The sequence below is a fragment of the Peromyscus californicus genome, unplaced genomic scaffold (assembly GCF_007827085.1).
Source record: "Peromyscus californicus insignis strain IS unplaced genomic scaffold, ASM782708v3 Scaffold_19__1_contigs__length_69161282, whole genome shotgun sequence".
Taxonomy (NCBI): domain Eukaryota; kingdom Metazoa; phylum Chordata; class Mammalia; order Rodentia; family Cricetidae; genus Peromyscus; species Peromyscus californicus.
The window spans coordinates 9025811-9307150 of NW_026294491.1; the positions used below are offsets into that span (position 1 = coordinate 9025811).

Below are 281340 nucleotides of genomic sequence, written 5' to 3' on the forward strand. Positions count from 1 at the left end.
AAACTCAAGCTATCGTACTGCTATTATTAACTAAAAACTTACTTTTTACTTTTTTTTTTTTTTTTTTTACTATTCCTTTATTTAAAAGAACTTGTTTTTGAATGATTACTCTCAGAAATCAACCACCTAGGTCTCATGTAAATGATTGGAATTTTTTTTTTTTTGGTTTTTCGAGACAGGGTTTCTCTGTGTAGCTTTGGTGCCTGTCCAGGATCTCGCTCTGTAGACCAGGCTGGCCTCACACTCACAGAGATCCTCCTGGCTCTGCCTCCCGAGTGCTGGGATTAAAGGCGTGCGCCACCACCGCCTGGCAAATGATTGGATTTTAAAAAAAGAAAGAAAGAAAAAGAATGGCTTTGAGGACATTGGGGATGTGTGAAAGCCGAGAACCCGGAGGGTACCAGCCCTGTTCATTTCGGTCTGTAGCCTCAGGGCCTGTGACTTGGTTTGTTTGTTCACATGTACACATGGCTGCAGCAACCCCCCAAGCAGAACATGGAAAAGAAATGTGGTCCCAAGGTTGCACTGTCCAGAAATGTCCATGAGGAACCTATCTGCAATTTGTTACGTCCAGGCAGACAGTGCAGAATGACCGGAACCTTCTGGGACTACCTAGAGGTGATATGCTGTAGTTTCAGGCCAGGGAGGGCTCTGAGCTGGAACTGTGGTGGAAAGTGAAGCTCAGAGCACTAAGGGGATGGTCACAGGACCCACCACTTTACTGTGGAAGGAGGGATGAGAGGGCTAGGCAGGTGGCCTCTTAGGAGAAGGGTGGGATAGTCAAAGTCTACACATAGAGGTGGTTTGTAGATGACAGATGGGAATGGAATTTCAGGGAATGCTCCAAAGACAGTGGGAACTTGATTGCTCATCCCAGAAGCCTGTGAGATACTAAGTCAATGGCTACAGCCCCCTTTTGATCAAACCAGAAACGGAGATGTAGGCTGGTCTAGACTGATAGCTGGTGGTGTGAGCCCTGTCACCAGCAGAACCCCGAGTGACCAATAGCCAGGGTTTCCTCATATCATAGCCTCCCTCCCACCAGTTCTGACTTCAGCAGTATGTGAGCCAGAAAAAAAAGGCGGTGGGGGGGGGAACATAACCAGATGAATTTTGCAACTTTCCAGTGCCTCCGCTACACTTGGAGTTGAGAATTAGAGTGATGGCAAGAGGAAGCAACAAGATATGGACAGAAGGAAAGAAAGAAAGGCCAGTATTCCTCCTTAGCTGGGAGTGTGTGTCTGAGCAGGCATGCAGGCTTTCACACACGGCAGGCAAATTCTCTACTGCCGCGCTACATCCCCAGCCCTAGAAGCAGCTGCTTGTTTATTTTTTAAGACAGGGTCTCACTATATATCCCTGGCTGGCCTGAAACTTGCTATGTAATCCAGGTTGAACTCTCAGAGATTCAGTTGCCTCTTGCCTCCAGATGTTTGTTGTTGTTGTGACCAGAGTTTGTCATGTTCCCCAGGCTTGCTTGGAACTCTGGCCCTACACAGGTCCCACCTCAGGTGACCGAGATGCTGGTCTCCTGGTGGCACCACATGCCCAGCTTTACATAAACTTTTCAACTCCAGAAATGTGCAAAATACTGCTATGAAACTTCTTGTTTGAGGGCATGCTCCTGTCCAGGTGGGGATGAGGCTGGGAGGGAGGAATCTTCTATTGAGGCTGGTGCTTCCTAGAGGGACAGATCCCTTCCCAGGAAGTCCTGGGAGGAACTCCTGCCACTTTCACTGACTTTAGGAGCCTGTAGAACTTGCATTTGTACAGACTGCCTTCCCCCACAACTACATTTGTTTTCCGCAGTCCTGGGGATTGAATTTCGGGCCTGAGCATGCTAGGCAGATGTTCTCCTCCCGCACTAATGGTTGCTTTCTTCTTCTTCTTCTTCTTCTTCTTCTTCTTCTTCTTCTTCTTCTTCTTCTTCTTCTTCTTCTCCTCCTCCTCCTCCTCCTCCTCCTCCTCCTCCTCCTCCTCCTCCTCCCCTTCCTCCTCTTCCTGCTATTCCTCTTCCTCCTCCTCCTTTTCCTTCTCCTTCTGAGAAAGGGTCTCACTGTGTAGCTCTGGCTGTCCTGGAACTTGCTATGAAGAACAGGCTGGCTTTGAACTCACAGAAATCCACTTGCCTTTGCCTCCCCAGTACTAGGGTCAGGGGTATACACTGTCTGATTCCTCTGCTACATTTCCAAGCTAAAGGAGTTGTGATGGTTAGCTTTCACTTGTGTCAACTTGGCACAACCTGGAATCACCTGGGAAGAGAGTCTCCATGAGGGATTGTCTACCTTGAGTTGGCCTGTGGGCATGTCTGTGGAGGATTACCTTATGTTAATTGATGTAGGAAGACCCAGCTCACTGTGGGCAGCACCATTCCCTAGGCAAGAGGTCCCAATAAGCATGCATACATTCACTCTCTATGCTCTTGATTGTGGGTGTGATGTGTCTCAAGCTCTTGCTCCTGTGACTTCCCTAAAGTAGTATACTGTAGCATGGAATTGTGATCTAAAATAAGCCCTTTTGTATGCAGAGTTTTCCTGACCCAGCAGCCACTTCCAAATTACAACAATGAGGCTTATATTACTTATAAATTCTCAACCGATAGCTCAGGCTTATTACTAACTAGCTCTTACAACTTAACCCATTTCTATTAATCTACATACTGCCATGTGACTCGGGGCTTTACCTGTTCTCCAGCATGTCCTGCTCCCTCTGTGGCTGGCTGTCGTCTCTCTCACTCCACCCTCCTTCTTCCCATCATTCTCAGTTTGGCTGTCCCACCTAACTTCCTGCCCGGCTACTGGCCTGTCAGTTTTTTTTTTTTTATTAACCAATGAGAGTAATACACATTCACAGTGTACAGAAGGATTATTCCACAGCATCCTTTCTCCCCTAAGTTGCTTTTCGTTAGGGTATTTTTTTTAAAAGTTATTCATTGGCGTTTTGCCATGGGTGTTGTGTTTCCTAGAACTGGAGTGACAGGAAGGTGTGAGCTGCCATGTAGGTGCTGGGAATTGAACCTGGGTCCTCTGGAAGAGCAGCCAGTGCTCTTAACCACTGAGCCATCTCTCCAGCCCCTTGTTAGGGTATTTTATTACAGCAATATTAAGTAAACTAGAACAGAGACCCTGCATTGGGTGGGATCTCCAGGCTCTAGACTCAGAGTGGGCTTAGGGTACTCAGGGCTTGCCCGGGAGCAGAAGGCCCTGCTAGGCCTGTAGAAGATCCTGGAGCTTCAGATCCAGGGTTAGAGAGAAGAATTCTCCAAGAGCATCCTGCCATGCTGCTAAGCCAGGTACCCAGCCTGCCTGGGCTTCTGCAAGGTGTGTGTGTGTGTGTGTGTGTGTGTGTGTGTGTGTGTGTGTGTGTGTGTCTTGCTCTGGGCCCCAGAAGGCTCACTCTGGCCTCCATGTCTCTCCTCCTCTGGCTAGTTACCCTCCCTCTCTCTTTCTCCAGCATGCTGTGGAAGTCACCGAGGGCACACTGATGACAGCTCTGGGTATCACCGCTCAGGCTCTGTGTAGAGGGTGCCCAGGCCACCATTTCCACAGGACACTGAGATTCAGCCACTCCCACACTGAGAGGAGGAGCCTAGACTCAAACCTAGGGCCGTTGTGGCTGCACAAACCGCTTCCCCACGGCTTGGGTACTAGCCCAGTGTCTGATGCTGTCAAGATCTGGCTCCAAGCCAGACCCTGACTCTGACCTCCATGGTGGTTGGGCAAGGCTTCTCCACATTTTAAGAAGAGAGTCACCTTCATACTCAGCTAGTTCTGGGAAGGCATAACGGGCAACATCAGTCTTGCCTGATGTGGTGTTGGTTGCCAAGGATACCCCCCATCCTGTCATTTCTACAAGCCATGTCTCAGCACATCCTGGGGTTCCAATCTCTACTGAGAAGAACTTCTGTTACAGTTTTTGCCTCCGCAGAAGGTTGTGTTTACAGTAATTAGTTTCCTGAAAAAGTTGTCTTCGTCATCCTGCTTCCCTATTGAGTATTATGAGTTAGCAGAAACTACCGTACACCTCCACCTTTTCGGTTGGTGCCCATGCATTTCCAGCAGTTACCTTCAGTCTGGGTAAATGTTGACATCTGTGTACAGCACCCAGCTTTTAAAATACCTCATCCGGGGGCCGAGAAGATGGCGCAGTGGTTAAGAGTGCACATTGCTCTCGCAGAGGATTCACATTTGGTTCCCAGCACTCACGTGGAATGACTCACAACTGCCTGCGACTCCAGCTGCAGGCAATGCAATGCCTCTGGCCTCTGAGGGCCAATGCACTTGCATGCATGTACTACTCTCTCTCTCTCACACACATACACATAATTAAAACATGATAAAAATAAACCTTTAAAGAAGCCTGTCTGCCCAGGGCCCAGGACTGTCTTGACGCTCTTGGAGCATGAACTGTCTCATTTTACAGCAAAGGAGACTAGGACCCAAGCTGTCCTTGTCCAGGGGCCAGGCTGGCGCTGAGCCCTGGCCTGTAGTCTCCTGGCAGCCAGATGAGCTGATGTCCCTGCCAAGCAGTTCCAGGAGTACGGCCTATGGTTGGCCAATGCCTGTCCAGGCCCTGACTTATGGAGACTGAGACATGTTTTTGTGATGAAGCCACCTGGGAACTGAGAGGCCCCTCTGGGTTAGAGGTGGGCAGCCCTCTGCCATTTGGTCTTAGTACCCACTCTCACCCTCAGTTTCTGAATCTGTGGAATAGGTTACCAGAAAATCCCTCTTGAGAATTAGAGCCGCTTGAGAGGAGGGAGCTTCCCTGGTCAGCTCTGTAGGAGCCTCAGTGCAAATTTCCTACTTCCTGAAGACTTCACACGGCCACTGAGCTTTACTCTGGACAGAATTCTTCTTTCCCATTTGGCAGTGGAGATGGGAACCTTGGTTTCTCTAACAGGAAGGCAACAGAAATACAGTGCTGATTTATGCCAAGAGAAGCCACTGTGCTCTGGCCAAGGTGGGTTCCCAGCCGGGCTGACTGTAAGTCGTCACATAGTGGAGCTGGTGAGGGAGTGAGCCACAGAGACTGAGGAAGCCCAGAGTGTCAGGGAAATTTGCTCAAGAGAGAGATAGAATAAAGCAAAGAAGAGTTGTGGGTTTTTTTTTCTGAGTAACCCAGAAAAGTGGGCAGGCTTAACCCTGCTACCTGGCTGCCCTGTAATCGACTGTTGAGTTTTTATCTTAAATTAATCGACCTTATGTTGTGAGATATACAGAACTTCCGGACACAGCCAGGGGAAGAAGAGGAGATAATTGAGGCACAGAGAGATGTCAAGGAGACACAGAGAGAGTCGGACATACATAATGAAAGAAAGGTAAAAAGCCATGAGGCAAAATGTAGACTAATATAAATGGGTTAATTTAAGTTATAAGAGCTAGTGGGACAAGCCTAAGCTAAGGCCGAGCATTCATAGTTAATAAGTCTCTGTGTCATTAGTTGTGAACTGACAGCCCAAAGAAAATCCTTCTACAACCTTATGCTGTACTGGTGCATGCAGAACCAGCTCATTAACACTTTGAAAAATATCTTAAATTAGGAATATTTTAAACAAATGTCTTGCAGTTTAACCAGGTGACCTTGGACCTTCCGAAGGTGTTGGGTTTCTGGATTTACAGGTGGGGCTCTAAGCCAACACACCTGCAGGTACCTGTGGGAATTTGTCTTTTGAGTTTGGATTACTAAGAATGACCACATAGGCAAAAGCTTTAGAAATACTGAATTTCCAGTAAGAGTGCAAATCCTCTTATTTGTCAGAAGTGAGGGGTGCCAAGCCTACAGGGTGTGAGTTTGTACTTTCATGTAACTTGAGGCTACTCTGTAACCCTACGGGTCTGGGCTACCCCCTGGATCAGCAACAGCCCTTGAGACCCCAGCACCTCCGTTGTGGAAAGCAACAATGTTGTTACTGGTTCGAAGAGTCGTCAAAATTGTCACAAGGTTTTCTTATATTTTAAAAGAAACTAGGAAACAAAACTTGGTCATGGATGGGTCCAGTCTAGGGCAGTAGTGATACATGCTTTTAATCCCAGCTCTGGGAGGCAGAGGCAGGTGGATCTCTGAGTTCAAGGCCTGGTCTACAAAGAGAGTGCCAGGACAGGTAGGGCTACACAGAGAAAGCCTGTCTCACCACCACCCCCCACTCCCCCCTAAAAATTGATAATGGAAAATGGATTTAGTTTGGCCAAATTGAAGAAGCAGAGGAGGGGCCAGTCTAATCTCTCCCCCACGAAAGGTAGGTGTGGTGGTTTGAATAGGTATGGCTCCTATAGACTCATGTGTTTGAATGCTTGATCTATAGAGAGTGGTATTATTAGGAGGTGTGGCCTTGTTGGAATACATGTGTTACTGTGGGGCGGGCTTTGAGGCCTCAGATGCTCAGTCTGTGCCCAGTGTGGGACACAGTGTTTCCTTCTGCTGCCTGCAAATCAAGATGTTGAACTCTCAGCTACCTCTCCAGCACCATGTCTGCCTGCACGCTACCTTGCTACCTGCCACGAAGACAATGAATTCTATCTCTAACACTGTAAGCCATCCCCAATTCTTTATAAGAGATGCCGTGGTCATGGTGTCTCTTTGCAGCAACAGAAGCCTAACTAACTAAGACAATAGGCAAACAGTCCTTTCCTGGAAGGGGGGTGTGGAGGGAGGGAACTTGGGCCTCAGGGCAGCTCCATATAGTTTTCATTTAAGTCTGTAGAAGAAAATGGGGTCTGAATGAGCTCCTATTTAAAAAAAAAAAAAAGAATTGGATTTGTGGAAAGTAGGATTCCCACCCAGACTAGTCCTGGTGGAATCATTTGTAACTTAGTTCTTTTGGTAGGTGGAGTGTGCAGGCGTGCTTGTCATCGGGGTCAGCTTCAGGATCTGGACTTAAGGGCCCAGTCGGGATCCCTGACTCTCAACTATCCGACCTGTTGAGGTGACACCGGCCTGCAATCCCAGCGTTGTGGAGGTGGAAGCAGGAGGATCAGACATTCAAGGTTATCCTGGGCTACATCGTGAGTTCAAGCATCGTGAGTTCAAGGCCAGCCTGCATGGCAGGGGACCCTGTCCCAACAGAACAAACCAAAAACCCCACAAGTTTGAAGGGGGATTAAAGGAAGAGGGGCAGTGATCTGGCCAGTGAGGAGGGGCTCAAGTGTGGAGTCCATGCTTCTCAGCAAAAGTAGCTTCTTGGCGCCCATTTCAATCCACACTGCAGCAGTCCCAGCACTCAGGAGGCAGAGGAGGCGGAAGGACCGGGAAGTATGGATTTCAGGCCATCTTGGGCTACATGAGACCTGTCTTTAAAAACAAAACACAAAAATCAACAAAAATAACTTAGGTTCTTTTTTCTTTAGATTATGTGTGTGTGTGTGTACCCACAAAGAGGTCATTGAGATTGTGAGTCACCTGACTCTGAGTACTGAGAACCAAACTCAGATCCTCTGAAAGAACCATCTCTTCTGATCCTCTGCTGAACCATATCTCCAGTCTCCAGTATTCCTTTTTATTTTATTTTTTGGTTGGTTTTGTTTGTTTGTTTTCTCAAGAGAGGGTTTTTCTGTGTAGCCCTGGCTGTCCTAGCACTCACCATGTAGACCAGGCTGGCCTTGAACTCAGAGATCTGCTTGTCTCTGTCTCCCAAGTGCTGGGGTTAAAGGTGTGTGCCGCCACTGCCTGACTTTAATTTTTTTTTTTTAAAGAGAGATATTTAAGCCAGTGGTGATGGTGCATGCTTTTAATCCCAGCACTTGGTAGGCAGAGACAGGTGGTTCTCTGTGAGTTCAAAGCCAGCCTGGTCTACAGAGTGAGTTCCAGGACAGCCAAGGCTACACAGAGAAATTCTGTCTTGAAAAACCAATTTGAGAGAGAGAGAGAGAGAGAGAGAGAGAGAGAGAGAGAGAGAGAGAGAGAGAGACAGAGAGACAGAGAGACAGAGAGAGACAGAGAGACAGAGAGAGACAGAGAAAGAGAGAGAGATTTTAAATGAAAATTCTAAAACTAGGCACTGGTGACCTTTGAGCCTAACCTTGCTGGGTTCCCAGCTGTAAACCTGTAACTTCTAAGATCCTTACAAACACTTTATAAACTTGGTTACAGTTAAAACATGAGTTGACAGCACGGTGACCTAGCATAGGACTTCAACCCGGGTGTCCCTTCTCTAAGTAACCGAAGCGGAGAACATGTGGTTCTCAGACGTGGTTGTGTGACACTCCTGCCCTTTCGCTGGCTTCCTTCTTGGCAGTCCTCACTCACAGAGCTGCTTCGCAGGAGGACCCTGGGGGTTTTATTTAACTGTGTCCCCTGACTTCTGCTTCTCGGGTTCTGTTTTATAGTCTTCTGCTTCCCACCTAAAAATTCAGCTGTCATCACATATATGCTCTGGACATTACAAATTGTACTCTTCTGGTATACTAGTTTACCCCCAGGGACCTACAAAGCTACACCCCAACTCCTTCAAGATGGAGGGACGTTCAGACCCAAGGTTGCCCTGTCTAATTCTGCAGGTCTGGGGATTGAAGTCAGGGCTCCAGGCATTTTATGTAAATACTCCATCAATTTAGCTACATCTCCAGCTCCAAGATTAAGGTCCTTAAGAAATCTGAATCTGGGTGATATTTTTGAGTGATCTCTGTAGGGTCCAAGGAAATGCTGAAGGAAGACCCCAGACTCAAATAGTATGCAAGATCAAAGAGCATTTATTATACCAGCATGCAGGTGGGTTTGTTCATCTGTACAAAATGGTGACGTCCCGGAGAGGGACGGGCAGGCTCCTTTTTAAGCACAACTCAGGGGAGTTTCAGGGTCACATACATAACTGGTTAAACAGCAGCAGTTACATTAGTATATCTCTAATTAGCTGAGGCTTAGTCTTAACGTTTTTGGACACATCTGCACAAGCTGGACGTGACTCAGAAGGGGCTGCTGGTTTGTCCTTGAGATACTGTGAGGCTGACTTAGACCCTCTGTGCTCGTTTGGACTTTTCCTCGACCCTGAATGTAAGGGCCTTGTGGACAACTGGCCCTTTGTTGGAAAGGACACCTGTTTGCCCTTCTCAGAGAACTGAAACCTAAATTGAGTTGTGAAAGTCGGAGAGTTGAACCCCTTCAATCTGCACTGTGGTTTGTAGGGCCTCGGGGAAATTCCGGCTGGGTCGTGCGGATAATTCATCCTAGGGCAGCTCATGCTGCTAAGTGACTCACGATGAATCTGAACGGTTTTCACTCCAAGCGTGTGGAGATGAAGTTTACACCCAGACCTAAAGAGGAAGCCATGCCAGGACACCAGGAAAGCCCTCTGCCACCACAGCAAGAAAATCAGAGTTCAAGTTCCTTAATTGTCTTAGTTAGGGTTTCTATTGCTGTGACGAAACACTGTGACCAAAAAACAAGTTGGGGAGGAAAGGGGTTTTTTGGCTTACACTTCACTGTTCATCACCGAAGGAAGTCAGGACAGGAGTACAAACAGGGCAGGTACTTGGAGGCAGGAGCTGATGCAGAGGCCATGGAGGGGAGCTGTTTACTGGCTTGCTTCTCATGGCTTGCTCAGTCTGCTTTCTTGTAGAACCCAGGACCACCAGCCTAGGGATGGCACCACCCACAGTGGGCTGGGCCCTCCCCCACCAATCACTAGTTAAGAAAATTCCCTACAACTGGATCTTTTGGAGGCATTTTCTCAATCGAGGTTCCCTCCTTTCAGATGACTCTAGCTTGTGTCAAGTTGACATAAAACTAGCCAGCACACTAATGAAACAACCATGCAGGAAGTAGCTGGACTGAGCTTTCAAAGTGACATGTGTTTCAAACATGTCCTCTTTACAAATTGCCACCAAGACCACAAATCAAAACAAGGTCCACATGGCAAGGTTACAAGGAACTCTGTAGATCATAAAACTAAATAATTAGTGAGCCAGGCGGTGGCAGGGAGATCTCTGAGTTTGAGAACCAGTCTGGTCTACAGAGTGAGTTGCAGGATAGCCGGGACTACATAGAGAAACCCTGTCTTGGAAAAAAACCCAACCAACCAACCAACCAACCAACCAACCAACCAAAACCAAGCCAAAACAAAATCCTAAACAATTAGAGCTCCATGCAAGTAAAACTGACACGCCCCCCTCCATTACCAGTTCATCAACATGTGTATGGAGCAATTGGCACCTAAGGATGGGGTCCAAGGAATATCCCATCAGCTCTGAGGACTCATCCGTCACAGGCTTGCCTCCCAGTTGGCTCACAAAAGTTACTGGGTGCTTGGATTCCTTAAATCTACTTACCACATTGTTTCCCTGTATTTTTTTTTAAAAAAAAGATTTGATTATATTTATGTATATGTGTGTCAGCGTCCATGCAAGGTGCCTGAAGAGGCTATGGGGTGTCCTCCCCTGGAACTGGGGTTACAGGTGGTTGTGAGCCCCTTGAGGTGGGTGCTGGGAACTGAACTCCCATTCTCTGAAAGATCTTTAAATGTTCTTAACTGTAGGACCATCGCTCTAGGCCTGTTCCCTGTATTTTAAAGGAAATTGGGGGCTGTGTGAGATGGCTCAGTGATAAAGGCACCCATGGCCAAGCCTGAGGATGTGAGTTTGATCCCCAGGCCCCACATGGTGGAAGGAGGGAACTAACGCCTCCAAATTGTTCCCTGACATGTATGTGAGCACACACAAAGTAAATAATACAAAATGTAAAGAAGAAATGGACTAGGGACATGGCTCAGTGGGTTAAATCCTTGCTGCAAGAGTGTGAGGACCCAAGGTCAGATCCCATGTAGAATGCCAGATAGCCATGACAGCTCACCTGTCATTCCAACCTTGGAGCCCCAGAACAAGCTGGCTAGTAAGACTAGCCGTATTTGTGAGCTCTGGGTTTGACTGTGAGATCTTGCCTCAGTTAACAAGGTGGCGGAGGAATAGATGATCCCTGACACCAACCTTGGGACTCCCATACGCATGTGTACACAAATGTACCCATCCACATGCAAGCCCACACGCATGCAAACAAGAACACATACATGCACACCACACATACCCCCCCCCCCCGACAAAAATGAAAAACAAAGAAAAAAAAGCGATAAAAAGAAAATGGACTTAGTTTGTTGAAACACCGGAGTGGGAAGACACACAGCCGAGTCCCTCCTGTCTTGTCTGTGGCCACCTTACATTTGAACATTTTTACACATTTGTGTTATTTGGGGCTCATGTCATGGTGAGTGTGTAGAGTTGGGTTCCAGGATTTGAACTCAGGTCCTCGGGCTTGTATAGCAAGAGCTTTTACCTGCTGAGCCTTTCCTAGTTTCCATCTTACAATTTATAAGACACTCACTAGACCAAGGCCAGACCACATATAAACTTGACTGTGAAGAGGGATGACCCTCCTTTTTCAGGGGAAGGGTGCCTGGGCCCAAGACTGTTTCCAGTTTTTATTTAAGTCCAAGCATAGGAAAGTGGGGGGGGGTGTGTGTGTGTCAAACATATCCCCTATTTTGAAAGAGAAAGTAATTGGGTTTGTGGGATTCCTGCCCAGTCTAGGCCTGCCAGATTTCCCTGTGACTCATCCCTGGGGCGGACAGGTGGAGAGTGTATGCTTTCTATATCTCTAGTGTCGGGACCCACACTCCTGATAAAACTTCCCCGTAAAACAGGAGTTTTGAAAGTGATAGTTGATAGCTGAAGGGAAGGGGCCACGGTTCTCAGCTGAAGACACTTTGCGGTTCCTGACTTAGAGGTGACTGAGTTCCTCCATCTCATAAAGCGACACTGCTGATCGGAGTCCCTCCATTTTGAGTCCAATTGCCAAGAGGGAATGTCTCTACATCTCGTTCATGTAGGTAACTACCACTTGCCAGCACACCAGGAGGCACAAACTGAAAAGTAATTGATTTGTGCCAATAAATAATGTCTCTGACTTTACCCGCTTACCAGCAATGCCAGACACATGAGCTTATCCAGATGTGACCCCTCGCCTGGGCTGTAAAGAAGGGACACCTAAGACAGACCAAAGAGGGACACTGGTTATCATGTCAGGTCATGAGCCTAGGCCACAGGAGTCACCTCAACAAGGAATTCCATCTGTCCCTCGGCTGCGACCCCTTCTCTCCTGCCTGGGACACGGCCCACTTCACACTGATGCTAGAACTGCCTGCCACCTTACAACAGAGAGCTGTGTGCCAAACTTCACGTGGTCCTTAGGGAGCCCTTCCGCCGTGCTGTCGGTGGCCCCACCAGTGGGAGCTGGAGACACGGTTCTGAAGCGGTGTCCTTGACTTTAGTGCAGAAAAGAATTTCAGGATGAGCCAATCTGAAGCAAAGTAAAAGGTTTTTTTTAGGAGAGATTTTAACACAAATTTAAGCATAGATGTTAGGAGGGAGAGACGCTTAGGAAAGTACATCCCCAAGTGTGGACAGAGGCTTCACAAGAGAGACTTGTGTCTTTTTTTTTTTTGTCTTTTTTTGCCTTTATTTTTTGTTTCCAATAGAGAGTCTCATTATGTAGCTCTGGCTGTCTTGGAACTCACTCTGTACACCAGGCTGGCCTTGAACTCACAGAGATCTGCCTGCCTCTGCCTCGCCAACACCGCTGGGTTTTTTCCCTCCTCTTAATGAGACCAGGGGGCAGTTCCTGAGGAGGGCCAGGCGGGATGGCAGGCCAGTAAGATCAAAACACAGGCCAAAAGGGTAAAAGAATTCCTTACTGAGCTAGAGCAGAGGGGAGTGAGACATGAGTGTTGACTGTAAACAAAATCTCAGTTGTGAAATTCACCAAATTATAGGTTACCAAGGAGCCTGATTAAACTCAAAGGTCAAACATGCCCCAGCCTTAAGTGTTATTTTAACACCCTTATTTGAAATATTAAAAAGGAGCCTTGGCAGTCTTCACTGCAAAGTCTGTTGGAATTCGGCCTTCAGCTGGGAGACTTCAACCTCACTCTGGGTGAGGGGCTCTCCTCCCTCCGCGTTTTTCTTTTTTCTTTCCCTTTTTCTCTCCTATCTCCGGCAGCTCAGCCTCTGCTTTCCAGACACTGCGGCTGAGTCACTCTTCAAGCCTTCTGAAGCCATTCTGTTAAAGGTATCCGTGGTATGGTGTGATGAGTTATTACGGTGAGTTATGAAGATTGGGTTGGGGTGAAAGAATCGGCTCGGTCACAGCAGATACTGCAATTGAAGAGACTTGCGGATTTGTTACTCAATCTGTTCTGGCGTTATGGGAAGACACAATCTTGCCTATCTCTGTGACTGGCCATCTTGCCCCAGAACAGAGGCTTTTAAATGCAGGCAGTGGTGCCTGTAAAATGTCCTAGGACCTAAGTTGTTTTCAAGTGAACTCAAAAAGTAGGGCTTGGATCCAAGAGCCTGAACAGGCACCAGGCCACAGTGATTTCAAGTGGTGTGCAGATGGCCCTGTCCTGATGCAGCACCTGAGCCTGCGCAGTCCTTCCTGGCCTGTTTTAGGATCAGCCACCTGCTCGGTGGGGGCAGGGAGGTTCAGGTGGCTGTTGGTTCTCAGCTCAGATGACTCACTATGGCCAGGAGGGGATCTGTGGTCATCGACGGGCTTTTTGGGAAAGGGGGTACGCAAGGCCGCCCCTAGGAAGACCCTGGGCTAGGTTGATAGAGGCTTCCTCCTGAGTCGGATGTAGATACAATGTTGCCAGCCAGTTGCCAACTATAAATAAGTCAACCGGCACAGCACGTGGGAGTGAAAAGCGATCCGCAACAGACACTGAGGACAGTCCCCCAGGATTCCTGGACGGGATCCTGACCCAGGGGCGGGGTGGGGGGGAGGTTGCCGGGAGTTGAGTCCAAGGAATTGGCGGATACCCAGAAATATCCGGGCGCCCCAGGAGAACCCCGAGGGGAGGTGGTCTAGCCTGAGTCATCAAAACATCTCGAGGCTCAAGGGGACCTGGGGAGCTGGGAAGGGGGTCTAGGCTGGGGCTCAGGAGGATTCTAGGGGACTGAATTCCAGGCTGGGCCCAGGAACACCCCGGTTACTCGGGGATGGGGCACCCCAGGAAGACTCCAGAGAACCAACGGGGGTCCAGGTTTGGCCCAGGAACACCCCGAAGAACTTCTGGGGGTTAAGGGGGTCCACATTGGGCCCAGTCCCACCGCGTACCCCAGAAGGACTCCAGGGGGCTGAAACGGGGTCCAAGCTGGGCCCAGGAACACCCCGGTGCCCTGGGAGGGTCAAGGCTGGTCCCGCGGGGCGCCCCTCACGTCCCCTCCCCCGCCCGCTGTCCGTTGGCCACGGCGCCCGCCGCTGCGCCGCGGGCCCGACTCCTCCCCCGCGCGTCCGTCCGCGCGTGTCCCCGCGTCCCCGCGCCCGCCGTCCCGCGCCGGCGGAACTGTGGGATCGCCGCGCACAGGAAGTGGCGGCGGCGCCGAGGCGGAGGGCGGCGATGGGGGCCCGGGGCGGCGGGCGCCGCACTCGCTGAGGCCCGACGCAGGGCCGGGCCGGGCCCAGGCCGAGCGCAGCGGCCGCACGCGCCGACGCGAGGATCGCGACCAGCAGGTGGAGTGCAGGTGAGCCGCGCCGCGCCCCGCCGAGCCGCCCGAGGTCGCCCCCGCCCGCGGTCGCCGGGCCCCGCCGCAGTGGCCGGCTGCGCTCCGCGGGGCGCGCGGCCTGGGAGCGCGGCGCTGGAGGCTCCGGGTCCGCCCGGCCCCTGTGCGGCCTGCCGGGCTCGCCGGTGCTGTGCGGGGTGCGCGGCGGCCTGGGGAGGACCGATCGGGAGAGATGGGGGTGCGGGGCCCGGGGAGAGAGGGCCAGGGCGGCCTCCAGCCCCTCTCTTGGGGTCCTTGCTGTGCTCCTGGCTCCTCGGACTAGGGAACCCCAAGCTTGATTTCGGGGGCCCTGTGGGCTAGTTTCACTTTTTGCTTGCTCAACACAGAGGGAGGGCTGCAGGTGGGACGCCCTGCAGGAAGGTGCGAGGGCTTGCTTTGACTTTGGCGTTGAGACCAAAGGCCGACTGTGAATTTCCACGTTTCACTGAGGCGCTGGGGTCATTCAGTAACCAGAGCCTCTGGAGGAAAACACCTGTCCACGGTGGGCCACCAGGAGCCCTGGAGCAGTTGACCCCAGGTACCTATGACAGGAGGGTTGTGAGCACTTATGTGCAATATATGCAGGTTTCCTTTTTAACTTTGAGAGAACTTTAGTGGCAAGGGAAATGGTTTTAGAAATGGCCTTCCAGACCTAACTTTTAAAGCAGTGTGGAAAGTCTTGTCTGAGAGAATACTTAAGAGGCTGGGCTCTTTTCCCTGGGAAACTAGGAGGCTACTTGGATTTGAGACAAACTGGAATGACTCGTCCAGAGCTGAGATCTCTTATTCTGGGATTGGACAGAGTGCTGGTTGAGGGTGCTGGGTTTGTGTCTGTTGGAGCTGAGTGGGAGCAGCCCTTTCTGCTGTTATGGCATTTGGGAAACGGACTGTGTGCCCCTTCAAAGAGGTCCGGGTGGGCTGTGCACTTAGTCTCACTTGATCCCTTCCTGCTTTGGGAGTTAGTCTATAAAGCTGATTTCTAGTATCTCGCCCTGTGCTCTGTGATTACATTGTTTCCAAGAGCAGTTACATGTGATGATATTCCCAGCCTCTCTTTGGTCTTGGTGGTGTGTGCTCCTTGGAGTGGCTATGCTCAGCAGGTGGATGTCAGCTGAGTGGCTGACCTAGCTCAGCATGGACCTTTGGGAGGCCTTGTGTGTGGCCCCACCTAGGTTAATCTATGTAGTGCTAAGGCAGAGGGTCTGGGTCTTAGAAGTTGCCTCTGGGATGGGTAGGAAATGGATTAAATAGTGTCTCCTAGGGAAGGAACACAGAGGGGATGCTGGAGCTGAAGGGAGGTCTCTGTCCCACCTTAGCCCAGCACCTGGGAAGAGGGTTGGGGAAACTGAGCAGAAAGTAACAGATCTTTGGAAGTTAGAAAAGAGCAGCCACCACAGCAGTCCTTGTTCGCTTCCCTTCTGGAGCTGGTAGGTCCCACCCTGGGCTGGCAGACTCTGAGCCACACTGGGGTCTGAGGAGCAGGGCTAGCCACTTGCCCTGGATTATGTCAGAAATCGCCACAGCCAGAATTTAAATTAAGAGCAAAGGGACTCCCATCTTCTCAGACCTGGCAGGGTAGTGGAAGCCTGTAAACTCCGTCTCTGGCCCAGTTGGAGGTAGGTAGGGCCTGCCTGATAAGGTCCTTTTATAATTGGGGAAAAGCAGAGATGGAAATTTATCATTGTTTCAGGGGTCAGACGGCATCAGTGTTCCAATCTCACTCCTGACAAGTTGACTCTGGTTAACTGGCCCAGTTCCATTTACCCCTCCCAAGATGGAGCTGGTACTGACTGCCTGTTTGTCCCCGTCTCTGACTTGTGGCTTCGCTTAGGTCCTGCAGTGTGACCCAGTATCATAGCTTTTCAGATCCAGCAGTGGACCCTTGGCATCCCCGACTCCCTCTCTTGCCAAAGCAACGCCCGCTTCCCCTACACTCCTCCCTTATCCCACACTATTCTCCCTTCTCTTCACATGCTTCTCCCTGTTCCGGCCTTGTGGACACCTCTGTGATTTTCCCCGCCACATGCTGTGGCTGGTGAGGTTTGAACAGCTTGTCTCTGGGCGTGCCTGGCCACATTCGGCCAGCAGCTTCTTGCTGGCTTGTCTGACCTGAACTCTCTAGCTGCTTAGTCTTCTCATTGAGAAGTTTCTGCTGCTGGAGGGTGGTGGTGAGTTTCGTAAAACTTTTGCTGTGGGACTTCACGGGGATTTTTCTGGAGCCAACTGAAGAACATTGGGATCTTAAATAAATTTTTCCAAGTTGTAACGTGAGCAACTGAACAGTGCCTCATACCTAGAACAATCTCATAGTAACTGCAGGCTTAATTTGAGCTTCTTAACCTCACAAGGCTTTGTTTCAGGCAATTGCAATAGTGGTTCCTCTTTGAACAGTCTTGCCGCTTTGTTTAGAGTCCGACATGTTCTGATTTTGTTTGTCAGGCAAAGTCCAGGAGTGCACGCTTGTCGCCTGGGCACATCTGTGCTTAGTTGTAAGGGACGGGGAGGCTGGCTGACTGGGCCCATGGTTCTTGCTGTGTCTGTGACTGGAGTAGGTGAGTGCCGTGCCCAGTGCCACTTCGCTCTCACATGTGGATGGAAGGGACATAGGCAGCGTATGTTCTAGATGTCAGTGTGAGTGGAGGGCAGTCTTTCAGGATATGACAGGCAGAAGCCTCCCTCCTGGCTGGAGTGCTTCATGTCACTTAGGACTAACAGCTGAGGCTAGGTCCTTTTAAATGGGAACAAGGTGCCAGCGGCCCTAAGGCCTGTCCCTCTGTGACCCCGGGAGCCATGCATCATTAATGGGAAGTGTCTCCACTCCTTTTGGGAAGGTAGGACGAGAGCCATAATAAATGACAGTGGTAGTGGCTAGAGCAGTGGGGGAAGCTGCTGCAGGGCACAGCCTCTCCCCAGCCTGGAGCTCCGCTTTGGCTCTCCGTCTCCCTCTCACTGCTGCCTGGCTAGGGGTGCTCTTCCTCTGGTAATTTGCTGACAGGAACATTCAATAAGTATATGCTGATATCACATTTGCCCCAACTTCAGAACAACTTTATATATTTATTTATTTAGTGTGTATGTGTACCTGTGTGTGGCCATGCGCGTGGGTGGGTGTAGGTGGAGTTCAGAGGTCAGCATGGGTTATCTTCCTCGATTGCTCTCTACTTTATTGTTTTTTTAGAAAGGTTTATTTATTTTTATTTTATGTGGATGAGTGTTTTGCCTGCATGTACGTAATGGCACTGCATCCTGGTCCTGATGTTGGAGGAGGCCAGAAGAGGGTGCTGGATCCCCTGAGACTGAGTTCTAGGTGGCTGTGAGCCACCATGTGGGTGCTGGGAATCGAACCAGGGACCCCCAGACAAGCAGCCAGTGTTTGTTCTTAACTACTCAACCACCTCTCCACCCCCACCTTATTTTTTAAGATTTATTTTTATTTCCCTCCTCCCCTTCTCTTCCCCTCCCTCTCTTTCCCTTCTTCCCGTGTGTGTGTGTGTGTGTGTGTGTGTGTGTGTGTGTGTGTGTGTGTGTGTGATGTTCAGGTACCCATGGAAGCCAGAAGAGGTTGTCAGACCTCTCCCCTGGAGCTGGAGTTACAGGTGGTTGTGAGTCACCCCTGGCTGCTGCGAACTGAACTTGGGTCCTCTGCAAGAGCAGTTAAGCTCTCTAACTGCTGAGCTCCTCTCTAGCCTCAGCTCCCTTATTTTTCCAGACAAGGTCTCTCACTGCACCTGAGACTCACTGATTTGGCTAGGCTGGCTGGCCGGTCACCAAGCACCAGGTACTCGCCTGTTTCCCTCCCAGAGCCAGGATTACAGGTCTGAGCTGCTGCACCGGGCTCTGGGCTCCTCGTGCTGCATGACATCCACCAACCACTTTATGTTAAACTTTGCTTCTCTCTTTGCAGGAGAGAATGCAGCCACATGCCTGTTTTACATACATCTAGTTTAATTCTCAAAGCAGTACTGAAGAGAGGAGTGTCTCTCTACAACATGGATGAAGAGAATGAAGTGGGCAGGCAGCTTGGCTTGGCAGGTCTAGATTTCAAGCATGGGTACCACTGAATCTACAGGTGTTCTGTCCGCCAGACCACATGATGCTCAGAACAGCCAATATGTGAAAATTCACATTTCTAAAACAAATTAAATGACTAGCTTTACATGCACGTTTGTGTTAAGACTCGGCTCCCTTGTAGAGGCTATTCTTGCTGTATAGGGCTCAAAATCCCCACGTGAGATTCAAACCACAGCTGTATGCCAGGAGTGCCGTTGAGCTGGGGAGAAAGTTGCTCACTGGGTTTTTCTTCTGCCTTGGTGTGAAAGGTGTGTGTGACGCTTAACACACAGCATGTGTGTTAATGACCCAGCTATTGATTGATTCCTGATTTAGATCCTTGTCCCAGTGTAATTGGCGTGATTGATTGAGTGAACCAGTGTGCTTTTTATTAGAGAGACCCAGAAAAAGAAGCAGTCCAGGTACCTCACAAAATGTGATAAGACAGCTGAGATTTTTGCCAGAGTAAGGCGGAAGTCAGGCCATGAGGTGAAGACCACGTCAGCTAGAGTTACACGGGAAACGGGCGCCACGGGTAAGTTCAAAGTACAAGAGGTCTCCTGGGAAAAACGCTGTGGGTGGCAGCGTTGGGGTGAGCCCTCAGGCAGGTCTGTGGATGGAGGCTGGAAGGAGGCAGGCCTGAGAAGGAAGAATCTCAGCCCCATGCAGAGAACCTCAAGCTAGGACGATGCACAGAGGGCCCATCCCCCCACAGGCCCGTGTGTCCCTCGTGGCTGCCTGCCGAGTTCAATGGGCTCCTACAGCACCTGTAAGCTCTGGCCATGTGGGCTCACCTGTCCCCGCAGATGGCAGAGAAGCCTGAGTGGCAGAGCTCTGGCCACTTCAGAGAGGAAGTTTAAAGCTTAACAACTTTTTTTTTTTTTCCAGATTGGCCATTTCTGGGGGGACATGCTGGAGCAGGAGGGCCGCATGTCCCATTGTCTTGTGCGTGCATGCTAGGCAAGCATTCTACCAGCAAGCCATATTCCCAGCACCAAAGTTTAGTAACAATGTGTTTTGAGTGTTTGCTTGCATACATGTCGGTGCACCATATGAGTGTCTGGTGCCCAAAGAGGTCAGAAGAGGGCATAGGATCCACTGGAACTGGAGGAAGGACAGTTGTGGGGAGCTGCCATGTGGTTCCTGGGAACTGAACCCAGGTTCTCTGGAAGAGCAGCCAGTGCTGAGCTCATTCCAGCCTTAAGTTTAGTAACTTTTTTTATTTTTTCATTTTTTGAGACAGGGTGTCTTAACACAGCCCTGGCTGTCTTGGAAGTTACTGTGTAAACCAGGCTGGCTTTGAAATCACAGAGATATCTGCTTGCTTTTGCCTCCTGAATGCTGGTAACTTTAGATACTCAGAAAAGGAAAAAAATGAAAGAAAAAAAAAGAAAACAAATCAGGGCCCAGCAGAAGCCGTCCCCACTGTTAGTGTGTGATGCAGCGATGCAGGCAGTGTTGGGGTTTTGGGAGCAGCCCTGTGGGGTTTTAGGAGCATGCACAAGACAATGAGACATGCAGCCCTGTAGCTCTGTGTGGTCTGTCAGTAACCGGTAGGAAGTTGGTGGTAGCGGAGAAAGTGCCCGTACAGAGAAAGACTGCCGTTCTGTGCTGAGGTGGGGTCAGGCGCGGCACACTGGAGAAGCTGAGGGTCAGAGCAGACAGGCACCCTCCCCGAAGAGGGCGTTGGCCGCTCTCTCCATCAGTGGTTGGGGCCCCACGATCCGGGTTCTAGGCGCTGGTTAGGAAGTAACCCTGTAGCCACCATTTGAAGTCTACTCCTGTTTTCCTGGAGCCCCCCAGCTGCGTCACGGTCTATGATGGTGAACTGTCAGCTCTTGAGCAAGGTTATGGATGGAGATTTTAAGGACAGATTCCAGCAAGCCTCAGGCAGCAAAGGGAAGTGAGGTGTGTGTGTGTGGGGGGGTGTGGGATGTGAGAGGGGTGGGGCTCTGTGGAATGTGGCCTGGCTCACCTGGCTCCCAGCTGCTGACCTCAGTCAAGCGTGGCTGGGCAGTCATGGGACCCAAGCTACTAGTCTTTGTTCTTCCAAGAAAAAGCCTGAAATCTGGACACTGTGCAAGTTTCTATTTTAGCGTGGGCTGTGCCCTATCAGCACTGCTGTTGTCCACACTCGGCACCCGCCAGTGAGCCTCCAACTTCCCTTCTTCATTTCTTGAGACAAAGTAGCTGAGTCAGTGAAATGGGCTTGAGTGATCCTTCTAGAATCCACACAGACACAAGCCAAAGGAGCATCCCCCCTCTGAGAGCAGGACAGGGTTCCCTGTGAGGATAGAGGAAGAGAAGAGAACATGAGTGCCAGGTGAGAATCAGTGACCCGCCGCCTGTGGTCTACGTAAAGATGGGTGTTTCTGGCAGGATTGCTTGTTTGCACACGGTCCCTCAGCTAGGTCCCCTCCCCTAAGCCAGCTCTAGCCACATGTCCTGTGCGTATGTGTGTGGCCCTCAACACCCAGCGTAAATACCTCAGAGGGGTCAGTGAGCTGGAGACTGACTACGTGTTCTTGGGCACGTAGTGCTCCCTGTTGACCTTTGCAGATAGAATGTTGTGGAATGCTGTGCTAGTGCTGTGGAGGTTCTGCCTAGAGGCCCCTGGGTGTAACCCCTGGGCTCCCCCATGTCTTCTCCTGTGTGTCTGTGTGTTTGCCATGTGTCTGTCTTGTGTGTTCCTCGTTTGCCCATGTGTGTTCCCCCTGTTTGCCCATGTGTGTTCCCACTGTGTGCTCCCACTGTGTTCCCACTGTGTGTTCCCCGTTTGCTCATGTGTGTTCCCACTGTGTGCTCCCCCTGTTTGCCCATGTGTGCTCCCACTGTGTGCTCCCACTGTGTGTTCCCACTGTGTTTGCCATGTGTGTTCACTCTGTGTGCTCCCAGTGTGCTCCCCCATGTGTTCCCCACCCTGCCCCCTGTGTGCTGCCCCCTCAGTGGGCTTCCTCTGTTTCTCCGCCTGTGTGTTTACTCCGTGCTCCCCACCCCCCGTGCTCCCCACCCCCGTGCTCCCTGGTGGTTCCTTGGCTGGTCCTACTCTCTCCTCTTTGCTTTTCTGCTCCTGCGTTGCGGTCTGCTGGTGTGACTTTGCTAACAGATTGCTCCTGCCTGGTTTTCTGTGGTGAACTTTCTTGGGTCCTCAGGATGCCTGTCATTGTCCTGGCTCACCGATCCCTTTCCTGCTTGGGTTTATCTTTTTTCTTCATTTCATTCTAAGGAGCAGATTGTTTTATTGATTGATTGATTGATTGATTGATTGTTTTTTTGAGACAGGGTTTCTCTTTGTAGTTTTGGTACCTGTCCTGAATCTCGCTCTGTAGACCAGGCTGGCCTCGAACTCACAGAGATCTGTCTGGCTCTGCCTCCCAAGTGCTTAAAGGATTAAAGGCATGTGCCACCGCTGCCCGGCTATTTTTGTTTTTTTGAGACAGAGTTTCCCTGTGTAGTAGCCCTGGCTGTCCTGGAACTCACTCTGTAGACCAGGTAGGCCCAGAACTCACAGAGATCTGCCTGCCTCAGTTTCCCAAGTGCTAGGATTAAAGGCGTGTGCCACCAGGCCCAGCTCAGGAGAAGATCTTTTCAATTTAGTAGAATATCATTTTCTTTTCTAGGCACTGCCTTTTGAGAGCTGCAGTGCATAAGCCGAAGCACAGTGCACTCTGCATGTTCTTGTAGAGGTTTTAAAAGTCCACTTTCCACTCTTCTGTCCATAGTCTCTGTAGAGTAGCCTTCTGGTGAACGCTGTAATGGTCCATGCCATGTTCCATTATTCCCAGGTGCCCTTATTATCTTTGTTGTTCTGGAAAACAGTGTCTTAAAAACGCACTCTACATTACTAACCCCTTGCTGGTACTAGACTGAGACACAGCTGACTATTGGGCATTGATGTTATGACTGGTCACCTAGCTGTCCCTCATGGTTTGTTTGTTGAGTTGTAATGTTCCGCACACACATACATGACATCAGGGATGACAATGGCTTTGTTCCTTCCTTGTGCAGTTAATAGTCCTCTCCCTGCTTTCTTGCCTGGCTTGGGGCCATGGGATGGTGCCAAGTGGACAGGGATGGCCATCCTTGTCTGGTGCCTGAATTCAGGAAGTAATCCTAATCCCTCTGTGCTGTTGATTCAAACATTGCTGCTTAATTTTCAGTGTTCCTAGTTGCTGCTCCTCAGAACAGAGGATGTGATAGTGAAAAGTGCAGAGATATGGAAATGGCATTAAGAAGTGCAAAACGGAAGGCCCACCTTTGTGAGATGAGGAATGGAGCCAGGGGCGAGGCTGGAGACCCTACCGAACGCAAGGCCCACCTTTGTGAGATGAGGAATGGAGCCAGGGGCGAGGCTGGAGACCCTACCGAACGCAAGGCCCACCTTTGTGAGATGAGGAATGGAGCCAGGGGCGAGGCTGGAGACCCTACTGGGATGGCTAACCCGTAGCAAGGCCACCCGGGGTGGGTGTTGGCTGTGCTGTGGGACAGAGGGAATGCTAGTGTGTAGCCACTGTGCCTGGCACAGCCCCCTTGGGACTTGCAGAAACTGGGGAGGCTATTTCAGCCCAGGTGTGCACCTACTCTGTTCTCTTTAGTAGACACAAGCTAATGTGTTCAAAACCTGTTTATTAAGGCCAGCTGCCTAGTACTCTCTCAATTCCTGTTTCCAGTGAAAATGGAAGAGTATCTTGTGACACACACACACACACACACACACACACACACACACACACACACACACTCACACACACCCCCCATGTGGCATGCTTTTGTGGTTTTAGCTGTCTATAGTGAATTGCTGTGGTCTAAGATATTAAATGGAAACTCTCATAAATAAAAAATTTATCAGTTTGAAGTTGTATACTGTTCTGAAATCACACCATCCTGCTCCGCCTCAGTGTATCCACACTGTATGCTGTACCTCCTCATTAGTTACAGAGAGACCCTCTCAGTGGTCAGATCACTGTCACAGTACCATAGTGGTGACAGTTAATTCTGATGGTCAGCTTGATTGAATTAAGGGCAGATCTAACTGATCAGCCCTTTGATGGATCCATTTGTTGGGAGATGGTAACAGGTAGGGAGTGGCACCTGGTTAGAGGAGGTAGGCCCCTGGAGGCATGTCTTTGGAGTTGTGTCTTCCCTGGGTCCTCTTGTGTCCCTCTGTCTCTGTTTCCTGTCTTTCGGGAAGTGAGGAACTGCTTTCCTTCATGTGTCCATCACCACGACACTCTGCCCAAGGACACAGGGCCAAGCCAGAGCCCTCTGACCCGAGCCAGTGTCTGTCTCCCTGTAGGTGGTTTCGTTGTTGCAGTAACCAGTAGTGTAAGGCTTTGTGTTAAGTAATGATGGCTCTGGGGGCACCAGGGTGTGACGCACAGAGGAGAGGGACAGACTGGTGCTCACTGGTGTTTTGGGGCCTGCAGGGAAGACACTGTCTAAGATACCATACCAGGCAGCCCGAGAATGGATAACAGGGAGAGCCGTGTTCACATAGCGGACAAGTCAAGGCAATAGCTGTGAAGAAGAGGAGCGAGGGGCCAGCGAGATGGCTCAGCAGGTACAGGGGCCTGCTGCCAAGCCTGATGACCTGAGTTTGACCCTCAGGACCCACAAGTGGAAGGACAGAACTGACTCCCACAAGTTGTCCTCTGGCCTCCATGTGCGTGCTGTGGCACATGTGTAACACACACACACACACACACACACACACACACACACACACACACACACACTAAATGTGGAAAAGGGAGCAAGAGACGTATGAGTGTGCTGCTTGATTTCACTCAGAGCCCAGCAGGATTGTGGCCTTGCAGGCAGGGTGCTCAAGGAGCCTCAGGTGGACCAGCAGACTCAGCTCATGACCTCAGCCCAGCTGCACCGTATGTTCAGTTTGCGAGTTGCACTCTTAAGATATGTCGCCAGTTTACGTATTGTACTTAATGAAGTAAGGAGTTACAGGAGAGTTAAAGAAGTCAGCAGTGCGGAGACAGAGGTCATAAAACATATAATTAGGAAGCAGACCTGTCTAACTGTGCTTTCCTGACTGGGTTAGTGTGCTCTGCTAACGTGGGAGCTGGCTACATTGAAGGACCTCTCCGGGCTCCCTGGGGATGGAAGCTAAGGGAGAACCATGGAGAGATGCTTGACCACGAGGGACAGAAAGCAGGCGGCTTGTCGTTATTCCTCAGGAACAGGTGATGCCCAGGCCTGAGCTTGAAGAGAGAATATTTGTGTAGGGCAGGCCATCCTTTGAGGGAAAAGGCTCACACTATTGCTTAGGATGCTGTTTCACACTTTCCTTAGGAGAGTGATGTATGGCTGAGGCTATACATGAAGTCACTGGTGTGTCAGAGTGCTGGAGCTGACCAGTGTGCACACAGCCAGGGTAGGCAGAGGGGAACCAGCTTGTTACTAGGACAGCTATGTGCAGAGGTGGGACACTGCACTTCAGAGGGAAAGAGCCTGTTCACTATCTGTAGCCAGGTGTCATGGTGACAGGTTGGTTAAGGTACAACTCAGTGGTAGAGTGCTTGCTTTACACATTCAAATCCCTGGGGCTGCCTGTGCTTGGAAAATGCTGGTGTGACGCTGGGTTGGGCCAGGTACATCAAGTCATGGAAGCCCTCTCCAGATATGGGGAGCATGGAACCACGACATGTCAAATGCAGTGACTGAAGTCAGGTGGATCAGAAACCACCTTCTTAGAACAGATTTCACATCTCTAGGCTGGACACCTTCAACCAAGGAGGTTCTGGGGTGGGGCATGGGTAGTCACATGGTGATTCTTTGGGCCTGTCCACGGGGGCCACTGTTGGCTGAAGAACAGATGGTTTTGTGCTGAGGAGGAGACTCCAGGTACAGCTCCTGGGACAGTCAGGATGAGGGTGTGGATGGGAGGGGAGGGAAGAACATGTTTTCAAAATTCCTACACGGGAATAAATGGTAAGTTCACCGAAGCGGCCACTTGGTAGCTATTTGGACTCTGACGTCTACTTCCCATAGCGCCGTGAGAAAGAGAAGGCCCACTTCATGCAAAGAAGAGGGTTTTTTTGTCAAGCGGCCCCTGGTGGTACATGCCTGTAATCCCAGCATTGGGAGTTTGAGTCAGGAGTGGGTTGGTGAGCTTTAGGCTAGCCTGGGGTACATAGCACGACCCTATCTCAATTCCCCCCACCCCCTTTCCCTCTGTTTCTGAGACTATCTTACTGATTTGGAAGAAACCTTCTCTACACGTGTTGAACTGGGCACAGGACCTCTTTCTCCTTGTTCTTCAAGTAAACTTTGTGCTGGAATTCTTGCTTTACTGGGCCCATCCAGCTTCTAGAGTTGGCCAGGAGGGGTGATATTTATGAAGTATTGAGCAGTCTCCTGTAGATTTGTTAAAATTTGTTTGGAGCTCCCTGTGTCTGTCTGGAAGCAAGTCTGGCTTCCTCCCGTTCCCTGCGCTTCAGAATCTGGGTTGTACTAATTACAGGCCTGAAGCAGGTGGCGGCCTCTTTCTCTGCATAGAAAGTGGTGGTTTGAAGGAGACATTCTCCGTAAGTCTCCAGCATTTGAAAACTTGGCCCCCAGTTGGTGGCTGTTTGGGAAGGATTAAGAGGTGTGGCCTTGTTGGAGGTTTGTCACTAGGGGTAGCTTTAGGTTTCAAAAGCTTTGTGACATCCCCAGTGCGCTCTCTGCCTCCTGTTTGTGAATCGGGATGTGAGCTCTCAGCTTCTGCTCCAATGCCATGCCTGCCTGCCTGCTGCCTCCTCTGAAACTGGAAGCCCCAAATAAACCTTTCTGTCTAAGTTGTCATGGTGTTTTATCACAGCAATTGAAAAGTAACTAAGAGAGTTTGTGTGATGTTGAAGGAACGTGTTTCTTTCTTTTTTTTTTTTTTTCTTTTTCTTTTTTTTGGTTTTTCGAGACAGGGTTTCTCTGTAGTTTTGCGCCTTTCCTGGAACTCACTTTGTAGACCAGGCTGGCCTCGAACTCACAGAGATCTGCCTGGCTCTGCCTCCTGAGTGCTGGGATTAAAGGCGTGCACCACCACCGCCCGGCGGAACGTGTTTCTTAAGGAGGCTCTTAGTCTGGGCCTGGATTAAATTTTTTTTTTCTTTTTATCTTTTTTTTTTTTTTTAGTTTTTTGAGACAGGGTTTCTCTGTGTAGTTTTGGTGCCTCTTCTGGACCTTGCTCTGTAGGCCAGGCTGACCTCAAACTCACAGAGATCCACCTGGCTCCAACTCCCAAGTGGTGGGATCAAAGGTGTGCGCCACCACCACCCAGCCTGGATTTAAATTGTGTATGTAATTTTCATGTGTGTGCACACAGGTGTGCATGCATGTAGAAGCCAGAGGTTGATGTCAGCTGTCTTTCTCTTTTGCTTTCCACCTTAGGTTTTTTTTTTTTTTTTTGGTTTTTCGAGACAGGATTTCTCTGTGTAGCTTTGCGCCTTTCCTGGAACTCGCTCTGGAGACCAGGCTGGCCTCGAACTCACAGAGATCCGCCTGGCTCTGCCTCCCGAGTGCTGGGATTAAAGGCGTGCGCCACCACCGCCCGGCTACCTTAGGTTTTTAAGACAGTCTTTTACTGAACTTGGAGCTCACTCATTTGCTAGGCTGATTGTCCATCAAGCCCTAGGCTTCCCCCTGTCCTTTGCCTCCCAGTACTGGGATTACAGCTACAGTCCTTAAGGCTGGCTTCTCACGTGGGCCCTGGGGATCAAATTCAGGCCCTTACATTTGCAAGGCAAACACTTTACCAGCTGAGCTATCCTCCTAGCCCTTGGATTTTTTTTTTTTTTTTGGAAGATACATTTTAAAGACCTAGCTCCATATCTGTAGTGAGCACCATTCTGTCCACATCCCCTTACCCTGTTGAATGAGGCATCATTTTCCTGTCCTTCCATTATCTCCTCCTACAGGACCAGGTACCTCCGCACACATTGGACTCCACGACATCTTACCTTTCCTGTGGGCCAGAGGTTGGGGTGTCACTTAGGGTTACTCAGACTCATTTCTCCTCGCTGTGAGCAGTGTGATGCCAGGTGTGCAGCCTTCTGTGAAAGCCTCTTTAGGAAGAAACCGGCTCCAGAGTCCTGTGTGGCTGCCAACGGGAGTCAGGGCCTTTCCTGCCAACGGGGTACCTTGCTCATTTAAGCCAGCCCATGAAGCGGGCAGGGGACTGAAGAAAAGGGGGAAGAAGGCAGAGAGAGATGGGCGCAGGGAAAAGGGAGATTGAGCCAGTACTTGGAAGACAGCAGTCGCCATGATGTTATCTTGGGATTCTTAGATTCCGGGCTTAGCAAGAGCCCAGACTGAGTGACCCTTCATCCTCTACCTGTGAGGCTCTGCATGTGGGGAGAAGAGCACCAGGCCCTGTGCTCTGGAGAGGAGGCGAGGATGCGGGAGTGAAGCGATCTCTGCGGCAGTGGCTGGCAGTGCCACCTCCTCCTTTTTCTCTCAGGTCATCAGATTCTTAGTACAGAGTCATTCTAGCTCCTGACTCTATAATCCTATGCTTCAGCCAGGCGTGGTGACACACCTTTATTCCCAGGCAGAGACAGGCAGATCTCTGAGTTCGAGGCCAGCTCCAGGACTACATAGAGAAACCCTGTCTTGAAAAACAAACAAACAAAAAACGAAACCAAACAGTCCTGTGCTTCATCTGGCAGGTGGTCCCCTCTTCATCCAGTTCTTCTCTCCCAGGGGCACACTTGTCTTACCAAGGAGACTGATAGGTTCTCTGGCCATCGCCATCATGTCTGCTTTTCAGTTACTCAGTCTGCATGCAACTTTTTTTCCCTCCTGCACTTAGGTTTTTCCACGTGTCCTCTTTCTAGGCTGAAGGTGAAGCTTAGCTCTCTCTCTCTCTCTCTCTCTCTGTCTCTGTCTCTGTCTCTCTGTCTCTCTGTCTCTCTCTCTGTCTCTCTGTCTCTCTCTGTTTCTCTCTCTCTCTCTCTCTCTCTCTCTCTCTCTCTCTCTCTCTCTCTCTGTGTGTGTGTGTGTGTGTGTGTGTGTGTGTGTATGAGACAGAGAGGGAATATATCTATCAATCCTGAGTGTTATTCCTCGGGAGCCATCCACCTGTTTTTTGAGGCAAGGTCTCTCCCTGAACCTGGAGCACACCAAGCTCCTAAGACAGGATCCCCCTGACTCCACCTTTATGGTGCTGGGATTTGAAGTGCATACCACCACACTTAATTTTTTATGTGGGTTCTGGGCACCAAACTCAGGTCCCTATGCTTCCATGACAAGCGCTTTACTGACTGAGCCCCCGAGCGTAACTTCCCGTGTTTTCTGAGTGTCCTCTTGATGTGGCCTTCCCCCCACAGAAGCCACTGGGCTCTGCTTTCTTTATCTCTGCTCGGCTTTGTCTTGTGTGTTTTGGGATGGAGGATTTTCCTTACTTCCCAAGCATTGTATGATTTCTTCCTTTCCTTATTTATTTATTTATTTTTCTTCTTTTTAGACAGGGTCTCTTTATGTAGTCCTGGCTGTCCCGAAACTCACTATGTAGTTGGAGGGTAGCCTCAGACTCATGACTCTCAGGTCACAAGTGCTAGCTGGCCCTTGAGGGGTCTGCCTCTCTTCACCTCTTATCCCACCATCTCTAGGATTATAGACATGCACCCTTCACCCACTTTCTTACGTGAGCCCTGGAGGTCTGAACTCAGGCCCTCGCTCTTGAAAGGCAAGTGCTTTTACATTGATCTGTCTCTCCAGGCTGCTGTGCACACATTTTGAGTGAGTGTGCCCGCTGACCCCTGCACAATTTGTGTGTAATAATCTCCCCCATGTTCCTGATTAGAGCCAGGGGTGGAACTGAGCCCCAGCTGTGTGGACTTACAAAGGGGAAGTGGACATAGAATTACCAAGGAGGAACCCAGAGAGTAAAGAAACTACCAGTGGTGGTGGGTGAATCTGTGTAAGCCCAGAGGAATTGAGCAGTGATGAGCCCCTGAAGGAAGGGCACATGTAGGTATGTAGGTATGCCAAATGAGTCAGCTGTCTGGGGGAATCCCACTGTGGTGTCAAACTGCCCGTGGACGACAGAACACACATATTCCAGGGAGTTTGGTTAGGAGGGAAGCCTTCCCTCTTCAGCTTGTCGTTATCAAGGCTCCTAACCTGCAGGGGACAGGGCTACAGAGTGCATCTGATTTGTCTTAAACCTTGACGTCATCAACTCGGTGTCTGCCACAGACTCAGCAAGCAAGCTTACCATTTCAGCTGGTTTTCTCAACTGCGTTTTTGGCAGCTGAAGAACGTCACACAAGCCACAATCAGCACACACCAGTGATAGTTAAGTGCTATTGTTTCTTAGTTTAGTTTAGATAAGGCTTAGCCCAAGCTGACCTTGATGAGATTTTCTCCTGCCTAAGGTATCTAAGGTGGGGTTACAGGTGTGTGCCACTGGGGTTACAGGTGTGTGCCACTTGGCTGTTGGCATTAAGAAAAAGAAGATTTTGAATGTGTGTGTGTGTGTATTGTATGCCACTTGTGTGTATGTCCAAGGAGGCCAGAAGGAGGTGTTGGATTCCCTGAAGCTGGAGTTGCAGGTGATTATGAGCCATCTGATGTGGGTACTCGGGGCTGAACTTAGGTGCTCTTAACCACCGAGTCAACTGTCCAACCTTGCCAACATGACTTTTTTTTTTTGAGACAGGGTTTCCCTGTGCAACTCTGGGTGTCCTGGAACTCACTCTATAGACCAGGCTGGCCTTGAACTTAGAAATCCACCTGCCTCTGCCTCCGAGTGTTGGGATTAAATGCATGTGCCAATGTCTGACTGTGAACATGGCTCTTTAATGTGACAAATAGTGATTCAAATACAGTTCTAAAAAGATGAGTATGTAGGGTGGGGGAGCTGGTAGATGGCTCAGCTGATGATTCTAGAACGCATGTAAAGAAGCCAGGCATAGTGGCACATGCTTGTAATCCCAACACTGAGGAGGCAGAGACAGGTGGATCCCTGAGACCACTGGCCAGCTGGCCTACCTACTTAACAAGCTCTGGGATAGGGGGACCCTTTTCCAAAAAGAGGGTGGGGATAGAGGGTTGCTCAGTTGTTAAGAGCATTGCTACTTCTGCAGAAGACCAGCACCCACATGGCAGCTTAACCATTGGTAACTTCAGTTCCAGGGGGTCTGAGCCCTCTTTTGACCTTTGTGGGTTCTTCTGTGCATGTGGTGGGTGCACAGAGATAACACTCAGGCACGCATGTGTACACACACACACACACACACACACACACACGAATTGCTCTTGAAGAACATCTGAGGGTGTTCTCTGATCTACACACACACACACACACACACACACAAGCTAAAAAAGAAAGACATTTTCCTCTTAGCATATCTGAGGTAGTATTGTGTTCCCCAAAATATTGTGCACCCTAATAAACTTATCTGGGGTCAGAGACAGAACAGTCACAATATTAAACATAGAGGATAGGCATTGGTAGCACACGCCTTTAATCCCAGCACTTGGGAGGCAGAGCTAGGCAGAAATCCATGTCACTCACGCTTTTAATCCCAGAAAGCAAGCCTTTAATCCCAGGGAGTGATGGCAGATAGCAGAAAGGTATATAAGGCGTGAAGACCAGGAACTAGAGGCATTTGGCTGGTTAAGCATTTGGCTGCTTAAGCTTTTAGGTTTTGAGCAGCACAGTTCAGCTGAGAGCCATTCGGATATGAGGACACAGAGGCTTCCAGTCTGAGGAAACAGGATCAGCTGAGAAGTTGGCCAGGTGAGGTTAGCTGTGGCTTGTTCTGTCTCTCTGATCTACCAGTGTTCACCCCAATAACTGGCCTCAGGTTTGATTTTATTAATAAGAACTTCTAAGATTCATGCTACACATATTAGACTTGGGAAGTAGAATTTAAGTGGAAGAAAACTCTTGGGTGCCTAACGTGCTGTGTTTGGCCCCGACCAAGGACCACTCTTTGGAGGCCAAGCCTATCCATTCCTCAGGGCCCATAAGCCTGTGCCTGCCATCCCTTTTGTTTCTACCCGGCTTCTGGACCATTTCCCCTCTTTCTCCTGCTCTGTGAGCCTTGCTGACTTGACACCCCGTGTTTGGAGGGGCTCACTTCCCCTGCAGTCCCAAGCCCGTCTTACTCCAGGGCAGCGCTCACCATGTCCACTCTGTGGTGAGATGGAAGTCACAGTTCAGTGACTGGCTTCTCCATGGCAGCTCCTGAGATGTCACCCCCTTTGCCGCTGTGCCTTGTCCCTTATGTTCCCCTCAGGAGTCACTGGGTCCTGCTGTCTCCCTTTGCCTCACTGTGACATCACCCCGTCTTCCCCCGGCTGTCCCTGCTGTGCCGCCTTCATCTCTACTGTGTTAGGATGCGCTCGTGTGCATGCGTGCACACACCGAGCGTGCCATCACAGCTGTGCACCACCTCTACAGCCCTCTCCCCACTGTTCACTCCCTCACTGAGCTGGGTGTCATGTTGGACCATGAGGGCTGTGTTGATCAGTGGCATGGTCAGTGGGTGGGCACAGAAGCTGTCCCCACTCTCCCTGTTAGTGTGATGGACACTCCTGTTTGGGTCTTCACAAGCACACTGCAAGTGAAGAGCCTCCACACTTTCTGCACAGGCCACACAACCCACCCCGGCTTCCGTTCATCACACTGGTATGTAAAGGAACGCACTGTCATGAGTGCTGCTGTGGTTTTCCATTTTCATTCATTTTCTAGTTCTGAAAGCCAGCACACTAAGGTTTTGGGTAGTTACATCTCACGGTGAAATACCTCAATAGCGTTGTGTGTGCCAAGCCCTGTTTGTTAAACTCTGCAGTGAGGTTGGGTGCCGGGCAACGGCTTGACTGTGTGGGGTGTTCATCCCTGACCTCTCCTCGGGGCCATGTTGACATGAACCCAGACTTGAAGCTGGATCATGGGTAGTGTGCCTCAGCACACTACCTCCCTCCTGACTCTAAACCTCAATGCATGTGTATTCATCATGTGTATGAAAGTGGTGTGCACATACACACTGGAGCACCATGTGCATGTACTGCACACTGTATGCATCCTCACTTGGCCCCCCAGCATGGCACCCTTAGGAAGCAGTGATCTTGGCAATGGCTGCCACACTGAGAAGGGAAAGCAGCAGCAGCTCAGGACTGAGTCTGTAGGAGATGTCTAAACCGGCCATGGTTTCCAGCGGGTCCCAGAACCTTCCTCCTCTGGCCTGCTCTCTCCTGCTCTCTCCACAGGCAGCTGAAGAGAATGGTGGTCCCCCTGTTTCTGTTCTCGTAGCAGCAGGGCAGGGGACATGCATGCAGGGCACTCACCCTGCTGCAGGAACTTGGCATGTGGGTGTTCGCTCTGCCACTGTGGCTCTGCCCTTTGCCTCCTTGGCTGTTGGTCCCGGCACACCAGCGGGCACCTTGTTGCTGTGTCACGCATGGCTCAGCAGGTCTGAGAGTAGCGGCCTGGTGCCTCGGGGCAGCAGCAGTGGCTGCAAGTCTGTGACTCTCTGCTCAAGGGCTCAGGTGGGGCTCTCTGTGTGTCTGTCTGTGGCCCTCTCCGCTCCTCACTTGCTGACCCAGGACGGTGGGTGAGGGCTGTGCTTCTGCACCCCTGGGAGTGCTGTGAGGCAGGACCTTGAGCAGTGCTCAAGCTCAGTATCCAGGCCTTCTTATCAAGGGAGGGTCTAATGGGCTGAGATGAGAATTTCCCAGTTCAGTAGAGGTGTGGAGACTGGTCCCATACACATCTGTCACCTTGTGAAATAAAACTGAGAAGCGTGTAATTATACTCACACAGGACATTTATTAGTAGTGATTCTGTTAGTTGCTCTGTCTCCCTCCACATACGTCTACCAAAAGGCAGCAGGTGTAGCTGGGTGGCTTGCTACCTCTGGCCACTAGCATTTGATGACTACTGTTACAGTAAGTCCTTTTGTACTGTGCCTTCTATGTGTGGAAAGGGATTTGATAGGCTGTGCCTAGGACTTAAAAATGGCACCACTGGGGCTGGAGAGATGGCTCAATGGTTAAGAGCACTGACTGCTCTTCCAGAGGACCTGAGTTCAATTCCCAGCACCCACATGGCAGCTCACATCTGTCTGTAACTCCAGTTCCAGGGGACCCGACACCCACGGCAAAACACCAGTGCACATAAAATAAAAATAAATAATTAAAAAAGATGGCACCTACTTCCATGTAAGAATGCTCGGGCACATTTGTGTTGGGTGCAGAATGGTCCCCTCCAATTCCAGATGCCCAGGAAGGGCAGAGGAGAGGGTGGTTGCCATCCCTGGCTAGGTGGTCAGGGCAGAATTCACATTCCTGCCTTCAGGATATTGGGTGGCAGGCATTCCTGGAGACCCAGTGCCTGGGAAGCCAGGTATTTGATAGCTCCACCCACCTGAGAATGAGGTTCTGAGCTCTAAGAATTGGTGCCTGGTGAAGTCCACCCAAGAGGCAGCAGTGTGTCCCTTCCATGAGCATCCCTAATGTATCGGGAGCTAGCAGTGGAACATGATCCCTGGGTTACATTTGGGGCTATGCACATCTGGATGGATTACAGGAGGTAGCTGCCCATCTCTGCCCTTGGGACTCTAAGGTGGTTGGGTAACAATGTCCTCATGTAATGCCTGGGTTCCTGAGACTCAGATTAGAATGAATGCCAGGCAGCCATCACCCTGCCCAGTTTCTCCAGTCCATGTCTGCCTGCAGCCCAGAAGGTGCAGCATCTCCTTTCTGTGTGAAGTCCTGAGCGGGGACATACCCGTTGTAGCGCAGACACATGAAAGGCAGGAAATAAACCTGGACGGTGTGGCTGTGACATCAATGGTGTGTTCTTTGCTCCCTCCTAGCTGTGATGTCCACCTCGGAGCTATGCTCTAACCTCTCAAGGGCAGTTGTGGTCCAGGCCCTCTGAGGCATGCAGTAAGCAATCTCGGCCCAGAGCCCCAGCTTCTTCTTCCATAGCCCTGGGATCCCCCGCCAGGCATCCTGTGGCTGAGCCCTGGGTAGGGGGTCCTAGTGCCTGTGCTGAAAAGCGCATACCCTGTGTAAAGTTAGCAGCTAGACCCTGTGGCAGGATCTGTGCCAGCAGGCATGGGCTTGTTCCTGTTTTCAACTCAGCTGAGTTTGGCAGTCCCAAATAAACACAGAGCCGGGGCCAAGTCACATGTCCATCCCAGGCTCCTGGTACGTTCCCTTGGTTCCTCTGGCCTGGCTCCCCCAGTACAACTCCTCCCTGCGTCCCATGCCCTAGAGAGATCTGGTAGTGAGGCATTGGGTAATGCTTTTCAGTGAAAAGGCTTCTGGTGACCAACCCTCTGTCAGGACACTAAACTTCACTTTCTGCTCAGTGGAGCATGTCTTTGTAATTGTAGCAAGCTGTGGCCATTAGCTCCTGGCCTGCTGGGGCCTCGCTTACCTGGCTCACTGCTTGGGGACCTTTTCCTGGCACAGCCTATTTTCCCACTGGTGCTGGGAGGTCTTGTGCTGGTCGCAGAGGGATAGAGAGCTGTGGTTTTTCCTTGAGTCGGGGATCTGGGTAATTTGGATTCGGTTTTCCTCAGCCCTCCTTGTCCTCCATCACCACAGATATTTCAGAATTAACAGTCGGGTGTTAGCCTTCCTTCCAAAACAGAGACCTCCTTTTCCTGAAAATGCTCCAGGTGGGTTTTGCTCACGCAGTCTCCTTGCTAGCTTCTTCCTGCCCACGGCTCTGGAGGACTCGCAGCAGACTCTGATTCAGGAGCCTGAGGTTCTTCCTGTCTGCCCTGTCCAGCTGCCAGTCTCATCTCCAGACAGAAGGGGCCTGGCAAAACAGCCAGGTGCCAGGATTGAGCCTCGCTAGAGACACTCAAAAATCAGGCCTGAGAGTGCTTCTGTGACATTTGGAGAAGATCAAATGTGGATCGGCTGCTTGGTGGTGTGAGGGGTGAACCATTTCGTCCTCCACCTCCACCTGCTCACTGAACTGTGGTTGTGAGCAGTGTGCTGGGAAGAGAGCCAAGCCAGGTATATGGGTGTCCAGTAGCACAGGGTCTGAAAGGAGCCCTCAGAGGGCTCAGGAAAGAATGTACATGTGTGTGTGCACAGAAGACATTTGGCAAAATGCTAAATTTAGTCTAGATACTCCTACCTAGCTGTTTATGACTGTAGCTTCAACACTTTTCGGAGTTTTCGTTAAGAACGCTGGAGAGCCAGGTATATTGGTTTACACCTGTAATCCCAGGATTTGGAAGGCTGAACCAGGAAGATGATGAGGCCTTGGCTACATGGCTACATAGCAAGTTTGAGGCCCACCTAGGCTACCTGAGAGAGACTGTCTCAGAAGACTAGGGGCTGCCAGGATGACTCAGCCTTGCAAGCGTGAGGACCTGATTTTATCTCCAGTACCCACTTAGAAAAGCAGGTGTGGAAGTGCGTGCTTGTGACCCCAGCACTGGGGGACATGGGGGAGGCAGAAACAGGAGGACCCCTGGGCCCTCTGGCCAGCCCATCTAACTTAGCAGTGAGCTCCCAGTCAGTGAGAGACCATGTCTCAAAGGAAGTGGATGGTATATTTACACACATGCGAACACACACACACAAAGTTGGAGAAGAAAGTATTCAACACTTTAACCCTCCTGGGGAGGCGTTTCTGTAGGGTGTGTTTCCTTGAACATGTTCTGTCTTTGTCGCTGCTGCTGCTGCTGCTGCTGCTGTGGCGGCGGTATTGAACTGACTCAGCTCTGTGAACTGCAGAGTGTCCATGGCTTGCTATTCATCCAGCACCTTACTGACTTACAGACCTATCTGTAGGTTATTTCAATCCTCCTGTTTCAGTATCATGAGTGCCTGGGGTACAAGTGGGCACCGTCATACCTGGGTTAGTTTGTGTCGTGTATAGGTTTGTTTGTTTGTTTTACCAACTTCAGGAAGTTATCTTCTATCCCTCCTTTGTTGAAAAGGTTTTAACTCAAGATAGTGGTGGTGATGGTGGTGTTGATGATCGTGATGGTGATGATGATTTTCAGGATGGGACACCACAAACTCTCATGTCATCCTTGCACAGTGGCCTTGCTAGTCTCCATGAATTTCTAACCTTAGTGCGTGTAGTGCTGAGGTCAGCATTCATTTTGGTTTTTAAACCATGTTCGTAAGTGGATGTTACCAACTTAACGATTCAGGCTGTCTCTCCCTTTGATTTATTAACTAATATTAGGCACTCGGGCCCTCCCATGGAGACCTCGCTTAGCCATGCTCTTTGATGAGTCACTCACCGATTCTTCCTGGGGCTCTGGGTATGGGTGCCCGTGACATGCGAGAGATTGTCCGGTAATGGCTCTCTCTCTCTCCCCCTTTTCTTTTTTATTCTTTTTTTTTTTTTTTTTTTTTTGGTTTTTCGAGACAGGGTTTCTCTGTGTAGCTTTGCGCCTTTTCCTGGAACTCACTCTGTAGCCCAGGCTGGCCTCGAACTCACAGAGATCCGCCTGGCTCTGCCTCCCGAGTGCTGGGATTAAAGGCGTGCGCCACCACCGCCCGGCTTTATTTTTTATTCTTTAACCTAGCCTCAAATGTGTTGGGCAGGGAACAGGCATCTCCTACTTTTGTTTTTCTTTTTCTCTTCATGTCTTGAGAGAGTTTGAGAGAGTTTGAGAGAGCCGGAATTCTGCTTTGGATGTTTGTAAGATCTCCCCGGGGGCTCTCTGAGCTTGGGTGACTTTTTCTTTTGAATGTTGGATGTTTGACTTCCCATTTGGTTTTCTAGTTTTTTAAAGTAGATTATTATCCACTACTGTGATTTCTTTTTGAGCCTTAAATTCTTTTATTAGATTTATTTTATTTTATGTGTGTGAGTGTTTTGCCTACGTGTGTATGTGCCCCTTGTGTATACCTATGGATGATTGTAAGTCACCAAGTGGGTGCTGGGAACTAAATATGGGTTCTTTGCAAGAACAGAGGTGCTCTTAACCATTGAGCTGTCTCTCCAGCCCCCTTCTTTTTTTGTGTGGGGGAAGGTAGAAGAAGGTAGAGTATCTCTAAGTAGCTTAGGCTGGTCTAGAACTCCCTACATAGCTGGCCTGTGTTCCATCATATCCAAATATACCAGTCCTTAGTCCTCGGTGCACGTATGAGGTATCTGACAACAGCTTGGTGAAGGGCCATTAGGGTAGGTGTCAGTCGTTTTATGGAGTCCAGGTAAGGGACTGACACCCTTTCTTTAGTCTGATATGTCTAGTAAGTTCTTGGGCCTGGTTTCCTGATAGGATTTTTTTTTTTTTTTTGGTTTTTCGAGACAGGGTTTCTCTGTGTAGCTTTGCGCCTTTACCTGGGACTCACTTGGTAGCCCAGGCTGGCCTCGAACTCAAAGAGATCCGCCTGGCTCTGCCTCCCGAGTGCTGGGATTCTGATAGGATTTTAATGTATCCTTGTGCCCCCACAGTCTCAATTCACCTCAGTGACTTAGAGGGTGGCACTCTTTCTGCTCCTAGAAATAAGTGATTTTTCAGTCTGCTGGATTGGTGGCACCTGGGTGGAGTTTCTGTGTTCACCCAGGGGCAGAGTGATCACCTGCCCTCAAAGTGGAGTCAGAGTTCCTTGTGAAGTGATGTCTCCTGGGCCAGGCACAGCCTGGAAGACCACTGTCTTCTATACAGTCTTGAGTCACACAGCACATGAGGAGAGAGGTTTTTCAGTTGAAACTTATTCCCTCCCTCCCTTTTTTTTAAATAGTCAGTAACCCTGACTATCCTGGAACTCTCTACGTGGACCAGGCTGGCCTCACAGAGATCCCCCTGCCTCTGCCTCTGCTGAGATTCAAGGTATTCAACCATCCATGGCTTGACAAAATAGTTTAACCAGAGCTACAAGTAGATGGTGTATGTGTGTGTTAAGTTCTCTCTTTCCTTTCCTTTCTCCCTTCCTCCTGTGGTACTAGGGACTCAATCCCAGGCCTCAGTGTCCCACAGCGCTCTCCCCACTGAGCCACACACCAGCCCTTTTACAAAATTTTTGAGTGACTACCATTTTTTTTTTCTGTTTGTAGTTTATTTGCTCTGTCCCCTACAATGATGGCAGTCTTACTTATCAAAGAGGCGAAAATGACCGTGGCTTATTGTCCGCGACGATCCGAGTGTCTGAGAGCCCCTTTCCGTAATCAGGCCCCTCTTCTAACTCCCCTGTTGCTGTGCAGCTCGTTCTCGATTATTTTTATCATTTCCCCCTTTTCATCATTTGTCTTTCGTCAGGAGGCCAGCCAGCTCTTGCTCTGTTGCCCAGGCCGGCCCCGCACTCCTGTACTCAAGTGACCCCAGGAAGCCTCTGCCTCCCAAGGGCTGAGGCCACAGGGTACCCCTGTGCTCAGTTTCCCCTTTTCTTTTTTATGCACTTCTTTATTTTAGTTTAGTTTTTGGTTTGTTTTACGGAGCTGGGGTTTGAATGGCATATGCCTGGGCTTGTATGTAAGGACTGAACTTCGGTCCCTAGAACCCACAGAAAATTGCTGGGTAGGTGATACAGCTAGAATGAAGGCTTTGGGGAGACAGAAATAAGAGGGTCCTTGGGACTCTCTGGCAGTCAGACTGGCTCTACCAGTCAGTTTCCAAACTCGGGAGAGACCTCGTCTCAAAGGAGGTGGGTGGCATTTCTTGTCTTTTTTTTTTTTTTCTGTTTGTTTTCTGAGACAGGGTGTCACTCTATAGCCTTGGCTGGCCTGGATCTTGCTCTGTAGATCAGACTGGTCTTGAACGAATAGAGATCCATGTGCCTCTGCTTCCCAAGTAGTGATATTAAGGCGTGCACTACCTTCAACTGTTTTAAGTTATATATATATATTATGTGTGTGTGTGTTCTGCCTGCGTGCATGTTTGGATACCATGTGTCTAGTGCCTGCAGGGGCTGGAAGAGGGTGCTGAGTCCTTAGAACTAGAGTTACATATGATTGTGAGCTGCCATGTGGATGCTTGGAACTGAACTGTGCAGAAGAGATAACATATTCAAAGACACGATGCTTTGTGAAAGTAAGCCAGGCAAAGAACAGAGCATCAGTGGGACTGTATCAAGTGGAAAAGAACGTGAAATTGATTGCCACGGAGAGGTCTCGTGTGGTGGAAAAAAGTAAGGCCTTGAATTTTTCCAAATTGATGAAAATTTAAATCTGAGAAACTCAGCCAACCGTGAAGAAGCACGGAGATCCGCAGGGCCGCTTCCCCAGTGAGCTGCTGGAGCTGTGCAGCAACTGGGAGCCGACTGCTGGGCTCTCCTTACTGCAGAGGGGCAGAACTCGTGGTGGAATGGACTTCTCAGGAGTATGCGGACCACAGATAATGTGGGGGCAGCTTAAAATACTAAAAGGTAGCCAGACACGGTGGCACACACCTCTGATCCCAGCACCAGGGAGGCTGAGGCAGGATGATCATGAGTTTGAGGCCTGTTCCCTTCTAATGAGGACACCAAGACTGGCCTCCTGCTATGCAATGGGAATTAGTGGTTTGAATTCCTGAAGTTTCTGCATAGCTCTTGGTTTTCCTGCTTTGAGGGAAATCACATCTCCTAAGTCCTGTATGCCACATTCACAACCTTGTCTTTCTCTTCTTAGCCCCTGCAGGACGGGCACCCTTGAGGACAGCCATCACCTGGCCCTGCTACCCTGTGCCTTGGTAAGTGAAGAGAGTGCAGTGGGTTTCATGGTTTGTGCCTGCATGTCTGTCTGTCTCTTGTGTGTGTCCTGGGCACAGCCTGGGTGTAGGTCCCCCTGGGTGACATGGTCAGCTCCAGTTAGGGGAAGACCATCAGTCTTGGACCCCAGAGTGCCCACCCAGTTTAGATAGGGCTAGAGGGACTGCTGGAGCCCTGGGCATGGCCAGGCCTTAATATGCCTGCTGATTTTCTTAAAGGGCTTTAATGTTCTCTGAGGTCAGAAGGCTGTCTACAGCTGGGTATCACTTGTCTGAGGATGAAGCTGTAAAGGGCTGGTGAACTAGGATGCTGGGCTGAGGTGGTGGCCAGGACATAGCTCTTGCATGACATCCCTTCTGCATAATGGCTCCAGAAGCCCACCGGTCTCCATGAGACCAGCTGGCAGCCACCTAGCCAGGACCTGAAAGCATATGGCCCTGGGGATCAGAGTTGCTTTCTGGCAGAAACAGGGCAGGTGTGTCTCCTTCCGGAGGCCACAGAGGCTGGTGTTGGTGGAAAACTGGACTCATTAGCTGGGTCAGTTGGGCAGTGGGTTCTGTGTTACCAGGCCTGAGAACTGAGCCTAGCACTCTGTGTGACTGCGTGACATCTCTCTCTGTTCCTGTGCCTTCTTCCTTTGGAGTTTCATATCATCCCTTGGCCTGTTAATGAAAGAGCTTGAGCCACAGATTCATCCTCAGAGGTCAAACCTGGATCAGGTAGCCTCCTATTTTCCTCCATAACCCAGAAGATAGCTTCAGAGTGGGTGCTGTCTGTGCAGTGGATCCCTGCAGAGTGGGTGCTGTCTGTGCAGTGGATCCCTGCAGAGTGGGTGCTGTCTGTGCAGCGGATCCCTGCAGAGTGGGTGCTGTCTGTGCAGCGGATCCCTGCAGAGTGGGTGCTGTCTGTGCAGCGGATCCCTGCAGAGTGGGTGCTGTCTGTGCAGCGGATCCCTGCAGAGTGGGTGCTGTCTGTGCAGCGGATCCCTGCAGAGTGGGTGCTGTCTGTGCAGCGGATCCCTGCAGAGTGGGTGCTGTCTGTGCAGCGGATCCCTGCAGAGTGGGTGCTGTCTGTGCAGCGGATCCCTGCAGAGTGGGTGCTGTCTGTGCAGCGGATCCCTGCAGAGTGGGTGCTGTCTGTGCAGCGGATCCCTGCAGAGTGGGTGCTGTCTGTGCAGCGGATCCCTGCAGAGTGGGTGCTGTCTGTGCAGCGGATCCCTGCAGAGTGGGTGCTGTCTGTGCAGCGGATCCCTGCAGAGTGGGTGCTGTCTGTGCAGCGGATCCCTGCAGAGTGGGTGCTGTCTGTGCAGCGGATCCCTGCAGAGTGGGTGCTGTCTGTGCAGCGGATCCCTGCAGAGTGGGTGCTGTCTGTGCAGCGGATCCCTGCAGAGTGGGTGCTGTCTGTGCAGCGGATCCCTGCAGAGTGGGTGCTGTCTGTGCAGCGGATCCCTGCAGAGTGGGTGCTGTCTGTGCAGCGGATCCCTGCAGAGTGGGTGCTGTCTGTGCAGCGGATCCCTGCAGAGTGGGTGCTGTCTGTGCAGCGGATCCCTGCAGAGTGGGTGCTGTCTGTGCAGTGGATCCCTGCAGAGTGGGTGCTGTCGTCTGTGCAGTGGATCCCTGCAGAATGGGTGCTGTCGTCTGTGCAGTGGATCCCTGCAGAGTGAGTGCTGTCATCTGTGCAGTGGATCCCTGCAGAGTGGGTGCTGTCTGTGCAACGGATCCCTTGCAAGTTCATGGTTTAGGTCAGAGTCCCAGTTCTTGGCAGGCAGTGGGCAGGTAGCTTAACTCTCTGGGCCAAATTGTGGCCAAGAATACGCTGAACCCCACTATTTTCTTTACGACGACGACGACAATGAACACATTGGACTAAGTAGAGCTGGGTCTTTGTGAGAATACACACCTCTCATCCCAGTACGTGGGAGACTGTGGCAGGAACATCATGTGTAGCCTGTGTGGGCTACAGGGTGAGACCCTGGTGTAAGCCCTCCCTCCCCCAAAATATAGTTAGGATTTATTGCAACCAAATTCTAGTTTCATACTTTTTCTGTGTATAATTATGATTTTCTGAAAATAAATTCTAACCTCTCCTTTGTCCCCAAATTGAATGGCTGGTCAGATAGGTGCCCATAGTAGCTCTGACTGACTGGCACTCTGGGAAGCCCCCTCTAGGTTCATACACACACATATATTCTTGCTGTTTCTGCAAAGTAAATACTTTGCTTATGCAGAGCCACCTTGTTGTGGACCAGTATGTCTCATCAAAGACATATAGATGTCCTAGTCAGGCACCATGCAGGCCTGTTGTATGTGGGGCTGCAGGCTGCCCAGATGGGCCAGTGCAGGTGGCGTGACCCTTCTGAGTCTGGGCAGGGCAGAGTCTGGCAGAGCTATGTGGAAAGTAAGGTGTGAGAGACACCGGGTGCACCTCACGACATGGGGATAGGGGCTCTGGTTCTGTCACATCTGAGAGCTGGGAAAAGAGTTGGGAGAAGAGCCTCAGGTTGGGAACATTGCTGGCTCTGGGAAAGTTAGGAGTGGTCCCCAGGTTGGCTCTATAGTGCAGTGTTGGGGTTAGCTTGGTGTCCCTAATGCACTGACCCCCAACTCTCAGTAAGAGGCAGGACAGGAACAGCTCACGGGTGGACCTGGGCCTCAGTCTGTCCCCACTATCCATCGCCAATACTGAAATTTATGGCAACACATTTGTTTCCTACAACAACTGGCATCTCTTGAAAGCTGTTCAAGGGCCAGCAACATCTCGTCAGTGAGTCAAGGCACTTCCTGTCAAATCTGACGACCTGAGTTTAATCACAGGAAACTACGTGGTAGAAGGAAAGAATTGACTCCTGCAAGTTGTCCTTTGACCTCCACATGTGTGCTAGGGCACGCAACACCCCAACATAAATAAATGTAAAATAAAGAATTAAATAAAGCTGCTCAAATAGCTAGTAAACACCTGAAAAGGTGCATGCTCCAGGGACACAGCCTGGTATGGGGTGCCGGAGAGCCTTGGGGTGGGGGGAAGTTCTGTGAAGGTCTAGCCTCAGTGAGACTCTCCAGGGAGTACAGGAGCCCTTACCCAACAGAACAAAGTAATTGGCCAAAGGGGATTTGGTGCCAGCCGAATTAGCAGTTGGGAGAAGGTGGGGGATGGAATGTGTGTGGTCACCCAGGTACATGGAGGACTCCAGGAAGTGCAGCCTGTCCTGAGCAGAGCCCGTCTGGGTCTATACCAGGCAGGGCTACTTCCCAGCAAGGCCTAAACATCAAGCTCAGGTTGTTTCGAGCCAGGTTGGGAAGGGGGCAGAGATCTCCAGGGGAGCAGAGCTTTCCAGAAGGGCTTTTCATTGTGTCACATGGTGCAATAGGGGATGGTCCTCACTCAGGTCCTTTAAGTGCTGCAGCCCAGGTGTGTTGCCCTGGTGACAAAGGTTGCAGGAAGCCAGCAGGTGCTAGGTGGGTGCTGGAGACCCAGCATTCCCTCTAGAAGCAGAAAAGGGGAGTTTGGTGAAAACTGGCTCTCCCCCACCCCCTCCCCCACCCACTGTACAGCGCCTGTGTCTTGTGGTGCTGGGCAGGGATCATCTTTGTGTTCCCAAGGGTTGTGTGAAGGGAGAGCAGAGGGTGCCGCTGCCCTGCCAGGCTGTCTAGTAACTACAGACATCCTGCAAGGGAAGCGCTTTTCTTGAAAGAAGAGATGCGTCTTATCAGTGCTGGGTGGGTGGGTAGACTGTCTCCATGCAGACACAAAAGGTAGGAGCCTGATGTGTAAGTGAGCTAACTTTCTTCTCAACACTTAAATTTTAATTATAGAAGTAGCATATGCTTGTAAAAATTGAGCCAGAACCAAATATAATAAATAAAGCTATGTTCCTTACTCCATCTAGAATCTCACTCTTTTGGGAGGATCCATAAACCCAGAGTGGTTTGTAATTAATCTTCCAGAACTCATAAAAAGCTCCTAAGAACATCCAAACAGGCTAGGGCTGTGCTGATGGAGCACTTACCCAGTGTGTCCAAAGCCCTGGGCTCGATCCCCAATACTGCATAAAGCAGCGTGAAGGCCATACCTGTAATCACAACAGTCAGGACACGGAGGTAGGGTCAGGAGTTCAGGGCTTCCTCTGTTACATATCAAGTTTGAGAGCAGCCTGGACTTGGACTAGGTTGTACCTTGTTTCAAACAAGCAAAGAAAATTAAGACAAATAAACAAACAAACCAAGGAGCACAGTTTCCAACTGAAGCTATGTAGGGTTGCCTCCACAGCTGGATCTTAACTTTCAGTTTGCATAGACCCACCTCCTTTAAAAAAGCCTTCTTGTTCACTAATGTCCTAAAGTGTGTGTTGTGTATATGCGCACATTCTCACTTACGCCTGTTCCTATGAGCACACTCATGCACATGCTTGTGTGTTACAGGCCTGCCTCTGGGATGGCTTTGGAGCAGTTAACTGGAATGGGCTCTTGACCCATGCCTGTGTTTAGAAAGCAGTGTAGAGGTGATGCACTGAGCTTCCCATGAAGGCCAGCTAGGGCCAGAAGCCACCTGTCCCGATAACTTGGCAGACCGGGCCCTCACAGCCCTGCAGGCTGCCCCAGTAGGCTGACTCCGTGGGAGTGAGCGTTGCCTCCCCTCTCTGCATCTGTCCTGCCAGCTGGTGCTGTTCGTCAGTTTCTAGGATGACAGGTGGCCCCAGGAGGAGAGTGGTCTGGCTGTGGACTCCTTCCCACTGAGGACTGCTGTTACCTGCACTGCGCTCTCGTGGGCAGAACACAGGTAAAGGACTGCATGTATACACCTTTCTGGTGTTTATGACCTGTGTGGATAGTGTCCATCAGCAACACCTCCTGCAGCCCTCTGCAGGCTACACCAGATGCACCCGGCCTCCATCTGCTGTGTTTGGCCACATGGTTGCTCTGATTGAGTGTCCTGGGTCTTGTCTCATGGTCACCATCTGCTAGGCTCTGCCCAATCACATAGTAAAGTAAGTGAGTCATGTAAGTCAGCAAGATGACGCTGCGTCTGAACCTGGGCTCTACAGTGGTAGCACACCTAGCTAGGTTGGGCCACATTTGTATGGAGTGGGGCCCTGGGTAATCAAACTGTGGAAGGTGACATCTGTGATGTGTCCTGGTCATCCTCATTGGCATGGGTCTTGCCTTCCCCCTGATCACTCCGTGTGGGCTGAAATCAGGAGATGAGTTCACAGGAACACAGGGAAGTGGAGAAGTGTATGGCCTCCGACACAGGCTGGAAGGCTGGCACGTGGCCACAGGAGAGAAGACGCTAGCCTGTGCACAGTCCACACTGCGTTTCTGCACTTCACTGTCTTCCTTGTCCTTCTGGAGGGAAGACAATTGTCCCTTAGGAGGAACGCTAGCTGCTGTGGAGTCCCCGGGAGAGGCTGGGGGCTGTGTGGAACCCAGAGGAGATGGGTTGTATGCCTGGAGAGCATGGCTCTCCACACCGAAGCCTTACGCTGGTCTTGAGAACAGCCCGACCAGCTCTAACCTCTGTTCTTCCTCGCACAATGGCTATGGATGGGCTCCAGAACTTAAGCCGTGGTGATAGATGGCCCTCAACACTCTTGGGGGTTGGACTTCAGATCTGCTTTTCCTTGTATCTCATAAAACTATCCTGTTATTTCTTTCCCTTTATCTTTTATTGTCAATAGTCACATTGATTGAGTTTCTGTGGTTCACCTTGTACTAGACAAAGCAGCGTTGATGGTGTCTGGGTTTGTTGCATAAGTCCGGGCTAATCTGTAGGCTGTCTTAACTACTCCTGGCTGAGCCGGGCCTTTTTAAAGGGCCTCTCTCTTTCCTGGCATTTCCTGCATCTCCTCTTAGGAACTTGCTGACTGAAGCACAGATGCCCCTGGCAGATGCCTGAGCCCAAGTGTCAGCTCAGGTGACTTATCGTAATGCACATATGCAGTATTGTAAATTGACTCCTGAGTTCCTGTCTAGTCAGGAAGTAGGTTTGAATTTGGTTAGGCAGCGGTCCAGTGTGCACCCTGAAGAAATGCTGCGAATCCATTAGATTTCCTCATAGCTAAACATTATGGGCTGTCGCCTTGGAGTGCCGCTGGCTCTGCGGGCCAAACTCCTGGAAGGGGCTCCACTCTCCTATTCCTGAGTGCTCAGGCCTGGGTCTCTTGGTGGAAGAGCTTTAGCTGGGGAGTTAGATCTGTTGTTCTTCTCAACCAGGCTTAGTCCATTTGGTAGTGTTAGGAGGTAGTTTTATTTGGCACTAGAGGAGGCACCAGGACACTGGCACCCTATGGGTGGAGCCAAGGATGCACCTAGCCACCTATATAACACACATGCCACCAGCGTTGCCATGGGGGATGGCCCCTCCAAAAGATCGGAGCGCCATACTGGGACTCTTGTTATTGAAGTTGTTTCATGAGAGCTGGCAGAGGGCTCTTACAGACATGGATTCAACAGTTCATTTCAAAGTAGTGGCAATAGGGCTGGGGCTGAGTGCTTGGCACACGGGTGCAGGGCAGCTCCACCAGAGCAGACAGGAAAAGGAGAAAAGGCACCCACCTGCATTTAGAAGAGAAACTGTTTTCTGGAATGAGCAAGGGCGGTGACTTGTAACGGCCCCCTTCAATGTCTGAGCTAATGACAGACACTGCTGCTGTCAGCTTCTGCCCTCGCCCTGACCATTGCTCTGCTGCTGATGTCAACAAACACATGAGTAAAGAAGGCCCCCACAGCTGTGGACTTGAGATAGGCCCCTCAGCTCCCAGGGCAGCGCTGGGAGGGGGCGGGGCGGGGCCTTCTGCACCCTGCATTGCTGCTGCCCATTAGTCCCGTGTCCTACTGGCCTCCCCTGAGGCTCAAATGGTGTCAGATATACTGGTGGACTCCGGGGACATCGCCTGTCTCATAACCTTTGCTATTGGGACCTCTTGCAGATATTTTTGTTCTAGTAAAAGAAGTCCAGAGAGCTGGGGAGATGGCTCAGTAGTTAAGAACACTAGTTGCTCTTGCAGAGGACCTAGGTTCAGTTCCCAGTACCCACATGGTGGCTCACAACCACCAGTAACTCCAGTCTCAGGGGATTGGACACCCTATTCTGGCCTCCATGGACATTGCATGCCTATGGTGTACATATATAGATACAAGGAAACACACATAAAATAAAAATTAATAAATCCTTTAAAATTTTTATTTATTCTTCTCTCATATAATACATCTCAACTATAGCTTACCCTCCTTCCACTCCTTCTAGTCCCTCCAAACTTCCCCTCCCCCTTACCACCCCTCCCCCAGAAAAAAGCAGGCCTCCCAGGTACATCAACCAAACAGGCATAACAAAATACAATAAGACCAAGGTTGGGCGAGGCAATCCAGTAAGAAGAAAGGGGTCTCAAGAGCAGGCAAAAGAGTCAGATACACCCCCATTCCCTCTGTCAGGAGTCCCTCCCAAAACACCAAGCTAACAACCATAGCATATATACAGAGTACCTTGTGTAGACCCATGCAGGCTCCATGGTTGCCGCTTCAGTCTTTGTGAGCTCCCATGAGGCCTGCTTAGTTGATTCCATGGGCCGTGCTTTCCCAGTGTTCCTGATCCCTCTGACTCCTGAAATTCCTCCTTCCCCTCTTTCTTGGGGTTCCCTGAGTTCTGAGGGGAGGGATGCATTGGAGACCTCCAACCTAGGATCTCTCTCCTAATATTTGGCTGTGGGTCTCTGCATCTGCTCCCATCAGCTGCCAGAGGCAACCTCTCTAATGATGGCTGGTCTAGGCACTGATCTATGAGTATAGCAGAACATCATTAGGAATCATTCCATTGATTTTTTTTATTTTTTATTTTATTATTATTATTATTATTTTACATTTGTATTTGATTCTACCATAGGTCTCTAGGCTGTCCAGTCTCCAGTTCCTGGTTATCCAGGCAGTGTTGGGCATGGGCTCCCTCTTGTGGTGTGGGCCTCAAATTAGATCGGTCATAGGTTGGCCACTCCCACAACTTCTGTGCCACCACTGCCTCGACATATCTTGCAGGCAGGACAGATTGTAGGTTGAAGGTTTTGGGGGTGGATTGGTGTCCCAGTCCCACCACTGGAAGCCTTGCCTGGTTACAAAAGGTGGGTGGTTCAGGCTCGTTATCCTCCATTACTAGGAGTCCTCTCTAGGGTTACCCTTGTAGATTTCAGGGAGTTTCTACTACACTAAGTTTCCACATTGCCCCCTAAATGCTCCCCAATTCCAGTCATCCCTTCTCTCTCTCTACTCCCCATACCTGGTCCTGTTCCCATCCTCACCCACCCCCAGTCCACTCACAAAACCTACTCTATTTCCCCTTCCCAGAGAGATCTCTGGATCACCCCTAGAGCCCTTTTTGTTACCCAGCCTCTCTGGGTCTGTGGATTGTAGTGTGATTATCCTTTACTTAGCAGCTAATATCAATATCCACTTACAAGTGAGTACATACCATGTTTGTCTTTCTGGGTCTGGGTTACCTCACTTGGGATGATTTTTTCTAGTTCCATCCATTTGCCTGGGAATTTCATGATGTCATTTTTTTTTTTTAAAAAACAGCTGAGTAATACTCCGTTGTGTAAATGTATCACATTTTCTTTATCCATTCTTTGGTCGAAGGACATCTAGGTTGTTTCCAGGTTCTGGCTATTAGGAATAAAGCCACTATCAACATAGTTGAGCAAGTGTCCTTGTGGTAGGATGGAGCACCCTTGGGGTATATGCCCAAGAGTGGTATAGCTGGATCTTGAGGTAGATTGATTCCCAGTTTTCTCAGGAACCACCATATTGATTTCCAAAGTAGCTGTACAAGGTTTTACTCCTACCAGCAATGGAGGAGTGTTCCCCTTGCTCCACATCCTCACCAGCATGAGCTGTCACTTGTGTTATTGATCTTAGTCGTTCTGACAGATGTAAGATAGAATCTCAAAGTAGTCTTGATTTATATTTCCCTGATGGCTAAGGGTGTTGAACATTTAAGTGTTTCTCAGCCATTTGAGTTTCCTCTATTGAGAGTTCTCTGTTTAGATCTGTACCTTATTTTTTAATTGGGTTATTTGGTTGTTGATGTCTAGTTTCTAGAGTTCCTTATATGTTTTGGATCAGCCCTGTGTCAGATGTGGGGTTGGTGAAGATCTGTCCCCGTTCTGTAGGCTGCCATGTTGTCCTATTGATGGCGTCCTTGGCCTTACAGAAGCTCTTCCGTTTCATCAGGTCCTGTTCATTAGTTGTTGACCTCATTGTCTGTGCCGTTGGTGTTCTGGCCAGGAAGTCCTCTCCTGTGCCAGTGCATTCAAGGATAGTCCCCACTTCCTCTTCTGCCATGTTCAGTGTCTTATACCAGGCCTCCGATCACATGGTCTCTCTGCTCACCAGCCCAAGGCTATAGTGATGGCTCACCTAAGCCTCCTTAGCATGGCATGGCATGGCATAACTGAAAGAGCTAGTCAGGAACTTCTGAACCACGAACCAAATGTTATAAGGAGCTGTACTGTCAAGCGCCATGAAGAACTGGGAACTGAGACCCCAAAGCACTTGTTTCTCATCTCACAGCCCAGTGCCTGTGTCTTGAGGAGCAGGATCCCCTTCCAAGAGTTCTCCCTGTGGCAGAGAGGAGTGAGAGTGGGCTACTGTTCTCTGTACTGCAGGGACTCGGGCCCTAGGTCTGCTTGCTTCCATTTCTGTCCTTATTTGTGGTCTTCAAGCCCCATGGTGGCGCGTCCCCCTGCTGGTTCACCTGTGCTCCAGGGGCACTCAGCCTTAGCCTTTGCTGTGTTCACTGTAAAGCCCTTTTAGTGCCTGTTCTGTGCTGTTGAGCCAGGGCTTTCCTAGACATGGCTCCCAGACTAAAGGTCAGGAGGCAAGGAAGAATGGGCTTTGGGGAGGGAAAGCTTGGGAGGAGCCTCTGTCCTTCACTTGGTTGTGGAGAAGGAGACATTTTCTTTTCCCAGTACTCCTTTATCTTCCATCTGGGGTGCCATGTTTGGGCTTCTCTGGCTGTTACTGTGCTTCTGACTGAGTGGAGGGCCTGGCCAGACCCAGGCCTCATTCTGGGCAGTTAGATAAGGACCTTTTCTGTGGGGCCCATTTTGGGCACTGGAGCAGGGGCACATGTGGGTAATTGGTGGGTGTGGGCAGAAGGCTGGCTGGGCCCTTATTTCAGGCCACACCCCTGCTCTGCCTCTGGTTCAAAGACTGGCTGGTCTGGTGCGATCAGGTATCAGGGCCCAGGTTCTGCTCCTCCCAGCATGGGAGGGCTGAATGGGGATAAAAGCCAGCCCAGTCTGCCTCCTGATACCTCTGGAGCCACCTGCAACTCTGCTGGGGATCTGCCTGCCTGTATAAGTAAGGGTGACTGTGTTCCAGCCCCACCTTGTCGAGGTTGGTGTACCCACATGGTACTGAAGGGTGTCATGGGTCCATCTCTTAGACCCTGCTGGTCTTAGGTCTGCCCCTTGATGAGCGGCCCTCTCCAAATCCCGTCTTCATCCTGGCTGCTAGAGGAGTGTCTTCCTCCACTCTGGGTTCTGGCTTGTGGTTCCTCCTGGCCCAAGTTCCAAAGCAGGCCCCTTGAAAACTTGGGTGAGTGACACTTGTCTCTGCTGGCCTATTAGCCTCCTTCAGGTGCATCCTTTGGAATGCCTGCTGTTGCTGCCGCCACCGCCACTGAAGCTGCCGATACCACTGCTGCCCCTGTCATGGCAGCAGGACTTCCCTGAGTGCCTCATCTCTCTGTGGACAGATGTCACCGAGTAAAGAAGATAACAGAGCCTGGCTCTCAGCATGGTGGCTTCCAGCCTTGCATAGCTGCTGCGCCCTTGGAAAGCAGTGAGGCTGAACTCAGGCTCTGAATTTGACTGCCCCTGGACTGCACAGGGTGGGTGGGAAGCAGCGTGGCGGCTCCCGGCGTCTTTCCAGTACTCAGAGCTGAACTGGCGTTCTGAGTATATTGGGTGGATGAAACACGCTTTTAGGTTAGCGTCCTCCTCCTCCCGTGTTTTTACCCTGCTTCTGGAGAGCGTTGTTTAAGCTTACTGTGCCGCTGCTGTGGTTAGGACTGGTGCTGTGTGTTGCTGATATCATTGGCCCCGAGAAGCTGATGCCTGCTTACACCACTTTCTCTGTCTCAGCTCTGTTCCCACGGTTGTGAAATGACCTCTTGGGTAACTGGTCTTTGGGCAACCAATCTCCTGCTTGCAGAAGCATGCTGATAGGGGTGTCCACTTGCTGTCTTTTGATGAGCCACTGTTTCTCTGGGACCACCATCAGCTGGGCTGGACTTGAGGAAGGGGTGTCCCTTCACTGTGGCTGATTAGGGCTGTGATCTTAGGCCTGGCACTCACTTTCTCCTCAGATGCCTGCACAGGGCCCATGAGTTAGAATAAACTCAGACCAACAGGTCCTTCAACAGGGTTTGTTTTTATACTGCAGAATCACTCAGATCTTAGGAGAGAAAACTCTGAGCTGTGCTAGGGAGCGGGCTAGTTCCAAGGAGACAAGCTCCTACTACACAGAGTGGAGAAGCCCTTGGATTCTGTCTGTCCTTGCATGGCCAAGCTGGGCGTTGGGAGGGGACCCCGGGTACTAAGGGGTGTCAGAACTGTGAATGAATCATTTTACACCCGACCGTAGCTCTCACAAGCGCAGGCTTGTCCTAGGAGTGGAGTGTGAGTACAGATCCCCTGGCTAGTCAGGTGCTAGGTCTACCCACAGGGCCACAGGCAGTCAGCCAGCCAGCAGGCTACAAATTGGTGTGATAGGAAAGTTAAAAAGATTCTCTTCGCAAAAGCTCAGCCCCCTTATCCTCAGGGATCCTTCCTGATGGATACCCGAGCAACAGATGCTGCCAAACCCTCTGGACACAATAGTAACATGCCCATGGTACACTTGAATTCAAAGATTATGTGCACAAAGAGACAGGCGAACAGTAGCTAACACAATCATTAAGAAACTAGGACAGTGACAACAGCATGCTATAATCAAAGTAATTTAAAACATGTATTGTTTACACCTGGGATTTTGCATTGCTGTTTTGAACTGTGGAAGCCAAACCATGGGAATGGTGTGTGTGTGTGTGTGTGTGTGTGTGTGTGTGTGTGTGTGTGTGTGTTAGAAATTCCACTAGGCAGTCTTTCTCAGAGTCATCCATGACCTGACCATTTCATAACAAGGTACCAGGTGGTGATGATTGTCATGCTAGAAGTAATGGTGGGAATGGATGTGCACAGACATGTCCTGTCCCCCAGGAGCAGGAGGGACAAGGCCTGGCTTGGATTCAGAAGGCAGAGCTGCATCCTTGCCCCTGAGATCACAGGGAGGAGTTAGTGAAGCCATGGCAGACAGCAACAAGAACAGAGTGATCCTGGGTTCTTAAAGCTACACAGCCATCTCAGCAGACTAGAGTGGACATCCAGTGACCAGCATGCAAGGTGGTTAGGGCAGCCTCACTGCCATCTTCTGCATTAACCTCTGGAGAGTAGACTGTCTCCATCTGTCATGCTGGAGTGGGCCCTGGGCTTCTCTGCAGCACTGAGCTGCACTCCAACATCATGATTTTGGTTTGTGTGTGTGTGTGTGTGTGTGTGTGTGTGTGTGTGTGTGTGTGTGTGTGTGTGTTTGAGACAGGATTTCTCTACATATCCCTGGCTGTCCTGGAACTCTCTTTGTAGGCCAGGTTGGCCTGAAACTCACAAAGATCTTCCTGCCTCTGCCTCCTGAGTGCTGGGATTAAAGGCGTGCACTACTACAGCGGGCTATGACTTTGGTGTTTTTTTTTTTTTTTTCTTTTGGTTTCTCTGTGTAGTCCTGGTTGTCCCGGAACTCACTATGAAGACCAGGGCTGTCCTCAGACTCAGAGATCTGCTTGCCTCTACCTCCTAAGTACTGGGATTAAAGGTGTTCGTTTTGAAGAGCAGCTTGAGTTCACAGTCCCTGGAGCCGAGTGTAGCATCCTGCAGATGTGGTGGTATTTGATCATGTTCTGCTTTGTTTCCCAGCATGACCTGCCTTTCTCCCTCCCGCCCTCTGCTCACTGTGCCGAGGGCCGTCAAGTCTTTCTATTGAGTGCCTCCTCTGGCATCTGTCGTACCCTGCCTCAGTAGCTCTGCCTCCATGACTAACTCATTGATTGCGATGTGCTGTTTCTACCTGGCTGGGCAAGTCATAGGAGTGTATACAGTATGTAGATGACGTGCAAGGCCTGTTAGTATTTTCAGCCAGGCAGGAACAGTGGGGTACCAAAGCAAAAGAAGATGTTCCAGAACAGTAAATATACCACGGGCCAGAGCAGAACCAACATGATGCCTCAGATTGGGGGCCCACTGTTCAGCCACAGACAAGGACATGCTGCTTGGAGGCAGGGCTGGCAAAAATGAGTTCTGTTAGCAAGTAGAACCAAGCTAGGAGAAAAGCAAGTGGCCATAGCCTCTGGGATACAGGAAGTTAGTTAGGAGCAGAGGGAACCAAAGGACATGCTTCTGTGACCTCTGGGCTACCTCTGTCCTGGTGCTGATGGAGGGCCTCAGATGCTGAGGGAGGCCGAGGAAGCAGCTGTGGACTTTCACAGGGGATACGTCCAAGCTAGGCATGTAGGGTCACATTAGGATTCAGCCTGGATAAGGTGACTAGAACCCACCCCTGAAGTCAAGTTCTGTCTGCGTGAGAGTGATTTTGTGAAGTTCATAGAGCCTTTAGGTGTGCAGGCTCAGGTGCTGGAGCAAGGGAGTGGTGTGAACTCTGCTGAAGCAGGAGACCCTGAGGTGGAAGTAGCTATAGGCTGGGCACCTCCTAAGACCCCTGATTTCCCTTCCTCGTTTTGAATGAGGAGTGAGGTAAGTGCAGTGCCAGGCTGGCAGAGCTTAAAAGTGTCAGTATTTGCTCCTGACTTGGGAAGAATATAGCAAGATGGCTTCCTGGCTAAAGCCTGTACCAGCAGAATGCCACCTTACAGGGTGAGCTGATGTATGGGGTGCTGAGGCAGGAGGATCAGAGGCTGTGCTCTTCAGGCCAGCCCCTCCCCTGTGTCCCTGGTCTCTCTGCTTGCTGTATGCTGAGGGGACAGTGAAGATGGGCAGGAGCCCACAGGGACTGATGAAGGACCAATGTGGACCCCGAAATGTGATCTCTTCCCCTTCATCAGAAAATGCAGTGTACCCAGTTGGGGGAAATGTTGCAGCCCTGCTCTAGATTAGCAAGCACTCAAAGATAAGTGGAGGGTGCCTTGGGAATGCACCCACATGGGTTCTGGGAGGGGGTGGTGACTCTGGAGCCTGCTACAACAGTCTGCATGGAGCTGTACAGACTTGGTTTAAAGCAGGTGGGTCAGGGGTCCCAAGAGGGTTCCTGTCATCTACTGTCCTGAGAAAGTAGAGGAGCCACCAGAGCCTGTGGTTCCAGAGGCAGCGTTTAATACTGCCTGATAATGCATGCTACTCCTGGGATTGGGGACAGGCTTGTGACTGCTCTGAGTGACATGTGACTCTCAGGACCCTTTACCTACCTGTATTTGATCTACTCAGGATGCAGTTCATCTCAAGGGACTTATGGGGAGATGGATAGTTGCGTCCTTCCAAGCATGTGGCATGAGCAGGGACAAAGGTGTGGGGCTGTGTCTTAGTTAGGTTTTTATTGCTGTGAAGAGACACCATGACCACAGCAACTCTTATAAAGGAAACATTTAATTGGGGTGGCTTGCTTACAGTTTTCAGAGGTTCAGTCCATTATGATCATGGCTGGCAGCATGGCAGCGTGCAGGCAGACGTGGTACTGGAGCTGAGAGTGCTACATCTTGCAGGCAACAGGGAGTCAACTGACTGTCACACTGAGGAAAGCAGATGACAGGGTTTTGTAAGGCCTCTGAGTTGGGGGCCTGTGGCTGCTGCATGCTCTATAAATGAATGTGACCAACCTCAAGGACCCCGCAGCCAGGGACCAGTCCATTTTGCAGCTTATCTGAGGCCAGGCTGACTTGGGGACACAAGGCGCTAGTGCCCTCTGTGTATCTCTTCAGAATGTGGCAGCCTCAAGTTTTTCCTCTACAGAGCAACTGGCCCTGAATTTGCAGAAGCCAAAGCCATCTGCTCACCCTTTCATCCCATCCGCTGGGTGAGAGGCTCTGTGAATAGTGGCCTCTGGCCAGTAGCTACGCTGGGACTGTGCCACCTTGCTAGCCCTCCCCTCCCTGTAAGCCCTGTATTTTTAGTAAGTGACTTTGCGGAAGTAGGTGACCCAGCACCTCCAGGGAGGCACCAAGCGCATTAGGACTGTTGGTCTAACTGGACAGGAGGGGCTAGTGACCGAGAGGGTGGCCTCCGCCAAGGTCACCCTTCCTTCCCAGTCTGCTCCCTTCTGTGGCCGGTGCTGTCTGTCTGTCCTCGGTGTCACTGTTTTCCAGAGGCCTGACGTCTATTTCGGGAGCACGTTGTTTCCACCGTCGCTTCCGGAGTCTTCCCTCATCAACTCCAAGCTCCGCGTTGAGGCTCCATTTCTGAAGGGAGGCGTTCTCAGGCAGTGCCACTGATCGTGGCTCTTTGGGGACCCTGTTGCACACACTGGCTTTCCTAGAGGGGTGACATTGCCCAAACAGGGGGACTTACTGCCGCACACCTCCTTCAAGCTCTGTGACCTTTCCTTCTTTTTTAAATTATTGTATATATGACGCATGTGTATGTGAGAGTCTGGGCATAAATGTGTCAAGGTATGTGTCAGAGGACAACTTTTGGGAGTCAGTTCTCTTCTACTACATGGATCCCAGGAATAGAGCTCAGGTCCCCAAGCCCACATGGCAAGCGCCTTTACCCTGGTGAGCCATCTTGCCAGCCCTCAATAGCCTTCTAATGGAAACTGTTTCTACGCCCGTTGTACACTTCTCACTTAACACACATACACAGCACGCGCGCACACACACACACACACACATACACACACACACACACCCCGATTCCAGAGTTCCTTACTGGGCTTCCCAAGCAGTATTTTGGAGTGCTGAACTACAGGACATCTGAACTAAGAAGCATCCAAGAACCCTTCAGTGTGGTGCCTAAGGCCAGACAGCTGCTGGGGCAGGTGCAGGGTGTACCTGATGATAAGGAACAGGGCTGTAGCTGGAGGCCACTGGAGCGCCTGCCCTCCTTGGTCCTCCTTGGGTAGGCTTTCACAGCTGCAGCGCTGGTGAACACCACAGAGCAGGCACTGTGACGTCCCAGGGCCTTCCTGTCTCGTTCTCTGATTTAAAGATTTGAACAATGATCTTACTTAATAAAATGCCTCAGCCTTTCTCCACATTGCTCCTGAGCACAGAGTGACAGTACTCTGAGCTTCAGACTTGCTTGCTCATGAACTTTTGTGTATGAATTCCCACCTCCTTTCCTGTTCCCTGAGTACTTGTGGGAGACTCTGCTTCCCTGTTATGTTACAGGTGACCAGGCATCCCAGGCAGTGCCCTTTCAGCCCTGCTGGCTGGCACCATGTAAACCATTGGTCTGTTCCGGGTGGCGTGATGCTAGATAAGGCCTAGGTTTGCCCCGAGGCTTTGTGCCATGCTAAGACGTGGGGCCCCATCTTCTTGTCTGTTGTCTCACTCAGAGCTTCAGAGGAAATTGGCCTATGTAGAAATGTCTCTTCATCTCGCCTTTGGAACTTTGTATTTTGAAACCTAAGAAATCTTTCTACAAACACCAGTTACAAACCAGCTTCCAGAGCTGAAAGCCAGCAGTCTGACAGGGCCCGGCCTGGACCCTGTTGGGTCTGTTCAAGGCACCTTTGAAAGGGCCATCATGTGAAGAGACGGTTCCCTTTAGAAATTGGCAAAGGTGGGCCATCCTGCTCTTGGCTTCACTCTACTCCAAGAAGCCAGAATCAGCAGGTGAACACAGGGTGAGCTACGGGTGCTGGCTGGCTGGGGACCCACCTTTTCTGTCAGATCTTTTGTCCTGCTGGTGAGAGGGTGGGTGGCAGTGTGGGTACCATGGTGCTTTTGAAGGTGAGCACGGGCAGGTGGGGAGGCAGACAGGCATGGTTCTGGCTTTGGTATCTGGCTTTCCCTGGTCTGTCCCTGTATGACTCTGCCAAGGTGGCGTAATGAGGTTTGGTTTTCCAGCCAGGTATCATGGTAATTACCTTTAATCCTACTATGTAGGAATCTATGCAAGAGTATGATGATTAGATAGACTCAAAAAAGGAAAGATGGGCAAGGTTTCTTATGTATTGGGCAAGGCAGTGACCTGAGAGGTAGAAAATGCTCCTTCCTGCGCATGCCACACTGCCCCATGGAGACGTGCACCATGCTGCTCCTGCCTTGGCCGGCTGCTCTATCATCGCGTCTCCTCATGCCAGCAGGAAGAGCAGTGCCTGCAGTTCCTAACTCTCTAAGGCAGTGGCACCCACTCGGCCAGGGCATGTGGGTAGTGCAGGCAGTGATTCTCAGGGTGCCATGAGCCTGTCTCCAGGGACAAGCTGGTGACGGGTAGCGTCATTTGCAGATGGTGAGCATGTGAGTGCTTGGCACAGGAACCTCGGTGTGCAGAGGCAGCCCTGTGTGTGTCGGGGGGTGGTCGTTGGTGCCTGTGTGGGCATCACTCCTCACCCAGAGCCAGCAGCAGGGTTTAGAGCTGAGATGTACAGTCTAAGCCTAGCCACGTGGGTGCTTGTGTCCAGGTGCCATGTCACATAGCGGTAACTTTGTTGTTTTGAGTTAGGGAGAGTCCCTTTGAGATACTTCCAGTCCTCTGGAGTGATTGAGGAGGGCACCTTCTGGAACAGAAGTCTCCTCCCTGTTCCATAGGTTATGACACTCCTGTGGCAAGACACACAACTTGGAGATGACAGAAATTCAATTGTAGTGTAGTCTGGATGCATGGAATGAAGTAGGCTGCTTCCTATAAGGTGTAATAAGGTCAGAACTATTTTGTCTAAAATAACTGCTTTTCCTCGAGTTCCCCTCTAGGGCCAATTTCAAGTTGGTAGCACAGTCTTGATATCAGATGTTCCAGGAGGGGCAAATTTCTGTTTATCAGTCACACACAGCATGATGTCCCCATGCCACAGTCAACATAAAGGAAGCTGGAACTGGGACTCTACACATGCCAGGCCAGTCCTCTTCCATTGAACCATACTCCAGCCCTTGTCCTGCCCGCTAGGTCTTTTCCTTACCACCATGAGATGGCCTCCACAACTTCCCTGAGGCTCTCCATGCATCTCTCTGCTGCCCCCACTGTTCTGTGTCTGTAAGTGCATCTCCATCATCCGGTGTCCAGGTGCAGGGGCTAGGCTGGTCCATGCTCTTAATGTAGAATCCACCCTTCACAGATACAGTCCAGGGTCTCCCCTTTCCTTTAAAATGTGCCCGCCTTTAAAAATGCCTTGGGGTGATCACAAGCCGCCCAGACGGCACCTGGAGAGAATGTTTCCAAATACGTTCAGCACCCTGGAGACAGGGCCCCAGACTCCTGGGCTCATGCCATGGCCTGTTTACTCTTTGTTTGGTCTACATAGTAACTCCATTCCCCACGTGTCCCCATGTTGTTGGAAGGGCGTTTTACCAGCTGGGTCCCTGAGATCCCTCGCTGCTGTGCTCCTGGACTCTCTGCCATCCCTGCGGCACGGAGCCAGACACGGGTGGGATTCTGCTTTTATTCTGTGTGCGCTTGCTTATGTAAAGATGGGGAGGGCAGGTTGGGGTGAGAAGCCGGACAGTGGGCACTTCCTTCCAGTGTCTGTCCAATGACTGGGTCCCTACAGAGCCAGGCTGAGAGTGGGGCACAGAGCCCTTCACCCTGTGAGCATGTGAGGGCCAGAAGGGAGCGCCATCTGGCACCAGTAGCAACTCTGGCTCCTACCTGGAACTGCAGGAAACAGCTGCCAGTCTAGAGGCAGAGCTGGAGGGATGGGCGTGGTGAGAACCAGGGAAGTGTGGGCGGGGCAGGTGAGCACCAGGCAGCTTCCTCCTTGAGTGGTCCTGATGCCTCACTGGCCTCCTGACTTGCAGCAAACTTGGTAAGCTGATCAAATGGCGACCTGGGCTCATTAACCTAGTAAGCATAGCAAGGTAGCAGGCAGAGGTGCCTGGCTGCCTGGACAATGTGCTTCCGCCGCACTCAGAGCCTAGCCTGGGGAGAGGGCATCGGCGTCCTGGCATCGTGCTGTAGTTCAGCCAGGGTGCTTTCTTCAGACTTAGAACATCAGGAGAGCAGGGTATCTGAGGAGGCCAAAACATGGCATCTTTTAACAAGTGTTTGAGCCATGGGAGTGCTGGGGCCAGCCCTGGGCTGTCCTGTGCTGGGGACACTTCTGGGATGGAGAGGGGGTAGGAGGTTAGTAACAGCCATCTGGGACAGAGGCACCAGGGCAGTGCAGTCAGTCACTGTGGTTGTCACACAGTGCCACAAAGCCCCACCACTCCTCCGGTGTGTCTGAAGCTTTGAACCTCACGGCCACTGCCCCCAGCAGTTCTACACTGTGCCTATGAAATGGACTTCCTAGATTCCACCTGAGTAAGAATGTGCAGAATGTCTTCTCTGCCTGACTTTTCTTAACACAACGCTCTCTATTTCATCCACACTGATGCAGATGTCAAGACTTGTTTTATTTATTTATTTTTATGGCTGGATAATATTCCACTGTGTGCATGTACTAATTTTGCTGCCCATTCATCCACTGATGGACACTTAGGTGATAAGGTATCTCTCGTTTCTTAACTTCCATAGTGTTGTACCATAACGGCTGTACTGATGTGCAATGGCCCCCTCTCCCCACGTCCTTGTCAGCACTTGTCCTGATGACGGTTACTGTAGGTATTGATTTTTGCACCATGCCAGTGAATACTCCTCACAGCATCTCTTGGCCATCTGTCTGCATGTTGTCTTTGGGGACAGTTCTGTTATCTGTGGCTTGATCGTGAACTGAGCCCCTTGTTGGACACTGGTCTCTGACTTAGACACTTGTCTTGTTGCTGTGATGAAATACTTGACAAAAGCAAGGTAGGAAAGAAGAGTTTGCTTGGACTCACAATTGGAAGGCACAACCATCTGGGGGGCGGGGAGACATGGTGCAGGAGTGTGAGGAGGCAGCTGGTCACAGGTCAGGAGCAGAGAGGTGAATGCTGGTGCTCAGCTCACTGTTTCCTGCTTACTTACTCTGGGATCCCAGTCCATGGAATGAACCCGCCCACATTTAGGATCAGTCTTTCTGCTTTGATTAACCTAATTTATATAATCCCCAAGGGGCATGTCCAGAGGTTAACCTAATCTTTTTTAATCCTCTTCCTCCCCACCCCTGTCTGTCTGTGTCTCTGTCTCTAACCCTGTGTGTGTGTGTGTGTGTGTGTGTGTGTGTGTGTGTGTGTGTGTGTGTGTGTCTGTATGTAAGAGAAAGCAGATGCTTATGTGTCCGAGGCAACCTCAGTTATGATAGCTGAAGTTTTCACCTTCCACCTTGTTTGAGGCAGGGTATCTATTGTTTATGGCTGTATACTCCAGGCTAACTAACACACTTCTGGGAGACTCCTGTCTTCACCACCTTCAAATCCCAGAAGCATACTGGGATTACAGCTCTAGCCACCATGTCCAGCCTTATGTGGGTTCTTGGGATTTAAATTCAGGACTCCATAACGCAAGTGATTTACCCACTGAGTCATCTCCCAGCCCTACTCTCCCAAACATGCCTAGAGGCTTGTCTTTTTGGTGATCACAGACCCTGTCAAATTGGCAGTCAGTATTAACCGTCACAGGCCTGAACAGCTGTTTGACTGGTAGGCTTCCCCAAGTCTATGGCCACCTCCTCATGCTGTTTCTGTGTCCTTTGCTCTGCAGAAGCCTCTTAGTTTGATGTAGTCCTTTTTGTCTGCTTTTGCTTTTTCTACATGTTCTTTTGAGTCTTGGCCTATTTCCTCCACAGAAAAGGTTCAGCCACAGTGATAGTATCCTCGAATCAGCTGGCCACTTAGGACTTTGTCATGTCCAGCAAATCCTAGGTGCTATTTTTTTTTAACCATCCTTCTCAGTGTCTTTACAACCTAGCACTGAGTAGAGAGAAGGGCAAGGCCAGGTCCCCAGAGTCCCAGGGTAACAGATAAGCACAGCATTAAGAGGTGAGCTGGAGAGCCCACAGATGAGCATTCTTCATGGCTGAGGACCTGGGGAATGTCACAGGTCTGCAGTGGAGAGGGCACCTGTACCTGCTGGGTGAAACTGGCACTGGCATTCAAACATGTCATTTTGTCTGTACTGTAGGGCACAGGTCAGGGAGCCTGTAGAGTTGAGCCAAACCCTGATAAGAGGCTGTGTGCTAACACTCCACCGGAAGAAGTGTACGTGCAGGAATCCCTCAGCCAAGCTTTGGCCACACACAGGAGTTCTCCACCCTGAGGGCCATCCCGAGGGCAGGCCAAATGGAAAGGGGATTGAGATAGAGGACTAGGGGATGAGGTAACATGTCATGGAATCTCTGCAGACTCCCTGAGTGAGATGTATTACCAAGACCAGCAGAGAGGACACTGTGGACAGGAGACTGGCCCACTTCATTTCTTTGTTTATTTATAACATGTATTTACTTACTGTAGCCATGGTACAAATGTGGAAGTCAGAGGGTAACTTTTAGGAGTTGGTTCTCTCCATCATATGGGTCCTGGGACTTGAACTCAGGTTGTCAGACTTGGTGAAGTGCCTTAACCTGCTGAGCCTTCTTCCTGGTCCTTGCCCAAGTTTAAAAGTTTTGATCTTGCCGGACATGGGGGTGCACACATTTTAATCCAGCAAAGAGGAAGGCAGATCTCTGTGGGTAGTTTGAGGTGGTATGGTCTACGTGGTGAGTGCCAGGACAGCCACGACTGTTTAAGGGGACCCACTTCTTCAGGTTCTGGGGGATGGGAGGTAGAAACACCATTGCGAGGAAGCATTCCCAGTGGAATCGGGGGCTTCATCCAAACCTTGCCAGCCCTGATGTAAGCAGTATCCTCCTTCTACATTAAGGAAAATGGGCGAATCACAGCAGGCCATGGGTTGCCTGGGTGACTGTCCCCAAGTGCCTCCTCCAAGGGCAATCTTTGGGCTTGTTTAAGAGTAAATGCTCTGTTTACATCCGTGATTGCTTTAAGGTAAGAGGGCTCCTCCCCCAAACCCAAGGAGAGTGAGTGCTCAGGTGTGGGCCCTGTTGACCTGTGCTCCTCAGGATGGGTGTCTGTAGGTGACGCCCATCCTTTGAGTCAAGAGCCCATTGGAGAGCATGGTTGGTGCAGCTTCAGCTGGAAAAGTAGAATCTGCCCTAAGCTGGATGTTGTGGGTACATCTGAGCTCGTTTGTGGTTCTCACTGCAAGCCTGGCCCCTTTTCGCTGACATGTCCCCTGCTTTGGCAATTTTACCATGGTGCAGACATGGGGGGGTATCTTTCTGCACCCTGCCACTGGGGCAGATGCCCTCTTAGATTCTGGGCATCTTATGAACTATGATGAAGACCACCCCTAGTAGCCGGCTTCAAGCAGGCCTGGTTCCCCCAGAGCTGGACCTCCTTGCTCCATGGATAATGCCATGCTCAACCGGGTCTTGCTGAAAGAAAGTGTGAGGTCGGTGTTGCAGAAGCAGCCAGTCACATCTGCCTTGAGTTAGTGCAAAAGGGGCCCTCCTTAGGTTGTGTGAACATGCCAGTCTAGGGAAGGTGTGAGGTCTTCCCAGTAGGAACTACACAGTGGCACTCTTGCTACCGCCAGGTGGAACAGCCTGGCTCCTCCTGCCCGCCCCCTGCCTGGTGCCCAGGCTCCTAACATGATTGAGTGAACCTTTTCTTCATTCCAGCGTGCCTGTCTCACCAGGGAGGGGCTCCTTAGTACTGCTCTTGGGAAAGAAGTTCCTGAGGCAAGGAGAAGGGATTCCTGAATTTTCAAATGTTCTGTTTTGCTCCTGATATCAACTCCGGTTCTATAGTCATGAGGGATGCGGGGCACCCAATATTGATCTTCCAGGTGGCTGATTGCACTTGTCATTATGATCACTCTGCAGTCAAAGTGACAAATGTCTGTTACCTAGCATCCCCTAAGGGTGAGTAAGGGATACAGGGACTCTTAGCGGGGTGGTGCTAGTCTCTGTGGTTGCATGGGTAAAGATGTCAGCCACTTAAAGACTTGTGTTGGGGAGGAAAGCCACCAGGCTCCAGGAAAACACATTGCTACGGTTCTTTCACCAGGGTGGTCCAGAGAAAGCTGAGTGTGATATCCCAGTCTGTGCTGGATGCTCTGACCACAGCCTCTTGGAGCTCAGAGCTCAGAGTGGGTGCTGATGTCTTAGCAGCAGGTGACCTATGCACAAGGCCAAGACAAGCTAGAGACTGCAGCCAGGCAGTGGAGCACCTGAGAGGGAGTTGTGGACGACCTGTGCTGTGCAGTGCCTTTCCTGTCAACAACAGAACTCCAGGTCCCGAAAAGAGAAAACACTAATGGGAGCCCTGGCCAAGCACTGCCCTAGTGAGCTGAGTCCGCTATCCTCATGGGGGTGGAGCCACTGAGGGCCATCTGTGAGGGATGGGCCCTGGAGTGAGTCTCTGGTCCCTGGGTCATCTCTTCTCACTAGTCCAGCACCTTTTGGCTCAGCTTTTACACTCTTCTCTTCGGGATTCAGAAGTCTTGGTCTGGAAGCCACAGAGCACAGGACACTGAGCACTGCAGCTTCCATACAGTGGGTCCAGGCTGTGGGGTGAGTCTTCTTACAGCGCATCAGACACAGGAACCCAAAGGACAGTGTCTGGGGCACCAAACTGGAGACTCTGGGACTTGGCAGGCCTCCTCTTTGGACCTGAAGCCTCTGGCCGCTGGGTAAGGAACCTATAGTACTCTTAAGAACCAGCCCTGGTCCCAGGGCTGGTTGGGGCCCAGTTACCTACGTCATGCTTACAGTGGCCCCTGGTAAAAGCTGCTTATTGGATTAGTGTGTGCCCGACAGCAGAGCCTGCAGTGGTACGGTTGCCCTGTGTCCTGCTTCAACACGTCTTCTGTCACTAGATAGTCTGTGGCTGAGCGGGCACTGCAGGACATAGCCCTCGGGACAGTCTAGTAGTCACTGTGCCTACCTGACGTGAGCAGTACAGGCCCAGTCACAACTTCTTTCCTTGGCCTGCGCCCTAATCTGCCAGAGACCCGCGCTCACAGCCAGGCCCCTCCTCACCACGAGAAGTTCACGAGACAGAGGGTAGCCATGTTGACCAGCTCCTCAACTTGCCTCTTCTCCGGGGTCTGCGTCGCACTGCTGGCTGTGGCCCTGGCCTATTACTTCTACTGGTGAGAGAGGTCTGGGGTAGGCAGTGTGAGCTTGAGCATTGTGGTTTGAGTGATGTGGGTGTGTGATGGGGCTGCAGGCTGGGAGGGTGCAGGCAATGTTGGGTTGTATGGGTGCTGACCCTGTGGGTACATACAGTACAGAGTGCACAGTACAGTTTTGAGCATTGTGGGTGCAGGTGGTGCAGGTGTGGGGGGTCCAGTGGGACTCTGGGTGGCTACTCTTGCCTCTGCTCTCCTAACTCAGGATCTGCTCTACCCCCTGGCTTCCACTCTGGGGCTGTAAGAACTGGGAAGGGGCCAAGGGACTGGAGGTCATCTGCCCTTCCCGGTCCTAAATCATTTTGGAAGTTGTTCAGAGGCAATGCCTGTGTCCCATGGGGGGCAGAGGTGCTGGATTTTTCCGAGCTGGGAGGCTTGACAAGGTCTGTCAGGTTTTTCTTCATGCTTCCTGTCTTCTTCACACTCTTGCCTTTGTGCCTCTCCTGCTGAGTGAGCCAGTCTGTACGGGATCTGTGAATGCAGCAGAGACTGGGGAGTTCCTATCATGGAGACTCTTGGCCCAGGAGCTAAAATATGCCAGTCCTTTAGTGGGACACCACAGATCTGAGCACATCAGGCACACACAGGTCTGAGCTTTGGGTCTTCAGTATTCCTCTGTAGAAGATCTAAGGAGATGGGGTGACGGGGCTGCCATCTAGAGGAGCTAGTGAGTGAGGGAAAAGTGTCATTTCCCATGAGTTGGCACTGGCCCCAAAGGTCCCATGCGTTAGCACGTTTGGTTGTCACCCTGTTCTGCAGGGCTTCCTCCCACGCATCTGACGACACTGCCTGTCTTTCTAGTGACAGCAGGGTCTGCAGATGGAGCAGTGGGCAGAGGCTGTCAAACCTGACCTAGGACCCTTGGCTGATATAAAGACAGTTGATGCTGTTTACAGAGGCCCACATGGACCCCATGGAGAAAAACACGGTGGACACCGAGGGAGGGATACTAGACCCAGTGAAGGAGGATGCTTCTCTCTCTTACTAAGGATTTTAGGGCTCTGTTTGAGGCGGGGGCAGTTGTTGGTAAGGAATTCCCAGACCCCGGAAGGCGAACATGCATGCCATCATTGTTTCAGGTGCTGTCTTGGGCCCTGGTCAGATAGCAGGTGGTGCGGACCCTGGTTCACAGCAGCATCTCATAGGGTGCTCAAGTAGTTAGCACTGAGCGACACTGGTGTCTCATACTGTCCGTAGCTCCGGAGGAGTCAGCTGAGGAAGTGCAGGGCCTGGTGTCTATTCTGCAAGGCTAGAGCTGGGCCCTTGCCCTACTTTGGCAGAGGCATGCTGGTTCCTATTCTGCATGACTTCAGAATTCTCTGCTTTGGACATGTGTTGCAGCTGACTCAACAACTGTCTGAGCCACAAATGGACAGAACTGGCTGAAAGAACACTCTTTGTATTGAACCCAGGGGATGTGGGCAAGTGCTCTACCAACCATTAAGCTACATCTCCAGCACACACACGCAATTCTTTTTTAAAAAAATATTTATTTTGTGTATGTTTTGCCTGCATGTATATATGTGCACCGTGTGAGTGCCTGGTGCCTGTGAAAATCAAATCCTCTTAAACTGGAGTTAAGAATGACTGAATCACCTTGTGGGTGTTGGGAGCCAAACTCAGGTCCTCTTCAAGAGCAACAAGTGCTCTTAACTGCTGAGCACAAAACAAAACAAAACAAAACAAACATTCTAGCTAGGCCTAGTAGTGCACATCTTTAATCCCAGCACTCAGGAGACAGAGGTGGATCTCTGTGAATTTAGGGCCAGCCTGGTGAGTTCCAGGACAACCAGGAATATATATAGAAATGCTATCTCAAAAAAAAAAAACCAAAAAAACCTTGAAACTTACTAGCATCTGCCCAAAGGAGGGTCACTATGACCACGCCCCCAAAGCCCCTCCTCCTCCCCTGGAGTTCAGCCCCAGGAGAGAAAATGCAGGTTTCCATTCTCTGCCCCTGCAGATGGCTCTTCCTGTCACTGCTGCACACAGCTTGAACTTTTCAGCACCCTTGCCCCAGCCACACCTTGGCCCTCCATGATGGGCCCTGAGTTCCCTGGTGAGTACGGGCTCCATCCCACCACTAACCGAGAAAAGACCCTGGCCAGGCTGTAGAACACCTGCAGGGAGAGCTTTCAGGGTCCCTGGAGATGCTGGGGCATCCTCTCTCCATAAGCACTTTGAGGAAAAGGCTTACACATAATTTGGAGTGTCTCTGCTACAGGAGGTCTGTGCTGTGGTTCAGGGACCGGGCACAGGAACTGCAGTGTCCCTCAGTCTGGACTCATTTCTGTGACTAATTTCCATACTGTCCCCTAAATGATGGCTGCAACAGCACCAGGAGTCACATCCACACATGGCAGCCTCAGGATAGGGCTGTTCCTTCCTTGCTTCTCTCCACGCCACAGGCCACAGAGATCTTCCCCCCATGCTCCTCCTGTTCTCCACAGTGGACCTCCATCCCAGGAGGAACTAGGTGGTGCACACCCACTATGGGGCCAGCGGCAGATCTGATATAGGAACCCTGACTGAGCCATCACATGGATTCCCTCTGCCGACCTGTGCCACAGTCTGGTACAGTCTCCAGTGTCTTTTCAGTAAACTTTGCTCCAAATGTCTGTATAAGATTCCCATGACCTCCCGGAGACAGGAAAAGCCGGCATGCTGTTTCCCAACTACACATCCACCGTCTCTCAAAGGTCCCTTCTGTGCGGTTACAGCGTCTTCAGTTGGATGGTGAACCAGGAAATCCGTTTGCAGGGCAGGCCCTGGGTGCAGTGGCCCTGACCACGCTCTGCTCCTGTGCTGTAGACGTTCAAGCTAATATAATCTGTTTGCCGCACAGACTTCAGCAGTTGCCCATTCTAAAGGAAAAAAAATCCCTCTAGGAGGCAACTGAAGTGGAGAAAGTCTTATTTATCAGCTTGCCTGTGCAGTGTGGACCTGTCAGGGGACTCCTTTGAACCGCTTTGAATGTGCTACCCTCAGGAGCCAATGTGGGTGTCAGAGAAATGCCTGCCTCCGAGTTTTCAGAGTTGTACTATTATTTCCTGTAATCTGAGTTACAGTGCTCATTGGAAAAACAAATCAGAGGCAAAGCCTTAACTGCAGTGATAGGCAGCTGTGCAGAGTGTGGGACTTGTGGCCGCTCCTGGAGTCAGGCCTGTGTGTGTGCATGTGTGTGTGTGCGTGTGTGTGCATGTGTATGAGAGTATATGTGAATGTTATGAGTGTGTATGCATGAGTATGTGTGTTATGAGTATGTATGTATGAGTGTGTGTGTGAATGATATGAGTGTGTAAGTGTGTGTATGAGTATGTGTGTGAATGTTATGAGTGTATATGAAGACTGTGTGAATGTATGAGTGTGTGTGTGTGCATGTGTATGAATGTATGAGTGTGTATGAAGAGCGTGTGTGTGTGTGTGTGTGTGTGTGTGTGAATGTGTGTATGGGTGTGTGTATGTGTGTGAGTGTGTAACTGAAGCTTCACTCACGTGTACTCAGAAAGGAGCTTGGCTTGGTGACACTCACATAGCAGGAGATAGGATTTGATGAAGCAACTGGGCAGAGCCTTTTAGGGAGGTGGTCAGTCATCTTCAGAATGTGGCTGAACACAAACTTCAGCGAGCCCCTATTCTGACCCCGTCCTTGGGATTAGTGGGTTGATTACGTGGGCTTAAATAGCTAAAATGGTCACTTGTGTTGTTAGGAAAATGGCGCTGTTGTTTAACCTCACAATTGGCTTAGGGGATTTTCTAGGCTCCGTGAGCTGGAGTCGGGCTGCGCTCCCTCGGCACGCTCTCTCCGCTTGTCCTCAGAACTGCCCAGTGGTCCTGACGGCAGCAGGGAGCTTACTCTCTTAGATGAGAAACAGGTTGTTTATATGTTATAATCTGAATAAGAGTCAGCCCAGATCTTTGGAGCTAAAGTTTCTTAAGGTGGGCACAAGGCCGAATGTGTCGTAGAGTTTTTTAGACTCTTTAATTTGTTGTATCTTAATGTTTTTAGTATCGGTAGAAACTTAGTAATCCAGTTGGCTGGACCTGATTAACCTTCTTTCCTTTTTCCTTAGTAGTTTGTCTGTCTTAGGTTCTAAGATTTTTGCATTTAAAGAGGAGGTATCCCAGAATGAAATTCCTTTGGAGAGACAAAAGCCAGAATTGTAAAATATCGTAAATTATGCTGAATTATGAGAGGATTCTTTTATAAATAATGAAACTCCCTGAATCTCTTTAAGCATGATGACTTGGTCCAGGGCGGGTAGAAGGTCTGGGGAGGCAGGCAGGAGTGCGTAGTGGTGGGGAGGGTGTAATAGCATCCTCAGTGTATATACCCAAGCCAGGATTTGTGTTGTTTCTATACTTCAGGAATATACCAAGTAAAATATCTTTTTTGGGGGTGGGGGGAGTTGAGACAGGGATTCTCTGTGTAGCCTGACTGTCCTGGAACTCCCTCTGTAGACTAGATTGGCCTTGAACTCACAGAAATCCACCTGCCTCTGCCTGCCAAGTGCTGGGATTAAAGGCGTGCACCACCACCACCCAGCTCAAATTTCAACATCTTAGACAATTGAAAAATATTAGTGTGTGCATATGTATGTGTATATATGTATGTGCCCATTGTGTGCCTATGTGTGTATAAATGTGCATGTATGTGTATGTTTTTGTGTATGCATGTGCCTGTGTATGTATAGGTGTGTGTGGGCACCTTCCATGGAATGCATGCAGAGGTCAGAGGCTCTCTTTCACCTTTCTGTGGGCTTCAAGGATTGAACTCAGGTCACTAGTCTTGCATAATAAGTGTGCCTTCACCCTCTCACCAGCCCCCGAAACTCTAAAAACTATTTAAATATAAAATGGCTTATGGACTATAAATAGTGAGAGTTAATGGAAATGCTCAGCACTCAGGACCCTCCATGGTTGGTGTGGGAAGATAAAACTCCCCTGGTGTATGATGTCTGTATGGATGGGCTCAGAAGCAGCTGGCACAAGGTTGAGGTGAGCTATGACTCTCAGGGTTCACTTCCTGTTTGGCTGCCTAGGCACCATCAGTGACCCCAGCACAACCGTTCCCTCCAGGCTGAAGGAAGCCTTTCTGTGCCGTCTTTCCCCCAGCTGATGGAAACAGCCCTGGTGTTTCCTGCTTCTCTCTAGTTCCTCCTCTCTCCAGAGCCGACTGTGGGAAGACTCTGTGATCAGCTCTGAATCTTTAGTTATCAGGCTTAAAAGAACCTTATGATGGTGTCCTATGTCTTCTTTGGTAAAGATGGCTCACACAACCTCACTGTTTTACAGGACGCCCAATGCTTATTGTATAAGCAGGGTAGGCCTCAGAGTCAGAAGAATGTAGGTTGAGGATGAAGGCGTCAGTCGGTTTTGACAATTAGTACTGTTTTTATCTAACCATCAGCCCACATCATAGGTACAATGAGAGATCTGTGTAACAGGTCAAATCTTACAAATAGATTTAAATATTTCCCTAATAAAGTAAGTTTCACAACAGCATAAATTAGCAGGAATACCCTGTGCTAGTTAGGGTTTCTATTGCTGCAATGAAACACCATGACCAGAAACAAATTGGCGAGGAAACGGTTTATTTGGCTCACATCTCTACATCTAAGTGCATCATTGAAAGAAGTCAGGGCAGGTACCTGGAGGCAGGAGCTGATGCAGAGGCCATGGAGGGGTGCTGCTTACTGGCTTGCTCCTCATGGCTTGCTCAGCCTGCTTTTTTTTTTTTTTATAGAACCCAGGACCACCAGCCCAGGGTCTGGACCATGTACAATGTCCTGAATCCTCCCCCATCAATTAGTAATTAAGAAAATCCTCTACAGGCTTGCTTGAAGCCCAGTCTTAGGGAGGCATTTTCTCAATCAAGGCTCCCTCCTTCTCTGATGACTCTAGCTTGTGTCAAGTTGACATAAAACTAGCCAGCACAGCCCCCGAGTAGTAGAGCATTTGCTTTGCATGTGGGAGTAAAGTCACCATGTGCCATAGTGCGTGTGTGGAGGCCAGAGAACAATCGGAAGTTGGTTCTCGCTATCAATGTTGTTGAGGTAGAGTCTCTCCTTGCTATCACCATGCATATGTGCCAGGCTACCAAGTCCGTGAGCTTCTGAATGGTTCTCTTGTCTCCGCCTTCCATCTCACAGTCAGAGTACTGGAATCACACGTACTTTCTGCGTGGGTCCCAGGGCTCAAACTGAGGCACTTAGGTTTGCATGGCAGGTACTTTTACCCACTGAAGCATCTCCCAGCACTAATAATTCCTCATAGTAGACTCCCACTGCTAAGGTGGTGGCTGTCCAGTAAGTGAAGCCCGTACCCAGTGGGAAAACACATAGACATTTGTTGGATAAAATCTAACCACCAAGTTGTAAATGGCTGTATCAGTAAAAGAATAAAAAAATCCTTGTTCCATAAACCAGACTTTCTGTAAATGTTACTGAGAGCAGGTCAACATTCGAGGAATCCTGGGAGGGCACAGTGGGTAAGAGCGCTTCGAACTCCATTGTGAAAGAGGAACCGAGTCAAAATTCTATACGTGATGGGATGAAACACATTAGCATCATCTGTAAACCTTAAGATGCCTCTAGAAGATGGGCAGTGGTGGCACACGCCTTTAATCCCAGCACTCGGGCGGCAGAGGCAGGCAGATCTCTGTGAGTTCGAGGTCAGCCTGGCCTACAGAGTGAGTTCCAGGATAGGCTCCAAAGCTACACAAAGAAACCCTGTCTCAAACAAAAAACAAAACAAAAATTGGCAGAAACATCTGGTAGCTTGTTACAGTCAGGTGGGGAGTCTCTGATGTAGTCTCAGATGCCACCTGATGACATTCTTAGCCCTCGATTAGTGGGAACTAGGGAACTCAGAACATTCCGAAAGGATTTGCCTCAATCATAAAAATTTTGCGTCAAACACAGAGGTGGCCTAGGAATGGTTCTTAAGGGGACTAAAGATAGCTCAGGCTAATTTGGCTCTGGACTTGTAACATTCCTTCTCTCCATAATCATGGAAATGTAAGAAACAACGAAACCCCAGAAGCTCTGATGTGTGAGGTTGCCTTGTGAATCATTAGCATGGGCCATACCCTTTTTCCTGGGAATGTTGGTTCGCAGGAATTTCTCTCAGGTGTGGGAGTGGGTGTCACTGCCATGCACATCGAGTTGTCCTGGGGAAGTGCTGGCTGTAGTAGAAAGAGACAGACCACCAGAGTGGCAAAAGTTGGTGCCAGTCACTATTCCTGCCTGACTGCATGAGGTCTGGCTCACCACATCAGGAGTAGGAGCCCACTGCATAACTTAGAGCTTCACTGGGAAGTTCTGCTGAGCTGGTTAGCTTGAAGAGGGTCAGGCTGAGGGCAGAGGGCAGAGGCAGCACCTTTGCTAAATAGGATCAAGGTCCTGGATTCCTTCCCCAGCACCACAAAGAAAAAAACAAAAATGTGGTCAATGACGTAGCCCCACCCTCCTCTGCCGCAGATGGCTTGCTGAGCTGCTGCAAACTTCAATACAGCCTTTCAGTTTTCCTTTTTATTTATGTTTAAGACAGGGTCTTTCTACATAGCCCTGGCTGTTCTGGAACTCACCACGTAGACCCAGCTGGCCTTGAACTCAAAGAGATCCACCTGCTTTTGCCTCCTGAGTCCTGGGATTTAAGATGTATGCTACCACACCTGGCTGTCTTTCAATTTTCAGTGTTTCATAATTGTGTAAGTAACTACTTTGTGCCAAAAATATGAAAAGCAGGAAAGTGCCCTAAACCCTATTTCTCCATTAGCCAGAGGTTACCTCAGGACGTACAGTTAGTGTCTCTCTGGAGGAGGGGCATCTGTGTTCATCATGGAGTGCACTCGGTTGTATTCACGTCTCAGATCAGCCGTTAAGGAGTCTGAAGCTAGGGATGGGCTGCTGCATGTCCCAGGACTGACCTGATGTGGGACACTGTGACTGTACCTTCAGCACTCAGCCCCTCCTCAGGGGTCTTCAGTGTGCCTTTCTTGGTCCCTGTCCCCGCAGTGACACCGTCTCTGTAGTCACTTCACTGCGTTCTTCAGGTGATGGCAAGAGAGGGTTTGTCCCTTTTTAAAATCAAATCTTTAAAAGGGAAATTATTGAGACTCAAGGGTGTGTGAGGTATCTTCAGAATCAGGGTTGTAAACATCCTGGTAGCTTCTGGAGGGTGTGGACGTGTGGATCATTATTCCAGTTTGACCTGGAGGGCCACGAGGGTAGCTTGGTTGGGGGCCACATGGAAGCGGAGCCTGAGTTGCATGTTGGACCCAGAGTTGAGAAGAGCCTAAGCCTCTTCCTACCTGTTGCTTCCTTTGCCTTACTGTACTCAGTGGCCCCCCACTTCCTCCTCCTCTCTCCACTGGCTGACACTGCATCACTCAATTATTGTTCAGTAATCCTGGACTGAGTCTCTGGGCCTGTGGCCCTTACTCCACAGAGGAAGGGACTATCCTTGCCCAGTAGAGAGAGCCAGATGAAGCCGTAGAGGGCTCGAGGGAACTGGCTTTGGGAAAGACCATACACAGCTGGTCTGCCGTGAGGTAGTGTGGCCCAGCGACAGCTGCTTCCTGTAGTTGGTGAAGTCAGACAGAAAGCTCACGGGTCGGAACACTGAGCTGTTCTAAGAGTAAGGAGGCCACGAGAGCACAGCCTTCCTGTGTGAGCCCCTGTGTGTGGCCCTGTTCCACCCACCTGTGGTTTGGGAGGATAGCATTGCTCGAGGCTGGGCCCTGTGGGGCAAATGAGGTGGTAAGGCTGCCGAGAGTGTGGGCAGGCTGGGCTGGGCTGGGCATCTCTGCTGCTGTGGGCTTGCTTTCTTACACACTGCTTTCCTGCCCCCCCCACACACACACACACAAGCCCTGCCTCTCTCACGTGCCAAGTGTGAACATGAGCTGGCCACACAGCCAGCCCTGACGTTTCACCCACTTGGCAGAATGGCTATTTTTGTGCTGGGGACATAGCTGAGTGGTCACTGTGCTATCCCAGCTCCTGCCAGCCGAGTCCTGTTGCCCTGGTGTGGGAGGAGGCTGCAGACTCCCCCAGCCTTCTGAAATCTAGAGCCCAGGGAGAGAAGGAAAATGGAAGGGCAGGTAAGGAGCCAGGGTGTCCTGAGTCCCTGCCTGGGCTGGGAGGATGGAAGGCAGCCCTCATGAAGGCCCCGCTTCCTGCTGGGAAGGGAAGAGCAGGGGCAGGCTCAGAGCGGCTTTGAGGACACCAACCCTGCTGACCTAGATTCCCTGGTTACTCTTTGAGCAGAAAGAGCCTAGTCTCCCCAAACATAGAAAGCCAGGCTCATCCCTCAACTACAAGAGGGTTGTACTGGTTCCCAAGCAGCCAGCCAAGCCGGGTGGCCTGATAGGGCACCTCGACCTTGGGGACCTTGGCCTTGGCAGTGGCCAAGGGTGGAGTTACTAGGCTAAGTTATAGAACAAAACTTGAATTTGGCATAAAGTTTGGGGACAGCAGAGAGAAGACACACATAAGAAGATAACTGTTGTAGGACATGAAGTGAGGAGAATTTAGGTATGAATTTATGTATTTTTCTCATTGATGAGCCCTTGCGATCAGGCCTCCCACCTGAAGGCCCCGGCTGCTTCTACCAAGATCTGAACCAGGCCCCTGCCAGGGAGCCTCAGGGGCAGAAGGTCAGGTTCCCTATCCCATTTAGCCCGTGTAGCTTAACTTCTGTGGCAGTGTTTGGTGCCTTAAGGATAAGCGAGGAGGGGTGTCAAGGTGGCGGGGGCTGGGAGTGGCCACTGCCGCAGTACAGGCTGCAGTGTGGGGTGAAGGGGGCACACTAGAAGTGGGAACGGATGCAGCTCACAGTTGTGCTGGGGTTCTGTGAGTACTGGGACGGCCACAGGCTGCTGCATGTACTTACAGCAATTGCAGTCTCTCCCTCCACAGAGCACCGTGTCCTTGCTGCGTGTCAGGAATGGTCTCGTTACTCTGCGTTGGTTTCCTCTTACATACCACTGGCTAGAGCAGCATTTTAGAAACTTCCTTCCTTAAAACACATCGGCTGAGATTTTCTGAGTTTATAGTCAGACATGGAGCTCAGATATTTGACTGCTGAGTAGAAGATGACCCCAGTGCGTGAGAGAAAGTGAGACTCTTTCTTGCCTTCTGTGGTTACCTTTCAGGCCGGTCTTCTTGGTAGCTGCAGGTCCCAAATGGTAACAGTCCACTGCCATGTGCTCTGTGGAGGCTGAGGCCAACTTAGTTTGTTCCATTTGAATCTCTACCTTCCGGAAAATCTAGTTTAAATGTGTGGAATATGGTGCCAACTTAATGCAAATGTGACAAGACCCCTGTGCTAGACCAAGGTCTGTGAAAGGCCTCCAGAGATCCTGCACCTCCGGGTTCGCTCCAGAGCGCCGCTCTCAGGAGGATTCCTCAGTGTTCCGGTGGCACCTGGAGAGTCTGGGGTGGGGCAGGGACATCGTGGAGAAAAGCAGTAGAGAAGGTGCCTGAAGGCGTTGGGGGCATTGGCATGCCACACTCCACCCCGCTGAGCTTCTCTTCCCGCTCCGCCTGTGGCCCCCATCCTCTCCCCTTGGCACACATTACCTCTCACCTAATTCTTCTGCTTGGTAGTGCTGGGACCACCTCAGACTTCTGACAGCATGAAGAAAGGCTGCGCATTTACAGGGGCTGGACTTGGCCTGAGGGAAGGAACACTAGGCTGTCCCCATGCCCGGGAAAAGCTGGAATTCAACTCCGCCAGTTTGCTACATTGTGAGCTGCCGCGTGTATAGTCAAGTGTATGACTAAGAATGGTCACTGTAATGGGTGTTATACAGGAAGTACCCACCTACTTCTCTAAGAGCACCTGTCATACTGTGCAGTGTGTGTAAGATAACTGATATATCGTGTGTGTGGAGTGGACATGTGGACATTATGCGTTGTATGGCTGTTCACGCGTGTGCTATATGTGAGTATATGTATATGTGTAGTGCACCTGTGTGTATTATGCATGTATGATTACTGCTCACTTGTATGCTATTCATGTGTGTGTGCTTGTGTGTGTGTGTGCACCTACCTTATGTACATGCATGCCTTGGAGCATGGTGTTCTGCCCTGGCCTGGGGTGGTATCCTGGTGTAAGAAACAGCCACGCCTGTGAGCCCAGAGGCCTGTCACAGGCCCATTGTGTAGTCATCAGGCCTGGGAGCTTTGGCCTCCCTCTGCGCCCCTTACCACCATCACCACTGCTCGGGCCAGGGCAGCATCAGAAACACCCTGGAGGCCGCAAAGATTCTGGAGCTGGGGACTCGGGGTAAGTGAGGGACCGGGGTTCTTCCCTTGCTTTTTTGCTTGGCGGCCCTGGGGTGTGATCTGCCGTTGGAGTTGTGTCTACTGCTCCCACTCTCCACTTCCCTGTCAGTCCTCCTGCCTCATTCTATAGACACAGCTTAGAGGCCAAAAGGACTCAGCCTCAACCACCCATCCCATACTAAAAGCACTCAAGGGGCATTTCACTTCCCTCTGGTTCTCTGACTCTTCCAAAGGTGCTTAGAGGGGCTCCAGGCTATGCTGATCTCTCATGAATGGCCTTGCACCCCTGTGCAGTGACCGAAGTTTGCTTGGCGTCTGCTTGCTGGGATGACATACCTGCAGCTCCAGTGAGATGCTTTCTTCCCTCTGGTCCAAAGCTATCCCAGCTGGCAGCCCTGGCAAAGCCGTGGCTCAGAAGGCCTGGTGCTGGGTGAGAGTGGGATGGGCTTTGATTCCCTGAGACTTGGGGCTCCTGCTCCGAGGAGTCCCCTGTGAAGTAGTTCTTTAGGAAACTGTAGTTGTTTGGTTGTTGTTGTTTTTATTCCTTTGGCTCTTTGGGGGGCCTGCCACCCAGCTCCCAAATAAATACACGAGGAGTCTTATTCTTTCTTTTAAAGGCCTTAGCTTGGCTTGTTTCCAGCCAGCTTTTCTTAAATCATCCCATCTGCCTTTTGCCTCTGGGCTTTTACCTTCCTCTATTTCTGTCTATCTTTCTTTACGTCTTACTCCAGGGCTTGCTGTGTAGCTGGCTGGCTGGCTCCTGGAGTCCTCCTCTCCTTTTCTTGCTCCTTGATCTTCTCTTCCCAGGTTTTTCTTCCTGTTTATTCTCTCTGCCCACCAGCCCCACCTATCATTTCTCCTGCCTTGCTATTGGCCATTCAGCTCTTGATTAGACCAATCAGGTGTTTTAGACAGGCAAAGAAGCACAGCTTCACAGAGTCAAACAAATGCAACATAAAAGAATGCAACACATCTTTACATCTTTAAACAAATCTTCCACAGCATAAACAAATATAACACATCTTAAAATAATATTCCACAACAGGAAACCTAATCAGCGTGGCTTGTAAGACAGGGAAGTCTCACTACTCTTTGTCACAGTGTGCTTACAGCAGACTGGAGTCACACACTTAGCAGCTATGGGGCCACACTCTGTTTTGTATGCTTTACCTGTGTGGATGGTAGATTCAGAGTAATGGTGGTGCAAGGTGACAGAGCTGGAGACTCGTGTGTGTCCTTGCCTCCTGAGTGCGCAGCTGCTGGTGTGACCTCAGGGTGTACCGCAGTGCTAGCAGACCTTGGCTTATCCCCCTTAGAAATAAGTGTGGGCTTGTATCTGTGCATACATCATTTCACAATCCCGAACGGCTGCTGGGCCTTGCATGTCCCTTTCTAGCTCAGAGGGGAAGAGGAGCTAAGAGCGGTGTTTACCACCTTCCCTGGGACAGCACAAAACTCACTTGGAGACCCTCCTCCCCTCTCCCCTCTCTGTCTCTCCTCCCACTAGTTAGAACTGGGTCATATGTCCTCTGGGGCACCTGTTCTGGGAGGAGAGAGGTGTCGCCTTGTGGGTTGGTATTGGGCTGGGACTCTGTTCTCGGAATCCAGGGGCACGTGCTGCTGTGATGGCTATGCTCTGTCCAGCTTCCAGGTGCTATTAGCTAACCTTGGGTGATTCTGGTGCCACTAAGCAGAGTTCTGTCAGGAATTAGAGGGGCTGGTGTATGACATTTAATTGTACCTTTTAATCCACTAGCCCATAAAATGTAATGCTACAGGATCCCCATGAACTCAGCCATGGTTTAAAAGTAATTTTTGTTACTTTTTAAACTTGTCTAAATCCAGTAGAAACACAAGCCACTGGAGCCCAGAAGGCCCATGTGAGCTGCTGCGTGAGAGACCTGACATTCACGGCCCATGGCTGTGCTTTAGCACAGACACCCGAGGCTGCAGACCATGGCTGTGGGTTGCCCCGCTCAGTACAAGAGGGGTGGGATTGTGCCTCGTTCCTGGACCCCTGACCATGGGGCCTATGTTCTTGGTCTGTGTACGATGTGGCCAGGCCCAGCTGGTGGCGACAGGCTTTGGCTTCGGCTTCGTAGCTGTGGCCCCTGTATGGCTGTTCTCGCTCCTTTTCAGAGTCTCTTGGATCTCTTTCCTAGTTGTGTTTCTTATGAACTGTGGATTCAGTTTGTTCCAAGGTGGTAGGGGAGCTTTGGCTATTGTAATTAGCTTTCAGTAGTATTTATAAGCAGCTTATGTGTGGAAATGGCTTATGGTGTGCCTAAGCGATCTGAGACCACACCCACTTCACCATGGTTATGTGGGTCAGCAGTTTCATCTGGGCTTAAGTAGGTGCTTCTGGCCACCTGGAATTGTTCCTGTTCACTGACAGTTACCCCAGGGTCTGGTAACCTGGGCCGGGTTGGGCTCATCATCCAGTAACCTGACCGAAGCATCCCCATTTAACGGCCAAAGGTCCTAGCAGGCTGCAGGGTCTCTGAAGGCAATCCTGGGCGTTATAAATGCCATTGCTATCCAAGCAGCCAACCCAGGTCCTGGGTCAGGGTTCAGCCCACATCTGAGAAGCAGCAGTGTGGACTAACTCAGAGCGTGCTCAGAGAGGTCCCCTGCAGCCTGATGCACGGGGCCTCACTCAGTTGGATTTTCCGTTGCTCAACACATTTCACCTACAACCCTGTACCATGTGGGTGCATTGTCCACAGCTGTGTCCTCCAGCCTGGACACATGAGGGGCTGGTATGTCTTCGTCTGCCTGACCACCAAACACTTGTAAGCACACACTCCACTTGCTATGGAGAAAACCTCTGGGGGGTTCTAGCTCCCTACTTTCTGCCTGCCCAAAAGGCAGTATGGCCACAGGGCCATGCTTGGGAGACAGCAGAGCTGCTGGAGCTCGGCCTTGGTAGAGCTCCTAGCACCAACTACACGGCACTAACCAGGCTGAGCAAAGCCACCAGGACCCAGAGCTGCCAGAATCATACAACGCCCCCGCCATCTTGGATTCTGTCCTGCGCTTCCTCCGCCCGGCACCCCTGCCCTCTTGCTGAGTGTCACAGTGCTGGCCAGGCAGAGCAAGTCATGCTCGTGGCACCTCCTGCTTCACCACAGTTAGACACATTTTCCCTCAGAGGCTGGTGAAAATGGACGGCCTGGAAGGACTCACGCTTTATCTCCCACCATGCTGAAAGACCAGATGGTCTGCTGGTGGATTTACCTAAGGACTGAAGTCTGTCCTTTGGATTGTGTTTAACTCATATCCATTCTGGTTAAACACCTTGAGGAACAGGGTCTGTCCTTGTGGTGAGGTGCAGGCCTGCCCCCGGAGACACCCCCCACGTCACTGTGCAGCCATTTTAGTCAGCTGTCACCAGCACTCGGTCTGCCCCATGCCCCTCCCAATCCCTTCTCACCAGTGCTTATGCCATCTGTGGGCATGCAGCCACTGTTGCACCCAGTTGTGTGAGGAGGGTGGAGGTAGTGAGGTCTCTCAGGGTCCTGCCCTGAGCATGCTCTGCTTTTCCATACCTATTTGGCTGCTCAGAAGGGGTTGGGCTTTAAACTTTTGTTCTTGGCGGTTATAAATAGTGAGCATTACACCTGAATTAAGACAATTTGAGGTTCTATCCGGTCTCTGCTGCTGCATGTCCCCTTACTCAATTCTGTTAGGAATTCTCCTCTAGCACCTGCTGATTCCGGACCAGCTGAGTTCGCCACACACAGCACAGGATGGGGAGGGTGTACGGGGTGCCCTTGGCCCAGCCCTTCCCACAGCCTGCTGCCCTGCTGCACATCCAGGCCTGGGTTGGGGGTGGGCAGTGGTGATGGGCAAAGAACGTGAATGAACGGGACAAGATGGGGAAAGGAGGAAGGGGAGGACTGTGTCAGTCTTGTGAACTGGAATTTGATCACTGAAACCCACATACAAACATCTTATCTTGTGACTGAGTCTCCTGTCTTGAGCATCACAAGTAACTCCTTTTCCATATTTCAGTGTCTTCCCTTTGCCAACCCATCTGCTGGGTGCCAGTCTCACTCTCTGAAAGACTGTTACCCTTCCGCTGGGCAGTGTGTGTGTGTGTGTGTGTGTGTGTGTGATCTCCGGAGAGACAGTGCTCTGACAGATAGAGGACATTCTGGGAAGTGATCCCTAGGGAAGCAAGGCAAAGGGACCAAGGATGATGGAGAGGCTCCCAGGGTGTGGGAGGATGGGACTGACTGTGGCCAGGAAGTTGGCTGTGGGAAGGGATCTGCGGTTTTCCCAGATCTCAGGTCGGGGAGCCAAGAAGCCTGTGTATTTGTGAGGAGCATGTGAGTGCCCAGGCTTTGGGCTGCATTGTGGGATTTAGGGGCTCAGAACTCTGGAGAGAAGACCCATCGTTTGGTTTTGTTGCTGGCAGAGCTGGTGCCTCTGTGGCTGGCTTGTGCTTTCGTTCTTCTACCGAGCACATGGGCAATCAGTTCAGAAACAGCAGCCTTCATCATCTTGTGAGCCCCGTTGGCAAGTACCGTCACATTCTGAGGTTCTAGGGGTTTACCATTGGGGGTGACTCAGTTTATTTCTAGCAAGGAGGTAATCAGAGCAGAGTATCAGGGAACGTCCTCTTTGTATATGGTGGGCTGGTTCAGTGTCTTGCTGATGCCCTGAGCTCCAGATATCTCAGGCAAAGACCAAGGGCTCCTTTAGGTCACAGTTAGCTAAGGAAGGATCCCGCTTCTTGGTGATTGGTATATATGGAAAGAGAGTCTGGTTCAGGGTGCCAGCCCTCCCCCCAGGGACATCCTTTTGGGGGCAGCATCTCTGTAGTTCCTGCTTTCCAGGTGACATTTGAGGGTTTGAGTAAGATCCCTACAAGGGCCCACATAGATTGATGCTGGTGCTACTGTTTGGTATGGCAAACACTATAACCAGGACAGGTTTGCTGAGCCACTGGCTCCCTCCTGGAAAACCCAGGCTGGCTTGCCTTTTACCCATCATCATCCTCTGACCAAGGTAGGTGCTAGCTCCAGCAGCCTGTTCAAGGGCCATGATGAACCCTGGAAGCAACTGTGTCTCCCTCAGAGACAAGATGTTCTAATGCCAGGCTGACTTTGGGAGCACACTAAACCCATTGTCTAATGAGGGTTATGGAAAAGCCCAGGAAACCACCCTGTGAGCTATAGGACCACCCTGTCCTCCAGCTGTTGGGCGTTTAGGCTTCAGAAACATGTCAAAGCCTCTAGTCACATCCAGTCTTCAAAGATCACATGGAGATCATAAGTCACACCACTGCCCAGAGATCGTAACAGGTACCAGATGCCAGGGCAGGAGTCATGAGGTTGAGAGGGGCAGGGGAGAAAGAGGCTGTGAGTCTGACAGTGTCATCCTACTACAGGATGACAGGGCAGACTCACAGATAACACCATCTCATGGTCAGGGTCAGCCCACTCTCAGGCAGCCCCTGGAGGGATTATGGTGATTAGTTGACACCATGCTCTTAAGCCAAGAATGTCTAATGGAATCACTTCCCTGGTGGTAGAACATTAGGTGCCCTCTGTAAGTGAGCTGCCTGTCAGCCCTGTGGAATTGTCTTGGCCAAAAGTGTTGAACCCAAAGTGACCATGAGGAAATATTCCCTTCAGACGGCTTTGGAGACCTCAGAGCTCTCGGGATCAGGATAATGGTGAAAAAGAAAGACATAGCCCTGAGAAATGCTGTGAGGTGTCCCTAGGGCGCAGATGGATGTCCTGTGCTTTTGCTAGTGAGAAATGCTGTGAGGTGTTCCCAGGGTGCAGATGGCTGTCCTGTGCTTCCGTCAGAGAGTTCAAGCTTGCTCTGGGATCACGGCTTTGCAAGTAGGTGACCCCAGCTCACAGGACAGTTCAAGTGTGGAGTTCTGAGATGCCTCACCTCTGAGCCTGTGTGCCAGAAGTGTCCAAATGAGACTGAAATAGTTCACAGTTTTGCTGGGACAGTAATCAATAAAAAGCTCTCAAGCGGCCGGGCCGTGGTGGCGCACGCCTTTAATCCCAGCACTCGGGAGGCAGAGCCAGGCGGATCTCTGTGAGTTCGAGGCCAGCCTGGGATACCAAGTGAGTTCCAGGAAAGGCGCAAAGCTACACAGAGAAACCCTGTCTCGAAAAAACCAAAAAAAAAAAAAAAAAGCTCTCAAGCATAATTTCAAGCCAAAGAGACTCTTGGTGTGCCACGTGGTGATACAATCCTGCAGCAAAAACAGGGGAAAGACACAGCCAGGGAGCAAGCAGGGAGTGTCTGCATAGGGAAGTTGGGGACCAGGCACGGGAACACAGACTTCTAGGCTGGTCAGGGTCTACGGCTGCACTGAGAAGATTAAAACTCTACTTTAAAAAGTCCTATTTTATAGCATGCCAGAGTCTACACACTCTGTATACTTAAACTTGAGTTTGAAATGTAGATGTTAACTTGAAATGGTCTGAGGATGCATAACTTTTTTTTATCTTTTTTTCCTATTTTTTTTCATTTTATTTTTTATTTTATGTGTATGGGTATTTTGCCTTAATGTATGTCTGGGCACTATTGAATACCCTGGGACTAGAGTAAACCACCGAGTGGATGCTAAGAATTAAATCCAGGTCCCTTGGAAGAGCAGCAGGTACTCCTAGCCAATGAGTCATCTCTCAAGCCCTCTTTTTACTTTTTGTTTTTGTTTGTTTGTTTGTTTTTTTGGTTTTTCGAGACAGGGTTTCTCTGTGTAGCTTTGCGCCTTTCCTGGAACTCACTCGGTAGCCCAGGCTGGCCTTGAACTCACAGAGATCCACCTGGCTCTGCCTCCCGAGTGCTGGGATTAAAGGCGTGCGCCACCACCGCCTGGCTTACTTTTTGTTTTTACCTAGAGTCACATTAACATAAAAGTAACCAGGCTCAGCTGGCAATTAACCAGGTTACTTGCAATTCTCCTGCCTCAACCTACCAAGCAAGCTGGGATGATGGGCCTCTGCCATCAGACAATCGTGTGTGACAGGATCTTAGTATAACTCTAGCTAACCTTGAATTCTCAATGGAGACCAGGTCTGCTACTGCCTCCCAGGTAATCCTAGAAGATTAAATGTGTATGCCACCATGCCCCCAAAAAAGTTTTGGAAAAATCATTATGATTAAAAAGTGTAAAACTCGCCGGGCGGTGGTGGCGCACGCCTTTAATCCCAGCACTCGGGAGGCAGAGCCAGGCGGATCTCTTTGAGTTCAAGGCCAGCCTGGACTACCAAGTGAGTTCCAGGAAAGGCGCAAAGCTACACAGAGAAACCCTGTCTCGAAAAAACCAAAAAAAAAAAAAAAAAAAAAAGTGTAAAACTCAGTGGGGTGGTGGTGGTGCATACCTTTAATCCCAGCACTTGGAAGGTAGAGGCAGGTGGAGGATGCATAACTTTTTAAAACTTGCTTTGTGCTGGGCATGGTGGTGCATGCCTTAAGCTCTAACACTGGAAGCAAAGGCAGGCAGATCTCTATGAGTTCTAGGCTAGCCAGGGCTACATAGTGAGCCCATGCCTTTAAAACAAACAAACAAACAAAAAACTTGTTTTTAAGGCACCTGGGCCAACACTCTGGTCACTGAGTCTAGGCTCTTCCCTACACTTACCTGCTCTGATGGACCAGAAACTTTGCAGCCAAGAGCAGAGCAGAACAGGATATGGCATGAAGGTTGAATGGCATTCTTGTATACAGCACTGAAGTAAAAAGAGCAGGAAGGAAGCTGTCCTGGATGGGGGGTGGGCAGCATTGAATAAGCAGGCCCTGTGTCTATCATTGGGGTATGTAGGGAGTAGAGAGTGATAGTTGAGGTCAGTGGTCTACAGCAAAGACATATGTCAGATGACCTGTGGGACAGTGTGGTAGATAGTTCCGTGTGGGTAACCAGGCAGGTAGGTAGATGTCTTGGGTGAGATGAAGTAGAACAGTGGTCCCGGGGCCTGAGCTGAGCTCCAGGCTAGCATTTGGCTAAGTCCATTTGCCCCTGTCAGGTTTTGTTAGACCCAGGGACATCAACCCTGAAACTTGACCAGGAACCCCTGTTACATTGGAGACAAGGTTTTGCTTTTGTTTCCATAGGAGAAGAAAAGCTATGGATACTATCAAAATTGATAAAGGTTCAATTTGAATAACCATGAAATCTCTTCATGCTGGCTGCTGTGTGACCCTGACCAGGCCACTCAGCCTTCCCGTGCTTGAGGTCATTCACCTGTTACACACAGTTCTAACAGCATCGATTCAGTGGGGTCTCGTGACTTGACAAAGTGTGACCAGACATTCATTATGGGCCCTGGAGCACAGCTGTGTTGAATGTTCCTCTTGTTCCCGTTCTGTTTTGCCTTTTCTTCTACCTCTGGATTAACAAATTACAGAACCAGTGACTTAGCCAAGTGGTTTGGGATGATGCTCTTGCAGTCACAGCTAAGCTGCCACAGGCTTTGGTCACCTGGAGATCTGGCTGGAGCCAGATCTAGATCTGGCTGGAACACAAGGTCTAGTTTCTATCATAAGCATGACACCTGCTAGGTATATGTCCTTAGGGCATGGCAGCTGGCCATCCTGCTAATAGTCCAGCCTCAGAAAGTCATCATGTACATATATGTGTGTGTGTGTGTGTGTGGTGGTAGTGTGTGATGTTTGTGTGAGATGCACATAGGCATGATGCTTGTTCCTCGGCTTTCCAAAGGGAGCCTCTCTCTGAGCCAGGCGGACAGTGCTGTCCAGGCTACAGTCTATGCCTAGTTCCTGCATGCTCTGACCTCCGCATCCTATGCTTGCAGGACGGCTGTTCTCAGTGAAGGACCGTGCGCCCGCCCCTGAGCAGCGACCATGGGCCTGCTTGCCTACCTGAAGACCCAGTTCGTGGTGCACCTGCTCATTGGCTTCGTCTTTGTGGTGAGCGGGTTGGTTATCAACTTCACCCAGCTGTGCACACTGGCCCTCTGGCCCATCAGCAAGCAGCTATACCGCCGCATCAACTGCCGCCTGGCCTATTCCCTCTGGAGCCGTAAGTGTCTCTGCCCATTCAGGCTTTGTGCAGGGGTTCCTCTCCAGGGGGAAAGGGAAGCTTCTCCTGTCGGGGTTCTCAAGGGGCAGTAAGGACAGGGCCACACCTGATACTCCATCCCAGAATAGAGCTAGGTGAAGCTCAAGCCCCTGAGGTCCCACCCTTCCAGGAGCCCTGTGAACAGGTGTCCAGAGTAACTTTACTAGCCTCGACCACATGATATTTCCATAGCAGGCTGTGTGACTCACGGGGAAGGAGACTTTCTAGGGTACAACACAGCACGCTGGGCTCTTTCAAATCGGCAAAAGCAAGGAGAGAGATGTCCAGTGACTGAGGCCCAGCCTCCAGCACACAGTGTCGGTCGCATGGCCGTCTGCCTAGTCACATCACAGTGCGCAGTGAAAAACGAGGGTGCCCCTCAGTCACGAGTGTGTGGGTGATGCATGAGAGCACATCTGTAGGAGAAACCTGGGCAGACAGCCACTTAATCCCACCCTGGGTACCACGGGAGTGGCACTGGCCTGGATGTGGCTACCTGCAGTTTGCATGTTGCCAATTTGACTCAGTTGCTCCAATTTGACTCAGTTGCTCCGCAGAGTAAGACTATGACTTTGAGAGTTCTGTAGATGTTTATTCCCCACAGGCATCCTCATCTTGTCTTGTTTATATGGGCCCAGAGCTAACCAGGTCGTCTTGTAGAGGCTTGTCCTGGCCATATCCCTGCACAGGCTGCCCACACAGACACCAAGAAAGTGAGTGGCCTTTCTGTACCAGAGAACTCTCTTCCAAATGCACTTCTAAGTTAAAAATAAAAAAAGAACAGGTACACAAAAAAGTATACAATGTGCTACTGGAGGGTACATGGCGATGGAGGAGCATGTCCTTGGGGACTCTGGGTGCTTGTGCCTCAGAACTTCATTCTGTGTTGTGACTGGGTGGTAACCTGTGCTGGACTGGAGGACGGTGACTGTCACCACTCTCTAGCAGCAGAGCCTCCCCTGTGTGTGTTCTTGTGTGGACATGTGTGGTTCTCAGGCACATGCATGGGATGCTCTTCTGGCCACGTGCTGATGTGTTTGGAAAACATTAAGCACCCCACCTCTGCCATGTTCTAAAGCAGCTACACCATTTGGCACCCCTCTGGGACTGTGAGAGAGCTCCTGCGTCCCCAAGGCCTCACCCTGTTTGTGGACTGTGTTTGAGGCAGGCAGTGTTCCCTAGCTCCATTCCCAGGGGGCAGTTCTTTGCAGGGCACTCTGGGGTTCTCTCATAGAGCAGTGGCCAGAGCCAAAAAAATGGAGCTTCCTGTGACTATCCTACATGTAGCAATTACATCGTGGACCACCCTCCTCAGGTGCCTGGCCATGATGGGTGTGACTCCCCTAGAGACCATGGGGTGCATGTGGGATACTTGCCCTCTTGTGCTTCCTACCAGAACTCATTTATGCTCAAATTCTGTGCTTAACAAATACATGCAAAGCCCTTACCATGGAATGTTCTGGCTCTGACCTTCTTATGAAGGTGAACATGTGTTTCCCTTAAACCTTCCAGAGGACAGGCAGTGCCACAGTCCTGGTCCATCCTGAATCTGCCACTGGCCTATGTGTTGCATGCAGGGGGCGGCTGAGTTCTGAGTTCTGGTGGCCTTCCTCATTCTTGCAGAAATGCTGAGATCAGCCACTGAGTACACTACAAGCTCCTGGCCATAGTACCCCTTAGTGCCTTTGGGGGCCCTCCAGCCTCCTGGGCAGCAGTAGATCTCATAGAAGCTCTTCCATAGGCCTGGGGTGGGCAAGACTGAATATGGACCACAGCTGACACCAGAGGAAGTTGTAGGCCAAAGAGTCCCCATGTCCACCTCAGCGTCGTTTTCCAGCTGTTAATTTCACAGCCCTGCAGGGCTCCTCCCTCCCTGTCACTGAGGACACAGCTCCCATCCTTTCACACAAGCAAGCCAGTGGTCATGTGACACATCATGGTGCATAGTAGCCATCAAAGTGGCCTGGTGGCTGTGCACTGAGGCAGTGGGATCCACTTAGGTCTACAGGGCCCTGCTTCTGTGGTTTGCCACCACCCAGCTCCCATTAGACGACATAGCTGTAATTTGGGAAAGCTTAAAATATGAGCTCTCATAACTCACTTCTAGAAGAAAGTTCCCCTTTAGATGAAAATGAAAGTAGGTCTTCAGACTGCACTCCCGCTGGGCAGCGGAAGCGCACGCCTTTAATCCCAGCACTCGGGAGGCAGAGCCATTGGGATCTCTGTGAGTTCGAGGCCAGCCTGGTCTACAGAGCAAGATTCAGGATAGGCACCAAAACTACACAGAGACATCCTGTCTAAAAAAAAAAAAAGAAGAAGAAGAAGACTGCACTCCCAGAAGCTGTGGAGACCTGGGGGTGGGGGGCACTGGGCAGGCATCTTGCAGTGCTGACCCCGCCCTCCCGCAGAGCTGGTCATGCTCCTGGAGTGGTGGTCCTGCACGGAGTGCACTCTCTTCACCGACCAGGCCACCGTGGACCACTTTGGGAAGGAGCACGCAGTTGTCATCCTTAACCACAACTTCGAGATCGACTTCCTTTGTGGGTGGACCATGTGTGAGCGGTTTGGCGTGCTGGGGGTGAGCGATGGGGCCAGGGAGGGGCTGGGTGAGTGCTTGGGTCTGGGGGTGACTCACAGGGAGTTCAGGGAGGGTCTGGGTGAGTAATGGTGAAATGGGAACCCAGGAGGAGACGTCCGGGATCTCAAGTTCCAAACTCTAGAGGCTTGACCCTTGGAGGTTTCTTGGCTTGCCCCCTTAACAATGAGCAGTCTGGCAGATGAGCGGGATGTCTTCTCTGTGTGGTACCCTCTGCAGTTTCCTGCCTATTCTTGGGACTAGCTGTGACTTCATTTCCTGTCGCTTCCTTTCACCTTCCAGAGGATCCCACTCAAGACCAACTGAATGATTAATTACAGTTAGCCGAGTGGCCTCAGAAGACTTTAAACTACACTAAGAGAGCTAGGGATTTCAGTGTGCCAAAGCCCCTAAACCATGGCAGAAAAATGGAGGTCAGGAAGGGACCTGGAACTGAGGTGCTATTCACCATGTCCTGGTACACCTGCCCTCCCCCCAAGATTTGGCTCTTGAATAGTTTCTGAGATGCTTCCCTATATGTGCTTCAGGGGTGATGATCCAAGGATCATACACTCTAAGCCAGGGTCCCATTTATAGCAAATGCTTTGAACCAGGAAAGCAAGGCCTGTACCCCTGGGTTGGCTGTGGGGGCTTCTGGCCAGGTCCTCCCCACCTCTGACAGGTGCCACTGGCCTCCCTGCTCCCCGCAGAGCTCCAAGGTGCTGGCTAAGAGGGAGCTGCTGTGCGTGCCTCTCATCGGCTGGACATGGTACTTCCTGGAGATCGTATTCTGCAAAAGGAAGTGGGAGGAAGACCGGGACATTGTCAAAGAGGGGCTGAAGCGCTTGGCGGACTACCCAGAGTACATGTGGGTGAGTGCGCTGCATGTCCATTGGATGGCAGTGGCTTGTGGATGTGACTCAGTCCTCCTGTGTGCCATGGCCCAAGTTGTAAGCTGTAGAATCCCTGGCTGGGGAAATGGCTCATTTGGTAAAGTGCTTGCCACACAAGTGTAAGCAACTGAGTTTGAGCACCAGATCCCAAATAGAAAAGCCAGGATGTGGTAAGCATACGAATAATCCCAGCACTGGGGAGGTGGAGACAAGTGGATCTCTGAGGCTCACTGGCCAGCCAGCCTAACATACTTGGCATAGTCCAGGCCATTGAGAGACCCTGTCTCAAAAAACAAGGTGGGCAGTGCTGAGGAACCATACCCAAGGTTGACCTCTAGCCTACTCTCTCTCTCTCTCTCTCTCTCTCTCTCTCTCTCTCTCTCTCTCTCTCACACACACACACACACACACACACACACACACACACACACACACACACACACACACCTGTGCATACACATGCCCATGCGACCAGACTTGGCCTTTTCCCTTGGACATAGCTTCCACCCGTCCCCTCTGCTGCAAGCCTGGCTTTTGGCACACAGCCTCCTAGGGTGCAGGGAGGTAGGAGAGCCATCCTGCATAGCAGAGCACATCTCATCATCTTTCTTGTCTACTGTTGGAAACCTGGCCTCTTACTTCACATCTCTCACACCGTGCTCGGGAACAACAGATGCTCTGTTTTCTGATCCAGGGCTGCTGCCCAGAGACACCTTCGGGTTTCTCTTCTGGAGAGGTCTTTCAGGAAAACTGTTCTGTATGCATTCATTTGTGTGGCTGGAGTGCAGATTGCAGCCCCCAAATAAAATACTGTTTCAATGACACCACATGCTTGTTGCTGGACGCTTCTGTGCTTCTGTGTCTCGATACATCCAGCAGCACATGCTATGCTGCTGTGGCTTGTGAGAACTAGAATGTTCCTGGCCTTGAATGGCAGGGCTGGTTCCGTCCCTGCTGTCCCGAAATAACCTTCTTGCCTCTCCCTACCCTGCGTTCGTTCTGCGCCTAGTTTCTCCTGTACTGCGAAGGAACGCGCTTCACGGAGAAAAAGCACCGCGTCAGCATGGAGGTGGCCGCCGCCAAGGGGCTGCCCCCACTCAAGTACCACCTGCTGCCCCGGACCAAGGGTTTCACCACTGCAGTCCAGTGCCTCCGCGGGACAGGTAGGCGACCGGGACCCCGGTGAGAAACTGGAGTCCACCGCTATCTTCTAGGCGACTGTACGCAGCAAGAAGTTAGATGGGGCTGGGGGTGTGGCTCAGTTGGTAGAGGGCTTGCCTAGAATACACGAGGTCCATAAACCAGGCATTGTGGCACATGCCTGTAGTCATTGTACTCAGGAGATGAAATCAGGATCAGAAGATCATTTTTCGACTGTATAATTCAAGGTTATCCTCAGTAACATAGTTTGAAACCAACCTAGGCTACATGAGCCTTTGTTTTAAAAAGAAAAGAAAAGAAAAGCTTTATATATATATATATATATATATGCCCAAAGCACAGGGAAGGATGGAGGAAGTCAGATTGACATGTTATCAGATCCTCGAATCTCTTTGAGGATGATAAAATGTTGCTTAGTGGGAAACTGTCAAAATAACAAAATGTAAATAATGCAAAATATTATATATAAGAATGTCAGAGGAAAGATGTCTGGTTCACCTGGAAGGAGTTACATAAGCCACAGAAGGGGCCTAAGAGCACTGGGCACACAGGAACCACCAGCAGAGAGGGTCTGAGTACTCCACAGCCAGAGGGGAGTTGAGGATCATCAGCCCACGCTCTGCATGTGGAGGGGCAGACCCAAGTGTAAAAGTGGCTTTTCTGCTGGGTGGTGATGTCACTGCTGTGGTGTCTCCCATTGTCTGTCGCTCACTGGCCCTGTCCCCTCCCTCCAGTTGCAGCTATCTACGATGTGACCCTGAACTTCAGAGGGAGTAAGACCCCGTCCCTGCTGGGAATCCTCTATGGAAAGAAATATGAGGCAGACATGTGTGTGAGGTGAGCGCTCATCACAGGGCTGTCAGGACTTGGTGTGGCCCTCTGCAGGACTCCTGAGGACATGGGAAAGAGGCGACACAGGAACCCGAGTGTCCCTAGCTGCATTTCCCCTGGCCAGTGTGAGGGTCGTTTCTTGTCTGCCTCCCAGTCTCAGTGGACACCTGTGCACATCTGTCTGAGGAAAGCTCTCTCCCCAACCCTGCCAGTGTCAGTTGCTCTCCCCTGGGCAGCAGTCACACAGTCTGGTGAACTAAATGCTAACCCCCGATCTCTCACTTTGAACTAGTGACATGGGACCTCCTGCACAGCCCCTGGTGGAGTAACACTGTCACCAGGTGCCTCTGATCTGGCTTGGTAACTTCTAGATGGTGGCTTGGGTGTCCCCAGGAAGTTCTGACTGAGGAAGGCTTTGCCTGCTCTTCAGAGCCCAGGTGATGGCCAGGCCTGTGGGGCCTGCTTGGCCATCTGCTGCAACACAAATACTGTCAGCACCCGTTGGAACTGTCTGAGGCACGCGGAGACCTCAAACAGAGGCAGCCTGCCTTCTTGAACACAAAAACAAGGTTAGACAGGGTGGGTGGAGTCATGTTTCAGTGTTGGCCAGGGCCGTGGCAAAGGTGATGCTCACCGCTGTGTCTCCTGAGGAAACAATCCACCCACAAATGGCTTCCACTTGGCGCCTGCGCTTGGTCCGCTAAGTGGACTTGAGCTCACACTGGTTTTCGATTTCACTGTGTGGAGCTTCCAGGAGGGAAGTGGGGACATAAACAGTAAGCTTGTTGGCTTTTTCCTCCTGGACTTTGTAACGGATAGGTAGCAAGGTTCAGGACCCGTATCCTATCCTGGGAATTTGCCCTGGGTTGGAGTCAGCAAGTGAGCCTGGTCTTCTCCTGTATGTTGCTCATCTTCCAGCAAGGGCCAGCCCACTGTTGACCCCAAGGGACTGTGTGATTGACCCTGAGTCTTAGGTGGCTTTCATGGCCACGTGTGTTAGTGAGCTTCCTATCACTGTAACAAGCACCTGAGACTAGTACCTTACAAAGAGGAAACTTTGTTTAGGCTCAGGGTTTTGACACTTTCAGTCCATGATTGAGTCTCTGTTCCTTTGTTCGAGTATGGGGTCAGCACATCATGGCAAGAGTACAGCCCGTGGCTGAGCATAGCAATCACCTCATCAGTCAATTGGTAAAAGAAGAAGGGCTATGGTGCTGACCTCTCCAGAGACAGAGGTCTGTGACCTAGGACCTCCCACTATGCTGACCCCCCCAGGGATGGATGGCCATGACCTAGGACCTCCCACTATGCTGACCCCCCCAGGGATGGATGGCCATGACCTAGGACCTCCCACTATGCTGACCCCCCCAGGGATGGATGGCCATGACCTAGGACCTCCCACTATGCTGACCCCCCCCAGGGATGGATGGCCATGACCTAGGACCTCCCACTATGCTGACCCCCCCCCCGGGATGGGTGGCCATGACCTAGGACCTCCCACTATGCTGACCCCCCCCAGGGATGGATGGCCATGACCTAGGACCTCCCACTATGCTGACCCCCCCAGGGATGGATGGCCATGACCTAGGACCTCCCACTATGCTGACACCCCCCCAGGGATGGATTGCCATGACCTAGAACCTCCCGCTATGCTGACCCCCCCCCAGGGATAGATGGCCATGACCTAGGACCTCCCACTCTGCTGACCCCCCCCAGGGATGGATGGCCATGACCTAGGACCTCCCACTATGCTGACCCCCCCAGGGATGGATGGCCATGACCTAGGACCTCCCACTCTGCTGACCCCCCCCAGGGATGGATGGCCATGACCTAGGACCTCCCACTATGCTGACACCCCCCAGGGATGGATGGCCATGACCTAGAACCTCCCACTATGCTGACCCCCACCCCCAGGGATGGATGGCCATGACCTAGGACCTCGCACTATGCTGACCCCTCAAGAGATAGCCATGACACTGGGCCTCACTTTTTTAAGGTAGGGCCTCCTCGGAGACCAAGCTGCTAACACACGATCTTTGAGAGACAGCAGGGAGTAAAACCATAGCACTAGGGTAGAGGATAGTGACTGAGAATCTGTCCATGTCCAGAAGTAAGCCCCTCAGAGGCCAGTCACGCTTCTGTCCATGGCTTAACTGCCCCAGGTCAGAGCCAGCCTTTGGCAGGATGTCCAGGTCCCACTCATCCAGCCCCTCTTGCTGCTCAGTCATCCATCAAGCTGAAGTGCCCCACATGGACACCAAGTTGTGATGAGGGAGGCCTCCTCCATCTGCTCCTTCCTCTCTGATACTTCTGTAGATATGTCCAGCTGTGTTCCAGGGGGCATCTGAGAGCTCGCAGAGGCCTCGGCTGCTCCGGGCTCCTGACCAGGGACTTTGCACAGATGCACCCTTCCTACCACCCAGCATGGCCCTGCAATCACAGCTGAGGGCCTTCCCTCGAAGGTTACAGCACTCTAGGAGCTGTGACAGGGCAAGCCTGCATGTGCATAGCCTCAAGGGACCTCTGTTCTCCATGCTGGCCTGCTGGTGTTAGCCTCTGGATGGTGGAGTTACTCTAGGGAAGTTCAGGGTAACTAGAGCTCAAGCCCTAGCTGTCAGGAGCGGGAAACAGGCAGGACCCCACTACATGTATCTTGTCATCTTTTACTTTATGCTTACTTCTTTCATTAATGTATATGATAGTGTGTTTGTATGTGTGGCATCACACACACACACACACACACACACTCACTCACACACACACCAAGGAGAGCTATGAAACAGGTCTGAGCTTTGCAGTCCTCTTGCTGTGGGAGGTGCCCCCTAGCTACACCCCCTGACTGTGACAAATCCTCCCCACACAGTCTCTAGCACGTGGATGGAGCCCTTGGAAGACACAGCCTTAAATACTTGGCCCACTCAGACACTGTTACCTCTCACCATGATGTGGCTATGAGCATGCAATGGTACTTTGGAGCTACGTGGTGTGTGGCCCTGGGCTCCACCCAGTACTGGGTGTGTGTGCTGAAGTGGGAAGCTCCCTAGGCATAGCCCACACAGCCCCAGGCCCTCAGGCCCTCAGTCTAAATGCACAGATCTGTCTCAGGCTGTGGACATTTCACGTGGCTTTTCTCTCTGGAAGAAGGAACTGTGGGCCACCATGAGGGCCAGCCAGCCAAGCCAGAGCCAAGCTTATCACAGCAGTTTCCCCCTTACTTAAGGTTCCATTTACATCCAGGCAAGTGAAGTCTGAAAGCGTTAAACAGATGAAACTGTGCAGCCTCGCTCCACCCCTGGATACAAAGCACCTGTCTCGTGTACCCACCTTGTATCAATCCCTCCTCCATTCAGCAGTCTTCTTGGCGATCACACAGACCCACAGTGTTTGTGTCTAAGTGTCCCCATGTGACTTCATAATGGCTTCAAAGCACATGAGTAGTGAAACAAAGGAAGCACTAGAGTGTGAAACACTTGACACACCAGAAAACACAGTATGCAGAGGGTGCAGATGTCACCTGGGGACTTGGGATGTGTCCCCATGAGGAGGCATTGATCATTCTAGTCCTTGTGTGTCTGTGTGAACACGACTGCCCTGTGCCACCTCCTGGGCATCATGAAGTACTGCAGTTGCCTGTGGAATGTAGGACCTCCCTGTCTGGTGCCCAGGCTAGCATCAAAGCCACTGTGTTGCTGAGGTTGGCCTGGTGCACCTGATTCCCTTGCTCCGTATCCCAAGTTCTGGCATTGCAGGCAGGAATGTACCACTGGGGCTAGCTTGCTTTCTTTTTCTTTTTCTTTCTTTCCTTCCTTCCTTCCAATAGTAGTTATTTTGTTTTGAGATGGGGTCTCACTATGTAGCCTTGGCTGGCCTAGAACTTGACATGTAGACCAGGCTGGCTGTGAACCTGTCTCTGCCTCCCAGGTGCTAGGATTAAAGGTGTGGGCCAAGATCTGGGTCTTGCTTTTTGTTTTTCAAGATAAAGTTTCTCTGAGTAGTCCTGGCTGGCCTCACTCTGTAGACCAGGCTGGCCTCAAACTCAGAGATCCACCTGCCTCTGCTCCTGAGTGCTGGAATTAAAGGTGGCACCACCACAGCCCGGCTTGGATCTAACTTTTTAAAGACACTTACAATACAAACACTTATTTACAGGTGACAGGGTCCTAGCTGGCTGTCCCTACAAGTAGCTCAACATCACTCTCTCAGCATGTGATTTCAAGTTAAGCACAGCAGTTGAGATGCTTCTCTTGGGAGCAGTGATGCTTGATGCCATCTGATGCTTCTAGGAGGATATGTGCTTTCCACATGTGGCAGCATTCTATCTGTCAGACATGCCTGTGAGCTGCAGGGGTGTAGACACAGCATTCTTGTTTCTTTAGGATCTCTACTGTAAGAGTGGTGGAAAGGTCTTCATAGCACGCCTGTTTGCAGTTCCCACGTCTGTTATTTTCACAGCAGGGGCTGAGCCACGTGACTGGAAAAGGCACCACCCGCAGTTGCTAGGTGCCACCTGTTTGTTTACCAACAGATTCCCAGGGTAGGACTTCAGACAGCTTAGGGTCCTCGTGGAAACATTTACTGTAAGCTGGGATTGAAATTCTCAATGTTGAATACTTTTCCTACCTGGGATATGTAGTTTTGTGATCCTCTGTGTCTAACAAAAAATTATTGGCACAGAAACCACCCTTACCTCAAAGGGAATAAGAGATTGTTCGCTCTAGAGTCAGGTATGAGTGACCATGGCCCCAAACCACATGTTGAAGTCTCCCCAAATGCCATTTTCCACTGTGGAAGTAGCTATGTGAGATTTTTACTAGTTACAAAACAAAGGAAGTTAGGAAGTATTTATCTACTGCATTGGTAGGAGCCACAGGTAGAGCAAGGGGGTCTACTCAGTTCTCGAGACTAGCTCATGGCGTCTTAGCTTTTGGGTTGGTGGGAGCTGGTGATCTGCTTAGAATACATTATAAGCTTTTGATAGTCACCAGGATGTTAGGTCAGGTACAGGGCGGGCAGCGGATGGCTTTCTAAGAGACTGAAAAGAATTGAAGATAATGTGGCTATACTCCACAACATTTGACCTCTCCATAGTCTTGAGACTTGTAGAGTCTTTAACCCAGGTGCAGCGACCATCCCTGTCTATCTCTGTCTATCCTCCCATCTCTTTGTCTCTGTCCCTCCCTCCCCCTCCCTCTCTCCCTCCCTCCCTCCCTCCTTTCTGGACACTTCAGCTCACCTTGTGTTGGTTACTTCTGCAGAAACAACCTGAAGGGTTTGTTTTAGCGCCTAGTGTCAGAGTTCAGCCCATGATCATCTGGCTCCATTGTTGTGGGGTGGAGGTGAGACTCATATATCATGGGCGGGGAGCATTTGGGCAGAACCAAGCAGCTTACATCATGGTGGCCAGGAAGCCGAGAGAATGAGAGGAGAGGGCCGATATATACCCTTGAGAGGCACACCCCAGCTAGGCCCCACCTTCCATGGTTGCAGGACCTCCGATAGTTTATTCAAAATGAAATCCATCAATGGATTCAACAAATGATCAGGTCGGAGCCCGCTCTGGAAACACCCTCCCAGACATGCCCAGAGGTGTGTTTTGCTCGTCTCTCAGTCCAGGGAAGGTGACAGTCAAGGTCAAACACCACAGCTACTTGTCTTAATTATCTCCAACAGTGACTGTGTTGGGAAAGACCAACGTCACTGTGATCACTGTATGGGGAAGTCGAGGCACTCTCTGCCAGGCAGGTGGCTCATGGTGTCACAGATATAGAGACATCTTTCAGCCCTCATGTGGGGGGCCCTGGCTGTGCCCAGAAGGTTCCAGTGTGTCAGGTGACTGTCAGGAACTTAGTTTGCTGTCTGCTTCTCTCAGTTGCTCCCTCCCAGCCTTGAGCAGATGTTTTCCACTGGCTCACTTTATTCTTGGTCTTCCTGATGCAACAGGAGGTTCCCCCTGGAAGACATCCCGGCGGATGAGAACGACGCAGCCCAGTGGCTTCACAAGCTGTACCAGGAGAAGGTAAAGACTCCTGCTTGCGTGGGTCCCACCTCCAAAGCAGGCGGGTGCTAAGGAGGGTAGGCAGTCCCACGTGGTTCCCCTCTGGACACCAAACACAAGTGGTCCTCACCTGCATTAGATTCTTCTCTTTTTCTTAAAAGTTGAGAAATTAACCCTCGAGTGAAGTATGAAGTCTGGTACAACATTTGGTGTGTACAGCTGTGCAGAAGCCTTGCACAGCACCCCACATGTGAAACTGTGTTGATGGCATTTTATCATATTTGGTCCTTTTTTATGTAAGAAAAAGTTTATGCATATAGCAGACATTGCCCAGTTTTACAACAATATGCTTATGTCGCGGGTATCCCCCAGATTTACAACAGCATGTTTATGTCATGGGGCCCCACAGCAGACGCCAAGGAGTGCTTCTAAGACCACACATGTCCAGTTCCTACTCCACAGTGCATGCTTACCCTATGCCCATTTCCGGGGACAATAAGTGTCCACTTCAGCATTGTTGGAAATCAGATGACTAGAAAAGCCTGCAGTAAACAAAGTTCTTTCCACTGCTATGAGCAGCTCTCAAGGAAGTAAGGGAGCTCCAGAGACCAAGGAGGGAAGAGAGCTAGGCCTGAGGGTGAGCGGCCTGTGCTGATGCTACATACCTTGCTAGTGTTTGCTGGTCCCCCCGAAGTCCTGAGTTGTAAGCCTCCATGGGATCAGATGGTGAGAGGTGACTTTGCACAGGACAGTAAGATGGTAGCATGTGGTCCACATGAGACCCAACCTTCTAGGAAGTCAGCCTAGGGAAGGTTGTCCCCACCTACCTCCTCCTCCGTGCTGAAGAGTGTTGCCCTGGTGACCGTCCTGGCCCACCCTCACAGTTCCAGAAGATGGAGATACTAGAACAGAAAGTGGTACACAGAGAGCCCCCTCAGGCTGCCGAAGGAGACCCATGCACAGCTGGAGGGAGGTGACACCAGAGGCCGACTTCTCAGGGTTTGCACAGTTGGAACCCAGCTGAAGGTCAGCTGCAGGTTACCGCAAGATAAAATGGCCAAGAGAGCAAACCCTTGCCAGTACCCGACAGAACAATCCAAGTCCTCAGAGGAACTTGAGAAGTAGCAGATACAGACTAAAAGTAGCATGTAAAGATGAAAATGGAAACCAAGAAGACCTGCAAAAGTATGAACAAGGCAGCAGAAAGGCCTTAGGGCACACGGAGAACAAAACCAGCCTGCTAGCAGAGCGGTGCTGCGGCCACGTGCTCCATGTACAGCGCTTACCGTGTATCAGGTCCCTTCTGCATGCCATCTGCTTTCCTCAAGAATATTAATAAAGGGGCTGGGGAGACGGCTCAGTGGTTAAGAGCATTGGCTGCTCTTCCACAGGACCGGGGTTCAATCCCCGACACCCACATGGTAGCTCAAAACTGTCTATAACTCCAGTTCCAGGGGATCCGACACCTTCATACAGACATACGTGCAGGCAAAACACCAATGCATCTTAACACCAATGCATCTTAAATAAATAATAAAAGGAGGAGCCAGGTGTAGTAGAGCACACCTTTGATCCCAGCACTCAAGAGACAGAGGTTTGAGGTTCAAGGCCAGTGTTCCAGGATAACCATGGTTGGTTATCTTTAAAAAAAAAAAAGGGCTGGCAAGCTGGCTCAGAGGTTAAGGCTGCTCTTCCAGAGGTCCTGAGTTCAATTCCCAGCAACCACATGGTGGCTCACAACCATCTGTAATGAGATCTGGTACCCTCTTCTGGTGTTCTGCACTGTATACATAATAAATAAATCTTAAAAAAAAAAAAAAAAAAGCCGGGCATTGGTGGCGCACACCTTTAATCCCAGCACTCGGGAGGCAGAGCCAGGTAGATCTCTGTGAGTTTGAGGCCAGCCTGGTCTACAGAGTGAGATCCAGGAAAGGCGCAAAACTACACAGAGAAACCCTGTCTCAAAAAAAAAAAAAAAAAAAAAGAACATTAATAAAATAGAAAACTCTGGTCAAGACTGATTAAGTGAAGTGATGGAATTAGTATTAACAGGAATAAAACAAGATACAACCAATAAAATCATATGATCATGGTATGGCTGGCTTTGTGCCCACCTGCTTAGAAACCTGGATAAAGTCTGCCATCTCCTTTACCACACCTTTATGACAGTTGCCCTACAAAGTAGGTGTCGAAGGTTCTTAGCTCACACAGCTCAGACCATGGACCACAGACTCACAGACCCACAGACCCATCATCCTGATGAAAGAGTTTCTCCTGGGGTCCAGAACATCTGTCTGTCTGTCTGCCTGTCTGTCTGTCTGTCAGATCTTCCCTATTCAGTGTAGCACTAGAAGTCTTAGCAGAGCAATTAGGAAGAGAAGGTGTTGAAGGAAGTACATATTGGAAAGAGGGATCGTCCAACTACACTGTTTACAGACAGCACAGCCTTACATTTAGAAAAACGTCAAAACTGTCAAAATGTTAGAACTGGGAAGTTCCCTACAGTTCCAGGATACAAAACCAATGTCCAAAAGCCATTTCCACATACCCAAAATGAACTTGCTGAAAGAGAAACCCAAGCAAAACCAAAGAAACTGTAGGAGCTAATCCAGCATCGGACCCTGAAGTCCTCCTGTGGGGAGTTGTCGGAGAAACTCGATTCCAATGCCAAAGACATCTGCAACCAGCATTACCTCAGTGCTGTCCATGGTGGCCGAATGACAGAATTCACCCCTGTCCTACACTGAAGCCGGGCGGTGGTGGCTCACACCTTTAATCCCAGCACTCAGGAGGCAGAGGCAGGTGGATCTCTGTGAGTTCGAGGCCAGCCTGGGCTACACAGAGAAACCATGTCTCGAAAAACAACAACAAAAAGAGAGAGACAGAGACAGAGGGAGGGAGGGAGGGAGGGAGGGAGAAAGAAGGAAAGAAAGAGAAAGAGAGAAAAGAAACTATGATGTGTATAGTTCAGCCACGACACAGTAAACTCTTGCCATTTGAAACAACATGGATGGATCTTCCATGGATGGATACCACAGAAGTGAAGCCAGCCAGATACAGGAGGACAAGCACATGCTCTCATTTATGGATGGAAGCCAATCTCACCATAGTGGAGGGTAGAAGATACCAGAGAGGCTGGGAGGGTGGGACGTCCTATAGCTGAGCAGCATTAGGATTACTGACTATGGCTGATGGCAACTATGTATTTCAAATTTTTCAGTGGAGAAGACTCTAATCATTCTCAACACAAATAGTGGGTGTGAGGTAGTGACCAGCCAGTCTCTGCTCATTACACAGAGTGTAGTGTGTGTGTGTGTGTGTGTGTGTGTGTGTGTGTGTGTGTGTGTGTGTGTGTGTATGAGAGAGAGAATGTGACCCATAAGCATGTACAATTATGTCAGTTCAACTTTTAGATAGGTGGTAGATAAATACACACACACACACACACACACACACACACAGAGAGAGAGAGAGAGAGAGAGAGAGAGAGAGAATAGTATTCCTCTCAAGAAGAAAGTGTAGCTGGTGGTAGTTTGTGCCTGTAATTCCAGCATCCTAGCCCCTTAGGAGGATCAGAAGTTCAAGGCCAGCATCAACTACATGGAGAGTTCCACACCAACCTGGATTACAAGAGATCCTGTGTCAAAGAAGGAAGAAGATGAAGGAAGAGGAGGAGGAGGAGAAGGAGGAGCAGGAGAACAATATAGGAGTGGTGTGGGGCCTGCAGGGTGGCTCAGTGGGGAAAATGCTTGCCTTGCAGGCTGATGTTCTGAGTTTGGTCCCTGGATGCCATGGTAGGAGAGGTAAAGACTTGTGGTCGGTGTGGATTGTGGTCAGGCCCAGGACTCAACAGATCCATGCCACTGTCCCTTGCCTGCTCTTGGATAAGTGCTGGGGTCTGCACCAGCCAGCCATATGCCAGTTGTGAGCACTGGCAGCTTTGGCTGGCCATTTCCTAGGTGACTCAGGTCCAGATGACACGTCCTTTATACAAGTGACTGAAGGTCCTCCAAGGAAGCAGTTCGTGCCTCTCCCGGCCTGTGCCAGGGCATTGTCTGCTTTATTCTGTGGCCCGCATCTTAGCCAAGTGGCTTTTTTTTTTTTTTTTTTTTTTTTTTTTTGGTTTTTCGAGACAGGGTTTCTTTCTCTGTGTAGCTTTGCGCCTTTCCTGGAACTCACTTGGTAGCCCAGGCTGGCCTTGAACTCACAGAGATCCGCCTGGCTCTGCCTCCCGAGTGCTGGGATTAAAGGCGTGCGCCACCACCGCCCGGCTAGCCAAGTGGCTTTTATTGCTGGGTTTTTCCTGCATCAGAGTCCCACTTGACAATCTCAACTTCCTGTTCTCCCCTTCCCTCTCAGGATGCCCTGCAAGAGATGTACAAGCAGAAGGGCCTGTTCCCAGGGGAGCGGATCAAGCCTGCCCGAAGGCCGTGGACCCTCGTGAACTTCCTGTGCTGGGCCACCATCCTTCTCTCGCCCCTCTTCAGCTTCGTCCTGGGCGTCTTTGCCAGTGGATCCCCGCTCCTCATCCTGACGTTCTTGGGGTTTGTGGGAGCAGGTAAAGAGATGTGCCAGCTTCCATGCTGGGCTCACTGGGCCACCACCATTCATTCCCAGGACTGATGGCCCATCATGGTGGCCCTTGGCGGCAGCACCTCGGGTCAGGGAACTGAGCTCCGCTGGCTCCTGCGTGTGGGACTGTGGAGGTCTGAGTCCTTTCACTCTTGTATGGCTTCCTGTACTAGAGTGGCCACACACTGGGAGGAAAGGATTGGGGGTGAGGGGTGACAAGACCAGCAAGGGTGCCCTCCTGAGGTTAGCCTCTAACCTCGCTCTTCTCTCTCTTGTCCTTAAAGCTTCCTTCGGAGTCCGAAGACTGATAGGAGTAACTGAGATAGAAAAAGGCTCCAGCTACGGCAACCAAGAGCTTAAGAAAAAGGAATAATTAATGCTGTGATTGATTGAACACCCATAACCTGACGCGGTATCCAATTAACTCAATTAAAAACAGAACACACGAGAGCGAGGGAAAGAGACACTTAGAGACTATTTTTCTTATTAACTGGTGACTAATATTAACAAAACTTGAGCCAAGAGCAAAGAACTCAGCTGCCAGGTGAAGATGGTCCGCCAGCGCCCGGGGTCCCCTCGGCCCTCTGCGGGGACAGAGGCGGGCTTGGGGAAGGTGGTGGGGCCGTGGGGCTCCCCCAGAACTCCGCCTCCAAGAGGCGGCCTTGGCTGCTCTCCCCTTCTTAAACTTAGAACGAGGCTTTTGTTTCTTATCGGTTATTTTGGGAACTTAACCTGGCCCCCACCTTGTGCCCTGCACCCCGGAACACTGGCTCTTCATGGGTGCCGCTGTCCTCATGGGGGCAGGTCAGCTGGGTCCTTGTCCTACAGAGCTCATTTGTCCTGCCCTGCTTGGCACCTCTGCTTCTAGCCTGGGGGGAGGAAGACTTCTTAGAGATAAGCACACACTGAATGTAGATCTGGCCCCTTGGCCCCTCCCCTGCCCAGGGGCTGAAGACCACCCCTCCATCCTCTGCAGCACCGTTGGCACTGCCTGTCTGGGGGCTGTGTCTAAGCACCTTACGTCTCTTTTTAAAGTGAACGCCCGAGAACTCTGCAGAATGTGGAATCCTTGAGTTCATACAGCACCTCCATACAGCTCCGTGCTCCCCTTGTCCTCGGTAGCCAGCAGGCTGCAGTCCTGCACAGGGCCCGATGGGAAGACCACCCGGGCCCCACACCTCAGAGCCGTGGGACTCCCCTGGGACACTCTTCAGGAGGTGGTGTCACCATCTGGGCTCTTTGTTCTCAGTCAGACACCTTTAGTGCTTGTTAGCATTAGAATTTATTTTTACAAATTCGTCTGTGGCTGGCTCGCAGCTTCTCCCTGTCCTCATCCTCTTCTGCCTCTACCCAGGCAAGTGTCATGGCTGCCCTCCACACCCACTGTTGCCCACTACCACCTCAGTGACATAAGCTGCCCTGGTAGAGAACAGGGGTCCTCTGCCTGCACTTGGTGCCTTGCCAAGGTCCCTTAGGCTGGCCCTGGAGGCACATTTTCCTTCTCACTTAGCACAGGAAGGCCTGCCTGGTTTCTGGGAGACCTAGGTTCTCGGGGAAACACCATCATATACTTTTACCTTCTGTCTGGAACCTTCCACAGGCCCTTTTAAAGTCATTTCATGTTTTCTAACAAGGAAAAACCGGGTATTCTTTCTGGCATACTGCAACCAGAGTTCAAAGTAAAGGCAGAGAAGATTTATAGGGCACACTGGAAGAAGGAGACCCGGAGAAGCCTGAGAGGAGACGGGGGCCTGACTCTGCACGGCCCCCAGTGCTGGGGACCTCGTGAGGCAGCATGGCCACTTTACAGAAGATGCTCCTGGCCTCTGCAGTCCATGCACAACAGAGTAGTCCTGGACTGCTCCTATCACTCTTGGGTGACAGCAACAATCATGACTGCTTGTAAGGGTGAAGGGTTAAGTCAAGCAAACTGAGACACTGAATCTCTCCCCTCCAGATGAAGGCTTGCCTGCCCTGGCCTCTGCCAACTGTGAGCCATCTTGGGCACTTCCGAGGGCCAGTTCCCTCCCCGATGGGGTTTTCCTTCTGCCTTTCTGTCTGCTTGAGGTCTCAGTCCTTCCCACACTCACCGTCACCTCACAAATCCGAAGGAAACAGGATAATGGGCCCTGCCATGCATGCACTTGGCCCCGGATAAAGCAAGCTCAGAGCTTTACCATTTCACTAATGCCTCTGACTCCCACAGAAGCCCTGAGCCTTTGAGATCAGCTGAGTCTGTGAATGACCCAAGGAGTCCAGGCTGAAGGCCTCGCCCTCCCAGGCCTCCCCCTGCTTACCCACAGTGCTTCTGAGAGCAATAAAACTACACTAGGAGTGTGGGTGTGGGCTCTATGTTTGGGTTTTTGGGGGTTTTTTTGTTTTTGTTTTTTGTTTTTTTTTGGTGGGGTCAGATTTTGCTTTTCATCTGCTTCAGAAGGAAAGGGGGAGGAGAGCCCCTTTGATTTTTCTATTAAATTAATAAATCTCAAAATAATGCTTTTCTCTTTTTCCTTCACACCCTACTACTGATAGGCATGGCTGATGTCATGCCCAGATTCAGATTGGAAGTGCTGCTGAAGTAGCTTGCTAGTCTTCAGGGAGCCCATGCTGGAAGCAGTGGGCTCAGGAGCCAGAGGCATTCTGGAACTGGAGTGGTTGGTGGCCTTGGGAGGAAGGGCTTGGCCTGCTAGACGGGCTCTGCTTCAGGTTCCCCAGCAGAGGGGACCCCACAAGGTCAGCTCAGACTGGGCCGTGGTCTCCTTACCACTCAGGCTCAAGAGCTAGCTACGATGAGGGCTCCTGCCATCTCCCTGAGAAAGCCTTCCACTGTCCAGGTGGTCTCCCACCTCCGGTCCCTGGTCACACCCATGTACCTCATGTAGGGCTCTGCCATTCTCCTGATAGCCAACGGCGTTTCATGGTACCCACATGGAGTGTCTAGGAACTATGCTGCTCTCTCTGAGGGCTTCGTGTTAGCATTCTGATTGGTGACCATCCTGTAGGAAGCAGGGTAACAAGCTAGGAAGGCTGAATGAGGTCAGTGTATGGGCAGTTCAGAGATCAGGGACACTTTCCTCTTGACAAGACCTTTAACCCAGAGAAAGAAGCCTCTTGCTATTTATGGGTGTTTGGTGACTACATCCGTGAGTCATGTTTGAGATGCTCTAAGGTCCTGTCCCTGGGAAACAGTCTGATGAGCTCTGAATATGCAGGCTGCTAGATAACGTACTGCAACAATGTAACAACACTTTCTTCTAGAAACAATGCAGGTGTCTTCACAGATGCCTTGACTCCCCTCCCTCCTTTTTTTGTGCACCTTGCCCTGAGAATCTTTTCTGCCTCTGATCCAGCCCTGCCTTTATACCATCAGGAAAAGTCAGGGTTAGACCCAGCAGTGAGTTACATTCATATGCAATTCCAGAGATGTCAGGAGACCATCCACACCCACCATGACTACTAATTTGTGTCAGGTTCAGGATGAAGAGGAAATGGCTCTTCCTGCATGTTGCCCTGTCTCTGCCTGAGACCTTATAGGACAAGCCAAAAGTAGCCTTTCCAGCCCTGAGGACTCGTACCTCAATTGTTTGTCCCACACATACACCCCACCACTAGCTAGATGCATGCGATGCTTAGCGCTAGCCGTTTGGTGTGGCTTCTAGCCCTCTGCGGTGTCATGAGGCTCAGGGTTAGAATGGCTCACCTGAGATGCCTGCTGCCTTCTTTCTAGAAACATCTCTGGCCCATGGGCCAGCCCCAAACCAAAGGCACCTGGGCCTGGGTGAGGGCACCTCGGACCTGCCTTAGGCCTTGTCCCAGAGTCTTGCCACGGGGCTGTCAGTTGGGTGCTGACACTCAGGCCCCAAATCACTACATACAGGGGCCAGGATTTGAAACTGCAAGTTCAGGCTTTGGGTGATCTGCTTGGCTGACAGGGTGGGCACGTGAATCAAAGTTTATCGCAGGCATTTGAGATCAGTTAATTCAGGGGAACGGTGGTATTCTTGCAAACCACTCCAGAAATAAGTCAGTGAGCGCACTCTGGGGAGCCACTGGAGACATTGTATCGTCTCTTCACAGACCTGTGAAAGTGTGAACTTTGTTCGGACAGGTCACCTGGAGCTTTCTTTTCTCCTTAGCTCTTTGGTTTCTTTCTGTTGCAAAAGTGTTTGGAGAGAAGTGGAACTGTGAATGACATCCTGAAATGCACTAAATTGTATTCTATTAAACTGGAGTTACTTGATTCGATGAAGAGCTGCATTGCTCTACTTGTATTCATTGTCTCAGAGTAGTAACATTGTGACAATCAAACATGACTTGCCTCACGGCCTGCACCTCCTGGCGTCTGTACCAGCGAGTCCTCTAACTTCAGGACCGGCTCTTTCCGGAAGCCACACAAACCATGGACTCTAATGATGGAGTGCTGTGTGGGTGGGCAGACGTCTGAGCTTCTTTTCCTATTCCTGAGAAATTGCCATATCTGACTGTGGGCAGTCTCAAAGGGATGCTTCGTCTACAGGGTGCAACTGTGTTACATGGATGTTTCCTTTTGTATACTTCTTTTTACAAGTTTGCTATTCATAAGCTTTCTGTGGGAAGGATGGAGGTCTGTGCCCTAGGAAGACATCCATGTCGGGGAGCTGACTTAAGCTTCCCAGGCCTGGATCTACAGGCCGGCTGTGTTGACTGCCATGCAAAGCTCTCTGTCCACAGCATGTGGAAGGTCACCCAGGCAGTGTGGCACTTCCACTTGGTGGTACTTTCTAGGCAAAATGCATAGGTATCATACTTGTTTATTACAAACGCTGTTGTGAACGAGGGATAAAATGTCCACAATATATGAGAAAGTGACTCTCTGCCTCTTTTTCTTTCTTTCTGATCTGCATAGATTTCCAAGAGGGAGCAACCTCCAGATGTTTCCTGTCCCTTGGGGCCACCCTCCTCCAACCCCTTGTTCTCTGCCATTTCTCTGAGGCCCTTCAGCTGATGGCACTGTCTGTCCCAGGGCCCCGGGGGCCCAGGGTCTCCACTCTGGGAAGCAGAGAGAGGGAATTCAACTAGCTTGTGAAACGCTGAGGGACCCAAGGCCCCACATTGGGTTTTAAAAGCTATTGAGGAGGCCGGAGAGATGGCTCAGCAGTTAAGAGCTCTTGCTGCTCTTCCAGAGGACCCAGGCTCGATGCCCAGAACCCACATGGCAGCCCACAACCATCTGTAACTCCCAGGGAATCCAGTGCCTTCTTCTGGCCTCCTTGGGGACCAAGAATACACATGTTTCATACATGCAGACAGAACATTCATACACATAAAAATCTTTTTTAAAAATTAAAAGCTGCTGTGGATGAATGGCTTTCAAAGTCAGCAGGCCCACGTCCTGAACTACTCTGGCAAAAACCCCTTTCATTCTGTGGAGATAATGAAGAGGCCCCTCTCCTTTAGAAGGGAAATTGGCTGGGGCTGTAGCTCAGCTGGTGAAGTGTTGCTTAGCATTTGCGGAGCCCTGAGTTCCTCAGCACCACACACGCCAGGCGTGGCGTTCCACACTCAGCACTCGGGAGGCTGAGACAGTGGGACAAGGGGTGCAGGGCAGTGTAAGCGATGTGAGACCCCGTCTCAGAACACCAAAGGCAAGGAAGGGGGTGGGGCAAAGACCTTGTTAGAACAAACCGAAAGCTGCTCCAGTTCTCTGTTGTCTGTCTCCCCAAAATAAACTGCACTGAAAGAACTGTGGTGTCCTGCTTGCGGGAACGGCCTGGGACGTGTGTCTTTCTGCTGTGGGTTATGTCCTTCCAAGGCAGCTTCAGTGCAGTGGCTCTAGCTCAGCCTCCTTCAGGAACTCTGGAAAGCCCCACAGATACATGTCCACAAGCATGCAGGGGTCATCCACGCACATACAGCACAAGCAGGGGCACAGGCACACGGGAGTGCACGCCTCAAACCGAGAGAATCCGGTCTGCGCATGAGAAAACCCTGTCGGGAAGCAGGCGCTGGAAACCATCCTGTGGACTCCTCCAAGAGCAGCAGCTCAAGCGCTAGATGGATGCCCACAGCGACAGCAGGGTCTGTGAGGAGAGCAACTGGTCTCAGAACTGTTCTTCCAGGCAAAGGACCCCAGAGAGGAAGTCCAGATATTCAGGGACATTTCTGGGGTAACCATGATATTGCTCGGCCTTGGCTCTGCTGGGAGACAAGGGCTTTCCTTTGCCTAATGTGTCCCCTGGGTCAGGCCATTCTCCCCCCCCCCTCTCTCTCTCTCACACACACACACACACACACACACACACACACACACACACACACACACACACACACACCATTCACACCTGTGTCCAGGGCTGCTCTCAGCCTTTCCTGGGTCACTGTTGCTATTAGGCTTCTGATGTGATTTCCACACAGATGTTTTAAAATGGATCACTTTCTCCTAGCAGAGTCCCATATGGCTGTAATTTAGTGATCAGATCTACCTGTCCACTAGGCTAGCTCAAGCCAATGGGTGTCCTCTGCCATATACAAATGGGATCGTGTCCTGTTGGGCGCCCATTGCTAGAGTCCAGCTGGAAGACAGGGTCAAGTGCTCCGTGTGTGGCCCAGAGCACACAGCCAGTGCAGCAGAGGCAAGGGGTGAGGACCTGAGTTCGATCCCCAGGACCCACATGATGGAAGGAGGGAATTGACTCCTACAAATTGTCCTTTGACCTCCACACATACACATGTTCAGCAACCGATCAATCAATGTGAAAAATAAATCAAATCTGACAGTTACACAGTTGAGCTATATGTCATTATTTTATCAGCTCTGCCACAGGTGATGCCTCCATGTGGGGGCCATGGTGAGTTACTTTTCAGTAATTGCTGAAGCCACTGACCCTTCACTTGGACCCAACAGGTGACAGACAATGGACTACATTGTCAGAGTGCTAAAAATTACTGTAATGCCACCACATTCTGAGCACGTGTCCCATGGAGAGTCATGAACTCAGAGCCTTCCCCTCCATTTGCCTGTCCCATCCTCAGACCTCCTGCTTCTTTGCCCCATAGATCCTTCAAGCCCTACCTCAGGGAGTCGGATCTGAGACTTGCATTTCCTGTGTTCTTCAGCTTGGGTGCCTCTCAAATACATGTTCTCTGTTGAAAGATTCTGCAGTTACCATGACTGGCACACAGATTAGGGGCGAACTAGCCATGGCTCAAGTGCACTGTGATGGAGCAAGGGGTCACTAGTGGTGTTGGCTTGCCCTTCTCTGGTCACTGTCCAGGCTGCCATGGTTTCACTCCTGGGGCCCGCTTTCTGAATGATTCAGAGGGTTCCTTCTTCTCCCCATGCTGTTTCCTGTCTCCAATGGCTCATGCATACTCTGTAACTTGGATGCACTAATTTTGCTCCAACACATGTGTGTAAAAGCCACACGCATAGCTTGGTTTCCCTCTTTACATTGTCTTTTGAGACATGTATTTTATTTTAATGATGTTGATCTTATTTATTCTTCCATTTGCTTTTCAAAAATTATTTGGTTTTCTTTATTATCACTGGGCGTGTGTGATGTGTGTGAGTGTGGGTCACGTGTGTGCCACGGCACATGTGTGGAGGCCGGAGGACAACCTTTGGGAGTTGGTATCTCCTTCTACCTCATTGATTCTGGGTCTCTCCTACTGCTTCTGCCATTCTGCCTACTTCAGATTAACTGTGAGCTTCAAGAGTGCCTGGACTACAGATGTGGGCCACTGCATCTGACTTTTCGGCATTGAGGTAGGTGCTTAGACTAGAACCCAAGGCCTTGTGTATGCTAAGCTGGTGCTTTACCACTGAGCGGCGTCCCCAGTCCCTCACAGATGAGCTCAGGCCTGTGCTTACCAGTGGGCCACACTTCCAGCCCTCTTCCTTTATGATTTTGTATTGTTTTAGGATTAATTAGATCTTGCTATCATCATAAAATCATTCTATTTTTTTTCCTCTGTGGGTGCCCATGTGTGTGCAGGTGTTATATGCATACATGTACCAATGCTAGAGACCGACATCAGCTGACTGTTAACCAGGGCCATCTCAGTTTGTGAAGCCCCTCCATTTTAGTTGGTCTGCCTGTCTCTGACTCCACAGTACCCAGCATTTTTAAAAATGGAAGTTCTGGGGATCTAACTCAGGTCCTTGTAAAAGTAGGCACTTAACGGTGGAGCCACCTCTCCAACCTACCCCATACTTGGTTTTGGTTTTGATCTTAATGCTTCCACCCAAGGTTCCTTCTTTGTGAACAAACCAGTTCTGAAGTTCCTATGGTGAAAACTCAATTTTAGGTTTTCAGAAAATGCTCCTATTTTGCTCTGGTTTTAAAAGGATTCTGTAGCTGTGTGAATAACCATAGCCTATTATTACTTTCTCTCGATTTTTTTACAGAATTATTTTACATTTATGAGTACCTTGCCTGTATGTATGTGCCCTATGTGTATACAGTGCCCACTGAGGCCAGAAGAGGGCATCAGATCCCTGGAACTGGAGTTCCAAATAGCGTCAGCTGCCAACTGGCTGCTAATCAAACCCAGGTCCTCTGGAAAAGCAGCCAGTGCTCTTAACTGCTGGGCCATCTCTCCAGCCCCTCTCTTGATTTTTAAGACATTCTCTGCCTTCTGCTCTTCTGGCTAAGAAATCCAAAGAAACTATTTCATTTCTCAGTTGGTGATCTGTCCTCAATTGCTGTCTGATGTTTCTCCTAGGGATGAAACAGATTCTGCAAGTGGGTTTCTGGGGCTGATGGGAAAAATCCACACTCTGTCCTGGTGACTGAACTGCTTGCTGTACCCTGGGGTGTAGGCTTGGGGGCCTTGGCTGGCCCTCTCCTGGGCCATCTACTTGAGCTGATGTGGGAGTCAGTGATAGACCCTGTTTTCTGTGGATAACCAGCCGGATGGCTCTGTGGGTAAAGGTGTCTGCAACCAAAACTAATGACCTGAGTTCCATCCATGGGGCCCACATAGTGGAAGGAAACAACCAATTATCTCTGACTACACGCACATGCTCTTGATCATACACACACACACACACACACACACACACACACACACACACACACGCACACACACCGTTGCACAACCCCATGCCCCCAAATAAATTTAAAATGTAACAAAAACCATTTTTAATGGTGATGCTGCCAGAGGCTGTAAGTACGGCAGGCCTGTAGCTGGAGTCTGTGTACACTCTGGTAACGGAAGTCACCACCTTGCTGGTGTTCATGGGGTCTCTGGGGACCAGTGTGCCACTGTGGAGGACTGAAGCCCCCGAGGGAGAAGCCCATGTCCACTGGGGCTCTCAGCGTCTCTTCTTTTCCTGGCTAGTTTCATTGTGGCCCTAACATAGCCTCAAATCACCCGAGAAGAGGGGAATGCAATTAAAGAATTGTTTCAATCAGGCTGTCCTATGCCCGTGTCTGTGAGAGGTTGTCCTGATTGATGATTGATGTGAGCTGCACCATCCCTAGACAGGTGGGCCTGGCTTTATAAGAAAGCTAGTTGAAGCCGGGCATAATGGCTCACACCTTTAATCCCAGCACTCACTCGGGAGGCAGAGACAGGTGGATCTCTGTGAGTTCGAGGCCAGCCTGGTCTACAGAGTGAGTTCCAAGACAGCCAAGGCTACACAGAGAAACCCTGTCTCAAAAAACAAAAAAAAAAAAAAAAAAAGGAAGGAAGAAAGGAAGCTAGTTGAGCACGAACCAGTTAGTGATCTGGAAAGCAGAGTTGCTCCCAGTTTGTGCTTCAGTTCCTTCCCTGAATTCCTTCAGTGACGGACTGTGACCTGGAAGCGTAAGGTGAGGAGGAGACCCCTTCCTCCTGCATTTGGTCCCAGCATTTCATCAAAGCAACAGAAAAACAAATTAGAACATTCATCCCCTGCAGGTAAGCCAGCAAGCAGGACACTCCGGAGCAGCTCAGAGAAGGCTGTTGGGCCCATACTCACTTCCTCCCACCATCATGGGGTGGCAGATCTGTCAGTGGAGACCCCCACACTCTGGTGGTCCCCTGAGGTGGGTCGTGTCCCCAGCAGACACTGAGAAGACACAGGTCCACTGTCCCACAGACCTCTCAATTTTCATCTTCCTTCCTATGTCTCTGCCCCCTAGCCCCTGACCAGCAAGCCGAGCCGGGATCACACTGCTGAAGCCATTTAATGTGAATGTCACAGTGCTTCTTCTAGTGAGGACTTCTAAGGATATTGATTTTCGGGGCCACCCCTGAAATGGACTGTGGAGTGGCAACTGTTTCCAGAGGGGTCACTGGAGTCAAATGCACGCCGTGATGGTTGTGGCTTGGGCGTGGGGGTCAGGCTCCTGGATCTGCCTGTGTTTTTGAATTCCCAGGCACCTGCCCCACCCAGGTGGTCCTGAAGCCAGCTCTAGAGACCCTCCCCCACTCCAACCTAAATCATGGCTGCCTGGGACCATTGCCACAAAAATAAGAAACATTTTGTTATCAGAACCAAGTTCATCTTTGGACAACCCAGAGATCCTGTTAGAGCCACAGGAAGTTCCACAGGAAGTTGGGGGAGGGCAGAAGTCAACCTCAGCGGTCATTCTTCACCATCCATCCTTCAATTTTATTTGTCTCCACCGCCCCCGTCCCACCCCCGGCACTGGGACTATAAGGAGCACGTCACCATTTCCCACCTTTGACATGTATTCAGAGGATCATGCTCGGGTCTTCATGCTTGCATGACAGGTACTTTTCCACTGGGCCATCTCCCTGTAGTTGGCCCACCAACCAACTCCCCCAAAAAAGACACAAAGACTTATTAATTATGAATGCTCGGCCTTAGCTTGTCCCACTAGCTCTATTAACTTAATTTAACCTGTTGCTATGTTTTGCCTTGAGGCTTTTTACCTTTCTTTCATTCTGTATGTCCTACTTTCCTGCTTCTTCCATGTCTGTCTGTCTGGCCCCTGGCATCTCCCTGTCATCTCTTTTTCTTTCTTCCTTCTCCCTCAAGTCTAAATTCCTCCTCCTACTTACTCTTTCTGCCTGGAAGTTCCACCTATACCTCCTCCCTCATTATTGGCCATTCAGCTTTTTATTAGACCAATCAGGTGCCTTAGGCAGTCAAGGTAAAACGGCAACACATCTTTACATAGTTAAACAAATGCAATACATCTTTACATAGTTAAACAAATGCAACACACCTTTGCATAGCTAAACAAATGCAACACATCTTTACATAGTTAAACAAATGCAACACACCTTTGCATAGCTAAACAAATATTCTGCAACATCTCCCCCAGCCTTTCCATGTACTTCCAGAAGTGCAAAATTATGAGTGACAAGCAGTGGGATTAGTTCAGTCAGGACTTAAGGTTGAAATCTTTGCTGGTTTGTACATGCCAACTTGGCACAAGCTAGGGTCATCTGGGAAGAGAGAACCTGAATTGAGAAAATGTCTCCATCAGATGGCCTATAGACAAGCCTATGGGATATTTTCTTGATTAATAATTGATGTGGGAAATTAGCCCATCCCAACGTGGCCAGTGCTACTTCTAGGCAGGTGGTCCTGAGTTTTATTTAAAAAGAAAAAAAAAAAGGTAAGCTGAGCAAGCCATGGGGAGCAGCCAGAATGGCAGCATGCCTCCATGGCCTCTGCTTCAGTTCCTGCCGCCAGGCTTCTGACTTGAGTTCGTACTCTGGCTTCCTTTGATGACAGACTATGATGGGGGTATAAACCAAATACCCCTCCCACAAGGCTACTTTTGGTTCTGCTGTTTATCACAGCAATAGAAAGAAAACTAACACACCCTTAGACTCCCCATCCCAGGCCCTGGGCCACTCCCCACACTTGCCACTGATGCTGCTTTTTTTGGCCTGGCCTGAGATGTCAACCGGGGACACACTGTGCTGCTCCAGGGGAAATAGGAGCATTTTCCTTGGCAGCACACCACAGTCCTGCTGGGAGGCTGAAACATAACTGTGTCCTATGGCCACTCCCGCTCCTGCTGGAGCCTCTGTGGCCCACACAACCCATTTAGAGAGTGCCCTCAACTAATGGCCATTTAAAAATGCATGACGCAGCTCCTGCCAGCTCTTAGGCTTTGAAGATGATCGACCCCATGGTCTCCAACAAAAGCTCAGGGAGGGAGGCCTGGCCTGAACCTGCCTTGAGCCTGCCTACTTTCCCTTCATCCCAGAAATCTGCCGGAGCCTCACCCCAGTTTATGAGCTCCCTAACACCCCTGTCTGTGTGGCTCAGGATCGCCATGTGTCCTCTGGGATCAAGGACAACCCTCAGCTGCTCAGATAGGGTTGTGGCTAGAAGGTGGCAGGCAGTCTCCAAATACAGGAAGCACACACAGAAGGCCTCGCTTATCTCCTTTCCTCCAGAGACTACAAGGCACCGGCACATGACCCCTGAGTCGATTTCTGTGGAAGGCCCAAGCAAAACACACTTCCAATATGATACTAACTTTTTAGACCTACCTCTTGCCCGACAGCCCTAGAGTCTTAGGCCACTCTGCTTCTGCAGGATTTGGTCAATTGACTCTTCACATTATGTCCCTATATGCCCTGTCCCCAAGGTGCAGAGAGTGACCCTTACAGTGTTGTCACTCACCATCACATCACAGAGTCAGCAGCCCAGCCCAAGACCCCTGCTTCCCTACCTCACCCATCAGCTGGGTCCATGCTCCCTGGTCCCCACCTTTCTCTCCACGGGGCTTCCACTGTCCCCAGATGCCTGTAACTGGAGACATGGTGGACAGTGGCCTATGTGAGGACAGATAGTTTGTGTTACCTCCCCTCTCCTCTCCCCACTCCCATTCATGCCCCAGGCCTTTGGCTCAGCAGCTTGTTGGGTAAGAGCAAGCATCCAGCTCCGAGGGTCGCCTTGCTGCTCTACAAGGGCCCGCACAGTATAAACCACAACCTGAGCTGTAGGGTGGCTAAACTTGTGTTCCCAGCATGGATGATGGTAGAAGTCTGGGAAGGGCAGTGTGGGGGTGCCTCCTGGGCTGCCAAGTGCAGAGAATACTGTCCCCTGTGATGTGCCAGCTCAGAACTGATTGGGAATAGATGAGCTGCTGTTTACAGGATGTGTTTGGCTTCTGGGATGGTCCTCACTTGGTCTGAAGACTGAGGGTGTCATCTGACTATGGGGAGGGTCTCTGAATGAGGGGGGAGTGACATGGTGTAGGACAGATGCTCTGTCTCTCTATAAAGACTCAATTTTGAATATCCGGGGACCCAAAAGTAGCACAGCTGTTACTGAGTCTATTTGATGGGTTCATAGCAAAGTATTGAAGAGCTCTGTCTGCATTGGCGCTGTTAGGGTTAAAGGAAGTCGGTGAGTGTGAAGCAGTTAGCATGCACTGAGCATGCAGGACTGCTCCTTACATGAAACCACTAATGTCTAGGTGAACGACATCCATTACTAACAGTTTTTACATCTCCAGTTCCCCCCTCTGGTTAAGTTGCATTGGCCTGATACTTGCATGGGGTTAAACTGGTTTTTCTCCTGCATATGCCAGCTGACTTTGGGGCTGGTATTTATATATGCAGAGATGACACATGCCACACTGTGAAGACTCAGGAATGAATGCTGAACAAGACAGTTGCCTTATGATAGAATTCCACAGGAAAGGTAATGTACAAGCAGCCAAAAATGTTTATTTTGTGGTTCTGGGGACTGGAAATTCTGATGCCAAAATGTGGAAGAGAAGAGCAGACAGAACGAGAGAGATCAGACTTGCAGCCCTTCTGTAATGAATATCAACCCATCTGTAAGCAGAGCCTTTGGGACCTAATGCAGCCACTCAGGCCCCCTGACACTGTAATAGGGATTGAATTCCAAAAATTGACTTTAGGAGCACAGTCAAACTCCAGTGAAAAATCTGAAGAGTTGTCTTCTCACATCTGTTGGTAGGAGGGTGACGGGGCAGCCCTTCTGATGGTTTTTGCAACACCTCACTTGGTACCCCAGAATCACTCCTTCCTGTTGCGACGGACTGTGTCTGCTAACATTTCATCCAATACTGAAAAGTTCCTTGGTGACGACACTTCCTTTCAGGTGCCATCTTTGCTGGGTTCTGGCATGCATGTTGCAGTTCTGCACTAAGAGGCAGCTGTCTGTCTTCATTCTTTTCCTAGGCGCTGGACTTCACAGCAGGTAGAATCCCCTGGGAGGCTGTCTGGTCAGGTGGTATTTTGGGGGGTGTGAAGGGAAAGGGCTCTTTAAAACTTTCTTGATTTGTTCTTTGTAAAGGATCCATTTAGTTTTTCTACAATGCTCCAAAGTCAGTGTTTCCTAGAAAAACCACATCTCATCCTAATTTAAAATGTGATGTTTGCTTCAGTTATGAGCATTTTCTTGTCTCGGTCCTGATTTCTCCCTTTTCTTCTTTTAAAGTGTTGTTGGCCCTTTGCTTTTTCAGATGTTTTCCAAGCGAGACGTTAGCTCCGCCCTTTCTGTTCTCATCCAGTACTTCAGCCCTTATCGTTACTGATTCCTCCCTTCTCGTTGCCTTTGAACAAAATTTTCTACCCTTTCACCTCAGTGCTGGGTTCATTTCCTCTCATTCCTCCTTTAATAGAATGACTTTGGGGTCAAGGCTGTTTTGTGAGGCCTGCTGTAGGCCCTGCCAGCAGTGAGTGAGCTCATCATCTGGATTTTAGAACCAGTGTTATTGGCTTTCTTTGTGCTATTGGCCTTTGGTGGAGAGTTAAGAGAAAGTTCATAGGTTTCCAGGCAGAATGGCTTTTTGGTTTTGCTTAGTGTCCAAGTTTTGTTAATTTTTGTGTAACATGTCATCCTCCATTTGGGGAGTTCCTGGACATTTTAATGTGCAGATGTTTCTGAGTATTTCTTTGCCATGAGAAGAGGACCTGTACCCTGCTGCCAAGTTGCAATAATGTCCCTTACATCTGCACTGTGGATGATGTACTCAGGCTATGGACCAGTCTACCATCAATTTCAGACTCCCTTGTGGTGGTTTGAATGAGACTATGCCCCAGAGGCTCAGATACCTGAGGACTTGGTCCCTAGTCGGTGGCACTGTTTGGGAAGGCTGTAGAACCTTCATGGGGGTGGAGCCTTGCTGGAGGAAGTATATCACTGAGAGTAGGCTTTGAGCATTTATAGTCTCTCCGAACTTCCTGTGTATCCTCCCTACTTCCTGCTTGTTTCCTCTGTTTTGTGCTTGTGGTTCAAGATGTGACCTTTCAGCTTCTTGTTCCTGTGTTATGTCTGCGCCTGCTGCTGTGTTTCCTCACCATGAAGGACTCCTGTCCCTCTGGAACCATAAGCTCAGGTCAACTTTCCTTCTATAAGTTACCTTGGTCATGGTTTTATCACCATGACTGAAAAGTAACTAATGTGGCTGTTACTAGCCCTGATCAGCCGTGCTCTTTATTTCTACTGTAAAAGTTTATTTCTTTTGCCGGGCGGTGGTGGCGCACGCCTTTAATCCCAGCACTCGGGAGGCAGAGCCAGGCGGATCTCTGTGAGTTCGAGGCCAGCCTGGGCTACCAAGTGAGTCCCAGGAAAGGCGCAAAGCTACACAGAGAAACCCTGTCTCGAAAAACCAAAAAAAAAAAAAAGTTTATTTCTTTTGATGGAGACAAAGTCCTACTCTAGAGGCCAGGCTAGTCTTGAACCTCTGGCAATCCTCCTTCATCGGCCTCCCAAGTTCCAGGAGTATAGGTATGAGCTACCACACCCATCTTAAGCATGTGTTCTTTTAAAAAAAATGTATTATTTTTTGCAGAGCTAAGAGTATACCATAGGCTATAAACGTGCTAGGCAAGGTCTGCCACCAAGCTCCTTACCCCAATCTTAGGAATCATCTTTACAAAAGTTTTCTTTGTTTTCAGTACTGCGATTTGAACCTAAGGTCCTATGCATGCTAAGCAAGCCCTCTACCACCGAGTACAGATAGAGACCTTTTCGTTTTTACTTTGAGACAGGATCTCGATACACTGCTGTCCTGGCTAGTTGTGTGTCAACTTAACACAAACTGGAGTCATCAGAGAGGAGGGAACCTCAATCGAGAAAATGCCTCCGTTAGATCGGGCTGTAGGGTATTTTCTTAGTGATGGATGTGGGAGGGCCCAGCCCACTGTGGGTGGTGCCATCCCTGGACAAGTGATCTGGAGTGTATAAAGAAGCAGGCTGAGCAAACCATCGAGCAGTGAGCAATTCCTCCATAGTCTCTGCTTCAGCCCCTCCCTTCAGGTTCCCGCCTTGAATTCCTGCCCTGACTTCCCTTGACACTAACCTATAAGCCAAATAACCCTTTCCTCCCCAGGTTATGTTAGGTCTTTGGTGTTTATCACAGCAACAGAAACCAAATAGAATAAGCAGCAAGTGCCCTTAACCGCTGAACCATCCTACCCCACCCCAGGGTCTTCAACAAGAATTTCCTTCCATCCATGCCCCAGAGCGAGTGCTGGGCTGTTCTGAGAGGTGGCACATCTGCCTCTCCAGGGGACTCTAGAAGTGGACTTCACTGTCTGCTTAGGTTGAGGGTGTGTGCACAAAGCCTCTGTGGAAACCTGGGTGGGATTTCCACAAAGCCTGGGGGGGCAGAATCAGCTCTGAGCACCAGGCAAAAGCTAGAACTACGTAACGAGTTTGTTACCAAGACATCCCAGATGGGATTGGGCAGGTGATCATTGGCTAGCCTCAGAGGACACAGGCCAGTCATGATGATGTCTGTCACCTTGGTCTGGAGCTCCTGTCCTGTCCTAGAGGGGACAGCCAGCTGCTGGGGAGGGAGGGAGGTCTTTGCTCCCTGCCCCCAGCCACAGCACTGAGGGAAGCCTGAGGCCAGTGGGCTGGTTAGGATGGCCACCAGCACCCTACAAGCCTGCTCTTTCAAACCAGAGTTCCGTGGTTTGCAAAGGGTATCAGAGACCCTGGGCTTCCTGGGTCCAAAGCAGAGCCGATGGTAGCAACTCTCTGAGTCAGCCCGGCCCCGGAAGAGTCAATAAACCCTGAACATAATTCAGGCATTCAAATGATCCCGTGACTCTGCTACCTCCCTGGTGCTGGGCTGGATAGGCCCGCACCATCACAATGCAGTTTGCAGGGCCCTGGATGCAGGTGGTGCTTTTGGGATGCCCCAGGAAGGGGTGGGGAGCAGAGGAGGACCAGGAGCCATCCAGGGACTGTGTGGCATTCCCTTGAGGCCGAATACAGCCTCGCTGAGCAAAGTGGTCCTCCTACCCGTGCGCTGGCACCTTCCTGGTGGTGCCAATGCTCTGGGTTTACTTGGAGAGGTTCTCAGCTTAGAACAAGAGGGTGGAGCCCCTGGCTGTCTTGGAGGCCCAATTCCAGCCGGGCACCCTTTCTGCAGTAAGCTGAGAACATGTGGCCCAGATGACCGACACTCCATACCATGAGGAGGACTGTTCTTCTCTTACCATTCAGGCCACCCAGGCTGAACGGTGCACTGCACCAATTATGTCAGCATAACTGTGGAAGCCCAGGTCAGCCAACAGCGCTGGCCCGGCCTCTTCTGCGAGGTCTAAGTGGTCTCAGAGGTTGACATGCTGGGTAGTTCAGCATTTCCTGGCCTTCCCCATCACCACGCTCTGCTGTGTCACCTCAACCGGAGCTACGCCAGGGGCTGGTGTGAGAAGCACTGGCCTTGCTCCCATGGCTAAGTTGGCTTTGGCCTCCAGGGCAGCAGGTGACTCCTGGAGCCCTGGCAAAGGTGAAGCTCAGGTGAGGACCTCAGTACAGGGGTGGCTGCTGGTCTGAGGTTCATGGGCACAGGCAAGGACAGATTTCCTGGGAATAAGCTTGGCAATGGTGAGAGAGAGTGAGGAGCCAAGAAAAAAGGCAGCTGAGCTAAAAATAGAAGCATTGAACAGTGTCGGGAAATGCTGTCTCTGGGGCCAGGTTGATTTCTTTATTGATACTTATTTAAGTGATGTAGGAAGGCATGCCGTGCCTGCCCAAGCAGATGTAGAGAGCACTTCTGTGTAGAGAGCACACAGGACAGGGACAGCAAAGATGAGACCCTGAAGAAGAGGGTTGAGAGTGGGTGGGTGTGGTGGGGATACCCACCAAGGTCCAGGAGAGCCCCTCAGTGAGACTACTGCCTCAGGGAGTGGCTGTCACAGCTTCTCAGACCATCTGCCCTGCGGGCAGTCTGGGATGTATATTCTCACATGCTTACCACCTTGACTCCGTTCCCGCTCTAGACTTAGTTTAATTTAGCAGGAGAATCATGTTTACACACCATTTGTTTATCTCCATATATTTGTCACTGTTTTTACTTCCCCGGTGGACCATCTGAGCTCCTGATGAATACTCTTTAGGGAAGCATTTAGTTAAATGCCAGCAGAAAAGCACACTCCAGGGGATGTCTGAGTCAGATGTCTGGTCTGCAGTGCAGATGTTCCCAGATGCCTGGAGACTTCATGAGGGGCAGTAGGGAAGAGATGGAACTGGGAAGCCATACCTGAGTCACCTCATGGATGACCTGAAATTAACACAATACCGTTTTCAAAGTTGGGTGGCTTCTCAAAACACTAAGCTGATAGCCAGCCATGGTTGTGCATGCCTTTAATCCCAGCACTCGGGAGGCAGAGGAAGGCAGATCCCTGTGAGTTTGAGGCCAGCCTAGTCTACATAGTAATTTCCAGGACAGCCAGGGCTACATATAGAGACTCTGTCTCAAAAAGCAATAAATAGATAATAAATAAAATAAAACACTAAGCTGAATTTTGAGATCATACAGATTGGCATGCAGTTCTCAGAGGAGGAATAGGCTCTTATGACCATGCTCCCCCTGCAACCCCTACCCCAGGGGGTCAGTAGCCAAATCTTAGCAAAACTGCAGCACAGTGTTCCACCTAGGTGTGTTTAGCAGTTATCCATGACTGTGACAAATACTTGTGAAGACCTACCTAAAGGGTGACAGGTTTATTTGGGCTCAGAGTTTTACAGGTTTCAGCTTATCCTCAGTGGGTGCCATGTTCCATGGTTTTGGACTGGTAGAAGGCTGAATGAACATCATAGTAATGGAAATCTGTTGTGAAGGCTACTCACCTCATGGTGGTCAGAGTGCACGTGCGCGCGCGCACACACACACACACACACAGACAGAGACACACACTCAGAGAGACAGAGACAGAGAGAGAGACAGAGACACAGAGAGACAGAAACAGAGACACTCAGAGAGAGACAGAGACACAGAGAGACATTAATACAGTTCTGCTACAGACCATTCCTCTCCAGGGGGACCCCACACATTATCCTTCATAGCCTCCCCACTTACATTGTACCCCCACATTCCCTGACAAACCACTGATGTCTCCATCTCTCTGGTCTTTATTTTCCCACCAACGTCTCAGGATTGAAACTGCACATATACCTTTAGGCTAGGGGGTTCTTAGTATTCTCTCTGGAGACTCACCCGGGTGGTTGCAGGCATCGGAGTCCATTCCTTTTCTTTGCTGAGTAGTATTCTAAGTGACAGTTGGGTCACAGTTTGTCCACCCACTGAAGGACATCTATGTTATACCCCATTTGGGGTCACCATGAATAAAGTTGCTATCAACACTTGCTGACTTGCCATTATTTTTGACCCTGACCTTTGGGGGCGGGGCAAGCAAAGTCTTCCCTTCCACAAAGCATGCATAGTATCCAGACATATAATTTAGCACATCATGGGCTATCGGGAAAGACTGTTTGAGTTCTGGGCCCACCAGCTTTCCAAACCAACCAGTCAAAACAAAGTGCTGCCTCATGAGAAAGGGATCTGGAAAAAACCCACAGGAATTGATTGATGGGAGCAGCAGCATTTTCTAGCAGAAAAAGGGAAGGATCAATGGGCCAGTCTTTGTTCCAAGTCCAAGTATTTTCTAAGTCCCTATGGGGACAGAAAGGCCCCAGTAGATGTTTTGTCACAGGAGAGTGGTCCAGCAGGCCACTTCCAGCCCAGTGGAGCCAGAGTGCCACCTAGCACAGACAGTGAGCTCACCTTAGCCATCTCTCCCTTTAGAAGAAAAATGTCCACGTGGCGCTACCCTGGCACCAAGCCAGGGCTCATATCTTTGCGAGGAGCAGCTGTGGGAATTTCCTCAGGGTAGCTGGACTCTACTGCCTGTCCTGACAGACAAAAGACACGGAGAGCAGGTGTGGACCCACACCTTCATTCCCAGGAACTTTGAATTTTATCTTATTTTAGCTATTAAAGTGAATGTGACATAGCACAGGGGGTCGGGGAGGTATGTGAGAGAGAAATCAAGAGGCTGGGAATTGAACCCAGGGCCTTGTGCTTACTAGACAAACATTCTACTACCCAGCTACACCATTAGCCCCTCAAATTCTCATCAGTTTTCATTTTCCTGATGTGTAATGGGTGTGATAAGGGTTAATTTTAATTGCCACCTTGACAGATTAAGGAACATCTAGGGGCTCTCTGTTCCCCCCAGCAGACCAGACAACAGAACACCAGCTGCAGCCTCCCTTCCCCCACTCCATGCCTCCTGTGGATCCCAAAGACCTTCCCCTCTTGACTAACCCCCCCCACACTTATTGCTGTGTCCCAGCCCCCTTGGGTGGATACCCCCCTGCTCACAACCCCATAGGTTGTGCCTGCCAGAAGACCAGATTGATGCCTTGTCCAGTTGAAATCAGGGAGGCTTCCAGAGACATACAGTTAGGCATTATTCTGAGAGAGAGAGAGTCTAAATTGGAGGTCTCCATCGGATCCCCCCCCCCCCCGGAGCTTGGGGAATACTGAGGAAGAGGGGGTAAAATGATTGTAGGAGCTGGGGGGATGGAGGACACCAGAAGAATGTGGCCCACGGAATCAACTAAGCGGGCCTCACATGGGCTCGCAGAGAGACTGAATCGGCAAGCACCAGGCCTGCAGGGGTCTGCACCAGGTCCTCTTTGTATATGTTGTGGCTGTTAGCTTGGTGGGTTTCGTGGGACTCTTAACTGTGGAAGCGGGTGTGTCTTCGGCTCTTTTGCCTGCTCTTGGGACTCTTTTCCTCCCGTTGGATTGCCTTGTCCAGCCTCAGTGCCAGGGCTTTTGCCTTGTCTTACTGTATCTTGTTTTGTCATGTTTGGTTGTTGTCTCTTAGAGGCCTGCTCCTTTCTGAAGAGGGTGGGGGGGGAGGGGGAGGGGGTCTGGGGGAGAGGGAAGGTGTGTGTGGGGCGGGGAATGGAGGGAAGGGAAACTGTGCTCGGGATATATTGTATGAGATCAGAATCCATTTTCAATTGAAAAGAAAGAAAGGGTGATCTATGGCATTGACGAGGTATGCCTTTGGGTGTGTCTTGTTAGCTTTTCCAGATGGGATTAACTGAGCGAGAAGTACCCTCCGTGTGAGCAGCACCATCCCAGGGCCTGGGGTCCCCCTGGTGAATTAGAAGGGAAAAAGGAGAAAGCAAGCTGAGCATAGTCACTCCCCCATACCATTTCTGATTTGCTGAGATGTGGGGAGTTTCAGCTATATACTCCTGCCGCCATGGGGGCATCATTCCTGGCCATGGTGGACTGTATTCTCAAACCATGAGCAAAAGTAAACTCTCTCTCTCTCTCTCTCTCTCTCTCTCTCTCTCTCTCTCTCTCTCTCTCTCTCTCTTTCTTTCCAGGGTTTCTCTATGTAGCCCTGGCTGTCCCGGGACTCACTCTGTAGATCAGGCTGGCCTCCAACTCACAGAGATCCACCTGTCTCTGCCTCCTGAGTGCTGGGATTGAAGGCGTGCACCACCACCGGCCGGTCTCCCCTCTCTTAAGATGCTTCTTGTCGGGTACTTGGTTACAGCAACAAAAGCAGTGAATACATCACAATAATGCTAGTGTATGTCGAGCAGTGTCTGAGGTACCAAATAGCTGTGACAAGACACCATAACCAAGGCAATTTGTAAAAGAAAGCACTTAATGGGAGGCTTGCTTTCAGTTTCAGAGGGTGAGTCCATGGCCATCGTGGCAGGGAGGGTGGTGGGAGGCAGGCAGTCAGGCAGGCAGGCAGGCATGGCACCAGAGCAGCAGCTGAGAGTTCACATCTGACCTGTGCAGGAGACAGAGACAGAAAGCAAGGCTGAGTCTGATGTGAGCTTTGGAAAGAAACCTCAGAGCCCACCCCCAGTGGTGTACCTACTCCAATAAAGCTATGCCTACTCCAACAAGACCACACTCCTAATGCTTTCCAAATAGTTCTGATAATGGGGGACCAAGCATTCAAGCATATGAGCCTATGGTTTTCTTCTCTGTCTGTCTGTCTGTCTGTCTGTCTCTCTCTCTCTCTCTTTGTCTCTCTCTCTCTCTCTCTCTCTCTCTCTCTCTCTCTCTCTCTCTCTCGTTTATTTTTGTGGTGCTGGCCATTAATCCAGGGCCTGGCACCTGCTCAGCTGTGTAGCCACCTCCAGCCCACTTCTTGTTTTTATTCTTCTGTCCTTTTTTCTCTTTTGATGTGCATGGGTGTTTTGCCTACACATGTTGTCTGTGCACCACATGCATGCCTGGCTCCCACAGAGGCCAGAAGAGGGTGTAGGGTCTCCTGGGACTGGAGTTACAACATGGCTGGTTGCCATGTTGGTACTGAGGAGTAGATGGGGAGGGGGCTGGGAGGAGGGAGGGAAACCTTGGGTTGGGATGCAAAAACAATAAATAAAACTTTTTTTTAAAAAAGTGAGGAAGGCTAGCCTGGAATTTTGTATGTATTGTTTGTCTCTTTCTTTCTTTCTTTCTTTCTTTCTTTCTTTCTTTCTTTCTTTCTTTCTTTCTTTCTTTCTTCTCTCTCTCTCTCTCTCTCTCTCTCTCTCTCTCTCTCTCTCTCTCTCCTTTCTTTCTTTCCTTTGGTTTTTTGAGACAAGTTTTCTTTGTGTAGCCCTGGCTGTCCCGGAACTTCTGAATGCTGGGATTAAAGGTGTGCACCACCACCACCTGGCTTGTTGGTTGTTTTTGGTGCCTTCCTTCCTGGGCATCACTGTCTTCAGCTGGTATCATGCCCACCCTCCCCATCTGAGGAGGTCTTCTATGTCTTGTACAATATGTCCTCAGGCCACCTGAGACATCTTTATTATTTCCTGTTATTTTGAAGAATAATTTGTATGTGGTACTGTTTGAGGTTGACATATTTTTAAATTTAGTATTTTAAATATTTCAGCGAGCTGGTGAGATGGAGCAGTGGGTCAAGGTTAGGCCGCTGAGTCTGACAATCCGAGTTCGATCGTGGAGTGGAAGGACAGGACTGATTCCTGAAAGTGTTCTCTGACCTCCACATGCACACCATGGCACATATACGTGCATGTGCCCCCCCCCCCACACACATACATACACACACACACTAAATAAATGAATAAAAATTGTAATAAAATAAATTTCCACCTGGTTTCAGACCTCTGGCTTCTGATAAGAAGCTAGCCCACCCTTATCATCATGCCTTCGAAGGTAATGTCCGTATTTCTTGGCCTCCTTAAACCTGCCTCTTCATCTCTGAATATTATCTTTGTATGTACCTGTCTTAGGGTTTTTTATTGCTGTGAAGAGACACCGTGACCACAGCAACTCTTCCAAAGAAAACATTTAATCGAGGTGGTAGTTTATCGATTCAGAGGTTCAGTCCATCATCATCATCATGATGGGGAGCATGGCAGCCTGCAGATAGACTTGGTGCTGGCTGCATCTTGACCAGAAGGCAGCAGGAAGTCAACTGACTGTCACACAGAGTGAAGCTTGAGAAAAGAGACCTCAAAGCCAGTCTCCACAGTGACACATTTCCTCCAGCAAGACAGGCCACACCTCCTAACAGTGCCATTCCCTTTGGGGGCCATTTTCTTTCAAACCACCACAGTATCCCACTCAGATGTTGCCAAGTTTTACTTTTTTATTTTATTTTTTTCGAGACAGGGTTTCCCTGTGTAACACCTGTGGCTTCCCTGGAACTCTATTTATAGACCAGGCTGGCCTCGAACTCACAGAGATCTGCCTGCTTCTGCCTCTTGAGTGCTGGGATTAAAGACGTGCACCACCACCGCCCAGCTTTGCCAAGTTTTCTAACCTGTGCATGAATAGCTCTCACTATGCCTTTTTTTTTCTATTATTTTTAAATGTTTCTGCACCCTGGTCTCACTTTCTTCTCCTTTGGTAACTCCTGTCCCACAGCAGCCAGCCCAGTCTCCACACCCCTTTTGGTCTCTGAGGTTTTTACTTCTTGTGGTTCTTTCTTTGGACTGAATGCTTTCTGTCCACCTGTGGTCACACCACCGCTCCTCCTCCTCCTCCTCCTCCTCCTCCTCCTCCTCCTCCTCCTCCTCCTGTCATCTCTAGTTGCCTCTCATCCAACCCAGTCACACTTTCATTCCAGTTACCACATCTTCCAGCTCTAGAATTCTGTTCTTAAAAAAAAAAAATAAAGATTTCTTTTTATTTATGTGTGTGTGTGCCGAATGTGTGAGGGTTCCCTGAGAGCCCAGAAGAGAGTGCCAGAGTCCCCGGAACTGGAGTTAACAGGGGTGGTGAGCTGCCCAGTGTGAGTGCTGGGAACTGAACTTGGGTCCTCTGCAATAGCAGCAAGATTTAAACCACTGAGCTATCTTTCCAGCCATTTGATTCTTTTAAAATACTTCCTCTCTAGGCCTGAAAAGATGGCTCAGTGGTTAAGAGCTCTGGCTGCTCTTCCAGAGGAACTGCATTTGATTTCTAGCACCCACATGGTGGCTCAGGACCATCTGTAACTCTAGTCTCAGGGGATCCAGTGCCCTCTTCTGACTTCTTCGGGCACCAGGCATGTACATGTTGCACAGACATATACGCACAGACACCCATACACATAAAAACAAATGATAAAAGGGAAATACTTTTGTTACTCTCCTGTCAGTCTTTCCTCATGCATGTTAATTTAGTTCCTGGAATATATGTTTAATAGTTGCTTTGGCCTTCGTAAACAGAGTCTCTGGGTCATGGTGGCTGCTTTCTGTTGAAGTTGTTTGTTTAGTGGGGCCTCACACTTCCTGCTCTGTCTAGTCATTTCTTGGTGCACATTGGACTTTGTTAAGTAATACATTGCAAAATCTCTGGATTCTCTTACCCTTGAGTCTTGTCTTCCATTCTAGCTCACAGCTTCATTAGCCTTCCCTCTTGGGAGCTCCTGTAGGTTTGTTTCAAGGTGCACCCCCCACCCCCGTCCCTCCAACTGGCAGGACTCCATCTCCAAACTTGATCAGATCAAATCAAGTCATTGCTGTAGGCTTTATTGGAGGGCAGAGACAGACAAGTTCTGGCTTTGAGGCCAGATCTGGCCACAGCCTTTGTTTGATATGGAGTCCCTGAGCTAAGACTTGAGTTTAAGTTGTTAAAGGGCTGCTAAAAACAAAAAGCAGGGTAAGAGACAAAAACTGTAGTGGCATGTAAAATCAGAAGTCCTCCTGTCACGTTGCAGAGGGAGCCTGTGGCCTGGTGACAGGGTCCTTACTCTAGTGTCTCAGCTGAATGTCCTGCTGCTTGGGCTTGAGGGTCCCTGTTGCTCCTGACAGGCCCCAGTGGAGCTCATTCCTGTGAACCAGAATCCCAGGAAAGGAGCTAAGTCTGCAAAGACTGATCGACTAATTACTACTACAGTGATGGAGAGAGTTGTAACATTGCAGGTCTAGAGCCTAATTATTTTATCATAGCCTAGCTTTGGCTCCCTAAATTGCCATTCATTGCCCATGCCAGAACTAGCACCCTGTGACTAAGAGATTAAAAACCTTTTGAAACCTATTAACTTCGCAGACCACTAGCTCCCACCAACTCCAAAGCTAAGAATGTCATTTGAGGCCAAGAGAAGAGATTCCTTCATTGTCCTGTCAGTGAGTCTCTGATGTAACCACCAATGTATTTTAAATTGTCTTGATTTATGACTTTTCTACGTTCTGCTACTACAAAACTTCTTCAAACTGCCTCCATGGGGGAAACATGAAACCTGGGGTAACCTGCTTTGAGATGCCTCACAGGATTCCTCAAAAACCTTGTTTCCTGGGCGGTGATCACTCAAATTTGGTTCCAAAATAAACCATCTCTTATTCCATTTGAGGCGAGAGTTGTGTTTTTGCACTGACATCCCACAAATGCTTAGATGGATAGGGGTCAAAACCTTTGGAGCATTTACAGAGTCTTAGGACCCCTACGCTTGCTTAGCCCTATTCTCTAGGCTGTACCTGGCAGCCTCCACCAGCCTCCCGAATCAGTTGCCCCAAAGCCTACACCAACATGCACCCAACAGTTAAGCCATGCTCAGACATTCCATATGCACACTGAAGTCTATTTGCAAAAGCTCCCATGGGTCTGCTTTACTTGCACAAGAAACTTTTATGAGGTTCAAAGTAAGATTTGATTTTTTGCGGCATTCCCAATACCCAGAGGCTTCAAAGCAGTACCAGCTACAGGTGGACAGTACTGGCGAAGGTGGGGCACACGGAAGAGCATAGCCCCACATTTTGTGAGCCAAGTTTAGTGCTGAGTGTTGACTGCAGGTGAAACAACGTGTGTCGTTGACCCCAGTGAAAACACCCAGAAAACACCCAGTGGGAAGGTGGCCTGCAAGCGGGTGTACACAGAGAACTCTTGAGTTGTAGGGGGGTGGGTGGGAACGCTTTCGATCTTGGTTGCTTTGATTTAGCACACTTGACAAATCGGTGTTAACAAGTGAGCAGGGACTCAGCTTGGCACAGCGCCGCTGAGCTCGTCCAGAGGTAAAAACAGATCCAAGGTTTTGATGGATTTTCTGAGGCGTCCTGCAGAGGCCAGAAAGGAGGAAGCTCCCTCGGAGATACCAGGAATCCCGCAAGGGGTGGCAGGGGAGGTGCACGGATAGGAGCGAGAATGCGGGTCCGGAAGCACCCGCAGGTGCCAGGCGGAGGGTCATCCAGTTTAGGCAGGTACACGAGGTCAAGGGTCCAAGGGTCACCCAGCTTGGGCAGGTGAGAAGCGCGAGTCACGGAGCGCAGGCAGGTGCACCACCCGCTGTCCCCCCAGATGCACACCACCCGCTGTCCCCCCAGATGCACACCACCCGCTGTCCCCCCGCAGCCCTCGGGACTGCCCGAGCCTCGAGGCGGAGGCGTCTCCAGCCCCGCAACAGCTATAGCAGCCTCGCCGCGCTCCGCCCGCCGCCCGCCGCCCGCCTGGCACGCGGCCTTCCCCGTAGGAGGGCAGGCGGCGGCGGGGCCCGCCCCTTTAAGTCGCGCGCCCCGGAAGTGGTCACGCGGCGGCGCCGGGGCCGGAAGTGGACGCGGCCGGCGGCGGCGGCGGCGGCGGCGGCGGGCGGCCGGCTAGGAGCTGCCTGGGGCCGGCGGCGCGGAGGCGCGGGCTCAGCGGGCCCCGCGCGGCCTCGGGTGCCCATGGGGGGCGGGGGGCCGGGCCGGTGACGCCGGACGCCCATGGACGCCCCTGAGGAGCCGCAGCCGCCGGTGGTCTACACCATGGAGAACAAGCCCATCGTCACCTGTAAGTGCGGCCGACCGGGTCGGGGGGCGCGGCCGGGCGGGGCAGCTCCCACCTAGGCTGACACAGTCGATCTCCGACCTTTCCACCGGTGACCTGCGACCCGCTGTGCAGCCGGCTCCGAGCTTTGGGTCCTGCCTGGGGCGGTCCAGACCAGCTCGCTCTCTGTGCTGTCAGAGCTGCTGGTCCGGGACCGGGCCGGCCTTCCCCGCGGGTCGGCTCTTCTGCCGGCTGAGCTGCGCACTGACCGCAGTCCGGTGGGCAGGCCCCGGCTCTCCGCAGAGCGCAGGTGCTCTTCCTCTAGTAACTGACAAGCCCGAGTGGCAGGTGGCCGGCCAAGCCGCTTAGGGACCCAGCTCTGTCAGGTCGCATCTTCCTGTGCCTGCAGGCTCTTTCATGAGACATCTGGGCTGCGCTACCAGCGAGTTTCCGCTCGGACAGCCTCTTCTGCACTTGTTCTTTCTCCCACTTAATGCACACATTCACACACACACACACACACACACACACACACACACACACGGATTGTTTCTCTGCTACAGAAAAAGAAAATTATTCTCATTATTTAAGAAGCATAACTTAGAAGAATTGAGTAGTTTTGCAAACCACGAACTCACGGGAAGTGTTGACATGTTAGTTGACGTTTTGACAGGTTGCCGTGCTGTCTCTCAAAGTACAGGTGTAAGTATAGTCTCTCAAATATCACAGGTGTGATATTTGGCTGTTGGTAGTTCAGTATGTATGTGACCTTCTGAAGCTACTTTTTGTAAACAGGAAGCACTGTTTGCAAAACCTGGTGCTAGGTGCTAGGCCCCGGGATTCCCAAGGTCTACAGCACACCGTGCTCTGCTCTCTCCTTTGGGCCCTTGGACGAATGGGCATACTCCTTCCAGCGCCTCCCTCCTGTAGCCTCCTAGATATTTCATAGTTAAAGACTGTCCTTGCTTTGTCTTTAGATGAACTTTCTCAGGGAAGTGGATGTGTCTCCCTAAAGTTGGGAGACTTGCATATTTCAGCAGTAGCTCCCTCCCTCCCCCCAGAATGCTTGGCAACCGAAAGAAAGGTGTGCCAGGCTTCACCTGCAGGCAGGTGGACAGATGTGGCAGAGCTGGTCCTGAGGCTGCCCCACCCTGCCCAGGTGCTCCACGGTCCCCTCGGGAAAGTTGCACCCAATTCATGTTTGGATTCAATGTGTTCCGGGTACTGAGAACTTTTCCCCCAAGTACTATATACACAATAGGAATTCTGGATGAGTACTTCCTATTTGTAGGGATATCCACTTACCTGAATGTATTTCCCGACCCTTACTTAACTTTGAGCATAGACATTTTAACTTTGATAGGCATTTTATCAGTACCCTTCAGAAGGTAAAGCTCCAAGCTCGGAGGCATCAGCTGTGACTTAAGGGGAAGGATTAATTACTCTGGTAGTTAGTGCTTGGAAATGTGTGATATTCAGTTTCTTGCCTTCCTGTGTGTAGGACAGTGGCAGGGTGCAGTGTGCCTTCCTGCAGGCCTGTTGGAGTTTGGGGTGTTGGTGGGGGAATTCCCATGGCTTTGAGGTAGCATCATAAGAAAGTGTGCTGATGGTGTCCCCGACTTGGAAGGTGCAACTCTTTATTGGAATGTCAGAAAACAAAGTAATTTCAGAGAAAAGTAAAGCAATCTCTTTAAAATAAAAAGATTTCTTTCTTTTTTTTTTTTTTTTTTTTTTGACAGTTGGAAATTCCAACTTGACAGTGTACACTCAATGCCATTTTTATGTTCCTGGGGCTGGAGCTTTGGCAGTCACTCATCCTGTTTTCGCCTCATTCCTTCTTCATCTTTTTATGTTTTGAAGGAGAAGCTAGTGAAAGCAGTTCAGACATCTACCCGAAGGCCAGTTGGCTTTTAACAGCACTCCAGTACTACGCATTATAATTCTCTTAGTGTTTGCTCCCCAATCTGTTTCGTCTTATTAAAAAAAAAAGTCTTCCTTCAGATCTCCTTGAACACCTTCCTAGCCAGTCTGTTCATTTTAGGATGAAAGCAGAGTTTGTGTTTATCATCATGTGTATGTTCATGTATGTGCAGATTCGTTACCTGTGGAGAACAGAAATCAGTCTCAGGAGGTGGTCCACCTTGGCTGTCTACCTTGGCTTTTTTGTTTGTTTGTTTTCATACAGGGTCTCTCACTGAGACCTGGGGCTTACCAGTTAGGCTATTCTAGCTGGCTAGTGAGCTGTAGGAATAATACTTATATCCACTTCCACATTGCTGGGATCACAAGCATGTCACCACGGCTTGCTTTTCACATGGATTCTTAGGACCCACACTTGGATCCTCATGCTTCCCGGGCAAGCATTTTATGAGCTGAGTTATCTTCCTAGCCTCAGTTTTTCCTTTGGACAGTGCTGGACTGTGGGCATGTGAAGAATGGAAAGTTCTCAGAGGTTAAGGGGAAACAGAAGAGGTTGTTGTTTGGAAATATTGCTGAGTTATTTTAATGTTTTGAGGCTACAGAGCCGTTTTAGTCGGTTTTAGCCATAATTGGAAGATTCTTAACATCCTGCCTGGTGGGCTGTGGTGGAGAGAGACTACCTCTGCAGAGGATCTGTTAGTGCTGGAGCCCTTGTGTGGAAATTGCAGGGTGCCAGCTGGGCAGCTGGGGAAGCCTGCTGCAGGGGCTTGGGTGGTGAATCACCTAGTCAGAAAAATTCGATGCTTACCATAAATTTTATTAATCATGAAAAATGCTCAGTGATACTGAAATCCAGCCAATCCATTTGTTTACATTTTAAGTTTTAGCTTAGTTCCTCCTGCCCCTAAAACCAAGTTTGTTTAAGAAAGACAGGCTCCTGACCCAAGAGATGTTAGGAGAGACATGTTCCTCCTACTGTGTGCATATTCACAGAGACAGTCGATGGCCCACTGTCTGTAGCTTTCCTCCGTGATGGAGCACATGTGGTCACCTTGGAATGGTGAAACATCTCCAAGATGATGGTCCTCTCCAGGTGGCCACCTTGCCCTAGGGACAGATCTAGTGCTTGCTATACGTTTTGAAGGAGAAAGAAGCCAGCGGAAGCCAACAGCTCTGCAGTGTTTTGTGCCTGGTTGGAGTTGGACTTTCCCCTGTAGATGAGAGGTTATAGATTTGGATTTCCTACCCAGTCTGAAAGGACAAAAACAAAGTAACTGTGAAGTGTGTTTTTCTTAAAATTAGTAAACATAGGTGTGGGTGGGATCAGGTAGCAGCCAGTGACTGAACAGTGGGAGGAGCCTGAGGGGGTCGGTAGGCAGGGTGGGCAAGAAGAGGAAACCATCCATGTTTTACCTGCCTTGCCTCTCCAGCGGGGGAATGGAGCCCAGCAAGTGCTCAGCTGTGGAGCTGCCTGTATATCCACCCCTGTCTTTACTTTTGAGACTCACCAAGATGCCCAGGCTAGTCCTAAATTTGGAATTGTCCTGCCTCAGCCTTTCAAGTAACTGAGGTTACAGGACTCTCCAGCAAGCCTGGCTTTGTAGGTGTGCCATTTCTGCCCATGCTGGTTAGGAGTACTTGTGTTTTCCAGGCCATTTGGTGATCATCTTTATTCTTGGGGGACCTCAGCTGTGAAATGGATAATTTAGTTGATATGAGGTTAGAGGAATGAATATATGCAAAAGAAGCTAGCTAAGAAGAGATCCCTAAACTTTTTCTGGTCTCAGTGCCTTGAATGTCACAGAATGTCACCTGGTTATTGTATTTAGTAATCTCTTTGGCCTGTTCTAGCAGTCACAGAGGGCTGTTGTACTGGGAAAGTTCTTTGTTGGCAGACAGTGTCTTCACGTGAATGACATGATTTAGTGTGAGTGTGGAGTTTCATGAGGTGTCACAGGCTGATCTCCAACGTCTTTTTTCTTACCTGCTGAGCTCTGTGGCCCATCTGCAGACAAGGAGGGCAGAGACTGCAGGCCCAAGGTCCGCCTGGCATCTTTCCGTGTCTGTTTCCTCCTGTCCTCCTCTAGTGTTCTCCTGTGTCCCGCCTTTTCTTGCCTGTCCTCCCCTGATCACGCCCTGTTTATGTCTGCTCACAACACAAGTTGCCACTCTAGTCACAGACCTTGCTTGGTCTGCAAGAGTATTTGTTTTTAAGTTACAGATTGATGGCTTTGACTTTCCCCCCTCCTACGGCTGAAATAAGGCTAGGATCCAGTCAAATTTCCCAACTTTATGGTGGGCCCCACATCATAGGCCCTTTTTTCTGTCTGTGGGATTCCTGCAGTGGCCTCCCTATATCCACCCACCCTTCCAGAAAAGGTATAGCACACAGCTCCCCAGCTCAGGCCCTGCTGCTGTCACAGCACCTTCTCAGAAGAACTTTCCCAAGGCTAAGGTATGGCTCAGAGGTGCACCCTTGTTTAGCGTGTGCAAGGCCCTGGCTTCTACCCTAGCACCACCAAAACCAAAAGAAACAGAGTAACCTTCAAAGGCCTCCCAAGAGCCCTACCCCTTCCCAAACTAACCTCTGACTGCCTGGAGCTGTAGAGCCTGCCCCTGCCCCTGCCCCTGCCCCTGCCCCTGGCCTGGTGCCCTCTGTGGCACTCTCTGATTCTCTGCCTCCCTCTTCTCCCAGCTTCTGGGGACATACTGGTTCCCTGCCTGCCTTCTGGAACCTGTTCAAATGTCACTGACCTCTAGGCCTGCTTTGCATCTCACACCTCACTTGTGTTTGGGATCTCACTGACTTCACCCATTTTTCTTGACTTAGAGCTCCTAACATAACTATTTGTTTTTGTCTTTGTTATTGTTTCTTTTCACATTGAATCCAGGCTAGAGTGTAAAGAGTGTAAAGCTTCATGACTAGGGGGCTTGATCTGTTTCACTGCTGTGTTCTTGAATAGCACTTGGCAAGTACTGGGTGCTGGGTCTGCTTGTGGAGTAGATTAAATAAGCGAGTACTAATTCTCTCAGGGAACATCCTGCTGGGTGTCCGTTACTGCTTCCATGAGGTAGATACTTCTGATGCCATAATGTTCTTTTCCTTCTGTACACTAAGAGCAGTGTAGAAAACTCTTGGAGACTACTTGGCTTGTTCTTAGGTAAACTGAACTTGCCCATTCTGTGTAGACTTTTAAGCTGGAGAATACATGTTAATCCAGTTAAGCAAATCTAACCAGTATGCCAAGGGCATATTTGAAAGTTAGTGGCAGCTGCATTTAGGGAAGTTTTCTCTACTGCAAGTCAGTGCACAATGAACATCACAGCAGAACCAAGACCTGTTGGTCATGGGCTGGCCTTGTGCTGGGGAGACCCACCTGGCATCTAGAAGAGGCCTCAGAAGATGCGGTTGGAACTCCAGGAATCTACAAGATCACATCATGGAGTTTGTCTGGCATCTTTGATAGACACTGTGCATTAGTTCATCTTGCTGTCAGCAGCCTCTTCCACTGATTGCCAATCAGCCACTGTGTGACCAGTCTGCCTCCCGTTTATTTGGTCACTAGTTGGTGGACATTAGAACATTTTTCTACACTTTGGCTCTTGAATTCTGCTGCACATCTTTGCGTGGACATGTGTTTTTATTTCATAGAGGATTCTAGGAGAATGGCTGTGTCACATGGTGAGCTTATGTTTAGCTTTTTAGGAAAGTGCCAACTCTTCCCAAAGTGGTTATACTGTTTAACATCCTTGGCAGTGTACAGCTTCCCACATCCTCAGTGACAGCCTGTTGTCTGCCTTTTCCCTGTAGTGGAAGATTCCTCTGTCTTGTTTGTTTGTTTGGAGACAGCCTTACTGTGTTACTGTATAGTCCAGGTTGGCCTGTACCCGGAGCTCTTCCTGCCTCAGTGTCCAGATGACTAGTGCCCCACACATATAACCCTTAGTGAAATGTTTATTAAGTGTTCAGTTTAATTTGTAACTCAATTCTGTTTTCCAGATAATACATCTTTTTCTCAGTTACACATTTGAAGGTATTTTCTCTTAATGTCTTGTTTTTTTCCTTTTGTGTGTGTACATGCATGTGTGGAGAAGAGAGATTGATGTTGATATTGGGTGTCTTCTGTTCCTTATCTTTTGAGAGAAGGTCTCTTGCAGAACCTTGTACTTGCTGATTGGCTACACAGTGTTCCAAGGATCTGTCTGTCCCCCACCGCCCTCCATCTCTCAGTGCTAGAGTTATAGGCCCCACTAACAACCACGGCTACCTTTGACCATGTCCAGCAGGGCAGGCCCTTTATCCACTGAATCATCTCCCTAGCTCCTCTTTCCTTTTGTTAGAACAAAACATGTTTATTTAGCATAGTGGTTCTCAACCTTCCTAATGCTGTGATCCTTTAGTGTAGTTCCTCGTGTTGTGGAAAAATTATTTTGCTGCTACTTCATAACTGTAATTTTGCTGCTGTTATGAATCAGGATGTAAATATCTGATATGTGACCCTTAAGAGGCCGTGACCCACAGGTTGAGAACCACTGATTTGGCACATGGCAGAGAGCAGTTGTGGGAATAGAAGGACAACCTTTGTAAGATGATGGGCTGTTGAGGAGTCTTGTGTAGTGAGGGTGAACTACATTTTGGTTAGGCTGCAATTTCCTGGCATGTGATTCCTGCATGTAAACGAGGACAGGCCTGATTGGTTGGTGTGTGGTTAGGGCCAACCACTGTGCATGCAATTTCCCCCATGCAGATGGAGCAGCTCTGTGGTATAGGATTGCCTCTTCCTCAGTTTGGGTGGAATGGAGCTGTTGACTAGGCTTGCATCGGTGACACATTCCCCCTTTTGAACTCTCCATCATGGCCTTCCTTCACATTGCCACCCTCTGCCCCAGCAGAGCCATGAACCTAATATTGAGGGGGTTGATTGGAAGTCTCTTCTTTAGTAGCTTCTTTGGGCCGAGCAAGGGAGATGCATGCTTGGCCCTGTCTGTAGCTGATTACTCTGGCACGAGTTCCTGGCAGGCCATGAAAAGAGAACCATACTTAGAGTAATTTTGGTAGAAGGTTTGCATTGTCTAGTCCAGGAGGCTTATGGGAAGTGGGGCATCCAGTGCCAGGGGGTGAATATTGTCAAAGTGTCACATGGGCTAGAACTGTTGAACCCTAGAAGACACAAAATTTACAAGAGGTTAAAGCACAGGAGTCTCCATTCAGAAAGGGGCAGATGGAAGTGTGTGTGGGTTGGGGAGGGGAATGGGGGGAGAAGAGGGAGGGGAAACTGTGATCGGTATGTAAAATAAAGGGCAAAATGTTAATAAAAAATCTGAATACAAAACTAGTAAGGAAACCCAAGTGCTACCAAAAACAAAAACAAACAAACAACAACAACAACAACAACAAAACAACACAGGAGTTATTCAATAGTCCAGAAAGATGGAGGCCATGTCTGCCCCCAAAGGGGTTAGGGTGTCCTGTACAAGAAGGGCTTGTAGAAGGAATCTGAGCCAGTTTCTGGTAAGGTCTCTTGAAGAGACAGTGCAGGTCCTTAGTTGATTACCAGTTGGTAGGACTCTCTTGCCTCTCCTGTGCTTTGTGGGAGATAGGATTTTACCCTGGACAGATAGATGGATAAAGTCCTGACAACTCTGTAGAGCCTTTTACATTGGCTAAAGTGGCCACCTGAATGATGCCTCTTTACAAGTGCCAGGCCCTGGCTGCCCCAGGTCAGGATGAGAGTCTGGACAGTACTGGTAGAAACTTATTTTGGGATATTGCTAATTAGATTACTCTTTGCTATGCTCTCCTTTTGGGTGTATAAGACCATGTTGGTGGCCCTGAATTTGTTATGGTCTTTGTTCTGGTCAGTCAAGACTCCTTAGGAGTTACTCAGGGACTTAGGAGGAGTCCCATGGCTCTTTTTATCTGAGATGAATCAGGGGTCTTACTGGTAACATGGCTTCCCTTGAAAGCGATAAGGACCTTGCCCTCTGGAGTGACCCTCTTTGTAGAAGGTACACAGATCTGAGTCCAGCCTCTGGGTCTCCACCTCTTTTCTGATAAAGATGACAGTGACTTATCAGAGCTGCAGACCCTTTTAGAGGGGCTGGGAAGATTGCTCAGTGGTTAAGAGAGGACCCAGGACCCATGTTGGGCAGTTCACAACTACCTGTAACTCTGTCTCCGGGGGCCCCAACACTCTTCTGGATTCCACAGGCATGTTCCCCTGCATCTGTACACACACACACACACACACACACACACACACACACACACACACACACACAAATTTTTAAAATAATAAAAATAAATCTTCAAAGATATGAGCTTTTAAAAGCATAGCTACAGAATTTATACTTAAAGCATTTTTTAAAATATGAGATAGTGAATTTTAACTCACTGTGTCATTTTGAAACAGATGTTTGCTATGTGGCCCAGCCTGGCTTCATACTCATGATCCTCTAGCCTCTGTCTCTGAGTGCTGGGATGGTAACAGTTGTACACTACCATACCTGGCCTCCTAGGTGTCTTAACTCTTTAAAAAGCATAGTTTGAATTAGTATTCAAATAAAGGTCTTTTAAAAAGACTTGTTTTATTTTATGTGTATGGGTGTTTTGCCTGGGTGTTATGTCTGTGTACTACATTCGTGGAGTGCGGCAGAGGCCAGAAGAGGGTGTGCGGCAGAGGCCAGAAGAGGGCTTCAGATCCCCGGGAACTGGAGTGACAGAAGTTGTTAGCTTGTGTGGGTGCTGAGATTTGAACCCAGGTCCTATGGAAGAACATACAGTGCTTTTAACTGCCAAGCCATATTCCAGCCTCCTAAATGAAGTTTTTAAAGTAAGGTCATTCTCTTAGAACCTCTGCTCCCCTGTTCCTTTTACCTTCCAGTTTTTTGCAGCCTAATCTCAGTTGTCCTTCAGAGTTCTCTCTGTCTTATCAGCCTTAGCTGGGAGCTCAACATTTTATTCTTTTGTTGTCTTGCCTTTGCCGGACTGTCTCATTACTGGTGGTGTGTTCCTCCATCAGCAGGTGCACAATATCTTATTGTCTCTCCACTAACTCCTGAAGGTTGTAAAATGGTGAGATTCTAACTTGAACGTTTTTTCCTCATTTATTAGTAGGAATACTTGAATTAAAAGCATTTATACATGCAGATTTATTGTACTTAGTATGCCTTGTTCCCCTCACAGGGTGTCTTTAGAGCTGGCTCACTGTTCTCTCTAGTGACAGTTAGCTCTTCCAGTGTCATGAGCACCCTTGGTGTGTTTGGCCACTTGCTGCTGCTGCACTGGTGTGTGCACTTTTACCTTTGACCACTCAGAGCTTCCGTCTCTGAGGCAGGGCACTTTGCTAGGTTCTGGACTGTTAGGCTTGCTGTGCTTCCTGCCTCGGATCCACAGTCACCATCATCCAAGGAGCTCTGCTTCCTTTCAGTATAAATGCAGTCTAGAAGCTTACCTTGACTTGGATGCTTGTTACTAGGTTTGTTCAGTGGGGTCTTCTTTATTTTAAAGATGGTCAGAGTAAAAACTCAATATTGCAAGGCTTTATTTACTCAACCATTCTATCTTCTATACATTCTTTCTTTTTTGCGGGGGGGGGGGGGGGGGGGGGGAGACCCCTGCATCTGTACCTCAGCTCGTGACACTATGTGTAATCAGTGTACTGAGTTACAGAGCATTTATGTTAGGTCAGGCCTGCAGTCAGCTAGAGTATTTACAGTGTGTGGAACAACGTGTGTAGGTTCTGTGCAAGTGCTGTACCACCTTATGTTAGGGACTTGAGCATTGGCAGAGTTTGGTGTCCATTGGGCTCCTGGGGCAAGTCTCAGATTTAAGAGACAACTGAATTCTGCCCTCTACCCTGGCATCTCCTTTACCTAAGGATCCCATTGCAAATTTAATAAATGGTTTATTCCACTATTTGAAATAACATAAGCTTGATGAATGGCTCAGTGGGTAAGTGACTCAGTGCTGGAGTTTGATCCCTGAGACCCACATAGTGGAGGAGAGAACTGACTCCTGCAGTCTGTCTCCTGAGCTCCACATGCACACATGGTTCAGGTGCAATGACCCCTCCCCAATAATTTTTTAATGTAATTTAAAAAATTTTTAAAGGAATGAATATTCTGTATTTTCCTCTCTCAGGTGAGAGGTTGCTGACTCAGCTGGTTCCTACAGCTCTCCTTTTTCCTCAGTGTGCCTTGCACTGTGCTGTCCCTGGGGTGTGGGCCCAGCGTGAGGAGTTTCAGTGTGCTGTGTTTGTCTTGTTCCTGGCCGTGCCAGGTGCTGTGGAACATGGCTGAACTTGCCAGGCTTTTCTCTTCCTTCATCGTGCAGTCTTGAAGCTGCAGTAAACCCCATTGAGAAGGGTGGTTTTGGACAAAGGCTTTGGGGTGATGAGGGGAGAGCAAGAAAACAAGCAAGGAACCCCTTAGTCTAAGGCAGGGCTCTTCTCCACCTGCACCGTCCACTCAGGCAGCCACAGTGCTCCTGTTTGCTCTGACATAAAAACCTACCAACTAGCCCATCGGTGGTTGTGCACGCCTTTAGTCCCAGCACTTGAGAGGCAGAGGCAGAGGCAGGTGGATCTCTGTGAGTTCAAGGCCAGCCTGGTCTACAGAGTAAGATCCAGGACAGCCAGGGCTACACAAAGAAACCCTGTCTCAAGAAACCAAAAAAATAAAAAACCGACCTACAAACTGGAAACATCAAGATGGCTCCTCAGGTAAAGGCACTTATGACGATGTAAGCCCGATGACCTGAATTCAATTTCCAGAACCTATTAAAGGCAGAAGAAGAGAAAGTTGTCCTTTGATCTCCACATGCGTATTGTGGCATGTGTGGTCACATGCACACATAATGCATGTATGTGAGAGTTTACACACACACAATAATGATAAATAAAGTTTAATGTTAAAAATCTATCGTTTATGCCGGCTTTTCATGGTGTTATGTTGAGATGCAGTTATCCAATTGTTTCCTTAGATTGTTCAGTTTCCAGATTAGCCTAGGCTCTGTGAGTTGTTGAAGGTGGCTGTTGTCTCCTTAGTTAGGTGGTGCTGGTGTATACAGAAAAAGACCTTGGTACTCTGTGTCTTGGGGCTGGTATTCTGTGTCAGTTGAATTTCCTTTTCTGCAAACCTTCACGGCATAAAGCTTGTGGCCTCTAAGGCACCATACTGTGTTCCCTCTCATCACTCCTACTGAAGGAAGTGATTGTCGCCTAGAGCAGGAACTGGGGGAAGCGCTTGTGTGAGGATGTGCATTCTTATGCCTGTGTGTGCCTGTGCATGAGCATGTGCACATATGCGGTGTGCCTGTGTGGATGAGATTTGGAGGTGGAAATGCAGGGACCAGAGTGGAGGTCAGGAGGAAGGCTAGATGGGACAGGCATAGAGACAGCCCATGTCGAAGGGACAGGGTCACTGAAGGACCACTGGGGGCAGGTTATGTGTTTAATACTAGATTTCCCTGTGATAACTCCTCGTGTGAAGTTTTTCTTAGTGATTTTTTTTTATTATAGGGCTGACATGGTGAGTTACAGCAAATCCACTAGGAGTTGTTGAGCAGGCTGAGATAACTTCCCAGACTGTGTCCTTGGCTGTTGTACTGTCCATTGGAGGGTCTGTCTTAGCAAATGCCGTTGAGGAGGATTAATGTGTGTTGGCTGTTGGGTCAAGAACATGCATGCTTAGGCTCAGAGACTGGCCCTCCAGAGAGGTGTTCCAGCTGTGGGAGCTGCCTCTTTCTGGGCTGCAGCTCTTGCTCACTGCGACAGCATGTGTAGAAAACAGCAATTTCTGAAGGTCTGTAGTTAGCAGGTATCAGGTACAGTGTGCATTTCTTTTGACTCTTTTGTTCAGAAGTGGAACCCTGGGGTCTTTCTTGGAGGATCCTCTTAGGTCAGCCTCATTCTTGTGTGTCCTCCCTTGGTGGCAGGGCTCTTTGGTAATCCGAGTCGTATTCAGCCCTGGCTGAGTACTGCCAGCCATGCCACTGTCCAGCCGTGGAACTTAGCTAAAGTCTGTCCCTGCCTCCCACTGTGAGTGCTGTGGAGCATAGTGGCCCCTAGAGCAATCTGACCTTCAAAATGAGACATGGCTGCTTAGATTGAGGAGAGTCTCCTCAGAAACAGCTGGGCTGTCCATGGCTTGGCTCCTGTCTCTAAGGTTTACTGAGGGATAGCACAGGGTCAGTGGGCACTGGGGGTCTTCCTGGAGATCTTCCTCCTGTCACAGTCTGCTAGGTCCGGGTGCTGACCCCGAAGAGTGTGGTGCCAGGCCTTTTTGACTCTTACCAGCTGCTTGACCATGGCCTGCTGGGAAGCACTCTCCCACCCCCACCTTAGTTCCTGTGTATACAGTGGCCCTCCTTCACAGGCTGGCTTGAAGTTTCAGGTGTGCTGGGCCAGAATCCCTACAAAGGTTATTAGTGTTCTTGTCAAAGAGCCCACGAACTCCTCACACCTTCCACCACTGGAGGACACTGAACAAGGAGAATTGGAAGCCCTCACCGAACAGTGCCTCTGAGGCCTCAGAACTGTGAGATGTGCTTTCTGCTGTCTGTGAACCCCATCCAGAGTTCTGCTGTCACCTGGTGATGGAACACCTAGTCCGATGAGAAGAGATGCTGTCTCCTCGCCCCCAAGTATAATTAGCCCTCCTCTTCTCTGAGTGTACAGAGTTTTAAGTTACATGGGCAGGCCAGGAACATGTGCTCTTGGGGTAGCCTCAAGTGTAGCTTGTATCAGTAGATGTCTGAGCTCTGCTCTCCTGTGGGCAGTTTTCTGTTCTGAGCCTCAGGACTCTGGATGATTCAAACAGCACACTGAGGCAGTGCCCGCCCTTGTACAGGGCACAGCCATCTCATGCCATTCCTTACTCTGACTGGATGTTTGAGGACTTGGGCGTCTGCCCTTTAGTCTGGTTCCAGTGTGCTTGGAGGGGCTTCAGCCAAGGGGGTCGAGCACACTCCTGTAGCTGCTTGTGGATTGGTCTGTTCATCAGTCAGGTCTGTCCTGTACTCCTGACCCAGCCTCTTGACTCTCAGCTTGGATGGAGCACTGGGGTCCACAGGGAAGACTTGTGCTCGTGGCAGTGTTTCAGATGACCTTTTTACATTAATTGGGTAAGTCCTCCTAGTAAATGGCCTGAGTTGGCTCTTTCCACAGCCCCTTGAGTCAGGACAGTAGAACCGAGTTTTCTGGGCAGGGTTCTTAGAAGCTGTGCTCCAGTGGCTGTTTTCGGAGCGGCTGGCTTGCCTGTCACAGCCTGCTGCTGAGGAAGCTGTGCTGAGCCAGGTCTTCATGATCCAGAGACACTTCCTCCTCTGGTGTTCTGCTTCAGGGAGCTAGAAAGAAATGCCGCTCGTTTCATCTCCTCCCTGGGAGTAGAGATTGGATTCTTCTGAAAATTCCAACATTTGCCTTCAGGTGTTGGGAAAAGCACCTCTCGTTTCTGTAATGCTGATATAAATATATAAGATCGTATAATTAGTAATGACTATGTGCTCTGAGAAATGCTCTTAGGATGGCTCATCTTCATATTCTTTGCATGTGCGTGTGCACAGGTGTGTGTGGGTGCAGATACATGTGTGGGTAAGTATGCACTTCTGTGCATTGAGTTAGAGGTCAACTTCAGATGTCATTCCTCAGGAGTCATTTACCTGGTTATTTGAGACAGTCTCTACCTGGCCTGAAACTCACCTCATGGCCTAGAAGACTGAGTGGCCAGTAAGCTCAGGGTCCCCCTGGTTCCCATGGTGGGATTATAAGCATGTGCCCCATGAGAGCCTTTTAACATGGGCTCTAGGGACGGACCTCTGGTCCTCATGTTTGTGGGACAAGCACTGTGTAACTGAGCATCTCCTCGACCCTGTAGTTAGAGTCTTAGCCATTTACTGTGGAGCTTCAGTGGCTTGGAAGACTTTGCCCTTCTTATCAAAGTGAGGGGCACTAGGGCTGCCCTAACAAAGGACCACTGCCCAGGGGAGCATAAGTGTTCAGGATCCACAGTGCCAGCCTGGGCTCTAAGCCCTCTCTCCCTGCCTTTATAAGGCCATTCCCTCTGTTCACATCCCGGGTGGCTCCTTGAGCTTACATTTTTTTCTTCTCATCAGGACACTGTTAAGTTGGATTAGGGCCTGCCCTTAAGACTTAGTTCCAACTGAATCATCAGTTCCAAAGGCCTGATCATTCAGCGAGGCTCCGTTCTGAGGAGCTGGGGTTGGGACTTCAGGGACATTTGGATTTTGGAAGACAAAACTCATTTCCTGATAGGAGTGAAAGCCAGGTGTTATGGCAGGTTAAATCCTACGGTGTGTCAAATGATAGCTTTGCATATGGCAGGTACATGGCCTGTAACTCTAAATCAGGACACAGGTAAAGGCAAGTCGATTCCAGAATGAAGGAAGGGTTGCTGTGGACCAAGCTGTACTCACAGGCCCTTCTGTGCAGTGGTTTCCTGTGGAGAATGGCCTGGGGAGTTCTTCCTGATTTCTGGGATGACTAGCACATAAATGAACAGGGTGAAAGCACAGCAGACTTGGAATGGCTTCTGCCAGGTCTCTCTTGGGGGAGGGTGGTGGTGTGTGTGTGTGTGTGTGTGTGTGTGTCACACACACACACACACACACGTACATAGGTACTTAGCCACATCCTGGCCCTGCTGGGGAGCTGTCCTCCCTTTCCTGTCTAGTGCACAAGCCACAGGAAGCACAAAATGCAGGCATATGCTAGTAGCCAGGACCAGGTAGTCAACCTTCCAGCACCACACTAGCCGCTGCTTCCAGGGCCCAGATACACCATTTCTCTCCCCAGAGATTAGATACTGCAGTGTAATCCTCAGGATCTGGTTTCGGCTCATGATGGCAAAATAAGCAAGTGTGCTAATGGCTCACATCAATTCCCAGTCTCCTCTTCAGAATCAATGAAGGCAGTTAGGAGCGTGCTTCCTCGTAAAGAGGACCCTGGGTATGACAGTTTAGTTGTCTGTAGTAAACAGTTCCTTTTTTGTTTGTGTATGCTATGGTCATGCTGTCATTTCAGGAGAGCCACGTGGACTTTTCAGTTCTGTTAAAGTTAGGATGCAAGCTGAATGTCATGCGGAGCACCAGTGTGTCTTCCCAGGCCAGCCTTAGGCCTCTACCTGCTCACTTCTAACTTCGCCAGGGTCAGGGGCTCACAGATTAAGTACCCAGTCTGTGTTGGGGCATGTGCGTTTTCTCCTCTTAGTTGGGGATGCCCCATGGATGCCCTGCGTAATCACATGGCCTTGGTGTGTTTCAGTGCTCTTAGCTCTGAGTGACCATCCCGGGGCAGAACGGCCTCTTCACTTCTCAGCTTCCTTTGCTTGTGTGGAGTTTTCGGCTCCTTTGTGATATTAGAAAGCAGTGGCCACAGAGCCCAGGAGGCTAGGCCGAGCTGCTTCCAAGGCAGCTCATTCTCTGTGAGAGCCATAGCTCCTTGTGGAGTCTCTGTGAGGGGCCTCATTCAACCAGGCAGGTTAAGTGCTTGGTTCCTGAAACTAGTCACTTATATTTAGGCACAAAAGAGCCTTGCTTTTCCATCCACTCTACTGAATATACAGTTGCTTAAGAGTATCAACATTGTAAACTTTCAAGTATATTTATGCTGTATTTCTCTTAAAATGGCATAACTGGACTTCACTTTGTTCCTTGCAGGTGCTGGAGATCAGAATTTGTTTACCTCTATTTATCCGACACTTTCCCAGCAGCTTCCACGAGAACCAATGGAATGGAGAAGGTATGGTGTCTGTTTGGACTCTCCATGTAGTTCAGGTGCCGAGTGAGTAATTCAGACAGTAAGCGCCTCTGTTCTGAAGTGCAGCCCAAAGGACAGGGTGGCCTCCTGCCCTGGAGGGCTGGCTCCTTAAGGGTGGTTTGTTTCTGTGTTCCTGGTGCGGGGGGTTGGACCCAGGCCTTGACTTTCCTAACCTCATCATGGGTTTTATTTTGTTTTGTTTTTGTTTTTTGAGATAGAATCTTGGTAGGCACTTCATGCTGGCCTTGAACTTGCTATGTAACCCAGGCTGGCCTCAAACTCGTATTCCTCCTTCCTCCACATAATGAGTAGTGCACTAGGGTTACAGGCTGAACCACCACTTCTGGCTTTTGATTTTATTTTTCTTTTTGTGATACTGGGTGCTGTACCTGCACCCAGGGACTTGCACATTGGATGGGAATTATTGTTGTTCTAGACATTAGATGATAGTTCTTAGAGTTAGAGATCTATTTTGCAGAAATTAGGACTGATTTTTTTTTCCTGGTTAACCAGTGCCTTTAAAGTGTAGGGTGTTTACAGAGGAAACAGTATTCTTAGCATCTCCCTGCCGGTAGGAGATGTGGGCTACAGCTGTCTTACCAGAGTCCCTCTCTGTCTGGCCCCTTTGTGCCCCAGCCTCTTGTTTTCCTCTCCACATTCTCACTTTGTATTTTCGGCTGGTCTCGAGCTCACTGGGTAGACCATGCTGGCTTTAGATTTGTGATGATCCTCCTGCTGTTGCCTCCAGGTGCTGAGGTTACAGGTGTGTGTCCCCACGATGTTCTCACACTGTTCTGAAGGATGAGAAACTAGAGAAAGGCGTTGCTTGGAAATGAGCATGGAAAATAGAAGAGAAGGCGGAGGCAGGTCGAAGCTCACTGAGTAACTTACTCCTCTGGTTGCCATTTCTCCCTCCCATGTCTGGGAGGAGGGGCAGGATGGGGGTTTTGCCTAGTCACTTGCCCAGACAAAATTATTGGTTGGGAAATTGTCCTGGTAGGCTAGCTATCACTTGTAGAAGATGTGTGGATTTAAACTGGCTAGTCCAGTGACCTGATTTTTGTCAGAGCATTTGAAGTTTCCAATTGGTGTGCATCTTGGTGCAAGTCTGAATCTTACAGTCATCTTCTTTCAGACTGTACACTTTGCCCTGCTAACACAAAAGATTAGTGTGGTCACAGGGGCTGTCTTGCTCTGGCTCTCTAGTGAGTGTCTAGTATTTTTGTGACTGAGTGTGGTGTCTCATTTGGCCACTAATAATATAACAAATATGCAGTGCTGAAGAATGCTCTTTGAGAAAAATTATTCAACATTTGAAAAGTCCTGATGCTGTTAAAGAAAGAAAGCAGTTGAGCCAATTGACATTGGGAGTGGGTAGTTAATCCCTGAAGAAATGGTGTGTTCTGTAAAGGATGTCAAAGAAGTGTATTCCTTAACTTTCCGAAAGACACAAGAAGAACTGTGTTCATTAAGCAAAAGAGAAGATTATGGGGGAAAAGCAAAATAGAGAAACAACATGGATTTATTCCTTCCCTTTCCTGGAGCCCCAGTCAGTGAGTATAAAGGACTAACTAGCAAATATTCCCAGGGACAAGGCTTTTAAAGAGCACTGTGGGCTGAGACAGTTATAGGAACAGAAATTGATTTGACTTGTTGTTCTGGAGGCCAGGAATGCTGAGATTGTGGGCTGGCTTCTGATGAGAGCCCTTGACTGCATAAGTATGGGCCTGTTCCTCAGTGGCAGCTTACTCCATTCCTGAAATGGGGTCACTATACGTGCTACTACATAGAGGGCTGTCTCAGCATCAGTGAAATATGGACTAAGTCTCCACACGGGAGCTTTGGAGGACTCCTAAGAGCAGCAGCAGAGGAAGAGGGAGACAGCAGGAATGGCTGCAGAATGTGGACATAGTTGGGGGAGAAGAAAAACAGCTGGAGAAGTTGAGGAAGAATGTTGGACCGACCTGTTTTATCAGAGCAGAGAAGTCTCTGACAAGTGATAAAGTGTAGAACGAACCTTGGAAGGCAAGGGAGAAAGCCAGAGCTAATAAGGAGGTTGGTAGAGGGATAGATAGACAAGGAACTCTTGATGCCTCAGAGTTCTGCCTCCTCTGTACAGTGGCAGTGGCTCGTGGTCACCTCTGTTGATGCCTAGAGGTTCCTCCTGTGCAGAGCTCTAGGGCCTCATGTCCATGCATGTGAACAAGAGCCACCATTGGGGTCCTGTGCTCCTAGGCCTGGAGGTAGCCAAGTGGAACCTATTGGATTTGGTCACAAGCCCTGCTGGAAGCAGGATATCTCTAGACTGTTAGGAGATGAGAAGCAGTGGCAGCCTCTCTAGGGTAACTGAAGGAGGAATCCCAACAAAGCTTCCGTCTTTGAAAAAGTGCATTTAACTCAGGTGATGTGTGGAGCTTGGAGGATTTTGAGGTAAAAATGAAATCAGCAGAATGGATATAGATCGTAAACTTTGAAGCCAGCAGAACAAACAATGCAAAAAGGAAATTTAGTTAATCTCACAGAAGACAGACCATAGAGAGCTTGCAAATAGAAAGCCCACAAGTGTGATATAAGTATGGTCATGGTTAATGTAGATAGCCTCCATTAGATAAACACAGAACATCATGGGAAAGACTCGTGTTACAGAAGCAGCAGGGGCTTCTTATGTGTAGATGAGCTGCAGGTGGCCTATGGGTCTCTGTGGCTGCTTCCTTGGGTTGAAAGGGAGGCTTGTACCACTCCTTAATTTGAGTTCTGCAAACAAAAATCTGTTCCTTTGCACCAACAGTTCAGTATGTCACAAAAGTATTAGGACTTTTGAAATAACTTTCTATACTTTTGACCCTTGGGACACGTGTCTTCCTTTTTAGAGTGAGCCTAGGGTAGGTGTCCCTGCCAGAGTGCTGTTCTCACAAGGTCATGGCAGCCTTGCTCAGGCTGACCCTTGAGCTTATCTGCCTTGTGTTCTTAAACAAATGAAAGTTCTTCTGGAGAGGGGCTTTGACGTGAGAGCTGTTGGTAATAGTCGTGCAGGATTTGTGGGCAGTTTTAATTCACGATTAGCATGGTTTTGAAGTCCTGGACGTGGATGAATCCTGTATTGTCCAGCACTGCTTTGCCATCTGTGTTGTTCAGTTGTTTTCTCAGTAACTTTTAAAAACTGTTTTAGGTCCTATGGCCGAGCTCCAAAGATGATTCACCTGGAATCCAACTTTGTTCAGTTCAAGGAGGAGCTGCTGCCCAAAGAAGGGAACAAAGCCCTGCTCACCTTCCCCTTCCTCCACATCTATTGGACGGAGTGCTGTGTAAGTACTGGCTGGGGCAGAAACCTGTAGGAGTGGACGTGTGACCTCAGGATCCAGTATAGGGACTGTGCTCTCTTGCTGTTGTGTTGTCTGGGGCCTCAGACAGGTGGTGGTGTCCCTGTATTCCTGCTTCACCTAACTGTGGCTTTCCTGGGGACTCCCTGAGTCAGCATGCTCTGACTGTGTGCCCCGGTAGCTGTAGGGTTTCATCTTCTTGAACTTGTTCACCCTGGGTTGTCGTGACCCTTTCTTTTCCTCCCCAGGACTTGCTCTGTTTGGTAGGCCCCGTTCTGTACCCTGCTTGGCATTGTAGCTTTCACTTGTGTTTTGTAATTGTGTGTTCATGAGCTCAGATAGGATTCTCCTGCCTGTGAACTAAGGGGAAGTTCTGAGAGTTATTTCTTCCGGCCTAAGTAATAAAATAAGCACTTAGCAGTGTGCGAATACAGAAGTCGTTTCCTCTGGGATTTCAGCCTGCACTTGAGGCTACAGCAGTGTTTTGCAACTTGAATAAGACAGGGCTCTAGAGGCCTGTGCCTGGTTGCACCCGTACTTTGCCCCATGTATTGTTTCTTAGGAAGTCACACGGGATGTGGGGGATGAGTGTGAGATGTTGTCTACCAGGCAGGCTCAGTAAAGACTGGGAATTTATGGTTCTTACTGAGGATGGTCACACAGGGCCTCTACCTACCAGAGCTTGAAAAGGAAAGCAGATCTGTTCTTAACCACATATACATAGTATAGACCTGATAGAACTCTGGGAGCCCTCCTGGAGTTCAAACCCCAGATGTAGCCAGAAGCTGTCTTATAGGTAGGACGGCCATGCCAGACTTACCCTATGATCGTTTCTCTCCATGACCATTTATCCATAATGTCAGATTTATTTTTATTTTATTTATTTTTTGAAGTACTGGAAATCAAGTCCAGGGCTTTGCATGTGCTAGACAAGTGTGTAACACTGAGATGCATCTCAGTTCAAGTACATTACTTTTTTTTCCCCCCTGGGCTTCATTACATGTATTTTCTATGTGTAGGAATCCTATTGATTTATATTCATATTAACCTTGGTGACTTCTTTAATTGTATACATTAGTTTTATTGTTGACTTTCTTGGTCCCAAGTCCAGATCAAGTGATGTGCAGAGCGACAGGGGAGGGGAGAGACCCTTCTACTTTTTCAGTTGTAACTGATAGAATTGTTTCTCTGGTTGTTGAGAGGTCATGGCCACCTCTGCCTCAGCCTGACCTTCTTTGTGGAATGCCCCTAGCTTTTCTCCATTACTAGGACTGGGGCACATGCTCACATGAAGGAAACAGCATCTACTCCCTTTTTTCTCAAGAGTTGACACTAAGAAATGTAAATTGACTTTCCAAAAGGCCTTTTTAGAATAGTAGAAAAACCCCACAATTTCCTCTGTGCATCTGAGTTCATTGAGCTCTAGGCATGATTCTCCTATTAAAACAGACCTGTAGTCCTGGTGTAGGTCCCTTTGGCTCAGCCTTGTTTTCTCAGCATGATACTGGAGAATACTCACTGGAGTCCTTGGGACTCTGCTCTGTTCACACATGGTTGGTCTGTAGCTTTTATTTTTTGCTATCCTTATGAGGCTTAAGTACTGATACATTTATTTTTATTTTATGTGTTTGAGTGTTTTGCCTGCATGTATGTATGTGTATCACATGCACGTTTGGTGCCCACAGAGGACAGAAGAGGGCATTGGGTGCCTTGGAACTCGAATTAAGGATGGTTATGAGTTGCCATGTGGTTATGGGAAACCAACCCGGGTCTTCTAGGAGAAGAGCAAATACTCTTAACTCTGAGCCATCTCTCTAGCCCCTTAATAAAATCTTTGAGTCAGAAAAGGAACTGGAAGTTTCCGTTTATGTTCTCTTTCTGAAACCGTTTATGTTGCATAGGAGCTGCTGGCTGTACAGTTGCGGGTGTTCTGTGTGTGAGACTGGGGCAGCTAGCTGTCGTCCTGTGAGAACTGCCGGAAAACTTCTGGGTTCTCTTCCATGAAGTTGGTCTGTTTCAGCCGTTTGTTAATTCTGATAGACTGTGCTTTGCTTAGAAGTTGCACATCTTAGTTAAGTTTTAAATTGTTTCCATTGAACCGCACCAAGTGGTCCATTCTGACCTGGGCTCCTGGTTCTTACTGTGGGTGTCTGTGCTTGCTTTCCTTGATTAGGTTAGTTTGTCAGAGAGCCACAACTAATTTATTAATCTCATTTACTGTTAGTCTGTTTCTACTCCATTCATTTCCGCTTTCTTTTCATATAGCTTATTCTTCTGTTTATTTTTTTTAGTTTAAAGTGTATATGTTTTTATTCTTAAATTTTTAGTGATAATAGATCTTTAAAGTTACAGACTTTCCTCTGGTTACTACTTTAAATACATCTTAGTGTCTTGTTTTTCAGACATGGTCATTATTATTATTGTTGTTGTTATTTTTTGTGTTGGGGGTACTGGGCTTCACACATTATAGGGAAGTGCTATACCGTTGAGCTATCTTCCCAGCCCAAGAAATTTACTATTTTCTGTTTGTATTTAATCTTTAGTCAGGTTTTTTTTTTCCCTTTAAAGACAGAATCTCACTGTGTGTCACTGTGGCTGACCTGAAAGTTGCTGTATAGACTAAGCTGGCCTTGAACTCACGGAGATCCTCCTGTCTCTGACTCCTGAGCATTTCTAGGGTTACTTAGAAAGTATTTTCTCAGTTTCTAGAAACAGCTAAACTTGGCTAGTTTGATTGCATTGTGTTCACAAAAAATTGTTTATACTGTTTCTGTTTTGTGCCACTTCATTTTTCTCTGTGACTCCATTTTTTTCAGATTGTGTTGTTAAAATGTGGATCCATAAGAGTTGTCTTCTTCCATGTGCTGCAGAGTCCCTTGTGTTGTGGCTTGTGTCCTGGTGGCCTGTCTTTACATGGTCTAGTGATGGCATGTTTCAGATCCTCTGGCATCCTCCTTGAGATAGGGGGATAGGCCGTGTCAGGCACATGTACTCTGGCTAGCTTAATTTATATGGAGTGAAGTGTGTAGTTTGCCAAACATGGTTCCTAGATCGGGTGTCCTACTCAGGAAGGTCTAGTGTCTGATTAAGAGGTGATCTTCCCTTGGTTTCCTTGGGTAACTTTGTATCTTGTCACTTGGGTTTGGTCTGGAAACTGCAAAGTATTTTTCTGCAGGTGGGAGCTGTGGGTTGAGGGTCTAGACATCCAATCTTCTTGTCTAAATGGGCAGCAAATTGGCAGGGCACCATTTCCTAATAGTCTCTCCCTTTTCCATTTATTAGAAACCTCAACTCTATTTCAGCCATGTTCTGTGTGCACACCACTGTGTGCTTCAGCTCTGTTGACTGTTGTCTGGTGTTTTCTTACCTATTGTATTGTCTGTTCTTTTGAAATAATTATTTGCTGATGTACATCGTCTCTTCTGTATGTCAAGTGTATAAGTTGTTTTCTGAATATGGTTCTTCCAGTATGCCCTGCTCCACATGCTCTTTTCTGTGTGCCAGGGACTTTCCTTGGTTGAGAGGCCGGGTCTTTATATCCTCTAGTTCAGCTTGGGTGGGCTGTGGTTTTTAAAGCAGTCTGTACTGTCTGCTGTCTAGACCCCAGTCACTGTGCTGTGCTCTCAGAAGGCCATGAGGAGGGACCCAGGCCATTAGAGACCCACCCACTGTATTCTCTCTTCCAACCCGAAAACATGAAGCTGCCTTACCTCATCTTCTGCTTGCAGATCTATGAGCACTGTGGCTCTAGAAGCTGCTGCCATTTGGAGTAGTTTTTACCCAGTGGTAGCTAGAACTGCAGTGGGAGAGACAGGAAGAAGTAAGGGAGAGAGAGGGAAGAGAAGAGGCATGGGAGTTTTGATTGAAATTGTCATTTCATTCATTATTGATTGAAGACAAATTTTAATAATGGTAAGTTTTCTTGACTCTAGGACTATGATGTGATTCTGTATTCCTTTGTGCCTTGCTATGGTCTTAGCCTTAGCTTGATAGGAGCTTTGCATCGTCCAACTCCCTCACCCCCACTTACTTTAGTTTAATTTCTGTGGTCATTGTAAATGGCATTCATTTTTCATTAAAATTATCCTAATAAGGAGCATGCTTTTTGCGTTTTGGTGTTTGTTTGGTTTGGTTTTTGAGACAAGCTTTCCCTGTGCAGTTCTTGCTATGTTAGCCTCAGACTTGCAGCCCTGCCTTGGCCTCCAGAGTACTAGGGTTGCAGCTTGTGCTCTCACACTTGACTTTTTATTTATTTATTTCATTGCGTGTGTGTGCGTGCGGTGTGAATGTTCTATGGCACATAGGTGGAGGTCAGAGGAAAGCTTTTGGCCATCAATTCTCTATTCCTCTATGTGCATCTTAGGGATCCAATTGAGGTTGTCAGGTTGATACAAGTACCGTTTCCACCTGAGTCTTGATTGTTTATTGTAAGAGGTCATCTGGAGCAAGTTGACAGAGTGTGGCACTGAGACTTCAGAGGCTTCCTTTAGTCTTCGAGGGAGAGCTGTAGCCCAGGGCTCTCAGTCCTGGTCCTGGTCCCTACTTCCTGGGAACCTCGTGATACTTGTTACTATTTCAATTTTTAAAAGTCTAACATGGTTAAAAACAAGGAGGCCTGTCCTTCACTTTTCCCAGACAGGTTTCCATTGGGTACTTTTAGTAGCTGCATGTTTAATTGTGTTCATACCCTTTTTTTTTTTTTTTTTTCGAGACAGGATTTTTCTGTGTAGCTTTGGAGCCTGTCCTGGAACTCACAGAGATCCGCCTGCCTCTGCCTCCCGAGTGCTGGGATTAAAGGTGTGTGCCACCACTGCCCGGCATGGAGGGTTCTTTCAACTCTATTTTCACACTGCAGATCTCTATGTAGTCAGTTCTTTCAGCTCTCATGTTTGAAAAGTCACTGTTTTGACTTCATTTTTGAAGGATATTTTCACAGCAGAGGGAATTGTAGTTGGACAGTCTTTTTCTTTCCAGAGCTGCTTCTTCATTTTATTTCATTTTATTTTGTATGTATGTGTGAGTGTATGTATGTGCATCACCTATATGTCGGAGCTTACAGAGGTCAGAAGAACAGATCCCCTGAAACTGGAGCTAGAGGTGGTTGTGAGCTGCCATATGGGTGCTGGGAATCGAACCCAGGTCCTCTACAAGCGCAGTAAGCGCTCTTAACCACTGATCTATCTCTCCAGCTGCTTCCCAGAGTTTCTTGAAGATGCTTGCTGATTCCAGAAAAGCTGATTCCTGGCTTTTGGTTTCCATTTGCCATGAGAAATAGTTCCTCTTGTTTCCATTGCTTTGTGCACAAATCATGGTTTTTCCCTTTGGCTCTTTTAGACACTTTTTTTCTTGATCATTGTTTTTAATGGAGTAATTACAATATGTTTTGGGATAGATTTCTTTATATTTCTCTATGTAGAGTTTTGGCTTTATGAACTTACAATTTTTATCAAATTTGGAAGTCATTTCTTCAACTATTATTAAAATGTCTCTCCCTTTCCGTAACATGGAAATGGAGAGTGACGGGGTGGATGGATGCTGCAACCCTGTGGGAATGCACTGGACTCAGCAGGGGCTTTAGGCGTTTCTCTGTTCAGCGTGATAACCACAGCTGCTTGTCTTGGTGGTCACACATCTTTCTTCTGCATTGTCAGTCTGCTTGTGTGGTTTTGTTCTAGAACTCATTGCTGTCCTAGCTCTAACATTCCCTGTGTGATTCTGCTTCCTGCCGGCATGACTTCAGTCTTCCACTGTCTTCTTGAACATGACATGTGTTCATGAAGGTTTATCTTCTGGTTCTATCCTCTGCCATCCTGGGGCCTCCTTCTGTTGTTTGACTTCCCTTCTTCTGCAGATGCTATTTTCTGCCTGCTTTGCCTACCTGCCAGTTTTTCCTAAGATTCTATTTTTATTTTATGTGTATGCATGTTTATTTACATATATGTCTATGCCCCACATGCATGTTTTTGTACATTGGTTTTTCCTCTGTTTTTAAGTAAAAGATCTTTCTGGGTTGTATTTGTTTCTAATTTAAACCAGAACATAGTTTTTGAAAGCTATGAAAACAATTTTAAGTACTGCCTTTAGAGTTCCCTAGTGGTTGAAGTCAAAAGAGGGACTGAAAGGGATCGATTGGTTGGTGTGGTGCGTGCGTGCGTGCGTGTGTGTGCGCGTGTGTGCGTGCGTGACTGCATGGATGAAGAGGTTAGAGGACAACTTTCAGGACTTGATTCTCTCCACCCTGTGGATTTCAGGGATCAGACTCAGGTCATCAGGCTGGGTGGCAAGTCCTTTTACTTGCTGAGCCATTTCCCAGGCCTGAAAACAGAGGAGCTTTCTGGTGGGTCAATAAAATCCGCACATGTCTGTGTCAGCAGTAGGAGTGGCTGAAAATCCAAAGAGCCCTGGAGTGAGACAGTGAGGGGAACTGGTAAAGGAGAGGCCAGGCGATTAAGAGCACTGGTTGTGCATCCAGATCTCAGCACCGGCAAGGTGGCTCACATCGTCTATAACTTCAGTGCTGGGGATCTAGCACTGTCTTCTGATCTCTGTGGGTACCAGACACATATGTAGTGCACAGACAAACGTGCAGGCCAAACACTCATCCATTCATAGAAAATAAAAACAAATTGTATACATTTAAAAGGGGTGTGTGTATTTAAACAGCAGCTGTTTCTAAAAGGTAACTCAGAATTGTGAATTGTGTTTAAGTATCTGTTGTTGTTGAACCCAAGGCATATGCTAGACAAGTGCTTCACAAAAGCCAAGCCCAGTCTTTGCGTCTTGGTTTTAGATTTGCTAAGTGTAAATGGAATTGTAAGTTTGATACCTGGGAGCACTAGAGATGAACAACCAAGAGGAAATCTGTCCTGGCTCCTTGACTTTGTGGGGGCGGGTGCTTTCTCTGACCATGGCTTTGTGGGGGAGGGTGCTTTCTCTGACCATGGCTTTGTGGGGGAGGTGCTTGCTCTGACCATGGCTTTGTGGGGAGGGTGCTTGCTCTGACCATGGCTTTGTGGGGGAGGGTGCTTTCTCTTACCACTTGGGTTAGTCCTGAGAGAGAAGTGAACTGAGTACAGGTTGAGCGCTTCTGCCAGCTCCTGTGAGCTGGGACAGCATGAGGGAGCTGAGGTGGTCTGCTCTCTTGGCTCTTATGTGGAGAATTGAAGGGACATTGAGGTTGGATCAGGACCCTAGGACCCCCAGAGGGCTACAGGGCAGCCGTCAGGAGGCTAGGCTCCTGGGTGACCCATGACAGTGTTAGCCTTATGAGGCTTGGGCACAGAACCCTGACCAAAGCTCCTCCTCACTCATGGACAGTGTCACCCTGGGTGACCTCCTCAGCCCTTAAGCCTGTGGTGTTGTATCTCATACCTTTGTGCCAGAATATGCTGAGGCTGGGGTGGGGCCTCTGGGCTTTTCCCACTCCAGTTCACCCTCTGGCTGCCCTGGTGTGTTACCATTCTGTGGCTAGAACCTCTTTGTTGTTGATACCCTGTGCATTGGGGAGCTTGCCTTCACAGTGACTTATTTGTTTTTAGGACACTGAAGTGTACAAAGCTACGGTAAAAGATGACCTCACCAAGTGGCAGAATGTTCTGAAAGCTCATAGCTCTGTGGACTGGTTGATAGTGGTAGTTGAAAATGATGCCAAGAAAAAGAACAAAACCAACATCCTTCCCCGAACCTCCATTGTGGACAAAATAAGAAATGACTTTTGTAATAAACAGAGTGACAGGTAAGTGTGTCTTGCATTTTACCCCCTTTGGTTGATGTCAGTGATAACCATTGACTCAGCCCGTCTAGAAAGCTACAGAGAGATCCTGGGCACCCCACCCCCCATCCATCCTCTGCAGTTCCTGGCCTAGCAGGTCATCTCCAGGGGTGCAGTGTAGGGGGAGAGGCTTCTGGACCAAGTGGCCCTGGGGAAGATCAGTCCTTGAATAGTGTAGAATTCCCTAAACAGCTTTTTAACTGTGGGACACACATTTCTCTGTTTATAGTCCACTTGTTAAAAGTTCCTGGAAGGAAGTTGCAAAACACCGACTTCATCCCTTCAATGCAATGGCTTACTGCCCATCTGTGCTCGAACTTCCTCTCTCCTTGTGCCCAGTTGGCCAGTTGGCTGTGTGCTGACTCGTGTGCTTATAGCTGGGTCTCACAGATTGGCACTGGAACCTGGACCTTGCCCTGTGCTGCAGGTTGTCATTTCCATGGTCACTCCCACCAGTGGAGGGTTCCCATACTGCAAGAGCCTATAAGAGTGTACCTGCTTTAGGGGCCTGAGGGAGGTGCTCTGGGACAGGGATGGGCCAGGAAGTGCAGGCTGTCTGAAGTAAGTGGGGAAGCAGCCTAGGGCAGAGTGTTTTCCTCTGTGTGTCTTTAGAGCATTGTTATTCTCTGTGCAACATTGATACCTGCTATTGTCACTTAGGACATTGTGAGTTTTCCATGAACAGTATATCCCTGTCCCATTATTGCTAGTCAGTACATAATAGTGCATTACATCAATAAGCCATATGTTATTTATAGAAACCTCAAGGACTGTTGGGTTCTTGTTTGTTACTGTTATTATAGATAACACTGTGCATGTCTTTCCAGCTCGGATACTGTGAATGTCCTTAACTGTTTCCTAGGATAAACTCTTTAAAGGGAAATTACTTGTCTACAGATTCTGTGCGTTCTTCAAACCTTTGGCAAAGTACTGCTGAGTCAGATGTTGACTCAGCGATTGTTTGAAAGAGTGGTAGCATCAGTGTATGAGGCCCTCCTTGGAGCTCCTCCTCCCATGTACCCCTGTTAGCAGCTGCTCTGGTGTTCTGGGCCCTGGGAGACACTACTGGCCTCCTGATCTGTCTTCTTCCCTTGCATCAGTAGCAGTGCTGGGCTCTACCTTTCTGATTAGTACAAACAGATGATAACCCAGAGATCGTGGGAGTTGAAAGTCCTAACAAGGAAGGAATAAAGGAATGATAGTGCAGTGCAGCGTGGGTACTGATGGGTTGGCAGCGGGCTGCTGAGGGAAAGCCCTGCCTTGTAAGTGTGGTGTCGGTTTCCATCCCTGCAGTGTGGGGACTCCAGGAGACTGTGCTGCTGCTCAGGTGTTGGCAGTTGCAGCTCCTGGGAGTGCTGTAGGATAAGTGCTGAACTGGCGGCTAGCAGCTCCTGTTGGGAGGTGACCTCAGGGATGGATGGCCCTGGCTTCGGCCCTTCTGGGAGAGAGGAGTGCCTACTGGGTGGGTGATGGGAGGGAGGCTTTTCTGTGCTCCCTTACCTTTTTGGTGGTTGCCTGGAGGCTGCTGTTCCCTAAGGGGATGTGTTGGAGCACAGAGTTGGTTCATCTCGCTGTTTGCTAGCAACTTGGTAAAATTTTTCTTAAGAATTATTGATGTCCATTACGTCAAGATTTTAAAGTAATTTCTGAGTTCAGGTTTATTTGTTTCATGGGCACAGTCGCCTTGCAGTTGAATTGTATCACACCTGTCTGTCATCTCTTTGTCCTGTGTCTTAATGTTGTCCTACAGAGTTGGAGTGTAGTGTAGAAGCATATCTATGGGGAGGGCTAGGGCTCATGGCAGGGGTCTCCCAGGATGTACTTCAGTGACCAGCGGGAGTGGGTTCAGTGTGGAAGAGGTGTCAGGTGAACAAGAGAGTGCTGGGGAAGAGAAGAGTGTGGCGTGTTCAGTAACCCAAATGGAGGCGAGTTGAAGCCTGGTACTGCAGTTGGCCTGTGTCTTCCCATCCCAAGTTGAGGTACCTCAGTTTTATTGTCGGCAGAAGGAGCTGCTGGGGTTTGTGAGGGATGTGAGGACGAGGGTCGGGAACCGGGGAGGTGTGGCTCCTGTGTCACAACCAAGCTTGCAGGTTCCCTCCTTTTCAGTCCCACTCTGACCCCTGTCCGTTCTGCTTCAGCCTGTCCTGGAAATGTCGGCAGAGCGTCTGGCCCCGGCAGCAGTGCCTGGCCCTCCCGGACGGCTGTCAGGTTTCCACGGATGGAAGAAGGAGAGCAGGAGAGGCAGTGGGATTTGGAAGGAGGCTCAGCTGAGCAAGTGTGCTGTACCCCAAGGTTTTCCCAGACTGCCCTTCGTGTCTCTGCAGGTGTGTTGTGCTCTCCGACCCTTTGAAGGACTCTTCTCGAACTCAGGAATCCTGGAATGCCTTCCTGACCAAACTCAGGACGCTGCTGCTCATGTCTTTTACCAAAAACCTTGGCAAGTTTGAGGATGACATGCGGACCTTGAGGGAAAAGAGAACAGAGCCAGGCTGGAGCTTCTGTGAATACTTCATGGTTCAGGTACTGGCCCCCTCCTAACTGCACAAGCAGCTCTCAGGCTAGTTCCTACCGGCTTTAGGAGCCAACCATGTAGCACAGAGTGGGTGTTTCTATTGTAAGCAGATGACCAGGATTCTGTAGCTCTCTACTGCCTCACAGCTCAACACTGCCCTCCCTCGTTGTGCTCACTGGGCTCATCTTTGTTTGGACACAGGGACTTCTGCAGTCTGCTGTGAGCTAGGCAGAGGTGCCAGCATTGGAGAATGACTGATAGGGTGTGGTGGTTCACTGTTGTCCAGACACTGGGATTAAGGGATGATTTCTGGGAACGTCCCATGACTCCAGGCTCCAGTAAAGGATTGTGTTAAGCTGGTTCTTTACTGGAATTCACCAAATTATTTAGGCCTTTGAAATTGCTGTTTACAATCAACCTTTTGTTTTTGAAGGGGAAAATTCTTGGGTGCATAGGAGTATGGGTGTGGGGGTTCCATGTGGTGCAGAGCTGTAGTAATGCAGGGACAGTCTTGCTCTTAGGATTCTCTGCTTTTTTCACCGTCTTTTGACTGGGAAAACTAAGCTTCATGTTTAGATATCAGTCATGTGTTCATTGCTGAAGAAATGACATATTTTGAATAAATAGAAGACCCATTCTGATTAGATATTGAATTTTATCTCTTATTCTGAAGCATCTAAGGGATATTAGGAAGGTTTGGCACAGGTGAAGAGATTTGAGTGTGCTTATCCTTCTCCATATGATTGTAGACAGCTTTCTGATGGCCCTGTCTCCTCACTTTTGAAGCTTATTAAGCTTAGTCTGGGAATTACAGACAAGGAAGGGGAATGACTAGATGAAGACAAATTGCCTAGATTAGGGTGGAGGTCAGTTTGAATCATACATGACGGATGGGTGGATGGATGGATGGATGGATGGATACATGCTTAGATGGACTGGGTAAGCAGGTGGATGGATGGATGGATGGGAGGATGGATACATGGTTGCACAGCTGTGTGGATAGAGAGATGAATAGATAAATAGATGAGTAGAAGAGTGGGTGGATTGGTGGGTGAATGAAGAGTTAGATACAGGGGCTAGAGAAATGGCTCAGCAGTTAAGAACACTGGTTGCTCTTGTGGAGGACCTGGGTTTGATTTTCAGCATCAGCATGGCAGCTCACAACTGTCTGTAACTTCACCTCCAAGGGGGAACTGACACTTTCTTCTGGCCTCCTTGGTGACTGCATGCACATGGTATACAGACATACATGCAAGCGAAACACCCATACACATAAAGTTAAGAGTTAGTTAGGTGCATGGATGGATGTCATGAAATTCAAGTAAGGGCTGTCTAGTTAATAGTATTGTACAAACAGTGATTTCAGAATTTGAGAATGGTCCTACAGTTACATGAGGTGTTAATGTGGCAGGAAGCTGACTAAGAATTCTGTGCAAACCACTGTTTTCTTGGCAGCGTTTCTCTAAGTCTAAAAGTAGTTCAGATTAAAAGTAAGAAAGCAGCCATGGAGTGAAGGAGGAAAGAGCCCAACATATGCCATGCCATGCCATGGCTTGAGGACATTGTGCTCAGTGGAAGGAGTCTGCACAGGACATCGCTGCATGCTGCTCCTAGACAAGCTTCCTGGAGTGGCCATGAAGAGAGGTTACCAAGGCCTGGAGGGGATGGTCAGTTGTGTAGTAGTGACAGATCTGCAGCTTGTGGGGATGAAAAGGTTATGGATGTTGCTTGTCCATAGGTGTGGATGTACTTTACACTGCTACATAGTTAAGCTGGTGCAGACCAGTCAGGCATGTAATCCTAGTATTAGAGACTGGAGGCAGGAAGATCACAAGTTCGAAGTTTGAAGCCAGCTTGGGCCAAGTATTGAGAGCTTATCTTGAAAGGAAAAATCAAATATCACAATTGAAAAAGATTAATTTATTGCAGTGTTCAGCCTGCAAAAGCACTTGACAAAGAGGAAAGGAAAGGAGGGAGGGAAGGGTAGTTAGGAGAATCCAGCGGTGTTCTCAGAGAGGTCCCGGGCTTCGAAGGTCAAACCAGCTGCTTCTCTGCAGCTTGCCTCCAGGTTACAGGGAACAGCTGAACTCACAGCCTAGTTACTGTGCCAGGAGTTTAATGCTCACACAGAAACCCTGCATGGGGAACTTTATTAACCGATAAGGAGCCGGATGAGGAACCTGAGGCCCAGACTTCTGGTCAGCCCAGCTGCAACTGGGAGAGCTGATGAGACTGGACTCTGGATCTGAAGTGGGCTGTGGGTTCCATCTGTGTTCCTGATCCCTTTCCAGTGAGTGCCATGTAGGGCGCTAGGCTGTAAGCAGTGATTGCAGCCACATGAAGTGGATCTGAGTGCATCAGTGTGACTTTACACAGATGTGTTTGTTCCTCCGGCTTTTTCTTTACAGTAAAGCAAAATTTAATTACAATGATAGTAATCGGGAAAAAAAAAAAATCTCCCATGGCCATCTTTGTTCATTATTTCATTCAACAGATCCTAAGCTGTACACATGAGTGCCAGGGTGATGTCCACACATCACTTTTCGAATCTACTGTAAACTGGTCAGAGTGGAGAAGGAAGGCACCAGCAGCCCGGGGTCAGGAGTGCTAGGGCCTCGAGCAGAAGCCTGTCTGGACAGGACAAACAAACAGCCTGGGAGAGGCCAGAGTAAGCTGGGTGGAGATTAGGAGGAAGAGTGAACGTTCCAGGTCAAGAGAAGAGGCAGCTGTGTGCCTGGAAGAGCGAGAGGCTGGGTTGTGACACAGTGTCACACTGGGACTAGGTACGCTGTGACCAGCTGTGTCCAGTGCTGCTGGAAGGCTAGACTTGGTCTTGGTTCTTCCCTTCTCCTTTGTGTTCTCCACCCTCCTATGTGAGTGAGTACTGATGTGATGTGGAGGCTTTGTGATCACTGGCTGAGCCTCTTCCACAGCACTGTCTGCTCTCCATGGCTCATGTGGCTTCAGGAGCTGACTGGTGGTTTTGGTGACAGGAGGAGCTTGCCTTTGTCTTTGAGATGCTGCAGCAGTTTGAAGATGCCCTGGTACAGTACGACGAGCTGGATGCCCTGTTCTCGCAGTATGTGGTCAACTTTGGGGCCGGGGGTGAGTAGATGTTTCAATCACCACGCCATTGCTCAGCAGTTTCCCTGCTTTTCATTTCAGCTAGTCTGTTTGTCCTGTAATTAATCATTTGCTGTTGTTTATGCACATTATAAGGGGTATTCTCTTTCCTGTTGGAAGTAAAACGAGAGATAATTAAGAATTAGTCACTGTTGCTTTTAGAGGAATCTCAAGTAGTAAACTCGCTTACAAAGCTACTCTCAGGTTACAAAGTTCTGAGGAAAGACAGTCCTTCACTGTCTGCAGTCCTCAGAGTTCCTTCTGTGAGTTTACTGTGACACCATCGCAGTAGCACCATTGACCTTTCAAATGCTTAAGTAGTTCTAAATTCTTTTAAGATTACAAAATTGGCACAATGAAAACACACACAAAGAAAACAGTTGAAAGGTGGAGTGTCGGTCGGTGGGTAAAGCACTTGCGCTGGTGCGTACACACATTCAGTTAAGCACGAGGACTTGACTTTGAATCCCCAGAACTCATCCTAGGCTGGGTGTGGTGGTGCATTGTAGTCCTGTGGCAGGGGCTCAGTGGTCAGCCACTCTACCCAGTCAGCAAGCTCTGGGTTCAGTGAGAGACCTGGCCCTAAAAAAATAAGAGAGCAATTGAAGACAGCCAGCATTGATCTCTAGACATCTTCTACAGGGACATGTACATATGTGCACACATACAAACAGGTATACACATATACACAAAAATAAAAGTACTGGCTGGGTGGTGGTGGCGCACACCTTTAATTCCCAGTGCTCAGGAGGCAGAGGCAGGCAGATCTCTGAGTTCAAGGCCAGCCTGGTCTACAGAGTGAGTTTCAGGACCGACAGGGCTACACAGAGAAACTTTGTCTTGAAAAACAAAACAAAACAAAAAAATAATAATAATACAATAAATAAATAAAACAAGAAAGAAAGAAAGAAAGGAAGGAAGGAAGGAAGGAAGGAAGGAAGAAAGAAAGAAAGAAAGAAAGAGCTGGTAGCCATCCTGCTTTCATTGTTTAGATAGAAACACTATCATGTAGTGAGACTCTTAGAAAAAAAGGTTTTTAAAAAATTTACATATATGTGCATATGTCTCTTGTGTATGTACATGTACATGCAGGTACCTAAGAAAGCCAGAAGGCGGCATTGGATCCCCTAGAGCTGGAGTTTTAGGCAATTGTGAGCTAACCTGATGTGGGTGCTGGGAACTGCACTCAGGTCCTCTGCAAGAGCAGCAAGCACTCTTAACCACTGAACCATCTCTCTAGCCCCTTGTTGAGACATTTTCCTCTTTCTTTCTTGTTAACACTGTCATGACATCCCTCCAAGCTGCCCAGTCAAGTGCCAGGCTGTTTTTGTTAATAGGTTCACAGTATTTGAGCTGTCTCCTGAGAGTGCTATACTTGGGGTTGTTTTCTCCTTGCCCTCCCAATCTAGGCTGAGCTACACATGTTTTTAACTGGGACAGTCAGCTTACCTGGGCCTGCCCGAGTTCTGAGATGGGTCTCAAAGTGTCACTCATTGACCCCAACTCCAGACCAATTCTGATGTAATAGTTTGAATGTCTTACTCTGCTAATGTACAGATGCTAATCTATAACCAAAGTAAGACGTTTGCTAATTAAATTAGAGGAATTAGAAAGTAAACTATTTCTCACATTTTTTTAAAGATTCATTATTTTTTTACGTGCATTGCTTTTGCCTGCTTGTATATCTGTGTGACGATGTGAGATACCCCAGAACTGGAGTTACAAACAGTTGTGAGCTGCCGTTTGGGTGCTGGGAATTAAACCCACATTCTTTGGAAGAGCAGCCAATGATCTTAACCACTGAGCCATCTCCCCAGCCCCTCTCACATTCATTTTTATGTTACGCATCCATATAATACACACACCTCTTTTGAATATAAAATTGTTCTTACACTTCACACAATTTCCTTGTTTTTCCTCAATTTAGAAATAACTGTGGAACAATTTAAAATCTAAAAATAAGCCCAGGCCAAGCTTTGTAGCTGAATGAAAGGATTGCTTCATCATGGACTTCTGGAGGGCCACCTGGTGCCAGGCACGGCTCTGGATGCAGTTAGGAGCAAGGCAGAATCCTGCCCTCATGGGGTGGCCCTTGTGAATGTGAATGAAATCAGCTTTATCTGCAGCAGCAATAGTCAAGGGAATTTGGGAAAAGGAATGGCTGAGACCACCTCCCTTGGGAGGTGTCGTCTGTCCAGAGGCCCGAGAAGAACATGAGAATGACCATAAAACACCCATTCTGACAAAGGGAACTGCCTGTGTGGTATCACCCAGGCTCAATGCAGCAGCTCCACTTAGATGATGACAGTGGTTGTGGTTAGAGGGGCCACAAGCTGTGGTTGAAGGATGTCAGTCACCAGGTTGGGCATGGGGTAGCTGTGAGGTTAAATCATACAGATGAAATGAGTTATTATAGTTTCTTTTTTATATAATTATTTATTTGTATTTTATGTACATTGATGTTTTACCTGCATGTGTGTCTGTGTGAGGGTGTCGGGTCCCCTAGAACTGGAGTTACAGACAGCTGTGAGCTGCCATGTGGGTGCTGGGATTTGAACTTGGGTTTTCTGGAAGAGTAGCAATTGCTCTTAACCACTGAGCCATCTCTCCAGCTCCATAGATTCTTATTTTAAGATCATAGTTAGTATCAAGACCATAACTTAGACTTGGGGACCTTGTTGGGAAGCTTAAAGGAAGTGCCTTTCCTCTGGGTGCTGCACCCTCCTCCCTGTCCTTCATCCTGTCCTCCAGTACCTCCACTAAGGGGGCTTGTAGGAGGAGCTGCGAAGTGAGGAAGGTAACTACCAGATGTTCAGGTAAGGTAAGGCAGCCCAGTGCCTTCTCCCTGGCTTACTGACATGGGTCAGAGGTGCCCCCAGCTCTACAGCTTGTGAGCATCAAGGTGGCTGCCTTACTCATTGTATACCTACACAGGACCTCTTGGGCATGGTAGGATGCTATGTACTGTGTTCCACCACCAATGCCATGATCCAGATGGGTATGCTTATGGGAGCCACCCCATCTCAAAGCACTAGCTGATTGGTGGGGCAGGGGTCTAGTGGTGCCTGGTAGGAAAGCTGCCTGCTCCTGCCTGAGACTGGAGGTCCTGGGCAGGAGCTTTAGTTAGGTGAAGTACCTGCAGTCAGCATCTTTCATGATGTGTGTTTGTTTAGATGGTGCCAACTGGCTGACTTTTTTCTGCCAGCCGGTGAAGAGCTGGAACGGACTGGTGCTCCGCAAGCCCATAGACATGGAGAAGCGGGAGTTGATACAGAGGCAAGAAGCTACACTGCTGGACCTGCGAAGCTACCTGTTCTCCCGCCAGTGCACCTTGCTCCTCTTCCTGCAGCGACCCTGGGAGGTGGCTCAGCGTGCCCTGGAGCTGCTGCACAGCTGTGTGCAGGAGCTGAAGCTCTTAGAAGTGAGTTGGCTCCTCTCCCCACTTACCCTGGGAAGAGTGGGACCTTATGGTGCGTGAGGAAGCCAGTGAGTGACAGGGAGGGGTTGAATTGTTACCTGCAGTGATAGTAATATCTTAATCCTTTTGAGGATAATTCACCTAGGGGATCCTGATCTCTTTACTGCCTGGAATCATACATACTTTAGTAAGATGGTGTTTCAGTGACCTCTTCACTGAGAAAATTCACATGTGCATACAAAGAATGTCAGATCCACAGCACCATTTCTCAGTCGAGACCTCCAAAGTGTCTTACCCAGAGCCATAGGATATTGTTACATAACCTTCATCCACCACAGGGGCATGTCATCCCATGACCTGCTGCAGGCTTCCCGTGGGTTAGTCCTTGTAAGGCCCTATTAACATGTGGAGAGTCCTATCGGTCACATTAACCTTGCTATGAACAACTGACTAAATCAGCTTAGAGGAAATACTTTTGGCTCACAGTTTTAGAGATTTTCACTTCATCATGACACTGAGAGTGTCTGATAGAGGTTCCTCACATCCCAGAGGATCAGGAAACAGAAGTAGCCAGAACCAGGGGCCAGTCTGTAACCTTTAAGAGTTTTCTCCTAGTGACCTACTCCACCAGCTAGACCCCATCTCCTAAATGTAACACAGTCTCCCAGATAATGCTACCAGCTGGAGGATAGTTCGAAATGTGAGCCTATGGAAGACACTTCAGATTCAAGACATAGTGTGAATTTACTTCATTAGCTAAAATGTTGGTAAGGCAGTATTTCATAATACAGGAACATTTTTTTGTATACCATCCAATCAATACTAAATGACAGGCCCAACATGTCTTTGAAACAATCTGAAAAGCTTTATGTATTTTGTGGACAAGTGTGTAAGGAGAGTGCATGTTTGTGGTTGTGTGCCTATTGCTCTCCAGTTTATTTCTTTAAGACAGAGTCTCCTGGGGCTGGAGAGATGCTGGCTCAGCAGTTAAAAGTGCTGGCTGTTCTTCCAGAATACACAGGTTTGAGTCTCAGCACCCTTAACCATCTATAACTCTAGTCCCAAGAGATCCAGTGCCCTCTTCTGGCCTCGTTGGGCACCAGGCACACACGTGGTATATAGACACACATACAGACAAAACAAAATACTCTTTTATGTAAAATACAGTTAAAAGAATAATAATAATAAAAAGACAGGGCCTCTCACTGAACTGGAGACTCACCATTTTGGTTAGGGTGACTGGTTAGTGAGCTCCCAGGATCTATCTGTCTCCACCCTCCACCCTCCATTACTGAGGATTATGTGTAGCCATGCCTGGCTTTTTATGTGGCTACTGGGGATTTGAACTCAGGTCCTCATACTTTCAATGGAAACACTCTTACCCATTAAGCCAGCTCCATGGTGCCCCTCTTTTTCTCTCTCTCTTTTTTTAAACGAATTATTTTTCTTATATGTAATCAAGTAAGTAGGAGGAAATAATACTCCACAGTGAAGCATAATTCTCCTAGACACCTATGATGACACTGGTGGAGGGACTTTGCTATAATGGTTCTCTGTGCTGCCCTGCTCCAGAGGTCTTTCTTTCCCCAGTGTGTACAGGGGAGATGGTATGTTCACTTAGGCTCACAGACTTGCAGCCTGTAGTGATGATGCCTCTTAGTGAAGAACCTCCCTGTTCACCCTAGCATGAGAGGTGAAGATGCTGCCATCCTGAGGGGCATGCTCTTATGGGGTCTTAGGGCTGACCCCTTAGTGTGGCCTGCTTCTGATGAAAGCTTGTGATAGGTTATCCTTCTGTAACTTTGTGGATCATGGCCATGTTCCACTGTCTGAGAGCTAATTCTATGAGCACATAGGTGTGTGCTTACAGAACTTTTATGTGCCCGTACTTGTGCCCTCATAGGTCTCTGTCCCTCCCGGTGCTCTGGATTGCTGGGTATTTCTGAGCTGTCTGGAGGTGTTGCAGAGGATAGAAGGTTGCTGTGACCGGGCCCAGATAGACTCCAACATTGCTCACATGGTGGGATTGTGGAGCTATGCAATGGAGAAGGTACCTGCTACTGTGTGTGAAGGGTTTGTATTGTCTCTAAAGGTGCCTGTGTGGCACACAGCATGGGCTGTTTGGAGAAGCCTAGCTTCTTTAGATAGGTTTGGATACTCTCCTGTCCTTACAGTGTGTCTGGACACAGTCATGGGTCGTAGTTTCTTAGTTCTTGCCAGCTTCTTTAGCAGATGGCAGGTGAGACAGTGTCAGTGTCAGGGATGGGAAGGTAAGAAGGTGCAGTGGGCATGTAGAAATGCAGGGGTGGGCCAGTCTGTGCTGTGAGTGGACTGCGGGGGCAGGGCACAGTGGGGAGGGGTGCCCACAGAGCAGTAGCTCAAAAAGTGGGGCACAGTTAGCCAAATGACAAAGAGAGGATTCACAACCTCAGCTCTGTTCTGGAACTTACCTGGAAAAAGTGTGAGCTTGCGGCAATCCCATAAGATGTGTAAAATCCAGACAAGAATCATTTAGATAAGAAAGCTGTTTCTTCCACAATGAGTGGGAGTCAGGATTATATATTTACTACATTTGTGGATTGCCTACTGACTTAAGGCAAATGAACTGAATTTATGGCTTTCCCTCAACAGCTAAAGTCCTTAGGGTACCTCTGTGGACTTGTGTCAGAAAAAGGACCCAACTCAGAAGATCTCAACAGGACAGTTGATCTTTTGGCGGGCTTAGGAGCTGAGAGACCTGAAACAGGTATGATTGCTGCTGAAGCATAGTGGAGAATGCCCACAGTGAGAGCACACCCTGCCAGGTGGGAAAGTATATGGGTCTGTGTGCCCCATTCACAGTCATTTCCGAACATTCTCCGAGTGTTCGGAGTGCATGGTTCTGAGAAGTCTAATCTCAGAGAACAGTTTTTAAGGGAAGGTTCTAGGCTGTTTCATAAGGTAGAAAGAAATAAACATTATAATGTGGGTCACACTGATAAAGCTTGTGATTTTGCGATTCCCGTAAGAGTCAAGTGAGGTCACCACCCTGAGGTCTGAAATGGAGTATAATACATATGACCATTATGTTGCTGCAGCATAAGGACACTTACTACCTTTGTGTTTCAGCCAACACAGCTCAGAGTCCTTACAAGAAACTCCAGGAAGCACTGTCATCAGTGGAAGCTTTTGAAAAGCACTACTTGGTAAGTATGGCAAGAGTCCCTCCTCTGCCCACAGAGCCACTCAGCCCTAGCTGGTTTGGTTCTTCTGCATGGCCTTCTGAATTGGGTGAGCTGCTACTTTAGACCCTTATTGTTGGCCCTGGTAGTTCACTTAGTACACTGGGGAACTCTGTATAAACACTGGGTAATTGTTCACATGTTAGTGCTCCCGATACCATAATTAGGCACAAACACAACATTGAAATAATTGAAATTTTGCTCAACGAAGGTTTTCCCCTTTAGTAAATAGAATGTGTAAGAACAGAAATGAATAGTTTTCTTTGTCAAAAGTCCCCATTTGTGCTTGGCAGAGCTGGCATGGTTGGTTTTAAAGGTTAAATTTGAGAGACTCCAGGAAGTAATGGAAGGTAGACCATGAAGTGGGAAGCCTCTGCACATCTGTTGGGATGGTGCTCCCATTCCATAAGCTGGTGAGAAGAGTGTCAGGATGGATGCACGGACAGAGCAGCGGGGAAGTGAGGTGGGCTACCCTTGTGAGCTCAGGGTATTTTTCCTTATGTGCGTCATAACATCTGTCCAAGTTACTGCCTTTGTATGGAAATTCTGGAGATACCAGGTGAAAACTGTTAATCACAGTATCCTGCTGCAGCTTTGGGTAAAATAAATGTAAGGTGTGCCCTAAAAATTCAAGGACAGGTTTAGAGGGAGGTCTCAGTGGTTAAGAACATTTACTGCCTGTGCAGAGGACCTGAATCCTTTTCCCAGGACCCATAGGGAATAGCCTGTACCACTATCTCCAGGGGGATTTGATGCTCCTAGTCTCCTCGGACACCTGCACTCGTGTGCACATACCCTCACCCACATACACATAATTAAAAGTAAAAAAACCTTAAAAATAAACTCAAGTACGTAATTGTGCTTTTTTTGCTTTTTCACAGGACTTGTCCCATGCCACCATTGAGATGTATACAAGTATTGGGAGGATTCGATCTGCTAAGCTCGTTGGAAAAGATCTGGCAGAATTTTACATGTAATTGATGGTGACTTCTTTGACTTTAAGCATTTTACATGCATATGAGAAGATTTATACATAGAGTTAGAGTAAAGTTTGCATAACTTGGTAGATGGGAACAGGCAGAATCCATTAGCCAGTCATCATTTTGTCTCTGAGTTTTTTCCAGAACCACATGGGGAGGTTTTTGGCTTATTACTTTAAGGGTTGTTATTGATCTTTGACTTGTTGTATTTAATTAACTTTAATGATACATATCCAGATACAGATGCACAAAACATTGTAATTAACTTTAATGAATAATGAGAAGTATTGCAGAGCCTGCTTTCCAGGTCGGTAAACAGTACTTGGTCATGTTGTCTTTCTTTCAAGTGTATCACAAACCCTCTGGATGTAGGTGGGAGGGTGAGCTGGAGTGAGCACAGACACCTGCTAGCATTAGTGTTTGCATGTGATAAAACTGTCTGCTGAGGAAAGGCAAGCTTAGCCCGGCACAGTGGGATTCAGTTTCAATGCAGTGTAAGAGATAGCAATTATAAAGGGAAGGGGAGCTTGTGTATTTGAAACAGAGTTTTGAAATCTGTACTTAAAGTAATTTTAGTAGATGAAACAAGAACTGGTGTGGATCACTAGGAAGGGGCTTGTAGATGCCTAAGTGGCTCCAAGTTTTCTGGAGCAGCCATCCCTCACTTAGCTCATTCATGGTGGGGCCAGAGCTGTGAGCCAGTTCAAGGAGTCGTGGTCCACTCCTGAATCTGGGGGAAACTATGGCTTTGGGTGCTGGGAGTTTAATGCACTTGACCGATGCAGAATCCAGAGGCACACAATCCAATGCCAGGCACTGGCCTGCTAGTTAGAACCTGCAGACCCAGTTGGCCACATACTAGCTGAATGACAGTTGGCCTCCCTCTTGTTAAGATTCCCCAGACTCTGTAGGCTTATTGGAGATAAAGAGTGCTTTCTAGCACTAGAGGTTATGAATGAAGAGGTATGGAAAGTTCTGGACCTTTAAACACAAACAAAAAAACTGAGATTTGCAGGAGCACCAGAAGAATCCAGAAAAAAAAATGTATTTTCCTAAGTTTAAATTTTACTTAATTTGAGAAACATTTAATTTGAAACTTATGAATTCTAATTATGTCTAGAATAGTGGAAATTGGGATTCCTTCCCAAGGATGCCCTGAAGAGCTTGGCAGTACTGACTTCTGGCTAGCCCAGCATTCTAACCTCTGGGGAAGGAATGGGAGCCCCAGTCTCCCCGGAGTATAATAGGCCCTGGTGAATTTGTGCTGTAAACTTTACTCGGCTTTATTCTGAGCATCAATGCAGTTTCCTTGGACCTAGGAAGGCTTTCTCCTGGTATTGCTTGTCTAATCTTCGGTGCTTTCAGTCTCTGATACCAGCTTGTGTCTGCCCTGTCATAGCTGACCTAATCTGGGCCACATAGATGGTTGGCATGGGTTCAGTGTGGTATGGCAGCAAGGCTGTGGCTGGCCTCCAGGGCTAGGGACAGGCCCTTCCCTTCTCCCAGCTCTGGCTGTCCTACCTGCCAGTAAGAAAATGTTCCTACCCTCTGACCTGAAGTCTAGCTAGGAGAAGTGAGCTGTGCTAGTGTCAAGATGGCAGAGCAACAGCATGTTATCACTATGAGTCCACTGCTCAGATGGGAGCGACGGTAGGAAGGACTGTGGGAGGACGGTGGCCAGACTGTGGGCATGTGAATGTCAGGTGGAGTTTGCATTGCTGGCCTTGTAATGCCTAACAAGCTTGTGTTTGCTAACTTTGCAAGGAGGAAAAGGTCGCCACAGAAGGCAGAGATGTATCTTCAGGGAGCTTTGAAAAATTACCTGGCTGAGGGCTGGGCTCTGCCTGTCACACACACAAGGAAGCAGCTAGCCGAGTGCCAAAAACACCTTGGGCAAATGGAAAAGTATCCTTTGAGTCCAATGTTGTCCTGAAACAAGAAGTCACTGTCTGATTATATGATGGCATTGCTCACCACTGAGTATGCTGACAGCTCCTAGTCACAGGGGAAAGAGAGGCCCTGCCTCACTGGGGTCCCGTAGAGCATAGACCCAAGTGTTCACTCTTTTATTAAATCTGAAGATGTTATTACATCTTTGAGTTTCTAATAATGTTTAAACAAAATGACAGCTCTCCTTTGGGCTGTACTTTGAAGGCAAGAGAGGCCATTTGAAGCCCTTTTGCAAAACCCATCCTCCTCCTTGGGAGGTTCTCCCTCTGGCCCTTAACTCTCACTTCAGCTACTTGCAGACCAGCAGTCTTCTAGCCAGCGACCATCATCTGACAGAGGAGGAGCGGAAGTACTTCTGCCAGGAGATCCTCAGTTATGCCAGCCAGCAAGAAGATAGCCCAGGTGAGACCGGTGGCCAGTGTGTCACAGCGTTTGCCACACAGGATGAAAGGAGGAGGAGCGGAGCCTTGCCACCTGCCTGTGCAGCAGCCGTGCGCCGCCGCCGGTCTCCTCCCTTCTCTGTGCTTGACTTGAGTGAAGCTGTGGACTTCGCCTGGTTAGCGTGCGTCTGTGAAACACACGAGTTCTCCGGACTCCTTATCACACAAGAGGCATTCGCAGGGACTGAAGAGCTCTGATACCTAGCTGGAGGCCCAGACTCAGGTCTTTCTGATTATCTCGAGAATGCTTCCATGAATGGCTGTAATCTTTATGGTTTTTTTTTTGGTTTTTTCGAGACAGGGTTTCTCTGTGTAGCTTTGCACCTTTCCTGGGACTCACTTGGTAGCCCAGGCTGGCCTCGAACTCACAGAGATCCGCCTGCCTCTGCCTCCCGAGTGCTGGGATTAAAGGCGTGCGCCACCACCGCCCGGCATGTTTTATTTTTTGAGACATGATCTCACTAGGTAGTCCTAGCTAGTCTGAAACTCACTATGTAGATCCAGCTGGCTTAAAGTAGAAACAGTCTTACTGCGTCTGCCTCTCAAGTGCTAAGTATGCATTATCGTGTGTGTGTGTATATGTGTGTGTGTGTGTGTCTGTGTGTCTGTATGTGTGTGTGTGTGTCTGTGTGTGTATGTAGGCCAGAAGTGATGTCAGGATGTCTTTCTCACTCACTTCTCCACTTGGTTCTGGAGACAAGGTCTCTCATTGAATGTAGAGTTTTCTGTTACTGGGCTGGGGTCCAGAGAGCTGCTGGAATGTGCCTGTCCCTGCTCCCAGTGCTGTGGTAACAGATGCATACCTCCATGCTTGGCTCTTATGTGGATGCTGAGGTTCCGAATTGAGATACACATGCACACACACCAAGCACTTGACCCACTAAGCCATCTCTCCAGACCCGTCTAAATTCTTTTTACTGGAATCCAATGAAGAGCCACATATCACTTAATTCTTGACATAAGTATTAAGTTTGGTTATATGTCTCAGTTTTCCTTGATTTAGAACAATTTTTTAAGACCCTGACTGTTTCCTTTTAAATATAACAGCTTTATTGAGATAGAATTTACATATCATGAATTCCTATTTGAAGCATACAATTCAGTGGCTTTTAGTGTATGCACAGATGTACATATCCACCACCACAGTCTATTCCGTCACCTAGAACAGAACCCTATCCTTCCCCTTCCAGCCCCTGCAGCCACCTCTGCTTCCTGTGGACTCCCATTACATGGAGTCTTTTGTGACTGGCTTCTTTGACTCAGTGTTTTCAAGGCTCATTGGGTGTGGCATGTGTCACCACACCATTTCTTTTTATTTCCAAAACATTGAGCCAGCTGTCATTCGGACCAGTCCACCTTCTAGAATCTATTCCTGGGCTTCCACCTGGGAGCCTCCAAGTTGCAGACTCTGGAAGGTTAGACTGGAGGAACTCACTTGGTAATTTTGTGCAGCCAGATGAAAGTTGACAAGTTTTGTGCCTTGTGTTTAGTTGACCAAACATCCTTTTCAAAGAGATCCTGTGTTACTCTCTTCAGGCTGCTGTTATAAAACACTGTGGCACAGGGACTTAACAGCAGGCATTTGTTTCTGAGTTCTGGAGACAGGCATAATAGGATCATGTTCTGGTGAGGGCTTCTTCCTTGCCATGTCCTCACATACAATGCAGAAGAAGACAGCAAGCACTCGAGGGTGTCTTCCTGTAAATGCCACTTACCTCTTTTAGTCTAATTACCTCCCAAACACCTATAGCCAAGTTCATAGCCAAGTTCGTAGCCATTGTTCTGGGGGCTAGGGCTTGCTTTACTTACCACAAGATGTGCATAGGTTGGGTTGCATAGATCAGTCTGTAGCAGTTGCTGAGTATGACAGTGAGTTCACAAGGTTCTGGCTCCTGGTTGTGTGATCACCGACTGCAGAGGTGGATTGCCCCTCCCATTAACAGAGCCACCTGCCTGGCATTCTCTGCAGCATCAGGACAGTGGTTTGATTTACAGACCTTGGTGTGCCTTCTCTGCTTACTGCTGTGTGGGGAGTGATGGGAGTGAGGGTATTCCTTCCTGCTTCTTGGTTCCTTGTGTGAATGCAAGTTCCAAAAGTGTTTGCCTGTTCTTAGATCAGCTGTGGCAAGTCTGCTTTAACCTAGGGCAGACTTTCGTTGGTTGGTTGGTTGGTTGGTTGGTTTTTAGATGGGTCAACCCACAGCCACAGCTTCGCACCTGCTAAACACACTTCCACGGCACCCGTCCCCAGACTCTCCTTTAGTTTGTTGTTATTCCTGTTCCGTGGTTCTGTAGCATTGTACTCTTCCCAAACACCACCAAGGCACGTGTGGAGAGCAAGACAGAAGAGGCTGCAGAGAACACTGTGGCCTCTCACCCATCTTCAGTGTCTGCTGCCCCCACTCCCATCCCCAAACTGGAGGCAGCTGTCCCTCTGCCGTCTCCATAGTCTGGCTGACGCCAGGACTGACTTTGAGGGCATGGTGGAGCACTGGGCTTCTTCACTAGAGACCTTCTAAGACTGCTTGGGAAGGTGCTCAGGTCCCTTGTAGGTGACTCTGGGAATCAGAGTGCTGACCAGTTTGAGTTTGAAATTGAGGGAGTTGTTCTTTGTTCCTCCTAAATTTGCCAAAACAGCTGTGAAAATCTTCACTGCTGTTAATTTGCTCATTCCCAAACTTCTAGAAGTATTTGTTTAATCTGCTTTTGGGGAGGTTGGGAAGCTTGCAGTCTTTGTTGTAAATAAACATCCCTGGTCCTGAGCTGGTAGTACACTGTCTCCCACTGCCAGCAGGAGATAATGGCTCGAGTGTGGGACATGGAGTATGTGTTTGCAGGTCACAAGGTGGTGCTACCCATGCACTCCTTTGCACGGCTAAAGGATCTCCATTTTGACCCTCCCAACGCTGTGGTCCATGCTGGTGGTGTCCTGACTGTGGAGATAACAGTATGCAGCCAGATGCCTATCCCTGTCCACGTGGACCAGATTGCTGTCAACGTCCACTTTAGCATTGAAAAAAACAACTACCGGAAGACCGCTGAGTGGCTGACCAAGCACAAGACTTCCAATGGAATCATCACCTTCCCAGCCGAGGCCTCCCTGGTCCCTGCATCTCAGAACAACCTGCCTGCCCTGGAGTTGTCGGAGATGTTGGAGAGAAGCCCCTCTGATAATTCTTTGAACACCACAGGCATTATTTGTAGGAATGTCCACATGCTCCTAAGGAGGCAGGAGAGTAGCTCCTCTCTAGAGACACCCTCAGGATTGGCCCTGGAGGATGGGGCCCATGTGCTGAGGTGCAACAGTGTGACTCTGCACCCAGGAGCCAACAAGATAGCATTCAGGACCCAGGTATGGGTTGGGCTGGGCTCAGGACATGGCTCTCAAGTTGGTAGAGACGGGGAGGGAGCCTGAGAGCACTGTGAGGCCCTCTGAGGCTTCCAGGTTTTTCTTTATCCTAGGGAAGATTTAACCTTTGTACTCACACAGTAGTTTGGCTGTTAAGGAGATTTTGAAGGTGACCTGCCCTGTAAGCTGTTCCGTTTGGTGGCTGCACAGATGTCAGGACTGTGCACTTTGCTCTGATGGAGCATGCCCTTTTGGTTTCACCTCATGGGAGGACAGGGTCTGAGGAAGATGTTTTCGCCTCACCTGGATATGGTCTTGCCCTAGTGAGACTCACACCTGCTGAATGTCTCCCTCATTACCTTCCCAGAAGTGTGCCATAAACAGGTCCTTACCCTGTGTCTACCTCTTTAGAGGCTAATATTGAATTAGAAGCAGCAGTTGCTCAGAAGGGCTTGAGAGCCAGAACTTTGTTGGAGCCGCATAGGTGCAGATGTGATGCACAGGACAGAGGGCTGCAGGGAAGATGGGTGGCATTGGAGTGAGAGGACAGACCATCTCTACCTGGGGAACTTGTAACACAGAAAGTGTTGTCTTTCCAAGTGCCTTGTTTTGCCCCTAGGCCAAGGAACCTGGAACATACACGCTGCGACAGCTACGGGCCTCGGTGGGCCCTGTGTGGTTTGTCCTTGCACACATCCACCCCATTGTACAGTATGATGTGTACTCTCAGGAGCCTCAGCTGCATGTGGAACCACTGGCTGGTGAGTGGAACCTGCAGTCACCCAGGAAGCTACAGAGGGCTCCAGGGAGGGTCTCATATACCATTTTCCACAGCTCCTTGCTCCTCTGCTGTCTACCTGCAGGGGACTCCAAGAAAGGGTAGTGGAAATGGCCTGGAAGCCACTGTCCTGTGGTTGCTAGCCATCATGCATAGTAACCATGGTGTATCTGAAAGTGAGACACGGTATTCTGCAGGGAACTTGTACAACTGGCTCCCTTTTGGTGGTAGCACACAGAGTGTAGTTCACACTCTGATCAGGTTTGCTCTTTGAAGTTCTGAGTGGGCTTGACTCCACAGCATGGCCCTAAGAAACCCAGAGATTCTGTCCTGCTGGTAAGCTTTCAAAATAGAAGGAGCAGCATTCACAAATGACTCCTGCCATGTGCATGTTCTGGAACACCAGAGAGGCAAGGTCTTAGACCTGGAACACCTTTATTTGCTGTTTTCTTCCATACATAAACAAATTCAAGGACTAGTTTTCTGATGCTCATCCAGATTCACACCAAGTGCACACGCGAACCACACACACTCCATCTTTCCGTGCAAGGCCTTGGCTGCCTCAGGAGGCCATCAGCAGATGCAGATGCAAATCCTTGACTTTAGCTGTGAGCCATGATAGACCTCTTATTTAAAACAGAAGGAAAAACACAGAAAGGAAAGCTTTTTCCTTTTTCTTTTCTTTTCTTTCTTTCTTTCTTTCTTTCTTTCTTTCTTTCTTTCTTTCTTTCTTCCTTCCTTCCTTCCTTCCTTCCTTCCTTCCTTCCTTCCTTCCTTTCTTTCTTTCTTTCTTTTTGTTAAATCACCTCAGTTTTCTCTACTTCTTCATTTCCCAGCTTCTGCCTGGGCAACCAGCAGTGCCCTGGAGGGTCAGGCACAGCAGTCTCTAGGGGCTTTTCCATGGAAATGTATGGGGGACAGCGTGAGCTGTGCTCCGAGGAAGCCCTGGCTCATTCCTCTTCTGCCATGGCCTTGTCTCCCTCTCCTGCCTTTCCTTCTTGTCTCTGGCCTCTCACCTTTTCCTCTGCCCTGGGGATCGCCTGCTCCATTCTGAGCAGCTCCAGTGCCCGCTTCCTTCCTCTGTCCTGGAGCCGCCTGTCTGACTTGATAACTAGGTGAACACCATATCTCTCACTCTGGAGCCCAGGAGACACCCTCTTCCCTTGAGTGCACAGTGTCCTTTGTTCTTAGGGAAGTCCTGCTGAGTCCTGTGGCTGACACTGAGGAAAAGGTGAGGCAGGGGGAGTGGTACCCAGGGCTAACAAACTGCAGTTAAAGAAAGAAAAGCTCTTTCCACCTCTCCTCAGGCTCCTGCAGCTGCTCTCTGGGGAACAGTGGTCCTAATTGCTGTCTTGTTTCATTTAGATAGCCTTTTGGCGGGCATTCCTCAGAAAGTCAAGTTTACTGTCACTACTGGCCATTATACAGTAAAAAATGGAGACAGCCTCCAGCTCAGCAATGTTGAAGCCATGCTCATCTTGTGTCAGGGGGAGAACAGAGCCGTGGTCTACTCTAACTCAAGAGGTAAGGCAGGCAGGTGCTGGTGCGCTTGTATTCACACATTTCGAGGATGGAAGAATAAACAGCCATCACTGTCCTGACTCTTTTGTGGCACCTTGTCTTGTCCTCTGAGATCAGAATTTGTAGATGGCCTGAGCTAGCTCCTGAGTGGGGCATACATATAGGGACATATACTGAGCATGGTGTATTCACTAGGTGCCAAATGCTACCAGCCTTGCTAGACACTCTCAGTGCAGTTTATAGCTGGACCATGTTCCACGGGGTGCTTCTCTAGGCCCATCCACCCCACACACCACTAAAGAGCAAAAGCGGGTCACCCTTTTAGACACCATCCCTAGCCCTCGTCTTCTTTTTCCTTGGGGCAGGTGTAGGTCTGCCATGAGACGGAGCGTGCAGCCATGTGGGAGCTGCCCCTGCCTGTCTGTACTGTGAGCAGTGCCTGGTGCCAGCCTCCTGTGGAGCCCCGTCTTGGGTCTTGGATTTCCCTGCCTCTCCCCTAGCACTGTCCTCATTCATGTACACAGGACAGCAAGAGCTCAGCAGTGCCTCCCATTGTGCCTATTCCCTACTTGACATGAGGTGACTTTCTGTCTCCCACAGAAGAGTGCTCCACTGCCTTACTCCGGATCCAGTCCTCTGACAAGGTTACAAGCATTGGTCTTCCCACTGCACCTGCATACCACGTGATCGAGTTTGAGCTGGAGGTTCTGTCTTTACCTTCAGCTCCAGCAGCTGGTGGGGATACCAGTATTCTGGGGACACCAGAGCCCCACAGGAAGCAGAAAGACACTCAGAGAACTGACCATTGCATGGTCACCACAGATCACAAGGTAGAGAGGTCTTGGCTTGAACTCTGCCTGTCTGGGTAGGAGGAGCATGGAGTCTGTGCTCCCCTGTGTGCTCATCCAAGCTGCAGCTGCCATAGAAGACATCGAGGCTCTGACTTGACTGAAGTGGAGTCATCATGACACTGGGAGGAGGGTGGACCCATGCACCCTATGACCAGGCTGCAGGGGTTTGTGTCACACGGGCCCTGGGTCAACCCAGCCAGGAATAGGAACAGCTGTATTGAAGTAGTCTCTGGGGCTGGCATTTGTTGACAGCTACTCAGAGAGATGGTTGCTCTGGTCAAAGGTGCTGCATGTGAAATCAGCCCATGGAGTATTGCCAGGTGTGTCCACCTCCTGGGCCACAGGTTCCAATTCTGTGGCCCTTTTGAGCCTCCCACATTGTGCAGTGTGGGTACAGGAACAGTAGGACAGGCCTCAGACAACATCACTTCAAATGCATTGTGGCTTAAGGTATAAAATAGTCGGTCTCTGTAGAAGAGATTTTCCTTTCCAGTCTTCCAGTCTGTTGCTATGATTATAAAGGAAAGCATTTGATTTGTGGCTTATGGTTTCAGAGGGTTAGAATCCATGACCATCATGGTGGGGAGCATAGCAACATGTAGGCAGGCGTGGAACTGGCGTAGTAGCTGAGAGCTTATATTTTGATCCACAAGCATGAGACAGAGCTACCTGGGAATGGTAGACTTTTAAAACCTCAAAGCCTGCCTCCAGTGACACCTCCTCAATAAGGCCACACCTCCTAATCTTTCCCTAACAGTTCCACCAACTAAGGACCAAGTATTCAAACACAAGCTTATGGGGGCCATTTACATTCAAACCACTGCAGTCTCTCAAGAGTAGTTAGGAATTTTCTCCCTGCACCCTGTGCAGAGAATGCAGAAGGTAAAGATCATCATCCTCCGTTAGTGGGAGATGTGGTTTGCACCCAGTAGATAAAAGCAAACTCAAGACCTGCTCCTCTCCCGCCCCTAGCGAGTCTCTCCTTGTCTACACCATACCCTCACTTTGGTTGTCTACACTATACCCTCACTTTGGTTGTCTACACCATACCCTCACTTTGGTTGTCTACACCATACCCTCACTTTGGTTGTCTACACCAGACCCTCACTTTGGTTGTCTACACCAGACCCTCACTTTGGTTGTCTACACCAGACCCTCACTTTGGTTGTCTACACCAGACCCTCACTTTGGTTGGCCTTTAGCTGGCTTCTGTCAGGCAGGTGAAGTAGTTGCATGATTGCTTGCTCTCCGGTGGCTCATGGTTGCTTAGAGCCTTGAGACACATGCTGCACTGTGAGGTGCATTTGGAGTCTTGACCCCAGATGCGTGAGACATGGGTGGTCTTGCTCTTTCCTGCCAGGATGCCTGTGCTGGGAGCTGAGCTGGTGTTCTGGGACCATTTCCAATTCTGTCTCCATTTCTGGTAGATTCTGCAGCTCCTTGTTTTCCTTTTCACTTGTGAAAATATGTCTAATAGAATTTCCTCTCAGGACAGTGGTGGTGAACCACAGTAAAGCCACTGTGCAGCTGGGTGGATGGTGGCAGAGTTGTGCTGCTGGCCGGTGGGTTAAAGGGGACCTCTGTTTCTTCACAGGTGTCCATTGATTGCCCGTGGTCTATCTACTCCACTGTCATTGCACTGACATTCAGTGTGCCCTTCAGGACCACGCACTCTCTGCTCTCTGCTGGAACTCGGTAAGGATGGAGTGGGGCCAGCGCTGCTTCTTCCCCCTGAACGGACAGGGTGCATAGCTTGTCCTTGTGTGTCACTGGGGTTTTTACACATTACCAGAGTAGCTCCCTGTGTCCTGGGTCCCCAGGCCATGTTCCCAGCTTCTCCTCTGCCTCACAGCTGACATGTCAGTATAAAGTTTTAGGTGAAATCCAAACCAGATCTTGTTGGGGGATATTCGATCACACTGTGAACTCCCAGTTTGCATTTGCATTGATTAAATAAAATTAACCTGGGTAGGAGGCTGAGTTAGTTGACAGAGAGTAATCATAGAGCCTCAGAGGGCATCCAGGAGAGCTAGAGAGACTCAGGGAGTAGTAGGGATAGATTTGGAGCAGCACAGGTTTTTCTGGTTTGGCGGAGCAGAAGCACGAGTCTTTCAGAGACGCCAGCTACTCAGCCTCTCTGAGCTCTCAGGTTTTCACCCCAGCCTTTGAATTGTGAGTCTATTTATAAATAGAACGATAGAAATTTAGTTAAAGCTACCTTTAGTGGCAATGACAAGGCCAGTGCCTGCGGGAACAGAATTTGCACCAGGCTGTCGCCTGAGTGGCCAGGCTGCTGCTAGAGAAGCAGGCCGGTAACTGCGGAGTTGCAGTTGCTGCCTGAGATAGCAGTAGATTAGGACACGGCCACTGTGCCGAAGTTGAAACAACAAGATCTTCAACTACTGACTTACTGTCAGATTCCGCTTGTTCAACTTCTACAAGGTGGTATGTTCTGGGCTGCCCAGTGCATCCTCATAGTTTTGTGTAGCTAGTTCTCTGTCATAGCACCTTTGGTAACTGTCAGCTACTTCCAGGGTAGAGTTTTTAAAGCACTAATACTTGGGGCCTTGTGCTTCTTGGCTGTTCCATACTCTGCAGCGTGCTCAGCAGCACGTCTGGGTGCTCTCACTACACCAGTATCCCAGCCCCAGATGCCTTCAGGTATGATGATGTCTTCCAGCAGGAGCCAGTTGCCTAGCTGAGCACTCCTACCTTAGAGGTATCATCAAACCTAGGGCGAGTTTAGAGGTGACAGCATAGTGTCAGGGCCATACAGCGTCTGCTCTTCCTGCTTTAAATGACAACGCTGGCACCACCTGACTCTTACCTCTCACTGTAACAGTCCTTCTTTCTTGTGGACTGATGGGATTTGGGTAAGTTATAAGAATGAAGTGTTATAGGCCAGCGTGGTCTCCAAAGTGAGTTCCAGGAAAGGCGCAAAGCTACACAGAGAAACCCTGTCTCGAAAAACCAAAAAAAAAAAAAAAAAAAAGAAAAAAAAAGAAAAGAAAAGAAAAAAGAAAAAAAAGAATGAAATGTTATACCACCAGTATTTTTGCTCTTCATGTAACACACAGCAGAGAAACATTCCATGCCAAGGTTGAAAACCTCAGTAATCTCTAAAAGAACACAGCTGCCTTTTTGAAGCAGCTGAAAAACCAGCTGTAATTATACTTGTCTTGTTGCTGTGACAAAAGCAACTTAAGGGCCAGGCGGTGGTGGCGCACGCCTTTAATCCCAGCACTCGGGAGGCAGGGGCAGGCGGATCTCTGTGAGTTCGAGGCCAGCCTGGGCTACCAAGTGAGTTCTAGGAAAGGTGCAAAGCTACACAGAGAAACCCTGTCTCAAAAAACCAAAAAAAAAAAAAAAAAAGCAACTTAAGAAAGGGTTTATTTGAGCTCAGTTCTGAGGGATACAGTCCACCATGGCAGGGAAGGGATGGCAGCAGAGCAGTGGGCAGCCGGTCATGTTGTATCACAGTTGAGAAGCAGAGAGAGATGAAGGCTAGTGCTCCACTTCCTTTTTATCCAGGCTGGGATGCCAGTCCATGGAGTGGCACCTCTGAATTGAAGGTGGGACTTCACCTCAGTTAACCTGATGTGGACAACCAACCATCTTGGACATGCACAGAGATTTGTTCCCATGCTGTTTCTAAGTCTTTCTTAAAGACTTGCTTTTCAATGTTCTCCAGATAAAGAAGTGAGCAGGGAGAACCTGAAGTGGGGAGGATAGTCAGGCTTCTCCCAAGAAACCCACTGGCTCTTAGACACTACACAGTGCAACACATCAGCTCACCGTCCTCAGGTCCGTTGTCTCCCAGACTGCCTGTTTGAAACGAACCTTTAATGTGTTCCGGATGAAAGCCTCCACACCAGTCACTCTTCCCGTGTTCTTTCAGGATTCCCTCGAGCAGGGGCTTCCTTTCACATAGTCGAGACATAGGGAGTAAGAGTCCTGAGTGACCCACTTTGTTTCTGTGCTTTAGGAAATACGTGCAAGTCCGTGTCCAGAACCTGTCAGAACTGGACTTTGAGCTGTCCGATAGTCGTCTGGAAGACATGGGTCATGCTACTGACCTGAGGCTGGAACCCCTGAACACACAGTCTCAGCAGGTAACTGTGCTCTGGTCAGATTGAGTGCCAGATTCTCAGCAGGTCAGGGAAGGAGACCAGAGGGACTGGCTGCAGCTGAGCAGAACCTGCAGCTGATTTGGATGAGCTTACGGGCAGCAAGGAGGGCCTGGGTCAGAACTGCACTGGTGCCATGTGCCTGCGTAGTTCATCTGTGAAACAGGTGGGCTTGGAAGGCCGAGGGACAGCAGAGGGCACAGGAATGCCTTTGTCATTTTAGAATTCGCCCTTGAGCTCACCCTGCCCCATGTGGGATTATGTAAACAGAGGCTTGTGTGTGACCTTAATTGTGTGCGTGCTGTCACCCTGAGACAGTGTGGTCCTGCGCTGCTGTATGTAAAGGCCTACTGCACTCTGTTGTGTGAGAAGCTCACATCTGGGCCTTCGCTCCCTGGCATGTTTTGCCCTTTCCTGTGTACTTTCGGACAGTCAGTGCTGCTGGCTGTTGCTCAGAGGATTCCTGGTGTCACGTAACTGTAGCTTCAGTGTTGTCAGGCCTCCCCACTGATACTTATTTGGCCATTATCACATCTCTGTTGAACCTGTCCCTGAGTCTGTAGGTATGGACCCTGGCGTTTAGGCCATATGTCTGGCTAGACTTGTTTCTGAGTTATTTTACGTTAATAGGAAATGATTGCCGTGGATGTAAATAAATGGATGTAAACTGGGTGATAGTCATGTTAACTATCTGTCACTGTGATACAGTGCCTGAGAGCAGTCACCGGAAAGGAAGGAAGGTTTATTTGGTTTCAGAGGTTTTAGTCTGTGGTCACTTTCGTTGCTTTGGGGCCTGTGCAGAGGTAGCACATCATGGAGGGGAAAGCATGGTAGAGCAGACCTGCTGTTGCCATTACCTTATGGGAACCAGGAGGAAGAGAGGAAGGCAGGCAGGACCCCGGTATTTTTTTTCATATCCTTCCTCAATTACTAACCCACCTCCTGAAGTTTCCACCATCTCTGGGTAGTGCCATTGGTCCAGCTTTGACAGTGGCATTAATGCCCCATTATGGAGCCATGTAGGGAGCTTGCTATGTACAAATAATGATTCTGAAAACTCCTTTTCATGATCTCTGATGCTGAGAGTATAGGAAGTCATAAAGCAGACTCCTTTTACCAGCTGGGGGCCAGGCTCTGTGTCAGGCCAGGCAGGCAGGACTGAGGCAGTGGTAGGTGCTGATAAAGTACAGGGACCCACAGGCTCCCAGCAGACTGCCTGATACATGCCCCTTTGCATGAAGTGGAAGGCCCATGTCCTCCCCGAGGCTCCCAGCAGACTGCCTGATACATGCCCCTGTGCGTAAAGTGGAAGGCCCATGTCCTCCCCGAGGCTCCCAGCAGACTGCCTGATACATGCCCCTGTGCATAAAGTGGAAGGCCCATGTCCTCCCCGAGGCTTCCAGCAGACTGCCTGATACATGCCCCTGTGCGTAAAGTGGAAGGCCCATGTCCTCCCCGAGGCTCCCAGCAGACTGCCTGATACATGCCCCTGTGCATAAAGTGGAAGGCCCGTGTCCTCCCCGAGGCTCCCAGCAGACTGCCTGATACATGCCCCTGTGCATAAAGTGGAAGGCCTGTGTCCTCCCCGAGGCTCCCAGCAGACTGCCTGATACATGCCCCTGTGCATAAAGTGGAAGGCCCATGTCCTCCCCGACGCTCCCAGCACTGTGACCAAAGTCCTGCTTCTCATTGCAGCTTATCCACAGCAAGCAGTCCGTGTTCTTTGTCTGGGAGTTGACGTGGACGCAGGAGCCTCCCCCTCCTCTGCACTGCCAGTTCTCTGTGGGGTTTTCCCCAGCTTCTGAAGAGCGGCTGACTGTCTCCTTGAAGCCCTACACTTACGAATTTCACGTGGAGAACTTTTTTGTATGTAACGCGTTATTGGGAAATGGAGTGTGGGCTGGAAGCACGGGCCACTTCATGTTCTTGATACTCTTGAGGTTCAGGGGGATTCTTTCAATATCCTGGAGCCACGGCTCAAGGAAGGTTGGGACCTCTGAGCAGCTAAGTCCATGCCTGTCAATCTGTGGTACTGTGTCCTTCCTGGGGTACACCTGCTCCGACAATGCTGATGATGTGTGACCGAGACCCCTGCCCTCCTCCCCCTGCTGTCATCGGAATGGTCTGGGGGACATGGTAAAGCCATTTCATCTCCATCCTGAGCTCCTGCCCCAGGCACTGCTTTCAGACACAAAACAGCAAGGGTTGCAGGACAGCGTCACTTCCTCATAGTACACCTCTTGTTGGAGTTTGAGTGTGCTGCTCTGAATGGCCAGGAGCTGGGCACACGGCCTTGGTTGGGGTTGGTTCAGTCAACACAGTCCCTTAACAGTGTGCTGGGCAGGTGGAAAGGCATTTGTGTTTATAGTTCTTACACTGTTTCTTTTTCTGCCTCCCTGGAACCAAATCAGTCTGATTATTTTGAAGCCCATGTTTTCAACTCTGTACGTTAGCCATAGAGTTAAACATAACCAGTGTTGTGGCTTGTTTGTATGTAGTGCCGTCACTCAGCTCTGATAGGTGAAGATTGGCAATCAGGACTCACTGGTGTGGAGGAGGTCTGACTTGCTCACTGTCCATGTGGCTTCTGCCTTCTTCTCATGCCCAGTGTGCAGAGCCTTGCCTTCAGGGGTCCTGCAAGCTGAGTCCAAGGTTCTAGTCACGAGCCTTTGTTGGGCTGCTTTCTGAAATGTATTCTTAAGATTAAGAATCAGACAGGACTTTTGTGTGGAAAACTGTTGAGGTGTCTCTGTGTGTAACAGTGCTCACCTTTTTAAAGTGTGCATTTCAACATGTCCTTATATTCAGCTATGTGACCATTTTTCAGATCTTGTTGGGGAATACTTTGTGTACCAAAAGAACTTCTCCCCATTCACGTCCACACCTCATTTTCTCCTTACCCAGGTGAATCTGTGAGCTCCAGGCAGGTCTGTCTGTGGATCTACACTCTCTCAGAGTTTCCCACCCCAATATCATGTGACATGTGACTAGCATCCTTTATTTAGCAGTATCCTCTAGGCTCATCCATTTGGAAGCACGTCAGGACTTTATTCCTTTAGCTACATGCTATTCACTGCAGATGGACCACATGTCCATCTATTTCCAGTGGCCAGATCTTCCATGTTGATAATGTGCTACTGTGATAATGATGCTAGGGAAATCTACTTGTGAGTTCTTGTGCAGACACACATAGACACATAACTGGTTCTCTTGAATAAGTAACCCCAGGTGGAGCTGGCTCATAATGTAACGCTGGGTAGGCTTTTGAAAAGCTGCTGGACTCCAACAGCTCTCCAGGAGTCCTGGTTCTGCACTCTCACAGCACTGCAGCTGCTGGTTCCTTGGTCAAAACCATCCTGCAGTGGTGCAGAATGTGTGTCGGGTAGGGTGGGGATTCCCAGGAGACCAGGTGGTACATGGCTTTGTAGTTACAGGTCATCTGGAGAGATGCTGGCTTGAGTCCTCTGTCTGCTGACATGGAGTGGTTTGGCTTTTCATTATTCGAGTGTAAGTTGTCGGTATATTCCAGGCATCTGTCCCATGTTGTGTGTTACTTGTAAACATGTACCCCTTCTTCAGTTAGCATTTCACTCTTGAGATATCCACGGAAGCACAGAAGTTTTTACTTTTGATGAAATCTAACTTTTCTCACTTCAACACTTGAATCTCCGGTTTCAGATCTAAGAATCTATCACTGCTGCGGTCAAGGTCAGAAAGGTTTCTAAGGGCTTGATAGTCTTGGTACTTGTACTTAAGTTTTTTGTTTGTTTTTTTCATTAAGAAAATTTTCTTCATCTATTTTACACACCAACCAAAGATCCCTGTCGCCCCCCCCCGCCCCCCCCCCCCCGCCCCCCGTGTTTAAGTTTTGTGTGTGCCACTCTGTTCTGTGACTCATCAGTTGTCACTGTGCTGCTTGTTGAAAAGACTGTGCCACAGAATGGTTTGACGCCACTGGCTACGGCTGGTAGTTTCTTTATGAAAAACCCTGGTTCTAGTCACAGACTTGCAGGGTCAGCAGTCAGGGCGAGCTCTTCTTGCAGCCATTGGCTTTTCTCCAGAAAGCAGGTTGAGAGGATAACTTGAGATCAGCTCCACTGCCACCATCGATGGCACTTTGAACCCTTAGGAAATGTGTCCTTTGGTAGGGTCAAAACCATTCCACCCAGTGGATCCCTCTAATGCTTGCCATGTGAACAGGCAACCTTGTATCTCTGTTGAGTACCTCAGAGCTGGCCTCTGTGAATGGGCTACTCAGCATTCTGCAGCACCCCACCTCACCCCAGTCAGAGGGCTGGATGTATGTTCTCATGTCTGCATGTGTCAGCTCCCGGTGCCCCATAATGGAAGAGCAGCAGGAGACCAGCCCATCGGATTGGTGGACATTTGCCTTTCTCTGATCAGACTTAATTGAGTGTTTGATAAGAAAGTCATTACCAAGGTGTTTGAGAACTGGTTTGGCCTTATGAATCCCCAGAGAGTTGTCATCTTTCCATGAATCTTCAGAAGAACACAATTCTCAATCTCAGATATCTCCTTTGAATAGCAATGCATTGTACTCTGTTGAGGTATGCCGTGTGGCTCCTCACATGCCAGGTGCAGAGTGCCTGGCTTCTGCGCTGGAACTGCCCGTGTGTGATGTATGTTTCTCACTTGTGCACAGCAGCAGGCAGGTCGGGAGTCTTGGTTTGTGCTGGGTGGTTTGTATGAAAAGCCTTTGAGAAGGAGGCGGATAAGGAAAAAGGAGGTTATAGACTGAATTAGATGATACCCAGGGGTTTGTGTTAATTTTACCAGTTTTGGTAATGATGTTATGTTTTGGTAAGAAAAACATCTATTTTTTAGTCAGTATTGACATAAGAGAGGAAATGGTAAGTTGTCTGGAATTTGCTTCAGAATATCTTAGGCAGGATTTAGAAACCCTAACGGATACTTCGATCAAGCAGATGAAGTAAATATTAATAACCTTGATGTGGGAGAGACACATGGAGGGTTACTCCACTACCCTTGCTCCCATGTTTGAAAATGCCTGTATTCAAAAGGCACCTAAGAGCCCTGGCCCTCAGCAGCCTTTCCTCTGGCCACTCAGGTAAGCAGACCCTTATCTTGTCTGTCCCTTCCTTCCAGACACTGTACAATGTGAGAGCTGAGATCCTCCCTGCTTCGGGGGTTGAGCACTGTAGGACAGGCTCGCTCTGCTCCTTGGAGGTGTCTATCACACGGCTCGCCGACCTCCTGGATGTGGACAAGGATGAAGCCCTCGTGGAGTCTGAGGAATATTTTTCCACAAAGCTTATGTACGAAGGTAGGCCTCAAGCTCTTCTTGATGGTGTGATGCTCCATGGCCTTCAGTGAAATGTGGTGTCCTGGAAGAGAGTGTTCTAGAATCACAGCATTTGCCTGATAGATTCAGGATACAACAAAGTCCTGGGCTCACTGAACACAGCTTTGTTATTACAGTATTCTAACAAGCATTGTGCAGCAGTCTGGGGACTCAGGACCATGGATGCATCTGCTCTTCTGTGTAGGGTTCGGAGTCCCACCATTGCCCTAATGCTGTTTCAGCATTCTCCCAGTGGCAGAAGCCCCTGACCACACACGACCCTCTCTTACCCTCTCCAGGCCCTGTAGTTCTCAAAATCCCTTTAATGAATCAAATGTTTATTATTTTTAAAACAGCAGTGGAACCAGCAGAATGGCTCAGTGGGTGAAAGTACCTATCATTGACACTCCTACTTGATGGCCCACAGTGGAAAGAGAACCAGTTCCCAAATGTCCTCTGACGTCCACATGCATGCCATGGCATGCATATGCCTGTGACACATGCACATACATTAATAGTAATGTAAAGAATTCATTTTAACAAAACACCCGTGTTCTAGGTGTGGTGGCACATGCCTGTAACACCAGGACTTGGGAGACACAAAAAGAAGAATCAGGAGTTTAAGGCCAGCCTTTATTACAAAGTGAATTCTAGGCCAGCCTGGGCTACTTGAGATTCTATTTCAAAGTCAGGGTTGGAGAAGTGGCTTGATTGCTAAGAGCAAGCACAAGGACCTGAGACCAGTCTCCAGAACCTACATAGAAAAGCTGAGGATGGTGACAGACACTTGAGATCCCAGTGTGGGAAGGCCAAGACAGGCAGACCCTGGTGCTTACTTGCCTGCCAGGCTAGTCTGCTTAACATGATCCTGGCCAGTGAGAGGCCGTGTCTCCAAGCAGGGTGAATGGTGCCTGAGGAATGATGGCCAAAGTTGACCTCTGACCTCCGCATGTGCACACATAGGAACATACATATACACATGAAATAAAGCAGGGCTGGCAGAAGGCCCAGGAAGTAAACGTGTGCTTTCTGCACAGTCTAACAATCCCTGAAACCCACTCTGGAAGGAGAGAACTGACTGACTCCCAAACCTGTCTTCTGATCTCCACGTGTGTGCGGTGACATGTGTGTGCCTGATTCACACAATGTGAATATCATCGTGTATAAACACACAGTAACAATAAAATAGTACAGTGAACACATAACATATTTTTCATGAAAAGTCACTGTTCCCAAGTAGAAAAATAACAGTACATGTGATGGTGTGGGGTCTTTCATCTCTTTGCTATCTAGCTGAGTCAGAGGTAACTGAATTTCTGTGCCTTGTCTGTGTCCACTCTGAGGAGAAACAGTGTATAATTGAAATACATGAGAAGCCTTTACAGGCCACCACTGCTTGGAGTCTGAAGTGCTCATTTCATGCAGCCTTCCCATCTGTCCTGTTTTGAGTGGATCTTTGGCCAGGTGTCACTTTGTAGCTCCATGAGTGTGCGATTTCCCAAGTGTACACATCTTCGAGTTGTAGACGTATTTCATTTCACAGCATCAGAATCCACATCTGAGTAGCTCAGCTGCACGGGGAGCTGGGGCCGTCCAGTGCAGAGGCATTCATACAGCTTGCATTCAGGCTTCGCTAACTCCAATTTTTGCTTAAAGTCCCAAGTTTTTTCAGTCATGATAAAGACTGACTGGGGATTTGGGGGAAGGGGGGCGGGTGGTGAGGGGGCTGAGACGGTCTCACTCTGTAGCCCAGGCTGGCCTGAAGCTTATGGAAGTTCTCCTGCCCCGGCCTCTGAAGTTCTGGAATGACAGGTGTGAATCACCATGCCTTGTTCTAAGCTGTTTTCTTTGACATGACATGCCCGCCTCATGTGGTTCATTTTCAAGAAAATATCTGCTAGTTTGCAAGTCATTATCTCATGTACCGAGCTGTTGTGAGGAATGCCCCGTTCAGCACACAGTGCAGAACACTCTACACACTTCTGCTCTCTGCTACCATCCTGCAGCTGAGAATGTGAAAAGCATGAAGCACCAGGCTGAAGTAGCTCAGATGTCCTCAGATACTGATGATGGGTAAAACAGTGGACTCTGATTACACATGGTGTTTTGACTGGATGTCTTTACCCCTCTTCTGAAGAGGTTACACATTGAGATGGGGGCAGTCTCTAGTGACAGCATTACAGGAAGGGGGTGGATTAGAGGTTGGCAAGGGTCAGAGTGAGGGTAGGCAGCCTTTGTGGTTCTACGGAATTAGACCGCGCCTGACCCAAGTGCCTTTGAAGGTGGTGGGCCTTTGAAGACTGCTGCCTGGTGGCCATGCTGTGCCAGTGCAAGTTCCTATTGCTTTTGAGACTGCACAGTAGTAGTGTGACTGCTTTGTGGAGGAAGTTCTTCCATACTGGTGAAAAATGTGAGGGATATGATGGTGACTATGGCCTGTGCCTTCATCAGAACCAACATGAGTGTGGCATGGAGGCAGCAGCCTGGCGCTCACTTGGAGATCAGGGCACCCTGCAGCCGTACTTTGAGACCTGCCTCCCTGCCTGTTCTGTGGCACTGGCTGGCATCATGACCGTCATCCTTGCTGTTTGTCTGCTTCTTGTGGGGAGGATCTGTTCCTGCTCACCATCCTGGCCCTGGGCTGAGTTAGGATCACCCTAGTTCATTTGGGGTGACTTTAAGAAGCATGTGGATCAGCTGGGCAGTGGTGGCGCACACCTTTAATCCCAGCACTCCAGAGGCAGAGGCATCACAGAGGATCTCTGTGAGTTTGAGGCCAGCCTGGTCCCCATAGTGAGTTCCAGACCAGCCAGACACTGTTTTAAAACAACAACAAAATAATCTATGTTGATGAAGCTGTCACATACTTAGGCCCTGCTGTGTCTAAGATGTGCCACAGTGATGCAGTGTGTGCCACCTTTCCACATCCTTGGGAAGCATCTGAAGGCCAGTGTCACTATTCTTACTCCAAGAAGGGTCACACCCAGGGCCAGGAGCCAGGCAGTGTTGGCCAGCTTTTTATCACTGTGAAATCCAGAGGAACACATTTTCTTTGGCTGGTGGTTTCAGTGGGTTCTACTCGCCATCAGTTGGCTCCATTGCTTTGGAACTGAGGCAAGGCAGAAACATGGAGGCTGGGGAATATGATGAAGGTGTCTGCTCACTTCATGACACACCAGAAGCTGAAAAGAGAAAGGATCTGTGGACAAGAGAGACCCTTCAAAGTCACGTCTCCAGTGACCTTCGTCCATCCAGACCCCACCTCCTAACAGCCATTTGCATGAACTTATCACTGGCATCCTTGTGATATGATCCTGCAGTAGTACCACCAGTTGAGGACCAAGCCTTCAACACGGGAGCCTTTGGGAATTTGGAGATCCAAAGCACAGCACAGGTCACTGGTCTTTGCAATTACTCACAGACAGATCTGTCTCCTGCCACCTCCAAACAGCCTCGTTTAACACTTCACTTATCTGATGGGAAAGGTGTTTTCTGTCTGCATCTAATGTGACCCTGTCTAAACTAGAACTAACTGAGTGTTGCACTAAAACAGTGGGGTGCCTTGATTATCCGCGCATGCTCACTGGAAGGGGTCCCCTCTGCTGTCTGTACAAATGCCATGTCCTCCTCATTTCAGTTGTGGACAACAGCAGCAACTGGGCTGTGTGTGGGAAGAGCTGTGGTGTCATCTCCATGCCTGTGGCTGCCCAGGCCACTCACAGAGTCCATATGGAAGTGATGCCTCTGTTTGCTGGTTACCTCCCCTTGCCTGATGTCCGACTGTTTAAGTACCTCCCCCATCACTCTGCTCACGCCTCTCAACTGGATGCTGGTAAGGAGTTTACAGAAGAGCAGCTGCTTCCCTCCTAACAGAAAGTGGGTCGTGCCTGGTAACCCATCCCAAGTGGAAAGTACTGCAAGTTAGTTCACTCACTGCCCAGACCCACTGAGCACCTGAGCACAGCTTCACCTCCAACCCCCACTGTGCAGAACCTGTTTAAAAGTACCGATGTAGCCAGGCTTGGTTGCCCACACCTTTAATCCCAGCACTTGGGAGGCAGAGGCAGGCCTGGTCTACAAAACAAGTTCCAGGACAGACAAGGCTGTTACATAGAGAAACTCTGCCTTGTAATAAATAGTTAGTTAGTTAGTTAGTTAGTTAGTTAGTTAGTTAGTTAGTTAGTTAGTTAGATAGATAGATCTATCTGCCTTGAAATAAATAGTTAGTTAGTTAGTTAGATAGATAGATAGATAGATAGATAGATAGATAGATAGATAGATAGACAGACAGATAGATAAATGAAGTGCAGATGTAGATGAGATGGGATTCCCCAAATTGTGGGCTTCACAGTGTTCTTAGTGCTGTCCTGATGTTTCCCCAGCCATGGTGGGGGCAGGGCGGGGGTGGGGGGGCTGACCGGGACTGCCCTTTTTGCCACTACCTGGCATCTTGAAAGGACCAAACCACATTGCCAGTTCAGAGTCAGAATCTGAAGTGTGATTTCTACTGAACATAGTGTGAAAGCTGTAGACAGAGCCCTTTTAGAATTAATGATAAAATCTGTATTTGACTAGGCTGTAGCTTCATGTGGCAGACTGAAAGCTAAAACATATTTTTATGGCCGGTAGAAGTTAATACCCAAACCGAAGTCTGTTGCACTAGTTTCAAAACCACAGTAATTGTGTAACGATGTGAAACTCAGGTGACTCTTCTATATCCACACAGCAGCCCAGGTTGACTTCCCCCTTCCCCAGGCTCATGCTGGCTGCAGTGGCTTGGTCTGACTTCCTGTGTCTTCCACAGACAGCTGGATAGAAAATGACAGCCTGTCAGTGGACAAGCACCTAGACGACCAGCTGGACTGCAGCAGCATGCGGAGTAGAGGCAGCACACACTCAGCTTCCAGCAGCGAGCACAAAGGCTTGCCCATGCCCCGGCTCCAGGCACTGCCCGCTGGCCAGGTCTTCAACTCCAGCACTGGCATGCAGATCCTGGTCATTCCCAGTCAAGACGACCATGTCCTGGAAGTCAGTGTTACCTGACGATGCCATGGGCCAGCAAAGTCAGAGTGGCCGTGAGTGCACTTTAGGGAATGTGGCTGGATTGTGGTCTGTGGTAACACACTAGTTCTAACCAGACTTTGGCAGTCCTGCCTAGCTACAGACACAGCAGAGAACAGTGTCCTTCAGCTGCTCAGTGGAGTAGAGAATCACCTCATGTTGTCTATGACACAGGATTCGTTTTCTTTTTTTCATCCCTGACCCTGTCCCCGTGCTGGTACCCCAACTCATCGAACCCTCCCCACAAGACTGGTCTCCTCCCACAGCCTTTCTCTGGGTGGCTCCCCATCCATTTCCGTTTCTTTCAGGTGGACCTTCAGCAGACTTTGCAGTCTTCTTATGGCACTATGTGCCCTTCTGCTCACACAGCCCAGACTCTGGGCAACTTGTGGGCCTCCTGAGGGATGAAACACTGTCCTACACTCCAGATTCCCTAGTTATGGTTTTATAGTAACACCTTTTGGGGCCGGGGTGGGGTGGGAGGGAACATAACCCCTTCTGTGCCTTGGGATGCCCGGCAGATCACAAGGTCCATCTGTAGAAGCCACATGAAAGGTACTGGAGAGACGACCAGAGCACAGGGAAGTGTGATGTGGTCATGGCTTAGGCTAAAAGTTCTGGATCCCTGATTCTCCCTAATGTTGATTGAATATCATATGCACTTGGAATTAAATCTATATTTATTATAATTGTTGGATGTGGGGGTGAAATGTTTTCTCTCACTTTAAAGTCTGCTCATGTATTGTAGCTGTATAATCGACATCTTTTGCACCTTAAGTCTTGGAACTGAAGATGCTCCATCCGGAGTGAAGATGAGAGAGGTCTCTCTTGTGCTCTGGTCAGTCGTAAAGAAGGACTCAGGGCCTGGAGGAGCCTCTGCTGGTCCACTGGGTTGCAGTCATGCCGCACCAATGGGTTCATTGACTTTTGGTTGTAAATTTGATTGTACATATTGTTGATTTATTATTTTTAAGAGTACAGACTAACTGATGTAATGTTTGTGTATAAGTTGCACCAAAAATCAAGGACAAAATAAATGTGTGTTTGTTTTTACTGGTGTGGAAGTCATAGCTTGTAAATACATGCTGTATGTATTAAACGTTTTCATTCCTCCGAAGTGATGTATTTTTGTACATATGAGATAGAGTGCTCTGGGTTCATTGGCGTGGCTTACATGAGTGGAACCTGAGACACAGAGCTGGACGAGGAAGCAGTGGCTGTCCCCCAGGGACAGAGCTTGGGCACAGGGAATCAGGAACACAGGCAGAAGCCAGGAGAACCAAGCCAACATTTTCAGTATTTAGTGTATTTCCTTTTTAACTCAGTCAGCAAATAAAGGATGGTGTTATTCCCGCCCCCTCCCATCTCTTTCATTTGCAGGAATTGGAATGCATACCAAAAATAAATATTTACTGAAACTTACTTTATTGAAGTTTAAAATGAATAAGCTTGGGCAAGCTAGTTATGCAGACTAGGACTTTCTTACTTACTGAACGTTTATAACCCTCTGAGATCTGTTGCTGTAAAACTTGAGAGTTGCCCTGCAGATGTCAAAGTCCGTGTATGAGGAGGTCTCTCAGACTGGCTCCTTCAGAAAAGCTTCTGCCTGGCACTGTTAGATCTCCCTCTTCATGTGTGCTGTACTGCTCATCTTAAGAGTGGAGTCGAAGTCTGCTTTTACCATGCCTTGGCTTTCAGAGTTCTCTGGAGATTTGTAATTACATATATTTAGAACAAAACAACAGGAAATCTAAAATGTTGATGGTAGGTCTGTCAGTCTGGAAACAGGATAAAATCAAATCTGTCAAGGGATTTTTTTTTTCTGCCCTCTAGCTACCCAGAAATTACATGTGTGTGTTTTCAAGATGGGAGATATCACCCAAAGTCATCCTTCTATTTGTGGAGGGGCTAGGAGACTGTCACTGGATTCTGTCGTAAGGGTATGTGTGAGACAGGCTAGATTGGTGAAGATGTAGCAGATGTTAGACATTGTGAAGCCAGATAGGGAGGGAGTGTGTCTCAGAAGCAAGAACACCAGCGTTTACAGACAGCTGGTACTGCGTGTAGCTACAAGCAGCAGGAAAGAAAGTCCGTTATAATCGTTGATAGTTTCTTGGAGTCTCCTGTGATTGGAAGGACTGTAACTTCTGATTCCAATGTGGGAATTGTATTTAATGTCTCCTGCCTACAGCCCCATTGTGCAGCAGCCTAGAGTGGGTGCCTGCAAGTTTCAGACAAGAATAGAAATCTTATGAAGAGGAGATAACTTGGCTTTTTCTCTAGGGTTTAAAACAAGGTTAAAGCCGGGCAGTGGCGGCGCACGCCTTTAATCCCAGCACTTGGGAGGCAGAGGCAGGAAGGTTTCTGTGAGTTCGAGGCCTGCCTGGGCTACAGAGTGAGTTCCAGGAAAGGCGCAGAGCTCCACAGAGAAACCCTGTCTAGAAAAACCAAAAAAAAAAAAAAAAAAAAAAAAAAAGAAAGAAAGAAAGAAAGAAAGAAAAGAAAAAAAAAGTTAAATTTTAAAATGAAATTAAACATGCCAAGTTTTATCTAAAAACACAAAATTATGCTACTTTTTATGAAAGAACTGGGAAGATCAGTGTGATTCCCTTCAACCATGATGCTTAAAATAAGCCCTACGTGACTTTAAAATTTTATTTCTCAGGAAGACCCTTCTTTGTAAGACAGCTGGCAGCTGTTCTCTGGGACTCAGGCTAGGAAAGGTGAAGGCTGACCTTGACATAAAGGAGTTGGTTCTATCTTCACAGTATTCTGTAATATGTCAGAGTAAAGCCACTGTACAAAGACCGTTTAAAAGTGTAAGCATTAAAATTCTAAAAATACACATTTTAAGAAGAAAGTCCGTTTGAACTTGGTTCTTTTGCGATGGCTCGGTCATAGTCGAGTATGCGGTGATCTGCCCGCTTTCATAGTTCCTACCCGGGAGCTCGCAGCAGCTGCGATCCAGACATTAGCTTGGTTCTCCATGGTCCTACTTGTCTCGCTGAGCCTGCGTAGTGCCGGCTGGCAACGAGGAGGGGGCGGTGCTTCTCCGGACGCTGCGGTCGTGGTCCCGCCCCGGAAGTGCGTGTTCTGCGCGCCGGAGGTAGTTCGATTCCGGAAGTAGCTCAGGACAGGTACCGCACGTGTGGCTGCAGGATGAAATTCGCTTACCGGGTGAGCAGCGGCCTGGGCGGGGGCAGTGGGAGGGCGAGCGAAAGCTCGGCGGACGCGGGAGATACTGGGGTCTGCCTGTGGAAGCACTGGTGGGTCGGCCCATCGCAAGCTGTTGCTCCTTTTCCTTTCCCAGTCACACTGAAGCCCCGGTTCCCTTCAGAGTGGGTCTCAGCCTTGTCCTCACTCATCCTCTCAGACAGTGCAGCAGTGGCTGCTGAAAGGCCCTTAACACCAAACCTCAAGCCACAGCTAGCTCTCTACAGGGCCGCCAGTCCTAGGAGCAGTCACACCTCTTAGGAGCCAAGCTCTGCCTGTTGCTACGTCGTTGCATAACTGTCCACCTACAACCCAGGCCCTGGCCTGGCTGAGTCCTGCCAAGGTTTCAGTCCAGGCAGTCCCTCTCATCAGCTACCTGACTGCACTCCTGGGCTGCTGTGTTCGGACATCAGTCTGATTGATTGCCTATGTGCCATTTCTCTTCATATTGGACATAAAACACAAGGTCCAGGTGTCTGCATTGAGCTATGTCTGCTGGATGTCGATGCTTGCATTTGATAATTGAATGGGTGCTGATGCATAGCATTGGTGTGGTGAGCACCTCCTGGAGCCCTGTTCATTGACGTAGCTTCTCTTGGAATGGGGATCTTATGGCTGTCCTTCTGTGCCTGGCAAATGCCTCCTTCCTTGTTGGGAGTCTCTTACCCTTAGTGGGAACCCTGGACTCCTGAGAATTAGGTTGGGCTCCTGTCCTGCCTAGGGGTCAGGCACTTTGCCACCTCTGCCCAGATGCTTCCTGTCACCATTTCAGAGAGTTGACACTGTTTTCTTTGTGTTAAGACGACTTCATTCTCTTTGCAGTTCTCGAACTTGTTGGGTACAGTTTATCGGTGTGGAAACTTAAATTTCACATGCGATGGAAATTCTGTTATCAGCCCTGTGGGAAATAGAGTCACTGTGTTTGACCTTAAAAAGTAAGTATGGAGAAGCAATGTTAGCAGTGACAGTTAGAGCCTGTACATGAAGGCTAGCTGTCCTCTGAGCCTTCCTCCTTGTGGCTTGCAGGGCTACTGGATTTAGGAGGCCACTGGTCATGGTAGAGTTGCCTGTGGGGATACCCAGTCTTCATTTTAGTGTCTAAGATACCCACACTACCCTTAAAGGGAAAGGAAAAGTCATGTGCCTTTCAGCTAGTGCCTGGCAAGGGACCCTACCTCTTCTATGGAGGTGGTGGCAGGTAGGAGGGTTATCTCAAAGGTGAGCATTTACTATCAGGAAGAAGCCTCTGAGGACCCGAGGACACGTGGTTTGGAGAGTTCAGGCTGCCCTGGACCCTTGCTCAGTAGCCCTGATGGTTCCTGGCTTCCCTAATCAGATGATCAGATCTAGAATGGGCAGCTTGGCAGCTCGAGGTCAGGTTTAGCTTTGTGAGTCCCAACAAATGTGCTACCCACTTCCTGTCTGGCTGGGAATAACTCAACCCCATCCTGGACTGTCTGAGAGGCTGTGGGCTGACCCTGGGTAGCCTGGGCAAGAGCCTCCAGTTTTTCAGGCCGCTGTGCTCTCTGTTCTGTTTCATCAGTTGGTTGGCCAGCTCTGGGCCTCTGTTTCCAGACTGTGTCGGATGGGGCAGTGGTGGAACCTGCTCTGCCTGTTGGTGATGACTCGGGGAATGACATTATAGAGTCTAGTCAGGTCTTCTATGTCGCTGTTTCTTTAAATAGCATCTTCTTAGGGACTTTGGAATAAAGAGAACCTGTGGCAGGAGAGTCAGCTGATAGTCTAGCCATCTCCCCTGTCCGAGTGCACAAGACCAACTGTGCACTGGGGTGTTTGTTTCTCAGCAACAGATCAGATACGTTGCCCCTGGCCACTAAGTACAACATCAAGTGTGTGGGGCTGTCTCCAGACGGTCGCCTTGCAATCGTCGTTGACGAAGGTAATCGATCTTAGTGTGGGTCGGCACTGGGGTGGCCCTGTGTCCGTTGTGCTGTGTGACAAGGGCATCACCACAGCCAAGCTCAACTCTATAGCGTGGGTCCGGGAAACCCATGTCCCATGCACCGCAGCTTCCTGCATTTCAGTGCAGATGTGCTGCATCTGGGGTCAGGTGGCCACGGTCTCACTCTGGCCTCTTGCAGGGGGCGACGCTCTGCTAGTCAGCCTGGTCTGCAGGTCGGTGCTACACCACTTCCACTTCAAAGGCTCCGTGCACAGCATCTCCTTCTCCCCTGATGGCAGGTAAGAGCATCAGTCTCCTGGCTGGATGTGGCTGTGGGTACCACTCTGTAAAGAGCAGGATACAGGGCACTGGTCTTGGGTCAGCTCATATCATATCATATGCCCCCCTCATATCACCTGTGACCCTGTTTCTTCTTTCTGCAGAAAATTTGTTGTTACTAAGGGCAACATTGCTCAGATGTACCATGCCCCCGGAAAGAAGCGAGAATTCAATGCATTTGTTCTGGACAAAACCTATTTTGGGCCCTATGATGAGACTACGTGCATCGACTGGACAGATGACTCCAAGTGAGGCTGGGGGGCACCTTGGGCCATGTGTCCCTGGAGAGTGCAGTTTCCTTCTATAAGCCATGGCTGCATTTTAAACTGTGCATGTGCCTTCTTCTGGTTAGGTGTAGCCTCCAACTGAGGAGCCAGTAGTAGACTGAGCTCCTGGCTCTAAGTGAGGGCTACAGTATTCCTTCTTCTCTTTGCCACTGTAAACCTCCTAATAGAATGCAGATCTTTGTAGAAACGAGTTCCCATTCAGTTTGTCAAGAACACCCAAGCCAGCTCCCGAGGACTGGTTCCCACCTCATACACTGTCTGATTGTCCTTACCCTGAAGTCATCTGTGGGTTTTTGGCTTGTCTTGGGTGCTTGGGAGAGGTTGGTGGCAGTCACAGGATCTCTCTTGTTCCTGCACACTGTCCAGACCTCCAGCAAGCACAGAGCCAAGACTGCATTGTCAGTGCCCTGCCGCAGGATGCTGCCTCTGCACAGCAGCAAGCCCATCCCATGCATTTGACTGTGTAGTTAACAGACATCTAGGGTGGAAGGCAGCAGCTCCCATTCCTTCAGAAAGAAGCAGGGGCTTATGACTGTGTGGCCACAAGAGGAGCAGCACTGTCGTGGGCTCTGAGAAAGTGTCTCTATCCCAGGTGCTTTGTGGTTGGAAGCAAAGACATGTCCACCTGGGTGTTTGGAGCTGAACGCTGGGACAACCTCATCTACTATGCCCTGGGTGGACACAAGGATGCCATTGTGGCCTGCTTCTTTGAATCCAACAGTCTAGATGTATGTACGTCCCTTGCCTGCCTAGCTTGGCAGTCTAAGCCTCTGTGAGGCTGCCTCTAGGTTGTTTGGGGATCTTTCAGGATTATCCCTGGCCACTGCCCTGGTCGGATGGCCCTTGGTGGAGCTGGAATCCAAAAGCTAAACTGGAGGGGGCACCTGATACAAGGACCTGGGCATCAGATGAGTGGTCTGTTTCCAGTCCAGGTGCTTCTCTTACAGCTGTACTCACTCAGCCAAGATGGAGCCCTGTGTGTGTGGCAGTGTGACACACCCCCTGAGGGCCTGAAGCTGAAAGCCCCTAGGGGCTGGAAGGCAGACCTACTTCAGAGGGAGAAGGAAGAAGAAGAGGAGGAGGAAGATGAAGAGGAGGGGGATCGGGAAACCACCATCCGAGGGAAGGCCATGCCAGCCGAGCAGGAGAAGGCTGGGAAAGTGAAGTACTCACGGCTGGCCAAGTAGGTCTCCAGGGCTGAGTATTCCAGGTCTATACTCCTCACGTGGGGACTTTACTGGGGAGGACCTAAACCTAGGTACAGAGAACAAGCCCTTGAGTGTGTGAGCCTGGATTGGGGTCCTTAAGTATTAGATGTAAGACCCTGTCCCAAAGACTAGAGGACCTACTGCCTCATAGTCTGGCAGGAGGGGAGGTAGGCCTGAGGAGACTGATATCATATACAAAGGCTGGTCATGGTCACCTGAGAGCAGAATTAATAGCTGGGGTAGCCATACTTCACCGCAGCCTGCCCTGTTGTGGCTGTTCCAGCCTTTACCATTCTCTTCACTTATTTGGCACTCACTGTGTGCTGGGCTCTGGTCTTGGCCCTGGGAACATATCACCAGGTTTCCATTTGAGAGGTATGGAGGGATTGTTTGACCCTGTGGTGTGACAGTGGCAATATGGTGGGGCTATGGGCAAAGGAATAGTCATGTCAGTTCTGTTTCGAAGACACCTGGCATTGGATGGGAGCCACTGTTCAGGGTAGAGAAGGACAGGACCATCATGGCATCTGAACTGGAAGATGAAAATGTCCAGGATAGGAAAGAGCTACTCTACAATGTCAGACAGAGGTGGAAGAGGAGGTCTGGATGGACTTAAGGTCTCTGTGAAGTCTCAGGATGTCCCAGCAGAGTCAGGACGTAGACCAGGATGGGGTGTGCTTGGCCTCATTCTAGTGGGAGAGCATCCACTGTGCTTGTGGGCAGGTGTCAGTGCAGAAGGAAGGAGTCTGTCTGTGGGCAGTAGGGAAAGGGCTGGGGTGGGACCTGTGACGAAGACTCAGGGAACAGGTCGCCTTCCCCAAACGTAGGGGTGCTTCTGGGGTCCTTCACATGCAGATAGGAGCCGCTAGAGAAGGCAGGTGTGCTAGGAGACAGTGGGTCTGGCTGCACACCCACCCTGAGCTTGGGGACAGAGCCCTTGTCCCTCTGTCTGTTGATGCAGGTACTTCTTGAATAAAGAAGGAGATTTTAACAACCTGACAGCCGCCGCGTACCATAAGAAGATTCATCTCTTGGTCACAGGTTTTGCCTCTGGAGTCTTCCATCTGCATGAGCTCCCAGAGTTCAACCTCATCCACTCCCTGAGGTGAGTCTGGCTCACTGGGGTGCTTCTGTACATGCGCAGTGAGGCCCAGGGTGAGTGTGTGTGCAGAGCAGCTTCCCACCAACCTTTGCGCCCCCTGCCCCAGCCACAGGTGTCAGTCTCGGGCGTGGGGGTCCATTCTCTGTCCTTGGGTCTTTTCATTCCGTTCTTACCTCGGGAGTGTTAAAGTGCTAGTTCCTCAGTGACTGCAGGCAGGTGCCAGCGTGCGGGGACCTGAGCTCCTGCAGCGGAAGAGGGTGCAGCAGTGGACAGGGTGCCCACTTCTCTTCACCCTCCCTCCCTATGCTCTCGTCTGCCCAGTATCTCCGATCAGAGGGTTGCTTCGGTTGCCATCAACAGCTCTGGGGACTGGATCGCCTTTGGCTGCTCAGGTTGGTTTCCCTGCCCTAAAGACGAGCTAAAGTCGAGCCTTGCAAAGAGCCCAGTGAAGCCAGACTGGGCCTTGTGAGGCCCCAGAGTGCCACGCTGTACATTCTGTAGTAGATACCAGCTCCCCTGGGGAGTAGAACCACAGCCGTTCTAGATGGGGTGTGTGGCAGGACAGTCACTGAAGGCTACAGATCGTTGCTTTTCTGAGACCCATGCTCATACTTAAATGTCAGTCCTTCAATGGCCCCTTGGTCTTGGCCTGCAGCAGGTGCTCATATCCCTGCCTAGCAGTCCTGGACCTGCCCTCTGCGCCAGTCCAGCCACCTGCCGGCTGCAGATAGTGGGACCACTTCCCATGCCCTGGGCTGCCTTAGGCCTATGCTCTTAATGAATACTCAAGGTGAGCCCAGACCCAGCTGACTGCATTGCAGGAGTAGTTGGGGATACCCTGTCCCATCCTGTGTGCAGAGGCTAGGGGTAGGTGTCCAGACAGTACCTCAGCTTTCCTGTACCCACAGGCCTGGGCCAGCTGCTGGTGTGGGAATGGCAGAGTGAATCCTATGTGCTCAAGCAGCAGGGCCACTTCAACAGCATGGTATCCCTGGCCTACTCCCCTGATGGGCAGTATATCGTCACTGGTGGGGACGATGGCAAGGTGGGTACTGGCTTCATTGGGCTGAGCTGTGGGTAGGCCAGGTGGGTGGAGGTTTGGCCTTGATTTCTCGGGTTTAACAGCCCCAATGGGCCCCTAAAAGGCTTTAACCATTTAGTGGACTTTGCATGGAGGGAGTCCAAGTGTCCATGTTTCTGACTCTGTGACTGTAACAGTGCCAGTGGCCAGCATCTGAAGTGGCAGGCTTTTGCTGGGCCTGCCTCAGGCTAGAACTCCCATTGCCCCCCACACATGCCCTCAGTCTCCACTCAGAGGTGACGGGAGCCGTGGGGGGCAGGTGGCCTCTCTAGCCATCACCTTGTGTAGCCGCTATGCCTGTGTGTGAGGCTGCGTGGACAGGCTCTGGGGTGGCTGTATTCATGGCTCCATACGCTCCCACTATAGGTTAAGGTATGGAACACCCTCAGTGGCTTCTGCTTTGTTACTTTTACGGAGCACTCCAGCGGGGTCACTGGTGTGACCTTCACCGCCACGGGCTATGTCATTGTCACCTCCTCCTCGGATGGAACCGTGAGAGCCTTTGACCTTCACAGGTGAGTTCCACCCTCCAAGCACGAGGGCTCCAGTTCCTGTGTGGACAAACACTCAAGAGGTGCAAATGTGTGTTGGAGTCTACCTTGACCTTGTTTTTGTTCAGGTACCGGAATTTCCGCACCTTCACGTCCCCACGCCCCACACAGTTCTCCTGTGTGGCTGTTGATTCAAGTGGAGAAATCGTCTCTGCAGGGGCGCAGGATTCCTTCGAGATCTTTGTGTGGTCCATGCAGACAGGCAGGCTTCTTGATGTAAGAGCGATCTGGTCCCCTGGACCGTGGACTTAAGGCGCTGGGTGGCAGGTGGGCAGGGCTGTCCTTCTTTCTACCTTGCAAAAGCAGTGCAAGGGCTGGGCCTCGGACCTGGGTGTAGAGCCAGGCACAGACCTCCATGGAACAAGCAGCAGCAGCAGTTGATGACAGAGGGTTCAGCCTGGCCTTTCAGGGCTTCCCGCACTCCCTCATTACAGCCTGCCTCAGCACCCCAGCCCTTCCCACCTCTGCCTCTGTAGGTTCTGTCTGGCCATGAGGGGCCCATCAGTGGTCTCTGCTTTAACCCAATGAAGTCCATCCTGGCCAGTGCCTCTTGGGACAAGACTGTGCGCCTGTGGGACATGTTTGACAGTTGGAGAACCAAAGAGACCTTGACTTTGACCTCTGATGGTGAGCTGTGGCTGGGCTCTGTAGATAGGACCCAGGGCCAGAGCTGTTTTTCTCCTGTCGCCGTCCAGCCTTGATCTTCTCTAGTATGCCTCTTCCTTGATCCTAGTTGTGTGTTTGACATGAGCTCAGTGGGGGGTGAGAGTGATGCTAGAACCCCCCCCCCCAGGTGCAGCAGCTAAGCAGCCCCCAAGGTTGGTGTCGTGACCAGAGAAAACCGGTTGTTTAGTCCACTGGCGGGCTGCATCAGACCTGGAGCCCGGGGCATTTGTCATGCGCCCTGTTGCTTTCCAGAGCTAAACCCGAGTCCCTGGGAGTGGCCAGAGCAGACTACTATCGGGAGACCTGTGTGCTTCCTGCCCCACATCTGGCCTTAGGTCTGTCACCTGTAGCATCGGCACACTGCGGTCCTGAGGCTCTCACCCTAGGCTGCCTCAGGCTAATCTTGGTTGTGACTCACTTCCAGCCTGGCTGCCCTTCTGTCAAACTTGTGTGTCTTAGCAAAGTCCCCTCTGCATCATCACTGAGGTAGCCAGTGGTGCTGGTTTGTTCCCAGCTGGGCTGTGCTGCCTTCCAGGGTTGGTGCTGCTCTCAAGGGGTATCCTTGCACCTTGGGCTTCCCTGGTCTCCTGGGCCTGATGTTGGTCTCTCTCTAGCCCTGGCTGTGACTTTTCGGCCTGATGGTGCAGAGCTGGCTGTGGCCACACTGAACTCACAGATCACCTTCTGGGACCCTGAGAATGCTGTACAGATGGGCTCCATCGAGGGCAGGCATGACCTCAAGACAGGCAGGAAGGAGCTGGACAAGATCACAGCCAAACATTCAGCCAAGGGCAAGTGAGTGTCAGCTCTTCTGGCAAGAGTGAGGGATGGCCAGCACAGGGCACAGAGGTCCCTTGGCCAGCTTCTTTGCTAAATACGTTCTGAGACTGCCTAATCCTTAGTGGAGGTAGGTGGGGCCTGAGCCTCCATAGCAAAGAGGCCGCTTCTGAGAGCCAAGCAAGTCCACATCAAACCCAGCATGGAAACGCCGTGGATTTGCTGGGTTTTCCACATGCAGGAAAAGAGTGCTCCACTTGGCAAGCCATTGCCATTAGCCTGGTGTGGTGGCCCCAGAGAGACCAAGAAGGCCACTAGCACGTGTGCTGCTTTTTGTGCCCCCTTGGGATTAGAACCACATAGTTCTGGACCGGTTCTAGGCTGTCTCCAGTGGTTAGATGGGGCCATCTGGGTGTGTGCTGGTTTGGGTTCATAGGTTTACCTTTTGGCTGAGGTTGGCCAGGGAATCTTGAGCAACAATAATGTGAGAAGTATTTGCCTCCTGGGGTGTCACTGTGGGGTCCCTACCTGCTCCAGATGACTTTTGAGCCCACGTGTCAAGTGCTTGGTGCTTGAGAAACTGTCTTCCACTCAGGGCTTTCACCACCCTGTGTTACTCTGCGGATGGGCAGAACATTCTGGCGGGAGGCATGTCCAAGTTTGTGTGCCTCTATCACGTGCGGGAGCAGATCCTGGTGAAGAGGTTTGAGCTTTCCTGCAACCTCTCTCTGGACGCCATGGAGGTAAGCAGCGGTGCGGGCCTTGTAGCAGGTGCTTTGGCTCCATGGGCCTTGAGTGGGCCAAGATGTCGGCACATAGCCTATGGCTGTGGCAAAGCAGGAAGGCTGTATTGGCCCGACTGCCCAGAAGACCCTCCACCCCCCAGGGCCTGGCACCTTCACTATCTTTGGTACTGATACCACTTGGTTAGGATGCTTGGAAGACAGGAGCATTTGGTGTAAACTGGCTCAGGGCAGGTTTAGAGGCTCCTTCAGAGCCCTGTAAAGGAAGAGAACAAAGGCAGGTCTTGACCAGGTACAGCTTTCTGCCTGGCCCTGGCCCCCTGTGCAGCCCCAGTATTACAGGCCTGTGTCCTCTCTACCCTTTAGATATCTGCACTGCCCTCCTTGTTTACCAGTCTGTGCCCCAAACCCTCCTCATACGCGGTCTGCCTCAGGAATATGGCTGAGGGCTCTGAGCAGGCCTGTGGTGTCTTGGTGTGCGAGCGTGTGTGTGTGTGTGTGTGTGTGTCATGCTCTGAAGAAGGTTCTGTGGCTAGGGTCCACATGCCAGTTAAGGCACAGTTGGTGACATGGGCAAGAGCGAGATGAGGGCGGCTTCTGTTGTAGGAGTTTCTGAACCGAAGAAAGATGACAGAGTTTGGCAATTTGGCCCTCATTGATCAAGATGCTGGGGAGGAGAACGGCGTGGCAGTTCCATTGCCAGGTGTAAGGAAAGGTGAGCAGAAGCCTTTCCCTGCCCACCACCCACTTTCCTTGATGACACTGCTGCTCCCTCCATGAGGCTGCACTGAGGAGTCTGGTGTTTCCGCATTGTGACATTTGGCTGGAACCTGGAATGCCTGGGCTGCTTCATATGGGAGAAGGCCCCATCTGTTTCTCCAGAGACTCGATGCTAGGAGCCACCCAGGTCCCAGGTAGATTGGCCCAATACACATGAGTTGAAAAGCTGGAGTACCTTTATGGAGGCTTTCCCTGGGCCAGCCAGACCCACCTGGACTGGGCAGACCTCTGAACCAGAAGAGTGGTCTGCTGGCCAGTGGATGCCCTCAAGAGCTCATGCCCTCAGACCTGTGCACTGATGCCCAGCTTCATGAGACCACAGCACTTACGACGGTTCTCGGGCTGCTGGCAGATGGTTGGAAGGACTGCTTCCCTCCTGAACTCTGGGAAAGCTGTTCTTTGTAGGTCCCTGTGACTGCAGTTGGGCAGCACAGTGGACCTGAAGGCTGGCCTCAGAGTGCATTCAAGTAAGCACGCTTGTTTTTCCTCCTCAGGTGATATGAGTTCTAGACACTTCAAACCTGAAATCAGGGTAACTTCTCTGCGCTTCTCTCCCACTGGTGAGCCTGGGTAACCCTCATAAGCAGGTGCCAATTCTGATAGGTGTTAGGGCCTTTGTTCCCACGGGTAGGGGCAGTGTTGAGCTGCTGCTGGCAGGCTCTAGGCATTGCTGTCCTGTGAGTAGGAAATGACTGGCCACATGTTTACCCTGGTTCTTGATGTGAACAGCTGTGAAATTCCATCCACACCATAATGAGCTATAGTGGGATCCTAAGCCCTGCTCTTGGAGGGGTAGGACCTGACAGTCCACATGGCCTTCCTCAGAGGCAGTCTCAGCACCTCAGCTATTGATAGTGCCTTTCCCACCTTTCCTCTGTCCCTCCATGTTCAAGGGTCTGCCTAGGCCTGAGGCCTGCCAGGTTTGTGTGTTCCATTATTATAGCCAAGGTCTGGGGTCCTGAGCCAGTGGTCTGCAGCACTAGTGGAGCAGACAGAGTGAGGTATGGTGTGTTGTCATTCTGTGTCAGACACATTCGGAGATGATCACCCCATATCCCACTTCCCATATTGGGAGGTAGACCAAGCTGTCCATGAACCACAGCCTGAGGCCCAGATCTGTTCTATCTGTCCTGTCACACAATTTTGTAGCCTTGGTTTCTCTAAGATAGAGCCACTGTTGATTATGCCCAGTGTGTGGGCACACCTTGGGTGTGGGCAGCTTGAGCAACTGCAGCACAGACTATGGCCTTCAAGGCTGTGGGTCTGCCCTGTTCTGGGAAGCCTGCTGACTCCTGGGACAAGCCAAGGCAATGGGCATCTGTGCTCTGGCTGGGCGGTTACAGCCCTGGAAGAGTGTCTGTCATAAGTCTGTCGACACTGAAGTGGGGTAAATGAGCTTCCCAGAGTTGAGGGAGTCCCTCTGCTGCTTGCTCCCTAGGGCGCTGCTGGGCAGCCACCAGCACAGAAGGGCTCCTCATCTTCTCTCTGGATGCCCAGATGCTCTTCGACCCATTTGAGCTGGACATCAGTGTGACGCCTGGGCGGATCCGTGAGGCACTACGGCAGAGGGAGTTTACCCGGGCCATCCTCATGGCCTTCCGGCTCAATGAGAGGAAACTGGCACAGGAGGTCCTGGAGGCTGTGCCCCAGGACGAAAGTAAGCCAGGACCGCCAGCCCTGGCCGCTGGTCCAGGGGAGCTCCGGATGTCTCCATTCTTCCTGGCGACTTCTTTGCAAACTGATGGTGGCTTTTCTTCTCTCTGCAGTTGACGTTGTCAGCGCTTCCCTTCCTGAGCTGTATGTAGAGAAAGTGCTTGAGTTCTTAGCTGCCTCCTTTGAAGTATCTAGGCACCTTGAGTTCTACCTTATATGGACCCAGAAGTTACTTATGTCACATGGACAGCGACTGAAGTCCAGGTATAGAATGGGTTCCCTCTTGCTCTTCTCCTGTGGGTCAAGTCACCCGGCCATTTGGTCATGGCCACAGGGAAGCTTCCCGGCACACACACACTGACAGCATCTTCTTTTCAGGGCGGGACAGTTGCTGCCTGTAGTCCAGTTCCTTCAGAAGGGCCTCCAGCGACATCTGGATGACGTTTCCAAGCTGTATGTGCCTTGGGGTTGGTGGGCAGGGCAGGGCAGGGTAGGGTAAGGCAGGGTGGGGCAGGACAGGACTCATGCAGCTGGTTCTGGTTAAGATTGCTTCCTGTGGTGTCTGATTTGGGCCGGAATATCCTGGTGTTAGAGATGCGTGTTTTGCTCTCTGCTGGGTGAACTGAGTCCATTTGCCACTCACAGTGGGATCTGAGTGTGATGACCACCTCTGGGTGTGACTGACGTTAAAGTGAGGACACCGTGAACCCTTGCCACAGTTGGACAGGTGCAGGTGGGACATGCCTGAGGTGTAGTGAGAGCCCTTCACCCTGGGGTTGGACACTTCACAATTGCAGGGCCAGGCAGCCTGGCCTGGATTTACACATCACCTCTGGGCAGTAAGAGGTGGCCACAGGTCTTATTGCCAGGCAACCTGGATTCTTGAGATCTATCAGTGTGTGCACGTTTCCCTGGTGTGGTGGTGATGCCAGTGTATAACTACAGTATTTGGACAGTGCTAGCTAGAAAGACCCCATATCCATCCTTCCTTTCCTCAGCCTCCTCCTCCAGGTGGTTTGGTGATCTGTGAGCAATTGCTATGTGTCCTAGCTAGGCTTAGAATATCCCTGTCTACTAGTCTCTCCATACAGGGTCCCTGAGAGAGGCTGGCACCTGGGCACTGTGGTTCCCATAGTCCTCCTGATTATCTTTACAATGCTTCTGAGTCTAGAGCAAGCCCTTCCTCCTTGTGCCCTTTCTTCCTGCCTGGCTGAAGGAAGGCTGGTGTTGGAGGTGGTTATGCTAGGATGTAGCGCTCTGCTTAGCTAGCCTTTCCCTGGCCGATGCATCCCTGACCCCACAGACTCTTGCATCTCCGTCTCCTCCTCCAGGCCTTGCTCCTGGTCTAATATTGTTGCCAAGGCTTAGGCTTTACTGGCTTTGTGTAGATTTGTGAGGCAGCCCTGTATATATGGCCATAGCACCCACAAGTGCAAGGTGCAACTTTTCCTTTCTACTGGGTTCTGCCCTCAACCATGGCTCTGGAGATAAGGTCTGAATCATCCCCTTAGTCCTGTGAATGTGGAGAGTCAGCCCCCTGGCTCTGTAAATGGCTGTAATGGAAGGGCCAGCAAGGAGAGCAGCCAGATGCTTCTCTACACTGGGTGCAGCAGGAACTGAATCAGCCTGAGAAAGGAGGAGATAATTTTTGGGAACAGTGGCATCTAATCCTGCTGGCAGGGTGGGATGCATATGCTGACCTAATGTCCTGTGTCCCCAGCTGTAACTGGAACCGCTACAACATCCAGTACGCTCTGGCAGTTTCCAAGCAGCGGGGCGTAAAACGTACCCTGGAACCCTTAGACACAGAAGAGGACGCAGACACGTCTGATGATGACAATCTGCACCTACTCAGGAGAGCTGCAGATGAAGAGGAAGAAGAGGGGATGCTGGTGTAGAACCACCACCTCACAGCCTGAGTGATGGGAGATGGAGATGGGACCACTGTGCCGAGCCCAGGAAGTGAGAGATGCCAGAGGCCTCAAGAGCCTGCAGCCGGGACTTCCTATGAGACTGCACATGCTGCCCTGAGGCAGCAAGCCAGCCTTTGAGGTCCAGGACCAGGATGGATACAGTGGGCACATGTATGCTGTAGGCCCAGAATGCTTTTTTAGAAGTGTGGACTTGCAAACTTCCTGTCAGAATTATTTATATTTTTAATATGAACTTCTGAGAATGAATTTTTTTTTTCCAACTTAGGGTTGAAAAACTTTTTTTTTAAATGTGAGGACTTCACTTCTCAACTTGGAGTTTCTGACGATTATAATGTGTCCTGGGTGAGACATTGTCTTTAAGTAAGCAGGGTAGATCAGAGTGGCTCTCTGCTCAGGCCTGTGGCCCAGGATATCTATATGTAGACAGAGTGAGGCAGAAAGTGTGCTGGGCTGACCCAGAAGGGTGTATGTGACAACCCAAGGCTGGCCAGGGAAGCTTGTACAGATCTGTGCCAGTGTGTACAGGTTATGTTTGAGAGGAGTTGGTCCCTTCATGCCAGAGTGGTGCCTTACTGATACTTCCTGCTCATGTGGTTGACCAAGTTCTGCATGTCAACTCACCAGTGAAGTGACCCACAAGTCCCAACTCTCATGCCGGAATACTAGACCATTGGCCTCTATGTCCAGGCTACAAGAATTGATCTGTGTGACGCCTGGCGCACTTAGAGCCATTGCTGTTACACTCAGGCTGAGCCATGCCATGACACTGTCCTGGTCACCTGGGATCCATTCAGGCTTGAACAGTGGGTGTGGAGAGAAAGCAGAGCTCAGCCTGGTGTCACCAGGTTTCCTGTTCTTGCAGTGTTTCTGTGTGTAGCTTGGGATAGTGGGGGAGGCACTTCTGCCTGCCCAGGGGCAGGGTCCTGGCCGCCCTGGCTTGTTTTAGTGCCCTCCTGTGATTTCCATCTGCAGTAGTGAATACAATTTTATGAAGCCTTACCACTTTTGTCTGTGTATGTGGTGCTGAATGTGGAACAGGGCTCGGGGAATGATGGGCAAGTGCTGCTGAGCTGTACTTCAGCTATCGCCCATCTCTAACAAGTTTAATTATTATACCAGAACCAGGGCTCAGTCACCCTTTGGAGTACCTATAGGTCTGCTCCTTGGTAACCATACCCATCTCCACCCCTGTGGACAGCCAGATGCAAATTGCCTGACACTCCATTGAGGGTTTTTTTGTGTGTGTGGGGGGGGGGAGTTCAAGACAGGGTTTTTCTGTGTAGCTTTGTGCCTTCCTTTCCTGGAACTCGCTTTGGAGACCAGGCTGGCCTCGAACTCACAAAGATCCACCTGCCTCTGCCTCCTGAGTGCTGGGATTAAAGGCGTGCGCCACCACCGCCCGGCTCCATTGAGTATCTTTGCCATGGCTCCCAATAAGTGTTGGGCCACCAAGCCCACATCTGTATGCTCCCTGGCTTCTACATATGCTATACACCCCAGACCTATTTTCATGTGTCTCCTAAACTTGAAAGGGCAGCCATCTTAAGATAGAAACACCCAGCAGCTGATTTCCAAACACTATGCTGGCGATCACCCCCAGGAGCTGAGAGAAGCCAGGCCACCTTTGACAGTGTTCACAGTGGCAAGGGAGAAGTGAAACTTTGAAAGGTGTTTGGTTATTACCCCAATGGACACTGAACTGTAACAAGCCTTTCATCAACTGCAGCCACCACGCCTTTAATCTCTGCACTCAGGAGGCAGAGGCAGGCAGGTCTTTGAGTTTGAGACTAACCTGGTCTATAGAGTGAGTTCCAGGACAGCCAGGGCTACACAGTGAAAACAAATAAAAATGTGAAAAGGGAAGCACAGGTGTTCAGCTCTTCCTCTTTTGTTTTTGGTTGGTTGGTTGGTTGGTTTTTTCGAGACAGGGTCGTCTCTGTGTAGTTTTGCGCCTTTCCTGGAACTCGATTTGTTAAAATCAGTTCACGGGCATTTTTGGTGACTGCACAGAATGGAGCTGCAGGAGGCAGTCGGGGTGGCCTACTCCAAGAAGAGTGCCCTTCAAACACTAGGCAGGCGGGACACGGCCACTAGCACACTCACGGGAAAAATCCTAACCTACACTGGCAACTGCCCAGGCTTGCCTTTGCCTCTCAAAACCAGGGAGGGGCGTGTCCCACATTCGGCCGGTCATTGGGCAGATGCAGTCCGCTTACCGGTCCCTTAGGTCGGGGTTTGGGGGGGTTAGGGGTGGTGTTCTGCGGCCGGGCTCAGCCGCTAGTCCACTCCCGAACGTGGTGCTGCAGTGCCTGTGCTCCGTCGATCACTGCGCAGGCGTGGTCCCGCCCGCCTCTAGGGAAAGGGCGTGCAGCGCGCTCCTCCATTGGCCAGGAGCGACTCCGCCCAACTGCGCACGCAGCAACGCTGTGCCGTGTGCTTTTCTCCTGACACTGCTGTCTGTCCTTCGCTATGGCTGTCGTCAGGGCTCTGGTGGCGCCGAGGCTGCTTTCTGCGCTCGCACCGCTCTCGGGGCGCCACCATGCTCCCTCCCAGCGCGCAGCCCTTCACAGCTCCGCACCGCGGCCCGGGGCCAGGGTGGCATTGGTGAGTGCACGGCCAGACAGGCTCCCAGGCCAACTCCCTCCCCTTGCTCGCTCCCCGCAGACTGGGATCGACCCGCTACCTTCCCAGGGTGGGCCCCTGAGGGGATTCAGCCTTCCTCTCCCCTTGGTGATTTCGTATTGGGCCCTTCGTCCTGGTCAGCGCCTCTCCTCTTGCAGGTGCTGTCGGGCTGCGGAGTCTATGACGGAACCGAGATCCACGAGGCCTCTGCGTAAGTCCTCAAAGTTTGTGATGTAAACGCTCTCTTGGTTTAAAAGGCAGAAGCGTAACCAAATGCAGTGGGTTCACGTCGTGATCAGTTCAAACTCATAATTAGCACAGGCAAGACATAAAAGATGCCACCCGGGCCCTGGGTGAAGGCAGAGTACCTGGCAGCAGCCTGGGGCCCTGAACCCAAAATTCAACACTTGCTGAATGAACAGCCAGCCGCCTCTGCTCACCAGTTGGTAAAATGAATTGTAGAGACCACTTGACACACATGCCTACATGCTCTTCTGGTTCCACCCTCACCTTGCAGAGGTCTGTAAGTGGTAGGTACTGGTTTAGAGCCAGCCATGGCTTCATAAAAGCAGCAAGGTGTCCTATAAATTAGGAATGCCCCCCCCCCCACGCACTTGGTGAAAGTTCATTTGTAAAATCATCTTGGCATGAGTTTGGAAGTGACATCTTTGTGGATTTTCTCCACATAGGATCCTGGTACACCTGAGCCGAGGTGGGGCTGAGGTCCAGATCTTTGCTCCTGATGTCCCTCAGATGCATGTGATTGACCACACCAAGGGAGAGCCTTCTGAGAGCGAAAGCAGGTATGGGTAGAGGAAGGACCATACAGGACCAGTCCCACGTGCAGCTTCTATTGTATAGCCTTCTTGGTTATGCGGTTGAGCAATAGTCCCTCAGAGCAGCTGTCATCCAGCTGTTCTGGGAATACACTGCCATGGGCACAGTGACTCTGACCTCCCAGTGAGTGTTACAGGAATGGCAGTAGCCACTGCTGTACTTCCTCTGGATGTAAAGTCCTGGTCTGTTCTTCCTAGTCACTGTGTGGCGATGTGTTCTCTTTAGCTAATTTGCAGCTACCTTTTCCCTTTTGTTTAGTTTTGGTTTTTGTTTTTTTGAGATAGGATCTGTTTGGCCCTAAGAGGCCTGGAACTCACTATGTAGAACAGTCTGGCCTTGAATTCATAGAGATTCACCTGCCTCTTCCTCCCAAGTGCTGAGATCAAAGGCATGTGCCATCATGCCCAGCACAACTACATTTCTTATCTGAGGCCTGGTTGCGGGGTGGCCCTGAAGGCTGTGACTTAAGGGCTGAGACTGAGTGGGTAGGGAGGGGAACTTTAACTGCCAAGGCTGCCTGTTGGGATCCCTGCCATTTCCTTCTCAGTCCAGGACCATGGCCCTGGGTCTGCCCTTCCTCCTCTGTTATACCAGCCTGGATGAGGTAGCAGTATCTTCCTGCTGTGTCTGATGTTCAGGTGGCTTCAGGCATCCTTAAAAGTAGTTTCCTAGACAACCTCTCTGGTAAGGAGCACTGGATTCCAGGTATCCTGGTGTTGATCCTGGGGCCAGCCTGCAAGGCTTGTTGTTTTTGTAGGGCACTGGAATCCTGTCACTGTCTCCAGATGTTGCCTGGCTGTGCTCATTGGGAAGCATTGGTCTCCATGTGTAAGCATGCTCATTTCTGACTGTGAGCCGTGTTCAAGATGAGTCCCCAATGGTGCCTGTGTCCTGGCCCTGCTTACACACTTATCCTTTGTATCATCTGTGCTCTTTCCAGGAATGTTTTGGCAGAATCAGCAAGGATTGCCCGAGGCAAGATCACCAACCTGGCCCAGCTCAATGCTGCCAACCATGATGCCGCCATATTCCCTGGAGGTTTTGGAGCTGCCAAAAACCTGTACGTTCCCAAGTATAAGGGTCTAGACCACACTTGTGTCTGCTCTTTTACAAGGGGTGGACTGGGGACACTTTAGCAAGACCAGCGGGGTGTTCTCTGCTTCTTCCTTGGAGCACTCCAGTGCCTGGAAGCTGTCCGGGTGGGCTGGGCAGTCTACTGACCTCCATGCTGTGAGTCAGGTCTCAGCAAACTCTGCTTGCTTGTCCTTGCAAGTGCCAGTTCTCCCACAGAGCTGTCCTCCTTCTGTGGTGGTTTGAATGTCAATGGCCATAGGCTCTTATGTTGGGATGCTTGGTCCCTATTTGGTGGAACAGTTTTGGAAGGATTAGGAGGTGTGGTGTTGTTGGAGAATGTGTATCACTGGGGAGTGGGCCTTGAGATTTCAAAAGTCCACACCAGGTCCACTTAGTCTCTGTCTGTCTGTCTGTCTGTCTCTCTCTGCCCCCAGCTTGCAGACCAGATGTAAGCTCTTAGCTACTGTTCCAATGCATGCCTGCCTGCTGCCATGCTCCCTGCCATGATGGTCGTGGACTAGCCCTCTGAAACCATAAACATGTCTTCTTACCTAAGTTGCTCTGCTCACAGCATCTCTTCACAGCAGTAGAGCAGTAAACAGGACACCCTCTTCCACTCTGTGGCAATAGGAAAGACAAAGCCTTTTGTGCTTTGCTATCTGAGCTGCTGTTGCTGTGGGAAATAGCAAATAAATTGAAGGTGACAGCCGCTGTATTGGGGTCCTTTTCTCCGCAGCTCCTGTTGGTTCTTTCTTGAGCGTTCATGGGAGTCTTTGTGGTTCTAGCCTCAGCATGACCCTGTCTGAGAGGTGCCCCCGCCCCCGGCTGGTTGTCAGGGGGAGCCTCGAGCAGGCTCTGCAGTGTCCCCAGGTGTTTCACTGGGTGTCCTGCTCCCACAAGGGAAGGACACAGGGCTTCATGCTCGGAAGTGTCACCAATGCAGCTTTCTTAATCTGAACCCTCTGACTGCTTGGTTGGGCCACCAAAATGTCCCTTTCTCCAGGTTCTGCACACCTCCAGTCTCTTTGGTAGCACCCACCCCCTCTGTCCTGAAACCAGCCATTCTGGCAGTGCCAGCCCTAACCGAGGGCCTGTGTGCCCCATCCTCACAGCAGCATGGCAGGGCATGGGTGTCACTGGGGTTTTTTCCCTTCTACCCGGACCACTGTTTCTTGGAAGACTGAGCTGTGTTCATGACTTCCGCCTGTCAACTCCTGCCTCGTGGAAGATTGTCTAGAAGCCATATCTGCCAGCATAGCTGGTCCGTCTTGTTCCCTTAGGAGTGTGGGCTCGGGAGCACGTGAGGTCCTTGGTGTTGAGTCTCCATGGCACTTGAGGAGTCTGTGAGCCTCCGTACCTGTGTCTGAGCTCACTAGCCCGTGAGGTAGCTGCCATCTTCAGGCTTTCTGACCCTTGCAGAAGAGTGGCAGGCCCTCGTTGACGCTGCTCTTGAACCCATAAGACCGCCATGCTAGGTGGTGGCTGCAGCTATTGTTGAAATGTAGCACGCATGTGTGGCAGCAGGTGGCTAAGCCTTCGTGGGCACATGTAGGTGAAAGGTGACTGAGGCTCAGCATGTATGAGGTCGTGGGTGGCTGGCTTATTAGCCTTCGACATGAAAAGTGATGGACTTCGTGTGTGCACGTGTGTCAGGGCAAGTGAGTAGTGTCAGGCTCACGATGGGAATCCAGTGGTTCCAGGCACCGCTGCCATCCTTGTGTGCCTTCTAGAGAAGCCCCAAGTATATGGGTGTGTTCATCGCTGCCAGCAGCGTGGGAGGGGCTTGTTCTTGCTTTGCCTGATGTACTTATCTGTGGTCTGCTGCGGAGTTGAGAACTGTTCAACAGTGGTGTAGACTCCACATGGTGGCCAAGGTGCTGTGCGTCCTGTTACTAGTCAGCCTGGTGGCTCAGGTGACTTGTAACCTGTAGCCTTGCTTGTTTTTCACAGCGTCCTAAAAGGGCGTGTGTGTGTGTGTGTGTGTGTGTGTGTGTGTGTGTGTGTGTGTGTGTGTGAGAGAGAGAGAGAGAGAGAGAGAGAGAGAGAGAGGTGTAAGAGTTTAAAGGGTGGAAAGATTTGGTGAGTTTGGCTAACAGAAGTAACACCTGATGGTGAGCCTGGTCCCTCAGAGCCAGATCTCCAGGCCACAGCACTGGAGGGCCTGGAAGCTGTGTTCTGGCACAAAGGTGCACACACATGTGAAATTCTAGGCTCTGCCAGATGGCCATCTCTAGGGGTATTGTAGTAACTCCCGAACTGCTCAGCCGCCCTTGGCCATTATACTCCCAGGAAGAACAGGGGCGCTTGTTCATGTCATTCACTATCAGTGTACTAATGGCTGCTACTCCTAGGCTAATTGTGTTTCTTTATCTGGAACCCTCTTTTCGAGGTTTTGTTTTTGTTGCTGCCCCTGGATTCTGAAGGCAGAGTGCGGTCACAGACTCGCCACCCACCTCTTGCCTTCCACCCTGCTGGCTGGTGAATGAGAAGCTAGATCCACAGCTATGCACTCAGTGTGATAGCAGGCTGTCCACCTGGCATGTGGCCACACTGTGGGCAGCTCCTCTGGTGTCCAGTGGGCCACTCAGAGGTTGTGGGGAAACTCCTGAGCAAAGCCTCTTCCCTCATGGCAGGAGCACGTTTGCCGTGGACGGGAAGGACTGTAAGGTTAACAAGGAAGTAGAACGTGTCCTGAAGGAGTTCCATGGGGCCAGGAAGCCCATCGGGTAGGTGATATACTGAGGTTCAAGAGGGTGGATGGCAGGGCTTTGTCGTGCCAGCTCTTGCTGTGGCAGCTCCACCAGCACTGGAACCCAGTAAGGCCAGCGGCAGCCTGTGAGGAGGTGGTGGCATGGGAGTGTGGTGGGTGCAGTGGAGGTGGGATTGGCCCCTGGGTGGGGCAGCCACGTGAGCCCAGCCCGTGGTCACTAGGCACAGCTGCCCACCTCCTGTGTGTCAGGGCAACTCACCTTTTTTTGTTTGATTTGAGTCTTGCTATATATCTTTGACTGGCCTGGAACTCACTACATAGACCAGGCTGGCCTTGATCTCACAGAGATCCATCTGCCTCCTGAGTGCTGGGATTATCACTCGTGCCACCATGCCCAGCCAGGGCAGCTCACTTGTCAGGGTCATGAGCTCATGTAGGGCTGTTACCTATGCTAGACACTCTAGACCAGTGGTTCTCAACCTTCCTAACGCTGCGACCCTTTAACACAGTTCCTCATGTTATGGTGACCCTCACGCATAAACTTACGTTCACTGTTACTTCATAACTGCAGTTCTGTTACTGTTATGAACTGTCATGTAAATATCTGATATGCAGGAGATCTGATATGTGGCCCCTATGAAAGGGTCGTTCCGCCCCACTCCCACCCCCGTTGAAAACGGCTCATCTGGACAGCGGACAGCCAGATGGCAGTGTTGAGTTTGGCTTCCCAGACCCCTCAGCCTCCCTCATAGCCATCTCTGCCCAGGCTGCTCAAGTCCTGATGCCCGACGACTCCCAAGCCACCCCGTCTGGGGACCCGACCGTCGGCCGTCCTCCCTCTCAGTGGGCCCCCTGGGCTGACACAGCTCCTTCAACCTTTCAGCTTATGCTGCATCGCACCTGTTCTCGCTGCCAAAGTGATCAAAGGTGTCGAGGTCACCGTGGGCCACGAGCAAGAGGAGGGTGGCAAGTGGCCTTATGCTGGAACTGCAGAAGCCATCAAAGCCCTGGGTGCCAAGCACTGTGTGAAGGGTGTGACCATATCCTTTCTGGCAGCTGGTCAGTGTGGTGTCAGGTAGCACATTAGGTCCCATTCACAAGCCCATTGGTTGTTTAGGGTGCCCGTGGCAGACAGCCTCTACAGGAATTATATTTGCTGGGCTTACATCAAGGGAACCCCTGGGCAAGAGACAGGGCCAGCCAGTGTCATGGGGTGGAGCCAGCTTGGTATGCCCCAGGCAGGCTGGTGGGACGCTGGCTCCACACGTGGCCAGGGAAGATCCACGTTTCTGCACCTACTGAGACTGCTCAGCCTGGAGCACATAGCTGGGAAGCCTGGACCCCACAAGGATAGGTGGCCTCTGAAGAGTGCAGGCTAGGCGGGACTCGGGGGCCTGGAGGGTTGGGAGCTGTTGCTGGTGACCACAGAAGGAAGCAAGACCAGTGGGGGAGAAGTGGGCGGGGCTCCTGGCTTGCTCTAGTGGGTCCTCAGTTTCCACTGCTGGAACTGGCCGAGGTAAGTTTTACCCCCCATGTGGGGTCAGCATGCCGGCATTGCCCCACCTCACCCCACCCCCAGGCTGTCATATTTTCTCCCTCTTGAGTACCTGTGAGTCAGAAGCTAGTTCCCCTTGGGTGACAGCGGTTCAGCAGGTGCAGACTTGTTAGTGTGATGTCACTGAGCAGCAAGGCTGAGTGAGGGCAGGCAGGCCTATTCCCCACAGTTCCCTGTGGTCCTGTCCGGTGCTGCGTTTTCCCTAACATCCGCACGAAGCTCATGTAGACCAGAAAAACAAGGTGGTCACGACCCCAGCCTTCATGTGTGAGACGGCGCTCCACCACATCCACGACGGCATTGGGGCTATGGTGAAGAAGGTTCTGGAACTCACGGGGAAGTAATACTGCCTGGGCCACACTCGGCCTGTCTGGGCTCCGTTCAGCCAGGACACAGGAGTGCCTTTCTCTTAGAAGCATAGACGCTTTCTGCCTGAAGAAGGAGCTTTGCCTCCGTCCATGCTGGGCCTGACCCAGCTCCTTCTACCAGCAGGAAGCTCAGAGCCCCTCCATGACCCCAGGCAGCAGCAGGGCTTCATTGGGGGGGGGGCTTGCCTCTCTTGTGTGTTCCCATTGGAAGGTCTGAGCGCACCTTTTCCAGAGGATCTGGTTGAAGCACTTATGTTTTACAATCGTGGGTCAGATGGCCTGGGGTACTTAAGTTTTGTTGTTGTTGTTTTGGTTTTTTGAGACAGAGTTTCTCTGTGTAGCTTTGCGCCTTTCCTGGAACTCACTCTATAGACCAGGCTGGCCTTGAACTGACAGAGATCTGCCTGCCTCTGCTTCCCAAGTGCTGGGATTAAAGGGGTGCGCCACCACAGCCCAACAAAGTTTTGTTTTGTTTTGTTTTGTTTTTGTTTTTGTTTTTCAAAACAGGGTTTCTCTGTATAGTTTTGGTATCTGTCCTGGATCTCTCTGTGTAGACCAGACTGGCCTCGAACTCACAGAGATCCGCCTGGCTCTGCCTCCCGAGTGCTGGGATTAAAGGCATGTGCCACTGCTGCCCGTCCTTAAGTTTTAAAAGAAGAAAACAGTTTAGGTTTTCATTACCAGACCAGTCTGATAATCAGAATACCTTGTTTACGGATAAAGAAAAGTTCTCTCATCCAAAGTAAACACAAGCTGACTAAAGCCAGGGAAATTCTGTAGCAGGCAGTCCCTGTAGCCACAGAATAAACTCCTTTCCACACTGGAAACTACTTTCAGCCGTGTCTCAGGTCTTCTGAAACTAGTGCATGGTACTCCATAACATGAGGTTTCGATGAGTCTCGGTTCTCTGAGTTTTCAGAAAAAGGGGGAAATCACCAGCTCACACAGAGGCCTGTCTGTGTGAGCCTGCTGGCCAGGACTGGGACGTTGCCCCAGGCCGTGAGATTGTGTGACCCCGGTAAGGAAGGAAAGGTAAAGGGCAGTAGTGCCCTGGGTGCCTTCTGCACTTGTCCCCTTATGTGTCAGAGTGTTCTGACAGAGATCTGAGCACACTTCACCTCTTCCAGAACATTCTCTTCCGGAGGGCCAGGCAGCCTGAGGGTCCCTTGGCCTTGGTGGCAGTGGCTGCAGCAGTGGACTGAAGACAGCTCCTTTAGCTCAGTTATGTCAGATGCTGGGCAGAAGCGGGCTCAGACCAGCAGGGAGCCTCCATAGCAGGATGTCTGCCACCTCCCGTTGCCCTCTGTAGGCAGTGTCTCTGCTCCAAGTAACCACTCAGAGACTTCTTATACATGCCTGGCCCATAGCTCAGGCTTGTTGCTAGCTAACTCTTACATTTTAAATTAACCCATATTTCTTATCTACCCTCTGCCACATGACATAGCTGTCATGTTCATCTTGCTTCTCTCTCTCTCTGCTTGGGACTCCCCAGACTCCTCCCTCCTTCTTCCCAGCATCCTCTGTCTGGCCATCCTGCCTATACCTCCTGCCTAGCTACTGGCCAGTCAGCTCTTTTATTAAACCAATCAGAAGGCCTTGGCAAAGACACATCTTCACAGTGTATAAAAAGATTATTCCATAACAGCCCTCCCTCACACACACTCACACCTATACTCTGCTACAGACAACACACTCTGGCCTACAGCATGGAGAGAGTGACCCTTGCTACTTCTCAGACTGATTCCTCCAGGGGCCACAATTCTTGGTGGTCTGGGCCTGTAGGCCTCTTACCAGGAGCTATGGCATGCACCCATGGCACCTGCATTACTAGCCCCCTTTTAGGGCACCTGAAGAGCCTACTCCTGGGTCTGCCCTCCCCTGTCCTCAGAAGTAAACCTGTAGAAGCTTCATGTATGCATACAACTCGTGAGTTTCCACAGTGGAGCTACAGAGCCAGTACAATCCCCCGCCAAGCCCCTGCTTCCTGCCCGCTCCAGTCCACCCTAGGCTACCCAAAGTGGCAGCGCCCGCCCTGTGATGTGTGTTGCTCTGCTGATGGCGACAGCACAGCCTTGCCCATCCACCTCCCCGATACTCTTCCTTCAGCCTCCTGTTAGCCTGCCGGGCCACCTGGCTGTACTGAGTTGGCTGGTGTAAGCACTGATGGGCATCCTCATGGGTCTCCCGCGCTCCAGCACCACACCTGGCTACAGGCTGCGGGGCTGCTTTCGTCAGCAGTTTCTCTCCAGCAGGGCCCAGAGTGCACTCGATATTTCTCCCACCACAATTGGTGACGTATTCACCTGCACTAGGGCTGTCAGGATCTCAGCCGGGGGGGGGGGGGGGTCTCCTGGGGTGTTTGCTGACATTAGTCACCTCTGTCCCCCTTCTGGACATCCCCTGGGCAGAGTGTCTGTTGATGTCGCTGCTGCACTTGTCTGCCTCTTCTCCCGCTAGAGGTAAGCGGTCTACTAACAAGTCCTTCGGTAAGCAACGGCCATGGGTTTTCTGTCCTCCACCTACTCTCCTTGGGTGTCTGGGGGGCCGGCATGCTCAGGTGTGTTTCCACAGAGGGAGTGTCCACCCCATCACGTTCAGACCGGCAGCTGCTTGTTCCCCTGTGCTGTGCCAGCTGAGCAGAAAAGGGTACAATGGCCGCTGAGCACCCCCACTTCAGGCCCTACCATGTGGCCTGGGTATCCTTAGCCCTTAGGTGTTTCAGGAATGTAAAAACATACCTACAAGTGGAGCTAGAGCTTAGGAGTGACCTGCTGCCTGGATTTTGCCCTTTCTCGTGTCTCTCACACACGACAGGTAATCGAGAGAGAAGTGAACTCATGAGAAGAGCCCCCAAGGGAAAGGTCAGTGCTGGTAGCTACATGCACTGGGTCCCTGTGGGCACAGTTTCTGCTCATGTGCTCAGATGGGCTGCCAGGTTCAGAGTGGCCCCATGCACATCTTCCCTGACTTCACAAGTGACCAAGTATGACCAACGCTCTGTGCTTCCCCGGCACATCCAGCATAAACCAGATCCCTGCGATGTTGACCTGAACCATCCCAGCTTCACAGGAGATGGGGACCACAGGTGTGCTTAGCTGAGGTCAGGTAGAGCCATGCTGAACGGTACTTTTGGGTGGTGAGAAAGCCCTCAATGGGGCCTAGAAGTAAGCTATTGGCTCCTAAAAATGATTTGAGTCCCCACTGTCTACCAGGCATGTGCCATGTGATAAGAGACCATGATCCTTGCCTTCATGGAGCTGGTAAGGGCTTGTTGGCAGATAGCCTGGAGGGTGTGAGTGGACACATGGACAAGGAGGTCAAGGAAGGGGTCGGGACCCACCAAGAAGGAAGCAGCTAGGGTGAGTGAGAGGGTGTGCCCTTGAGGACCAGGTTCTTGGAACAAATCCTGTCCCTAGAGACATGCCAACCCAAGTCCACAAGGCTCATTAGCAAGGCTGTGATTTTAGGTATCACCACCAGGGGGCACAGCCGACCAGCCTTAGGACCTTCTGCAGGTTCCCAGAGCTGACCAAGGCCAAGGGCCTGCTCAGCTGCCCCCTGCCTACATCCTACATCTGACCACCTTCAGAAGCCCTCCTGGGAACCCTATGGCGCCTGCCACCCAGGTCTACTTCACAGGTTCCTCCATCTAAGCAAGTCTCAAAATGAGGGCGTGCTGAGTTCCCAGGGGCTCCCACTGCTGCACCTGCTCCAGATGTTCCTCTCATCTTCACCCCCACCTGCTCCAGCCACCCTGAGAACCTACCTCGTCCTCTGGACCCTTGCAGCCTGGGCCCTGGAACCCTGACTAAGGGTGTCAAAGGAAGGAAGAAAGGGCAGACACACACAGAGGAAAGCTGGGGTCCGGTGTGGGTGTGCACACTCTGATAGAGGACGTCTGCGGCCAGCAGGAACCTCATCCTGTTTATTATGTACGGCACAGGGGGAAGGGTTAGCTAGTCTCCACAGGCCTCTGTGGGCGGGCAGTCAGTCTCAGGCTGTAAACACCTGTGAGGAGGAAGCTGCGTTTGCTACTTTGTGTACATTCTGATCAATCATTCATGAACACTCAGGTTTGGACTCCAAGGAGAGTTTTGCCAACCCTCTTGGTCCTCACCTGGGTAAGACTCTGCCACACCTCTGAGACTGAGGCCTCAGCATTCCTGACATGGCCATGCCCATGTTAACAATGCTCATGCTCTCGGGGCTTCCGAGGACTTCTCCCTACACTACCTTTTCCCATTGGTTCTTCTGTGGCCGTCCTCTTCTGACTACGGACCCATCACTCCAACGCACTTGGCATCACATTTGTAGCATCATACACGCCAAGTGTGGCAGCACATGCCTGAAATCCCAGCACTTGGAGGCAATTGGGAAAATCAGGAATTCCAGGTCATCATCGGCTGCATAGTGAATTGGAGGCCAGCCTGGACTACATGAGACTCTGTCTCAAAAAAAAAAAAAATCATCTAGCTTTCCTCTTCTGTCATCAACTGGGGCTTTCCAAGCTTTGCATTGTGCATTTAGGTTTGTAGCCCGATTTGACCTAATATGAAGGTAGAAGATCTATGTTTATATTCTTGGCTTTTTGTTTGTTTTTGCATTATGCGGTGGGTTTTGTTGTTTTTAATTTATTTTTATTTCATGCGCATTGGTGTTTTGCCTGCATGTGTGTCTGTGAGAGGGTGTCAGATCCCTTGGAACTGGAGTTACAGACAGTTGTGAGCAGCCATGTTTGTACTGGGAATTGAACCCAGGTCCTGAGGAGGAGTGGCCAGTGCTCTTAACCACTGAGCCATCTCTCCAGCCCCATATGTTGTGGTTTGAGTGAGAAACATTCCCCACAGTCTCAGGTATTTGAATGCTTGGTCACTAATTGTTGGTGGTGTTTGGGGAGATTACAGAACCTTTAGGAGATACGGCCTTGCTGGGGGGTGTACATCATGGGGGGAGCTTTGAGGGTTTATAGCCTCACCCCACTTCCTGTTCTCTCTGCCCCAAGAGTGTAGATGCAAAATGACCAGCCAGTCTCCTGCTCTGGCTGCCTACTGCCATGCCTTCCTGTCTGGACTGACGAGCCAAAATAAACTCCTAAGAAGCTTTTGGAAATGGTGTTAGATCCAGAAACAAACAAAAAGGGAACTAATAAAATGTGGATATCCACAAACACCACCTCTTGGAAAGACTTTCTTTGCCTCCCTGTATTGCATCCACCCTGTGGTCAAGGTCAGCTGGCTGTATTTCCAAGGGTCTGCTGTGGACGCATAGTGCTTTACCGTGGCTCTCTGTCCGTCTGCCACCACCACACTATAGTTTCGACTAGACGTCACAGCAGGTCTCCAAGTCAGGTCCTGTTGCTTCTTTTGGCCCATTCCTCAACATGTAGACTTTTCAGTACACACTTCAGAACAGAACCAGTTCACTGTAAAATAAGCTGCTGGGATTTCGGGTGGGATTGTGTCGAGTGCACAGATAAACCGGCAGAATCCTCACCTTGACAAACAGCCTTTATGTCCAAGCTCATGGAATAACTGTTTCCTTAGATCTTTGGTTTTTTTTCACCAAAGTTTTGTGTTTTTTCCTTATATCTTGCATGTATTCTGTTAGGTTTATATTGAAGTGTTTGATTCTGTAGGTACTGGAGTCAATGTTACTGTATTTTAAACTTCAAATTCCAGCTGTTTGTTGTTGGCCTGTAGGAAAGCAATTGGCTTTATATTCTGCAACCTTCCTATATTGCTTCTTACTTCCAGCAGAGGTAGGTAGGGGAGTTTGTGTGTACACATGCACACACACGCCCATCTTTTTGGTTTTCTACATAGATAATCATTTCATCTACAAAGAGAGTTCTCAATCTGTTGGTTGTTTTCCCCTCTTTTCTTGCCTTACTGTACTGGCTAGGATTTCCAGTGTGCTATTGAAGAGGAGTAGCGTCCCTGCCTAGTTTCTCACCATTACGTGATGTTAGCTGTTCGTGCTCTTCAGATGTCTTTATTGAGTTGAGGAATGTCCCCTCTACCACTCATATTGATGTGGTTTTCTTCCTTAACCTCTGATGTGGATGGCATACACCAGATTTTTGGCGTTGAAGCGCCTCTTTACATCTGGGCAGTCTCTCTCGGTCCTGATGTGTGAGTCCTTTCATACATTGTTGGCTTGTATTTGTTAACACTGCTGAGGATCTTGGCCATCTGTCGTTGTGAGAGATGATGGTGTGCAGTTTCTTCTTCTGTAATGTCTGTCTGCTTTGGGTATCAGGGAAATGTGGGCCTCACAGATGAGCTAGGACACATTCCTTCTGCTTTTGTCTTCCAAAAGAAAGAGTCGAAAATTGCATAATGACCTCCCAAAAGTGTAGAATTGACCAGTGAGCCTCTGGGCCTCTGGGCCTGGGTCTTTCAGTTTGGAAGGTTGATAGTAACTTCAGTTTCTTAGCTAGGCAGATACATAGATAAATACCTAGATAGACAGATGGATGGAACCTTTGTAGACTGTTGTCTCTTCTGTATGCGTTTTGGCAGGGTGTGTTTTTAAAGGGGTAGGTCCATTTCACCTATTTTATGCAGTTTGTCAGTTTGTGGGCGTGGTGTTCGCAGTCCGTCGTGACCGCTCCCGTTCCTGATATTGGCATTAGTTTGGCTAGAAACTGAATGAGTGCATTGATCTCTTCAGAGAGCCAGCTTTAGGCTTTGTCGATTCCATCTGGTCTCTTTCTTCTCTTACTTTAGATTTAATTTCGTCTCCTTTATTTGGTGTCCTGAGACACTGACTTAGGTTCTGTCTTCTCTGATACCCACATTCCAGGGCAGACATTCCCCCCTAAGCCACAGTTTGCCCTGAATCCCACAATTGTCATTAAGTTCTGTTTTCATTTTCATTTAGTTCAAAATGTTTTTAAAAATCTCCAAATTCTCTGACCTATGTGATATTTATAAGTGTGTTGTTTAATCTGCAAGTGTTTGGGGGATTTTCCAACTGTGGAATTTAATTCCATTGTGATCATCGGAGGATGTACCACGTCTGATTTCTATTCCTTTAAGTCGGGGATGTTCATGACCCAGAATGTGGTCTGTACTGATGGATGTTCCTTAAAAGCTAGAGAAAAATGCATTTCTGCTACTACTGGGGACGCAGTCCTCAGAGCTGCCCGCTGCGGTCGACGCTGACCTCAGCACTGGCCTTACTGACTTCCTTTCTGCTGGAGAGGCGCTGAAGTCTTGACTACACGTGGGTGTATCTGCTTCTCCGTGTGGTTCTGTCAGCGTCGCCTCATGGCTTGACGCTGTTAGGCACGTGTCTATCCATGCATGCTACAGATTGCTGTGTCTCTGGGGAGCTGACCTAACCCTAGCCCTTTATTCTTGTGGAGGGTCACTTTATTCCTGATACTTCCTGGCTCTGGTGTTGGCTCTCTCTCAAGTGATTAGTGTAACTCCGGGGGAGACGGGGGAGGCGCGTGCATTACAGTGAGCGTATGAAGCTCTCTGTTTGTGCTGGTCCAGCTATACCTCTTCCTGGTGCTGAGGGCTGATTTTACTGTCTGCAGCTGTATAGGCTGTTGCTTCTAACCCCACTTGACCTGTCCCCACAGTGGTGCCCTTGGCAGGATATTGAGGGGCCTCGAGCTGATTTTCACTTGGAGCCTGATGGAAAGAGCTGTTTTTGTGGCTTCAGCTCCCAGCATGCCATGTGTCTTGCTGTGGGTCTTCTGTCCTGAGACTGCTCTTAACCTGAACTCAGTTCAGGCCAGTTCTGCCAGTTCTCAGATGGGGCCCTGGCCTTTGCTGCCTGGAGCTGCCTCAGGGCTACAGAACGAAGGCTCCCTTTGGGGCTCTGATATCTATCTCCCAGGACGCCCTCCTGGGCCTGTGCTCTTCTCTTGGCTCTCCAGTCCTAGGAGGGAAGAGAGGGAGGGGGTCAAGGGATGGTCTGTAGGGTGGGGCAGAGCCTGAATCTTCCTTGGCAGTCCCAGCCATGTCTTCAATCTCCTTCCTTCTCACTTTGGCCCTATGACCTGCTGGCTGCTTAAGAGACAAGGCACTGGGACCCTGAGGCCCACTGTGATCAGAGGCTGGAGTGTACCATTGCTGCAGGCCAAGTGACTGACCGCAGAGCTGTGGTTGCTGGGGAAAGTTAGCTCCTCGGTGACATGCAGCATCTCGAGCAGAGGAAAGACAGCTACTTGAAGCCACCAAGTTTGGGAGGAGTACATTATATACCAGGAGGCAACCTAGACAGGAAACCCATGGGTTCCCTTCACTCTGCTGATCTCAGGTCTCTGGATCTATCTGTCCCCATGAGCTGTGGTTCCCTGGGGGCCATTCCTGCTCAGCCTCGGGTCCCAGCACAGCATGTGACGGCACACGCAGCCTGCACTGAAGCTGCATCTGTAGGATGAGTGAGCCGCTGCTGCAGCTGACCGGGCAGCTGGGTGCTTGTTCCAGATGCCCCATGCCAAGTGTCAATGGGTCCCCAGACACCTGCCCATCCAGGATGGTGGTGGGAGGAAAAGGGATGGGATGGTGGGATGGAGAGAAGAGGCCTCAGGCTAAGCAGAACTCTGGGAACTTAAGGGACCAAGGTGAGCCAGGTAGCCCACTGGCTACATCGCTTTCACCCATTGGGGTTGGGTGCCGAGAATCAGGAGGAGGGAGGATCAGAGGAGGAGCCAGGGGAAGGGAGTTCCAGAGGAGACAGCAAGGGGTCTCCTGGTTAGAGGTGAATCAGGGTGGGATGGCTGATCTTGGTTGTCAGCTTGACACACCTGAGAAGGGGACCTCAACTGAGGAATTGCCTCCATCAGCTTGACCTGTTGTCTGTGGGGCATTTTCATGATTGCTAACTGATGTAGGAGGGCCCAGCCCCGTGGGTAGTGCCACCACCAGGCAGGGGTTCAGGGATGTGTAAGAAAGGTGAAACATGAGCCTGGGAAGAGTCCGGTGAACCACTCCTCTGTGGTCTTTCCTTCAGTTCATGCCCTGGTTCCCTCAGTAATGAACTGTCTCTTAAAGTGTTAGGTAAGACAAGCCTTCCTTACCCTAGTTATTTTTGGTCATAATGTTTATGATGGCAACAGAAAGCAAACCAAGACACACAGGAGCCAGGCAGTGGTGGCGCACGCCTCTAATCCCAGCACTCGGGAGTCAAAGGCAAGTGGATCTCTGTGAGTTCAAGGCCACCCTGGTCTACAGAGTGAGTTCCAGGACCACCAGGGATACACAGAGAAACCCTGTCTCAAAACAAAACAAAACATACACACACACACACACACACACACACACACACACACACCCTACTATCTAAGGCCAGCAAGCATGGTTCCTAGTGCCATATTACAGGCATGGAAACATGGGTGACTGGCTTGCTGGATGTAAGTAAAAATGTGTGTATGTTCTTAGGTAGGCCACAGGATGGGGTATGGCAGACAATGGCCAGGCTGCCTTCTATCCCAAAAACCATTTGTCTGTTGTTCCACAGTAGGAATCGTCTGCTTAGACCAAAGTGCACTATAAGAAAGCCAGGGCTACCAGGCCGGACACTTTCAGAGGTTGTTCCCTGGGAGGAGTAGCAGAGGGTGAGTGGGGACAGGGATGGAGAGAGCATCACCTCAGAGCTGGTGGTGTTCTGGTAACAAGAGCAGCCAGAACTCTAACAAGCTTCTCACCACTGTGCACTGAGAAGGCAGGAGAAACAGAAGCTGCCAGGGAATTAACGGCTGCTGTTTGTGGTGACTGAACACCTGGGGTTCTGTGCCCCGGGTCTCTGGGAGATAGGGGTGAGGCTTCTGCTCCTGAGACCACCCCTCCTGGCCTGAGCTGAAGCCAGTGGGTGTGGTAACATGAGCACCCCTTTGCAGGTGGTGACACATCTCCAACCTGGCTCCTGTTTGCCTCTGGTGTATGCCCACAGAGAACCTGCCACGTATCAATGCCAGCAGAGAACCTGCCACGTAGCAGCGGCTCTTTTCACACTTGTTTTCTGGGTAGTCATTTGGAAGGGTTGTGTCTGACTCATGCGGGCTACTGTCTGGACATGTCTGAGGTACTTGGGGAAAAGTGGAGTCCAGGGACTGTATGTCAACCACAGAACCCACTTCTAGATTTCTATGAGGGTCAAGGGAGAGTACAGATAAGCAGTACTCTAGAAATGGCACACCCTTTCTGTCCCTAACTTGCCAGCTTCAAAGCCCAGTGTTGACTCCTGATGTAAGTGATGTGGACATATTATAGGAAGAAATGGGGGGCTGAGTGAATGTGGGTCCCCCATCTGGGTCCTTCTGGGCCAGCTTCCAGCCCCTCCACCCCAGCTGCCAGGTCTGTCCACGGTTCCCCTCCACCCCAGCTACCAGGTCTATCCACGGTTCCCCTCCACCCCAGCTGCCTGGTCTATCCATGGTTCCCCTCCACCCCAGCTGCCAGGTCTATCCACGGTTCCCCTCCACCCCAGCTACCAGGTCTATCCACGGTTCCCCTCCACCCCAGCTGCCTGGTCTATCCATGGTTCCCCTCCACCCCAGCTGCCAGGTCTATCCACGGTTCCCCTCCACCCCAGCTACCAGGTCTATCCACGGTTCCCCTCCACCCCAGCTACCAGGTCTATCCACGGTTCCCCTCCACCCCAGCTACCAGGTCTATCCACGGTTCCCCTCCACCCCAGCTGCCTGGTCTATCCACGGTTCCCCTCCACCCCAGCTGCCTGGTCTATCCACGGTTCCCCTCCACCCCAGCTGCCTGGTCTATCCACGGTTCCTTGGTCACTCTCAAGGTTTAGCTCACATTCTCATCTGATCCTTTAGGCTCCGCAGGAGCCTGCCAGTCCCATGTTGCTCACAGGTAACAGACGTACTTTAACTGATTCAGTTGCCACGTACCTACAAGATGAGCATGTTGGCATCTTAGGATCCTACAGTATTACGAATTGATTCTCCTAAATGAAATGTCAGAGGGCTAACTCCTTCCAAGGCTCTGTGGAGGACCATCCTAGGCCTTCTCAGTGATTGCAGGGCATCTTGGGTATCCACTAGTGTGGAGCAGCACTGTCCGGACTGTGGCCCCCATGTCCTCATGGCCTCTTTCTCCTCTTGATGTCTGTCTCATCATCTCTATCTCCTCATCCTCTCTATCTCCTCATCCTCTCTATCTCCTCATCCTCTCTATCTCCTCATCCTCTCTATCGCCTCATCCTCTCTATCGCCTCATCCTCTCTATCTCCTCATCCTCTCTATCTCCTCATCCTCTCTATCTCCTCATCCTCTCTATCTCCTCATCCTCTCTATCTCCTCATCCTCTCTATCTCCTCATCATCTCCATTTCCTCATCCTCTCTATCTCCTCATCCTCTCTATCTCCTCATCCTCTCTATCTCCTCATCCTCTCTATCTCCTCATCCTCTCTATCTCCTCATCCTCTCTATCGCCTCATCCTCTCTATCTCCTCATCCTCTCTATCTCCTCATCATCTCTATCTCCTCATCCTCTCTATCTCCTCATCCTCTCTATCTCCTCATCCTCTCTATCTCCTCATCCTCTCTATCTCCTCATCCTCTCTATCTCCTCATCCTCTCTATCTCCTCATCCTCTCTATCGCCTCATCCTCTCTATCGCCTCATCCTCTATCTCCTCATCCTCTCTATCTCCTCATCCTCTCTATCTCCTCATCCTCTCTATCTCCTCATCCTCTCTATCTCCTCATCCTCTCTATCTCCTCATCATCTCCATTTCCTCATCCTCTCTATCTCCTCATCCTCTCTATCTCCTCATCCTCTCTATCTCCTCATCCTCTCTATCTCCTCATCCTCTCTATCTCCTCATCCTCTCTATCGCCTCATCCTCTCTATCGCCTCATCCTCTCTATCTCCTCATCCTCTCTATCTCCTCATCCTCTCTATCTCCTCATCCTCTCTATCTCCTCATCCTCTCTATCTCCTCATCCTCTCTATCTCCTCATCCTCTCTATCTCCTCATCCTCTCTATCTCCTCATCCTCTCTATCTCCTCATCATCTCTATCTCCTCATCCTCTCTATCTCCTCATCCTCTCTATCTCCTCATCCTCTCTATGGCCTCATCCTCTCTATCGCCTCATCCTCTATCTCCTCATCCTCTCTATCTCCTCATCCTCTATCTCCTCATCCTCTCTATCTCCTCATCCTCTCTATCTCCTCATCCTCTCTATCTCCTCATCCTCTCTATCTCCTCATCCTCTCTATCGCCTCATCCTCTCTATCTCCTCATCCTCTCTATCTCCTCATCCTCTCTATCTCCTCATCCTCTCTATCTCCTCATCCTCTCTATCTCCTCATCCTCTCTATCTCCTCATCCTCTCTATCTCCTCATCCTCTCTATCTCCTCATCCTCTCTATCTCCTCATCCTCTCTATCTCCTCATCATCTCTATCTCCTCATCCTCTCTATCTCCTCATCCTCTCTATCTCCTCATCCTCTCTATCTCCTCATCCTCTCTATCTCCTCATCATCTCCATTTCCTCATCTCTATCTCCTCATCATCTCCGTTTCCTCATCATCTCCATTTCCTCATCTCTATCTCCTCATCCTCTCCATTTCTTTATCATCCCTTATTTCCTCATCATCTCTATTTCCACATCCTCTCCATTTACTCACCATCACTACTTCCTCATCCTCTCTATCTCCTCATGGCCTCTATTTCCTCATGGCTTCCATATCTTCATGGCCTCCTCCATATCCACATATCTCCTGTTAGAGGACCCGAGTCCTAAATAATCTAATTTCAGTCCCATCTGCCTTTAGAGAAGGTCATATTCACTGAGCTTGACATGATCTCTCTAATGAGAATTCTGTGAGGACACAGATGAGCCCATTCACAGAAGAGAACTGAGGCATGAGTGGGGTGCATGTCAGAGACACATGGTTCACAGGAGGGACCTCAGTGGGGTCCTCATCTATACCTAATGCCCGTGCCTGGATCCTCACAGGTGAGGCTGTCTCCCATCTACTCCCTGGTACTCATTATTCCTGGACTGGCTGCAGGACAGTGGTTTGGGATGCTTCACAGGACAGACACTGCCAGGAATGCCCTTGGTGCTGGGTCATGGCCGTAATTTTAGTTTCTCAGGAGCCACTGGAGCCCCTAGATTGTGTGGTCCCATCTGTGGACAGATTCACCAGATGACATAGCAACACTCCCCAGCTGACTTGAGCCGAGCCCCAGCTCTGTGACAGGGCCAGCACTTCCTGAAGGAAACCACCACGCAGCAGGGCCGTCGGCCCCTTCACTCTTCAACTCTGCTTGCAGCTTCCGTAGAGACGCGTGCACCATGTATGTCCTTAGCTCCTGGCTCTGAAAGAGAAGGGTGTTAGTGTTCCAGACAAGGATGGGAACTCATGGGATGGTCTTCACATCACAGCATCTTTCAGCACTTTTTAAATGCTCTTTTAATGTTTTCTGTCTTGTGTCATGCATCCTTGAACTTCCTGGTTTGAGCCAAATAGCAGAAGTACTAAAATATTTCACATTAAGCATCTTTTAGTGCTTCTGACATGGCCTCAAACAGGAAGTTCCAGGGGTCTGTCACAGAAAGGCTGTGTTCTGGCCTCCATGGGTGCCCCAGGACTCCAGTGTCTGAGAGCTACCATTGAGCCTGTTTGGACTGAAATGTGACATGGGAGACTGTTGATTTGTCTGGATCAAGGCTGTGAATTCATTTGCTATGCTACCATAGCAAAGCACACACTGGGGCTTCAGCCACAGCATTGATTTCCCCCTACCAATCAGGGCCCCTGGGTCTCATGCCCAGCTCTGCACACATTCTATGTGGCTGGGCCTGCTTCGGTTTGCTCTTCTGAGGTACTCATATGAGGAAACCAGGAATGTGGGCACATTCAGAAGAGACCTGGCACTTCTGAAGGGCATCATCTGAGCATAAGGCACCTCTGTGAGGTCCCCAGGTGCCCATGGGGATTCCCTCATATGAGCCTTGATCCCAGGCAGGGTGATGAATCTACCAGCTCTTCTGCACCCGCTCTTCAGAAGTCCAGAGAGGTGAGGGATTCCCAGTGCACGTGATAGGATTGCAGAGGAAAGATGAGCAGTGCAGAAGGAAGTGGGAGGAGGGCACAGGTATGCTTGGCCAGGACTGATCCCATAGGGGACCCGAGGTAAGTTAGCAGGGTAGACAGGACCACCATCTTCACCCCACCCACAGTCCTGGAGACAGTGAGACTCTCTAGAGAAGTCTCGGTTGTCTCAGCATTGCTTGCTAGATGCTGGTGACAGGGTCATGGGTAATGGATCAGGGACAGGAAAGCAAAGAGCTCTGGGAAAGGAGGCCACTCTCCCAGTAGCCTGCAGTGGGGGTCGCAGGGTAGTCTGTGGGAAGGCCAGCATGTGTGTGGCTTTGCTTGGACACTTGGATTGTGGTGTGCAGGGATCCTATGCTTTCAGGAGCCTCCCATGGTTCCTGACCCCTCACCTGACCAAGAAGTTTCTATGGAGGGCCAGAACAGGGCAGATGCTACTTGACCACAGAGCAGGTGACAGTGAGACAGCCACAGTCCCCACGCTGTCTGGAGAGGAAGTTGATCTTTACAGGGGATTCCCAGCCAGGGGCTCTTTTTATTTGGGACAAGAGTGTAAGACCAGTTCTTTATCAAATGAGTCCCCAGAGACACAGTTGACAGCGAGTAAGCAGAGCACACGGACCGGATCCCCAGAAAAATTGAGGGACACATGCACAATGTCTTTGCACAATGTCAGAACAATGTGCCAGCTAGATTGGCTTTATTGGCAGCAGTTTGCCAAGTAGACCTGGTTTCTTTTGATGGCTGTCGGCAGACTCTTTCATTCCAGTGTTGATCACTACTGTTAACTTTTGGATCACAATTACACATCACACAATGGTTCAACCTACACACAGATGTGTGGATCGCAGAATGGCCACAAAGGGTCAAAGCAGCAGCAGCTGACTTCAAGGAGTTTAACAGGCTTCATGGAGACAGAGGCGGATAGAGATAAGAAGAATCATGGCACATTAACAAACTTGTGTGGGGAGTGGCCACGCTGTCGTAGGGTTGAACTGAGCCTTGGAAGCAAGGTATGGGATCAGGTCCAATGGCCAAACAGATGGACTGGAGAGATGACTCAGTGGTTAAGAGCACTGGCTGTTCTTCCACAGGATCTGGGTTCAATTCCCAGCACTTACGTGCTTGGTGACAACTATCTGTAACTCCAACTCCAGGGGATCCAGTACATGTGGTGCACAGACATACATGTAGGCAAAACAACCACAAAATAAAATGAAAAAATTCAAACAGACAGAGAGAGACAGTTTGAGTAAGCAGTAACAAATAGTGAGGGCCAGGCTGAGCTGAAGCCCCAGGAAGAGTCTGGAAGTTTTTGCTTATCTGTTCTTTGACACTCCATCTCTTTCACAGCGTTAAGTGTCTTCCTCCCGGGATCCAGGTGAAGGTGCTGGCACCCCTCCTGCTGATAGGCTTTGAACACAGACATGTGTTTATATGTTCTTGACCTGCGTTTATAAGTTTATAGGTAGTGCTTCATGTATATGCACATGTAGCTGAGCATGCTTATATGTATCTAAGTGTGGATGCATGTGGAGGTCATAGGTCAATGTCAGATGTCTTCCTGAACAGCTGCTCTCCGCCTTATTTTTTGAGACAGGGTCTCTGAACCAGGCACTCACCAATTGGGTTAAACTGGCTAACTAGCCAGCCCCAGGACCTGTCTCTGCCTCTCCCCAGCTCCAAGTTTGAGGTGCACGCTGCCACAGCCAGCTTTTACATGGGTGCTGGGGATCTGAACTCGGACCTTTGTGTTTGCACAACAAGCATCTTACTGACTGAGCCGTCTCGCCAACCTCGGTGGTTCCGTTTTGCTTCTGCCTCACGGGTGGTGCTAAACAGGTCGTGTCTCTGTGTCCAGCAAATGCAGCCATCCCTCCTCTGCAGTGGCAGTCGTATGGGATCTCCCAGGGAAGGACAGCCTGAAAGCCACTGTACCCTTCATCGTGGAGTGGCTTTGAGCAGGACACAGCCTGATCTCTGTACCCCTCGGTGCACTGCTGGACTGGAGCTGCAGCCAGAGCCTGGTGGCTCCGGGAGAAGGCAGAGGATGAGACATCCTCCCTGGTCCAGGGCTCCCAGATCACCTGCCCAGGTAGGGACCTTGCCTCCCTGACTGGGAAGGGAAGGAGTCTAAACACACATGTGCCTACTACCCTAGGTCTGGCCTTATCCCCAGGACAGAGACCAGCTTCCTCTTAAGGGTTCCCTGCCCCAGTGACCTACCAAAATCAAATACCACCAAACTGAAGGTAAGGCCAGAAACTCTGACTCCCAAACTCCCAGGACGTGCCCTGGGCATCTGAGCTGATTGGATTCCTCATGAGAGGCTGCTCAAGTCACACCCATCTGCAACCATGTCCCTCTTCTCTCTCGTAGCTAATTCTGTATGCAGGTCCTAGGTTACCAGACTCCAAGCTATTGGGGCCTACTGGTGACACACCCCATAAGATAGACATACATTAGCTAAATGGGCCCCTTCTCCCCTCATCTCCCTATATCCTCAAGTCACATTCCCTCCCCCCAAATGCAAGCCCCTCCCTTGCAGCTTTGTGAGACTCAGACACCTGACTGCAAGCATGTCCTATGGGCTACTCATCAGTCATTTGGTACATGACCTCCCCTTTCTCTGAAACCTCCAAGAAGAAACTCTGCCCCCAAACTCTTCAGAGCTCCTGCCATGCGGTCTTATAGTGATGTTAATAACTCATAATAAATCTCTTAACCAAAAGGACAGCCTATCTCAGTGTCTTCCCGAAACACCAAACCCAAAACTTGAGCTTGTCCCTGCCCCGCAGCCCATCACCTCCAGTGGAATCTCGACCCCCAAACCCCTTTCCAAGAGGGGCTTCTAGCCCCCTCGAGGCCTTCCCAGGAAGCTGGGATGTCTTGGATTATAGTAGGATGTGTACTCTGGAGCTCGGAGGTAGGAGATGCTGCATCTCAGTGGGCAGGGAGCAGATGTCTCCCAACCACTGGAGACCCCAGCTGCCTGAGAGAAGGGAAAGAAGGCCTGCTGCAGCTCTGCCCCAAGCTGCTGGATCCCCATCCCTGTTCAACATGAAGTTGCGATTGTGGAGAGGATATAACCAAGTTACTGGAAATGGTAAGAGGAAGAAAACGTATGGTACTCATCCTGGTGTACAGAGCTGCTGCACAGAATGCACTGGGGTAGCTTCCCTGTTCTTGGTGATGTGCATGACCCAGTGCCCCCTCAAAGTGCCATTGAGGCCACAGCCATTCCTGACACCTCCCTCAAGGCTTCTGTTGTCATAACTGATGTTGGAGTAGTGGGCAACTTCCCTAGTGAAGACAGAGCTGAGAAGGACATTTTGGTCTTGAAGACTTTCTCAGAGTATTTTCCGAGAAATGAGGAAGTTGTAATCAAGGACATAGTTGTACTGGAGGATGGAGCCACCTACACACGGGCACGTGTCATGAGCATGAGGAGTCAAGTTAGAGTGGGATCCTCCCTCGAGGCCTTCAGGGAACCTAGCTGGCCTGGACCTAGGCAAGAATGCCCCACAGCCTCCCCGGGGGTCTGGAAAGCTCATTACAGTGAGCCCCCACTACTCTACCACCTCTCCCTTTATGGCCCAGGCCAGTCCGCCATGAACAGAGGTCAGCTGGCTCTAACAGAGGCCCCGCCCCCTCTCTGTGTTGTCAGGGAAGTAGGACATTTCCTAGAGTGTCTGAGGTCAGTTGGACTCTGGATCCACGGGAGCTGGGGCCTCAGGGAGCTTGGGCTGGCCTCTTTCTGGACAGGTGAGCAGAGGCAGGGCCAGGCCCAGCCTCCTTCACACTGCTGTCGACCACCTCTTCTTCACTCTGGGTTTCAGAATGATGTAGTTCTCTTGGGGTGTTTGCTCAAAGCTTGTGGGTGCCCGTGTGACTTCCCTCTGAGACGTAGGTGGCTGCCGTCACCCTGCCTCCTCTTATTTATTTATTTATTTATTTATTTATTTAGGTTTTCAACACAAGGTTCCTTCGTGTAATGGCCCTAGTTGTCCTGGAACTCACTCTTTAGACCACGTTGGCCTCAAACTCACAGAGATCCATCTGTCTCTGCCTCCCAAGTGCTGGGATTAAAGGCGTGTACCACCATGGCCTGGCTTTTGTCTTTTTTTTCTTTCTTTCTTTCTTTCTTTCTTTTTTTTTTTAGTTAAAATAGAATTATATTGTTTCTCCCATTTCTCCCTCCCCTCAAATTTATGGTCTCGTTTTCTTTCATTGTTATTTATTGTTATTAATTGCGTATATGTATAAATAGAACCTGCTGAGTCCACTTAGTGTTGCTTGTATGTATATGAGTTCAGGGCTAACCAGTTGGTATTAGATACCCAATTAAGGGAATAAACTCTGGGGAAGATGAATTCTCCCACTCTCAGCATTTCTTAGTTGCCTGTGGTTCTTTGTCTAGGGTGGAGCCCTGTGAGCTTTCCCCTTCCATGTTAGCATGTCTGTAGATACTGTCATTGTTCAGGTCTCGTGTAGGTGGCCATATTGTTGACGTATCTAGAGCAAAGCTTCCCTGTCCTTTTAGGAGACACAATCTCATAACAGACTTCCTGGTCCTCGGCATCTTACAGTTTTTCTGCCTCTCTTCAGCCATGTTCCCTAAGATGCCTTAGATGCCAGGGTTGTGTTGTAGATGTATCCATCGGGGCTGGTCACTCATGAGTAATTAATCCTGCATTTTTATCCATTGTGGGTTTTTGTAATGGTCTCCATCTATTGCAAAGAGAAGAATCTTTGGTGAATGGGAAGAGCTGCGCTTATCTGTGGTTAAGTATTTAGAATGTAGTTAGGAATTACGCTGGTTTAGTAAAGTGGCAATAGTAGGCTCTCCTCCATGATCCATGACCTCCCTAGCCCCAGACAGGTTTCTAATACCAGGCATGATTTCTCTCTAATTGAGCGAACCTTAAGTCTAACTAGAGAGCTATTGGTTACCCCCCAGATATGAGTGCTGCTATTGTACCCATACAGATACCTTACTGTGCTGGTCATTGTGCTTTATAGGCATAAGAGCTGGGTGGGACTGTTGCTTGCTTCCTTCCCTGGGCAGTACATACAGCACATTCTGGCACTAGGAAAGCTAGTCCTCAGGGAGAAGGATTTTAGGTCAGATTTATTTCGGCTCCTCCAAGTTCTGTGTCCAAAATGCATTGTGTTTCCATCAATAGAGACTTTACCTTCAACCTCTGGGAGGCAGCCAAGGGCAACAGCAATAGCCTGTATTGTTTTTGGAAGTGTATTAGACTCTCCTGACCAACAAATCAAAAAGGTTTCTCATGCCTGGTTCTGGGTGTTTTGTTTTGTTTTTTTGACAGTCTATGCTCTTGGGGGGACCTTTTGTGACAAGGTCTCACTTGCATGGCAAAGGTATACCCCCACCATGACAGCTTGCAATCTTTTCTTTTTGGAGAGCCCCTGTAGATGTGGGGACCTAGCCCCCCTACACCCCTTCTTGTGTCGCTCTTCTGCTCCTGCATGCCTCTGTGCAGCAGGGACAGGTCTCCACGGTGTTAAGTGACTTGGCTTGTAGCCTCTGAGCCATGCTCCTAAGGAAGCCTGGACCCTGGGCTTCTGCATGTGACCATGTAGCATAGAATCACAAGACCATTGCTGGGTCGGCTTTGGGAGAGCCCTGGCCTCAGAATGAGACCCTCGAGATATCAACCTCCCCAACACACCTTGGATGTCTGTGTCTGTGACCCACCTTCAGCACGGATCCTTACCCGGTGTCTCCACTGTTCATATTTCCTTCAGCAGCCCACCAGCTCCCTGTTGTAATTCCCCCTGTCCTTGCTATATTAAAGTGGCTCTATCTTTGTCCTGCAGCCGTCCTGAATAATGCAGCCTCCTCTACAATGGAAGCCCTGAGCCCAAGCAAGGAGAGGCCCAGGGTTGTCAACTCCTCTGATAGCATTGGCGGCCATACCAAAATCCCTTCTGTTGGCAGCCAGGCCTGAGTGTATCTGTCTATAGCTCACAGCAGCAGGCAGGAATCTCTGTCACTGAGTGCTGAGCTTGGACCACACACTTGCTTTTCTGTTATGAAACAGCTGCCACAGCTGCCTGAGCCTGCCCAGAAACTCCAGCCCCACTCTGGGGGACCCACTCACAGGAACTTCTGGAAGTTAGCCATTCTCCAAGAAGTACCTTTGAATACGGGGCTCTAGAATGTCTACAGCACCGCCACAGGGTTCACCTCAGAGGGAAAGCAGCTGGTGCCTCCCTGCCCAGCAGAGGCTGCACAGCACCCCATCTTGAGTAAAGGACCTCTGGGCAGCTGTTAGGGCAGGCTGTGCATGCCTTGGCTTCTCTGTCTCAGCAGTAAAGAGAAATATCCCAAGAGGGGAACCAGATGGTCGATACAAGGACATATCCCATCTCTGAAGTCCCGAAATGCCACAGGCCCAGCCAAGATGTCTCGGTTGACACTGAAGGGCATCCCCAAGTCCTGTGGTCACTCACCAGAGAGCAAGTGGCAGAACGGCCTGTCGCTTGTTTCCCCTGCTCTCGTGTGACTGACTCAAAGCAACGATCCCCAAAGGGCTGGGCAAGAGGACACCTTAGCCTGCTCGTTTCCAAGGTACGCTCAGCCCCACCCCCTCCACCCCCTCCTGCCTCCTCAACGCCAAAGCCTGGGCATGTGGAGCCCGTGCATATTCAGCCTCCTCAGCTGACTTGACCATGGTCTCCGGATGACAGCTCACAGCTCACTCTAAGCTCAGTCTAAGCCATGGCCTCCTGATAACTCGCTGTTGAGCATCTGCTAGAAGGAAAGGCAAGGCCAGGCTTGCAGTGACAGAGCCAACCTGGGCAGGAGTGAACTAGTGTCAACCAACACCCAAACTCAGCGGCAGGCCGCTCCACAGTGCCCTTATTGTAGGCTTGAGACGGCAGGAGGGCCCCTGTTCCCCTCTCTCTCGGTGGTGAGCAGAAGAAAGCTGTGCCAAGGTGGGGTCCCATTTGGCAAGGTGGACAGAGATACCAAGTGATCATGCTCCCTGACCAGCCATGCTCCGGGATGGAACGGACTGAACCTGTAAAAACAGAGGTGGATGGGGCAGCTGCCCCGGGAAAGCAGTGGAAGGCAAACCCCAGGACACCCAGGCGCGGGTCTGCCTGCGGCTCTTGTGTTCTTGGCTGAGTGTGGCTGGAAGTCTGGCCCCTGGTCTCAGGACTATTTAGGAAGTGTTAAGTGCTGAGTGTAGGCGTGAATTTCAGGATGACTGGGTGGCAGTAAAAGCTGTCTCTCCCATGACCCACGACAAAAGTGGTTCCTGTTTCCCCCGGGAGCCCCCACCAGCTTGCCAGATGACCACATAAACAGTCTGTAGATGGGGGAGGCAACACTGAGGCCAGACTCCATGGCTCCTAATGCTGGATGTTCACCCCATATTTTACTGAAAAGAATTGTTTTCTTCATCATTTTTTAAAATTGTGATGAAAAATACGTAATGTAACAATATACATGTCTATCATAACTGCTTGGGGATGGACAGTCTGGTGGGCACTGAGCCACTGCACGGCTGTGTAGCCATTCCAGAACTTTCTAACCTTCCCAGAGAGAAGCCCTGAGTTCCTACCCCTGTACTGTGTTCTATTTCCTGTGCACAAAGTTGCCTCTGGGGACCACAGCAAGTGCAGCCTTGAGTAGAGCTGGACCAGACAGCCTCTGGTCCTGAATCCTTCCCTCTTCAGCCTCGTCAGGAAGGGCCTGAGCCTGTCAGGGACCCTATCCTGGCTCAGCCTTCTACTTACAGAGGTGCTGTGGACCCTCGGCCAGCCTACAGAGAGGAACACACTCAGATCCGTAGTGAAAACGGCCAAGAGAGACCGCCCCTGCACCCTACCTCACCCCTAGGCACACTCAGATTCCAGTGCACACACCCCTAGACACAGCCTCTCCCTTCAGCCTCTCAGTGCAGACATGCTTCCCGTAGTCTCAAGCATGGCTAGTGGGGAATGGGGGGAGCAGTCTGAGTTGTGTTGTGTGTGGCCTCTGGTTCCTGATGTCTGTCATGCTGGAAAGACACAGGGGTAAAAGTATTCACCAGACCAGAATAGCTACAAAAATGTTAGTAACGGATAGGCATTATGGCAAAAACATAGAAAGCAATGTGAGTGTGTGTGTGTGTGTGTGTGTGTGTGTGTGTGTGTGTGTGTGAGAGAGAGAGAGAGAGAGAGAGAGAGAGAGAGAGAGAGAGATGATAGATAGACTCAGCTACTCCAGATAGATAGATAGATAGATAGATAGATAGATAGATAGATAGATAGATAGACAGATGAGAGACAGAGAGAGAGACAGACAGAGAGAGAGATTGCCTCCCTGAGAGGGGATGGGTCCATTTTTACAGCTGTAAGTTTTCTGTTCTCACTTCTTGGGCCATATTCATGGCATCACAGAATAGAGGTCAAGAGGGCATCTCCATCCTGAGGTCATAAGTCTTGGCCCTTTGGGGTCAGGTACCAGGGCCATTGGGGGTTAGGCTTAATTTTTGTGTGAGGCATCGCAGTCACTGGCCAGGCTCTAAGCAGTCAGGGCCTGACTTTATAGAGTGGGGGTTTCCCTCTTATTTTAGCCCTTTCATTTTTGACTTTTTCATCTCCCTGTTTGGACAGCCTGGGTGTCTGGCCTTGTAACCCCCTCTCTGCCCTCAGTCACCATCCCTGTGGCCCTCTTCACGTGGCCACACCCGACCTGCCATCCTGGCTCAGCCCTGTCTACTTCCACTCATTCTGATGATGGGGTGCCCCAGAGATGGTGGAAGAGCAGCTCCTGCCTTGTGGGAATTCCAGAGGTCACAAGGTACTGTGAAATGGGCTGGAGGCCGACATCAGGCTATCCTAGCCGAGGTCACAGGTAAGACCTCTCCTGTGGGGTAGGGGACCTCACATCCTCTCCTGCCTTATGGACTCTAGCTATGTCTCCTGGCTTCAGGCTTTTCTTCCTCCTCCTCCTCCTCCTCCTCCTCCTCCTCCTCCTCCTCCTCCTCCTCCTCTTCTTCTTTTGGTTTTTTCAAGACAGGGTTTCTCCATGTAGTTTTGGTGCCTGTCCTAGATCCCGCTCTGTAGACCAGGCTGGCCTCGAACTCACAGAGATCTGCCTGGCTTTGCCTCCCGAGTGCTGGGATTAAAGGCACCATCACTGCTTCAGGCTTTTCTATTACCAACCCACTGAGCCTCCTTCTGTTCTTGCCCAGAGGCAAGAGCACATGTCCTCCAGACCCAACGAGTGATGTCCTCTGCGGCCATGGCAGGCTCTGTGGGCAGATGCTGCCCAGACCCCGACCCCCTGCCCCTCAGTTGCCTTGGCATCACCCTCCTTAGCTTCTGAAGGACAGTTAGGGCGCTTCCTACTCTGGCACATACCTGCTCCCCTCCCCTTCACAGCATCACCCCAGTCCCTAGGGAGCCACTACCTCTGGCCCTTCAGCTATGGACCATGCCCCTCCCCAGTCAATTGGAGGAGAGGACCTTAGAAGGCTGCTGGGTCCGCTGAGGGGGAGGGGAAGGAATGCTATCCTGGGGTCAGGTGCCCCCAGCGCGAAGCATAACATCTGGCGGCCGCAGACCATCCTGGTGCGCGTGCCCGGGCAGCACCACCAACCAGCTCCCATCTATTGCTGCACAGTCCAACTGACCACGGCCTGGCCTGAAGTTTCCTTCTTCGCTCTCAGCTCTAGGGACTTTCCTAGACACACTCCTTGTCACAGACTCAGCTCTGGGGAAACCCCGAGTGTGAAAGTGGAGTCTCCAGGTCAGCCGGGAGGCACGGGATAATACTGGCTGGCAGGACCGGTGCCCTGAAGGGAGGCCTGCCCATGGAGAAGCTTTTTCTGCATGGGGTGGTGCCTCCTAACACTCAGCTCAGGTCATATTCCAAGAGTATGTTGCCCCCAGCCCCACCTTGGCTCTCGAGTTCTGACCTAAGCCACTCTAGGACTGAACATCTCTGCCCCAGGACCTTCATGCTATCATTCCCTCTGTCTCAAAGATCTTCTCAACTCCTCCCATCCGCCCTCTGCTGTTAACCACCCTGCTTGGTGTCTCTCCCTCTACCCCTCCCCTCTTTCTTCACAATGATTTGTCGGATTACCCCAGTCCTGGCTCCATGGGGTCTCTCTTGTCTGTCCCTGCTGCCTCAGGACCCAGGGACATACTTCTTGCAGACCTGTTGAAGCCAGGACTCTTGGGGTTGATGAGGCAGAGCAGAAATGGAGGGACAGAGCCAGGCATGGTGACGCACACCTTTAATCCCAGTATTCAGGAGGCAGAGGGCGGCAGATCTCTGTGAGTTCGAGGTCAACCTGGTCTATGTGAGCAAGTTCCAGGACAGCCAGGGCTGTTACACAGAGAAACCCTGTCTCGAAAAACTAAAAAAATAGAAAATAAAAAATGGAGGAACAGAACCTGCAGGCAGCAGAGGATGCCCTGTGGAGGATCCCAGATCCAGGAAGGGAGAAGCAGGCTCCCTCCTAGCTGTCTTCCATTGGTCTTGATGGATGCTGAGCCCCAGGAGACAGTGTGACCTTCAAGATCACCTGTGGATGTATCCAAGCTCCTCCATTGCTGCTGTCTGCAGCCAGGGGTCTGCCCCGAGTCCCTGTTATGGCCAGGAGCCTAGGATACCTTGAGTTATATGTTGTCGCCCCAGATTGCTCCTGGTCTTGCCTTCCTGTCAAAGGTGCCGGTGGCTGGAAAGACGCAGGCCCTGCTCCAGGAGGCAGCTGCTCTGGTATCCTCAGACAGCTCATGTGACAACCAGTGGGCTGGAGAGGCACAGCGGCAAGCTGGCCAGAGATAATTGGGGTTTGTAGTTCATTAGCATGTGGTCTCTGCCTCTTGAGTGCTGGGATTACAGGTGTAAGCCACCATTCTCCCCTAGGGAAGTGTTTTAGTGCCGTTTAATCATGGAGTGCCAGCTTAGGGGATGTCCAGTTGCTCCCCCACATGCACACTGCATCTTAGGCATTGTGGGCTCTCTGCCTGGAGGTGTGGCTGCGCTGCTCTGGGACAGCAGCCGGAGAGCCTGCAGAGGACATGTGCCGGACACAGTGTGCCCTGCCAGCCTCTCAGGGCAAAGAAAGCCCCTTTCCCACTTGGGCTAAAATTACCCACACTACTGACATTGAGTAGGAATGGGGACTTCGCTGGGACTTCCCTGGGAAGTAGCAGGGACTTGCCTGACTTTTATTTCTCCAGATTGGAGCCTGAGCCATGAGATAAAGGCTGGTGGCGGGAGGAAGTGAACTTGATGGAGTTCTGTAACACCCCAGCCTGGAGGGGGAGACTGCCCTGCTCAGCAAAGCAAACTGGGCACTTACCACAGCCCCAGTGGGGGGCAGGGGGGGCAGTCAGCCTCTGTGGAATCCAGTAGAGAACACTGCACCACTGACAATAGCCCCTATGCGTGTGGGGGTGGGGTGGGGAGTAGGGAAGCCCCTGCAGAGCCCAGTAGAGGAAGACAGACCACACTCCTAGGCTTCCTACTGCAAGGCTGGGTATAGTGGTTAGTTTTTACTCTTTGGCCTCTGACTCTTTGGGGTCCCACCACTCAGCTCCCAAATAAATACACGGAGTCTTATTCTTATTTATGAATGCCCGGCCTTAGCTTGGCTTATTTCTAGCCAGCTTTTCTTAACTTAAATTATCCCGTCTACCTTTTGCCTCTGGGCTTTTACCTTCTTCTATTTCTGTCTATCTCTTCTTTACTTCTTCCTCCATGTCTGACTGGGTGGCTGGGTGGCTGGCCCCCAGCATCCTCCTCTTCTCCTTCTTTTCTCAACCCTCCATCCTCTCTTTTTCTCCTTCTGTTTATTCTCTCTGCCTACCCCTTTCCGGCCTACATATTGACCATTCAGCTTTTTATTAGACTAATTAGATGTTTCAGACAGGCAAAGAAGCACAGCTTCACAGAGTTAAACAAATGCAACAGAAAAGAACGCAGCGCATCTTTGCATCATTAAACAAATGTTCCACAGCATAAACAAATGTAACACATCTTCAACTATTATTCCACGACAGCTGGAAAGTGGGGCTGGCACCAGGGCCCGGGGCTCAGCCTGAACTTCGCCTCTGCTCCTGCTTCTGGCTGCTGGACCTGGGGCCAGCTCTCCTCCCTGACTGGCCTCAGATCCCTTCCCTTCTCGCTGAGGGTGTTCGAAGAGTCTCCAGCCCAGAACTGCTGTGGTGACGTCGAGCTCAGATGGGTGAAGTATGCTACGCTGGCCGTTATCACTGCTGCCCGCAGGCTGGTGGTCCCTTGTTCTCTGTGGTATATGCCAGTCACACCCTCACTTCCTCAAGCACCAGAGGCATGCAGTATCCTCTTGCCTCAGACAAGGAGGACGTTAGAAGAGAGGCTGACACCTCTGGGGGTCATCTCGGACGGGAAGGCATCCCCAGCCAGGGCTCCTGTGGTTCTCTGGTGGGGAAGTGGGATCAGACAGCCTCCTCAGCATCGTTCCCGCAGGGATAGAAATGTTACGTTTGATTTCCTGGGGGTTTGTTTGGTTTTGTTTGGTTTTCGAGACAGGGTTTCTCTGTGTAGCCCTGGCTGTCCTGGGACTTGCTCTGTAGACCAGACTGGCCTCGAACTCAGAGATCCACCCACCTCTGCCTCCCAGATGCTGGGATTAAAAGCATGCACACCAGTGCCCAGCTTTTTTCTTTGGCATCTATCACATGTGGGGAGGTGAATGGTTCTCTGTGCTCCTGGAGTGGCTCAAGGAGAGGTAGACCTCACTAGGGTTTCGCTGCCCAGTCCTGGCTCTCCACAATGCCTGGCCAGCCATGCCTAGGTTGTTCCTGTCATAGTTTTAAAATATTTGTAATAATTTGTAGTCAATAACTTATTGTCATACTGGTCTCACAGTTTTCCTTTAAATTCCCAAAGGATCATGGCATGATCGGCTGGCACAGATCCAAAGGTCCCTGTAAGCCAGTTCTGCCTGCTTATGCCCTGGGCACATGGTGCATCACCCAGGCCTGGGTATGCCAGGCCGATGACTCAGCTGCTCTTCCATCCCTGCGTGCTGAGCAGCCTGAAGCTGCTGCTCCTCTGTCTGGACAGACACAAACTCAGCCAGCCTGGCCGTTTCTTCCTGCTGCGCTGCCCTCTGCACAAACAGCTTCTGTTCATTTCTAGGCTGAAAGGCTAGGTTAAAAATCCATCTAGGTCAGTGGTTCTCAACCTGTGGGTCACAACCTCCCTTGTGGGGTATCTTGCATAGCAGATATTTACATTATGATTCATTAACAGTAGCAAAATTAGTTATGAAGTAGCAACGAAAATAATTTTGTGTTTGGGGGTCGGCACAGCATGAGGGACTGTGTTAAAGGGTCCCAGCATTAGCAAGGGTGAGAACCACTGCTCTAGGTGTTAGCATGCATCCAGTTCTCACTCAAGCATCTCTTGCCCAACTAAAACATCATTTACAAAAGGAATTTGCCTTACATAAGCTAAAACCACTTGATCAGCAGAGGTTGTCAGTTTTTTTCAGTATGACGTAAACGTCATCCAAACCATATGGCTTAAATCTTTGGGATGAAGCAAAGGGTACATTAACCCCCTCTTTAACCTAAAGTCACTTCTTCCTTGTGCTTCAGCCATGGCTACATGGTACAGTGGTTTATGACGCAGAAATACTGGGACAGTGGATAAAGGACCTGGGGCTCTGGGGCTGCTGGTGCGGGGAGCGGGGACCGAGTATAGCGATGGGGGAGGGTCAGTACAGTGTCAGGATAACAAGCAAGAGAGAGATCATGCCATCTCTGGAAGATGAGCCTCATGGGCTTGGCTGAGAGTAGAGAGGGACAGAGGGAAACAGCAGAGTAAGGCCATGTCCTTTAGAGACCCAGCGAACATTCTTATAGACCAGTGGTTCTCAGTCTGTGGGTTGTAACCCCTTTGGGGGTCGCAGATCAGATATTTACATTACAATTCATAACAGTAGCAAAATTACAGTTATGAAGTAGCAACAAAATAATTTTATGATTGGGGGTCACCACAACATGAGGAACTGTATTAAAGGGTCGCAGCATTAGGAACATTTTTTTGAGACAGGGTTTCGCTGTGTAGCTTTGGTGCCTGTCCTAGATCTCACTCTATAGACCAGGCTGGCCTCGAACTCACAGAGATCTGCCTGCCTCTGCCTTCCGAGTGCCAAGATTAAAGGCGTGTGCCACCACCACCCGGATGGCACTTCTTTTTAAACCTGGAAAGGTTGATGAGTTGGGTGCCTTCTCGGTGTTCCCAAGCACTTCGCAGTTTCTGAGACAGTTGTGTGTATTCTTAGTGTGGCACCGGCGGAGGTATGCACAGGACCAACATATGTCTTCAGGACAGGACCTCAGGGCAGCATACAGGGCTGATCATGAAGGCATCCTTGTCCGAATTCTCACAGCCCCCCCTTCTGGGTATGACAGAGGCAGAGGAGGTTCCCAGAGTCCTTACTGATGACAGCAAATGGTCTCGGAGCCACCTCCAGCTTTCATGAAACTGACACTTTGACACAATCCAGACTTGGGTGAGGCCAGGAGCCTGGGCCTACTGTGTGCAGCACCACACTCATTGAGAAAACAGACTGTCAGATGAGGGAGGGGTGGGGGACTTAGACTGTGGCATTCCCAGTGACTCCGTTAGGCTGAGAGAAGGTTCCAGACACGAGGTCAAGAGGAATTGAGACCTCACCCATTCTGGTGTGGTGGGAAGTATGCTATGGTGTTCCACAAACGAGCTCCTGCTTTCTGGACCCAAGAGACTCATCTTCATCCTCACCTCATTGCTGGGTTTGCAAAGCCAGGCAGGAGGCTACACTGTAGCCCCAAGTCAGAAGGGCACAGGTGTGACTCCCAGGTCACAGGCGCCCTGTGACAGAATGGGGGTGGTCCAGAAAGTGCAGCCCCCTTGTGAAGTTTCTATCTAGGCTTCTGTCAGCACTGGTCTTCCATCTGGGGACAGGTCAGGAACAAGTTGTAGCCTTGGCCGCTTCCTGTCCCTACCCTAGAGAACTCCCAGAGTGGATACCAGCTACGAACCCCCCCCCCACTCCCACCCCAGTTTCACTTGAATGTTCTGGATCAGGAGTGGAGAAGATGCCATCTTGCCAGATGCCAGACCCAGGGCCAGTGGGCACAGGGAGCAGTCACCCCTCCCTCACGTCTCGGTGGCAGCCAGATGTATGGTGCAGTGTGTTCCTGCAAGGGGTTTCCAGGCCAGTGCTGGAGTTTCCCTGGGTGGGGAGAAAGTCGGTCCCAGATCGCCGGGAGGAAACCGTAGTAGAGGAAACTGTAGTAGAGGGGAGGCTCCGGAGCTGGCGGGGACTCCTGGGGGCCCCACACCACTTTCTCCAAGGAGGCAGAGGAGTCCCTGCTCCTAATGCCCTTCCCACCAGCTCCTCCTTCAGGAGGATGTTTCTCCCCCACCTCTCCCATCCCCACTGCCCAGATCACGATGTCCTAGTCCAGCCTCTGGTCAGTGGAGAGGGCCCTCTGCAGTAGCAATCTAGATCATAGTGTTGGTGGGGCCTGGTGGCTCTCCTTCTGTCTTTTTTGCACCCCACAGATGCTGGTATTCCCAGAATTCCTCCAGTTCCCTGAGCCTTGTACATGGCCAGCCATTTTTTATGCTCTGAGCCTCCTCATCTTGCAGAGACAAAAGTGTGGGCATGGTGTCCCAGCTTCTCCGGGAAGGTGGGGGTGGGGGGGCACTTCCTGGTAACTCCATTGAAAACCCTGTTTCCAAACACAACTGCCTTCCCAGCCCTGGGGACAGCTCAGAAGCACCTCTCAGCTGGCCCGCAGGGGCAGAGCCTGCATGGTGCTGCACCCTCCCATTGACCCCTACATGGCCAGGCCCTGCCTTTCACACCTGTGAGGACAAGCAGCAGCCGTGCCTGCCAGCTGGAGCGGAGCCTGGAGCCTGAGATACCTAGGTAAGGAGATCCTCTCCCTCCCTGCCTCCCCAGATCCCTGGCCAGCTCTCAGGTTCCTGTAAACTTTCATGCTTCCAACAGCCCTGGCTCCCTCCCCCATATTCCTGTGGGAATGCACAGTGGTGCCAGTGCCGGTGCATGGTGTTGTAGGATGCAGTCTTCCAGAGCAAAGCAGCTGCCATTCTCGTCAGATCACCCGTGACTGCATGCAAGAGCCTGACTCAGTAGGACCCAGGGACTGCTGATGTTTCCTCCCAGAAGGAGTGGGTAGGGAGAGTCTTTCGACACTCCCCTCAGACTCCAGCTACTCAGCCCCAGCCATTTGTATGTAATTTTGCCCTAATCGCGCATAGCCCTGGGAGGTTCTAGAGTATCCAGGTCAGGCAGGTTATTGGAAAGGAGCTGTCTGTGAAGCCATGGGGAAGCCAACATCCATGACGGGTGTAGACTTTCCAGTGTTCCTGCTTTGGGGTCACCTATGTTCTGTAAGTAAGCCCCCCAAATTCATTGATTCCCTGGGGATGGCTTTGTTAGAACTGCACTTTATTTGGTGTTGGGGCCTTATAAGGAAGGGGGTAACTATGTTTTGTTTTGTTTTGTTTGAGACAAGGTAGCTCTGTGTAGCCCTGGCTGTCCTAAAAATTCACTGTGTAGACCAGGCTGGCTTGGATTTCTTTGCCAATATCTTAACCAGGCCACAGTGGAAATCACTCAAGGGTTGGTGGTCTGGAAACCCCAGAGCCAGAACCAGGAGGAAAGCCCCAGAGCAGGTGGCCAGGAGAGGGAGGTGGGGAAGGCATGTGGGGGAAGGGCTGCTCAGGCAGCAAAGTAGGAGGGGGGCTGTGGAGGGGTCAGGAGGGCTCCTGGCAGCCCTGCAGATGCAGAGCTGGTTACTTGGTCATGCAACCATTTTCTTCTGAAAAGAATTCCTTCTTTCCTTCCTTCCTCCCGCCCTTTCACCGCCTTGCTACATTTCAATGGACCACTTTAATTTTGTGTGTATGTAAGTACACCTAGATGCACATGCATGTGGAGGCAGGACAGCCTTGTGTGTCATTCTTCAGATGACATCCCCCCCTTTTTTTTAAACAGAGTCATGGCTCTGAAACTTGCCAGGGAGGCTAAGCTGGCTAGTTGGCTGGCTTTTGAGCCCCAGAGTCTGCACAGGTGGGTCTGCTTGTCTCCACTTGTCCAGCACTGAGATTAGACGCCTGTGCCACCATGCCCAGGTTCGGGTCCTCAGGCTTGCCCACTGCTATCTCCCCCGACCCCAGTGGACTAACTGTGAATGGAGAGCAGAACCCTAACCCTGTGGCCAGCGTGGCCTCCGTGTGTGAGCCCACAGGACGCCGCCGTTGCCAGCAAGACAGAAAACGCCCTAGCTCTGCTGACCGTCCCTCTGCCCAGGTCGTCCTACAAGCTCCAATCAGACTCCCAGCCCCAGCAGACCCACCCTCCCTTCCTGCCCCGTCCGTATTCTGAGTCACCTCCAGCCTGAAGTAATCAATTCTGAGTTATCCTCTCAAGGAAGGAAGGAAGGTTCACAGTGCAGAGTCTGAGAGGTCACAAAGCCAAGTGTGTTTTTTTCTGTTGCCTGGACGACCGTAACACATTGGCCTTCCAGAACCCCAAGTTTGGCTTTTGTGGGACCTCTGACCATCCTCCTGACAGCTGCCACAGTTCATCCCCAGAAACGGGAATCTCACTGGCTCTGTTAGCAGCTTTTCTCACTGCTGACAATGACCTAACAAAAGCAACTCACGGAGGGAAAGGTTTGGCTTCCCAGAGTATTGGCTCTTTCTGAGGATGTAGTCTATCATGGGGAAAGCTTGGTAGCAGGAGAGGGTGGGGGCTGGTCCTGTTTCCTTGAGTCAGGAAGCAGAGAGGGAAATGCTGGTGTTCAGCCCACTTTCTCCTTTTTTATTCAGTCCGGGGCTCCAGCCTGTAGAATGGTGTCACTTGTATTCAGGGTAGGTCTTCCCACCTCTTTAAATTTTTCTGGAAAAGCCTTCACTGACACATGCAGAGGTGTGTTTCCAGGGTCATCCGAAATCTCATTAAGTCGACAAAGAGATTGGTCCTCACGACTCCTGAGACCTCTTGTCAATCAGACACCAAAACATATCGCTTTAATTTTTATTTTATGTGTATGGATGTTTTGTCTGTGTACCTCGTGTGTGCTTTGCCTGTGGAGGCCAAGGGGTTGGATTTCTTGGAACTGGAGTTACAGATGGTCATGAGCCCCCATTTGGGTGCTGGGAACTGAACACTGGTCCTCTGTAAGAACACGCAGTGCTCCCAACCACTGAGCCATCTTACCAGCTCCCACATTGCTTTAAATCATAGCATTCTACCTGGACCCTACAATCCCCATCTCATAGTCTAAGATACCTTTAGCCTGACTTTAGAGGTCACAGTAGTCTTTAATTAACAATTCTAACAGTGACCAAAAGTCCTAAGTCTCTTCTGTGAGCACCTATTACAAACATGTTTTAAAAGTTACAGGCTTCCATTGTCAATGGCACAGAAAAAATATTCCCATTGAAAAGGCAAGACTGGAGGCCATAGAATGAAATGATAGAACCAAAATAACCTGTACCTGGCAGGGGAGATCCTCCGTTCCACACTCTGCTCCTGATAGGATCGTGTGTGTGTGTGTGTGTGTGTGTGTGTGTGTGTGTGTGTGTGTGTGTGTATGTGTGTGTATGTATATGTGTGTATGTGTGTGTGTATGTATGTGTGTGTGTATATGTGTGTGTATGTGTGTGTATGTGTGTGTGTGTGTGTTTTCAAAAGATGTTCTGAAGAGACACTGCCCCTCCCTTCAGAGACAAAGACCCCAAGAAATGGAATTTCCCCAGGAATCTCATGCTGGGGGGAGGAAAAGGCTGAAGCCTGGTGCCAGTCAGAGGGAATTTGTCTACCAGGAAGAGATTTCACACCATGTGGACAACTTTTCAGAACAGCTTGCAGGAAGGGCTGGAGTCCCGACTGTGATGATGGGCAGGACCACACCTTGACCCCACACTTTGCTGTCTCATTTTCTACTTAAACCTAAACCTTATATCAGGATCCCAAGGATGGACTAGGTGGGAGAGGGCCGCTGGACCTCCTTGTCCCCCTTCTCAATGTGGCCACACTGATCGGATCTTCTTTCTGCTTCCCACTGTGAATTTGTCTCTTTAACTGGCCTGTTGAGGTTGATTGCCCAATGCTGGTTTATGGGGGACTGTGATTCTAACAAGTCTGATGACAATTTGGCAAGTTGTGGCTGGGAGAAAAGAATTTGTCAGCAAGTTGACCCCAGGTGGAGAGGAAAAATGGAAGAGTCCACACAGTTGCTCAAGTCTGTAAACAGGGGCTGAGTTTTTCTGTCCCGACTGCCCAGTCCCAAGTAAACGCACAAAAGCTTATGTTAATTAAAAAATTCTCAGCCAATAACTCAGGCTTATTACTAACTAGCTCTTACATTTAAATTATTAACCCATTTCTATTAATCTGTGTATTGCCACATGGCCATGGCTTTACGGGTCTTCCGGCATCTTGTTTCTTGGGCTGCTGGCTCAAGTCTCTCTCAATGCTGCCCCTCTTCATCTAAGTCCTCAGTGTGATTGTCCTGCCTAACCTTGTCTTGCCTTGGCGGCCACAGTCCCTGCCCTGGGGCCTAGGTCGGGGAGGATAAGAGGAGTTTGGCCCCAGGGAAGAGTGGGGAGGTCAGCAGACACCAGGTGGGGAACTGCCAACTGCCCAGTGGTCTTATCTGAGCTGGAGACTTGGATCACCCTGCTGACATTGACCTGCCTATACTTCATGTTTGTGGGGTCGCCATCACCTGTAGTCTCCGTGGTCAAGGGCAGGCCCTTCTCCCACCATTCTATGCTTCCAAAAACTTGATGGCCAGAATGTTCTGCCACCCAGGACTTTCACCCCAAGGAGCTGCCACGGAACTCTTGTGGCATGCTGTGCAGGCAGAAGCAGCCGAGATACTATACTCTGAGGCTCCTAGGCTCCCGGTCACGTTCATCCCCTGGACAGAACCCCTCTGTGGATCCTCAGACCAGCCATATGTGTAAGTAAGTGTCTCCTGAATAGCACTGTCTGGTCCTCTCGGTCTCATTCACTAAGTTCCTCTTTGTGTTGGTATCTTGTTCCTGAACCACTCTGTATTCCTCAGTAGACCCTGCCTGAGGGTGGTTTGTGTGGCAGCTTCGACACTGGGAGAATCATTCTAATATTTCATTTAGAATGTTCACAGGTAGAATGTGCACCGAAGTGCACCTCAGAGGCCCAGCTGGATAGGCGCTGTGTGGGCTGATAGGAGTGGTGTGGTGAGAGAGCTGGAAAGCTGCAGACTAAGACACCCAAGTTCTCTAGGCACTCAGGAGGCTGAGGCAGGAGGATCACAAGTTTGAGGCCAGCTGAGACCATACAGTGAGGCCCTGTCTCAAGATAAATTAAAAAAAAAAATAAATAAAGCCAAATTACCTTGGGGCTTATCTATCTCCAGTACTTACAATAACTATTAACTCTCACCCCTGTCTCTCACCTGCCATCGTTATAGCTGCCGGAGATAACAGATACAGCTCCTGGAAGGTATGCTGAGCCCAACAGGCTCTGGCCCATACCAACCCTCCAGCTAAGGATGCGATAACATCCAAATCCTGTAGAGCATTTCTGCCCTGTGAAAGACAACACCCTGCCTTCAAGAGAGATATGTCTCTTGGCAGAACATTCTGACTACCTAATGACCCTCCTTGGTACCCAGAGAACTTAGGCTTCTTTTTTTTTTTCTTCAGACCTGAGGACTGAACCCAGGGCCTTGCGCTTGGTAGGCAAGTGCTCTACCACTGAGCTAAATCCCCAACCCCATATCGTAAGTCAATAGGAGGCTTCCTGTCTTTTTAATGCCTAGAAAATTTCAAACAAGATGAAAATATCAAGTTAAAAGGCAAAGGTCAGGCAGGGAATATAGCTTTGTTGGTAGAGTGCTTACGGAGTATCCATCAGAGCCTGGATTTAGTCCCCAGCGTCCTGAGAAACCGGAGGTATAATCCCAACACTTGGGAAGCAGGGGGCAGGAGGATCAAGGTCACTCTTGGCTATACAGAGTTGGAAGCTAACCTGGGCTACATGAGACCCTATATCTAAATGCATACATGCATGTATAAAGGTTAAAAGTCCAGGTGTACGGTCTTTAAGAGAGGACTTTGACCGCCTCTGTGGATGCTAGACTGCTCTCATGTTCCTGTCCTCAGGAGGGTTGGTCGTCACTTCTGTGTCCTTCAAGTTCCTTTGGGGTGGTCTCCGCCACCATTGCCAAAGTCCCAAGAGTCTGATGCCGCTAGCCTGAGTTCGACTGAGGGCTGAGCTCCCCAGCCTCCTGTTAGACCACGTGAGTCATTAGTTGTCCTTTTGGGAAGGGTGGCCTCACAGAGGTAGGAGGATGTTGTGGTGGTTGCTGAGGGTTCAGGAGCCGAGCAGGACTCACCATATCGTATTGTTAGGTCTGAAATTAGTCAGAAAGGCCACAGCTGGCATGAATCACTCAAAAGCACGCTTCATTGACGGCTTTTATCATGATGGAGGAGAAGCCAACAGGAGTTTGAGGCAGCTGGTCTCACAGTATCCACAGTCGAGAGCGCAATGGATGAAGGCCTTTGATGGATCACTGACTTAATAGCCTATGGGGAGTTGGCAGGAGTCATTGGGATCTTCCCTTGAGCATATTTTGTCCCGGGCCCTTGTGAAGGCAATATGAAGGCCTAGACTTGACTTTACAGACTCCATCTTAGGGAAGGGCCACCATCTTATTCTGTCTTCTTTTTTTTTCAGAGCTGAGGACTGAACCCAGGGCCTTGCGCTTGCTAGGCAAGCGCTCTACCACTGAGCTAAATCCCCAACCCCAAGGGCCACCATCTTAGACCACCTGGTGAATGGGGGCCATACTCGGTTCCAGGAAGAACCTCAGGAATGTGCCATGACAACTCCAACAGATACAGGGCAGTAAAGTTTAACAAGATCCAGATGTTCCTGCAGACATCTTGTCGGAGGTTTATGGCCCTTGCAGATATCCAGATAATCAGTCCTATCAGCAGGTTGTGGTTTCGAGCCAAAAGTCTAACCCAGTAGTTTCAAAATATCACCTTGCCCCATATCCATTCTACCCAATTCCAAAAATCGCCTGTTAGAATTCCTAGCCACTCCCCCAGCTACATGACCGCATATACGCTGTCCAGTAGCCAGGCAAGATGCTTAGTCATCCTAGGGCCTTAGGTCCTTTGTAATCTGTGCGCTGTGTGATCACGTAATCTGCACACAGCATGATCACATAATCTATGTGCATGCGTGGCACAGATACGTAAGCCCATATGCACATGTGCAGGGGGCGGACACCTATGAAAGCGGGTTCCACTTATTCTTTCCCTCTTCCTGCACGGTCATTACATAGGCCTATACACACCCCTTCTATTTCCTTCCCTTAATAAACTATTATAGTGGGTTTTGTTGTGCCTTGTGACTTCTCTCTCATGGTAAACAGTGCTGCTTAATAAATAACATTGTGCCACTTAACATTGCACTGCTTAATAAACAATACCGCCAAGACATGTAATGTAATTCCCAGCTTATGTTTTTTTGTTTTTTTTTCGCTTAAAAACCCTCCTACCCCAGAGCTCGGGCTGCCACAGTATTTCTCTCCATCCACCAGGCAGTGGCCCAGGTTCGAACCCGACAATAAAAAGACCCTTGTGTGCTTGCATCGGAAACCGGCTCCTTGGTGGTCTCTAGGGGTTTTGCAACACAGGTACATCACCCCCTCCCTCCCTCCCTATCTCTCCCTCCTCCTCCCTCCCCGCTTCCCTTACCTGAGTTCATCCCCAGCTCCCATGTGTAAAGCTGGGTGCAGCAGCAAGCAGTTGTAATCCCATCAAAGGACAGACTGAGACAGGAGGATCCCTGGGGCTTGCTGGCCAAACTGATTTCAGTGAGAGAGCGTGTCTCAGAAAACAAGGCAGGGAGCAGTCCCGGAAGTCACTGGACATCAACCTCTGGCCTCCGTGTGGACACACACACACACACACACACACACACACACACACACACACACACACACAACAGTGTAAAGGAAATAAGCCCACATTGTCAGAAGCCCAAGGACAGCCTTTGAAGACATAAATGCCTGTGATCCTAGTGCTTGGAAGGCAGAGGCAGGAACATTGCTGTGAGTTCCAGGCCAGCCTGAGCTGCAGAGTGAGACCCTGTCTCCCATGTGGAATTAGCTGCAGCTCTGAAGCTGCAGAGTGCAGGAGCAATGGCTCCCGTTTCCCAGTCAGGAACAAAGCTTCAGGGCCGGGTGACCTCGGAAGCAGAAGCCAAATGCCTGATTCCAGTTAGGAAAAAATGCAGAGTTTGGAGACAATAACCCACCACAATTAACAACAGATGAGCAGCACTTAAAAACTCAGATCTAATATTGGGAACATGAGAACTGAGGTCCTTAAGGTAACAAAGGGAGAGATCAGACCTTGACATTGGAAATTTACAAATGTGTTCACAGGGAATGATGAGTTGGCTCTGTGGGGCAGGTTCAGCGTGAACCCTAACCCTCCACACCCCTAAAGCCGTGAGGATTCTCTGCTTTGGCCTTGAACTAGATCCTTCTCCACCATATCTTACACTAGCAATGTCCCTTCTGCTGTTCTAATAGAATTTTAAACCTGCCGTCTTACTTTTTTTCACTATCCCCGGCCACTGCCTCAGAGGCGCAATCACCGTTAGCTGCTGGTAACTTTACATGTCCGCAGGACTCCCTCACTCAGGATCGTTCACACAGCCCCGGTGGCAGGCTGAACGACTCTGAGACACATCCTGGCTCTGCAGTGTCTTCGGCTGTCACTGTCCTTGACCTTGGTGCCATCTGCCGAGAGCTTCCTCAGGCTCCATGCTGTCACCACCAGGCTGAAGTGGCAGGTTTGAGCCTCACATCTGTTCGGTGGTAGACTCCTCTGTGAAAGTTCTGTGCTGGAACTTCTTAAACACCCTCAGTCACAATAATAGGTTTCCCTCCCCCCACTCCCTCCCTCCCTCCTTCCCTCCCTCTCTTCCTTCCTTCCTTCCTCTCTCCCTCCCTCTCCTTCCTTCCTTTCTTCCTTCCTTCTTTCCTTCCTTCCTTCCTTCCTTCCTTTTTTATTTTGACAGAGTGTGTGTAGCCCAGGCTGGCCCAGAACTTGCTACGTAGTCAAGAATGATCTGAGTGTTTGATTCTCTTGCTTCCCAAGTGCTGGGATTTCAAGCATATGCTTGCTACTCCATCTGGTGTATATGACCCTGGGCATGGAACCCAAGGCCTGTGTGCTGGGCAAACGCTCTACCGACTGAGTCACGTCCCCAGCCCTCACCGCCAAGGATGAACACAATCTTGACATCAATGAGGAAGAAAGGAAGCCAAACTCAAAGGGACACCTTGTTACCACCTGTATGACAACCTAACAAAATGCTGTTGGGATGGGGATCAGGGCTGCCAGAATTTGGGGTATGATAGAATGGTTCTGTCACACACATTTTTATGGCCCATATGGTGGTCAGGGAAGTTATGTGTCTCTACTGCTGTCACCACACATACATCCTGGAATGTTCGCCAACTAATTGTCTGAGCCTAGCTCAGCTGGTTAAGCAAGTTTTCAAGGCAGTTTTCTCAGAGACTCTGGGCTCTGGCTCTTTGCCTTTGCCTACTTCTTATCAGTAGGCTTTTAATGGGAGCTAGCTTCCTGTAGTGTTCTAAATTTTCTTACATATTAATTTCTCAAGAATTCCAAATAGCTAACAGGAAACATTGACCAAACAAACCAGCCATCCTCAAACTCTCTAACTGATCCTATAAACCACTTCAAGTTCACATTGACATCCTTACATGACCTTCCATACTTAAATTATTTAGCCGCCTTCCCCTCAAAGGCACACCACTAATAGAAACGATGGACGGTTTCTCAACTTCACTTTGAGATAATGCAGCAGGATTGGCATGTGTTGTGTGATCACAGTGAAGCTGCCCGCTTGTTGCAGTGTGGTGTAGCTTATGCCAACTCTGTATGCGTGCCTGTGAGATTCTGTTGTTGTTGTTGTTTAAGATTTTATTTTATATTTTGTTTCTGTGCGTGCGTGTGCGTGTGTGTGTGTGTGTGTGTGTGGTGTGTGTGTGTGTATACCACTTGTGTGCCTAGTGTTTGCAGCGGCCAGAAGAGGATACCAGTTCCCCTGAAACTGGAGTTCAGACAGTTGTGAGCTGCCGTGTAGGTACTGAGAATGGAACCTGGATCCTCTGGAAGAAGAGCCAGTGCTCTTAACTGCTGAGCTATTTCTCTAGCCCTGCCTGTGAGAATTCAGCATTTTATAATGAAAATATTACAGAATTATGCTTTGGCTATTTTTCTTCTTTGTTGTTTTTGTTTTTGTTCCAGACAGGGTTTCTCAGTGTAGCTTTGGAGCCTGTCCTGGAACGCACTCTGCAGACCAGGCTGGCCTTGAACTCACAGAGATCCACTTGCCTCTGCTGCCCCAGTGCTGGGATTAAGGTGTTCTGATATATATATATAGAGAGAGAGAACAGGACATGTACCATCTTAAAGTGCATGGTTCAGTGGCATCAGATACACTACCTGGGCTATACCGTCTACTTCCAAAACTCCTCTCCTTTTCTCCCCTGGGGCCTCTCCCTTCAAAGCAGAAGGTGTATATTCCACCCCCCAGTCCTGGAAGCTGTCCCGCTCCCCTCTGAACACCCTACTCTAGGACATTTATCCTCTCATGCCTGGCTTAAATCCGGTCCGTCTACACCAGGTGTTCTCAACCTGTGGGTCGTGACCCCTCGAGACCGTCAGAAAACACAGATATTCACATTATGATTCGTAACAGTAGCAAAATCACAGTTCTGAAGTAGCAGCGAAAATCATTTTATGGTTGGGGATCACCATGACATGAGGAACTGTGTTAAAGGGCCGCAGCGTTAGGAAGGTTGGGAACCACCGACCTCTGCCGTGGCGTGTCGGAATTCCCTTTCATCACTGACTGGATAGTATTCGGCCCATGTCTGTTCCGCAATCGTGTCTGCTCATTCACCCATCAGCGGCACCGGGGCTGCTTGCCAGCCTCCAGCTCTGGTGAAGAGCATTGCTGTGAGGGCTGCATGCATCATCTGAGCCCCTGCTTTCACTTCTTCTGGGTAGGTGCATGGACGTGGAAGTGCTGGGTCACGTGGGTCTATTTTTACTTTTTGAGGAACTCTCTGCTGCTCACAGCCGCTGTGCCACTCACACTTCCACAGGGAATGGAGCTTCCCCAGGCCCCTGCCAGCGCTCGATCGCTCTTGGTTTCACTTTACTAATTACTGTCCTGACGGTGTGCAGCCACACTCACTGTGGCTTTGAGGTGGCATTTCCCTAGTGACCCCACAACGTGGGACAGCTTTTCGTCCTGTTGTTGGCCATGTGTCTGTCACCTCTGGAGCTCGTGCTACTCAATTCCTCCACCAGTTTTTAGGATGACACTCTACATGTTAACTCTTTATCATGTACGTGATTTACAAGCCTTTCCTCCATTCTGTGGGATGCTGTTTCACTCGGCCAGTGAGCTCTCTAAGGAACGGGAGTCTAGCTTTACTGGAGTCCAGTTTACCTCCTGGACAGCTTGGGCTTTCTGTATCTTATCCAGGGATGGCCGCCAAGTCCGAGTGCATGAAGCTTTTCCTGCACAGTTCCCAGCTTCTCTTTCCCTCCATTTAAAAGGTTTTTGTTGTTGTGCTCTGTGTGGGGGTTGGGGGTGTTTGCTTGAGTTGGGTTTTTCACCCATGCGCTCATATATCCCAGGCTGGCCCCAGTTCTCTGTGTAGCCAAGTGTGACCTTAATCTGATTCTCCTGCTTTGACCTCCGAGTGTTGGCATTCCTGAGGTATGTCGCCATGCTCAATGTATGTGCTGCTGGGGTTTGAACTCGGAGCCTGTGCTTGCTGGGAAAGCTCTTGAGCTCTGTTCCCAGCCCTCCATCTAAGAGTTACACAGCTCTGGCCCAGACACAGAGGACTTAGGTCCATTTGTCTTCACCTCTGTGTGTGTTATGATGTAGGTTCTAGTCCTTGTCTCTGGATACGCCGAAGGGCTTGCCAAGCTGCAGAGTGAGTCGTGGCCCCGACCCCAGCCTTCCCCCAGAGACTTTTCTGTACTTTTGTTTTGTTCTGTCCCTGGTTCTAAGTTTCTGGCAAACTCTGGAGACGGGATCCAGAGAGTGTTTTGAGTCTATTTGTCTGAGCTTGGCTTGGATCTGCAAGTCAGCTCTCTTGGAGACAGAGCACTGGATGGATGCGTGCCAGAAGCCGTAAGAATCCAAACCAGATGGTCATTATCTGGCCTGCCGCTGTCGCTCAGCTCCTAGCGCTCGCAATAAAGATTAGAAAAATGAGGAGACTTCAACCACTTGAGCTTTGCTGTCCTTTGAAGATTCCACCCATTCTTTGCAGTCTTAAGCCAGCTGGCCTCTACTGCCTGGCTCCTACTCTTTCATTCCTATCTGGGCGACTGGCAGTACTGTCAGTGTGTCCTGTTCCGACACTGTGGTGGTCCTGTGTGTCTACGTGTGTGTGTCCATGGTTCCTGTCCAGGAGAGAAGCCAGGCATTCATGAACCTCCACACTCCCTAGCACCCTTCACTATGAGTGTAGACCAAGGCACAGGGAGGGGACAGAGGTGAAAGATGGAACCCGGGCCTGGAAACCCACACACGAGCTATATGGGGAAAACTAGGAGGAGCTAGAGGGTAGAGCCCAGAGTCCCAAAGGCTTACAGGAGCAGACAAGGTGGGCTAGACTGGCTAGCTGAGAGACAAGCCTGGATTGGGCCAAACCACTGATGGTTTCCCTGGAGATGTCCTGGGCAGGCCACTGTGATGGTGGCTGGTCCTGGGCGGGCCACTGTGATGGTGGCTGGTGTCCTGGGCAGGACACTGTGATGGTGACTGGTGTCCTGTGATGGTGGCTGGTATCTTGTGCTAGTCACTGTGATGGCGGCTGGTGTCCTGGGTTGGTCACTGTGATGTTGACTATTGTCCTGTGCTGGCCACTGTGATGGTGGCTGGTGTCCTAGGCTGGTCACTGTGATGGTGGCTGGTGTCCTGTGATGGTCACTGTGATGGTGGCTGGTGTCCTGGGCTGGTCACTGTGATGGTGGCTGGTGTCCTGGGCTAGTCACTGTGATGGTGGCTGGTGTCCCAGGCTAGTCACTGTGGTGGTGGTTTGTGTCCTGTGCTGGTCACTGTGATGGTGGCTGGTGTCCTGTGATGGTGGCTGGTATGCTGTGCTGGTCACTATGATGGTGGCTAATGTCCTGTGCTGGTCTCTGTGATGGTGGCTGATTTCCTGGGATCATTACTGTGATGGTGGCTGGTGTCCTGGGATCATTCTTGTAATGGTGGCTAATGTCCTAGGCCAGTCACTGTGATGGCAGCTGTTGGTCTTAGAGGCCAGAAGAGAACATTGGATACCCTAGAGCTGGAGGTACAGGTGGTTGTGAGCCAACATGATTGCAGGAACCAAACTCCAGAAGAGTAGCAGCACTCTGAAACTTGACGCCAGCCCCTCACCTTGGCATTATAAGTGGAAATGAGAAGAGTTTTGTACAAGCAAAGGAATTGAACAGGACATATGAAGCCCCTGAGGTCTTCGCCAGCTACGGAAGTCACATGAGGCTGTGCCAGAATCTTCCGCTCACACCACCACTGGAAGCTCCTGACTTCCAGAGGATCCTCTCAGCAGATGCATGCAGTGGTGATGGCTGGCTTTGCATCTGGGAAGCCAACTAGAAGGCTCTGTTGAGCTGTCTGTCAGGAGGTCCTGTGCAGACAGAGGGACAGATACACCTGCTCCCAAGTGGAATTCCAGCCTGTGCTGTCTACTCCATCGTGCTTACTAAACTCTGCTCAGTACAAGACCATCATTTCTCTATGCACCTCAAGTATGTGTGTGTGTGTGTGTATATATATATATATATATATATATATATATATATATATATATATATATTCATAGACAGCAGGGAGCTGCAGAGTTTTTGTCCTAGATGAAGAGAGCTTCACCACGTTGCCTCACCAGTGAGGGGATGCCTCCCATATCACTGAGGTCAAATCAAACATGGCCGAGAAACTTCAGATCTGCTTGTCCATTTGTGTCCACATGTGAACTCAAGCTTCCAGACACATCACACATTGACCAGGTCTTGTACACAGCCCAGCAGCATGCAGGGTGAGCACAACTGCAGCTGCTACACTGCACACATGCACTCGTGTACACATGCATGCATGTACACTGGGCTGTAAACCCAGCTGGGACAGCAGCATGAGTGTCTCACTGCATTGCGACACTTGCTTCTGAATTCCAAAGGTACCCATACTCACATGCACATACCCAAACACAGACACACAGACACATACACACACACACATACACACACACACACACACACACACACACACACACACACACACACATGCATAATTCAAAACAATCTTTTAAGTGTTGGAGTTCCTACAGAGTCCAGAAGAGAGAGAGAAATCCCCTGGAGCTGGAGGTAGTTGTGAGTTGCCAAACATGGGTTCTTGGAACCAAACTTGAATCTTCTGTAAGAGCAACTAGCACTCTTAATCCTGATCCACCTCTCTGGCATCTGCCAGTGGCCATGTCAGAGGAGCAGCTGATGCAATTGACTTCAGGGGATCAGGCTACCAAGAAAAAAAAAAAAAACCCTGATGGGTAAATCTCGGATAGGCAAGGCCCCCAAGACCGTAGACCCCAGTGTCTTTTGCTTCTGCTGTGCCTTCACGTATTTGCTGCTGCCATCTTTCGCTGGTATCTGCCATGGTGTGAATGGGTGTGAGGAGATCCCCACTGCCTGTAATGTAGTGTGTTTATCTCATGGAAACATCCCATTCTACTGGGCATTTTTGCCTGTGGACTATTAGGAAGATGGTTTCTTCCTAAGCTGTACTGTATAATTGATTAAAAAATAATGTTAAATAGAGTTTTGTTGACTAAAAAATAAAACAAGGAAGTGTCACACAGCCTGAACACACGAGTTTCTATTAAGGAGCAGTATAGACTGTAGCTCAGGTTAATGATTAAGAAAAACGATTGAGTCCTAGTAACTCAGCTAGTTTAAATTCTTTTAATGTTGGGAGATGTGTTCACAGTCTTCGGGGTGTATCACAGCTGAAACAAAGCTTTGAAAATAACTTAAAGTTAGGCTAAGATGTTTTTGTCAAATAGCTTTGAGGTGGAAAACCCAAGAAGACAATCTAAAATTTTAGAAAGGTCCATAGTTGAATGAGGAACTTGTTAAGGTCAGGGAACAGGAACAAAGCAGCCCAGTTATCATTAGCTGACATGTCTTTCCTGCTAAGAGTTGTTGACGACGAAAGGTGACTATTAATTCCTTGTACCTATTTTTGCCCTCGCTCTCCTGATATAAAAAAACTATTGATGAGTGGGTATACACCCTAAAGATTTAAAGTAGAGCTGACTGTTTTTCATGTATAAAAGTTTAGATTGTAGCCGGGCGGTGGTGTGCTGTGGGATGTTCTGTATGTCAAATGTGTTGCTGATTAGTCAATAATTAAAACACTGATTGGCCATTGGCTAGGCAGGAAGTGTAGGCGGGATAAGGAGGAGAATAAAGCTGGGAAGTGGAAGGCTGAGTCAGAGAGACACTGCCAGCCGCCACAATGAGAAACAGCATGTGAAGATGCCGGTAAGCCACGAGCCATGTGGCAAGGTATAGATTTATAAAAATGGATTAATTTAAGCTGAAAGAACAGTTAGCAAGAAGCCTGCCACGGCCATACAGTTTGAAACCAATACAAGTCTCTGTGTTTACTTGGTCGGGTCTGACGGCTGTGGGACTGGCAGGTGAGAGAGATTTGCCCTGACTGTGGGCCAGGCAGGAAAACTCTACCTACAAATGGCGTCCAACGTGGTGGCAAGAGTTTCCACCTAAAAACCTGAGAAAAGATTCTAAAACGGAGCTAAAAACAGTTCCTAATTGTCTCTCTCAAATGAGCGGCAGCTGCTGGTTTGAGCTACTGGTGGGTTCCTAGCGTGCGTGCTCGACCTGCCTATGGCGGGAATGAGGCCTCTGCAAGTGGCACATTAAGCAGCATGGTGGATTTAGCCTTTGCAGGTACAAAACAAAAAAAGAGGTTTCTGGACTACATGCTGCTTGGATAAAAGCATAGACCCAGGATAGCTCCCAGAGCTGGCGGTAAACCATGGCCATGTTGGGAAGCTGAGGTGGGTGGATCCAGCAGCCACAGCTGCTGCAGTTTAAGGCAATAGATTCACAATAAGACAGATTCAGATGTAATAGTTTACAATGTGTGTAAAAGATACGTAGGCTTGAAAGAGACAAAAAAGATGATATATAGAGTTATAGAAATAAATACATAGTTTTAAAAAATAAAGTCTTTAAAGAGACAGTAAAGGTAGTATAAAAAATAAGCCACGTAAAAATGGATATTACACAGAGAATCTGCATTGTGTTGTCTTTGGGACTTTTAACTGCAGAAAAATATTTGATTGTAAAAGCTGTTGAGTTATGCCAAAATGTATATTTTAAAGGTACCTTGACTTCAAAATTTGGATATAAGGATATGTTACTTTGGAAAGGAGACTCTGCTTTTGTTCCCACAGAAAGCCAAAGGCTATGGATTTGTTCCAGATTAAGATACATCAGGTTTGACCAGCCAAGACCCCCTGAAAGGTCTCTGATGACACCATGGCCCAGATGATCCAACATCCAGAATGGTTTGAAGGCAACTGGCTCAAACGATACAGCCTCATGGACTTTTCCATGATCCTAAAATTTTCTTTGTATCCCCATAAGATACAGCGCCCCCCTCCAGCAGGAAGTAGTAAGAGAAGCTACGCCCAAATTCCCAAATTATATGTAATTTTATTTTGTTAAGGTTAAAACCTTCCTTTTTTTTTTTAAAAAAAAAGGGGGGAAGTGCTGTGGGATGTTCTGTATGTCAAATGTGTTGCTGATTAGTCAATAATTAAAACACTGATTGGCCATTGGCTAGGCAGGAAGTGTAGGCGGGATAAGGAGGAGAATAAAGCTGGGAAGTGGAAGGCTGAGTCAGAGAGACACTGCCAGCCGCCACAATGAGAAACAGCATGTGAAGATGCCGGTAAGCCACGAGCCATGTGGCAAGGTATAGATTTATAAAAATGGATTAATTTAAGCTGAAAGAACAGTTAGCAAGAAGCCTGCCACGGCCATACAGTTTGAAACCAATACAAGTCTCTGTGTTTACTTGGTCGGGTCTGACGGCTGTGGGACTGGCAGGTGAGAGAGATTTGCCCTGACTGTGGGCCAGGCAGGAAAACTCTACCTACAGTGGTGGCGCACGCCTTTAATCCCAGCACTCGGGAGGCAGAGCCAGGCGGATCTCTGTGAGTTCGAGGCCAGCCTGGTCTCCAGAGCGAGTTCCAGGAAAGGCGCAATGCTACACAGAGAAACCCTGTCTCGAAAAAACAAAAAACAAAAAACAAAACAAAACAAAAAAAAGTTTAGGTTGTGATTCCTTTTAGGATTACCTCTCAAGATAAGTAATGAAGTGATTGGTCCTTTCTTTGCAGCCTGCCAATAAAAGAACACCTTGCTTGCCTACACTGTTAATCTAAAACAAGTTGCTTGGGTGTGAATGTACATGGGTTCTTGAGATAATTTGTTCTTCACATGTAATACGTAAAATGTTTAATCATGTCATGGGCTATGGAAAACATTGTTTTTTACTTGTATTCATTGTAATCATCCACTTGAAAAATAGAATTTAACCACATTGTAACTTTTATATTGCCTGAAAGATTTTGCTGGGGTATATAAGCTGTAAGGGAGAGAATAGAGAGAGAGTTAGAAAGAATTAGAGGGAAAACATCAAGAATGAGAGACTAAGGAAGAATGAAGATAGAATTAGGAAGAAGACTTGATCAAGAGAGACAGGAGGGACGTTTCTGGATAGAGATAAGAAAAGAGAATATAGGACACAGAATGAAGAATACAGAAGAATAAAGAAGGAAGCCATCAAGAGAGAGTGTGTCTTTTCCCTTAACCCCCTCAGATAAAAGAGTCTTAGTGTGCTAACTCTGTGGATTCTCTTCAAGCCCTGTGCTGCTGGAGGCTGGTCCCCCAGGCAGCGAAAGGCCTCTATACTTATTTAAAATCAAAAAAACAAATGAAGCGATCTAAAGCGCCCACAGAGACTGTGTGCCCCGTACCCCGGCTCCTACGGTAGCCCTGAACCACACTGTCTAAGTGTTTACACGGGTCGTCTCTGCTACTCCCTTCCTTCTCTCTCATTCTCACTTTCAGATGTCACTAGGGAACACGGCTTCAAGTTGACGTGGGATTTATTTGTACCAGGTGAATCCACAGTCCACACTTCACCCCAGAATCTGAGATCCTACAGAAGAAAAGGATGCTGTAGATAGGATCCCCTGGAGATTTGGGGATGGATGTTAGCTGGGTCATTCAGGTGGCTGGTGTCGTCCCAGGAGGACGGCAGGGAGGCTCAGTGCCAGAAAGAATACACAAGGAGAAAAGAGAAGAGGATGCTGGGATGCTGTCCTTGGAGGAGGAGGAAGGCCAGAGCCGTGGGACACAGCGGATCCCCACATGCTGAGGAAGGCGAAGGCACAGCAGTGACTGCCGTGGACCTCTGTAAGTGCCCCTGGACCAGCCCAGAGTGTGTCTCTGTACAAAGGCTAACTTGGGGCGTTTGCCCTGGGAGCTGTTGAATGGTGGGCATTCACTACCGTTGCAACTAGAAACTCAACTGTTGTCAAAATTGCCACTCAATGCTCTTGGGCAGCCTGGGAAGGACGATGATCGCAGCGCACTTAGACACGACACATCTGGCTCTCAGCTCACAGCTTTTGCTTACGAATCCTCGCAACACAACAGTGGCCTCCAGCCCAAGCTTGCAGTCATGTTTATTTGGCCACTTGAAAGGCTGAGAGGTTATCACTGTTGGCTGGCTGGAGAGGACCTTCTGTGCGTTGTGTTCCTGATGGCTACTATTGAAATGTCTCCGGGAGGGCAGGCCCTCCTTCCTTGTCATATGTCCACTTGGTTTGGTCACTGCTAAAGGCCCTGGGAACAGGTTCCACTGAGGTCCAGGCATATGCCATCCCAGGGGATTCCCTAGAAGCCTGGGAAAGCACACAAGGTACCACTGGTACTAGCTGAGTGGGTGGGGGCTGGGTCACATCCAAGAATCCCTCTGCGATCCTGAGGGAAGAGCAAGTCCCCAGCTCACAGGGGATGTGCTGGAACCACTTAGCTGAGCAAACTGAAGTCCCACATGCTCCTTTTCATGCACAACATTCCTTGGAATGGTAGTGGTGAGATCCGGTTCATTTATTACCATTCCTGAGGCTTTTTTTTTTTTTACCAGAAAACAGAAGTGATGCATGGTGGCATATAAGTCAAAGATAAAAATCTCCCACACGCACTCGATAAACAACTTTCCAGCCTGGACTGGGACAGTCACCACCCGTGGCACCCTGCAGCGCCAGTGTGCTCGGCATGCTTGTTTCCCAGGCAACGCTGAAGAGCCAGAGACACCCCTTGCCTCCAACACATGTGTCTGCATCATCAGTAGAGCCTTCCAGTTTGCTGTGGCTACTGTCCCTATAAATGTCCCTTCCTCTCCCTTACAGGACATCGGTCCATTCAGGGCTACCTCACCTCAGCCTCTAAAGACCCTTTTAGTGGGCACAGTTCAGCCTCAGCGGTTGCTTCATGTCCTGCTTTTCAAGGCCTCTTCCCAGCGCCCTTTGACCCCTGTTGGAGAAGAAGGTGCCTCCTGTGGGCTTCAGGGATCACGGCATCTGTGGTCCCCCTCACTATGTGGAAGCAGGTCCTCAAGGGTCATTTAGAAGTGTGTAGGAGGGACATTCTTCCAGTTTACTACTGGTTGTTAAGGCCTAAATGCGCTCACACACTGGGCAGAAGGTTTGGTTGAAGATGAGCCTTTCTTGGAGAGTCTGAATGGCCCCAACAGCCCCAGTCCTGGGGAACAGTCCCTCCCCTGTCCTCAACCCAAACCTGTGAACTGGTTCTCAGAATGTTTCAGCACCTCTTTGCTCTCTCTTGCTGTTCTGAAATTCACAGATGTGTCTGGTGGACTTGCATGAGTATTCTTCATCAAGGACTGTCTGCCTGCCCCTCACCTAGAAACCCAAGGCTCTCTGTGCTTCTAAACCCTGCCTGTTCAGCTTTGCAGAGCCCCACATACTTGCATATACTAGGCAAGCTTTACTCTAATAAAACACTGGGGTTTGTGCCAGGGTGGCTGGTGCAGAAAGATTTCTTGTGGCTCATATATCTGGTGGCTGCTTTCTTGCTGACAGAGGCCCAAGGTGATGCAGAGCATTGTGTGGTGAGAGACAGTGACAGTGAATGTGTGTGTGTGTGTGTGTGTGTGTGTGTGCTCGTGCGCGCGTGATATGTGATCTCTCTGTCTCTGTCTCTCTGTCTCTCTGTCTCTGTCTCTGTCTCTCTCTCTCTCTCTTTCTGAAACAGGGTCTCGTGTGTCCCAGTCTGGCCTCCAGCTTAATAAGTCACTGCGGAGGACCTGGGCCTTTGATCCTCCTGAGTGCTGGAATTGTGGGCATATGCCACTGTACCCAGTTCATGCAGGGCTGAGGACCAACCAGGGGCTTCATGCCAGCTGAGCAAACACCAGGCCAATGGAGCCACACCCCAGCCCTCTCCCTCTCCCTCCTCTTAGGAAACCACTGGGATCCGATCCTGGGACCGACCCTGGTGTCGCCTTCCCAGGCCCTGCCTTCCAGGGAAGATGAAATTTCAACACACAAAGCTTTGGGAACACTCAAACTATGTCACACAGCCTCTGCTCCAAATCTGCCTGCTCCTCTAGCTGAGGTGTTTACATGGGAGCATCAGCCTCCTGGATGGGTCTTTCCTCCTTCTTCTCCGCCGTCAGAAGGACTGGCTTGCTTTCATCATCTGTCCAATGGGCTTTCGTGACAACTGCATTTTAATCTCCCCAAGTGCTTGTCCAGGCTTCTTTGTCTGTCCAACGGCATCCTTCCCCTCTTTACCCTGGCCCCTACCCTCTGATGACCCTGCAGTAAGGACTGTTGGGTTCTGGAACTTTCTGATGGGGCTGGAATGGGGGAGGGCATCTACACCCCTGTAGAACAAGGAGCTGTGTTCATCCTGCTCATGAAAAGGACCTGCTGTTACAGCCCAAATGTCTGTGTCCCCAAAATTCATATGTTGAAATTCTTGCCCCTAATGGGGTAGTATTTGGAGGTAAGGGCCTCGTGAGTGATGAGGTCAGAAGGGAGAAGCCCTCTGGATAGAGAGTTAGTGAGCTGATCAAAGTTCTAGGGCACTTGTTTCTCTCTCTTATCTTTGCTGTGAAAGGACACAATGACACAGGGGGCAGCCCTTGCCAGACATTTGGCTTGGCCTTGACCTTCCAGCCTCCAGAGGTGCAAGATGTTTGCATTCCTGATGTTTGCACCCCAGTCTGTGTGGATGGAGACCCTAGTGGCCAGGCGGGGACTGTCACCTCTTCAGCAACCCTGGAAGCATGGCAGAGTAGGGATCAAGGAATGGAGATTCTGATGAGCGTGGAGGGAACCAGAGCTTTGGTTCTAACCGTCGCGGCTCTGTCAGAAGTGGAGAGCACACACTCGGCATTAGCTTTTTAACTTCAGGCACCACATAAGCTGCATGTTTGACAGAGGAATGGTTGGGGAAGGGGCCAGAGATGCCTTGGTCCTGTGTGGTTGGCTCCATCACTACCTCAGTCCTGTCTCTGTGAGGAGATTCTGAGAGTGCCTGAGTGTCTGAGGCTTCAACAGGGTCTCAGTCCCTGTGAGGTGTCTACTTAGCTAGAGGCAATGCCTGGAGACTCTCGGGTGCCTTGGGGAGATCTGGAATGGGACACTGACCCATGACTGTAAGGGGCTCAGATCCTTCAGCCTTGAACGGGATGACATGATGTCAGGGGCGTCCAGACCGCCACTCCCTGTGGGATGAGCAGGCAAGTCCGTGTTTCACAGCACCTGTTACAGAGGCTGTACCAAGATCTACCAAGAGTTCTGGTCCCTTCAAACCCCTTGTCATGACCAGAGGCCAGAGCCCAGTTGGAGCCTTTGGAATTCTAGGACCCTCAGGAAGAGGGAGCAGATGCGTGAAGCCTGCCCACACAGGTGCTTCCCCTGCACAGGGACACTTGTCAATCTGAGGGCAGAGAAGCCTACTCTTCTCCTGGAGCCAGCTCCCTGCTTCTTTCCCAGAAGTTCTCCCCCCCACACTTCCTGCTGTCTTCACTGTACCCCAGCCTGGTCGCTCCTGCTCCAGTCTGGGCCACCAGTCTCCCTCCTTAGTCTACTCTTTTCCACTAACAGGCTGCTCGTCTCCAGGGAGCAGAGAAGAGGAGCCCTGCTCTCAGGCCCTCTGGCCCTTCATAGCCACACAGGCCGATGAGTCCTCCATGATGCAATCTGTCCCTTTGGGCATCTGGACTGCCGTGGTGCAGTGTGAGGCTGGGACTTCTCCTGCTTATGCGGGCACTGGACTTCCTTTCAGGACTTTGGGCTAGTCGTGGCCTCCCTGAACCAGAGATTATAAACACCTGCCTCTTGGTCTTTCTGCCTAGCATGCAGCAGACGCTCAACAAATGCTTGTGGATGGATGGCCAAACAGATCTCTGCTAGGAGAGATTTGGGCTTGGTGGAAACCAAGCTGTGTGGGGTGGGGGGAAGGGTTTTCTGTTTTCTTTGTTGGGAGCCATGGTCACAAGGCCTTAATGGGAAAAAAAAACCCAAAAGTGCAAACTTGGAATGTCTTTCTCTGGGGAATAAATCCTTGGCTCCAGTACAATGGCTTCTGAGTTTAGGGGAAGGTCAGTTGCTTTCACAACCCATACAGTCCTAGGATGTCCTCTGAGCTGCTGGGCCACTTCAGTCTGCAGTTCCAATTGGCCAAGTAAAACCACCCAGCACCTTGGGTCACAACCATGCTGATCAAGCTCTTGCCTAGCCCTTGACCACAATGAAGGGGCTCAAAGTAGGAGCCTCAGAAAAAGGATCCAGATGTTACCTGCTGTCCAACCAGCCCAAGAGTGGGTGCTTCCAGGCTATACTTGCTTCCTGACATAGGCCAGCTATAGAGTCAGGAGTCCCAGCCCCCAGGGACTGTCACCCACATGGCCTGCAGGTGGCCATGGAGAGTGGGCTCTGGTTTCCCACCCTACAGGCCAGAGGGTGCCTGGATTAGTTGCTTTTCTCGTTGCTATGGCAACATCCCTGACAAGAAGCGACTTCAAGCAGGAAGGGTCTATTCCGGCTCACGGTTTGAGGGGATAAAGTCCATCATGGAGGGAAGGGTACAGTGGCAGGAGCTTAACGCCCCTGGCCGCATTACAGCTGCAGTCAGGAAGCAGAGAGAGATGAATGCTGGCTCTTGGCTTGCTTTCTCCTTCTTAGGAAGTCCAGGACACCACTCCCCACCCCCCTCACACTCCCAAAACCCCACCCCTGCAAATAGAATGATACTGCCTAGAGTTGGGGCGGGTCTTCCTACCTCTCGTAACCTAATCTAGAAAATCCCTCACAGACGTTCTGAGACTCTCCTCATCTGTCAGGCGACAATCGGCGTGGTTGTCACACAGCCCCAGAGCCAGTGGGCCAGCCCAGCCCCGATGCCCACGTCTGCTGGGTAGCTGCTGCAGCACTGCCCACCCCACCCCACCCACCCATGCTGTCTCTTCTGCCAGGCGTCTCTCAATCACACGGTGATGCCTGCCCTGCCTCTTCCACTTTGAGCCATTCAAGCTTGGGGACCACTTCATTCCCTCCTCCTCCTCCTCTTCATCAGGTAGCCTTCCATCAGCCCAGAGGCTGGCTCTGGGCTCCAGACTCTTTTAACCACAGGTCCCTAAAAATGGGTTAGCCTAGCAGGGGTGAGACCAGTAGGTCTGCCTTCGGGGACACAGTGGGCTTGGGGGAGAGTGGCCCATCCACCACAGCACTGGCTGCAGGAAGGTGTAGGGTAAATGGGGCAGAGTCCCAGCAAGCACAGGACATGGTGGCTGGGAATGTCCCCAGAGAATCAGAAGCTTTCCCAGCTGAGGCAGTAGGAGATGTCCAGCAGGAGGAAAGCATCTCTACCTAGCTCTAAGACAGTGGTTCTCAACCTTCCTAATGCTGCGACCCTTTAATACAGTTCCTCATGTTGTGGTGACCCCCAATCATAAAATTATTCCATTGCTACGTCATAACTGTAATTTTGATACTGTTAGCAATTGTAATGTAAATATTTGGTATGCAGGATACCTGATACCTGATACCTGATATGCAACCTTGTGGGGATCGTGACCCATGGGTTGAGAACCGCTGCTCTAAGCACTACCCGCATTCCTGTATTCCTTGTAAACTGCTCTTTTCACATCTTTGACCAGGTTCCTCCCTAAAAATGAGCCAAATGAAGTCTCTACCACAGAAGCACCCCTAGTCTGTCTATATGACAGGCATGATCCACTCTCTTCAAAGGTTATCTTTTAGTGCAAATAACTGAGAGATGGTTAAGTGGGAACTCCTGGGTCCACACGTAATGGTTAATATTATCAACTTGACAGGCTCTAGGTACACCTAGGAGACACACTTCTGTGCATGTCTGTTGGGAACTTTCTAGACTGGGTTAGTTTTGGTGGGAGGACAGACTCTGAATGCGGGGGGCACCGTCCCACAGGCTGGGGTCCCGGACTGAATAAAAAGGAGAGAGAGCTGCATACCAGCATTCCCCTCTCTGCTTCCTGACTGTGGCTGCGGCTGACCAGCTGCCTCACGCTCCAGCTGCTGTCCCTTCCCTGCCATGAACTTGAGCTATAAACCAAAAAGGCCCTTTCTAAACCAAACAAAACAACGAAACAAAACCAAAAAAAAAGCCACCTTTCTTAACTTGCTTCCATCAGTAACGAATACATCACCCTGACCTACCCAGGCATGATATAAGAGAGCGACATCAGTGTGCTCACAGGAGGTGTGGCTCCCACGGGACACAACAACATTCAAACCGAAAGGGACATGGTCCTGTGAGCAAGTTGGTTCGGGTCTGGGGAAGCCCCCGGATGTGCGGCTTCGGAGGAGACACGCACGGGTAAACTCAGGAAACAGTGGTGACAGGCATGACCAGGTGTCAGCCTGGACAGACAGGGTCACTCTTCATGTGGATGGGTCTGGGTCCCTACAGGTAACCCGTCAGGTTCACCACACCCCGCCCAGGCCTCCCAATTGGTTGGTGGCCCTGGGCAGTGACCAGCAGAGGCTCTGACCACTGGGGCCCTTCCCATAGGCCTTTGCCCTATGTTCGTAGATGACTGGCAGCCCTCTCCTCGGATGTTCGGAAGCCTGCCCTTCTCTCTCTGGAGGCTCGCTTTGTTCCAGGCCTTCTAACTTGCCGCATCGCCTCACCTCCACAGACACTCTCTGGGAAGGTCACTCCCTTTCACCAAGCCTCCTAGAGCCTTGGGCAGAAATGGACTGGCCACCCAGCTACCCTGCTCTTTGAGGTATGAGCCAGCATCTCTTGGGATGTTGCCCCCGTGTCTTCCTGGCCACCCCCACACAGACACACCACAGCTGTTTCCTATTTCCTCTTGAGTGCTTGATGACACCTACGCCACATGGACCCTTGCCTCAAGGTGGGAGACCTCTGGGGTGAAGAGCCTGAGACAGATTCAGCCTTTGTCCTCAAGGAACCTGCCATCTGGGGACACGCATCACTCCTGAGCTTTTTCATCCCTGCGCTCATCCCAACACCGTCCGGGCTTCAGGGCAGACAGGGCAGCTGGCTCACACATTGAGCAGCCACACCTGCAGCATGACTCGGTGACTGAGACAGGCTGGAAGGCTCTTCCCCCTCCCCAAAGCAGAAGTTCTTTGCTGTCTGTTCCACGCCCCATCTTCCTGCTCTTCTCCTGAAGTTCAGTTCTGCTCCAGGAGCTTTAAATCATAAAATACCATGTCCACAGGGCCAGCTGGCCCTAGCTCTGCATTGGCTAGTGTCTCATCCCTAAAGTCATGAAGAATACCATGCCTGGGTGACTCACTGGGCCTGAGCCTCCAGCAAGGGAAATCTGTCACCTCACTCTCTGTGGAGTAAAGCTGGAGCCTCAGTGAAGGCTTCCCAGGGCCCTTCAGGCCTGAAGGAGCTGGGTGGGTCCCTGATGCAAGGGACTCTCAGAGCGGATGAAGGGAAGAAACATCTAGAAGTTAAGGAGAAGGCCTCTCTGATTGCAGGGGAAGGAGTGGTAGACACTGATCACCTGCAGCGCCCTGACAGGCTGGCCTTGCCCTGCGGGGGACTGGCTACTGTGAATTTAGGATAGGAGCTTGATAGAGGCAGGATGTGAGGACCTGAGGCAGTGGCAAACAGGAAATGTGGCTCCTCAAGGCAGGGATGTGTGGTACAAGGGTGGTCACATGAAGAATGCCCACTTGTAGACATACCCTCCTGCAGAATACCTACTTCCATACCTTGACGTGCCAACCTGCATGGATGCTGACCTCACAGGTGCCCACCTGCAGGATACCCATGCACAGGTGCCCACCTGAAAGGTGACCACTTATACAGTCGCCTACCTGCATGGTGCCCACTTACACAGCTGCTCATCTGCAGGATGTCCATTTCATACAGATGTTTACCTGCAGGATGCCCACCTGCACAGACATCCTCTTGCACAGACACCCACCTGCACAGATGCCCTCCTGCATAGATGCCCACCTGCACAGACACCTACCTGCTCAGGCACATAGCCTCATACCTGAGACACTAGCAGGTAGTTTCCAAGCCTTGTCACATCATCAAGAGTCAACAGATTTGAGGAAATTCCCGGGCCCCTGCTGAGCTACAGGCTCTGGCTGCCCATCTGTTCTCCAGGGGAAGACAGTGGTTGGCTTAGAGCCTACCACCGCCATGGTGTAGTTCAGTACAGCCCTCAGGTGGGTAGACCTGAGGCTGAGTAATCTGAGACTTTGGCCTTTCCATCAGCTGGGTATGGTGACTTCAGAAAGGAACCCAGGGCCTCCTGCCCCCAGCACAGTACCTGACCAATGCCCTTCCAGAGCACAGTGCCCGTTCCAGAATGCTTAAGAATCTGGAGCCTGTGTTGGTGGCAAAGCCACAGAGAAGCACCAGTCATTAAGAGGATGATGTGGGTACAGCACACCCACAGTCAAGAAGCTGTGGCTGAGGAGCCAGCAAAATAACACCTGTTCCAGGGACGTGGACAGGAAAAGAGCGAGGAGTCCTTGGTGGGCGGGCATCCCTATCAAGTTAGGAGTAGTAGGCATTTTAGTGTCCCTTTGGCAGGAGAGTCCTATGCCAAGCCCAGGGTGTGGTTGATGGAGCAGATCCATCTGCAAGGCTGAGACTTCAGCCCAGGTAGCCCTGCCCCATCACAGCATGTCTCCACAGCTCCCCGCATGAACTTTTGCCTCTCCATCGTGCCTGGCCAGCGCTCTGGGAGTCTGTCTGTTGGCGAGTCTCTTCCCAGATCTCTAGTCAGGCATCCCTCCAAAGCAGAGGGTATGAATGTCAGACTCCTAGCGGTTCTCATCCCCAGGACAGGAGCTGATGAAGGAAGTTTCCACCAACATCATCTCTCAGAAACCCCCGCAGGAAAGAGTAATGCTGCAGCTTAGCCTGTCACCTATTATGTTCTCTAGAGCTGATGTCCCCTGGCTTACCTGGTATTTTCTGACAGGTCTGACATTTGTATTTGTCCTACATCTCCAATATCTGGAACAATACTGAATGAATGAATGAATGAATGAATGAATGAATGAATGGACATGGAAGAATGCTGAATGGATGATGTAGGTGGAAATGCTGAATGAGCAAATGAATTGTTGGATGAGTGATGAGTGGATGGGATGTGAATTAATATTACATGAATTAATGACTGCAGATGAACTAATAACTCATTAGTTAATGAGTGTGGTACGAATGAGTGCTGGAGGGATGAATAAATGGATAGCAGAGAAAGATCCTGGATCTTGGGCTCCTAAGAACAAACTTGGGCCGGGCAGTGGTGGCACATGCCTTTAATCCCAGCACTCGGGAGGCAGAGGCAGGCAGATCTCTGTGAGTTCAAGGCTAGCCTGGTCTACAAAGCAAGTTCCAGGAAAGGCGTAAAGCTACACAGAGAAACCCTGTCTTGAAAAACAAACAAAAAAAAAAGAACAAACTTGGGGCCCTCAGTGGAATGTCAATAGAAACTGTCAAAACCAAAAAGGTGCCGGGCTGTGGTGGTGCACGCCTTTAATTCCAGCACTTGGGAGGCAGAGGCAGGTAGATCTCTGTGAGTTCAAGGCCAGCCTAGGCTGTAGAGTGAGTTCCAGGAAAGGCGCCAAAGCTACACAGAGAAACCCTGTCTTGAAAAACAACAACAAAAAAAAGGTTTGGGGCTTTTTTGTTTGGTTGCTTTTTTTTTTTTTTTTTTTTTTTTTTTTTTTTTTTTTTTTTTTGGTTTTTCGAGACAGGGTTTCTCTGTGTAGCTTTGCGCCTTTCCTGGAACTCGCTTTGGAGACCAGGCTGGCCTCGAACTCACAGAGATCCGCCTGGCTCTGCCTCCCGAGTGCTGGGATTAAAGGCGTGCGCCACCACCGCCCGGCTTGGTTGCTTTTTTTAAAAAATTATTTTATTTTATGTGTATGGGTGTATTGTCTGTGTGTATGTATATCAGAAACTGGAGTTATAGATGGCTGTGAGCTGCCATGTGGGTGCGGGAATCAAACCCAGGTCCCCTGGAAGAGCAGCCAGTGCTCTTAACTGCTGAGCCGTCTCCAGCCCCACAAAAAGGTTTGTTTTGATTTTTGTTTTGTTTTGTTTTGTTTTGAACCAAAATGATGAAAAGTTTCTTTATCAAGTGGGGTGTCATCCAAGCCGCAGACTCAGCATGTCCAGAGCCTAGGGCTGTTTCCTGAGAAAACAGTAGGGTTTGGGGCTTTGTCCAAGCAAGTGGCCACTTAAAAAGAACACAGGCCCTGTGCCTGCCTGCATCAGTCCATCCCCTGCCCAGCACCTCCTGGCAATAGTAACTACAGGACTTAGGGCCTGGCTGGCAGCTCTCAGGTGCCCTCCAAGGGTGTGGCCCAGTTCTACCACAACAGTTGGCAGACATAGCAAACCAGGCTGTGTTCTCTTTGGTTTGGTTTGGAGAGCAGATTTCCCAGTTCACCCCGCTCTATGGTCTCTTATCGGAAGTTATCAGGGTCCAGCCCCTTCTGTCAGAGTTTCAGAAGGAACGCTACCAGAGGCGGATTAATCTGAGGGATTCTCTAATAAATCTATGTACACAAAACTCTTTAGTCCGTACACTTTATTCTTCTGAGTCAGCTCCCTCTCTACACAGCTTCTTTTCTGCTCTCATTAACTGCTCCTTTCTTGCCTGATTCTCTCTACATCTTTCTGCTCTATGTTCCCTTCATGTGCTACCTTAATTCCTTCGTCTTAGTTCTGCCCCATCTGGTTCTTCCTCATCTTCCATCTCGTCCTTCTAATTCTGTCTTCTAGTTCTCCAGTCTGGTTCTCCTCCAATCTAGTTCTCTTCCAATCAGTTTGTCCCCTCCAGCTCTTACCCATCTAGTTCTTCCATTCTCTTTTTTCTTCTCTGTCCCTGCTCTGAAAATAAAACTGCCTTTGGTCCTTATCTCTCCAAGCTATCTCTGCTCTTGATGTTTGGGGGGGGGGGCGGGGAGGCAACTTGGCTAGGCAACTTCCCTCACAGCTAAATGTACCTCTAAGAAAGAACCCTTTAGTTCTGAGTTAATTGTTAAGGGTGGATCTAAAACTAGAGATAAGACTTTGGAAAAGGCCGGGCGGTGGTGGCGCACGCCTTTAATCCCAGCACTCGGGAGGCAGAGACAGGTGGATCTCCGTGAGTTCGAGGCCAGCCTGGGCTACCAAGTGAGTTCCAGGAAAGGCGCAAAGCTACACAGAGAAACCCTGTCTCGAAAAACCAAAAAAAAAAAAAGACTTTGGAAAGGAGAAAGTTAATCTTAATTAGCACATCCGCCAGGCCTTCTCAAACAGGTAGTCTGGACGCTTAAGTCTATTCTTAGAGAATCTGTGAGGTTATCTCAGATAAGATACTTTCGTCCCTCCGGGGAGGGTCCTGGCCGGATGCTGCTAATGACGATAATTACAGAAAGGCCTGAAGTTAGGGATCCTGGCTGCGTTACTGCACAGAAGGTTGTCTAAATACTCCTTAGTAGAGGGGAAATTGTGCCCAATGAATGATGGAAAAGCTACAATAGCACACGAGAAATTCATAGCAGGAAATAGCTAATAATCAAAAGCTAATATCACCAAGACTTCTTGAGCCTTGGCCTCAACCTCTGGAAGAGTTCTTAGCTCCTCCAGGTATAGCTTTGTCATAATCAGCTGAATTCCTACTTCATATATTTTTGTGACCTGCAGAAGTCTCTGAGGTCACATAAGGAACCTCCCTAACTATGTATCTAGGTCTTGGCATTCACTTGCCTGTGAAGCTTCATCGGTCAGGTCCCCTATACAGTTGGCCAGGGCATCTTCTTAAGTCACAGCCCTCTACTTAGGACTGTAGGTGACATCTATGAATGAGTTTTTAAAAACGGTTCAGTCCAAAGCCCCAGCCACTCTGAACACCACTGTGTTGTGCACTCACACTGCCCTGGATGAGTCTAGTCTCACTTCTCAGCCCTGCTTAAGGACCACTGTGCCAGGGAGCAATGCACTGTGACTTGGTCCTGGGCAGTGGCTGCCATTGCATCCTCCGTAAGAACAGGTGTATCTGCATTGGGGTCAAGTGCTAAGGTCAAGGTTCCCCTAAATTCAGCCCTGCTGACTTCTGCCTGGGTAATCGTTTGTGATTATAAATTTGGTCAGAACAGCCTCCTCCCCCTTCTCTGTAACATCAAGGTGGGACCCCTCAGGAAAAGTCAGTCTGTACTGTCACTGTCCTTGGGATCCTGCAGGATCCAGTATGGTGTGGCTTCCTGGGATTTGGGTTCCTGGGAGGATATCTGGCCCGAACTCATGAGGACCTTCATTCTAATGCCTGGTCCCTCCCAAGACCTCCTGTAGCTGCCAGAGAACAGAGTGAGCATAAGCCTTCTGATGCTCTGCTCCTGGATAAGCCCACTCACGCTGGCACACCTAAGGCATGGTGTGTCCCCTATTCCAGAGCATCCCTGGATGCCCTGGACAGGTGGCCTTTGGTTCCAACCATCTGTGCTCTGCAGGGCTCTGTGAGGGCCTGGGAAAGCCTGGGTACTTTCCTGATTTATGTCTCTCATTTTCAAATTGGACATCTTGTCTCTTCTTCATCACCTGAGGGCTCAGTTCAGTGGATGCAGGAATGGTATATGACAAGAACCAATGTTCTTCCCATCTCCACATGCCAAACACTTTCAGAACCTCTCCAAGACTCACCTTGAGCCCTATGGAAAGGAGTTGGTTCCAGCTGGCAACAGGTACCAATGTTCCCAGGACTCTGAGGGAATTTCTATTCTGTAGATCTTCCCTAGGGCCCCAGGCCCAAGGTGGAGGCTGTCTTATCCCAGCCCATGTAGCTGAGGTTTTAAAAGCACTTGAAGTTCTCATCCAGGAGTGGTCCCTTATCTGGATGCTGTGGAATAATCCTTCTGTACACCTGAATATGTATTATTCTCATTGGTTAATAAACAAGCTGACTGGCCAATTGAAAGGACAAAGCTAGGTAGGAAATCCAAGCTGAGAATGCTGGGAAGGAGAAGAGTGGCGTCAGAGGCATTGCCAGCCAGATGCGGAGGGAGCAGGAGATGAACATGCCATGCTAATAAAGGTACCACCACGTGGCAGAGCGTAAATAGGAACATGGGTTAACTTAAAATGTAAGAACTAGTTAGTAATAAGCCTGAGCTATTGGCCAAGCATTTGTAATTCATATTCAGCCTCTGAGTAGGTTATTTGGGAACTGGTGGGTAGGAAAGAAACATCTGACTACATCTGTAGACTTTTCCTCATGGCTTCCCACAGAGAACGAACTTTCTAGCCCAGCCTGGCCCAGTGCTCTGACACAAACTGAGCATTTGGTCACTTCCCAGACAACCTCACAGGAACCCCCCCCCCCCTCCCCAGCTAGGCAAATGGGCACCACCTGCCTGTTCACAGAAGGCCTGTCTTCTGGGATACCTAGCCCCTCGCTGTGTTCAGAGCCTTCAGACTTCTGCAGGAAACGAAACTCAGGAAATTGCGCCTGCTCCAACAACACTGGGCAGGTTCTGAGAACTCTGTAGAAAGATCCTGCCCTCCACGGATCCTGGGTTGATGAAAGTGCCACTTCCTCTTTCAGGCCTTAGAAGCAGACAGGAACTCAACATCTACCACGCTCACTCCTGAGTGACAGGCCCAGCTCTCCTCTCCGAGTGAAGTCCCTAGTGAGGTGCCTCGTGGATCCCAAGCTTGCTGGTCCTGATTGCTTGTCCCAAGTTTTTAAAGATGACAGTTCCAGCCATCTTGTTCCACCGTGTGAAGAGGCTGCCCTCTGACCTGCAGCCAGAGGCTTACCCAGCAGGTGTTCTGTACACAGCAGTTCTTCAGTGTGCCCCTGCTGCTTCATATGCCCCTTGTCTTTACTGGAGACCTTAGTGTGTAATGGGTACTAGTTGATGGCTGGCTTGTCCTGTCTAAGGGGACCATCCCGGCCTGCAGGAGCCCAGCCTGACTGCTTCCTCCCGATCTCTGCAGAGCAGATTCTGAAGTGCCCTGAAACTGAAGATTGTGACATAAACCCTTCCTGAACAGGTCACACTGACTCAGAGGAAGCTGTTTTTTTTTCCCTCTCTCTCTTTCAAATCAGTATATGAATGGAGAAGCCAACCAGTTATGAAACAGAAGCCAAGCATCCTGATCAGGACAGGCGCCCAGGTCTAAACTGAACTCTCTCTGAAAGTGTGAAATGCTCAGTTCCTACAACCACACAGTCCCTCCACCATTCAGCGACTCGGAAAGTCCCTCCCGGTCTCTGATTCTGGTTTCAGGCCATCACCCAGCAAGGATGTGACAGCCCACCTGGACCCTTCTGAAGCACAGCCCAGGCCCAGAGTCCTCCAGTCCAGCCTCATGGAAGTGGCTGCAGCCTCTGGTGTGGAGTGAGGAGGTGGATCACAGTTGACCCATGTCAGTTTGACCCTGGAAGTTCATATCAGGGGTGCCATTAAATCTGGGCTCCCATGAGACTGTCACACTCAGCCCAGTTCCTCATAGTGTATGAAGTATCTCAAAGCCTCTGTGTGTGTGTGTGTGTGTGTGTGTGTGTGTGTGTGTGTGTGTGTGTGTGTGTGTGTGTAGAGGGAGTGCTCTCACTCCGGGCTGCACTGCCTTAAGCCTCAGTACAGGCAGGCAGTGGTGGCACACGCCTTTAATCCAAGCACTCAGGAGGCAAAGGCAGAGGAGACAGATCTCTGTGAGTTCAAGGCCAGCCTGGTCTACAGAGCTAGTTCCAGGACAGCCAAGGCTATTCAAAGAAACCCTGTCTAGGGCTGGAGAGATGGCTCAGAGGTTAAGAGCACCACCGACTGCTCTTCCAGAGGTCCTGAGTTCAATTCCTAGCACCCACATGGTAGCTCACAACCATCTGTAATAAGATCTGGCACCCTCTTCTGTATACATAATAAATAAATCAATCTTAAAAAAAAAAACAGAAAGAAAGAAACCCTGTCTAGAAAACAAACAAGCAAAGAGCCTCAATACATCTGCCCACAGCCCTCAGAGCCCTCCAACACCCAATGGCTATACTTTCCTAGCCTGGTTCCAATTCTCTTCCAAGACACGGAGGGGACTGTTTAAACTCAAGACCTCGAGAGCCAACAAATGCACATCGCCACTGGGAAGTTGATGGAGAGTTAGAGACATAGGTAGGCAAGGAAAGCTAAGGCAGGCTCCCCAAGATGACGGCTTCTTATTCCTGGGGACACTGTGAGGAGAAACTGCAAGAAGGCATGGGGGGGGGGGCATCTAAGCAGGACCAATAGGAGGAGGGGGAGAAGGGGGGAGGAAGGGAGAGGGGAGAAGAGGGGAGGACATAAAAACTCCCAAGCCAGTGTCCATTTAGCAGGTTCCTGGGCCCCTTCCACCCCAGGGGATAAAGCAGTTCCTTTCTCAAGCTCCAGGCTAGGATTTTGTCTTTTCTAAAGGGTCAACTTCTTTTCTATCTCAGAGAACAACCTTAGATCCCCTAGATGACCACCAGTATTCCTGTTGTTTTTCTTGGGGACTGTCATCTATCTGGGATTTGAGACGACTTCTACTCAAGTTTGTATACTTGACTGAAAATCAGAAAGACTTGGAAGTGACTGTGACCTTCTGGCCCTCCAGGGCCTCTCAGAGAGGGCACCACCCCCCCAAACTCCTACCATGAAACCCCCAACCAGCACCCACCCCCACCAAGAATAAGGAGAGTAGAGGCGCAGGGTCCGATGGAGTGGGCCGCTTTGATCTCTTCTGGCTGGATGGAGATCTCACCGTAAGAACCAGCACCGACACTTATGCTGAGCCAAGAGACATGGCAAACTGGACCTCAGGGAACCAATCATCTCCTGGGGAGGAAGGTGGTTAGGGCCAGGTTTCCCACTCAGTGCTCCTGGGAAAGATGCACAGGGGGTCACTCGGCTCTATGTCCTCTTCACCCCTCCCCAACTCTCGGGCCCTTAAGCTCTGATTAGCTAAATGTGGGCACCTGGGGGTGGGAGACCTAGTCAGCTGTATCTCATTTCTTGAGGCATTCCGTCCTAGCACGTGGGCAAAACCTGCAGTAGTCATGAGAGTGAACGTCATCCCAAGCCTGATGTTCACACTAAGCATACTAGATGGGGAATGTCTGTCTCCATATAGGAAAGCTTCCTTCGGTGCTGCCCCGCTGCCCCCAAGGGGCTTTGGCTGTTTTTCTGGAACCCATGCGGCTGCTGGAGGCTCTACCTTGGAGTGCTCAAGAGGAGAGGTAGGAATGTCGTGCCTCGAAATGCCCTCATCTTGTGTGAACTCTGGGGGAGAAGCTGAGGTGGTAGGAACCTGGGCTGTCGGGCAAGTGACAGCTGACCTTACAAATGCTCCCTACACACACACACAGACAGAC

General features: G+C 50.0%; 4 protein-coding genes across 7 annotated transcripts; all 4 read left to right on the top strand.

The window, feature by feature from the left end:
- The first annotated feature begins 14376 nt into the window (after positions 1–14376).
- Positions 14377–105723, top strand: Agpat3 (1-acylglycerol-3-phosphate O-acyltransferase 3). Of its 2 annotated transcripts, XM_052744543.1 has the most exons (10): positions 14377–14507; positions 40117–40177; positions 84578–84804; positions 87252–87421; positions 88129–88290; positions 89321–89474; positions 90207–90309; positions 96244–96319; positions 100658–100856; positions 101155–105723. In XM_052744543.1, exons 3-10 carry the CDS (start codon positions 84627–84629, stop codon positions 101241–101243), a joined length of 1131 nt encoding a protein of 376 aa, XP_052600503.1. In that variant the 5' UTR covers positions 14377–14507; positions 40117–40177; positions 84578–84626; the 3' UTR covers positions 101244–105723. The 2 variants fall into 2 exon arrangements, with proteins under 2 accessions (XP_052600503.1, XP_052600504.1); XM_052744544.1 differs by lacking the exons at positions 14377–14507; positions 40117–40177 and having other exon boundaries at positions 84690–84804; positions 87311–87421.
- Positions 105724–128121: 22398 nt separating this feature from the next.
- On the top strand, positions 128122–192819 carry Trappc10 (trafficking protein particle complex subunit 10). The gene is made up of 23 exons (XM_052744545.1): positions 128122–128283; positions 143858–143939; positions 147127–147262; positions 154816–155012; positions 157373–157568; positions 160554–160665; positions 163857–164104; positions 166005–166151; positions 166733–166847; positions 167210–167286; positions 168204–168295; positions 170067–170207; positions 170542–170654; positions 173530–174044; positions 174661–174802; positions 176185–176343; positions 176941–177170; positions 178786–178886; positions 181177–181303; positions 183014–183184; positions 186446–186623; positions 190279–190473; positions 191446–192819. Exons 1-23 carry the CDS (start codon positions 128217–128219, stop codon positions 191682–191684), a joined length of 3780 nt encoding a protein of 1259 aa, XP_052600505.1. The 5' UTR covers positions 128122–128216; the 3' UTR covers positions 191685–192819.
- Positions 192820–194770: 1951 nt separating this feature from the next.
- Pwp2 (PWP2 small subunit processome component) lies at positions 194771–208938 on the top strand. 3 transcript variants are annotated; one of them, XM_052744546.1, is made up of 21 exons: positions 194771–194879; positions 195738–195850; positions 196721–196815; positions 197018–197117; positions 197262–197405; positions 198037–198172; positions 198392–198627; positions 199614–199757; positions 200076–200146; positions 200663–200799; positions 201202–201350; positions 201455–201602; positions 201863–202013; positions 202667–202847; positions 203425–203572; positions 204179–204287; positions 204847–204912; positions 205791–206009; positions 206119–206269; positions 206384–206458; positions 207726–208938. In XM_052744546.1, the coding sequence occupies exons 1-21, from the start codon at positions 194862–194864 to the stop codon at positions 207901–207903; spliced, it is 2769 nt and encodes a 922-aa protein (XP_052600506.1). In that variant the 5' UTR covers positions 194771–194861; the 3' UTR covers positions 207904–208938. The 3 variants fall into 3 exon arrangements, with proteins under 3 accessions (XP_052600506.1, XP_052600507.1, XP_052600509.1); XM_052744547.1 differs by lacking the exon at positions 196721–196815 and having other exon boundaries at positions 194788–194879; XM_052744549.1 differs by lacking the exons at positions 194771–194879; positions 196721–196815 and having other exon boundaries at positions 194920–195850.
- Positions 208939–210339: 1401 nt separating this feature from the next.
- On the top strand, positions 210340–217941 carry Gatd3 (glutamine amidotransferase class 1 domain containing 3). The gene is made up of 7 exons (XM_052744550.1): positions 210340–210543; positions 210720–210772; positions 211251–211364; positions 212339–212458; positions 215106–215198; positions 216066–216222; positions 216953–217941. Exons 1-7 carry the CDS (start codon positions 210409–210411, stop codon positions 217079–217081), a joined length of 801 nt encoding a protein of 266 aa, XP_052600510.1. The 5' UTR covers positions 210340–210408; the 3' UTR covers positions 217082–217941.
- Positions 217942–281340: the final 63399 nt, after the last annotated feature.

Coding starts and splice junctions, on each gene's coding strand:
- Agpat3 (XM_052744543.1), top strand. CDS start 84,627: ATGGGCCTGCTTGCCTACCTGAAGACCCAGTTCGTGGTGCACCTGCTC. Junction 89,475..90,206: donor CCAGTGCCTCCGCGGGACAG/GTAGGCGACCGG, acceptor CCCTCCCTCCAG/TTGCAGCTATCTACGATGTG. Junction 100,857..101,154: donor CTTGGGGTTTGTGGGAGCAG/GTAAAGAGATGT, acceptor TTGTCCTTAAAG/CTTCCTTCGGAGTCCGAAGA.
- Trappc10 (XM_052744545.1), top strand. CDS start 128,217: ATGGACGCCCCTGAGGAGCCGCAGCCGCCGGTGGTCTACACCATGGAG. Junction 143,940..147,126: donor GAACCAATGGAATGGAGAAG/GTATGGTGTCTG, acceptor AAACTGTTTTAG/GTCCTATGGCCGAGCTCCAA. Junction 170,208..170,541: donor CACCTTGGGCAAATGGAAAA/GTATCCTTTGAG, acceptor CTCTCACTTCAG/CTACTTGCAGACCAGCAGTC.
- Pwp2 (XM_052744546.1), top strand. Junction 195,851..196,720: donor ACTGTGTTTGACCTTAAAAA/GTAAGTATGGAG, acceptor TTTGTTTCTCAG/CAACAGATCAGATACGTTGC. Junction 197,406..198,036: donor GACTGGACAGATGACTCCAA/GTGAGGCTGGGG, acceptor TCTCTATCCCAG/GTGCTTTGTGGTTGGAAGCA.
- Gatd3 (XM_052744550.1), top strand. CDS start 210,409: ATGGCTGTCGTCAGGGCTCTGGTGGCGCCGAGGCTGCTTTCTGCGCTC. Junction 210,773..211,250: donor GAGATCCACGAGGCCTCTGC/GTAAGTCCTCAA, acceptor TTCTCCACATAG/GATCCTGGTACACCTGAGCC. Junction 211,365..212,338: donor CCTTCTGAGAGCGAAAGCAG/GTATGGGTAGAG, acceptor TGCTCTTTCCAG/GAATGTTTTGGCAGAATCAG.